This window comes from Scyliorhinus torazame, chromosome 1, assembly GCF_047496885.1.
Source record: "Scyliorhinus torazame isolate Kashiwa2021f chromosome 1, sScyTor2.1, whole genome shotgun sequence".
NCBI classification, from domain to species: Eukaryota; Metazoa; Chordata; class Chondrichthyes; order Carcharhiniformes; family Scyliorhinidae; genus Scyliorhinus; species Scyliorhinus torazame.
Window position 1 is genome coordinate 412,367,084 of NC_092707.1, and position 283,986 is coordinate 412,651,069.

The 283,986-nt window shown below is 49.2% G+C and overlaps 2 protein-coding genes and 1 gene segment (V, D, J or C); 2 read left to right on the top strand and 1 right to left on the bottom strand.

Annotated features, from left to right (window-relative positions):
- The first annotated feature begins 610 nt into the window (after positions 1-610).
- LOC140428480 (uncharacterized) lies at positions 611-98,080 on the top strand. Its single transcript, XM_072514999.1, has 6 exons — positions 611-918; positions 51,459-51,803; positions 56,739-56,880; positions 59,251-59,303; positions 64,608-64,651; positions 96,569-98,080. Exons 1-6 carry the CDS (start codon positions 654-656, stop codon positions 96,683-96,685), a joined length of 966 nt encoding a protein of 321 aa, XP_072371100.1. The 5' UTR covers positions 611-653; the 3' UTR covers positions 96,686-98,080.
- Positions 98,081-106,803: 8,723 nt separating this feature from the next.
- LOC140428487 (Ig heavy chain V region HC-3-like) lies at positions 106,804-136,951 on the bottom strand. The segment is given in 4 exon segments: positions 106,804-110,040; positions 125,770-125,813; positions 129,613-129,763; positions 136,612-136,951. Coding segments are annotated over 4 exon segments (468 nt in total).
- An 89,779-nt stretch (positions 136,952-226,730) lies between these two features.
- Positions 226,731-253,954, top strand: LOC140429263 (titin-like). The gene is made up of 5 exons (XM_072516043.1): positions 226,731-226,770; positions 248,473-248,823; positions 250,040-250,384; positions 251,338-251,679; positions 253,823-253,954. Exons 1-5 carry the CDS (start codon positions 226,731-226,733, stop codon positions 253,927-253,929), a joined length of 1,185 nt encoding a protein of 394 aa, XP_072372144.1. The 3' UTR covers positions 253,930-253,954.
- Positions 253,955-283,986: the final 30,032 nt, after the last annotated feature.

Below are 283,986 nucleotides of genomic sequence, written 5' to 3' on the forward strand. Positions count from 1 at the left end.
GACCACACTTTGAGTGAAGAAATGCTTCCTGACATCTCTCCTGAACGGTCTGGCCCGAATGTCTAGACCATGCTCCCTAATTTTAGAATCTCCAAACGGTGGGAATAGTTTATCTGTCTTTCCCTGCTTTCTCCTGCTATCGGAATCACTGCTGTAGGGAACACACAAATCCCACACAAACGGCAATGATAGAAATGGGCATATCATCTGGTATAGGGATCTTCAAATAATGGTGTGGGGTATTTCATCTCGAGCTGCAAGGATGGACTTGGCTGAACCCCTCAGTTCAGTGATGGCTCCTCCTAAAGAGCAGTTTCAATACTGTACAGATTGTCTCGATATCTGTGGAACTCTCTGCACTGGAACCAAATCCATGACCTCCTAACTCGGAGGTGTGATCACTTCCACTAAGTCACACCTGACACACTTCATCATGTCCATTGCAATCTGTTTGGAAACTCATATATTAAACAACAAGTCATCATATAACTTTATTCAATGAATCGTTAAACTTTAAATGATGGAAAATCTATTTCTTTGCATTGAACTCCATCTGTTTGCTATGCACAGGTCGATTGGCTGACCCAGTCTTTATTCAGTATCCAAACATCAGCAAGGTGCCAGAGGGTGATACTGTGGAGTTACAATGTGCCATGTACAATGCCAGTGTGAATGACACTGATGTCCACTGGTATCACCAGAGACCCGGGTACGACAGGCAGTGGACGATGAGCTGGTTTGTAAATGGCACCATCAGGATGTTCCCGGATATCCAGGACCGTTTTCAGCATTCCCAGGATTTCAGCAGGAACAGTTACATTCTGACCATTGTGAATGTGACCCTCAATGATACAGCTGTCCATAGCTGCAGTGTGTGGAGCTACATCCATGGAGCAGGGAGTCAGCTCAATGTCACAGGTAAGTCAATACTGACTCACACTGACAGAGTGACAGTAACAATAACCAGATTGGGAACCTGTTTTACCTCCCACAGCAGAGTAGACATAAGAACATAAGAACATAAGAACTAGGAGCAGGAGTCGGCCATCTGGCCCCTCGAGCCTACTCCGCCATTCAATGAGATCATGGATGAACTTCTCTGGACTCAGCTCCACTTTCCGGCCCGAACACCATTACCCTTAATCCCTTTATTCTTCAAAAAACGATCTATCTTTATCTTAAAAACATTTAATGAAGGAGCCTCAACTGCTTCACTGGGCAAGGAATTCCATAGATTCACAACCCTTTGGGTGAAGAAGTTCCTCCTAAACTCAGTCCTAAATCTACTTCCCCTTATTTTGAGGCTATGCCCCCTAGTTCTGCTTTCACCTGCCATTGGAAACAACCTGCCCGCATCTATCCTATCTATTCCCTTCATAATTTTACATGTTTCTGTCAGATCCTCCGCATCCTTCTAAATTCCAACGAGTACAGTCGCAGTCTATTCAACCTCTCTTCATAATCCAACCCCTTCAGCTCTGGGATTAAACTAGTGAATCTCCTCTGCACACCCTCCAGCGCCAGTACGTCCTTTCTCAGGTAAGGAGACTGTCATGTGAGAGTACATATAAGAAATGTGTGTTTAAGAAATGTACCTTTAAGAAATGGGTGTTTATCAATGATGTCAGAGTGCGGGTGGAGCTGGGCTGTCTCTCAGCTTTTTACTTTCATTTTAGGCTGTTTGCGGCAAGGTGTGTTTTAGTTTCATTTTCAGTGTTGGAGCTGAAGCCAGACAAAGCAGGTGTACTGTTGATCTCTCTGCCATGAAAAAACTATCTCTTGATCATTTGGTGCATTTTCAGTAGTGAATGTAAACCTGATGTGCTTCTGTTAAAAGTTGTTTCTTTTGGTGGCACAGTGGTTAGTATTGCTGCCTCATGGCGCCGAGGTCTCAGGTTCGATCCTGGCTCTGGGTCACTGTCCGTGTGGAGTTTGCACATTCTCCCTGTGTTTGCGTGGGTTTCGTTCCCACAGCCCAAACAATGTGCAGGGTAGGTGAACTGGTCACACTAAATTGCACCTTAATTGGAAAAAATAAATTGGGTACTTTAAATTTATAAACAAAAATGATAGGCCCTGTCTACACAACGATAGACCCTGTCTACACAACGATAGGCTCTGTCTACACAATGATAGGCCCTGTCTACTCAATGATAGGCCCTGTCTAAACAATGATAGGTCGTGTCTACACAATGATAGGCCCTGTCAAGACAATGATAGGGTCTGTCCACTCAATTATAGGCCCTGTCTACTCAATGATAGGCCCTGTCTACTCAATGATAGGCCCTGACTACTCAATGATAGGCCCTGTCTACTCAATGATAGGCCCTGTCTACACAATGATAGGTCGTGTCTACTCAATGATAGGCCCTGTCTACACAATGATAGGCCCTGTCTACTCAATGATAGGCCCTGTCTACACAATGATAGGCCCTGTCTACTCAATGATAGGCCCTGTCTACACAATGATAGGCTCTGTCTACACAATGATAGCCCCTGTCTACACATTGATAGACCCTGTCTACACAATGATAGGCACTGTCTACAAAATGATAGGCCCTGTCTACTCAACGATAGGCCCTGTCTACAAAATGATTGGCCCTGTCTACACAATGATAGGCCCTGTCTACATAATGATAGACCCATTCTACACAATGATAGGCACTGTCTACTCAATGATAGGCCTTGTTTACTCAATGATAGACCCTGTCTACACAATGATAGACCCTGTCTAGACAATGATAGGCCCTGTCTACACAATGATAGGCCCTGTCTACACATTGATAGACCCTGTCTACACAATGATAGGCACTGTCTACAAAATGATACACCCTGTCTACTCAATGATAGACCCTGTCTAAACAATGATAGGCCCTGTCAACTCAATGATAGACCCTGTCTAAACAATGATAGGCCCTGTCTACTCAATGATAGGCCCTGTCTACACAATGATCGACCCTGTCTACTCAATGATAGGCCCTGTCTACTCAATGATACACCCTGTCTACTCAATGATAGACCCTGTGTAAACAATGATAGGCCCTGTCTACTCAATGATAGACCCTGTCTACTCAATGATAGGCCCTGTCAACTCAATGATAGTCCCTGTCTAAACAATGATAGGCCCTGTCTACTCAATGATAGGCCCTGTCTACACAGTGATCGACCCTGTCTACTCAATGATAGGCCCTGTCTACCCAATGATACACCCTGTCTACTCAATGATAGGTCCTGTCTTCTCAATGATAGGCCCTGTCTGCACAATCTTATGCCCTGTCTACTCAATGATAAGTCCTGTCTACACAATGATAGACCCTGTCTACTCAATGATAGGCTCAGTCTACACAATGATAGGCCCTGTCTACACAATGATAGACCCTGTCTACACAATGATAGTCCCTGTCTACTCAATGATAGGTCCTGTATACTCAATGATAGGCCCTGTCTACACAATTTTATGCCCTGTCTACACAATGATAGGCCCTCTCTACACAATGATAGGCCCTGTCTACTCAATGATAGGCTCTGTCTACACAATGATAAGCCCTGTCTACTCAAATATAGGCCATGTCTACACAATGATAGGCCCTGTCTACTCAACGATAGGCCCTGTTGGGCAGCATGGTGCACAGTGGTTAGCATTGCTGCCTCATGGCGCCGAGGTCCCAGGTTCGATCCCAGCTCTGGGTCACTGTCAATGTGGAGTTTGCACGTTCTATCCTAGTTTGCGTGGATTTCGCCCCCACAGCCCAAAAGATGTGCAGGATAGGTGGATTGGCCGTGCTAAATAGCCACTTAATTGGAAAAAATAAATTTGGTACTTTAAAATTATAAACAAAAATGATAGGCCATGTCTACTCAATGATACGCCCTGTCTACTCAATGATAGGCTCTGCCTACTCAATGATAGGCCCTGTCTACAAATTGATAGGCCCTGTCAACTCAATGATAGACCCTGTCTACACAATGATAGGCCCTGTCTACTTAATGATAGGCCCTTTCCCCTCAATAATAGGCCCTGTCTACACAATGATCGACCCTGTCTACTCAATGATAGGCCCTGTCTACTCAATGATACACCCTGTCTACTCAATGATAGGCCCTGTCTACTCAATGATAGACGCTGCCTAGACAATGATAGACACTCTCTAAACAATGATAGACCCTGTCTACACAACGGTAGGCCCTGTCTACACAATGATAGGCCCTGTCTACTCCATGATAGGCCATGTCTACACAATGAAAGGCCCTGTCTACTGAATGATAGAGCCTGTCTGCATAATGGTAGGCCCTGTCTACTCAATGATAGGCCCTGTCTACACAACGATAGGCCCTGTCTACTCAATGATAGTCCCTGCCTACTCAATGATCGACCCTGTCTACTCAATGATCGGCCCTGTCTACTCAATGATACACCCTGTCTACTCAATGATACACCCTGTCTACTCAATGATACACCCTGTCTACACAATGATAGGCCCTGTCTACTCAATGATAGACCGTGTCTACTCAATGATAGGCCCTGTCAACTCAATGATAGACCCTGTCTAAACAATGATAGGCCATGTCTACTCAATGATAGACACTGTCGAAACAATGATTGGCCCTGTCTACTCAATGATAGACCCTGTCTACAAAATGATACACCCTGTCTACTCAATGATAGACCCTGTCTAAACAATGATAGGCCCTGTCAACTCAATGATAGACCCTGTCTAAACAATGATAGGCCCTGTCTACTCAATGATAGGCCCTGTCTACACAATGATCGACCCTGTCTACTCAATGATAGGCCCTGTCTACTCAATGATACACCCTGTCTACTCAATGATAGACCCTGTGTAAACAATGATAGGCCCTGTCTACTCAATGATAGACCCTGTCTACTCAATGATAGGCCCTGTCTACTCAATGATAGGCCCTGTCTACACAATGATCGACCCTGTCTACTCAATGATAGGCCCTGTCTACCCAATGATACACCCTGTCTACTCAATGATAGACCCTGTCTAAACAATGCTAGGCCCTGTCCACACAATGATAGACCCTGTCTACTCAATGATAGGCCCTGTCAACTCAATGATAGACCCTGTCTAAACAATGATAGGCTCTATCTACTCAACGTTAGGCCCTGTCTACAAAATGATAGGCCCTGTCTACTCAATGATAGGCGTTGTCTACACAATGATAGGCCCTGTCTACTCAATGATAGGTCCTGTCTTCTCAATGATAGGCCCTGTCTACACAATCTTATGCCCTGTCTACTCAATGATAAGTCCTGTCTGCACAATGATAGACCCTGTCTACTCAATGATAGGCTCTGTCTACACAATGATAGGCCCTGTCTACACAATGATAGGCCCTGTCTACACAATGATAGACCCTGTCTACACAATGATAGGCCCTGTCTACTCAATGATAGGTCCTGTCTACTCAATGATAGGCCCTGTCTACACAATCTTATGCCCTGTCTACACAATGATAGGCCCTCTCTACACAATGATAGGCCCTGTCTACTCAATGATAGGCTCTGTCTACACAATGATAGGCCCTGTCTACTCAAATATAGGCCATGTCTACACAATGATAGGCCCTGTCTACTCAATGATAGGCCCTTTCTACTCAATGATAGGCCCTGTCTACTCAATGATAGGCCCTGTCTACACAATGATAGAACCTGTCTACACAATGATAGGCCCTGTCTACTCAATGATAGGTCCTGTCTACTGAATGATAGGCCCTGTCTACTCAATGATAGGCCCTGTCTACTCAATGATAAACCCTGTCTACTCAATAATAGGCCCTTTCTACACAATGATGGGCCCTGACTACTCAATGATAGGCCCTGTCTGCTCAATGAGAGGCCCTGACTACTCTATAATAGGCCCTTTCTACACAATGATGGTCCCTGACTACTCAATGATAGGCCCTGACCACTCATTAATAGGTCCTTTTCCCCCAATAATAGGCCCTGTTTACGCAATGATGGGCCCTGTCAAATCAATTATAGACCCTGTCAACTCAATGATAGGCCCTGTCTACTCAATGATAGACACTGTTTAAACAATGATAAACCCTGTCTACTCAATGATAGTGTCCGGCTACTCAATGATATGCCCTGTCTACTCAATGATAGGCCCTGTCTACACAATGATTGACCCTGTCTCCTCAATGATAGGCCCTGTCTACACAATGATAGGCCCTCTCTACACAATGATAGGCCCTGTCTACACAATGATAGGCCCTTTCTACTCAATGATAGGCCCTTTCTACACAATGATAGGCCCTGTCTACTCAATAATAGGCTCTTTCTACACAATGATGGGCCCTGACTACTCAATGATAGGCCCTGTCTGCTCAATGATAGGCCCTGACTACTCAATAATAGGCCCTTTCTGCACAATGATGGTCCCTGACTACACAATGATGGGCCCTGTCAAATCAATGATAGACCCTGTCAACTGAATGATCGGCCCTGTCTACTCAATGAAAGACACTGTTTAAACAATTAAACAATGATAAACCCTGTCTACTCAATGATAGTGTCCGGCTACTCAATGATGGGCCCTGTCTACTCAATGATAGGCCCTGTCTACACAATCTTATGCCCTGTCTTCTCAATGATAGGTCCTGTCTACTCAGTAATAGGCTCTGTCTACAAAATGGTAGGACCTGTCTACAAAATGATAGACCCTGTCTACACAATGATAGGCCTTGTCAACTCAATGATAGGCCCACTATACCCAATGATAGGCTCTCCCTACACACTGATAGGCCCTGTCTACACAATGATAGGCCCTGTCTACACAATGATAGGACTTGTCTACTCAATGAGAGGCCCTGTCTACTCAATGATAGGCCATGTCTACACAATGATAGGCCCTGTCTACTCAATGATAGAACCTGTCTACATAATGATAGGCCCTGTCTACTCAATGATAGGCCCTGTCTACACAATGATAGGCCCTGTCTACTCAATGATAGACACTCTCTAAACAATGACTGGCCCTGTCTACTCAATGATAGGGTCTGCCTACTCAATTATAGGCCCTGTCTACACAACGATAGGCCCTGTTGGGCAGCATGGTTCACAGTGGTTAGCATTGCTGCCTCATGGCGCCGAGGTCCCAGGTTCGACCCCAGCTCTGGGTCACTGTCTATGTGGAGTTTGCACATTCTCTCCGTGTTTGCGTGGATTTCGCCCCAACAGCCCAAAAGATGTGTAGGATAGGTGGATTGTCCGTGCTAAATTGCCCCTTAATTGGAAAAAATAAATTGGGTACTTTAAAATTATAAACAAAAATGATAGGCCATGTCTACACAAAGATAGGTCCTGTCTACTCAATGATAGACACTGTCGACTCCATGATAGGCCATGTCTACACAATTATAGGCCCTTTCTACCCAGTAATAGGCTCTGTTTACTCAATGATAGGCCCTGTCTGCTCAATGAGAGGCCCTGACTACTCTATAATAGGCCCTTTCTACACAATGATGGTCCCTGACTACTCAATGATAGGCCCTGACCACTCATTAATAGGTCCTTTTCCCCCAATAATAGGCCCTGTTTACGCAATGATGGGCCCTGTCAAATCAATGATAGACCCTGTCAACTCAATGATAAACCCTGTCTACTCAATGATAGTGTCCGGCTACTCAATGATATGCCCTGTCTACTCAATGATAGGCCCTGTCTACACAATGATTGACCCTGTCTCCTCAATGATAGGCCCTGTCTACACAATGATAGGCCCTCTCTACACAATGATAGGCCCTGTCTACACAATGATAGGCCCTTTCTACTCAATGATAGGCCCTTTCTACACAATGATAGGCCCTGTCTACTCAATAATAGGCTCTTTCTACACAATGATGGGCCCTGACTACTCAATGATAGGCCCTGTCTGCTCAATGATAGGCCCTGACTACTCAATAATAGGCCCTTTCTGCACAATGATGGTCCCTGACTACACAATGATGGGCCCTGTCAAATCAATGATAGACCCTGTCAACTGAATGATAGGCCCTGTCTACTCAATGAAAGACACTGTTTAAACAATTAAACAATGATAAACCCTGTCTACTCAATGATACTGTCCGGCTACTCAATGATGGGCCCTGTCTACTCAATGATAGGCCCTGTCTACACAATGATAGACCCTGTCTCCTCAATGATAGGCCCTGTCTACACAATCTTATGCCCTGTCTTCTCAATGATAGGTCCTGTCTACTCAGTAATAGGCTCTGTCTACAAAATGGTAGGACCTGTCTACAAAATGATAGGCCCTGTCTACACAATGATAGGCCTTGTCAACTCAATGATAGGCCCACTATACCCAATGATAGGCTCTCCCTACACACTGATAGGCCCTGTCTACACAATGATAGGCCCTGTCTACACAATGATAGGACTTGTCTACTCAATGAGAGGCCCTGTCTACTCAATGATAGGCCATGTCTACACAATGATAGGCCCTGTCTACTCAATGATAGAACCTGTCTACATAATGATAGGCCCTGTCTACTCAATGATAGGCCCTGTTTACACAATGATAGGCCCTGTCTACTCAATGAAAGACACTCTCTAAACAATGACTGGCCCTGTCTACTCAATGATAGGGTCTGCCTACTCAATTATAGGCCCTGTCTACACAACGATAGGCCCTGTTGGGCAGCATGGTTCACAGTGGTTAGCATTGCTGCCTCATGGCGCCGAGGTCCCAGGTTCGACCCCAGCTCTGGGTCACTGTCTATGTGGAGTTTGCACATTCTCTCCGTGTTTGCGTGGATTTCGCCCCCATAGCCCAAAAGATGTGCAGGATAGGTGGATTGGCCGCGCTAAATTGCCCCTTAATTGGAAAAAATAAATTGGGTACTTTAAAATTATAAACAAAAATGATAGGCCATGTCTACACAACGATAGGTCATGTCTACTCAATGATAGACACTGTCGACTCCATGATAGGCCATGTCTACACAATTATAGGCCCTTTCTACCCAGTAATAGGCTCTGTTTACTCAATGATAGGCCCTGTCTACTCAACGATAGGCCCTGTCTACTCAATGATAGGCCCTTTCTAATCATTAATAGGCCCGTTCTACACAAAGATACGTCCTGTCTACTCAATGATAGGCCCTGTCTACACAATGATAGGCCCTGTCTACTCAATGATAGGCCTTTCCCCCAATAATAAGACTTGTCTACTCAATGATAGGCCCTGTCTACTCAATGGTAGACCCAGTCTACACAATGATAGGCTCTGTCTACTCAATGATAGGCCCTGTCTACTCAATGATAGGCCCTTTCTACACAATGATGGGCCCTGTCTACTCAATGATAGGCCCTGTCTACTCAATAATTCACCCTGTCTGCTCAATGATAGGCCCTGTCTGCTCAATGATAGGCCCTATTTACTCAATGATAGGCCCTGTCTACACAATGATAGGCCCTGTCTACTCAATGATAGACACTGTCTAAACAATGATATACCCTGTCTACACAATGATAGGCCCTGTCTACTCAATGATAGGTCCTGTCAACTCAATGATAGGCCCTGTCTACACAATCTTATGCCCTGTCTACACAATGATAGGCCCTCTCTACACAATGATAGAACGTGTCTACGCAATGATAGGCCCTGTCTACTCAATGATAGGCCCTGGCTACTCAATGATAGGCCCTGTCTACTCAATGATAGGCCCGGTCTACTCAATGATAGGTCCTGTCTACTCAATGATAGGCCCTGTCTACACAATCTTATGCCCAGTCTACTCAATGATAGGCCATGTCTACACAATGATAGGCCCTGTCTACTCAATGATAGGTCCTGTCTACTCAATGATAGGCCGTGTCTACACAATCGTGTGCTTTGTCTACTCAATGATAGGCCCTGTCTACACAATGATAAGCCCTGTCTACTCAATTATAGGCCCTGTCTACTCGACACTAGGCCCTGTCTACCCAATGATAGACCCTGTCTCCTCAATGATAGGCTCTGTCTACTCAATGATAGGTCCTGTCTAATCAATGATAGACCCTGTCTAAACAATGATAGGCCCTGTCTACACAATGATAGGCCCTGTCTACTCAATGATAGGCCCTGTCTACTCAGTGATACACCCTGTCTACTCAATGATAGACCCTGTGTAAACAATGATAGGCCCTGTCTACTCAATGATAGACCCTGTCTACTCAATGATAGGCCCTGTCAACTCAATCATAGACCCTGTCTAAACAATGATAGGCCCTGTCTACTCAATGATAGGCCCTGTCTACACAATGATCGACCCTGTCTACTCGATGATAGGCCCTGTCTACCCAATGATACACCCTGTCTACTCAATGATAGGTCCTGTCTACTCAATGATAGGCCCTGTCAACTCAATGACAGACCCTGTCTAAACAATGATAGGCTCTGTCTACCCAATGAAAGACCCTGGATCCGCAATGAAAAGCCCTGTCCACATAATCTTATGCCCTGTCTACTCAAAGATAAGCTCTGTCTACATAATAATAGGCCCTGTCTCCTCAATGATAGTCCCTGTCTACACAATGGTAGGCCCTGTCTACACAATGGTAGGCCCTGTCTACTCAATGATAGGCCCTGTCTACACAATGATAGGCCCTGTCTACTCAATGATAGGTCCTGTCTACACAATGATCGGCCCTGTCTACTCAATGATAGACGCTGCCGAGACAATGATAGACACTCTCTAAACAATGATCGGCCCTGTCTACACAACGATAGGCCCTGTCTACTCAATGATAGGCCCTGTCTATAAAATGATAGGCCCTTTCTAATCATTAATAGGCCCTTTCTACACAATGATAGGCCCTGTCTACTCAACGATAGGCCCTGTCTACTCAACGATAGACCCTGTCTACTCAATGATAGGCACTGTCTTCTCAATGATAGGCCCTTTCTCCCCAATAATAGGCCCTTCTACAGAATGATAGGCCCAGCCTTCACAATAATAAGCCTTGTCTACACAATGATAGGCCATGTCTACTCAATGATAGGCCCTCTATACCCAAAGATAGGCTCTCCCTACACACTGACAGGCCCTGTCTACACAATGATAGGCCCTGTCTACTCCATGATAGGCCATGTCTACACAATGATAGGCCAGGTCTACACAATGATAGGCCCTGTCTACTCAATGATAGAACCTGTCGACAGAATGGTATGCCCTGTCTACTCAATGATAGACGCTGCCTACACAATGATAGACACTCTCCAAACAATGACAGGCCCTGTCTACTCAATGATAGGGTCTGCCTACTCAATTATAGGCCCTGTCTACTCAACGATAAGCCCTGTTGGGCAGCATGGTGCACAGTGGTTAGCATTGCTGCCTCATGGCGCCGAGGTCCCAGGTTCGATCCCAGCTCTGGGTCACTGTCTATGTGGAGTTTGCACATTCTCTCCGTGTTTGCGTGGATTTCGCCCCAACAGCCCAAAAGATGTGCAGGATAGGTGGATTGGCCGCGCTAAATAGCCACTTAATTGGAAAAAATAAATTTGGTACTTTAAAATTATAAACAAAAATGATAGGCCATGTCTACTCAATGATACGCCCTGTCTACTCAATGATAGGCTCTGCCTACTCAATGATAGACCCTGTCTACACAATGATAGGCCCTGTCTACTTACTGATAGGCCCTTTCCCCTCAATAATAGGCCCTGTCAACACAATGATAGACCCTGTCTACACAATGATAGGCACTGTCTACAAAATGATAGGCCCTGTCTACACAACGATAGGCCCTGTCTACACAACGATAAGCCCTGTCTACACAATGATCGGCCCTGTCTACACTTAAAAATGCCCTGTCTACACAATGATCGGCCCTGTCTACACAATGATCGGCCCTGTCTACACAATGGTCGGCCCTGTCTACTCAATGATAGGCCCTGTCTACACAATGATAGGCCCTGTCTACAAAATGATATGCCCTGTCTACACAATGATAGGCACTGTCTACAAAATGATAGGCCCTGTCTACACAACGATAGGCCCTGTTTTACAAAATGATAGGCCCTGTCTACACAACGATAGGCCCTGTCTACAAAACGATAGACCCTGTCTACACAATGATAGGCACTGTCTACTCAATGATAGGCCTTGTCTACACAATGATAGGCTCTGTCTACACAATGATCGGCCCTGTCTACACAATGATAGGCCCTGTCTACACAACGATAGGCCCTGTCTACTCAATGATAGTCCCTGTCTACTCAATGATCGACCCTGTCTACTCAATGATAGGCCCTGTCTACTCAATGATACACCCTGTCTACTCAATGATAGACCGTGTCTAAACAATGATAGACCCTCTCTACTCAATGATAGACCCTGTCTACAAAATGATAGGCCCTGTCTACTCAATGATAGGCCTTGTCTACAAAATGATAGGCCTTCTCTACTCAATGATAGGCCCTGTCTACACAATGATCGACCCTGTCTACTCAATGATAGGCCCTGTCTACTCAATGATAGGCCCTGTCTACTCAATGATAGACCCTTTCTAAACAATGATAGGCCCTGTCAACTCAATGATAGACCCTGTCTAAACAATGATAGGCCCTGTCTACTCAATGATAGACCCTGTCTGCAAAACGATAGGCCCTGTCTACTCAATGATAGGCCTTGTCTACACAATGATAGGCCCTGTCTACTCAAAGATAGACCCTGTCTACTCAATGATAGGCCCTGTCAACTCAATGATAGACCCTGTCTAAACAATGATAGGCCCTCTCTACTCAATGATAGACCCTGTCTGCAAAATGATAGGCCCTGCCTACTCAATGATAGGCCTTGTCTCACAATGATAGGCCCTGTCTACTCAATGATAAGCCCTGTCTACTCAATGATAGGCCCTGTCTACTCAATGATCGACCCTGTCTACTCAATTATAGGCCCTGTCTACTCAATGATCGACCCTGTCTACTCAATGATAGGCCCTGTCTACTCAATGATACACCCTGTCTACTCAATGATAGACCCTGTCTAAACAATGATAGGCCCTGTCTACTCAATGATAGACCCTGTCTACTCAATGATAGGCCCTGTCAACTCAATGATAGACCCTGTCTAAACAATGATAGGCCCTGTCTACTCAATGATAGGCCCTGTCTACTCAATGATAGGCCCTGTCTACACAATGATCGACCCTGTCTACTCAATGATAGGCCCTGTCTACTCAATGATACACCCTGTCTACTCAATGATTGACCCTGTCTAAACAATGATAGGCCCTATCTACTCAATGATAGACCCTGTCTATTCAATGATAGGCCCTGTCAACTCAATGATAGACCCTGTCTAAACAATGACAGGCCCTGTCTACTCAATGATAGGCCCTGTCTACTCAATGATACACCCTGTCTACTCAATGATAGACCCTGTCTAAACAATGATAGGCCCTGTCTACTCAATGATAGACCCTGTCTACTCAATGATAGGCCCTGTCAACTCAATGATAGACCCTCTCTAAACAATGATAGGCCCTGTCTACTCAATGATAGGCCCTGTCTACTCAATGATAGGCCCTGTCTACACAATGATCGACCCTGTCTACTCAATGATAGGCCCTGTCTACTCAATGATACACCCTGTCTACTCAATGATAGACCCTGTCTAAACAATGATAGGCCCTATCTACTCAATGATAGACCCTGTCTACTCAATGATAGGCCCTGTCAACTCAATGACAGACCCTGTCTAAACAATGACAGGCCCTGTCTACTCAACGATAGGCCCTGTCTACTCAATGATTGGCCCTGTCAACTCAATGATAGACACTGTCTAAACAATGATAGGCCCTGACTACTCAATGATAGGCCCTATCTACTCAGTGATAGGCCCTGTCAACTCAATGATAGAACCTGTCTAAAAAATGATAAGCTCTGTCTAACCAATGAAAGACCCTGGCTCCGCAATGATAGGCCCTGTCTACAGAATCTTATGCCCTGTCTACTCAACGATAAGCTCTGTCTACATAATAATAGGCCCTTACTCCTCAATGATAGGCCCTGTCTACACAATGATAGGCCCTGTCTACTCAAGGATAGGCCCTGTCTACTCAATGATAGGCCCTGTCTACACAATGGTAGGCCCTGTCTAATCAATGACAGGCTCTGTCTACACAATGATAGGCCCTGTCTACTCAATGATAGGTCCTGTCTACACAATGATCGGCCCTGCCTCCTCAATGATAGACGCTGCCTAGACAATGATAGACAATCTCTAAACAATGATAGACCCTGTCGACACAACGATAGGCCCTGTCTACACAATGATAGGCCCTGTCTACTCCATGATAGGCCATGTCTACACAATGGTTGGCCCTCCCTACTCAATGATAGGCCCTGTCTACTGAATGATAGAGCCTGTCTACAGAATGGTAGGCCCTGTCTACTCAATGATAGGCCCTGTCTACACAACGATAGGCCCTGTCTACTCAATGATAGTCCCTGTCTACTCAATGATCGACCCTGTCTACTCAATGATAGGCCCTGTCTACTCAATGATACACCCTGTCTACTCAATGATAGACCCTGTCATAAAAAAAAATAGGCCCTGTCGACTCAATGATAGACCCTGTCTACAAAATGATAGGCCCTGTCTACTCAATGATAGGCTTTGTCTACACAATGATAGCCCTGTCTACTCAATGATAGGCCCTGTCAACTCAATGATAGACCCTGTCTAAACAATGATAGGCCCTGTCTACTCAATGATAGACCCTGTCTAAACAATGATAGGCCCTGTCCACTCAATGATAGACCCTGTCTACTCAATGATAGGCCCTGTCTACACAATGATAGGCCCTGTCTACAAAATGATATGCCCTGTCTACACAATGATAGGCACTGTCTACAAAATGATAGGCCCTGTCTACACAACGATAGGCCCTGTCTACAAAATGATAGGCCCTGTCTACACAATGATAGGCCCTGTCTACAAAATGATAGACCCTGTCTACACAATGATAGGCACTCTCTACTCAATGATAGGCCTTGTCTACACAATGATAGGCTCTGTCTACACAATGATCGGCCCTGTCTACACAATGATAGGCCCTGTCTACACAACGATAGGCCCTGTCTACTCAATGATAGTCCCTGTCTACTCAATGATCGACCCTGTTTACTCAATGATAGGCCCTGTCTACTCAATGATGCACCCTGTCTACTCAATGATAGACCCTGTCTAAACAATGATCGACCCTCTCTACTCAATGATAGACCCTGTCTACAAAATGATAGGCCCTGTCTACTCAATGATAGGCCTTGTCTACAAAATGATAGGCCCTCTCTTCTCAATGATAGGCCCTGTCTACACAATGATCGACCCTGTCTACTCAATGAAAGGCCCTGTCTACTCAATGGTACACCCTGTCTACTCAATGATAGACCCTTTCTAAACAATGATAGGCCCTGTCAACTCAATGATAGACCCAGTCTAAACAATGATAGGCCCTGTCTACTCAATGATAGACCCTGTCTGCAAAACGATAGGCCCTGTCTACTCAATGATAGGCCTTGTCTACACAATGATAGGCCCTGTCTACTCAATGATAGACCCTGTCTACTCAATGATAGGCCCTGTCAACTCAATGATAGACCCTGTCTACTCAATGATAAGCCCTGTCTACTCAATGATAGGCCTTGTCTCACAATGATAGGCCCTGTCTACTCAATGATAAGCCCTGTCTACTCAATGATAGGCCCTATCTACTCAATGATCGACCCTGTCTACTCAATGATAGGCCCTGTCTACTCAATGATCGACCCTGTCTACTCAATGATAGGCCCTGTCTACTCAATGATACACCCTGTCTACTCAATGATAGACCCTGTCTAAACAATGATAGGCCCTGTCTACTCAATGATAGACCCTGTCTACTCAATGATAGACCCTGTCTACTCAATGATAGACCCTGTCTAAACAATGATAGGCCCTGTCTACTCAATGATAGGCCCTGTCTACACAATAATCGACCCTGTCTACTCAATGATAGGCCCTGTCTACTCAATGATACACCCTGTCTACTCAATGATAGACCCTGTCTAAACAATGATAGGCCCTATCTACTCAATGATAGACCCTGTCTACTCAATGATAGGCCCTGTCTACTCAATGATAGGCTCTGTCTACACAATGATCGGCCCTGTCTACACAATGATAGGCCCTGTCTACACAACGATAGGCCCTGTCTACTCAATGATAGTCCCTGTCTACTCAATGATCGACCCTGTTTACTCAATGATAGGCCCTGTCTACTCAATGATGCACCCTGTCTACTCAATGATAGACCCTGTCTAAACAATGATCGACCCTCTCTACTCAATGATAGACCCTGTCTACAAAATGATAGGCCCTGTCTACTCAATGATAGGCCTTGTCTACAAAATGATAGGCCCTCTCTTCTCAATGATAGGCCCTGTCTACACAATGATCGACCCTGTCTACTCAATGAAAGGCCCTGTCTACTCAATGGTACACCCTGTCTACTCAATGATAGACCCTTTCTAAACAATGATAGGCCCTGTCAACTCAATGAGAGACCCAGTCTAAACAATGATAGGCCCTGTCTACTCAATGATAGACCCTGTCTGCAAAACGATAGGCCCTGTCTACTCAATGATAGGCCTTGTCTACACAATGATAGGGCCTGTCTACTCAATGATAGACCCTGTCTACTCAATGATAGGCCCTGTCAACTCAATGATAGACCCTGTCTACTCAATGATAAGCCCTGTCTACTCAATGATAGGCCTTGTCTCACAATGATAGGCCCTGTCTACTCAATGATAAGCCCTGTCTACTCAATGATAGGCCCTATCTACTCAATGATCGACCCTGTCTACTCAATGATAGGCCCTGTCTACTCAATGATCGACCCTGTCTACTCAATGATAGGCCCTGTCTACTCAATGATACACCCTGTCTACTCAATGATAGACCCTGTCTAAACAATGATAGGCCCTGTCTACTCAATGATAGACCCTGTCTACTCAATGATAGACCCTGTCTACTCAATGATAGACCCTGTCTAAACAATGATAGGCCCTGTCTACTCAATGATAGGCCCTGTCTACACAATAATCGACCCTGTCTACTCAATGATAGGCCCTGTCTACTCAATGATACACCCTGTCTACTCAATGATAGACCCTGTCTAAACAATGATAGGCCCTATCTACTCAATGATAGACCCTGTCTACTCAATGATAGGCCCTGTCTACTCAATGATAGGCCCTGTCAACTCAATGATAGACCCTGTCTAAACAATGACAGGCCCTGTCTACTCAATGATAGGCCCTGTCTACCCAATGATTGGCCCTGTCAACTCAATGATAGACCCTGTCTAAACAATGATAGGCCCTGTCTACTCAATGTTAGGCCCTGTCTACTCAGTGATAGGCCCTGTCAACTCAATGATAGAACCTGTCTAAAAAATGATAGGCTCTGTCTAACCAATGAAAGACCCTGGCTCCGCAATGATAGGCCCTGTCTACAGAATCTTATGCCCTGTCTACTCAACGATACGCTCTGTCTACATAATAATAGGCCCTGTCTCCTCAATGATAGGCCCTGTCTACACAATAATAGGCCCTGTCTACTCAAGGATAGGCCCTGTCTACTCAATGATAGGCCCTGTCTACACAATGGTAGGCCCTGTCTACTCAATGATAGGCTCTGTCTACACAATGATAGGCCCTGTCTACTCAATGATAGGTCCTGTCTACTCAATGATCGGCCCTGCCTCCTCAATGATAGACGCTGCCTAGACAATGATAGACGCTCTCTAAACAATAATAGACCTGTCGACACAACGATAGGCCATGTCTACACAATGGTTGGCCCTGCCTACTCAATGATAGGCCCTGTCTACTGAATGATAGAGCCTGTCTACATAATGGTAGGCCCTGTCTACTCAATGATAGGCCCTGCCTACACAACGATAGGCCCTGTCTACTCAATGATAGTCCCTGTCTACTCAATGATCGACCCTGTCTACTCAATGATAGGCCCTGTCTACTCAATGATACACCCTGTCTACTCAATGATAGACCCTGTCTAAACAATGATAGGCCCTGTCTACTCAATGATAGACCCTGTCTACAAAATGATAGGCCCTGTCTACTCAATGATAGGCCCTGTCAACTCAATGATAGACCCTGTCTAAACAATGATAGGCCCTGTCTACTCAATGATAGACCCTGTCTAAACAATGATAGGCCCTGTCAACTCAATGATACACCCTGTCTACTCAATGATAGACCCTGTCTACTCAATGATAGGCTTTGTCTACACAATGATAGGCCCTGTCTACTCAATGATAGACCCTGTCTACTCAATGATAGGCCCTGTCAACTCAATGATAGACCCTGTCTAAACAATGATAGGCCCTGTCTACTCAATGATAGGCCCTGTCTACTCAATGATCGGCCCTGTCTACTCAATGATAGACGCTGCCTAGACAATGATAGACACTCTCTAAACAATGATAGACCCTGTCTACTCAACGATAGGCCCTGTCTACTCCATGATAGGCCATGTCAACACAATGATTGGCCCTGCCTACTCAAGGATAGCCCTGTCTACTGAATGATAGAGCCTGTCTACATAATGGTAGGCCCTGTCTGCTCAATGATAGGCCCTGTCTACACAACAATAGGCCCTGTCTACTCAATGATAGTCCCTGTCTACTCAATGATCGACCCTGTCTACTCAATGATAGGCCCTGTCTACTCAATGATACACCCTGTCTACTCAATGATAGACCCTGTCTAAACAATGATAGGCCCTGTCTACTAAATGATAGACCCTGTCTACAAAATGATAGGCCCTGTCTACTCAATGATAGGCGTTGTCTACACAATGATAGGCCCTGTCTACACAACGATAGGCCCTGCCTACTCAATGATAGGCCCTGTCTATAAAATGTTAGGCCCTTTCTAATCATTAATAGGCCCTTTCTACACAATGATAGGCTCTGTCTACTCAACGATAGGCCCTGTCTACTCAATAATAGGCCCTGTCTACACAATGATAGGCCCAGCCTTCACAATAATAAGCCTTATCTACACAATGATAGGCCCTGTCTACTCAATGACAGTCCCTGTCTACTCAATGATAGGGTCTGCCTACTCAATTATAGGCCCTGTCTACTCAACGATAGGCCCTGTTGGGCAGCATGGTGCACAGTGGTTAGCATTACTGCCTCATGACGCCGAGGTCCCAGGTTCGATACCATCTCTGGGTCACTGTCTATGTTAAGTTTGCACATTCTCTCCGTGTTTGCGTGGATTTCGCCCCCACAGCCCAAATGATGTGCAGGATAGGTGGATTGGCCGCGCTAAATAGCCACTTAATTGAAAATTATAGGTACTGTCTACACAATGATAGACCCTGTCTACAAAATGATAGGCCCTGTCTACTCAATGATAGGCTTTTTCTACACAGTGATAGGCCCTGTCAACTCAACGATAGACCCTGTCTAATCAATGATAGGCCCTGTCAACTCAATGATAGATCCTGTCTAAACAATGATAGGCCCTGTCTACTCAATGATAGACCCTGTCTAAACAATGATAGGCCCTGTCTACTCAATGATAGACCCTGTCTACAAAATGATACACCCTGTCTACTCAATGATAGACCCTGTCTAAACAATGATAGGCCCTGTCAACTCAATGATTGACCCTGTCTAAACAATGATAGGCCCTGTCTACTCAATGATAGGCCCTGTCTACACAATGATCGACCCTGTCTACTCAATGATAGGCCCTGTCTACTCACTGATCGGCCCTGTCTACTCAATGATAGACGCTGCTTAGACAATGATAGACACTCTCTAAACAATCATAGACCCTGTCTACACAACGATAGGCCCTGTCTACACAATGATTGGCCCTGCCTACTCAATGAAAGGCCCTGTCTACTGAATCATAGAGCCTGTCTACATAATGGTAGGCCCTGTCTACTCAATGATAGGCCCTGTCTACACAACGATAGGCCCTGTCTACTCAATGATAGTCCCTGTCTACTCAATGATAGACGCTGCCTAGACAATGATAGACACTCTCTAAACAATCATAGACCCTGTCTACACAACGATAGGCCCTGTCTACACAATGATAGGCCCTGTCTACTCACTGATACACCCTTTCTACTCAATGATAGACCCTGTCTAAACAATGATAGGCCCTGTCTACTCAATGATAGACCCTGTCTACAAAATGATAGGCCCTGTCTACTCAATGATAGGCTTTGTCTACACAATGATAGGCCCTGTCTACTCAATGATAGACCCTGTCTACTCAATTATAGGCCCCGTCAACTCAATGATAGAACCTGTCTAAACAATGATAGGCCCTGTCTACTCAATGGTAGACCCTGTCTAAACAATGATAGGCCCTGTCTACTCAATGATAGGCCCTGTCTGCTCAATGATAGGCCCTGTCAACTCAATGATAGACCCTGTCTAAACAATGGTAGGCCCTGTCTACTCAATGATAGGCCCTGTCTACTCAATGATAGGCCCTGTCTACACAATGATCGACCCTGTCTACTCAATGATAGGCCCTGTCTACTCAATGATACACCCTGTCTACTCAATGATTGACCCTGTCTAAACAATGATAGGCCCTATCTACTCAATGATAGACCCTGTCTATTCAATGATAGGCCCTGTCAACTCAATGATAGACCCTGTCTAAACAATGACAGGCCCTGTCTACTCAATGATAGGCCCTGTCTACTCAATGATACACCCTGTCTACTCAATGATAGACCCTGTCTAAACAATGATAGGCCCTGTCTACTCAATGATAGACACTGTCTACTCAATGATAGGCCCTGTCAACTCAATGATAGACCCTCTCTAAACAATGATAGGCCCTGTCTACTCAATGATAGGCCCTGTCTACTCAATGATTGGCCCTGTCAACTCAATGATAGACACTGTCTAAACAATGATAGGCCCTGACTACTCAATGATAGGCCCTATCTACTCAGTGATAGGCCCTGTCAACTCAATGATAGAACCTGTCTAAAAAATGATAAGCTCTGTCTAACCAATGAAAGACCCTGGCTCCGCAATGATCGGCCCTGTCTTCAGAATCTTATGCCCTGTCTACTCAACGATAAGTTCTGTCTACATAATAATAGGCCCTTACTCCTCAATGATAGGCCCTGTCTACACAATGATAGGCCCTGTCTACTCAAGGATAGGCCCTGTCTACTCAATGATAGGCCCTGTCTACACAATGGTAGGCCCTGTCTAATCAATGACAGGCTCTGTCTACACAATGATAGGCCCTGTCTACTCAATGATAGGTCCTGTCTACACAATGATCGGCCCTGCCTCCTCAATGATAGACGCTGCCTAGACAATGATAGACAATCTCTAAACAATGATAGACCCTGTCGACACAACGATAGGCCCTGTCTACACAATGATAGGCCCTGTCTACTCCATGATAGGCCATGTCTACACAATGGTTGGCCCTGCCTACTCAATGATAGGCCCTGTCTACTGAATGATAGAGCCTGTCTACAGAATGGTAGGCCCTGTCTACTCAATGATAGGCCCTGTCTACACAACGATAGGCCCTGTCTACTCAATGATAGTCCCTGTCTACTCAATGATCGACCCTGTCTACTCAATGATAGGCCCTGTCTACTCAATGATACACCCTGTCTACTCAATGATCGACCCTGTCTACTCAATGATAGGCCCTGTCTACTCAATGATACACCCTGTCTACTCAATGATAGACCCTGTCTAAACAATGATAGGCCCTGTCGACTCAATGATAGACCCTGTCTACAAAATGATAGGCCCTGTCTACTCAATGATAGCTTTGTCTACACAATGATAGCCCTGTCTACTCAATGATAGGCCCTGTCAACTCAATGATAGACCCTGTCTAAACAATGATAGGCCCTGTCTACTCAATGATAGACCCTGTCTAAACAATGATAGGCCCTGTCCACTCAATGATAGACCCTGTCTACTCAATGATAGGCCCTGTCTACACAATGATAGGCCCTGTCTACAAAATGATATGCCCTGTCTACACAATGATAGACACTGTCTACAAAATGATAGGCCCTGTCTACACAACGATAGGCCCTGTCTACAAAATGATAGGCCCTGTCTACACAACGATAGGCCCTGTCTACAAAATGATAGACCCTGTCTACACAATGATAGGCACTCTCTACTCAATGATAGGCCTTGTCTACACAATGATAGGCTCTGTCTACACAATGATCGGCCCTGTCTACACAATGATAGGCCCTGTCTACACAACGATAGGCCCTGTCTACTCAATGATAGACCCTGTCTACTCAATGATCGACCCTGTTTACTCAATGATAGGCCCTGTCTACTCAATGATGCACCCTGTCTACTCAATGATAGACCCTGTCTAAACAATGATCGACCCTCTCTACTCAATGATAGACCCTGTCTACAAAATGATAGGCCCTGTCTACTCAATGATAGGCCTTGTCTACAAAATGATAGGCCCTCTCTTCTCAATGATAGGCCCTGTCTACACAATGATCGACCCTGTCTACTCAATGAAAGGCCCTGTCTACTCAATGATACACCCTGTCTACTCAATGATAGACCCTTTCTAAACAATGATAGGCCCTGTCAACTCAATGATAGACCCAGTCTAAACAATGATAGGCCCTGTCTACTCAATGATAGACCCTGTCTGCAAAACGATAGGCCCTGTCTACTCAATGATAGGCCTTGTCTACACAATGATAGGCCCTGTCTACTCAATGATAGACCCTGTCTACTCAATGATAGGCCCTGTCAACTCAATGATAGACCCTGTCTACTCAATGATAAGCCCTGTCTACTCAATGATAGGCCTTGTCTCACAATGATAGGCCCTGTCTACTCAATGATAAGCCCTGTCTACTCAATGATAGGCCCTATCTACTCAATGATCGACCCTGTCTACTCAATGATAGGCCCTGTCTACTCAATGATCGACCCTGTCTACTCAATGATAGGCCCTGTCTACTCAATGATACACCCTGTCTACTCAATGATAGGCCCTGTCTAAACAATGATAGGCCCTGTCTACTCAATGATAGACCCTGTCTACTCAATGATAGACCCTGTCTACTCAATGATAGACCCTGTCTAAACAATGATAGGCCCTGTCTACTCAATGATAGGCCCTGTCTACACAATAATCGACCCTGTCTACTCAATGATAGGCCCTGTCTACTCAATGATACACCCTGTCTACTCAATGATAGACCCTGTCTAAACAATGATAGGCCCTATCTACTCAATGATAGGCCCTGTCTACTCAATGATAGGCCCTGTCTACTCAATGATAGGCCCTGTCAACTCAATGATAGACCCTGTCTAAACAATGACAGGCCCTGTCTACTCAATGATAGGCCCTGTCTACTCAATGATTGGCCCTGTCAACTCAATGATAGACCCTGTCTAAACAATGATAGGCCCTGTCTACTCAATGTTAGGCCCTGTCTACTCAGTGATAGGCCCTGTCAACTCAATGATAGAACCTGTCTAAAAAATGATAGGCTCTGTCTAACCAATGAAAGACCCTGGCTCCGCAATGATAGGCCCTGTCTACAGAATCTTATGCCCTGTCTACTCAACGATAAGCTCTGTCTACATAATAATAGGCCCTGTCTCCTCAATGATAGGCCCTGTCTACACAATGATAGGCCCTGTCTACTCAAGGATAGGCCCTGTCTACTCAATGATAGGCCCTGTCTACACAATGGTAGGCCCTGTCAACTCAATGATAGGCTCTGTCTACACAATGATAGGCCCTGTCTACTCAATGATAGGTCCTGTCTACTCAATGATCGGCCCTGCCTCCTCAATGATAGACGCTGCCTAGACAATGATAGACGCTCTCTAAACAATAATAGACCCTGTCGACACAACGATAGGCCCTGTCTACACAATGATAGGCCCTGTCTACTCCATGATAGGCCATGTCTACACAATGGTTGGCCCTGCCTACTCAATGATAGGCCCTGTGTACTGAATGATAGAGCTTGTCTACATAATGGTAGGCCCTGTCTACTCAATGATAGGCCCTGCCTACACAACGATAGGCCCTGTCTACTCAATGATAGTCCCTGTCTACTCAATGATCGACCCTGTCTACTCAATGATAGGCCCTGTCTACTCAATGATACACCCTGTCTACTCAATGATAGACCCTGTCTAAACAATGATAGGCCCTGTCTACTCAATGATAGACCCTGTCTACAAAATGATAGGCCCTGTCTACTCAATGATAGGCCCTGTCAACTCAATGATAGACCCTGTCTAAACAATGATAGGCCCTGTCTACTCAATGATAGACCCTGTCTAAACAATGATAGGCCCTGTCAACTCAATGATACACCCTGTCTACTCAATGATAGACCCTGTCTACTCAATGATAGGCTTTGTCTACACAATGATAGGCCCTGTCTACTCAATGATAGACCCTGTCTACTCAATGATAGGCCCTGTCAACTCAATGATAGACCCTGTCTAAACAATGATAGGCCATGTCTACTCAATGATAGGCCCTGTCTACTCAATGATCGGCCCTGTCTACTCAATGATAGACGCTGCCTAGACAATGATAGACACTCTCTAAACAATGATAGACCCTGTCTACTCAACGATAGGCCCTGTCTACTCCATGATAGGCCATGTCAACACAATGATTGGCCCTGCCTACTCAAGGATAGCCCTGTCTACTGAATGATAGAGCCTGTCTACATAATGGTAGGCCCTGTCTGCTCAATGATAGGCCCTGTCTACACAACAATAGGCCCTGTCTACTCAATGATAGTCCCTGTCTACTCAATGATCGACCCTGTCTACTCAATGATAGGCCCTGTCTACTCAATGATACACCCTGTCTACTCAATGATAGACCCTGTCTAAACAATGATAGGCCCTGTCTACTAAATGATAGACCCTGTCTACAAAATGATAGGCCCTGTCTACTCAATGATAGGCGTTGTCTACACAATGATAGGCCCTGTCTACACAACGATAGGCCCTGCCTACTCAATGATAGGCCCTGTCTATAAAATGTTAGGCCCTTTCTAATCATTAATAGGCCCTTTCTACACAATGATAGGCTCTGTCTACTCAACGATAGGCCCTGTCTACTCAATAATAAGCCCTGTCTACACAATGATAGGCCCAGCCTTCACAATAATAAGCCTTATCTACACAATGATAGGCCCTGTCTACTCAATGACAGTCCCTGTCTACTCAATGATAGGGTCTGCCTACTCAATTATAGGCCCTGTCTACTCAACGATAGGCCCTGTTGGGCAGCATGGTGCACAGTGGTTAGCATTACTGCCTCATGACGCCGAGGTCCCAGGTTCGATACCAGCTCTGGGTCACTGTCTATGTTAAGTTTGCACATTCTCTCCGTGTTTGCGTGGATTTCGCCCCCACAGCCCAAATGATGTGCAGGATAGGTGGATTGGCCGCGCTAAATAGCCACTTAATTGAAAATTATAGGCCCTGTCTACACAATGATAGACCCTGTCTACAAAATGATAGGCCCTGTCTACTCAATGATAGGCTTTGTCTACACAGTGATAGGCCCTGTCGACTCAACGATAGACCCTGTCTAAACAATGATAGGCCCTGTCTACTCAATGATAGACCCTGTCTAAACAATGATAGGCCCTGTCTACTCAATGATAGACCCTGTCTACAAAATGATACACCCTGTCTACTCAATGATAGACCCTGTCTAAACAATGATAGGCCCTGTCAACTCAATGATTGACCCTGTCTAAACAATGATAGGCCCTGTCTACTCAATGATAGGCCCTGTCTACACAATGATCGACCCTGTCTACTCAATGATAGGCCCTGTCTACTCACTGATCGGCCCTGTCTACTCAATGATAGACGCTGCTTAGACAATGATAGACACTCTCTAAACAATCATAGACCCTGTCTACACAACGATAGGCCCTGTCTACACAATGATTGGCCCTGCCTACTCAATGAAAGGCCCTGTCTACTGAATCATAGAGCCTGTCTACATAATGGTAGGCCCTGTCTACTCAATGATAGGCCCTGTCTACACAACGATAGGCCCTGTCTACTCAATGATAGTCCCTGTCTACTCAATGATAGACGCTGCCTAGACAATGATAGACACTCTCTAAACAATCATAGACCCTGTCTACACAACGATAGGCCCTGTCTACACAATGATAGGCCCTGTCTACTCACTGATACACCCTTTCTACTCAATGATAGACCCTGTCTAAACAATGATAGGCCCTGTCTACTCAATGATAGACCCTGTCTACAAAATGATAGGCCCTGTCTACTCAATGATAGGCTTTGTCTACACAATGATAGGCCCTGTCTACTCAATGATAGACCCTGTCTACTCAATTATAGGCCCCGTCAACTCAATGATAGAACCTGTCTAAACAATGATAGGCCCTGTCTACTCAATGGTAGACCCTGTCTAAACAATGATAGGCCCTGTCTACTCAATGATAGGCCCTGTCTATCAATGGTAGGCCCTGTCAACTCAATGGTAGACCCTGTCTAAACAATGATTGGCCCTGTCTACTCAATGATAGGTCCTGTCTATAGATGATAGGCTCTGTCTACCCAATGAAAGACCCTGGCTCCGCAATGATAGGCCGTGTCTACATAATCCTATGCCCTGTCTACTCAACGATAAGCTCTGTCTACATAATAATAGGCCCAGTCTCCTCAATGATAGGCCCTGTCTACACAATGATAGGCCCTGTCTACTCAATGATAGGCCCAGTCTACTCAATGATAGGCCCTGTCTACACAATGGTAGGCCCTGTCTACTCAATGATAGGCCCTGTCTAAACAATGATAGGCCCTGTCTACACAATGATAGGCACTGTCTACTCAATGATAGGTCCTGTCCACACAATGATCGGCCCTGTCTACTCAATGATAGACGCTGCCTAGACAATGATAGACACTCTCTAAACAATGATCGGCCCTGTCTACACAACGATAGGCCCTGTCTACTCAATGATAGGCCCTGTCTATAAAATGATAGGCCCTTTCTAATCATTAATAGGCCCTTTCTACACAATGATAGGCCCTGTCTACACAATGATAGGCCCTGTCTACTCAATGATAGGTCCTGTCTACACAATGATCGGCCCTGTCTACTCAATGATAGACGCTGCCTAGACAATGATGGACACTCTCTAAACAATGATCGGCCCTGTCTACACAACGAAATGCCCTGTCTACTCAATGATAGGCCCTGTCTATAAAATGATAGGCCCTTTCTAATCATTAATAGGCCCTTTCTACACAATGATAGGCCCTGTCTACTCAACGATAGGCCCTGTCTACTCAATGATAGACCCTGTCTACTCAATGATGGGCCCTGTCTTCTCAATGATACGCCATTTCCCCCCAATAATAGGCCCTGTCTACACAATGATCGGCCCTGTCTACTCAATGATAGACGCTGCCTAGACAATGATAGACACTCTCTAAACAATGATAGACCCTGTCTACTCAACGATAGGCCCTGTCTACACAATGATAGGCCCTGTCTACTCCATGATAGGCCATGTCAACACAATGATTGGCCCTGCCTACTCAAGGATAGGCCCTGTCTACTGAATGATAGAGCCTGTCTACATAATGGTAGGCCCTGTCTACTCAAGGATAGGCCCTGTCTACACAACAATAGGCCCTGTCTACTCAATGATAGTCCCTGTCTACTCAATGATCGACCCTGTCTACTCAATGATAGGCCCTGTCTACTCAATGATACACCCTGTCTACTCAATGATAGACCCTGTCTAAACAATGATAGGCCCTGTCTACTCAATGATAGACCCTGTCTACAAAATGATAGGCCCTGTCTACTCAATGATAGGCCCTGCCTACTCAATGATAGGCCCTGTCTATAAAATGATAGGCCCTTTCTAATCATTAATAGGCCCTTTCTACACAATGATAGGCCCTGTCTACTCAACGATAGGCCCTGTCTACTCAATAATAGGCCCTGTCTACACAATGATAGGCCCAGCCTTCACAATAATAAGCCTTATCTGCACAATGATAGGCCATGTCTACTCAATGATAGGCCCTCTATACCGAATGATAGGCTCTCCCTACACACTGACTGGCCCTGTCTACACAATGATAGGCCCTGTCTACTCAATGATGGGCCCTGTCTACTCAATGATAGAACCTGTCTACATAATGGTAGGCCCTGTCTACTCAATGATAGACGCTGCCTACACAATGATAGACACTCTCCAAACAATGACAGGCCCTGTCTACTCAATGATAGGGTCTGCCTACTCAATTATAGGCCCTGTCTACTCAACGATAGGCCCTGTTGGGCAGCATGGTGCACAGTGGTTAGCATTGCTGCCTCATGGCGCCGAGGTCCCAGGTTCGATCCCAGCTCTGGGTCACTGTCTGTGTGGAGTTTGCACATTCTCTCCGTGTTTGCGTGGATTTCGCCCCCACAGCCCAAATGATGTGCAGGATAGGTGGATTGGCCGCGCTAAATAGCCACTTAATTGGAAAAAATAAATTTGGTACTTTAAAATTATAAACAAAAATGATAGGCCATGTCTAATCAATGATACGCCCTGTCTACTCAATGATAGGCTCTGCCTACTCAATGATAGGCCCTGTCTACAAAATGATAGGCCCTGTCAACTCAATGATAGACCCTGTCTACACAATGATAGGCCCTGTCTACTTAATGGTAGGCCCTTTCCCCTCAATAATAGGCCCTGTCTACACAATGATCGACCCTGTCTACACAATGATAGGCACTGTCTACAAAATGATAGGCCCTGTCTACACAACGATAGGCCCTGTCTACACAACGATAGGCCCTGTCTACACAATGATCGGCCCTGTCTACACAATGATAGGCCCTGTCTACACAATGATCGGCCCTATCTACACAATAGTCGGCCCTGTCTACTCAATGATAGGCCTTGTCTACACAATGATAGGCTCTGTCTACAAAATGATAGACGCTGTCTACACAATGATAGGCACTGTCTACTCAATGATAGGCCTAGTCTACACAATGATAGGCTCTGCCTACACAATGATCGGCCCTGTCTACACAATGATAGGCCCTGTCTACACAACGATAGGCCCTGTGTACTCAATGATAGACCATGTCTACAAAATGATAGGCCCTGTCTACTCAATGATAGGCCTTGTCTACACAATGATAGGCCCTCTCTACTCAATGATAGGCCCTGTCTACACAATGATCGACCCTGTCTACTCAATGATAGGCCCTGTCTACTCAATGTTACACCCTGTCTACTCAATGATAGACCCTGTCTAAACAATGATAGGCACTGTCAACTCAATGATAGACCCTGTCTAAACAATGATAGGCCCTGTCTACTCAATGATAGACCCTGTCTGCAAAACGATAGGCACTGTCTACTCAATGATAGGCCTTGTCTACACAATGATATGCCCTGTCTACTCAATGATAGACCCTGTCTACTCAATGATAGGCCCTGTCAACTCAATGATAGACCCTGTCTAAACAATGATAGGCCCTGTCTACTCAATGATAGACCCTGTCTGCAAAATGATAGGCCCTGTCTACTCAATGATAGGCCTTGTCTACACAATGATAGGCCCTGTATACTCAATGATAAGCCCTGTCTACTCAATGATAGGCCCTGTCTACCCAATGATCGACCCTGTCTACTCAATGATAGGCCCTGTCTACTCAATGATCGACCCTGTCTACTCAATGATAGGCCCTGTCTACTCAATGATAGGCCCTGTCTATTCAATGATAGACCCTGTCTAAACAATGATAGGCCCTGTCTACTCTATGATAGACCCTGTCTACTCAATGATAGGCCCTGTCAACTCAATGATAGACCCTGTCTAAACAATGATAGGCCCTGTCTACTCAATGATAGGCCCTGTCTACACAATGATCGACCCTGTCTACTCAATGATAGGCCCTGTCTACTCAATGATACACCCTGTCTACTCAATGATAGACCCTGTCTAAACAATGATAGGCCCTGTCTACTCAATGATAGACCCTGTCTACTCAATGATAGGCCCTGTCAACTCAATGATAGACCCTGTCTACAAAATGATAGGCCCAGTCTACTCAATGATAAGCCCTGTCTACTCAATGATTGGCCCTGTCAACTCAATGATAGACCCTGTCTCAACAATGATAGGCCCTGTCTACTCAATGATAGGCCCTGTCTACTCAATGATAGGCCCTGTCAACTCAATGATAGAACCTGTCTAAACAATGATAGGCTCTGTCTAACCAATGAAAGGCCCTGGCTCCGCAATGATAGGCCCTGTCTACAGAATCTTATGCCCTGTCTACTCAACGATAAGCTCTGTCTACATAATAATAGGCCCTGTCTCCTCAATGATAGGCCCTGTCTACACAATAATAGGCCCTGTCTACTCAATGATAGGCCCTGTCTACTCAATGATAGGCCCTGTCTACACAATGGTAGGCCCTGTCTATTCAATGATAGGCCCTGTCTACACAATGATAGGCCCTGTCTACTCAATGATAGGTCCTGTCTACACAATGATCGGCCCTGTCTACTCAATGATAGACGCTGCCTAGACAATGATAGACACTCTCTGAACAATGATAGGCCCTGTCTACACAACGATAGGCCCTGTCTACACAATAATAGGCCCTGTCTACTCCATGATAGGCCATGTCTACACAATGATTGGCCCTGCCTACTCAATGATAGGCCCTGTCTACAGAATGATAGAGCCTGTCTACATAATGGTAGGCCCTGTCTACTCAATGATAGGTCCTGTCTACACAATGATCGGCCCTGTCTACTCAATGATAGACGCTGCCTAGACAATGATGGACACTCTCTAAACAATGATCGGCCCTGTCTACACAACAAAATGCCCTGTCTACTCAATGATAGGCCCTGTCTATAAAATGATAGGCCCTTTCTAATCATTAATAGGCCCTTTCTACACAATGATAGGCCCTGTCTACTCAACGATAGGCCCTGTCTACTCAATGATAGACCCAGTCTACTCAATGATGGGCCCTGTCTTCTCAATGATACGCCCTTTCCCCCCAATAATAGGCCCTGTCGACACAATGATCGGCCCTGTCTACTCAATGATAGACGCTGCCTAGACAATGATAGACACTCTGTAAACAATGATAGACCCTGTCTACTCAACGATAGGCCCTGTCTACACAATGATAGGCCCTGTCTACTCCATGATAGGCCATGTCAACACAATGATTGGCCCTGCCTACTCAAGGATAGGCCCTGTCTACTGAATGATAGAGCCTGTCTACATAATGGTAGGCCCTGTCTACTCAAGGATAGGCCCTGTCTACACAACAATAGGCCCTGTCTACTCAATGATAGTCCCTGTCTACTCAATGATCGACCCTGTCTACTCAATGATAGGCCCTGTCTACTCAATGATACACCCTGTCTACTCAATGATAGACCCTGTCTAAACAATGATAGGCCCTGTCTACTCAATGATAGACCCTGTCTACAAAATGATAAGCCCTGTCTACTCAATGATAGGCCCTGCCTACTCAATGATAGGCCCTGTCTATAAAATGATAGGCCCTTTCTAATCATTAATAGGCCCTTTCTACACAATGATAGGCCCTGTCTACTCAACGATAGGCCCTGTCTACTCAATAATAGGCCCTGTCTACACAATGATAGGCCCAGCCTTCACAATAATAAGCCTTATCTGCACAATGATAGGCCATGTCTACTCAATGATAGGCCCTCTATACCGAATGATAGGCTCTCCCTACACACTGACAGGCCCTGTCTACACAATGATAGGCCCTGTCTACTCCATGATAGGCCATGTCTACACAATGATAGGCCCTGTCTACTCAATGATGGGCCCTGTCTACTCAATGATAGAACCTGTCTACATAATGGTAGGCCCTGTCTACTCAATGATAGACGCTGCCTACACAATGATAGACACTCTCCAAACAATGACAGGCCCTGTCTACTCAATGATAGTGTCTGCCTACTCAATTATAGGCCCTGTCTACTCAACGATAGGCCCTGTTGGGCAGCATGGTGCACAGTGGTTAGCATTGCTGCCTCATGGCGCCGAGGTCCCAGGTTCGATCCCAGCTCTGGGTCACTGTCTGTGTGGAGTTTGCACATTCTCTCCGTGTTTGCGTGGATTTCGCCCCCACAGCCCAAATGATGTGCAGGATAGGTGGATTGGCCGCGCTAAATAGCCACTTAATTGGAAAAAATAAATTTGGTACTTTAAAATTATAAACAAAAATGATAGGCCATGTCTAATCAATGATACGCCCTGTATACTCAATGATAGGCTCTGCCTACTCAATGATAGGCCCTGTCTACAAAATGATAGGCCCAGTCAACTCAATGATAGACCCTGTCTACACAATGATAGGCCCTGTCTACTTAATGATAGGCCCTTTTCCCTCAATAATAGGCCCTGTCTACACAATGATCGACCCTGTCTACACAATGATAGGCACTGTCTACAAAATGATAGGCCCTGTCGACACAACGATAGGCCCTGTCTACACAACGATAGGCCCTGTATACACAATGATCGGCCCTGTCTACACAATGATCGGCCCTGTCTACACAATGATAGGCCCTGTCTACACAATGATCGGCCCTATCTACACAATAGTCGGCCCTGTCTACTCAATGATAGGCCCTGTCTACACAATGATAGGCCCTGTCTACAAAATGATATTCCCTGTCTACAGAATTATAGGCACTGTCTACAAAATGATAGGCCATGTCTACACAACGATAGGCCCTGTCTACAAAATGATAGGCCCTGTCTACACAACGATAGGCCCTGTCTACAAAATGATAGACGCTGTCTACACAATGATAGGCACTGTCTACTCAATGATAGGCCTTGTCTACACAATGATAGGCTCTGTCTACAAAATGATAGACGCTGTCTACACAATGATAGGCACTGTTTCCTCAATGATAGGCCTTGTCTACACAATGATAGGCTCTGCCTACACAATGATCGGCCCTGTCTACACAATGATAGGCCCTGTCTACACAACGATAGGCCCTGTGTACTCAATGATAGACCATGTCTACAAAATGATAGGCACTGTCTACTCAATGATAGGCCTTGTCTACACAATGATAGGCCCTCTCTACTCAATGATAGGCCCTGTCTACACAATGATCGACCCTGTCTACTCAATGATAGGCCCTGTCTACTCAATGATACACCCTGTCTACTCAATGATAGACCCTGTCTAAACAATGATAGGCACTGTCAACTCAATGATAGACCCTGTCTAAACAATGATTGGCCCTGTCTACTCAATGATAGACCCTGTCTGCAAAACGATAGGCACTGTCTACTCAATGATAGGCCTTGTCTACACAATGATAGGCCCTGTCTACTCAATGATAGACCCTGTCTACTCAATGATAGGCCCTGTCAACTCAATGATAGACCCTGTCTAAACAATGATAGGCCCTGTCTACTCAATGATAGGCCCTGTCTACACAATGATCGACCCTGTCTACTCAATGATAGGCCCTGTCTACTCAATGATACACCCTGTCTACTCAATGATAGACCCTGTCTAAACAATGATAGGCCCTGTCTACTCAATGATAGACCCTGTCTACTCAATGATAGGCCCTGTCAACTCAATGATAGACCCTGTCTACAAAATGATAGGCCCAGTCTACTCAATGATAAGCCCTGTCTACTCAATGATTGGCCCTGTCAACTCAATGATAGACCCTGTCTACACAACGATAGGCCCTGTCTACTCAATTATAGAACCTGTCTAAACAATGATAGGCTCTGTCTAACCAATCAAAGACCCTGGCTCCGCAATGATAGGCCCTGTCTACAGAATCTTATGCCCTGTCTACTCAACGATAAGCTCTGTCTACATAATAATAGGCCCTGTCTCCTCAATGATAGGCCCTGTCTACACAATGATAGGCCCTGTCTACTCAATGATAGGCCCTGTCTACTCAATCATAGGCCCTGTCTACACAATGGTAGGCCCTGTCTATTCAATGATAGGCCCTGTCTACACAATGATAGGCCCTGTCTACTCAATGATAGGTCCTGTCTACACAATGATCGGCCCTGTCTACTCAATGATAGACGCTGCCTAGACAATGATAGACACTCTCTGAACAATGATAGGCCCTGTCTACACAACGATAGGCCCTGTCTACACAATAATAGGCCCTGTCTACTCCATGATAGGCCATGTCTACACAATGATTGGCCCTGCCTACTCAATGATAGGCCCTGTCTACAGAATGATAGAGCCTGTCTACATAATGGTAGGCCCTGTCTACTCAATGATAGGCCCTGTCTACACAACGATAGGCCCTGTCTACTCAATGATAGTCCCTGTCTACTCAATGATCGACCCTGTCTACTCATTGATAGGCCCTGCCTACTCAATGATACACCCTGTCTACTCAATGATAGACCCTGTCTAAACAATGATAGGCCCTGTCTACACAATGATAGACCCTGTCTACAAAATGATAGGCCCTGTCTACTCAATGATAGGCTTTGTCTACACAGTGATAGGCCCTGTCTACTCAACGATAGACCCTGTCTACTCAATGATAGGCCCTGTCAACTCAATGATAGACCCTGTCTAATCAATGATAGGCCCTGTCTACTCAATGATAGGCCCTGTCTAAACAATGATAGGCTCTGTCTACCCAATGAAAGACCCTCGCTCCGCAATGATAGGCCGTGTCTACATAATCTTATGCCCTGTCTACTCAACGATAAGCTCTGTCTACATAATAATAGGCCCAGTCTCCTCAATGATAGGCCCTGTCTACACAATGATAGGCCCTGTCTACTCAATGATAGGCCCAGTCTACTCAATGATAGGCCCTGTCTACACAATGGTAGGCCCTGTCTACTCAATGATAGGCCCTGTCTAAACAATGATAGGCCCTGTCTGCTCAATGATAGACCCTGTCAACTCAATGATAGGCCCTGTCAACTCAATGATAGACCCTGTCTAAACAATGATAGGCCCTGTATAAACAATGATAGGCTCTGTCTACCCAATGAAAGACCCTGGCTCCGCAATGATAGGCCGTGTCTACATAATCTTATGCCCTGTCTACTCAACGATAAGCTCTGTCTACATAATAATAGGCCCAGTCTCCTCAATGATAGGCCCTGTCTACACAATGATAGGCCCTGTCTACTCAATGATAGGCCCAGTCTACTCAATGATAGGCCCTGTCTACACAATGGTAGGCCCTGTCTACTCAATGATAGGCCCTGTCTAAACAATGATAGGCCCTGTCTGCTCAATGATAGACCCTGTCAACTCAATGATAGGCCCTGTCAACTCAATGATAGACCCTGTCTAAACAATGATCGGCCCTGTCTACTCAATGATAGGCCCTGTCTACACAATGATCGACCCTGTCTACTCAATGATAGGCCCTGTCTACTCAATGATACACCCTGTCTACTCAATGATAGACCCTGTCTAAACAATGATAGGCCCTGTCTACTCAATGATAGACCCTGTCTACTCAATGATAGGCCCTGTCAACTCAATGATAGACCCTTTCTAAACAATGATAGGCCCAGTCTACTCAATGATAAGCCCTGTCTACTCAATGATTGGCCCTGTCAACTCAATGATAGACCCTGTCTCAACAATGATAGGCCCTGTCTACTCAATGATAGGCCCTGTCTACTCAATGATAGGCCCTGTCAACTCAATGATAGAACCTGTCTAAACAATGATAGGCTCTGTCTAACCAATGAAAGACCCTGGCTCCGCAATGATAGGCCCTGTCTACAGAATCTTATGCCCTGTCTACTCAACGATAAGCTCTGTCTACATAATAATAGGCCCTGTCTCCTCAATGATAGGCCCTGTCTACTCAATGATAGGCCCTGTTTACACAATGGTAGGCCCTGTCTACTCAATGATAGGCCCTGTCTACACAATGATAGGCCCTGTCTACTCAATGATAGGTCCTGTCTACACAATGATCGGCCCTGTCTACTCAATGATAGACGCTGCCTAGACAATGATAGACACTCTCTAAACAATGATAGACCCTGTCTACACAACGATAGGCCCTGTCTACACAATAATAGGCCCTGTCTACTCCATGATAGGCCATGTCTACACAATGATTGGCCCTGCCTACTCAATGATAGGCCCTGTCTACTGAATGATTGAGCCTGTCTACATAATGGTAGGCCCTGTCTACTCAATGATAGGCCCTGTCTACACAACGATAGGCCCTGTCTACTGAATGATTGAGCCTGTCTACATAATGGTAGGCCCTGTCTACTCAATGATAGGCCCTGTCTACACAACGATAGGCCCTGTCTACTCAATGATAGTCCCTGTCTACTCAATGATAGACCCTGTCTAAACAATGATAGGCCCTTTCTACACAATGATAGACCCTGTCTACAAAATGATAGGCCCTGTCTACTCAATGATAGGCTTTGTCTACACAGTGATAGACCCTGTCTACTCAATGCTAGGCCCTGTCAACTCAATGATAGACCCTGTCTAAACAATGATAGGCTCTGTCTACTCAATGATAGACCCTGTCTAAACAGTGATAGGCCCTGGCTACTCAATTATAGGCCCTGTCTACACAATGATCGACACTGTCTACTCAATGATAGGCCCTGTCTACTCACTGATCGGCTCTGTCTACTCAATGATAGGCTTTGTCTACACAATGATAGGCCCTGTCTACTCAATGATAGACCCTGTCTACTCAATGATAGGCCCTGTCAACTCAATGATAGAACCTGTCTAAACAATGATAGGCCCTGTCTACTCAATGATAGACCCTGTCTAAACAATGATAGGTCCTGTGAACTCAATGATAGGCCCTGTCTACACAATCTTATGCCCTGTCTACACAATGATAGGCCGTGTCTACTCAATGATAGGCTCTGTCTACACAATGATAGGCCCTGTCTACTCAATGATAGGCCATGTCTACACAATGATAGGCCCTGTCTACTCAATGATAGGCCCTTTCTACTCAATGATAGGCCCTGTCTACTCAATGATAGGCACTGTCTACACAATGATCGAACCTGTCTACACAATGATAGGCCCTGTCAACTCAATGATAGGTCCTGTCTACTCAATGTTAGGCCCTGTCTACAAAATGATAGACCCTGTCTACTCAATGAAAGGCCCTGTCTACACAATGCAAGGCCATGTCTATACAACGATATGCCCTGTCTACTCAATGATAGGCCCTGTCTACAAAATGATAGGCCCTGTCTACTCAATGAAAGGCCCTGTCTACACAATGATAGGCCCTGTGTATACAACGCTAGACCCTGTCTACTCAATGATAGGCCCTGTCTACTCAATGATACGCCCTGTCTACAAAATGATAGGCCCTCTCTACAAAATGATAGGCACTGTCTACACAATGATAGGCCCTGTCTACTCAATGGTAGGCCCTGTCTACTCAATGATACACCCTGTCTACAAAATGATAGGCCCTCTCTACAAAATGATAGGCCCTGTCTACGCAATGATAGGCCCTGTCTACTCAATGGTAGGCCCTGTCTACTCAATGATAGGCCCTCTCTACAAAATGATAGGCCCTGTCTACACAATGATAGACTCTGTCTACTCAATGATAGGCCCTCTCTACAAAATGATAGGCCATGTCTACTCAATGAAAGGCCCTGCCTACACAATGCTAGGCCCTGTCTACTCAAGATAGGCCCTGTCTACGCAATGAAAGGCCCTGTCTACTCAATGGTAGGCCCTGTCTACTCAATGATAGGCCCTGTCTATACAATGATAGGTCCTGTCAATACAACGATAGGCCCTGTCTACAAAGTGATAGGCCCTCTCTACAAAATGATAGGCACTGTCTACACAATGATAGGCCCTGTCTACTCAATGGTAGGCCCTGTCTACTCAATGGTAGGCCCTGTCTACACAATGATAGGCCCTGTCTACTCAATGATGGGCCCTGTCTACTCAATGATGGGCCCTGTCAACTCAATGATAGGCCCTGTCTACACAATGATAGGCTCTGTCTACTCAATGATAGGCCCTGTCTACTCAATGATAGGCCCTTTCTACTCATTAATAGGCCCTTTCTACAAAATGATAGGCCCTGTCTACTGAATGATAGGCCCAGTCTACTCAATGATAGGCCATGTCTACTCAATGATAGGCCCTGTCTACAAAATGATAGGCCCTGTCTACTCAATGAAAGGACCTGTCTACACTATGATAGGCCCTGTGTATACAACGCGAGGCCCTGTCTACTCAATGGTAGGCCCTGTCTACTTAATGATACGCCCTGTCTACAAAATGATAGGCCCTCTCTACAAAATGATAGGCCCTGTCTACGCAATGAAAGGCCCTGTCTACTCAATGGTAGGCCCTGTCTACTCAATGAAAGGACCTGTCTATACAACGATAGGCCCTGTCTACTCAATGATAGGCCATGTCTACAAAATGATAGGCCCTGTCTACTCAATGAAAGGACCTGTCTACACTATGATAGGCCCTGTGTATACAATGATAGGCCAAGATACATAATAATAGGCCCTGTCTATACAATGATAGGCCCTGTCTACACAATGATAGGTCCTGTCTACTCAATGGTAGGCCCTGTCTACACAATGATAGGGCTGTCTCTACAAGAATATACCCTGTCTACTCAATGATAGGCCCTGGCTACACAATAGTAGACCCTGTCTACTCAATGAAAGGCCCTGTCTACTCAATGATAGGCCCTTTCTGCTCAATAATAGGTCCTGTCTACTCAATGATAGGCCCTGTCTGCACAATGAGAGTCCCTGTCTGCTCAATGATAGGTCCTGACTACTCAATGATAGGCCCTGTCTGCACAATGAGAGTTCCTGTCTGCTCAATGATAGGCCCTGTCTACACAATGATAGGCCCTGTCTGCACAATGAAAGGCCCTGTCTACACAATGATAGGCCCTGTCTGCTCAATGATAGGCCCTGTCTACACAATGAACAGGAACTTATGGTGATTGATTAATTTCCGCTGTGAGGACCTTTTCCAGGCTCTGATCCATGCGTAGCTGTATTTCACACTCCAGCAACATCTTTTGGGCAGCGCTATTGATGTAGTTTACGTTTATTTTAGCAAGTCACATGACAGACCGATCAGTAAATTAGAAAGACCCAAGATAACGTATCATAGAATCATAGAATCCCTCCAACGCAAACAAAGAACAAAGAACAAAGAAATGTACAGCACAGGAACAGGCCCTTCTGCCCTCCAAGCCCGTGACGACCATGCTGCCCGACTAAACTACAATCTTCTACACTTCCTCGGTCCGTATCTCCCTATTCCCATCCTATTCATGTATTTGTCAAGATGCCCCTTAAATGTCACTATCGTCCCTGCTTCCACCACCTCCTCCGGTAGCGAGTAGCAGGCACCCACTACCCTCTGCGTAAAAAACTTGCCTCGTACATCTACTCTAAACCTTGCCCCTCTCACCTTAAACCTATGCCCCCTAGTAATTGACCCCTCTACCCCGGGGAAAAGCCTCTGACTATCCACTCTGTCTATGCCCCTCATAATTTTGTAGACCTCTATCAGGTCGCCCCTCAACCTTCTTCGTTCCATTGAGAACAAACCGAGTTTATTCAATTATATTCTCCTCAATGCCCCGGCCAATGAATGCAAGCATGCCGTATGCCTTCTTGACTATCTTCTCCACCTGTGTTGCCCCTTTCAGTGACCTGTGGACCCATACTCCGAGATCTCTCTGACTTTCAATACTCTTGAGGGTTCTACCATTCACTTTATATTCCCTACATGCATTAGACCTTCCAAAATGCATTACCTCACATTTGTCCGGATTAAACTCCATCTCCCATCTCTCCGCCCAAGTCTCCAAACAATCTAAATCCTGTTGTATCCTCTGACAGTCCTCATCGCTATCCGCAATTCCACTCACCTTTGTGTCGTCTGCAAATTTACTAATCAGACCAGTTATATTTTCCTCCAAATCATTTCTATACTACAAACAGCAAAGGTCCCAGCACTGATCCCTGCGGAACACCACTGGTCACAGCCCTCCAATTAGAAAAGCATCCTTCCATTGCTACTCTCTGCCTTCTATGACCTAGCCAGTTCTGTATCCACCTTGCCAGCTCACCCCTGATCCCGTGTGACTTCACCTTTTGTACTAGTCTACCATGAGGGACCTTGTCAAAGGCCTTACTGAAGTCCATATAGACAACATCCACTGCCCTACCTGCATCAATCATCTGAGTGACCTCCTCGAAAAACTCTATCAAGTTAGTGAGACACGACCTCCCCTTCACAAAACCATGCTGCCTCTCACTAATACGTCCATTTGCTTCCAAATGAGAGTAGATCCTGTCTTGAAGAATTCTCTCCTGTAATTACCCTACCACTGAAGTAAGGCTCACCGGCCTGTAGTTCCCTGGATTATCCTTGCTACCCTTCTTAAACAGAGGAACAACATTGGCTATTCTCCAGTCCTCCGGGACATCACGCAGAAGGAGGCCATTTCGCCCAGCGAGTCTGCACCGACCCTTCAAATGAGCATAGAACATAGAACATAGAACATTTCAGAGCAGTACAGGCCCTTCGGCCCTCGATGTTGCACCGACCTGTGAAACCACTCTAAAACCCATCTACACTAATCCCTTATCATCCATATGTCTATCCAATGACCATTTGAATGTCCTTAGTGTTGTCGAGTCCACTACTGTTGCAGGCAGGGCATTCCACGCCCTCACTACTCTCTGAGTAAAGAACCTACCTCTGACATCTGTCTTATATCTATCTCCCCTCAATTTAAAGGTATGTCCCCTCGTGCTAGACATCACCATCCGAGGAAAAAGACTCTCACTGTCCACCCTATCCAATACTCTGATCATCTTGTATGCCTCAATTACGTCACCTCTTAACCTTCTTCTCTCGAATGAAAACAGCCTCAAGTCCCTCAGCCTTTCCTCATAAGATCTTCCTTCCATAACCAGGCAACATTCTGGTAAATCTCCTCTGCACCCTTTCCAATGCTTCCACATCCTTCCTATAATGCGGCGACCAGAATTACACGCAATACTCCAAATGCGGCCGCACCAGAGTTTTGTACAGCTGCAACATGACTTCATGGCTCCGAAACGCAATCCCTCGATCAATAAAAGCTAATGATATGGAGATGCCGGCGTTGGACTGAGGTGAGCACAGTACGAAGTCTTACAACACCAGGTTAAAGTCCAACAGGTTTGTTTCGATGTCACTAGCTTTCGGAGCGCTGCTCCTTCCTCAGGTGAATGAAGAGGTCTGTTCCAGAAACACCCTTCTGTGTAAGCTAACACACCGTATGCCTTCTTATCAACCCTCTCAACCTGGGTGGCAACTTTCAGGGATCTATGTACATGGACACCGAGATCCCTCTGCTCATCCACACTGCCAAGAATCTTACCATTAGCCCAGTACTCTGTCTTCCTGTTATTCCTTCCAAAATGAATCACCTCACACTTTTCTGCATTAAACTCCACTTGCCACCTCTCAGCCCAGCGCTGCAGCTTATCTATGTCCCTCTGTAACTTGTAACATCCTTCCGCACTGTCCACAACTCCACCGACTTGAGTGCCATCTGCAAATTTACTCACCCATCCTTCTACGCCCTCCTCCAGGTCATTTAAAAAAATGACAAACAGCAATGGCCCCAAGACAGAGCCTTGTGGTACACCACTAGTAACTGGACTCCAGTCTGAACATTTCCCATCAACCACCACACTTTGTCTTCTTCCAGCTAGCCAATTTCTGATCCAAACTGCTAAATCACCCTGAATTCCATGCCTCTGTATTTTCTGCAGTAGCCTACCATGGGGAACCTTATCAAATGCTTTACTGAAATCCGTATTCACCACATCAACTGCTTTACCCTCATCCACCTGTTTGGTCACCTTCTCAAAGAACTCTATAAGGTTTGTGAGGCGTGATCTACCCTTCACAAAACCGTGTTGACTATCTCTAATCAAATTATTCCTTTCCAGATGTTTATACATCCGATCTCTTATAAACCTTTCCAAGATTTTGCCCACAACAGAAGTAAGGCTCACTGGTCTATAGTTACCGGGGTTGTCTCTACTCACCTTCTTGAACAAGTGGACAACATTTGCTATCCTCCAGTCTTCTGGTTCTATTCCTGTAGACAAAGGTGACGTAAAGATCAAAGCCAAAGGCTCAACCAGCTCCTCCCTAGCTTCCCAGAGAATCCTAGGATAAATCCCATCTGGCCCAGGGGACTTATCTATTTTCACACTTTCCAGAATTGCTAACACCTCGTCCTTATGAACCTCAAGCCCTTCTAGTCTAGTAGCCTGAATCTCAGTATTCTCCTTTTTCCTGTGTGAATACTGACGAAAAATATTCATTTAGCACCTCTCCTATCTCCTCGGACTCCACGCACAACCTCCCACTACTGTCCTTGACTGGCCCTACTCCTACCCTAGTCATTCGTTTATTCCTGACATATCGATAGAAAGCTTTAGGGTTATCCTTGATCCTACCTGCCAAAGACTTCTCATGTCCACTCCTGGATCTTCTTAGCTCTCTCTTTAGGTCCTTCCTAGCGAACTTGTAACTCTTGAGCACCCTAACTGAACCTTCATGTCTCATCTTTACATAAGCCTCCTTCTTCCTCTTAACAAGTGTTTCGACTGCTTTAGTAAACCACGGTTCCCTTGCTCGACCACTTCCTCCCTGCCTGACAGGTACATACTTATCAAGGACACGCAGTAGCTGTTCCTTGAACAAGCTCCTCATTTCCATAGTGCCCATCTCCTCTGCAGTTTTCCTCTCCATCCGATGCATCCTAAGTCTTGCCTCATCGCATCATAATTGCCTTTCCCCCAGATATAACCCTTGCCCTGCAGTATATACCTATCCCTTTCCATCATTAAAGTAAATGTAATCGAATTGTGGTCACTATCACCAAAGTGCTCACCTACATCCAAATCTAACATCTGTCCTGGTTCATTACCCAGTACCAAATCCAATATGGCCTCGCTTCTCGTTGGCCTATCTACATCCTGTGTCAGGAAACCTTCCTGCACACATTGGACAAAAACAGTCAATATTTGGAAAGTTAAAGTCCCCCATAACAACTATCCTGCTGCTTTCGCTCCTATCCAGAATCATCTTTGCAATGCTTTCCTCTACATCTCTGGAACTTTTCGGAGGCCTATAGAAAACTCCCAACAGGGTGACCTCTCCTTTCCTGTCTCTAACCTCAGCCCATACTACCTCAGTAGACGGGTCCTCATCAAACGTCCTTTTTGCCACCGTAATACTGTCCTTGACTAACAATGCCACCCCTCCCCCTCTTTTACCAACTTCCCTGAGCCTACAGAAATATCTAAACCCCGGCACCTGCAACAACCATTCCTGTCCCTGCTCTATCCATGTCTCCGAAATGGCCACAACATCGAAGTCCCAGGTACCAACCCATGCCGCAAGTTCACCCACCCTATTCCGGATGCTCCTGGCATTGAAGAAGACACACTTTAAACCACCTTCCTGCCTGCCGGTACACTCCTGCAACTTTGAAACCTTACTCATGATCTCACTACTCTCAACCTCCTGTATACTGGAGCTACAATTAAGGTTCCCAATCCCCTGCTGAACTAGTTTAAACCCTCCCGAAGAGCATTAGCAAATTCCCCCCCCCCCAGGATATTGGTACCCCTCTGGTCCAGGTGTAGACCATCCCATTTGTAGTGGTCGCACCGACCCCAGAATGAGCCCCAATTATCCAGAAATCTGAAACCCTCCCTCCTGCACCATCCCTGTAGCCATGTGTTCAACTCCTCTCTCTCCCTATTCCTCGTCTCACTCGCACGTGGCACGGGTAACAACCCAGAGATCTGGGGCGGGATTCTCCCCTACCCGGTTGGGTGGGGGGTTCCGGCGTAATGGAGTGGCGGGAACCACTCCGGCGTCGGTCCGCCCACTTCCGCACCTTTAGGGGCCAAGCCCACACTTTGAGTGGTTTCCGCTCCGCCGGCTGGCGGGAAAGGCCTTTGGCGCCACGCCAGCCAGCGCCGAGGCGACGCATGCGCGGGAGCGTCAGCGGCTGCTGACGTCATCCCCGCGCATGCGCAGTGGAAGAGGTCTCTTCCGCCACCGCCACAGTGCAGACCATGGCGAAGGCGGAAGAAAAAGAGTGCCCCCACGGCACAGGCCCGCCCGCGGACCGATGGGCCGCGATCACGGGCCAGGCCACCGTGGGGGCACCCCTCGGGGCCAGATCGCCCCGCGCCCCCCCCCCCAGGACCCCGGAGCCTGCCCGCTCCGCCTTGTCCCACCGTTCAAAAGGTGGTTTCATCTACGCCGGCGGGAGAGGACTGACAGCGGCGGTACTTCGGCCCATCGCAGGCCGGAGAATCGCCGGGGGTGGGCCCGCCGACTGGCGGGCCCAATTCCCGCCCCCACCGAATCTCTGGTGGCAGAGAATTTGGGACACGGCGGGGGCGGGATTCATGCCAGCCCCCCGCGATTCTCCGACCCGGTGGGGGGGTCAAAGAATCGCGCCCAATAACTCTGTTTGTCCTAGATCTATGTTTCCACCCCTGTCCAATCCTATTCCCATAACTTAATTGTCCTTCCATATTTGTCCTTGTGGAAGTGGTGGTGAGCTGCCTTCTTGAACCGCTGCCGTCCCTGTAATGTAGGTACATCCACAGAGTAGTTAGAGAGGAAGCTCCAGGATTTTGACCCAGCGACAGTGAAGGAACGGATATATTTCCAATCAGGATGGTGAGTGACTTGGAGGGGAACTTGCAGATGGTGGTGTTCCCAAATGTCTGCTGCCTTTGTCCTTCTAGATGGTAGAGTTATGAAATTACTGCCAAAGGAGGCTTGATGAGTTTCTGCAGTGTATCTTCTATTGCGATCCTGGACCAGACTGTAACAGTGGCTGGGATATGGGACAGAACAAAGAAGTAGAAGAAGAACAAAGAAAAATTACAGCACAGGAACAGGCCCTTCAGCCCTCCAAGCCTGCGCCGATCCGGATCCTCTATCTAAAACGGTTGCCTATTTTCTAAGGATCTGTTTCCCTCTGCTCCCTGCCCATTCATGTATCTGTCTACATACATCTTAAATGACGCTATCGTGCCTGCCTCCAGCACCTTCGCTAGCAATGCGTTTCAGGCACCCACCACCCTCTGTGTAAAGAACGTCCACGTATATCTCCGTGAAACCTTTCCCCTCTCACCTTGATCTCGTGACCCCTAGTAATTGAGTCCCCCACTCTGGGAAAAAGCTTCTTGCTAGCCACCCTGTCTATACCTCATGATGTTTTAGACCTCAATGAGGTCCCCCCTCAACCTCCGTCTTTCTAATGAAAATAATCCTAATCTACTCAACCTCTCTTCATAGCTAGTGCCCTCCATACCAGGCAACATCCTGATGAACCTCCTCTGCACCTTCTCCAAAGCATCCACATCCTTTTGGTAATGTGGCAAGCAGAACTGTACACAGTATTCCAAATGTGGATGAACCAAAGTCTTATACAACTGTAACATGACCTGCCAACTCTTGTCCTCAATACCCCTTCCGATGAAGGAAAGCATGCCGTATGCCTTCTTGACCACTCTATCGACCTGCAGAGCCACCTTCAGGGAACAATGGACCTGAACACTCAGATCTCTCTGTACATCAATTTTCCCCAGGGCTTTTTCATTTACCGTATAGTTCGCTCTTGAATTGGACCTTCCAAAATGCATCACCTCGCATTTGCCTGGATTGAACTCTATCTGCCATTTCTCCGCCCAACTCTCCAATCTATCTATATTCTGTTGTATTCTCTGACAGTCCCCTTCCCTATCTGCTACTCCACCAATCTTAGTGTCATCTGAAAACTTTCTAATCAGACCACCTATACATTCCTCCAGATCATTTATGTATATCACAAACAACAATGGTCCCAGCACGGATCCCTGTGGAACACCACTAGTCATAGTTCTCCATTTTGAGAAACTCCCTTCCACTACTACTCTCTGTCTCCTGTTGCCCAGCCAGTTCTTTATCCATCTAGCTGGTACACCCTGGACCCCATGAGACTTCACTTTCTCCATCAGCCTACCATGGGGAACCTTATCAAATGCCTTACTGAAGGCCATGTATATGACATCTACAGTCCTTCCCTCATCAATCACCTTTGTCACTTCCTCAAAGAATTCTATTAAGTTAGTAAGATTGACCTTACCTGCACAAAACCATGTTGCCTACCACTGATAAGCCCATTTTCTTCCAAATGTGAATAGATCCTATCCCTCAGTATCTTCTCCAGCAGCTTCCCTACCACTGACGTCAGGCTCACCGGGATATCTCCATGATAATCAAGTTACCTGGATTATCCCTGCTACCTTTCTTAAACAAGGGGACAACATTGGCAATTCTCCAGTCCTCCGGTACCTCACCTGTCTTCAAGGATGCTGCCAAGATATCTGTTAAGGCCCCAGCTATTTCCTCTCTCACTTCCCTCAGTAACCTGGGATAGATCCCATCTGGACCTGGAGACTTGTCCACTTTAATGCCTTTTAGAATACCCAACACGTCCTCCCTCCTTATGCCGACTTGACCTAGAGTAATCAAACATCTATCCCTAACCTCAACATCCGTCATGTCACTCTCCTGAAAAATGAAAATCGTTTATTGTCACAAGTAGGTTTCAAATGAAGTTACTGAGAAAAGCCCCTAGTCGCCACATTCCGGCGCTTGTTCGGGGAGGCTGGTACAGGAACTGAACCCGCGCTTTTGGCCTGCCTTGGTCTGCTTTAAAAGCCAGTTCTTGAGACCTGTGCTAAACAAGCCCCAAGTCCTCGGTGAATACCGATGCAAAGTACTCGTTAAGAATCTCACCCATTTTCTCTGACTCCACGCATAACTTTCCTCCTTTGTCCTTGAGTGGGCCAACCCTTTCTCTCATTACCCTCTTGCTCCTTATGTTTTATTTTAATTGTGTAAGAGTGTGAGGAAAGGAGACCTCACTCCAGGAGGGATTTCATGAAGAAATAGGGACACAGTAAACAAACTCATTACTAGCACATCAGACCAGAAAATATCTTTCACATCAGACCAGAAAATAGTTTACAATTACCCCTCAAACAATACTACTCAATACAGTGAATACAGCAACCCTTAACTGCTATCTTTGTTCCCACTCAAACTACAAGAAACACATCTCAGCTCTCAGTCTACCTTCAGTACCTTTAGCTCTCAGGAATACCTGCTCGACAGGGATGCCTGGCTAATCTACTTCGATAAAGAAAGATCTCTTGACACTGCTTTAAAGAAACGATCTGACTCCTGTCAGACGCATGCTGAAACTCTGGCTCTAACTCTTCAGAAGCTGTTTCAGCTGGTTTGTTCACCTTTCCAGCCACACAGCTCTCTGTCTGCAGACAGAGCTTTTAACTGAACTGCAGAGAACAAACTGCTTAACTTCTGGTCACAACTTCAGTTAGAACTCCACTGACCTGCATTCCCTGCAAAATGTCAGATACCCTAGGTCCACCCAGTGATGACATCATCTTACCAAGCTGAAATCTAATTAACTCCACAGGGAATCTCCTTAATCCAAACAAAGCTGCATTAGCCCAAGCTTTTTACAATAATTTCATCATTGGGAGCGCTGGCTCCCAAACCTGTGTTGCCTTTCAAACTAGGATTTATTTTGAAACATGCTTACAGCAGTCACACATTCTATCCCAGGCTTATAACCCTTACCCCACCAAGTACATATAATACAATATATCAGAAATTCCTACATTCATCACACTTGTAGATGGTACACACAGCTGTTACTTGCTTTGATGGTGGGGGGACTGAATGTTTAAGGAGGTGGATGGGGTGCCGATCAAGTGGGCTGTTTTCTCCTGGATGGTGTTGAGCTTCTTTTGTGTTGTTGGAGCTGCGGTCATTCAGGCAAGTGGAGAGCATTTCTCACCTGACTGAATGGTGGACGGGCTTTGGTGAGTCAGGAGGTGAGTTACTTGCCGCAGGTTTCCTCGCCTCTGACCTGCTCTCGTAGCCACACTGTTTCTATATGAATGCAGTTCAGTTTCTGATTAAGGGTAACCCCCAGGATGGTGATACTGAAGGATTCAGCGATGGTAATGTCCTTGACTGTCAAGGGATGATGGTTAGATTCTCTTTGGTTGGAGATGACCATTACCTGGCACTTGAGTATCATGAATGTTGCTTTCCACTTGTGAAGCGAGCCTGAATGTTGTGCAGGTCTTGATGCACAGGGACTCAAACTGCTCCAGTATCTGAGGAATTGTGAATGGTGTTGAACATTGTGCATTCATTGGTGAACATCCGCACTTCTGACCTTACGATGGAAGGAAGGTCATTGATGAAGTAGCTGGAGATGGTTGGGCCGAGGCCACTGCCCTGAGGAATTCCTACAGTGATGTCCTGGGACTGAGATGATTGACCTCCAACTACCAAAACCATCTTCCTTTGTGCCGGGTTTGAGCCCAACCAATGGAGATGGAGAGTAACAGTTTTTACACCAAAGAACAAAGAACAAAGAAAAGTACAGGACAGGAACAGGCCCTTCGGCCCTCCAAGGCTGTGCCACCAAGCTGCCCATCCAAACTAAAATCTTCTACACTTCCTGGGTCCGTATCCCTTTGTTCCCATCCTATACATGTATTTGTCAAGATGCCCCTTAAAAGTCACTATCGTATCTGCTTCCACTACCTCCCCCAACAGCGAGTTCCAGGCTCCCACCACCCTCTGTGTAAAAAACCTGCCTCATACATCTCCTTTACTCCTTGCCCCTCGCACCTTAAACCTATGCCCCCTAGTTATTGACTCATCCACCCTGGGAAAAAGCTTCTGCCTATTCACTCTGTCTATGCCCCTCATAATCTTGTAGTCTTCTATCAGGTCGCCCCACAACCTCCGCCGTTCCAGTGGGAACAAACCGAGTTTAATCAACCCCTCCTCGTAACTAATGCCTTCCATACCCGGCAACATCCTGGTAAATCTTTTCTGTGCCCTCTCCAAAGCCCCCACATCCTTCTGGAGGTGTGGTGATCAGAATTGAAAACCATATTCCAAGTTCAGCCTACCTAAGGTTCTGTAAAGCTGCAACACAGCTTGCCAATTTTTAAACTCAATGCCCTGGCCAATGAAGGCAAGCATGCCGTATGCCTTCTTGACTACCTTCTCCACCTGCGTTGCCACTTTCAGTGACCTATCTACCTGAACACCCAGATCTCTCAGCCTGTCAAAACTCTTAAGCATTATGACATTTACTGTATATTTCCCATCTGTATTCGTTCTTCCAAACTGCATTACCTCACATTTGTCTGGATTAAACTCCATCTGCCATCTCTCCGCCCAAGTCTCCAAATGATCTATTTCCTGCTGTATCCTCTGACAATCCTCACCGCTGTCTGCAATTCCATCAAACTTTGTGTCGTCTGCAAACTTAGTAATCAGACCAGTTACATTTTCCTCCAAATCATTTATATATATTACAAATATATGTATGCCCTTTGTTTTTTTCATATATGGAATGATCTGTCCTCCTGTTGTTCAGTGTTTTTATTTCTCTGCTTATCAATGGTAATTTTTTTCAAACACATTTTCTATCTGAGAATGATGACCTAACTTGAAGTATTTTTATATATATTTCATCTCAATCAACAGTACCATAAGACCATAAGACATAGGAGCGGAAGTAAGGCCATTCGGCCCATCGAGTCCACTCCACCATTCAATCATGGCTGATTTCAACTCCATTTACCCTCTCTCTCTCTCCATAGCCCTTAATTCCTCGAGAAATCAAGAATTTATCAACTTCTGTCTTAAAGACACTCAACGTCGTGGCCTCCACCGCCCTCTGTGGCAATGAATTCCACAGACCCACTACTCTCTGGCTGAAGAAATTTCTCCTCATCTCTGTTCTAAAGTGACTCCCTTTTATTCTAAGGCTGTGCCCCCGGGTCCTAGTCTCCCCTGCTAATGGAAACAACTTCCCTACATCCACCCTATCTAAGCCATTCATTATCTTGTAAGTTTCTATTAGATCTCCCCTCAACCTCCTAAACTCCAATGAATATAATCCCAGGATCCTCAGACGTTCATCGTATGTTAGGCCTACCATTCCTGGGATCATCCGTGTGAATCTCCGCTGGACCCGCTCCAGTGCCAGTATGTCCTTCCTGAGGTGTGGGGCCCAAAATTGCTCACAGTATTCTAAATGGGGCCTAACTAATGCTTTATAAAGCTTCAGAAGTACATCCCTGCTTTTATATTCCAAGCCTCTTGAGATTAATGACAACATTGCATTTGCTTTCTTAATTACGGACTCAACCTGCAAGTTTACCTTCAGAGAATCCTGGACTAGGACTCCCAAGTCCCTTTGCACTTCAGCATTATGAATTTTGTCACCGTTTAGAAAATAGTCCATGCCTCTATTCTTTTTTCCAAAGTGCAAGACCTCGCACTTGCCCACGTTGAATTTCATCAGCCATTTCTTGGACCACTCTCCTAAACTGTCTAAATCTTTCTGCAGCCTCCCCACCTCCTCCATACTACCTGCCCCTCCACCTATCTTTGTATCATCGGCAAACTTAGCCAGAATGCCCAAAGTCCCGTCATCTAGATCGTTAATATATAAAGAGAACAGCTGTGGCCCCAACACTGAACCCTGCGGGACACCACTCGTCACCGGTTGCCATTCCGAAAAAGAACCTTTTATCCCAACTCTCTGCCTTCTGCCTGACAGCCAGTCGTCAATCCATGTTAGTACCCTGCCTCGAATACCATGGGCCCTTATTTTACTCAGCAGTCTCCCGTGAGGCACCTTATCAAAGGCCGTTTGGAAGTCATGACAGATTTCTAATGTGAGGGAAGATAATAGAAATATTCCCACACTGCTGAACTCTGAATGGAAAGGTCAGGGTGCAGAGCATTAGAAAATGATCCCATGCTTCAATCTAAGATATTATGTCAATGCTGCTGATGTATTATTGGAATCCTTTACTGATATAATCTATGCTGTACGATCTTTCCACGGAAACATTCAGGACAATTTGAAGTTTGCAGATTGGTTCACATACATCCGGGCTGGTTTAGCACAGTGGGCTAAACAGCTGGCTTCTAATGCAGAACAATGCCAGCAGCGCGGGTTCAATTCCCGTACCGGCCTCCCCGAACAGGTTCCAGAATGTGGCGACTAGGGGCTTTTCACAGTAACTTAATTGAAGCCTATTTGTGACAATAAGCGATTATTATTATTATTGTACTGTCAACATCTTTTTCTAGATGCGAATGCTCCAGTCCTTATCCAGTCTCCGAGTCTGGAACGTGTCACAGAGGGTCAGACTGCACGGTTACAGTGCACCATGCGGAACGCCGCAGTGACACACACCGATGTTCACTGGAACCGGGAGCTGCCAGGGAAAGATATGGAGAGGGTTTTAACACATGATATAAAGAACAACACACAATGGAGTCCAGGTTTCACTGAGCGCTTCCATCCTTCCCGAGACACGTCCAATAAAACCTTCATCCTGACAATCAGCAACGTGCAGCCCAGTGACACTGCCGTCTATTACTGCTCCGTGTGGGGAGATATCAGTGGGAATGGATCACAGCTGAGTGTAACCAGTAAGTACAGTTTTCATGATTCTAATTGATCCCCATTGGTGTGAGTGGTGGACAGGCTGGGATTCGGGAAGCAGGTTTGTGTGTTTATATTTTGTATTGATGACTTAAAACATCTCAAACAAATTGAACCATCTACTTTTCACCAGCTTTTCAGGGCTTCAGACTGACGCTGAAACCAATATTTGTCAATGTTGCCCCCTCCTCATTGGACAGACAATTCTGACAGGGAGACAGATTTCCCGACTTCCTCCATTCATTCCCGCCACACCCCGTCACTTCGCATTTGAATTCCCTCTCGCACTCTGCCCTCTTCCCTCAGCCTCACACACTGTTTCAATGTAAACGTGAGGAAAAGCATCTCATCGTGTGCTTCAGAATGTTCCAGCGTTCCAAACTCATGCTGAGCTCAGTGATTTCAGATCAACTTCACTGCTCCCATTTCCTCCGACAGTCAGTGCTGGGAATGGGTCTGTTGTCCATTCACCTCCCCTGTCCCCCAGACTGTCCCAAACATTCCCAATTGTTCTCTGCCCCACCCCCACCAAGCACCCTCCCCCCTCCCCTCCACTCCCCATCCTCCCTCTGCACTTGTTTAAAACCTGTCATTGAACCTTCTGTAAAACCTGTGATATTTTAGGGACCACTCTACCCTCTCACCAACTGTACCCCCGCATCTAACCCCTGCCCACCCTGCCCACCGCCTCTCAGTCTGCCCACAACAAAATCCTCCAATGGAGAACTGTACCCCCGCATGTAACCCCTGCCCACCCTGCCCACCGCCTCTCAGTCTGACCACAACAAAACCCTCCAATGGAGGATTGGCTGTGACTGTGTGGTAAACCACTGTTCTGATATTAGAGGTTGTACGGTAGAACCTGCACTACAGGTTCACCTGGGCCCCTGCATGCTAGCTCCGCCCAGGAGCCGGGTTATAAATATGCGTGGCCTCCAGCTCGCAGCCATTTCACCAGCTGCTGTGGGAGGCCTCACATCTGATACTAATAAAGCCTCAGTTTGGATTCAACTTCGTCTCCAGTCAAATTGATCGTGGCTGAGACTGTGAAGGTGGATGATAGGTTTGCAACAGTGTCTTGTTCTCAATTGACAGAGCCCCCCGATCACTGACAATGAAGAATATTTCACTGACACAGTGTGGGGACCGTTGTACAACAGGCCCCTGACTCTGAACAGCCCCTCCCCCCCCACTGGCCCTGACAGAGAGGTTAATAAACCCTCGACTCTGTCAGCCCTGCTACCCACACAGTTAAACCTTCACCGTTCGTAAACCACCTTTCTTAACGTGCACTTGATTTACCTTTATTCTGCGAAAGACAGGTTCTGCAAAATGAAGCTCATTAATCTCTAAATATATTCCAGCAGTACCATACAATATCCGTGTGGATTTGTTTTTTTGTGTGTGTTCAAACCTCGGCCAATTTCTGTTTCCTGGTATCACGTTAATGATTGTGGTTCAATCAGATCATCAGACTTTTCAGGAACAGCTGTTGTGGTCAACAAGCTTCCCATTGGGAGAGAGTCACTCAGACTGGAAACGTTCGCTCCCTTCTCTCTCCACAGATGCTGCCAGACCTGCTGAGATTGTCCAGTATTTCCTGTTTTTGTCTCAGATTCCAGCATCCGCAGTAATTTGCTTTCATTTTCACTTTCCCATTGGATCCATTCACTTCCCGAGTAACCACTTGTCTCTGCTTAAATCCATCTCCTGTTCCACAGAATCTATTCCATGGGCGGAATTCTCCGGAATTTCCCGACGCTGAAATCGAGAATGGCGATTGGGCGGAGAATGACCCCCGTCGGCAGAATCGGGGCAGGCGCCGGTTTGACTCCGGCTCGCTATGCTCCTCCCCCTCTGAATCGGCTTCATCGGGACGCATGCCGCGCGCAGTCAGAACGCCGTTGCCATGTCATCAGCCGGCCCACCCGCGATGCTCCGCCTCCGATGGGCCGAGTTCCTGACGGAGCGGGCCGCGTGTGGTCCCAGCGATCAGGAAGCTGGCGTGCTGGCTGCGGACAGCCTCTCACCATTGTCCTTGTCAAGCCCATTCAGAATAAGATTCACTGAGATCACCTTTCATTCTTCCAACTTCCAACAAGTAGCGTCCCAACAACCAGATTAACCTTTGCTGCAAAGACAATCCCTCCAACCCGTGTCAACCTTCCCTGAACCGCCTCCAATGGAATAATATCTCATCTTAAATAAGGGACCAAAACTATTCACAGCTCTCCAGATGTGGTCTCACCAGCACCTTGTACAGTTGCAGCAAGACCTCCCGACTCTTATACTGCACCCCAGTGAAATCAGGGCCAACATTCCATTACCCTTCCTGATTACCTGCTGCCCCTTTGTGAGGTATCTTGTCAAGTACATTCTGGAATTTCGAATATAAAACATCCACTGATTCCATTCTCTCCACTCTGATTGAGACTTCCTCAAAAAGCTCTAAGGAATGAGTCAGAGCCGATTCCCTTTCCTGAAGCCATGCTGGCTCTGCTCCATTAGATTATGATTTTACAAATGTGCTGCTATTACTTCCTTAATAATTGATTCCAACATTTCTCCAACAATCAACGTCAGGCTAATTGGCCGATAGTTCCTGATTTGTGCTTTCCTCCCTTTTTGAATCGAGGTGTCACATTGGCAGATTCCCAATCCTCTGATACTTCCCCAGAATGTAAACATTTTTGGAAAGTTACAACCAATGTCTCCACTATCTCTGTGGCTACTTCTTTTCGGATCCTAGGATGAAAGCCATTCGGGTGAGGGGATTTATCTGTCTTTAGCCCCATGAGTTTGTCTAATACTATTGTATCACCGAAAGGTCAAACATTCCTGTAAATAAAGTTCCCAGTGTTGATCTCCTTGTGACCATGTCTCCGGAATGACTATGAGATCATATCCATTTACCTCGATTTGCTCCGTCAGTTTGTCTACCTTATTCCCAATGCTTCGCTCATTAAGATACAAAGCCTTTAGACTTGCCTCTTTGACATTTTTGATCACCCTAACTTTTCTTTGTTCTGTGGCCCTATTTCCCCTGGCCCTTGATTACCCTGACTCCTGTTTTCCATTTTACTGTTCTTTATTTTGTTACACCCTCGTTTCTCTTTCCCTTATCACCCTCCTTAGGTTCTCATGCCCCTGTGGCCCTGTATGATTCTGACCACTGATTTCTCTGCCTATCACTTTTCTTATTCCTCTTTCTGTCTGTTGTTCTCGTTCTTGATTCCTCCTCCTCTGACTCCTTGCATAGGTTCCAATCCCGCTGCCATTTTAGTTTAAACCCTCCCCAACATCTGTCCCGAGGAAATCAGTCCCGGTCCTGCCCAGGTGTAACCCGTCCCACCTCCCCCAGAACCGGTCCCAATGCCCCAGGAATCTGAAACCCTCCCTCTCACCCCAACCCTTCCGCTCCGTATTTATCCGATACATCCTGCTATTTCTACTCTGACCAGCAGGTGGCGCTGGGAGTCGTTCTGAGATCACTACATTTGAGGTCCGAGTTCTCATCTTCCTTCCTAACTCCCTGGATTCTGCTCTCAGGACTTCATCCCCTTTTTTTACCGATGTCTGTGGTACCGATGTGACCACGACCACCGGCTGTTCACCCTCCCCCTCCAGAATGTCCTGTACCCGCTCCGAGACTTTGACCCAAGCACCAGGGAGGCAACATACCATCCTGCAGTCTCGTTTGCGGCCACAGAAACACCTGTCTATTCCCCTGACAAGTGAATCCCCGATAACTATTGCACTGGCACACTTGTTACTCCTCCCCTCTGCAGCAGAACTAACCGCGGTGCCACGAGTTTGGCTGCTGCTGCTTTCCCCTGAGAGGCCATTCCCCTCAACAGTATCCAAAACGGTATATCTGTTTTGCAGGGGCATGGCCACAGGAGATTCCTGCACTGCCTGCCTCACTCTCTTACTCTGCCAGGTGGTCGCCCATTCCCTTCCTACCTGCGGGCTCTGAGCCTGCGGTGTGACCACCTCTCTATACGTGCTATCTACGATGCTCTTCGACTCGCGGATGCTACACAGTGTCCCCAGCCGCCGCTCCAGCTCAGAAACCCGGGCTTCCAGGAGCTCCAGCTGGAGACACGTCCCGCACACGTGCTGACCTCGGGCACTGGAACTGTTCCCAGCTTCCCACATGGAGCAAGAGGAGCAAAGCACGGCTTTGAGCTCTCGTGCCTTTAAATTAAATATTTGGAAGATGCTTAATATCAGATAATATCAATTATTCTGGAGCCCTTCTTTGCTGGTCCTCGTTACTATGGAATGGAGCCCTTACAAACTATAGACCACAAAATAGTACTGGACAAGCTATAGGTGATAAAAGTAGTCAATACTTACCCGGCCCTCCCCTCTACTTACCAATCAGCTCTCTCCCTTGTAGCCTTTACTGCTGCAGTGGGGCAAGTCCACTCTCTGAAGAGTGAAAAAGTTTGAAAGCAAAAGGGGACGTCTTGGCCCTGTGCACCGAGTTTCCACTCTGCACTGAATTCCCCAGAACCCCATTCACTCGGGCTGTGTCTGACTCAGGAGGGGTTCTCTACAGCTCAAGCAGAAAGCTCACTGATATGGCTGGCCCAGTTCAGATTGTGGTCAATGGTAATCCCCAGAATGGTGATAGTGGGGGGAGTGAGTGATGGTGATGCCAGGGATGGGCTGGTTACAAATATCCAGGAAAAGCCCAGTGGCTCCCGCAGCCGACCCGACTACAATTCCTGACATTGTTCCCAGCAGTGACGGGAAAAGACCCTTAAATGGGGATTGGTTGATCCCCGGGTGGACTGCTCCCCCCTCTCTGTCGCTCTCAATCGTGCAGCTAACCTCGTTTATGAAGGACAGGAAGTCAATTCTTCTTCTTCATTTTACTCATGTTAAACTTCACAAAAATTCTTGATATTTTGCAGAACTTCCTGAAAACCAGTTGCCGCCTCTCACGGGTATTATAACCGGCACCCTGGCATTCGCCCTCTTGCTCGGCATATTGAGCATCACAATACTGTGTGTGAAAAAATGGGCATGTTTTCAAAGCAGGTTAAAGCCAGAAAGGTAAATGGAATTGAATTTCCTGTCTGTTGTGATGATCATGTCACATTGAGGTTATGTGGAGGGATGCAATCAGCCAATGGGTCAGGGTGAGGAAGCTTTGATTGAAATGATTCTCCCTTCCTGCACAGGTACAGAGAGAAGCATAAAGAGTGGGCTGGAGTTTACGGAGGGGGGGAGGGAGGGGGCGGGGTGCTCCCCCCCCCACAGCCCTTTTGTAAGAGTTGGTGGAAGGGACGCACTGAGAAATCAGATGGACGCAGACAGACAGTTTCCACTGGCAGGGACACCAAAGACACGCGGCCCTGATCACAACGTAAACCCCAGCCTGAGATTGGGGAGACAGCTATCACAGCAGAACACCGCGACACGAGTGCTGATGAAGACATTGCAAAAGGGAATTGATAATTCAGGGAAGATAGAAAATGCACGAGGAAGAAAAATAGGACAATGTGGGAGGAAAATTAGTTGTCAGGAAAGGTTTATCTTCACCGGGTAGAAATGGTTCAATGGTGCCGGTCGCGCTATCATTCCTGTGTTCCTAACATGTCGCTCTTCGTCATCATGCTGTGACCTTATTGTGATTTATTAATTCTGCCAGTTTCCCCATCACAGAGTTGGTCAAAGTTCAGGCATTACTTTTGGCAGCCACGGGCCCATCTTGGACCCTCCGCACTTTCTCCTGGCCTGCCAGGGGTTCCCAAATCCTCGGTGCGGGGGTCAGTGACCAGCAAACCACGCAGCTGAATGTCCACATTGCTACATTTCCAGCCAGTTCACCAAGCCGACACTCATGACGGTGAAGCCAGCCGAGGATGGTGGCTCCTGAGAGACACACACCAGCCTTGGAGTCCTGTTCCCTCAGCTCATTGTAACTGTCAGCAACAGAGACGGCACAAGATGCAGCAATTAATTTACAATCCTGGCCCCCATCCCGAAAATAAACTCTGAACATCACTGACTCTTGCACTAACTCAGCTGCCATAGATTGCTGCTCTCTTATCTGTGAATATCAAACTCTGCTTCATCTTTCAGGAAACTTGGTCACAATTGGTTGAATCCCTCATATTAGTCTCCAGTGAAAAGTATTGTTTCTGGCATGCTGTACAAACAATGCAGACCGTACATGGGGAAGGAAGGAGAGACTGCAGAATATAATGTTACAGTTATAGCAAGGTGTAGAGAAAAGATCAACTTAATACAAGGCAGGTCCATTCAAAAGTCTGATGGCAGTCGGGAAGAAGCTGTTCTTGAGTCGGTTGGTACGTGACCTCAAACTTTGGTATCTGTTTCCTGACGGAAGAAGGTGGAAGAGAGCATGTCCGGGGTGCATGGGGTCCTTAATTACGCTGGCTGCCTTTCCGAGGCAGCGGGAATTATAGACAGGGTCAATGGATGGGAGGCTGGTTTGCGTGATGGACTGGGCTACATTCACAACCTTTTGTAGTTTCCTGCGGTCTTGGGCAGAGCAGGCTCCATACCAAGCTGTGATACAACCAGAAAGAATGCTTTCTATGGTGCATCTGTAGAAGTTGTTGTGGGTCGTAGTTAACATGCCAAATTTCCTTAGTCTTCTGAGAAAGTAGAGTCGTTGGTGGGCTTTCTTAACGAGAGTGTCGGCATGGGGGGATCAGGACAGGCTTTGGTGATCTGTACACCTTAAAACTTGAAGCTCTCGACCCTTTCTACTTCGTTCCCATTGATGTAGACAGGGGCATGTTCTCCAAGACGCTTCCTGAAGTCGATGACAATCTCCTTCATTTTGTTGACATTGAGGGAGAGATTATTGTCGTCGCACCAGTTCACCAGATTCTCTATCTCATTCTTATACTCTGTCTCGTCATTGTTTGAAATCCGACCCACAACAGTGGTGCCATCAGCAAATTACAACACAGATGGAGGCCATTCTGCCCGTTGTGACTATGCTAGCACTCTGCAGAGGAATTCAGTTCGTCGAATTCTACTTACTTATTCACTGAGGTCGGAAATTTAATTTCCTCAAGTGCTCATTCAATTTCCTTTTGAAATCAATCATCGTCTCTGCTTCCACCACCCTCGTGGGCAGCAAGTTCCAGCTCATTGACCCCCATCTCCCCCACTCACCCCCCCCAACCCCAGCTCCCCCCCACCCCGGCCATATCGCCCTCCCCCCACCATCCGTACGTCTCGAGAGCTGATATCAAACCAACCGACCAATGATAACGTGTAGAGTTTTATTGTGACGAGTAAGAGATATTCTTTGCAGTTACAAACACACGAACAAGGAACAGGAGTCGATGTTCTTTCCTCAATGCAGACCCGGTGTTAATTGTTTTATTGAGATGGTCACCTGATATTTCTGCTGTAATAAATCACTGACTTTTTTCTGTACAGTTTGCCGAGAACCCCTGAAGGTGAACTGAACACAGTATACGCAAGTGTCTGTGGTAAGAAACCATTGAAGTATGTCACAAACTCACCATTCTAAATCATATTTATTGTTCAGGATTGTTTCTAAACATCAGTTGGATGAATGTTGTCCTCACCATTGTTATCCCAGTAAAATGGGGACTTTCCTGTTTCAATCACTTAACACCGACATCACGGTATTGGACAGTGAGCTGCAGAGTAATACTCCCTCTCTCCTGCAGAGTAATACTCCCTCACTCCTGCAGAGTAATACTCACTCTCTCCTGCAGAGTAATGCTCCCTCACTCCTGCAGAGTAATACTCCCTCTCTCCTGCAGCGTAATATTCCCTCTCTCCTGCAGAGTAATGCTCCCTCTCTCCTGCAGAGTAATACTCCCTCTCTCCTGCAGAGTAATGCTCCCTCTCTCCTGCAGAGCAATGCTCCCACTCTCCTGCAGAGTAATTCTCCCTCTCTCCTGCAGAGTAATGCTCCCTCACTCCTGCAGAGTAATACTCCCTCTCTCCTGCAGAGTAATGCTCCCTCACTCCTGCAGAGTAATACTCCCTCTCTCCTGCAGCGTAATATTCCCTCTCTCCTGCAGAGTAATGCTCCCTCTCTCCTGCAGAGTAATACTCCCTCTCTCCTGCAGAGTAATGCTCCCTCTATCCTGCAGAGTAATATTCCCTCTCTCCTGCAGAGTAATACTCCCTCTCTCCTGCAGAGTAATGTTCCCTCTCTCCTGCAGAGTAATGCTCCCCCTCGCCTGCAGAGTAATGCTCCCTCTCTTCTGCAGAGTAATGCTCCCTCTCTCCTGCAGAGTAATGCTCCCTCTCTCCTGCAGAGTAATGCTCCCTCTCTCCTGCAGAGTAATGCTCCCTCTCTCCTGCAGAGTAATGCTCCCTCACTCCTGCAGAGTAATGCTCCCTCTCTCCTGCAGAGTAATGCTCCCTCTCTCCTGCAGAGTAATACTCCCTCTCTCCTGCAGAGTAATACTCCCACTCTCCTGCAGAGTAATGCTTCCTCTCTCCTGCAGAGTAATGCTCCCTCACTCCTGCAGAGTAATACTCCCTCTCTCCTGCAGCGTAATATTCCCTCTCTCCTGCAGAGTAATGCTCCCTCTCTCCTGCAGAGTAATACTCCCTCTCTCCTGCAGAGTAATGCTCCCTCTCTCCTGCAGAGCAATGCTCCCACTCTCCTGCAGAGTAATGCTCCCTCTCTCCTGCAGAGTAATGCTCCCTCACTCCTGCAGAGTAATACTCCCTCTCTCCTGCAGCGTAATATTCCCTCTCTCCTGCAGAGTAATGCTCCCTCTCTCCTGCAGAGTAATACTCCCTCTCTCCTGCAGAGTAATGCTCCCTCTATCCTGCAGAGTAATATTCCCTCTCTCCTGCAGAGTAATACTCCCTCTCTCCTGCAGAGTAATGTTCCCTCTCTCCTGCAGAGTAATGCTCCCCCTCTCCTGCAGAGTAATACTCCCTCTCTCCTGCAGAGTAATGCTCCCTCTCTCCTGCAGAGTAATGCTCCCTCTCTCCTGCAGAGTAATGCTCCCTCTCTCCTGCAGAGTAATACTCCCTCACTCCTGCAGAGTAATGCACCCTCTCTCCTGCAGAGTAATGCTCCCTCTCTCCTGCAGAGTAATGCTCCCTCTCTCCTGAAGAGTAATGCTCCCTCTCTCCTGCAGAGTAATGCTCCCACTCTCCTGCAGAGTGATGCTCCCTCTCTCCTGCAGAGTAATACTCCCTCTCTCCTGCAGAGTAATACTCCCTCTCTCCTGCAGAGTAATACTCACTCTCTCCTGCAGAGTAATGCTCCCTCTTTCCTGCAGAGTAATTCTCGCTCTCTCCTGCAGAGTAATGCTCGCACTCTCCTGCAGAGTGATGCTCCCTCTCTCCTGCAGAGTAATACTCCCTCTCTCCTGCAGAGTAATGCTCCCTCTCTCCTGCAGAGTAATACTCCCTCTCTCCTGCAGAGTAATACTCCCACTCTCCTGCAGAGTAATGCTCCCTCTCTCCTGCAGAGTAATGCTCCCTCACTCCTGCAGAGTAATACTCCCTCTCTCCTGCAGCGTAATATTCCCTCTCTCCTGCAGAGTAATGCTCCCTCTCTCCTGCAGAGTAATACTCCCTCTCTCCTGCAGAGTAATGCTCCCTCTCTCCTGCAGAGCAATGCTCCCACTCTCCTGCAGAGTAATGCTCTCTCTCTCTCCTGCAGAGTAATGCTCCCTCAATCCTGCAGAGTAATACTCCCTCTCTCCTGCAGCGTAATATTCCCTCTCTCCTGCAGAGTAATGCTCCCTCTCTCTTGCAGAGTAATACTCCCTCTCTCCTGCAGAGTAATGCTCCCTCTCTCCTGCAGAGTAATATTCCCTCTCTCCTGCAGAGTAATACTCCCTCTCTCCTGCAGAGTAATGTTCCCTCTCTCCTGCAGAGTAATGCTCCCCCTCGCCTGCAGAGTAATACTCCCTCTCTCCTGCAGAGTAATGCTCCCTCTCTTCTGCAGAGTAATGCTCCCTCTCTCCTGCAGAGTAATGCTCCCTCTCTCCTGCAGAGTAATGCTCCCTCTCTCCTGCAGAGTAATGCTCCCTCTCTCCTGCAGAGTAATGCTCCCTCACTCCTGCAGAGTAATGCTCCCTCTCTCCTGCAGAGTAATGCTCCCTCTCTCCTGCAGAGTAATACTCCCTCTCTCCTGCAGAGTAATACTCCCACTCTCCTGCAGAGTAATGCTTCCTCTCTCCTGCAGAGTAATGCTCCCTCACTCCTGCAGAGTAATACTCCCTCTCTCCTGCAGCGTAATATTCCCTCTCTCCTGCAGAGTAATGCTCCCTCTCTCCTGCAGAGTAATACTCCCTCTCTCCTGCAGAGTAATGCTCCCTCTCTCCTGCAGAGCAATGCTCCCACTCTCCTGCAGAGTAATTCTCCCTCTCTCCTGCAGAGTAATGCTCCCTCACTCCTGCAGAGTAATACTCCCTCTCTCCTGCAGAGTAATGCTCCCTCACTCCTGCAGAGTAATACTCCCTCTCTCCTGCAGCGTAATATTCCCTCTCTCCTGCAGAGTAATGCTCCCTCTCTCCTGCAGAGTAATACTCCCTCTCTCCTGCAGAGTAATGCTCCCTCTATCCTGCAGAGTAATATTCCCTCTCTCCTGCAGAGTAATACTCCCTCTCTCCTGCAGAGTAATGTTCCCTCTCTCCTGCAGAGTAATGCTCCCCCTCGCCTGCAGAGTAATGCTCCCTCTCTTCTGCAGAGTAATGCTCCCTCTCTCCTGCAGAGTAATGCTCCCTCTCTCCTGCAGAGTAATGCTCCCTCTCTCCTGCAGAGTAATGCTCCCTCTCTCCTGCAGAGTAATGCTCCCTCACTCCTGCAGAGTAATGCTCCCTCTCTCCTGCAGAGTAATGCTCCCTCTCTCCTGCAGAGTAATACTCCCTCTCTCCTGCAGAGTAATACTCCCACTCTCCTGCAGAGTAATGCTTCCTCTCTCCTGCAGAGTAATGCTCCCTCACTCCTGCAGAGTAATACTCCCTCTCTCCTGCAGCGTAATATTCCCTCTCTCCTGCAGAGTAATGCTCCCTCTCTCCTGCAGAGTAATACTCCCTCTCTCCTGCAGAGTAATGCTCCCTCTCTCCTGCAGAGCAATGCTCCCACTCTCCTGCAGAGTAATGCTCCCTCTCTCCTGCAGAGTAATGCTCCCTCACTCCTGCAGAGTAATACTCCCTCTCTCCTGCAGCGTAATATTCCCTCTCTCCTGCAGAGTAATGCTCCCTCTCTCCTGCAGAGTAATACTCCCTCTCTCCTGCAGAGTAATGCTCCCTCTATCCTGCAGAGTAATATTCCCTCTCTCCTGCAGAGTAATACTCCCTCTCTCCTGCAGAGTAATGTTCCCTCTCTCCTGCAGAGTAATGCTCCCCCTCTCCTGCAGAGTAATACTCCCTCTCTCCTGCAGAGTAATGCTCCCTCTCTCCTGCAGAGTAATGCTCCCTCTCTCCTGCAGAGTAATGCTCCCTCTCTCCTGCAGAGTAATGCTCCCCCTCTCCTGCAGAGTAATGCTCCCCCTCTCCTGCAGAGTAATGCTCCCTCTCTCCTGCAGAGTAATGCTCCCTCTCTCCTGCAGAGTAATGCTCCCCCTCTCCTGCAGAGTAATGCTCCCTCTCTCCTGCAGGGACGTTGAGCCACAGAGTAATGCTCCAACTCACAGCGCCGCACTCCCTCAGTACTGACCCTCTGACAATGCAGCACTCCCTCAGCACTGACCCTCTGACAGCGCAGCACTCCCTCAGTACTGACCCTCTGATAGTGCAGCACTCCCTCAGTACTGACCCTCTGACAATGCAGCACTCCCTCAGTACTGACCCTCTGACAATGCAGCACTCCCTCAGTACTGACCCTCTGACAGCGCAGCACTCCCTCAGTACTGACCCTCTGACAGTGCAGCGCTCCCTCAGTCCTGACCCTCTGACAGCGCAGCACTCCCTCAGTACTGACCCTCTGACAATGCAGCGCTCCCTCAGTACTGACCCTCTGGCTATGCAGCACTCCCTCAGCACTGACCCTCTGACAGCGCAGCACTCCCTCAGTACTGACCCTTTTGACAGTGCGGCACTCCCTCAGTACTGACCCTCTGACAATGCAGCACTCCCTCAGTACTGACCCTCTGACAGTGCGGCACTCCCTCAGTACTGACCCTCTGACAATGCAGCACTCCCTCAGTACTGACCCTCTGACTATGCAGCACTCCCTCAGTATTGACCCTCTGACAGTGCAGCGCTCCCTCAGTTCTGAACCTCTGACAGGGCAGCGCTCCCTCTGTACTGGCCCTCTGACAGTGCAGCACTCCCTCAGTACTGACCCTCAGACAGTGCACACTCCCTCAGGGCTGACCCTCTGACAGTGCGGCACTCCATAACTAAGAAGGTAGGGAGGCAAAAGCGGGAAATTATTGGCCGGTTTGCCTGACTTCGGTCATTGGTAAGCTTTTAGAGTCCATTATTAAAGATGAGATCATGGAGTACTTGGATGCACATGATAGAATAGGGCTGAGTGAGGATGGCTTCGTCAAGGGGAGGTCATGTCTGACAAATCTGTTAGAGTTCTTGTGGTAGTCACCACTGATGTATATATTAGTTGATGTGTGGTAAGGCCCTGCACTACAGGTACGAGGATAGTCCCTGCCTGCTGGCTCCACCCAGTAGGCGGAGTATAAATATGTGTGCTCCCTGTACAGTAGCCATTTTGCCAGCTGCTGTAGGAGGCCACACATCTCCACGCTTCCCACACACTCCACTTTCTCTCTGATTATCAATCACATCAGCAGCGAGAATCACCTCAAAATTCTTGTTTTATTCCAGGTAAAATGCCGAATAACAAAGAGGAAGCTTCAACCTCTGCTGAGGTAAGGACTTTTCCACAGATCTCATGCTGCTGATTGGAGATCTTTCCTTCTCTTTAACTCCACACACCAGAGTTTGATCAGTTCCATATCTGCCGTCCCCATTCTGAAGGAGCTGACTCTGACTGGGGAACAGATCCCAAATATCAGCACAGCTTCCTGCAGCCACATCCCACCACTCTTCCCCCTGGAACTAAAAACAAAACATGACAGACGCTGCAAATCTGAAATAAGAACGTTAAATGCTGCAGAAACTCAGCAGGTCTGGCAGCATCTGTGGACAGAGAAACGGAATTCACGTTTCAAATTCACAATGATTCTGAAGAAATCGAACGTTAATTCCGTCTCTCTCCACAGCTGCTGCCAGACCTGCTGAGGTTTTCCAGCATTTCCTGTTCTTGTTCCAGTTTAAGGTGTGTCGGGCGGAGAGAATCATTAAGATGGGATTTAATGGAAATGAAACAGAGCCCCGTGTCGGGCTCATTCAGCCGTGGATTTCTCTGCTCTGCCAGTTATTAAACCCTGGGACGTGACCCCGCTATTAAACGGGACCCTGGGACGTGACCCCGCTATTAAACGGGACCCTGGGGCGTGACCCCGCTATTAAACGGGACCCTGGGACGTGACCCCACTATTAAACGGGACCCTGGGACGTGACCCCCGGGCCTGACACCCAGCATGGGTAAGATGCCACCTGGGCACCTTGGCACTGCAGGTCTGGCTCCCTGGCAGCACCCCTGCCAGCCTCGCCATGCCTCTGGGGCACTGCCAGAGTGACACCCAGGTGTCACTGCCAGAGTGACTCCCAGGTGTCACTAACAGAGTGACTCCCAGGTGGCACTGCCAGAGTGACTCCCAGGTATTACTGCCAGTGTGACCCCCAGGTGTCATTGCCAGAGTGACTCCCAGGTGTCAGTGCCAGAGTGACTCCCTGGTGTCACTGCCAGAGTGACTCCCAGGTGTCACTGACAGAGTGACCCCCAGGTGGCATTGCCAGAGTGACTCCCAGGTGTTACTGCCAGTGTGACCCCCAGGTGTCATTGCCAGAGTGACTCCCAGGTGTTAGTGCCAGAGTGACTCCCAGGTGCCACTGCCAGAGTGACTCCTAGGTGGCACTGCCAGAGTGACTCCCAGGTGTCACTGCCAGAGTGACTCCCAGGTGTCATTGCCAGAGTGACTCCCAGGTGTCATTGCCAGAGTGACTCCCAGGTGGCACTGCCAGAATGACTCCCAGGTGTTACTGCCAGAGTGACTCCTAGGTGGCACTGCCAGAGTGACTCCCAGGTGTCATTGCCAGAGTGACTCCCAGGTGTTACTGCCAGAGTGACTCCCAGGTGTCACTGCCAGAGTGACTCCCAGGTGGCATTGCCGGAGTGACTCCCAGGTGTCACTGCCAGAGTGACTGCCAGGTGTCACTGCCAGAGTGACTCCCAGGTGGCATTGCCGGAGTGACTCCCAGGTGTCACTGCCAGAGTGACTGCCAGGTGTTACTGCCAGAGTGACTCCCAGGTGTCACTGCCAGAGTGACTCCCAGGTGGCATTGCCGGAGTGACTCCCAGGTGTCACTGCCAGAGTGACTGCCAGGTGTTACTGCCAGAGTGACTCCCAGGTGTCCCTGTCAGAGTGACTCCCAGGTGGCACTGCCAGAGTGACTCCCAGGTGTCACTGCCAGAGTGACTCCCAGGTGTTACTGCCAGAGTGACTCCCAGGTGTCACTGCCAGAGTGACTCCCAGGTGTCACTGCCGGAGTGACTCCCATGTGTCCCTGTCAGAGTGACTCCCAGGTGGCATTGCCAGAGTGACTCCCAGGTGTCACTGCCAGAGTGACTCCGAGGTGTTACTGCCAGTGAGACCCCCAGGTGTCATTGCCAGAGTGACTCCCAGGTGTCAGTGCCAGAGTGACTCCCAGGTGTCACTGCCAGAGTGACCCCCAGGTGGCATTGCCAGAGCGACTCCAAGGTGTCACTGCCAGAGTGACTCCCAGGTGTCACTGCCAGAGTGACTCCCAGGTGGCACTGCCAGAGTGACTCCCAGGTGTCATTGCCAGAGTGACTCCCAGGTGTCACTGCCAGAGTGACTCCCAGGTGGCACTGCCAGAGTGACCCCCAGGTGGCATTGCCAGAGCGACTCCAAGGTGTCACTGCCAGAGTGACTCCCAGGTGTCACTGCCAGAGTGACTCCCAGGTGTCACTGCCAGAGTGACTCCCAGGTGTCACTGCCAGAGTGACTCCCAGGTGGCACTGCCAGAGTGACTCCCAGGTGGCACTGCCAGAGTGACTCCCAGCTGGCATTGCCAGAGTGACTCCCAGGTGTCACTGCCAGAGTGACTCCCAGGTGTCACTGCCAGAGTGACTCCCAGGTGGCACTGCCAGAGTGACTCCCAGGTGGCACTGCCAGAGTGACTCCCAGGTGGCACTGCCAGAGTGACTCCCAGGTGGCACTGCCAGAGTGACTCCCAGGTGGCACTGCCAGAGTGACTCCCAGCTGGCATTGCCAGAGTGACTCCCAGGTGTCACTGCCAGAGTGACTCCCAGGTGTCACTGCCAGAGTGACTCCCAGGTGGCACTGCCAGAGTGACTCCCAGGTGGCATTGCCAGAGTGACTCCCAGGTGGCATTGCCAGAGTGACTCCCAGGTGGCACTGCCAGAGTGACTCCCAGGTGGCATTGCCAGAGTCACTCCCAGGTGTCACTGCCAGAGTGACTCCCAGGTGTCACTGCCAGTGTGACTCCCAGGTGTCATTGCCAGAATGACTCCCAGGTGTCATTGCCAGAGTGACTCCCAGGTGTCACTGCCAGAATGACTCCCAGGTGTCACTGCCAGAGTGACTCCCAGGTGGCATTGCCAGAGTGACTCCCAGGTGTCATTGCCAGAATGACTCCCAGGTGTCATTGCCAGAGTCACTCCCAGGTGTCATTGCCAGTGTGGCTCCCAGGTGTCACTGCCAGAGTGACTCCCAGGTGTCACTGCCAGAGTGACTCCCAGGTGTCATTGCCAGAATGACTCCCAGGTGTCATTGCCAGAGTGACTCCCAGGTGTCATTGCCAGAGTGACTCTCAGGTGGCACTGCCAGAGTGACTCCCAGGTGGCACTGCCAGTGTGGCTCCCAGGTGGCACTGCCAGAGTGACTCCCAGGTGGCACTGCCAGAGTGACTCCCAGGTGGCACCGCCAGAGTGACTCCCAGGTGTCACTGCCAGAGTGACTCCCAGGTGTCACTGCCAGAGTGACTCCCAGGTGTCATTGCCAGAGTGACTCCCAGGTGTCACTGCCAGAGTGACTCCCAGGTGGCATTGGCAGAGTGACTCACAGGTGGCATTGCCAGAGTGACTCCCATGTGTCATTGCCAGAGTGACTCCCAGGTGTCCCTGCCAGAGTGGCTCCCAGGTGTCACTGCCAGAGTGACCCCCAGGTAGCACTGCCAGAGTGACTCCCAGGTGTCACTGCCAGAGTGACTCCCAGGTGGCACTGCCAGAGTGACTCCCAGGTGTCACTGCCAGAGTGACTCCCAGGTGTTACTGCCAGAGTGACTCCCAGGTGTCACTGCCAGAGTGACTCCCAGGTGTCACTGCCGGAGTGACTCCCAGGTGTCACTGCCAGAATGACTCCCATGTGTCCCTGTCAGAGTGCCTCCCAGGTGGCATTGCCAGAGTGACTCCCAGGTGTCACTGCCAGAGTGACTCCGAGGTGTTACTGCCAGTGAGACCCCCAGGTGTCATTGCCAGAGTGACCCCCAGGTGTCACTGCCAGAGTGACTCCCAGGTGTCAGTGCCAGAGTGACTCCCTGGTGTCACTGCCAGAGTGACTCCCAGGTGTCACTGCCAGAGTGACCCCCAGGTGGCATTGCCAGAGCGACTCCAAGGTGTCACTGCCAGAGTGACTCCCAGGTGTCACTGCCAGAGTGACTCCCAGGTGGCACTGCCAGAGTGACTCCCAGGTGTCATTGCCAGAGTGACTCCCAGGTGTCACTGCCAGAGTGACTCCCAGGTGGCACTGCCAGAGTGACCCCCAGGTGGCTTTGCCAGAGCGACTCCAAGGTGTCACTGCCAGAGTGACTCCCAGGTGTCACTGCCAGAGTGACTCCCAGGTGTCACTGCCAGAGTGACTCCCAGGTGTCACTGCCAGAGTGACTCCCAGGTGGCACTGCCAGAGTGACTCCCAGGTGGCACTGCCAGAGTGACTCCCAGCTGGCATTGCCAGAGTGACTCCCAGGTGTCACTGCCAGAGTGACTCCCAGGTGTCACTGCCAGAGTGACTCCCAGGTGGCACTGCCAGAGTGACTCCCAGGTGGCACTGCCAGAGTGACTCCCAGGTGGCACTGCCAGAGTGACTCCCAGGTGGCACTGCCAGAGTGACTCCCAGGTGGCACTGCCAGAGTGACTCCCAGGTGGCACTGCCAGAGTGACTCCCAGCTGGCATTGCCAGAGTGACTCCCAGGTGTCACTGCCAGAGTGACTCCCAGGTGTCACTGCCAGAGTGACTCCCAGGTGGCACTGCCAGAGTGACTCCCAGGTGGCACTGCCAGAGTGACTCCCAGGTGGCATTGCCAGAGTGACTCCCAGGTGGCATTGCCAGAGTGACTCCCAGGTGGCACTGCCAGAGTGACTCCCAGGTGGCATTGCCAGAGTCACTCCCAGGTGTCACTGCCAGAGTGACTCCCAGGTGTCACTGCCAGTGTGACTCCCAGGTGTCATTGCCAGAATGACTCCCAGGTGTCATTGCCAGAGTGACTCCCAGGTGTCACTGCCAGAATGACTCCCAGGTGTCACTGCCAGAGTGACTCCCAGGTGGCATTGCCAGAGTGACTCCCAGGTGTCATTGCCAGAATGACTCCCAGGTGTCATTGCCAGAGTCACTCCCAGGTGTCATTGCCAGTTTGGCTCCCAGGTGTCACTGCCAGAGTGACTCCCAGGTGTCACTGCCAGAGTGACTCCCAGGTGTCATTGCCAGAATGACTCCCAGGTGTCATTGCCAGAGTGACTCCCAGGTGTCATTGCCAGAGTGACTCTCAGGTGGCACTGCCAGAGTGACTCCCAGGTGGCACTGCCAGTGTGGCTCCCAGGTGGCACTGCCAGAGTGACTCCCAGGTGGCACTGCCAGAGTGACTCCCAGGTGGCACCGCCAGAGTGACTCCCAGGTGTCACTGCCAGAGTGACTCCCAGGTGTCACTGCCAGAGTGACTCCCAGGTGTCATTGCCAGAGTGACTCCCAGGTGTCACTGCCAGAGTGACTCCCAGGTGGCATTGGCAGAGTGACTCACAGGTGGCATTGCCAGAGTGACTCCCAGGTGTCATTGCCAGAGTGACTCCCAGGTGTCACTGCCAGAGTGGCTCCCAGGTGTCACTGCCAGAGTGACCCCCAGGTAGCACTGCCAGAGTGACTCCCAGGTGTCACTGCCAGAGTGACTCCCAGGTGGCACTGCCAGAGTGACTCCCAGGTGTCACTGCCAGAGTGGCTCCCAGGTGTCACTGCCAGCGTGACTCCCAGGTGACACTGCCAGCGTGACTCCCAGGTGTCATTGCCAGAGTGGCTCCCAGGTGTCACTGCCAGCGTGACTCCCAGGTGACACTGCCAGAGTGACTCCCAGGTGTCACTGCCAGAGTGGCTCCCAGGTGTCACTGCCAGAGTGACTCCCAGGTGTCACTGCCAGAGTGGCTCCCAGGTGTCACTGCCAGAGTGACTCCCAGGTGTCATTGCCAAAGTGGCAACCGGGTGGAATTGCCAAGGTGACAGGCTGGCAGTGCCTTGGTGCTGGGTACAATTGGGGGTGCCAGGGTAACACCCTGCCCAGAGACCAGCCACCGAGGGTCCCCGGATCGCCTGGGAGACCCCCCCCCTTCTCCAATTGCCGATACGCCTGGTCCACGTTTGTGGAAACCAGTGCTAAACGGCCCCGCTCCGGGTCTCCGAGGCGATGTTGTTCGATGCCGGGCACTGGGTAGATCCAGCGGGGACAGATTCCAGTGAGACTAACTGCTCACTTGGATATCCAAATCTGAATCCCGACCTCAATGCGGGGGATCCCGGTCGCAATGCCCCGTGAGACCTCGTGAGGCGTGACGAGGCCGGTAAATCTCACAAGAGGCTCCTCACCAGATTTGTCAGGTCCCGGGTCGGGCACGGCGAGGCCAATAGGTCGCACCCTAAATTTGGCAGGTGGGGGAGGGGGTGTAACATCGGAACTGCAGCAGGCCGCACAGTCCTTTCAATTGTCCCAATCGGAGACCGTGTCGATATGTGTCTCCACTCTGTGTACACAAGGTGGTTCTGGAACATTCTCTTGCTGAACAAAAGCTAATTGTGAGGATGGAAAATGCGGAGCTCAATCCCTCTCCAGTTCCCCATTAACCGGGTGGCCCTCTGTCCCTCCCGCACTTCACTCACTCGGATGTATGAAGTCCCAGATCAGTTAGAGTCACAGACGCCCAAATCACAGAGAAGGCCCTTCGGCCCATCACACCCACACCGGTCAGAAACAACCACCCAACTGAACACTGAGCTTGGGGGGGGGGGGGGGGGGTTGTTCTGTGTTTAGTTTGGGGGTGGGTTTGTTCTGTGTATAGTTTGGGGGGGGGGTTTGTTCTGTGTATAGTTTGGGGGGGGGGTTTGTTCTGTGTATAGTTTGGGGGGTTTGTTCTGTGTTTAGTTTGGGGGTGGGTTTGTTCTGTGTTAAGTTTGGGGTGTTTGTTCTGTGTTTAGCTTGGGGGTGGGTTTGATCTGTGTTTAGTTTGGGGAGCGGGTTTGTTCTGTGTTTAGTTTGGGGGTAGGTTTGTTCTGTGTTTAGTTTGGGGGGGCGGGTTTGTTCTGTGTTTAGTTTGGGGGTGGGTTTGTTCTGTGTTTAGTTTGGGGGTAGGTTTGTTCTGTGTTTAGTTTGGGGGTGAGTTTGTTCTGCGCTTACCTTGGGGGTGGGTTTGATCTGTGTTTAGTTTGGAGGGTGTTTGTTCTGTGTTCACTTTGGAGGGTGTTTGTTCTGTGTTTAGTTTGGGGGTGGGTTTGTTCTGTGTTCACTTTGGGGGTGAGTTTGTTCTGCGCTTAGCTTGGGGGTGGGTTTGTTCTGTGTTTAGTTTGGAGGGTGTTTGTTCTGTGTTCACTTTGGAGGGTGTTTGTTCTGTGTTTAGTTTGGAGGGTGTTTGTTCTGTGTTCACTTTGGAGGGTGTTTGTTCTGTGTTTAGTTTGGGGGTGGGTTTGTTCTGTATTTAGTTTGGGGGGCTGGTCTGTTCTGTGTTTAGTTTCGGGTGTTCTGTGTTTAGTTTGGGGGTGGGTTTGTTCTGTGTTTAGTTTGGGGGTGGGTTTGTTCTGTGTTTAGTTTGGGGGTGGGTTTGTTCTGTGTTTAGTTTGGGGGTGGGTTTGTTCTGTGTTTAGTTTGGGGGTGGGTTTGTTCTGTGTTTAGTTTGGGGGTGGGTTTATTCTGTGTTTAGTTTGGGGGTGGGTTTGTCCTGTGTTGAGTTTGGGGCGAGTTTGTCCTGTGTTTAGTTTGGGGGTGGGTTTGTCCTGTGTTTAGTTTGGGGGTGGGTTTGTACTGTGTTTAGTTTGGGGGTGGGTTTGTTCTGTGTTTAGTTTGGGGGGTTTGTTCTGTGTTTAGTTTGGGGTGGGTTTGTTCTGTGTTTAGTTTGCAGGTGGGTTTGTTCTGTGTTTAGTTTGGGGTGGGTTTGTTCTGTGTTTAGTTTGCAGGTGGGTTTGTTCTGTGTTAAGTTTGACGGTCGGGTTGTTCTGTGTTTAGCTTGGGGGTGGGTTTGTTCTGTGTTTAGTTTGGGGGGTTTGTTCTGTGTTTAGTTTGGGGTGGGTTTGTTCTGTGTTTAGTTTGCAGGTGGGTTTGTTCTGTGTTAAGTTTGACGGTCGGGTTGTTCTGTGTTTAGCTTGGGGGTGGGTTTGTTCTGTGTTAAGTTTGGGGAGCGGGTTTGTTCTGTGTTTAGTTTGGAGGGGGTTTGTTCTGTTTTTAATTTGGAGGGTGTTTGTTCTGTGTTTAGTTTGGGGGTAGGTTTGTTCTGTGTTTAGTTTGGGGGGGCGGGTTTGTTCTGTGTTTAGTTTGGGGGTGGGTTTGTTCTGTGTTTAGTTTGGGGGTAGGTTTGTTCTGTGTTTAGTTTGGGGGTGAGTTTGTTCTGTGTATAGTTTGGGGGGTTTGTTCTGTGTTTAATTTGGGGGTGGGTTTGTTCTGTGTATAGTTTGGGGGGTTTGTTCTGTGTTTAGTTTGGGGTGGGTTTGTTCTGTGTTTAGTTTGCAGGTGGGTTTGTTCTGTGTTAAGTTTGAGGGTCGGGTTGTTCTGTGTTTAGCTTGGGGGTGGGTTTGTTCTGTGTTAAGTTTGGGGTGTTTGTTCTGTGTTTAGTTTGGGGGTGGGTTTGTTCTGTGTTTAGTTTGGGGGTGGGTTTGTCCTGTGTTTAGTTTGGGGGTGGGTTTGTTCTGTGTTTAGTTTGGGGGTGGGTTTGTTCTGTGTTTAGTTTGGGGCTGGGTTTGTTCTGTGTTTAGTTTGAGGGTGGGTTGGTTCTGTGTTTAGCTTGGGGGGTTTGTTCTGTGTTTAGTTTGGGGGTGGGTTTTTTCTGTGTTTAGTTTGGGTGGGGGTTTGTTCTGTCTTTAGTTTGGGGGTGTGTTTGTTCTGTCTTTAGTTTGGGATTGGGTTTGTTCTGTGCTTAGCTTGGGGGTGGGTTTGTTCTGTGTTAAGTTTTAGGTGTTTGTTCTGTGTTCTCTTTGGAGGGTGTTTGTTCTGTGTTTAGTTTGGGGGGCTGGTCTGTTCTGTGTTTAGTTTCGGGTGTTTGTTCTGTGTTTAGTTTGAGGGGTGTTTGTTCTGTGTTTTGTTTTGGGGTGGGTTTGTTCTGTGTTTAGCTTGGGGGTGGGTTTGTTCTGTGTTTAGTTTGAGGGTGTTCTGTGTTTAGTTTGGGGGTGGGTTTGTTCTGTGTTTAGTTTGGGGGTGGGTTTGTTCTGTGTTTAGTTTGGGGGTGGGTTTGTTCTGTGTTTAGTTTGGGGGTGGGTTTGTTCTGTGTTTAGTTTGGGGGTGGGTTTGTTCTGTGTTTAGTTTGGGGGTGGGTTTATTCTGTGTTTAGTTTGGGGGTGGGTTTGTCCTGTGTTGAGTTTGGGGCGAGTTTGTCCTGTGTTTAGTTTGGGGGTGGGTTTGTCCTGTGTTTAGTTTGGGGGTGGGTTTGTACTGTGTTTAGTTTGGGGGTGGGTTTTTCCTGTGTTTAGTTTGGGGTGGGTTTGACCTGTGTTTAGTTTGGGGTGGGTTTGACCTGTGTTTAGTTTGGGGGTGGGTTTGCCCTGTGTTTAGTTTGGGGGTGGGTTTGTTCTGTGTTTAGTTTGGGGCTGGGTTTGTTCTGTGTTTAGTTTGAGGGTGGGTTGGTTCTGTGTTTAGCTTGGGGGGTTTGTTCTGTGTTTAGTTTGGGGGTGGGTTTTTTCTGTGTTTAGTTTGGGTGGGGGTTTGTTCTGTCTTTAGTTTGGGGGTGGGTTTGTTCTGTCTTTAGTTTGGGATTGGGTTTGTTCTGTGCTTAGCTTGGGGGTGGGTTTGTTCTGTGTTAAGTTTTAGGTGTTTGTTCTGTGTTCTCTTTGGAGGGTGTTTGTTCTGTGTTTAGTTTGGGGGGCTGGTCTGTTCTGTGTTTAGTTTCGGGTGATTGTTCTGTGTTTAGTTTGAGGGGTGTTTGTTCTGTGTTTTGTTTTGGGGTGGGTTTGTTCTGTGTTTAGCTTGGGGGTGGGTTTGTTCTGTGTTTAGTTTGAGGGTGGGTTTGTTCTGTGTTTCGTTTGGGGGTGGGTTTGTTCTGTGTTTAGTTTGGGGGGGGGTGTTCTGTGTTTAGTTTGAGGGTGGGTTTGTTCTGTGTTTCGTTTGGGGGTGGGTTTGTTCTGTGTTTAGTTGGGGGTTGATTTGTTCTGTGTTTTGTTTGGGGGTGTTTGTTCTGTGTTTAGTTTGGGGGGGTGTTTGTTCTGTGTTTAGTTTGGGGGTGGGTTTGTTCTTGTTTAGTTTTGGGGTGGGTTTGTTCTTGTTTAGTTTGGGGGTGGGTTTGTTCTTGTTTAGTTTGGGGGTGGGTTTTTTCAGTGTTTAGTTTGGGGGGTGTTTGTTCTGTGTTTAGTTTGGGGGTGGGTTTGTTCTTGTTTAGTTTGGGGGTGGGTTTCTTCTGTGTTTACAAAGAACAAAGAAATGTACAGCACAGGAACAGGCCCTTCGGCCCTCCAATCCCGTGCCGACCATGCTGCCCGACTAAACTACAATCTTCTACACTTCCTGGGTCCGTATCCCTCTATTCCCATCCTATTCATGTATTTGTCAAGATGCCCCTTAAATGTCACTATCGTCCCTGCTTCCACCCCCTCCTCCGGTAGCGAGTTCCAGGCACCCACTACCCTCTGCGTAAAGAACTTGCCTCATACATCTACTCTACACCTTGCCCCTCTCACCGTAAACCTATGCCCCCCAGTAATTGACCCCTCTAACCCGGGGAAAAGCCTCTGACTATCCACTCTGTCCATGCCCCTCATAATTTTGTAGACCTCTATCAGGTCGCCCCTCAACCTCCTTCGTTCCAGTGAGAACTAACCGAGTTTTTTCAACCGCTTCTCATAGCTAATGCCCTCCATACCAGGCAACATTCTGGTAAATCTCTTCTGCACCCTCTCTAAAGCCTCCGCATCCTTCTGGTAGTGTGGCGACCAGAATTGAACACTATACTCCAAGTGTGGCCTAACTAAGGTTCTGTACAGCTGCAACATGACTTGCCAATTCTGATACTCAATGCCCCGGCCAATGAAGGCAAGCATGCCGTATGCCTTCTTGACTACCTTCTCCACCTGTGTTGCCCCCTTCAGTGACCTGTGGACCTGTACTCCTAGATCTCTTTGACTTTCAATACTCTTGAGGGTTCTACCATTCACTGTATATTCTCTACCTGCATTAGACCTTCCAAAATGCATTACCTCACATTTTTCCGGATTAAACTCCATCAGCCATCTCTCGGCCCAAGTCTCCAAACAATCTAAATCCTGCTGTATCCTCTGACAGTCCTCATCGCTATCCGCAATTCCACCAACCTTTGTGTCGTCTGCAAACTTACTAATCAGACCAGTTACATTTTCCTCTAAATCATTTATATATACTACAAAGAGCAAAGGTCCCAGCACTGATCCCTGTGGAACACCACTAGTCACAACCCTCCAATTAGAAAAGCATCCTTCCATTGCTACTCTCTGCCTTCTATGACCTAGCCAGTTCTGTATCCACCTTGCCAGCTCACCCCTGATCCCTTGTGACTTCACCTTTTGTACTAGTCTACCACGCGGGACCTTGTCAAAGGCCTTACTAAAGTCCATTTCGACAACATCCACTGCCCTACCTGCATCAATCATCTTAGTGACCTCCTCGAAAAACTCTATCAAGTTAGTGAGACACGACCTCCCCTTCACAAATCCATGCTGCCTCTCACTAATACGTCCATTTGCTTCCAAATGGGGGTAGATCCTGTCTTGAAGAATTCTCTCCAGTAATTTCCCTACCACTGAAGTAAGGGTCACCGGCCTGTAGTTCCCTGAATTATCCTTGCCACCCTTCTTAAACAGAGGAACAACATTGGCTATTCTCCAGTCCTCCGGGACAGCACCTGAAGACAGTGAGGATCCAAAGATTTCTGTCAAGTCCTCAGCAATTTCCTCTCCAGCCTCCTTCAGTATTCTGGGGCAGATCCCATCAGGCCCTGGGGACTTATCTACCTTAATATTTTTTAAGACACCCAACACCTCGTCTCTTTGGATCTCAATGTGACCCAGGCTATCTACACACTCTTCTCCAGACTCAACATCCACCAATTTCTTCTCTTTGGTGAATACTGATGCAAAGTATTCATTTAGTACCTCGTCCATTTCCTCTGGCTCCACACATAGATTCCCTTGCCTGTCCTTCAGTGGGCCAACCCTTTCCCTGGTTACTCTCTTGCTTTTTATGTACGTGTAAAACGCCTTGGGATTTTCCTTAACCCTATTTGCTAATGACTTTTCGTGACCCCTTCTAGCCCTCCTGACTCCTTGCTTAAGTTCCTTCCTACTTTCCTTATATTCCACACAGGTTTCGTCTGTTCCCAGCCTTTTAGCCCTGACAAATGCCTCCTTTTTCTTTTTGACGAGGCCTACAATATCTCTCATTATCCAAGGTTCCCGAAAATTGCCGTATTTATCTTTCTTCCTCACAGGAACATGCCGGTCCTGAATTCCTTTCAACTGACACTTGAAAGCCTCCCACATGTCAGATGTTGATTTGCCCTCAAACATCCACCCCCAATCTATGTTCTTCAGTTCCCCCCTAATATTGTTATAATTAGCCTTCCCCCAATTTAGCACATTCATCCTCAGACCACTCTTATCCTTGTCCACCAGCACTTTAAAACTTACTGAATTGTGGTCACTGTTCCCGAAATGCTCCCCTACTGAAACATCTACCACCTGGACGGGCTCATTCCCCAATACCAGGTCCAGTACCGCCCCTTCCCTAGTTGGACTGTCTACGTGTTGTTTTAAGAAGTCCTCCTTAAGATGCTCTTTACAAACTCCGCCCCGTCTAAGCCCCTGGCACTGAGTGAGTCCTAGTCAATATTGGGGAAGTTGAAGTCTCCCATCGCCACAACCCTGTTGTTTTTACTCTTTTCCAAAATCTGTCTACCTCTCTGCTCCTCTATCTCCCGCTGGCTGTTGGGAGGCCTGTAGTAAACCCCCAACATTGTGACTGCACCCTTCTTATTCCTGATCTCTACCCATATAGCCTCACTGCCCTCTGAGGTGTCCTCCCGCAGTACAGCTGTGATATTCTCCCTGACCAGTAGCGCAACTCCGCCACCCCTTTTACATCCCCCTCTATCCTGCCTAAAACATCTAAATCCTGGAAAGTTTAGCTGCCAATCCTGCCCTTCCCTCAACCAGGTCTCTGTAATGGCAACAACATCATAGTTCCAAGTACTAATCCAAGCTCTAGGTTCATCTGCCTTACCCATAATACTTCTTTCATTAAAACATATGCACTTCAGGCCACCAGACCCGCTGTGTTCTGCAACTTCTCCCGGTCTGCTCTGCCTCAGAGCCCCACTGTCCCTATTCCCTAGTTCTCCCTCAATGCTCTCACCTTCTGACCTATTGCTCCCATGCCCACCCCCCTGCCATATTAGTTTAAACCCTCCCGTGTGACACGAGCAAACCTCACGGCCAGGATATTTATGCCTCTCCAGTTTAGATGCAACCCGTCCTTCTTATATAGGTCACACCTGCCCCGGAAGAGCTCCCAGTGGTCCAGATAATGGAAACCCTCCCTCCTACAACAGCTGTTTAGCCACGTGTTTAGCTGCTCTATCTTCCTATTTCTAGCCTCAATGGCATGTGGCACAGGGAGTAATCCCGAGATTACAACCCTAGAGGTCCTGTCTTTTAACTTTCTGCCTAGCTCCCTGAACTCCTGCTGCAGGACCTCATGCCCCTTCCTTCCTATGTCGTTAGTACCAATATGTACAACGACCTCTGCCTGTTTGCCCTCCCCCTTCAGGATGCCCTCTACCCGTTCGGAGACATCCTGGACCCTGGCACCAGGGAGGCAACATACCATCCTGGAGTCTCTTTCACGTCCACAGAAGCACCTATCTGTGCCCCTGACTATAGAGTCCCCTATTACTATTACTCTTCTGCGCTTTGACCCTCCCTTCTGAACATCAGAGCCAGCCGTGGTGCCATGCTCTGGCTGCTGCTGTTGTTTTCCCCTAATAGGCTATCCCCCCGACAGTATCCAAAGGGGTATACCTGTTCGAGAGGGGGACAACCATAGGGGATTCCTGCACTGACTGCCTGCCCTTTCTGGTGGTCACCCATTTCTCTGCCTGCACCTTGGGTGTGACCACATTTTTATAACTATGACGCTTTCCTCCACCTGCATGCTCCTAAGTTCATCCAATTGCTGCTCCAACCAAACCATGCGGTCTGTGAGGAGCTCCAGTTGGGTGCACTTTATGCAGATGAAGCCATCCGGGACGCTGGAAGCCTCCCGGACCTGCCACATCTCACAGTCAGAGAACTGCACACCTCTAACTGGTGTTGCGTCAATTAATTAAAATTTAAATTTAAATTTTTTTTTAATATATATATATATTTTTTAAAGTTACTGTTAACGATCTGTTTCCTAGCACTAGATTTCTAATATGAATGCGAAAGCTAAATATAGTACTCTCCGATCTCTGGCTTAGATACCCCTCTAAATTATAATTAAGTAATTATGTTTAATTAGTTACCAATGCTTAATTTTTAAAATGTTGTGTAGATTCCCAACCAGCCACTCAGATCACAGCTTTTCTGTGATGTCACTTCAGTTTCCCCCCGACACACACAATTTGAAAAAGGTATAAAAGTAAAAATGAGTAAAAATCACTTACTTACCTTCTTACCTTCTGAGTGTCTCAGATGTTCTCAGGTTCTATCCCTGACAGAGACTGCTCCTCCTCCTCCTCCGAACGATTAGTTTGGGGTGGGTTTGTTCTGTGTTTAGTTTGGGGGTGTGTTTGTTCTGTGTTTAGTTTGGGGGGGGGTGTTTGTTCTGTGTTTAGTTTGGGGTGGGTTTGTTATATGTTTAGTTTGGGGGGGTGTTTGTTCTGTGTTTAGTTTGGGGGGATGTTTGTTCTGTGTTTAGTTTGGGGGTGGGTTTGTTCTGTGCTTAGATTGGGGGTGGGTTTGTTCTGTGTTTAACTTGGGGGGGGGGGTTGTTCTGTGTTTAATTTGTGCGTGGGTTTGTTCTGTGTTTAGTTTGCGGAGGGTTTGTTCTGTGTTTAGATTGGGGGTGGGTTTGTTCTGTGTTTAGTTTGGGGGTGGGTTTGTTCTGTGTTTAGTTTGGGGGTGGGTTTGTTCTGTGTTTAGTTTGGGGGTGGGTTTGTTCTGTGTTTAGTTTGGGGGTGGGTTTGTTCTGTGTTTAGTTTGGGGGGGTTTGTTCTGTGTTTAGATTGGGGGTGGGTTGGTTCTGTGTTTAGTTTGGGGGTGGGTATGTTCAGTGTTTAGTTTGGGGGTGGGTATGTTCAGTGTTTAGTTTGGGGGTGGGTTTGTTCTGTGTTTAGTTTGGGGGTGGGTTTGTTCTGTGTTTAGTTTAGGGATGGGTTTGTTCTGTGTTTAGTTTGGGGTGGGTTTGTTCTGTGTTTAGATTGGGGGTGGGTTTGTTCTGTGTTTAGTTTGGGGGGATGTTTGTTCTGTGTTTAGTTTGGGGGGGTTTGTTCTGTGTTTAGTTTGGGGGTGGGTTTGTTCTGTGTTTAGATTGGGGGGGTGTTTGTTCTGTGTATAGTTTGGGGGTGGGTTTGTTCTGTGTTTAGTTTGGGGGAGGGTTTGTTCTGTGTTTAGTTTGGGGGTGGGTTTGTTCTGTGTTTAGTTTGGGGTGGGTTTGTTCTGTGTTTAGTTTGGGGGTGGGTTTGTTCTGTGTTTAGCTTGGGGGTGGGTTTGTTCTGTGTTTAGTTTTATGTGGGTTTGTTCCATGTTTAGTTTGGGGGGTGTTTGTTCTGTGTTTAGTTTGGGGGTGTATGTTCTGTGTTTAGTTTTGGGGGGGGTTGTTCTGTGTTTAGTTTTTTTGGGGGGGGTTGTTCTGTGTTTAGTTTGGGGGTGGGTTTGTTCTGTGTTTAGTTTGGGGGTGGGTTTGTTCTGTGTTTAGTTTGGGGGTGGGTTAGTTCTGTGTTTAGTTTGGGGGGTTTGTTCTGTGTTTAGTTTGGGGGGTTTGTTCTGTGTTTAGTTTGGGGGTGGGTTTGTTCTGTGTTTAGTTTGGGTGTGGGTTTGTTCTGTGTTTAGTTTGGGGGAGGGTTTGTTCTGTGTTTAGTTTGGAGTGGGTTTGTTATGTGTTTAGTTTGGGGGTGGGTTTGTTCTGTGTTTAGGTTGGGGGAGTGTTTGTTCTGTGTTTAGTTTGAGGGTGGGTTTGTTCTGTGTTTAGTTTGGGGGGGGTGTTTGTTCTCTGTTTAGTTTGGGGGTGGGTTTGTTCATTGTTTAGTTTGGGGTGGGTTTGTTCTGTGTTTAGTTTGGGGGTGTGTTTGTTCAGTGTTTAGTTTGGGGGTGTGTTTGTTCTGTGTTTAATTTGGGGGAGGGTTTGTTCTGTGTTCAGATTGGGGGTGGGTTTGTTCAGTGTTTATATTTGGGGTGGGTTTGTTCTGTGTTTAGTCTGAGGGTGGGTTTGTTCTGTGTTTAGTTTGGGTGGGTTTGTTCTGTGTTTAGTTTGGGGGTGGGTTTGGTCTGTGTTTAGTTTGGTGTTGGGTTTGTTCTGTGTTTAGTTTTATGTGGGTTTGTTCCATGTTTAGTTTGGGGGGTGTTTGTTCTGTGTTTAGTTTGGGGGTGTATGTTCTGTGTTTAGTTTTGGGGGGGGGTTGTTCTGTGTTTAGTTTGGGTTGGGTTTGTTCTGTGTTTAGTTTGTGGGTGGGTTTGTTCAGTGTTTAGTTTGGGGGTGGGTTAGTTCTGTGTTTAGTTTGGGGGGTTTGTTCTGTGTTTAGTTTGGGGGTGGGTTTGTTCTGTGTTTAGTTTGGGTGTGGGTTTGTTCTGTGTTTAGTTTGGGGGAGGGTTTGTTCTGTGTTTAGTTTGGAGTGGGTTTGTTATGTGTTTAGTTTGGGGGTGGGTTTGTTCTGTGTTTAGTTTGGGGGAGTGTTTGTTCTGTGTTTAGTTCGAGGGTGGGTTTGTTCTGTGTTTAGTTTGGGGGGGGTGTTTGTTCTGTGCTTAGTTTGGGGGGATGTTTGTTCTGTGGTTAGTTTTGGGGGGTTTGTTCTGTGTTTAGTTTGGGGGTGGGTTTGTTCTGTGTTTAGATTGGGGGGGGTGGTGTTTGTTCTGTGTATAGTTTGGGGGTGGGTTTGTTCTGTGTTTAGTTTGGGGGAGGGTTTGTTCTGTGTTTAGTTTAGGGGTGGGTTTGTTCTGTGTTTAGTTTAGGGGTGGGTTTGTTCTGTGTTTAGTTTGGGTGTGGGTTTGTTCTGTGTTTAGTTTGGGGTGGGTTTGTTCTGTGTTTAGTTTGGGGGTGGGTTTGTTCTGTGTTTAGTTTGGGGGTGGGTTTGTTCTGTGTTTAGTTTGGGGGTGGGTTTATTCTGTGTTTAGTGTGGGGGTGGGTTTGTTTTGTGTTTAGTTTGGCGGTGGATTAGTTCAGTGTTTATATTGGGCGTGGCTTTGTTCAGTGTTTAGTTTGGGGATGGGTTTGTTCTTTGTTTAGTTTGGGGTGGGTTTGTTCTGTGTTTAGTTTGGGGTTGTGTTTGTTCTGTGTTTAGTTTGGGGGTGGGTTTGTTCAGTGTTTAGTTTGGGGGTGGGTTTGTTCAGTGTTTAGTTTGGGGGTGGGTTTGTTCTGTGTTTAGTTTGGTGGAGGGTTTGTTCTGTGTTTAGTTTGGAGTGGGTTTGTTATGTGTTTCGTTTGGGGGTGGGTTTGTTCTGTGTTAGTTTGGGGGAGTGTTTGTTCTGTGTTTAGTTTGAGGGTGGGTTTGTTCTGTGTTTAGTTTGGGGGGGTGTTTGTTCTGTGTTTAGTTTGGGGGGTTTGTTCTGTGTTTAGTTTGGGGGTGGGTTTTTTCTGTGTTTAGTTTGGGTGGGGGTTTGTTCTGTCTTTAGTTTGGGGGTGTGTTTGTTCTGTCTTTAGTTTGGGATTGGGTTTGTTCTGTGCTTAGCTTGGGGGTGGGTTTGTTCTGTGTTAAGTTTTAGGTGTTTGTTCTGTGTTCTCTTTGGAGGGTGTTTGTTCTGTGTTTTGTTTTGGGGTGGGTTTGTTCTGTGTTTAGCTTGGGGGTGGGTTTGTTCTGTGTTTAGTTTGAGGGTGTTCTGTGTTTAGTTTGGGGGTGGGTTTGTTCTGTGTTTAGTTTGGGGGTGGGTTTGTTCTGTGTTTAGTTTGGGGGTGGGTTTGTTCTGTGTTTAGTTTGGGGGTGGGTTTGTTCTGTGTTTAGTTTGGGGGTGGGTTTGTTCTGTGTTTAGTTTGGGGGTGGGTTTATTCTGTGTTTAGTTTGGGGGTGGGTTTGTCCTGTGTTGAGTTTGGGGCGAGTTTGTCCTGTGTTTAGTTTGGGGGTGGGTTTGTCCTGTGTTTAGTTTGGGGGTGGGTTTGTACTGTGTTTAGTTTGGGGGTGGGTTTTTCCTGTGTTTAGTTTGGGGTGGGTTTGACCTGTGTTTAGTTTGGGGGTGGGTTTGCCCTGTGTTTAGTTTGGGGGTGGGTTTGTCCTGTGTTTAGTTTGGGGGTGGGTTTGTTCTGTGTTTAGTTTGGGGGTGGGTTTGTTCTGTGTTTAGTTTGGGGCTGGGTTTGTTCTGTGTTTAGTTTGAGGGTGGGTTGGTTCTGTGTTTAGCTTGGGGGGTTTGTTCTGTGTTTAGTTTGGGGGTGGGTTTTTTCTGTGTTTAGTTTGGGTGGGGGTTTGTTCTGTCTTTAGTTTGGGGGTGGGTTTGTTCTGTCTTTAGTTTGGGATTGGGTTTGTTCTGTGCTTAGCTTGGGGGTGGGTTTGTTCTGTGTTAAGTTTTAGGTGTTTGTTCTGTGTTCTCTTTGGAGGGTGTTTGTTCTGTGTTTAGTTTGGGGGGCTGGTCTGTTCTGTGTTTAGTTTCGGGTGTTTGTTCTGTGTTTAGTTTGAGGGGTGTTTGTTCTGTGTTTTGTTTTGGGGTGGGTTTGTTCTGTGTTTAGCTTGGGGGTGGGTTTGTTCTGTGTTTAGTTTGAGGGTGGGTTTGTTCTGTGTTTCGTTTGGGGGTGGGTTTGTTCTGTGTTTAGTTTGGGGGGGGGTGTTCTGTGTTTAGTTTGAGGGTGGGTTTGTTCTGTGTTTCGTTTGGGGGTGGGTTTGTTCTGTGTTTAGTTGGGGGTTGATTTGTTCTGTGTTTTGTTTGGGGGTGTCTGTTCTGTGTTTAGCTTGGGGGTGGGTTTGTTCTGTGTTTAGTTTGGAGGGTGTTTGTTCTGTGTTTTGTTTGGGGGGTGTTTGTTCTGTGTTTAGTTTGGGGGGGTGTTTGTTCTGTGTTTAGTTTGGGGGTGGGTTTGTTCTTGTTTAGTTTGGGGGTGGGTTTCTTCTGTGTTTACAAAGAACAAAGAAATGTACGGCACAGGAACAGGCCCTTCGGCCCTCCAATCCCGTGCCGACCATGCTGCCCGACTAAACTACAATCTTCTACACTTCCTGGGTCCGTATCCCTCTATTCCCATCCTATTCATGTATTTGTCAAGATGCCCCTTAAATGTCACTATCGTCCCTGCTTCCACCCCCTCCTCCGGTAGCGAGTTCCAGGCACCCACTACCCTCTGCGTAAAGAACTTGCCTCATACATCTACTCTACACCTTGCCCCTCTCACCGTAAACCTATGCCCCCCAGTAATTGACCCCTCTAACCCGGGGAAAAGCCTCTGACTATCCACTCTGTCCATGCCCCTCATAATTTTGTAGACCTCTATCAGGTCGCCCCTCAACCTCCTTCGTTCCAGTGAGAACTAACCGAGTTTTTTCAACCGCTTCTCATAGCTAATGCCCTCCATACCAGGCAACATTCTGGTAAATCTCTTCTGCACCCTCTCTAAAGCCTCCGCATCCTTCTGGTAGTGTGGCGACCAGAATTGAACACTATACTCCAAGTGTGGCCTAACTAAGGTTCTGTACAGCTGCAACATGACTTGCCAATTCTGATACTCAATGCCCCGGCCAATGAAGGCAAGCATGCCGTATGCCTTCTTGACTACCTTCTCCACCTGTGTTGCCCCCTTCAGTGACCTGTGGACCTGTACTCCTAGATCTCTTTGACTTTCAATACTCTTGAGGGTTCTACCATTCACTGTATATTCTCTACCTGCATTAGACCTTCCAAAATGCATTACCTCACATTTTTCCGGATTAAACTCCATCAGCCATCTCTCGGCCCAAGTCTCCAAACAATCTAAATCCTGCTGTATCCTCTGACAGTCCTCATCGCTATCCGCAATTCCACCAACCTTTGTGTCGTCTGCAAACTTACTAATCAGACCAGTTACATTTTCCTCTAAATCATTTATATATACTACAAAGAGCAAAGGTCCCAGCACTGATCCCTGTGGAACACCACTAGTCACAACCCTCCAATTAGAAAAGCATCCTTCCATTGCTACTCTCTGCCTTCTATGACCTAGCCAGTTCTGTATCCACCTTGCCAGCTCACCCCTGATCCCTTGTGACTTCACCTTTTGTACTAGTCTACCACGCGGGACCTTGTCAAAGGCCTTACTAAAGTCCATTTCGACAACATCCACTGCCCTACCTGCATCAATCATCTTAGTGACCTCCTCGAAAAACTCTATCAAGTTAGTGAGACACGACCTCCCCTTCACAAATCCATGCTGCCTCTCACTAATACGTCCATTTGCTTCCAAATGGGGGTAGATCCTGTCTTGAAGAATTCTCTCCAGTAATTTCCCTACCACTGAAGTAAGGGTCACCGGCCTGTAGTTCCCTGAATTATCCTTGCCACCCTTCTTAAACAGAGGAACAACATTGGCTATTCTCCAGTCCTCCGGGACAGCACCTGAAGACAGTGAGGATCCAAAGATTTCTGTCAAGTCCTCAGCAATTTCCTCTCCAGCCTCCTTCAGTATTCTGGGGCAGATCCCATCAGGCCCTGGGGACTTATCTACCTTAATATTTTTTAAGACACCCAACACCTCGTCTCTTTGGATCTCAATGTGACCCAGGCTATCTACACACTCTTCTCCAGACTCAACATCCACCAATTTCTTCTCTTTGGTGAATACTGATGCAAAGTATTCATTTAGTACCTCGTCCATTTCCTCTGGCTCCACACATAGATTCCCTTGCCTGTCCTTCAGTGGGCCAACCCTTTCCCTGGTTACTCTCTTGCTTTTTATGTACGTGTAAAACGCCTTGGGATTTTCCTTAACCCTATTTGCTAATGACTTTTCGTGACCCCTTCTAGCCCTCCTGACTCCTTGCTTAAGTTCCTTCCTACTTTCCTTATATTCCACACAGGTTTCGTCTGTTCCCAGCCTTTTAGCCCTGACAAATGCCTCCTTTTTCTTTTTGACGAGGCCTACAATATCTCTCATTATCCAAGGTTCCCGAAAATTGCCGTATTTATCTTTCTTCCTCACAGGAACATGCCGGTCCTGAATTCCTTTCAACTGACACTTGAAAGCCTCCCACATGTCAGATGTTGATTTGCCCTCAAACATCCACCCCCAATCTATGTTCTTCAGTTCCCCCCTAATATTGTTATAATTAGCCTTCCCCCAATTTAGCACATTCATCCTCAGACCACTCTTATCCTTGTCCACCAGCACTTTAAAACTTACTGAATTGTGGTCACTGTTCCCGAAATGCTCCCCTACTGAAACATCTACCACCTGGACGGGCTCATTCCCCAATACCAGGTCCAGTACCGCCCCTTCCCTAGTTGGACTGTCTACGTGTTGTTTTAAGAAGTCCTCCTTAAGATGCTCTTTACAAACTCCGCCCCGTCTAAGCCCCTGGCACTGAGTGAGTCCTAGTCAATATTGGGGAAGTTGAAGTCTCCCATCGCCACAACCCTGTTGTTTTTACTCTTTTCCAAAATCTGTCTACCTCTCTGCTCCTCTATCTCCCGCTGGCTGTTGGGAGGCCTGTAGTAAACCCCCAACATTGTGACTGCACCCTTCTTATTCCTGATCTCTACCCATATAGCCTCACTGCCCTCTGAGGTGTCCTCCCGCAGTACAGCTGTGATATTCTCCCTGACCAGTAGCGCAACTCCGCCACCCCTTTTACATCCCCCTCTATCCTGCCTAAAACATCTAAATCCTGGAAAGTTTAGCTGCCAATCCTGCCCTTCCCTCAACCAGGTCTCTGTAATGGCAACAACATCATAGTTCCAAGTACTAATCCAAGCTCTAGGTTCATCTGCCTTACCCATAATACTTCTTTCATTAAAACATATGCACTTCAGGCCACCAGACCCGCTGTGTTCTGCAACTTCTCCCGGTCTGCTCTGCCTCAGAGCCCCACTGTCCCTATTCCCTAGTTCTCCCTCAATGCTCTCACCTTCTGACCTATTGCTCCCATGCCCACCCCCCTGCCATATTAGTTTAAACCCTCCCGTGTGACACGAGCAAACCTCACGGCCAGGATATTTATGCCTCTCCAGTTTAGATGCAACCCGTCCTTCTTATATAGGTCACACCTGCCCCGGAAGAGCTCCCAGTGGTCCAGATAATGGAAACCCTCCCTCCTACAACAGCTGTTTAGCCACGTGTTTAGCTGCTCTATCTTCCTATTTCTAGCCTCAATGGCATGTGGCACAGGGAGTAATCCCGAGATTACAACCCTAGAGGTCCTGTCTTTTAACTTTCTGCCTAGCTCCCTGAACTCCTGCTGCAGGACCTCATGCCCCTTCCTTCCTATGTCGTTAGTACCAATATGTACAACGACCTCTGCCTGTTTGCCCTCCCCCTTCAGGATGCCCTCTACCCGTTCGGAGACATCCTGGACCCTGGCACCAGGGAGGCAACATACCATCCTGGAGTCTCTTTCACGTCCACAGAAGCACCTATCTGTGCCCCTGACTATAGAGTCCCCTATTACTATTACTCTTCTGCGCTTTGACCCTCCCTTCTGAACATCAGAGCCAGCCGTGGTGCCATGCTCTGGCTGCTGCTGTTGTTTTCCCCTAATAGGCTATCCCCCCGACAGTATCCAAAGGGGTATACCTGTTCGAGAGGGGGACAACCATAGGGGATTCCTGCACTGACTGCCTGCCCTTTCTGGTGGTCACCCATTTCTCTGCCTGCACCTTGGGTGTGACCACATTTTTATAACTATGACGCTTTCCTCCACCTGCATGCTCCTAAGTTCATCCAATTGCTGCTCCAACCAAACCATGCGGTCTGTGAGGAGCTCCAGTTGGGTGCACTTTATGCAGATGAAGCCATCCGGGACGCTGGAAGCCTCCCGGACCTGCCACATCTCACAGTCAGAGAACTGCACACCTCTAACTGGTGTTGCGTCAATTAATTAAAATTTAAATTTAAATTTTTTTTTAATATATATATATATTTTTTAAAGTTACTGTTAACGATCTGTTTCCTAGCACTAGATTTCTAATATGAATGCGAAAGCTAAATATAGTACTCTCCGATCTCTGGCTTAGATACCCCTCTAAATTATAATTAAGTAATTATGTTTAATTAGTTACCAATGCTTAATTTTTAAAATGTTGTGTAGATTCCCAACCAGCCACTCAGGTCACAGCTTTTCTGTGATGTCACTTCAGTTTCCCCCCGACACACACAATTTGAAAAAGGTATAAAAGTAAAAATGAGTAAAAATCACTTACTTACCTTCTTACCTTCTGAGTGTCTCAGATGTTCTCAGGTTCTATCCCTGACAGAGACTGCTCCTCCTCCTCCTCCGAACGATTAGTTTGGGGTGGGTTTGTTCTGTGTTTAGTTTGGGGGTGTGTTTGTTCTGTGTTTAGTTTGGGGGGGGGGTGTTTGTTCTGTGTTTAGTTTGGGGTGGGTTTGTTATATGTTTAGTTTGGGGGGGTGTTTGTTCTGTGTTTAGTTTGGGGGGATGTTTGTTCTGTGTTTAGTTTGGGGGTGGGTTTGTTCTGTGCTTAGATTGGGGGTGGGTTTGTTCTGTGTTTAACTTGGGGGGGGGGGTTGTTCTGTGTTTAATTTGTGCGTGGGTTTGTTCTGTGTTTAGTTTGCGGAGGGTTTGTTCTGTGTTTAGATTGGGGGTGGGTTTGTTCTGTGTTTAGTTTGGGGGTGGGTTTGTTCTGTGTTTAGTTTGGGGGGGTTTGTTCTGTGTTTAGTTTGGGGGTGGGTTTGTTCTGTGTTTAGTTTGGGGGTGGGTTTGTTCTGTGTTTAGTTTGGGGGTGGGTTTGTTCTGTGTTTAGTTTGGGGGTGGGTTTGTTCTGTGTTTAGTTTGGGGGTGGGTTTGTTCTGTGTTTAGTTTGGGGGGGTTTGTTCTGTGTTTAGATTGGGGGTGGGTTGGTTCTGTGTTTAGTTTGGGGGTGGGTATGTTCAGTGTTTAGTTTGGGGGTGGGTATGTTCAGTGTTTAGTTTGGGGGTGGGTTTGTTTTGGGTTTAGTTTGGGGGTGGGTTTGTTCTGTGTTTAGTTTAGGGATGGGTTTGTTCTGTGTTTAGTTTGGGGTGGGTTTGTTCTGTGTTTAGATTGGGGGTGGGTTTGTTCTGTGTTTAGTTTGGGGGGATGTTTGTTCTGTGTTTAGTTTGGGGGGGTTTGTTCTGTGTTTAGTTTGGGGGTGGGTTTGTTCTGTGTTTAGATTGGGGGGGTGTTTGTTCTGTGTATAGTTTGGGGGTGGGTTTGTTCTGTGTTTAGTTTGGGGGAGGGTTTGTTCTGTGTTTAGTTTGGGGGTGGGTTTGTTCTGTGTTTAGTTTGGGGTGGGTTTGTTCTGTGTTTAGTTTGGGGGTGGGTTTGTTCTGTGTTTAGCTTGGGGGTGGGTTTGTTCTGTGTTTAGTTTTATGTGGGTTTGTTCCATGTTTAGTTTGGGGGGTGTTTGTTCTGTGTTTAGTTTGGGGGTGTATGTTCTGTGTTTAGTTTTGGGGGGGTTGTTCTGTGTTTAGTTTTTTTGGGGGGGGTTGTTCTGTGTTTAGTTTGGGGGTGGGTTTGTTCTGTGTTTAGTTTGGGGGTGGGTTTGTTCTGTGTTTAGTTTGGGGGTGGGTTAGTTCTGTGTTTAGTTTGGGGGGTTTGTTCTGTGTTTAGTTTGGGGGGTTTGTTCTGTGTTTAGTTTGGGGGTGGGTTTGTTCTGTGTTTAGTTTGGGTGTGGGTTTGTTCTGTGTTTAGTTTGGGGGAGGGTTTGTTCTGTGTTTAGTTTGGAGTGGGTTTGTTATGTGTTTAGTTTGGGGGTGGGTTTGTTCTGTGTTTAGGTTGGGGGAGTGTTTGTTCTGTGTTTAGTTTGAGGGTGGGTTTGTTCTGTGTTTAGTTTGGGGGGGGTGTTTGTTCTGTGTTTAGTTTGGGGGTGGGTTTGTTCATTGTTTAGTTTGGGGTGGGTTTGTTCTGTGTTTAGTTTGGGGGTGTGTTTGTTCAGTGTTTAGTTTGGGGGTGTGTTTGTTCTGTGTTTAATTTGGGGGAGGGTTTGTTCTGTGTTCAGATTGGGGGTGGGTTTGTTCAGTGTTTATATTTGGGGTGGGTTTGTTCTGTGTTTAGTCTGAGGGTGGGTTTGTTCTGTGTTTAGTTTGGGTGGGTTTGTTCTGTGTTTAGTTTGGGGGTGGGTTTGGTCTGTGTTTAGTTTGGTGTTGGGTTTGTTCTGTGTTTAGTTTTATGTGGGTTTGTTCCATGTTTAGTTTGGGGGGTGTTTGTTCTGTGTTTAGTTTGGGGGTGTATGTTCTGTGTTTAGTTTTGGGGGGGGGTTGTTCTGTGTTTAGTTTGGGTTGGGTTTGTTCTGTGTTTAGTTTGTGGGTGGGTTTGTTCAGTGTTTAGTTTGGGGGTGGGTTAGTTCTGTGTTTAGTTTGGGGGGTTTGTTCTGTGTTTAGTTTGGGGGTGGGTTTGTTCTGTGTTTAGTTTGGGTGTGGGTTTGTTCTGTGTTTAGTTTGGGGGAGGGTTTGTTCTGTGTTTAGTTTGGAGTGGGTTTGTTATGTGTTTAGTTTGGGGGTGGGTTTGTTCTGTGTTTAGTTTGGGGGAGTGTTTGTTCTGTGTTTAGTTCGAGGGTGGGTTTGTTCTGTGTTTAGTTTGGGGGGGGTGTTTGTTCTGTGCTTAGTTTGGGGGGATGTTTGTTCTGTGGTTAGTTTTGGGGGGTTTGTTCTGTGTTTAGTTTGGGGGTGGGTTTGTTCTGTGTTTAGATTGGGGGGGGTGGTGTTTGTTCTGTGTATAGTTTGGGGGTGGGTTTGTTCTGTGTTTAGTTTGGGGGAGGGTTTGTTCTGTGTTTAGTTTAGGGGTGGGTTTGTTCTGTGTTTAGTTTGGGTGTGGGTTTGTTCTGTGTTTAGTTTGGGGTGGGTTTGTTCTGTGTATAGTTTGGGGGTGGGTTTGTTCTGTGTTTAGTTTGGGGGTGGGTTTGTTCTGTGTTTAGTTTGGGGGTGGGTTTGTTCTGTGTTTAGTTTGGGGGTGGGTTTATTCTGTGTTTAGTGTGGGGGTGGGTTTGTTTTGTGTTTAGTTTGGCGGTGGATTAGTTCAGTGTTTATATTGGGCGTGGCTTTGTTCAGTGTTTAGTTTGGGGATGGGTTTGTTCTGTGTTTAGTTTGGGGGAGGGTTTGTTCTGTGTTTAGTTTGGAGTGGGTTTGTTATGTGTTTAGTTTGGGGGTGGGTTTGTTCTGTGTTTAGGTTGGGGGAGTGTTTGTTCTGTGTTTAGTTTGAGGGTGGGTTTGTTCTGTGTTTAGTTTGGGGGGGGTGTTTGTTCTGTGTTTAGTTTGGGGGTGGATTTGTTCATTGTTTAGTTTGGGGTGGGTTTGTTCTGTGTTTAGTTTGGGGGTGTGTTTGTTCAGTGTTTAGTTTGGGGGTGTGTTTGTTCTGTGTTTAATTTGGGGGAGGGTTTGTTCTGTGTTCAGATTGGGGGTGGGTTTGTTCAGTGTTTATATTTGGGGTGGGTTTGTTCTGTGTTTAGTCTGAGGGTGGGTTTGTTCTGTGTTTAGTTTGGGTGGGTTTGTTCTGTGTTTAGTTTGGGGGTGGGTTTGGTCTGTGTTTAGTTTGGTGTTGGGTTTGTTCTGTGTTTAGTTTTATGTGGGTTTGTTCCATGTTTAGTTTGGGGGGTGTTTGTTCTGTGTTTAGTTTGGGGGTGTATGTTCTGTGTTTAGTTTTGGGGGGGCGTTGTTCTGTGTTTAGTTTGGGTTGGGTTTGTTCTGTGTTTAGTTTGTGGGTGGGTTTGTTCAGTGTTTAGTTTGGGGGTGGGTTAGTTCTGTGTTTAGTTTGGGGGGTTTGTTCTGTGTTTAGTTTGGGGGTGGGTTTGTTCTGTGTTTAGTTTGGGTGTGGGTTTGTTCTGTGTTTAGTTTGGGGGAGGGTTTGTTCTGTGTTTAGTTTGGAGTGGGTTTGTTATGTGTTTAGTTTGGGGGTGGGTTTGTTCTGTGTTTAGTTTGGGGGAGAGTTTGTTCTGTGCTTAGTTCGAGGGTGGGTTTGTTCTGTGTTTAGTTTGGGGGGGGTGTTTGTTCTGTGCTTAGTTTGGGGGGATGTTTGTTCTGTGGTTAGTTTTGGGGGGTTTGTTCTGTGTTTAGTTTGGGGGTGGGTTTGTTCTGTGTTTAGATTGGGGGGGGTGGTGTTTGTTCTGTGTATAGTTTGGGGGTGGGTTTGTTCTGTGTTTAGTTTGGGGGAGGGTTTGTTCTGTGTTTAGTTTAGGGGTGGGTTTGTTCTGTGTTTAGTTTGGGTGTGGGTTTGTTCTGTGTTTAGTTTGGGGTGGGTTTGTTCTGTGTATAGTTTGGGGGTGGGTTTGTTCTGTGTTTAGTTTGGGGGTGGGTTTGTTCTGTGTTTAGTTTGGGGGTGGGTTTGTTCTGTGTTTAGTTTGGGGGTGGGTTTATTCTGTGTTTAGTGTGGGGGTGGGTTTGTTTTGTGTTTAGTTTGGCGGTGGATTAGTTCAGTGTTTATATTGGGCGTGGCTTTGTTCAGTGTTTAGTTTGGGGATGGGTTTGTTCTTTGTTTAGTTTGGGGTGGGTTTGTTCTGTGTTTAGTTTGGGGTTGTGTTTGTTCTGTGTTTAGTTTGGGGGTGGGTTTGTTCAGTGTTTAGTTTGGGGGTGGGTTTGTTCAGTGTTTAGTTTGGGGGTGGGTTTGTTCTGTGTTTAGTTTGGTGGAGGGTTTGTTCTGTGTTTAGTTTGGAGTGGGTTTGTTATGTGTTTCGTTTGGGGGTGGGTTTGTTCTGTGTTAGTTTGGGGGAGTGTTTGTTCTGTGTTTAGTTTGAGGGTGGGTTTGTTCTGTGTTTAGTTTGGGGGGGTGTTTGTTCTGTGTTTAGTTTGGGGGGATGTTTGTTCTGTGTTTAGTTTGGGGGGGTTTGTTCTGTGTTTAGTTTGGGGGTGGGTTTGTTCTGTGTTTAGATTGGGGGGGGTGTTTTTTCTGTGTATAGTTTGGGGGTGGGTTTGTTCTGTGTTTAGTTTGGGGGAGGGTTTGTTCTGTGTTTAGTTTAGGGGTGGGTTTGTTCTGTGTTTAGTTTGAGTGGGTTTGTTCTGTGTTTAGTTTGGGAGTGGGTTTGTTCTGTGTTTAGTTTGGGGGTGGGTTAGTTCTGTGTTTAGTTTGGGGGTGGGTTTGTTTTGTGTTTAGTTTGGGGGTGGGTTTGTTTTGTGTTTAGTTTGGCGGTGGATTAGTTCAGTGTTTATATTGGGGGTGGCTTTGTTCAGTGTTTCGTTTGGGGATGGGTTTGTTCTTTGTTTAGTTTGGGGTGGGTTTGTTCTGTGTTTAGTTTGGGGGTGTGTTTGTTCTGTCTTTAGATTGGGGTGGGTTTGTTCTGTGTTTTGTTTGGGGGTGGGTTTGTTCTGTGTTTAGTTTGGGCGGGTTTGTTCTGTGTTTAGTTTGGGGGTGGGTTGGTTCTGTGTTTAGTTTGGGGGTGGGTATGTTCAGTGTTTAGTTTGGGTGTGGGTTTGTTCTGTGTTTAGTTTGGGGGTGGGTTTGTTCTGTGTTTAGTTTGGGGGTGGGTTTGTTCTTTGTTTAGTTTTGGGTGGGTTTGTTCTGTGTTTAGTTTGGAGGGGTTTGTTCTGTGTTTAGATTGGAGGGGTTTGTTCTGTGTTTAGTTTGGGGTGGGTTTGTTCTGGGTTTTGTTTGGGGGTGGGTTTGTTCTGGGTTTAGTTTGGGGTGGGTTTGTTCTGCGTTTAGTTTGGGGTGGGTTTGTTCTGCGTTTAGTTTGGGGGTTTTGTTCTGTGTTTAGCTTGGGGGTGGGTTTGTCTGTGTTTAGTTTGGGGGTGGGTTTGTTCTGTGTTCAGTTTGGGGGTGAGTTTGTTCTGTGTTTAGTTTGGGGGTGGGTTTGTTCTGTGTTTAGTTTGGGGGTGGGTTTGTTCTGTGTTTTGTTTGGGGGTGGGATTGTTCAGTGTTTAGTTTGGGGGTGGGTTTGTTCTGTGTTTAGTTTGGGGGTGGGTTTGTTCTGTGTTTAGTTTGGGGGTGGGTTAGTTCTGTGTTTAGTTTGGGGGTGGGTTTGTTCTGTGTTTAGTTCGGGGGTGGGTTGTTTTGTGTTTAGTTTAGGGGTGGGTTTGTTCTGTGTTTAGTTTGGGGGTGGGTTTGTTCTGTGTTTAGATTGGGGGTGGGTTTGTTCTGTGTTTAGTTTGGGGGTGGGTTTGTTCTGTGTTTAGTTTGGGGGTGGGTTAGTTCTGTGTTTAGTTTGGGGGTGGGTTTGTTCTGTGTTTAGTTCGGGGGTGGGTTGTTCTGTGTTTAGTTTAGGGGTGGGTTTGTTCTGTGTTTTGTTTGGGGAGGGTTTGTACTGTGTTTAGATTGGGGGTGGGTTTGTTCTGTGTTTAGTTTGGGGGTGGGTTTGTTCTGTGTTTAGTTTAATGGGGTTTGTTCTTTGTTTAGTTTGGGGGTGGGTTTGTTCTGTGTTTAGATTGGGGGGGTGTTTGCTCTGTGTATAGTTCATGGGTGGGTTTGTTCTGTGTTTAGTTTGGGGGTGGGTTTGTTCTGTGTTTAGTTTGGGGGTGGGTTTGTTCTGTCTTTAGTTCGGGGTGGGTTTGTTCTGTTTTGTTTGGGGGTGGGTTTGTTCTGTGTTTAGTTTGGGCTGGTTTGTTCTGTGTTTAGTTTGGGGGTGGGTTTGTTCTGTGTTTAGTTTGGGGGTGGGTTTGTTCTGTGTTTAGTTTGGGGATGGGTTTGTTCTGTGTTTTATTTGGGTTGGGTTTGTTCTGTGTTTATATTGGGGGTGCGTTAGTTCTGTGTTTAGTTTGGGGGTGGGTTTGTTCTGTGTTTAGTTTGGGGGTGGGTTTGTTCAGTGTTTAGTTTGGGGGTGGGTTTGTTCTGTGTTTAGTTTGGGGGTGGGTTTGTTCTGTCTTTAGATTGGGGTGGGTTTGTTCTGTGTTTTGTTTGGGGGTGGGTTTGTTCTGTGTTTAGTTTGGGGGTGGGTTTGTTCAGTGTTTAGTTTGGGGGTGGGTTTGTTCTGTGTTTAGTTTGGGGGTGGGTTGGTTCTGTGTTTAGTTTGGGGGTGGGTTTGTTCAGTGTTTAGTTTGGGGGTGGGTTTGTTCTGTGTTTAGTTTTGGGTGGGTTTGTTCTGTGTTTAGTTTGGAGGGGTTTGTTCTGTGTTTAGTTTGGGGTGGGTTTGTTCTGGGTTTAGTTTGGGGGTGGGTTTGTTCTGGGTTTAGTTTGGGGTGGGTTTGTTCTGCGTTTAGTTTGGGGTGGGTTTGTTCTGCCTTTAGTTTGGGGGTTTTGTTCTGTGTTTAGTTTGGGGGTGGGTTTGTTCTGTGTTTAGTTTGGGGGTGGGTTTGTTCTGTGTTTAGTTTGGGGGTGGGTTTGTTCAGTGTTTAGTTTGGTGTTGGGTTTGTTCTGTGTTTAGTTTGGGGGTGGGTTTGTTCTGTGTTTAGTTTGGGGGTGGGTTTGTTCTGTGTTTAGTTCGGGGGTGGGTTGTTCTGTGTTTAGTTTAGGGGTGGGTTTGTTCTGTGTTTAGTTTGGGGGGTGGGTTTGTTCTGTGTTTAGATTGGGGGTGGGTTTGTTCTGTGTTTAGTTTGGGGGTGGGTTTGTTCTGTGTTTAGTTTGGGGGTGGGTTAGTTCTGTGTTTAGTTTGGGGGTGGGTTAGTTCTGTGTTTAGTTTGGGGGTGGGTTTGTTCTGTGTTTAGTTTGGGGGTGGGTTTGGTCTGTGTTTAGTTTGGTGTTGGGTTTGTTCTGTGTTTAGTTTTATGTGGGTTTGTTCCATGTTTAGTTTGGGGGGTGTTTGTTCTGTGTTTAGTTTGGGGGTGTATGTTCTGTGTTTAGTTTTTGGGGGGTGGGTTTGTTCTGTGTTTAGTTTGGGGGTGGGTTTGTTCTGTGTTTAGTTCGGGGGTGGGTTTGTTCTGTGTTTAGTTTGGGGGTGGGTTTGTTCTGTGTTTAGTTTGGGGTTGGGTTTGTTCTGTGTTTAGTTTGGGGGTGGGTTTGTTCTGTGTTTAGTTTGTGGGTGGGTTTGTTCTGTGTTTAGTTTGGGGGTGGGTTAGTTCTGTGTTTAGTTTGGGGGGTTTGTTCTGTGTTTAGTTTGGGGGTGGGTTTGTTCTGTGTTTAGTTTGGGGGAGGGTTTGTTCTGTGTTTAGTTTGGGTTGGGTTTGTTATGTGTTTAGTTTGGGGGTGGGTTTGTTCTGTGTTTAGTTTGGGGGAGTGTTTGTTCTGTGTTTAGTTTGAGGGTGGGTTTGTTCTGTGTTTAGTTTGGGGGGGTGTTTGTTCTGTGTTTAGTTTGGGGGGGGGTGTTTGTTCTGTTTTTAGTTTGGGAGGTGGGTTTGTTCTGTGTTTAGTTTGGGGGTGGGTTTGTTCTGTGTTTAGTTTGGGGGTGGGTTTGTTCAGTGTTAATATTTGGGGTGGGTTTGTTCTGTGTTTAGTTTTGGGGTGGGTTTGATCTGCGTTTCGTTTGGGGTGGGTTTGTTCTGTGTTTAGTTTGTGGGTGGGTTTGTTCTGTGATTAATTTGGGGGTGGGTTTGTTCAGTGTTTAGTTTGGGGGTGGGTATTTTCTGTGTTTAGTTTGGGGGTGGGTTTGTTCTGAGTTTAGTTTGGGGGTGGGTTTGTTCTGAGTTTAGTTTGGGGGTGGGTTTGTTCTGTATTTAGTTTGGGGGTGGGTTTGTTCTGTGTTTAGTTTGGGGGTGGGTTTGTTCTGTGTTTAGTTTGGGGGTGGGTTAGTTCTGTGTTTAGTTTGGGGGTGGGTTTGTTCTGTGTTTAGTTTGGGGTGGGTTTGTTCTGTGTTTAGTTTGGGGGTGGGTTTATTCTGTGTTTAGTTTGGGGGTGGGTTTGTTCTGTGTTTAGTTTGGGGTGGGTTTGTTCTGTGTTTAGTTTGGGGTGGGTTTGTTCTGTGTTGAGCTTGGGGGGGTGTTTGTTCTGTGTTTAGTTTGTTCTGTGTTGAGTTTGGGGGTGGGTTTGCTCTGTGTTTAGTTTGGGGGTTAGTTTGTTCTGTGTTTAGGTTGGGGGACAAGTGTCTTTTCTCGTGACATTATATCCTGTGCATCTGATTTTGTTGCAGCCGGAAGAGGCAGAATTATTTTACGCCGATATTCAGTTCTTCCGTCAGAATAACAGCCGCCCAATGTCACCGATCGTCGAGGAGGCGACTGTGTACGCTGCTGTCAAACGGGCCTAGTAACTTGAAATCAATTCTATAACAACTCAAACTGCTTTGCTGCCAGGCAGTGTTTGCCGTCGTTAACACCTCCAACAGCAAGTGACGGTCTGCAAATCTTCACAACAGTGTCTGCATCATTTTACATCAGTTATTATTGAATTCCCCCAATGGGGCCGATTCCTCTTGGACTGTAGACCAAGGACATTGAGGCCAGTGCACAGCACTGGGCCCCCGTCCCCGGGATAGTGAGGCTCGTGCACAGCACTGGGACCCTGTCCCCGGCATAGTGAGGCTAGCACAGCACTGGGACCCTGTCCCCGGGCTAGTTAGGCGAGTGCACAGCACTGGGTCCTCCCAACTTTCTTTGACTTGATTTCCCACGTAAATATCACCGGAGATCCGCTATTATTGCCGGTGAATTAATAAAAGTGAATGTGATAAATCTGTCCTGGAACACAAGAATGTGATCATTGATTAGAAATCCAGGCCATGAGCCTGGGCCCTTAGTGTGTTTAATTACACTGATAGATTCAGTTAGGCTGCTATAGATTTGCTGGGTCCTGCTGACTCAGGTCCTGTACATACCAGAGAAACAATGACCTGAATACTGCCCCTCGGTCAATTCAATGTTTCTAATGGTCAGTGACCAGGTCGAAGAAAAAAATCAATTTGGAGAGAGGATTTAAATCAGGGATTTGTTTGAAGCACTTGGGAGAAAGTTAATAGTTTTTTAAAGTTTAAAACTGAATTGTGTGACAACTGCAACAATTTTTAATATTGACCGTATTTTATATATGTCAGCGTAATGCTATTAAAAGCCTGGGTTAAGGTATATATTATTCTGTTGCAATAATATTTTTAACAAATACTGGTTTAACTTATATGCAGACTCTGTCTCTGCAAATGGTGCAATTAAGATGTTGTAAAAGTGGTATATTCGTTGATTATAACTGTTTAATTATTTACCTATATGGGGCTAGTGGATTTTAGTACATAGAAATAAGTTTCCCTCGGGTTTAGATGATTGAGTGGTGGTGATTAGCTTTGGTGAGATGGTCGTAACACAGTCAGTGGGAGAGAGATGATGTAATTAAGGGGAGGAGCCAGGTCTGCAGCAGGCAATTTAGCTTTGGTTCTCAAAAGACAGAAGGACTTGCAGCTTTCAACTGAAAGCGTCTCTCCTTTGCTGGAAGCAAATCTCTGCATAGAGGACAGCAAGTGTCCCCATTGTTTGCTTACTTTATTTACAAGTGGCTTTTGACCTGTAATGGGCTTTGCTTAATTGGCGATGAAGAAGGTATCAGTTAGAAGTTAAAATGTTTCCCTATTTTATTAAGAATTGATTTGCTGTTAACTGTAATTTATTTTCTGTGATGTTAATGTTGTTTAATAATAAAGTTTATTTTAACTAAATATATCCCTATTTGTCAGTGGAACCACTCCTGGGGTGAAATACTCTTTGCTCACAGTTTTACAACTTTAAACAGAAGCGTTTGGAGTTCTGTGCGGTATCCGAGCAACTGATCTTCATTTGACACTTTGAAATGTATCCAGCTTCGGTATGGATGAGGGACAAAAATGATAGGTTGACGGGGACCCATTCACATTATCTGACCCACAGTGAGTTTTGATGTGGCTTTTGTCTATGGTGAACCAGAAAGGTGAATCGGCTGAAATGGTGTAGTTCTTTTTGTTGACGGTCCATCCTTAAACAAAGGGATGTGTGTGTTTCCCGGACGCCTGTGAATGTCCACATTTAATTAGGTATTTGCTTGATATTCAGGACTGCTTGGCGCAGAATGCCAAAAGTCACATGATTTTCAGTGGCCACATAAATAGCCTGTGTGTGTTCCAAATTTCAAACTTTGGTATGAAAGTTCTGAATACACTGAAGCAAAATAAAGAGCGGTGACAATGTTGGCGGAAACTGTCAGATAAACTAAAGAACATGATAAACCGATGGACAATGTAAAGCACAAAGAGGCCATTCAGTCAATGATGCTGCTGTGAGCTCTGGGAAAGAGCTATCCATGGAGTCCCACTGCTCTAACTCTGAAAGTGAGTTGGCGAGGGCTGAAACGGAAGCGAACTTCTTTTCAATCTTGCATTTATTTACAGAGTAAAGCATTACAAGGACACATCTCCTAACTCAATCCCAGCACAGTTCCAGTTTGTATGTGCCCAAATGAAACCCAATTGATGCTCTCCACTCACCTACAATGAAGGATAATTGATCAATAATTAACACCAGCTCCTGATCTCTTTCCGTAGCTCTGTAATTTCCCCCCCTGGGGAAGTTTTCCAAACACCTTTTTGAAACTCACTATTGAATCTGGCTCCATGCCCCATCCAGGCTGCCTGTTCCAGATCACAACCCAAATTGACAATCATTTTAAATCAGTGTCTCTCTGGTTATTGATCCTCCTGCCATTGGAAACAGTTCCTCCCTCTGCATGGAAAACACATCATGATTCTCAATACCTGCTCTGCCCAAAGGAGAAGAATCCAAACTCATCCAGTCTCTCCGCCCATCACTGACGTCCCTCATCCCGGGCATCTTTCGGGTGAACCATCTGTGCACCCTCTCCAAGAGCCTGGTGGTCGTCCTCAAGTGTGATGCCCAGATTTAGACAATACTCCACCTGAAATGTGCCATTACAGAGACCTGGTTGAGGGAAGGGCAGGATTGGCAGCTAAACGTTCCAGGATTTAGATGTTTCAGGCAGGATAGAGGGGGATGTAAAAGGGGTGGTGGAGTTGCGCTACTGGTTAGGAAGAATATCACAGCTGTCCTGCAGGAGGACACCTCAGAGGGCAGTGAGGCTATATGGGTAGAGATCAGGAATAAAGAAGGGTGCAGTCACAATGTTGGGTGTTTACTACAGGCCTCCCAACAGCCCGCAGGAGATAGAGGAGCAGAGAGGTAGACAGATTTTGGAAAAGATAAAAACAACAGGGTTGTGGTGATGGGAGACTTCAACTTCCCCAATATTGACTGGGACTCACTTAGTGCCATGGGCTTAGACGGGGCGGAGTTTGTAAGGAGCATCCAGGAGGGCTTCTTAAAACAATATGTAGACAGTCCAACTAGGGAAGGGGCGGTACTGTACCTGGTATTGGGGAGTGAGCCCGGCCAGGTGGTAGACGTTTTAGTAGGGGAGCATTTCGGGAACAGTGACCACAATCCAGCAAGTTTTAAAGTGCTGGTGGACAAGGATAAGAGTGGTCCTAGGATGAATGTGCTAAATTGGGGGAAGGCTAATTATAACTGATGTTCCTCTCCCCTGGATCACCATGTGCATTCAGGCTTTGCCTTCCACACACACTCTCAGGTACTCAGCTGTACCAACAGAACACCACTGCTCCACAGGCAATAGTCAGGAGTTACAGACCTTCAGTTGTCTCCTTGGCCCCCGGGCTTCTCACAGACTCATTTGCTTTAAATCTGCTTCTCACTTTAAACCTGGAGCTTTCCTCGGCTCCTCACTCTTAACTTCACTGAACAGGATCTGTTCCAGATTCCTTTTTTAATTCCTGAACTTAATACTCTTCCTTTGGGATTGGCTTCCTGCAGTTCCCTCTCCCAATAGACTGGTGATAATTTGGCATCTCCCTTTTGACATGGATCAATATCCAAGACCGTGTGAGGTATTTGGGACAGATCAAAGGCAGCCAGGTGATTCGGTGCTGGGTGTACCGACACAACAGGGACCGCAGTGATTCAAGTGGGCAGCTCTCCACCCCCTTCTCAGGGACAATTAGTGATGGGCAATAAATGCTGCCCTCGCCAGCAATGCCCACATCCTGTGAGAGAATAAAATAAACACGGAGAGAGAACTGCAGCGATACATTTCTGCAATAAATCACTTCCTCTTGTGGTGAGCTATTAAACAGTCCGTGCTCACCACCTCCAATTCTTCCAACATTTGTGTGTTTCTGCCTCTTCCCCACCATTTAAATTCCTGTTTTTATAAATGTTAGTGCAATTCTGAAAATACTTTTGTGAAGTGAATGCTGTGACCAGATTAGATGTGAGTGTCAAGGAGCAAAGTGCAGAGAGCTCCATGCCCCAGCTTCAGGCCTCGAGTTAGCAGCTCAAAGATTCAAGGCCTTCTGCAGGAGCGCAGTGGGAAAAGCAGATCCCAGCAGTTTACTCTCCCAGGCTGGAATTTTCCAGGCCCTTTGGCTTCAAGGTGGAAAGGCCGGCAAAAGCCTGCCGCTGGGTTCCGCTGGTGGGTCTGATGTCTTCCTGTTGTCGCGCCCCGTTCCCAATGGGAGGAAAGGGAGCTGGTGGAGACTACTCCTTGAGCCCAGTTGAACCACTTCAGTGGCCAATGAAGGGCCACTTCCTGCCTGTGTGCGGAGGGCACACCATCGTCTGGGGAGACGGGCAGATCAGCCCTGGTGCTCTCCCAGCGGGATACGTGAGGTGCTTTCCCTTTTGGGAATTCCAGCATCCTGCGGAGCGTCGTCTGGGGAATCGGCCGCCCCACAACAACGGTGTTGCCTCCTGTTGGTAACCAGCCCCCTTCTCGTTGGCGCTTGCCTTCCCAGCCCACGCGTCCTCAGAGGTCGAAGGCAGGCGACCTTTGATGTGCCCTCATCCTCCAGGCACAGGCCCAAAAAATAGCCACTGCTGAGCTGCCACCCTCTGATTGGTCAGTCGCTCTTTCGAGCAGGCTGCTAACTTTAATAGAATCACCATCCTGGCAACGACCACATTAAGTGGCTGCCCTCCAGTAAAATGTGGCTCCTGTGTCCCACTGCCCACCCGAACAGAATCACCCCCCCAGCCCTGTTTCAACCCCAGTGACAGGATCCATTATTAAAGATGAGATCGCGGAGTATTGGGAAGTGCATGATAAAATAGGACTGAGTCGGCACGGCTTCGTCAAGGGGAGATCGTGTCTGACAAATCTGTTAGAGTGCTTTGAGGATATAACAGGGAAGTTAGACAAAGGAGAACCATTGGACGTGATCTATTTTCATTTCCAGAAGATCTTTGACAAGTTGCCATATAGGATGCTGTTGAGGGCAGCACGGTAGCACAGTGGTTAGCACTGTCGGTTCACAGCGTCAGGGTTCCAGGTTTGATTCCCGGCTTGGGTCACGGGCTGTGCGGAGTCTGCACGCTCTCCCCATGTCTGCATGGGTTTCTTCCGGGTTCTCCGGTTTCCTCCCACTTGCCCCGAAAGACGTGCTGTTCGGTAATTTGGACATTCTCAATTCTCCCTCTGTGTACCCGAACAGGTGTTGAATTGTGGCGATTAGGGCTTTTCACAGTAACGTCATTGCAATGGAAGCCTACTTGTGATAATAACTTATTATTTTTAAAAATAATCTTTAAGAGCCCATGGTGTTCAGGGTAAGATACTGCCAGGGACAGAGGATTGGCTGACTGGCAGAAGGCAGAGAGTGGGGATAAAGGGGTCTTTTTCAGGATGGCAGCCGGTGACTAGTGGTGTGCCTCAGGGGTCGGTGCTGGGACCACAACTTTTCACAATTTACATTAATGATCTGGAAGAAGGAACTGAAGGAACTGTTGCTAAGTTTGCAGTTGATACAAAGATTTGTTTTTATAATTTAAAGTATCCAATTCATTTTTTCCAATTAAGGGGCAATTTAACGTGGCCAATCCACCTACCCTGCACATCGTTGGGTTGTGGGGGTGAAACCCACGCAAACACGGGGAGAAAGTGAAAACTCCACACGGACAGTGACCCAGAGCTGGGATTGAACCTGGGACCTCAGCGCCGTGAGGCAGCAGTGCTAACCACTGCACCACCGTGCTGCCCACAGATGATACAATGATATGCAGAGGGACAGGTAGCATTGTGGAAGCAGGGGCAGATGGATATAATGTGGGAAAGTGTGAGCTTATGCACTTTGATAGGAAGGAGGGAGGTAGAGACTATTTTATCAATGGGAAATCAGAAGCACAAAGGGACTCAGGAGCCAAGTGTAAAATGAGCTAAGTTTAATGGGCAGCTTCAGTCAGCAGTTGAGAAGGCAAATGCAATGTTCACATTCATGTCAAGAGGGCAAGAATACAAGAGCAGAGATGTACTTCTGAGGCTGTATAAGGCTCTTGTCAGACCCCATTTGGAGTATTGCGAGCAGGTTTGGGCCCCATATCTAAGGAAGGATGTGGTGGCCTTGGAAAGGGCCCAGAGGAATGCGGTGTTCTCTGTGATTCTTGTTCTGAGGATGGATGTTGTAATGTTCACAAAGATCACAGAAGCTAAGTTCATTAACAAAGCTAACATTTATTTACACTACTTAATTAAGCTTGACCATTTACTCCTGTAGTAAACAATAGTCTATTAATCTACAATCTGCACTCAACTAACACTAGTCTCTCCACTCTATCTATAACTGTACCGTCCTCCCTATCACTGCTCTCTCTCGATATCCTCCAGCTCTCTCCCAGCCCTCTCCAGAAATCTGAGAGTCAGTGCTTTATATAGTTCTGCATCTAGCTCCACCTAATGGTTAATTGTGATATGGCAATAACCCTTTGTATTATGAACATTTCCATAATGTCACATCCCCCTTTCTTTGAGAAAATAAATGGGTGAAATCCTTCATAACATTAATTTTTACAGACATATTTGAGAATGCTTTCATACAGTTAATGCTTTCAACTCATTTTGCATATCATTATTTCACTTTCAGAGTTGCCGTCGTTAGTGTTTCTCCAAATTAAATCTATTGTGTGGTTTCCTTATTCTTTTCAATCTCCTTAATGCCCTTTCAGTGTCAGAGACGTTTTCTGTTGTTTGTTCCGTTTGTGTAGTCGGTACAGCAGAGTGGTTAGCACTGTTGCTTCACAGTGCCAGGGTCCCACGTTTGATTCCTGGTGTGAGTCACTGTCTGGGGGAGTCTGCATGCTCTCTCCATGTCTGCATGGGGTTCCTCCGGGTGCTCCAGTTTTCTCCCACAAGTCCCGAAAGACTTGCTGTTAGGTGAATTGGACATTCTGAATTCTCCCTCGGTGTACCCGAACAGGCACCGGAATGTGGCGACGAGGGGATTTTCAAAGTAACTTCAATGCAGTGTTAATGTAAGCTTACTGGTGACAATAATAAAGATTATTATACCTGCATGCTTACCTTCAATGACTGGTGTATGAGGACATCCAAGTCTCATTGCACATTCCCCTCTCCTCATTTATGGCCATTCAGATAATAGTCTGCCTTCTTGTTTTTGCTACCGAAGTGGATAACCTCGCATTTCTCCAAATTATACAGCATCTGCCATTCATTTGCCCACTCACTCAACCTGTCCAAATCACACTGACGTATCTCTGCATCCTCCTCACAGCTCACCCTCCCACCCAACTTGGTGTCAGCTGCAAATCTGTAGATCTGACATTTTGTTCCTTCATCTCAATCATTGATATATATTGTGAATAGCTGGGGTCCCAGCACTGATCCCTGCGACACCCCATGAGTCACTACTTGCCGATTTGATAAAGACCCGTTCGTTCCTAGCCTTTGTTTCCCGTCTGCCAACCAGTTTTGTATCCATCTCGATACTCTATCCCTAATCCTATGCACTTAATTTTACACTAATCTCTTATGCGGGACTTCGCCAAAAGCCTTCTGTAAGTCCGAATAAACCACATCCACAGGCTCCCCCTTGTCATCTCTACTACCTACATCCTCGAATAATTCTGGTAGATTTGTCAAGCACGATTTCTCTTTCGTAAATCCATGCTGACTCCGTCCGACCCTGCCACAGTTTTCTAAGTGCTCTGCTATAAAATCTTTGATTATGGATCCTTGAAATTTCCCCACTACTGACATCAGGCTTCCTGGTCTATAATTCCCTGTTTTCTCCCTATCTCCTTTTTTAAATAGGGGAGTTACATGAACTACCCTCCAACCTGCAGGAACTATTGGGGAGTCTATAGAATCCCGGAAGATGACCACCAATGCATCCACTATTTCTAGAGCCGCTTCTTTAAGTTCTCTGGAATGTAGATTCTCAGGCCCTGGGGATTTATCAGCCTTCAATCCCATCAATTTCTCCAACACTATTTCTCTACTCATATTGATGTCCTTCAGTTCCTCCCTGTTACTAAACTCTGCATTCCCCAACATTCCTGGTATCCGATTTGTGTCCTCATTTGTGAAGACAGAACAAAAGTATGTGTTTAGTTGCTCAGCTATTTCTTTGCCCCTGTTGTAAATTCCCCTGTTTCTGACTGTAAGGGACCTACATTTGCCTTCACCAATATTTTTCTCTTCATGCACCTAAAGAAACTGTCACAGTCAGTTTGTATGTTCCCCCATGTACTCTATTTTCCCCTTCGTAATCAATCCCTTGGTCCTTCTTTGCTGGGAGTGTCCAGAATACGGGAAAGGGAGAGGGTGAGGGAGAGGACTGGAAATCCACCAAGAATGGAGGGGTATGAATGAGAGAGAGGAAGAAAGAATATTTAATGGATTCTCCCATTAACCCATCCATGGAAACACAGGAAGTGAAGGAAGAGAAAACAGAAAACATCTAGAATATAAACATCAAATAACAACAGTAAGAAGTTTTACAACACCAGGTTAAAGTCCAACAGGTTTGTTTCGATGTCACTAGCTTTCGGAGCGCTGCTCCTTCCTCAGGTGAATGAAGAGGTTCATTCCAGTGCTCATCCCAGTCCAACGCCGGCATCTCCACATCAAATAACAGGGAAGCGACAGAGATAGTGCCAGTGATAAGGAGCTCACACAGACAGTAAGGTACAGCTCATACCCTATATTGTTTTGTGATGAGCTCATTAACTGTTCTGTTACTAATGTGTGAGTAACACACGTTTCCTGATGTCACACTAACTTCTATTGTTCTAGTTTCTGATCTAGACGGGGGTTTTCAAATAGCGACATTTCCCATTCTGCCATCCAAAGTGTAGGTGGGTATCACATCCCCACCAACACCACACCCATTTCACACTCCATTGAGCACTGATTGGCTGGAGGTGGGACCTCCGCCCCTCACCCGGGAAGAAGTCCCGCCTTAGACAGCTGCTGGCTAATCTGCTGGCTGGGCCCAGATGCCTGCAGCGCCAGAGGCTGATGTGGACAGAAGTGGAATTGCATGCAGTACCTGGGGACGAGGTCCTGGGAAAACAGGTAAAGGGACATTTTCAGAGAATTAAGGTGGGGAGAGTAGGGAAGGTGGAGGGGAGAACAAAGAACAAAGAAAATTACAGCACAGGAACAGGCCCTTCGGCCCTCCCAGCCTGCGCCGATCCAGATCCTTTATCTAAACCTGTCTTCTATTTTCCAAGGATCTACTTCCCTCTGTTCCCCGCCCGTTCATATATCTGTCTAGATGCATCTTAAATGATGCTATCGAGCCCGCCTCTACCACCTCTGCTGGCAAAGCGTTCCAGACACCCACCACCCTCTGCGTAAAAACTTTCCACGCACATCTCCCTTAAACTTTCCCCCTCTCACCTTGAAATCGTGACCCCTTGTAATTGACACCCCCACTCTTGGAAAACGCTTGTTGCTATCCACCCTGTCCATACCTCTCATAATTTTGTAGAGTGGAGAGTGGGGGATTGGGGTGTTGAGTGAGAGGCCATGGGGTGGGGGAGGTACAGGAATATTCAGCAGCAACCGGTCCTTAAGGGGAGGGCACACAAAGTTACAGTTGGCTTCTGATAGAGGCCCCTCCTCACCGCGGGACCCACCCCCCAAACCCCCATTTTCGACCGAGACCCAAACATATTTGGGCTTCTCCCATTGGTGCGAAACCCTCCAATTGAAGCTGGGCGTTAAATGGCCCTTGTGGTCAATAATTGGCTACTTAAGGGCCTGACTTGGGGAAAGGGTGAGCGGCCTCCCCGGTCCCAGTGTAAAATGGCCGAGAGGTCAGGGTGCGCGGGAACCCAACGGGAAGTCCATTTGTGCTGTTTCACATTCACCCCTCGCCTAAAAATGCCCCAGTGTGAAAGCCAGGCCCTTATTTGCATGGTCGCATCCTGCTGATTGGCTGGTTGGAGATGGAGAAACACTTCAAACAAAAGTGAGAGAAACAATCGGAAATTACCGGCAAAAACCTCCAGAAACATCTCACACTGCAGACCAGCCAAGAATAAACAATTAAAAATAAACCCAGCCAATCACACAAAACAGTTTCTCCACCATTTTATTTATCAGTATATAATATTTCCTGTGTATACAATCAACATTTTAATATCAAACTCTCAAAAAATATTTCTCCAATAATGTGGATAAATTTATCCCAAGTATTTTTCCTTAATTTCTTTCTTTCCTAATCCTAGTGAATCTGTGACACTGGGCCCACTGCAGGCTGTGTACTGACAGTATTCCCAATGTTCCGATAGGTGACACATTCCAATGAATGGATGATGAAGGAATGGCTGATATAAACAATCTGGATGGTGTGTGACTGGGAGCTAACTTGGAATTGAAGATGTTGCCACAATGATGCTGCTGCTGTGTTTCTTGGTGGTAGAGAAACCAGGGGAGGGCAGTGTGTCCCAAATAACCTTCAGCGAGCTGCTGCGGTGCATCGTGTAGACCAGCCACCAGAGTGCGCTGCTGGTGGAAATGGGAAACACCACCAACCCCCAGTGAACTGCTCTGTCCCCACCGGTGCCCAGATTCTCAAATGTTGCTGCAGGCTGACCCACCCAGGCAAGGAGCAAGTGTTCAAGTGCACATCTAACCTGCCTTTTAGATTGTGAGGAAGCTGTGAGGGGTTAGAAGGTGAACCAGTTGTCCCAGATGAATGGCTGTTAACCAGGTCTAATTGTAGACCAGCATCAGCTTCATCATGAGCAGGGGTGGAGGGCGAGTGTGAAATGATCAGCAAATACCCTCCTTATTGACACAGATCCAGGAGATTATTGAAGCAGCGGAAGATGGCTGAGCCTAGGAGACAACTCTGATGTCCTGGAGTTGTGGTAATTGGCCCTTTGACCACATTTGAATTCCGTTCTGCAAACGCTCCTTGGCGCTATCATCAGCTGATTTCAAATTGGTCACCAACCCAGTCCGGCTCCGAAATCTCCAGTGATCTCTGGCCACTCGCCACAGCACCGTGTCCCATTCAAACCCCTTCCCAGGGATCCAGGAGGAGGCAGAGCACAGGTTTCTCTCCATCACCGGGGCCTCTAGAATTGAGCCCAGACTAATCCATACCTCAACAATCTCTCCACAATCCACACTGACACCCAGGAGAAAGGATTAGTCACTGACCAATATTTCACAATTATTAGTCCTTAATACTGCAAAGCAAAACCAACCGTTACAAATACTTCGCTCAATGAAAGGACATGATCAATGCAATGTGCTTTTATGACAGAAATGGTTTTGGCAATATTCACAAAGCAAATGTCTTATTAGGCAAATTACAGACTTCATTCCATGAACAATGCTCTCAACACAGTGTCGCATTTGGGAAATTTCAGTCTCTGCAGTAATATCAGGGTCAGAGTGTCCAGTAATATCAGGGTCTGAGTGTCCAGTAACATCAGGGTCTGGGAGGGTCTGAGTGTCCAGTAACATCAGGGTCTGAGTGTCCAGTAATATCAGGGTCTGAGTGTCCAGTAATATCAGGGTGTGAGTGTCCAGTCATATCAGGGTCTGGGTGCCCAGTAATATCAGGGTCTGAGTGTCCAGTAATATCAGGGTCTGAGTGTCCAGTAATATCAGGGTCTGAGTGTCCAGTAATATCAGGGTCTGAGTGTCCAGTAATATCAGGGTGTGAGTGTCCAGTAATATCAGGGTCTGAGTGTCCAGTAATATCAGGGTCTGAGTGTCCAGTAATATCAGGGTCTGGGTGTCCAGTAATATCAGGGTCTGAGTGTCCAGTAATATCAGGGTCTGAGTGTCCAGTAATATCAGGGTCTGAGTGTCCAGTAATATCAGGGTCTGGGTGTCCAGTAATATCAGGGTCTGAGTGTCCAGTAATATCAGGGTGTGAGTGCCCAGTAATATCAGGGTGTGAGTGCCCAGTAATATCAGGGTCTGAGTGTCCAGTAATATCAGGGCCTGAGTGTCCAGTAATATCAGGGTCTGAGTGTCCAGTAATATCAGGGTCTGGGTGTCCAGTAATATCAGGGTCTGAGTGTCCAGTAATATCAGGGACTGAGTGTCCAGTAATATCAGGGTCTGAGTGTCCAGAAATATCAGGGTCTGAGTGCCCAGAAATATCAGGGTCTGAGTGTCCAGTAATATCAGGGTCTGAGTGTCCAGTAATATCAGGGTCTGGGAGGGTCTGAGTGTCCAGTAATATCAGGGTGTGAGTGTCCAGTAATATCAGGGTCTGGGAGGGTCTGAGTGTCCAGTAATATCAGGGTGTGAGTGTCCAGTAATATCAGGGTATGGGAGGGTCTGAGTGTCCAGTAATATCAGGGTGTGAGTGTCCAGTAATATCAGGGTCTGGGAGAGTCTGAGTGTCCAGTAATATCAGGTCTGAGTGTCCAGTAATATCAGGGTGTGAGTGTCCAGTAATATCAGGGTGTGAGTGTCCAGTAATATCAGGGTGTGAGTGTCCAGTAATATCAGGGTCTGAGTGTCCAGTAATATCAGGGTGTGAGTGTCCAGTAATATCAGGGTCTGAGTGTCCAGTAATATCAGGGTCTGAGTGCCCAGTAATATCAGGGGTGTGAGTGCCCAGTAATACCAGGGTGTGAGTGTCCAGTAATACCAGGGTGTGAGTGTCCAGTAATATCAGGGTGTGAGTGTCCAGTAATATCAGGGTCTGAGTGTCCAGTAATATCAGTGTCTGAGTGCCCAGTAATATCAGTGTCTGAGTGTCCAGTAATATCATGGTCTGAGTGTCCAGTAATATCAGGGTCTCGGAGGGTCTGAGTGTCCAGTAATATCAGGATGTGAGTGTCCAGTAATATCAGGGTCTGAGTGTCCAGTAATATCAGTGCCTGAGTGCCCAGTAATATCAGTGTCTGAGTGTCCAGTAATATCATGGTCTGAGTGTCCAGTAATATCAGGGTCTGAGTGTCCAGTAATATCAGGGTCTGGGAGGGTCTGAGTGTCCAGTAATATCAGGATGTGAGTGTCCAGTAATATCAGGGTCTGAGTGTCCAGTAATATCAGGGTCTGAGTGTCCAGTAATATCAGGGTCTGGGATTTACGATCTCGCTCTGATATTGTTGAGCGATTGAAGCCGTTGAAATGTACAGGAAAGGCAGAGATGATTGTGATTGGGTGAGGTTTTGGTGACTGCTGCTTGTCCCACTGGTTAATTGTTGCTGGTTTTGAGGTTTAAGAATGTTGAACAACAGCATACTCCACTGTGCTTTCAGTCAGTGATACTGCCGGCTGCCTGGTGCCTGGGCAATGGAATCGAAGCTCAGCATATTTGCATTCCCCTTCACCTGACTGTAATCCAATAGAAATATTGATCAGTATTTATTTCCACACAGAATGAAAGAATGTCTGTCAACAGATCAAATGGTATTATTATTAATAACTGAATGATTTCTTCTTCTTTGCCTTTCTCACTGGAAGATGCTGACAGGCCGCTGGGATGTGCTTTTTATTGACTCTTGTCGCTCTGCTACAGCTGTGAATTTGTACACAGTGTGGTAAACCACAGTGTGGTAAACCACTGTGTTCTGATATTAGAGGTTGTACGGTCGAACCTGCACTACAGGTTCACTTGCGGCCCCTGCATGCTAGCCACGCCCAGGAGGTGGGTTATAAATATGCGTGGCCTCCAGCTCGCAGCCATTTCACCAGCTGCTGTGGGAGGCCTCACATCTGATACTAATAAAGCCTCAGTTTGGATTCAAGTTTGTCTCCAGTCAAATTGATCGTGCTTCAATTTATTAGTATAAGATTCAGAAGATGGACCTCCGGATTAAACCAGATCGCCTGCAGCTGGATCCACACTCAAGCGATGCCAGAAATGACTTCCAGCACTGGCGAGCTTGTTTTGAAGCGTATATCAACGCGGCGCCGACCCTTGTTCCAGAGGCTCAGAAGATCCAAATCTTGTACTCCAGACTCAGCTCCAAAGTCTTCCCGCTGATCCAGGATGCGCCCAATTATGCTGATGCCATGACTCGACTCAAAGAAAATTATGAACAGAAGACGAACACGCTCTTCGCCAGACACGCGCTGGCAACACCTACCTGGTGAGTCAATCGAGGACTTCTGTAGGGCCCTGATCCACTAGTTCGGGACTGTGTCTGCCAGGACATTACAGCTAAGGAACACTCAGATCTCCTTATGCAGGACGCTTTTGTGACTGGGATTGGGTCTGATGTTATCAGGCAGCCACGGCTCGCCTCCATGGCAATCGACCAGTCCCGACCACATAATCTGACCAACGCATCCACCAGCGTGAACATCAACGGCCTGTGACCTCCTGCCTACTGGACTCCGGGAGCACCGAAAGCATTGTACACCCAAATACAGTCAGGCGCAGCTCCCTTAAGGTACACCCTACCAATCAAAAATCTCCCTGGCCTCCGGATCCCATCACATAGCGATCTGGGGGTACTGCATGGTCACGCTCACAGTCCAAGGCGTAGAGTTCCACGGCTTTCGCCCCTACATCCTCCTTAACCTCTGCGCTGCACTTATCCTCGGCCTGGACTTCCAGTGCAACCTCCAGAGCCTGACCCTTAAATTCGGCGGACCCTTACCACCCCTCACTGTGTGCGGCCTCGCGACCCTAAAGGTCGATCTTCTTTCCCTCTTTGCCAATCTAACTCCAGATTGCAAACCCGTCGCCACCAGGAGCAGACGGTACAGCACCCAGGATAAGGCCTTCATCAGGTCCAAGGTCCAGCGGTTGCTTCGGGAAGGCGTCATCGAGGCCAGCAACAGCCCCTGGAGAGCCCAAGTGGTTGTGGTTAAGTTTGGGGAGAAAATCCGAATGGTCATGGACTACAGACAGACCATCAACAGGGACACGCAGCTCAACGCGTACCCCCTCCCACGCATATCTGACATGGTTAACCAGATTGCACAGTACCAGGTCTTCTCAACGGCGGACCTGAAATCCGCTTACCACCAGCTCCCCATCCGTAAATCGGACCGGCCATACACCGCCTTCGAGGCAGACGGCTGTCTATATCACTTCCTTAGGGTCCCCTTCGGCGTCACCAACGGGGTTTCAGTCTTCCAAAGGGAGATGGACCGAATGGTCGACCGGTACGTTTTGCGGGCCACGTTTCCGTACCTAGACAATGTGACCATCTGTGGCCATGACCAGCAGGACCACGACGCCAACCTCGCTAAATTTCTCCGCACCGCCACTCTCCTCAACCTCACGTATAACGAGGAGAAGTGTGTGTTCCGCACAAACCGCTTAGCCATCATCGGCTACGTGGTCCAGAACGGAGTTCTGGGGCCCGATCCCGACCGCATGCACCCCCTCATGGAGCTCCCCCTCCCCCACTGCCCCAAGGCCCTCAAACGTTGCCTGGGGTTCTTCTCATATTACGCTCAGTGGGTCCCAAACTATGCGGACAAGGCCCGCCCACTCATACAGTCCACTCATTTCCCCCTGACGGCTGAGGCCCAACAGGCTTTCGCCCGGATCAGAGCTGATATTACCAAAGCTGGAATGCACGCTGTAGCCGAAACACTTCCTTTCCAAGTAGAAAGCAAGGCAGCGGACGTCGCCCTTGCCGCCACCCTCAACCAGGCAGGCAGGCCCGTGGCATTCTTTTCCCGTACCCTCCATGCCTCTGAAATTCGGCACTCATCTGTCGAAAAAGAGGCCCAGGCTATCATTGAGGCTGTGCGACATTGGAGCATTACCTGGCCGGCAGGCGATTCACTCTCCCCACTGACCAACAGTCGGTAGCCTTCATGTTCAACATCACACAGCGGGGCAAGATCAAAACTGATAAAATCTTGCGGTGGAGAATCGCGCTCTCCACCTATAATTACAAGATGAAGTATCGCCCCGGCAAACTCAACGAGCCCCCAGATGCCCTATCCCGAGGTACATGTGCCAGCGCACAAGTAGACCGACTCCGGACCCTGCACGACAGCCTTTGTCACCCAGGGGTCACTCGGTTGTACCATTTCATTAAGGCATGAAATCTGCCCTACTCCGTCGAGGAAGTAAGGACAATCACCAAGGACTGCCAGGTCTGTGCGGAGTGCAAGCCGCACTTCTACTGGCCGGACCGCGCGCACCTGGTGAAGGCCTCCCGCCCCTTTGAACGTCTCAGCCTGGATTTCAAAGGCTCCCTCCCCTCCTCCGATCGACACACACATTTCCTCAGTGTGATCGATGAATACTCCCTGTTTCCCTTCGCCATCCCATGCCCCGACTTGACGTCTGCCACCGTCATTAAAGCCCTTAATTCTATCTTCACTCTGTTCGGCTTCCCCACCTACATCCACAGTGACAGGGGATCCTCATTCATGAACATAGAACATAGAACATAGAAAATACAGCACAGAACAGGCCCTTCGGCCCACGATGTTGTGCCGAACCTTTGTCCTAGATTAATCATAGATTATCATTGAATTTACAGTGCAGAAGGAGGCCACTCGGCCCCTTGAGTCTGCACCAGCTCTTTGAAAGAGCACCCTACCCAAACTCAACACCTCCACCCAACACCAAGGGCAATTTGGACATTAAGGGCAATTTATCATTGGCCAATTCACCTAACCCGCACATCTTTGGACTGTGGGAGGAAACCGGAGCACCCGGAGGAAACCCACGCAGACACGGGGAGGACGTGCAGACTCCGCACAGACAATGACCCAAGCCGGAATCGAACCTGGGACCATGGATCTGTGAAGCAATTGTGCTATCCACAATGCTAACGTGCTGCCCTTAAGAACAAATAAATCTACACTATATAATTTTACCGTAATCCATGTACCTATCCAACAGCTGCTTGAAGGTCCCTAATGTTTCCGACTCAACTACTTCCACAGGCAGTGCATTCCATGCCCCACTACTCTCTGGGTAAAGAACCTACCTCTGATATCCCTCCTATATCTTCCACCTTTCACCTTAAATTTATGTCCCCTTGTAATGGTGTGTTCCACCTGGGGAAAAAGTCTCTGACTGTCTACTCTATCTATTCCCCTGATCATCTTATAAACCTCTATCAAGTCGCCCCTCATCCTTCTCCGCTCTAATGAGAAAAGGCCTAGCACCCTCAACCTTTCCTCATAAGACCTACTCTCCATTCCAGGCAACATCCTGGTAAATCTTCTTTGCACCTTTTCCAGAGCTTCCACATCCTTCCTAAAATGAGGCGACCAGAACTGTACACAGTCCTCCAAATGTGGCCTTACCAAAGTTTTGTACAGCTGCATCATCACCTCACGGCTCTTAAATTCAATCCCTCTGTTAATGAACGCGAGCACACCATAGGCCTTCTTCACAGCTCTATCCACTTGAGTGGCAACTTTCAAAGATGTATGAACATAGACTCCAAGGTCTCTCTGCTCCTCCACAATGCCAAGAACTCTACCGTTAACCCTGTATTCCGCATTCATATTTGTCCTTCCAAAATGGACAACCTCACACTTTTCAGGGTTAAACTCCATCTGCCACTTCTCAGCCCAGCTCTGCATCCTATCTATGTCTCTTTGCAGCCGACAACAGCCCTCCTTACTATCCACAACTCCACCAATCTTCGTATCGTCTGCAAATTTACTGACCCACCCTTCAACTCCCTCATCCAAGTCATTAATGAAAATCACAAACAGCAGAGGACCCAGAACTGATCCCTGCGGTACACCACTGGTAACGGGGATCCAGGCTGAATATTTGCCATCCACCACCACTCTCTGACTTCTATCGGTTAGTCAGTTCGTTATCCAACTGGCCAAATTTCCCGCTATCCCATGCCTCCTTACTTTGTGCAGAAGCCTACCATGGGGAACTTTATCAAATGCCTTACTAAAATCCATGTACACTACATCCACTGCTTTACCTTCATCCACATGCTTGGTCACCTCCTCAAAGAATTCAATAAGATTTGTAAGGCAAGACCTACCCCTCACAAATCCGTGCTGACTATCCCGAATCAAGCAGTGTCTTTCCAGATGCTCAGAAATCCTATCCTTCAGTACCCTTTCCATTACTTTGCCTACCACTGAAGTAAGACTAACTGGCCTGTAATTCCCAGGGTTATCCCTAGTTTCTTTTTTGAACAGGGGCACGACATTCGCCACTCTCCAATCCCCTGGTACCACCCCTGTTGACAGTGAGGACGAAAAGATAATTGCCAACGGCTCTGCAATTTCATCTCTTGCGTCCCATAGAATCCTTGGATATATCCCGTCAGGCCCGGGGGACTTGTCTATCCTCAAGTTTTTCAAAATGCCCAACACATCTTCCTTCCTAACAAGTATTTCCTCGAGCTTACCAATCTGTTTCACACTGTCCTCTCCAACAATATCGCCCCTCTCATTTGTAAATACAGAAGAAAAGTACTCATTCAAGACCTCTCCTATCTCTTCAGACTCAATACACAATCTCCCGCTACTATCCTTGATCGGACCTACCCTCGCTCTAGTCATTCTCATATTTCTCACATATGTGTAAAAGGCCTTAGGGTTTTCCTTGATCCTACCCGCCTAAGATTGTTCATGCCCTCTCTTAGCTCTCCTAATCCCTTTCTTCAGTTCCCTCCTGGCTATCTTGTATCCCTCCAATGCCCTGTCTGAACCTTGTTTCTTCAGCCTTACATAAGTCACCTTTTTTCTCTTAACAAGACATTCAACCTCTCTTGTCAACCATGGCTCCCTCACTCGACCATCTCATCCCTGCCTGACAGGGACATACATATCAAGGACACGTAGCACCTGTTCCTTGAACAAGTTCCACATTTCACTTGTGTCCTTCCCTGCCAGCCTATGTTCCCAACTTATGCACTTCAATTCTTGTCTGACAACATCGTATTTACCCTTCCCCCAATTGTAAACCTTGTCCTGTTGCACGTACCTATCCCTCTCCATTACTAAAGTGAAAGTCACAGAATTGTGGTCACTATCTCCAAAATGCTCCCCCACTAACAAATCTATCACTTGCCCTGGCTCATTGCCCAGTACTAAATCCAATATTGCCCCTCCTCTGGTCGGACAATCTACATACTGTGTTAGAAAAGCTTCCTGGACACACTGCACAAACACCACCCCATCCAAACTATTTGATCTAAAGAGTTTCCACTCAATATTTGGGAAGTTAAAGTCGCCCATGACTACTACCCTATGACTTCTGCACCTTTCCAAAATCTGTTTCCCAATCTGTTCCTCCACATCTCTGCTACTATTGGGGGGCCTATAGAAAACTCCTAACAAGGTGACTGCTCCTTTCCTATTTCTGACTTCAACCCATACTACCTCAATAGGGTGATACTCCTCGAACTGCCTTTCTGCAGCTGTTATACTATCTCTAATTAATAATGCCACCCCCCCACATCTTTTACCACCCTCCCTAATCTTATTGAAACATCTATAACCAGGGACCTCCAACAACCATTTCTGCCCCTCTTCTATCCAAGTTTCCGTGATGGCCACCACATCGTAGTCCCAAGTACCGATCCATGCCTTAAGTTCACCCACCTTATTCCTGGTGCTTCTTGCGTTGAAGTATACACACTTCAACCCATCTCCGTGCCTGCAAATACTCTCCTTTGTCAGTGTTCCCTTCCCCACTGCCTCATTACATGCTTTGGCGTCCTGAATATCGGCTACCTTAGTTGCTGGACTACAAATCCGGTTCCCATTCCACTGCCAAATTAGTTTAAACCCTCCCGAAGAGTACTAGCAAACCTCCCTCCCAGGATATTGGTGCCCCTCTGGTTCAGATGCAACCCGTCCTGCTTGTACAGGTCCCACCTTCCCCAGAATGCGCTCCAATTATCCAAATACCTGAAGCCCTCCCTCCTACACCATTCCTGCAGCCACGTGTTCAACTGCACTCTCTCCCTATTCCTAGCCTCGCTATCACGTGGCACCGGCAACAAACCAGAGATGACAACTCTGTCTGTCCTGGCTTTCAACTTCCAGCCTAACTCCCTAAACTTGTTTATTACCTCCACACCCCTTTTCCTACCTATGTCGTTGGTACCAATGTGCACCACGACTTCTGGCTGCTCACCCTCCCCCTTAAGGATCCTGAAGACACGATCCAAGACATCCCTGGCCCTGGCACCCGGGAGGCAACATACCTTCCGGGAGTCTCGCTCGCGACCACAGAATCTCCTATCTATTCCCCTAACCATTGAGTCTCCTACAACTATTGCTTTTCTATTCTCCCCCCTTCCCTTCTGAGCCCCAGAGCCAGACTCAGTGCCAGAGACCTGGCCGCTAGGGCCTTCCCCCGGTAGGTCATCCCCCCCAACAGCATCCAAAACGGTATACTTGTTTTGAAGGGGAACGGCCACGAGTGATCCCTGCACTGTCTGCCTGTTTGTTTTTTTCCCCCTGACTGTAACCCAGCTATTCTTGTCCTGTACCTTGGGTGTGGTTACCTCCCTGTAACTCTTCTCAATCACCCCCTCTGCCTCCCGGATGATCCGAAGTTCATCCAGCTTCAGCTCCAGTTCCCTAACACGGTCTTTGAGGAGCTGAAGTTGGGTGCACTTCCCACAGGTATAGTCAGTGGGGACACCGGTGGTATCCCTCACCACCCACATCCTACAGGAGGAGCATGTAACTGGCCTAGCCTCCATCCCCTCTTACCTTACAGAATATAGTAGCCCTGTGGACTAACTAGATCTCCGCCCTCCGACTCTGCTCCCAGTCAGCTACACTTCCTGTAAACTCCTGGCTCTCTTCTCACTGTTTGCGGAAATGTCGGAAACAAAATGAAAGGAGCACCTTACTCCCTCCTCACCTAACTCCCTCGGTCACCAAACTCTCACTATCGCACTCAAAAAGCACCAAATTCAGCACTCCCTCGGTCACCAAACTCTCACTATCGCACTCAAAAAGCACCAAATTCAGCACTCCCTCGGTCACCAAACTCTTACTATCGCACTCAAAAAGCACCAAATTCAGCACTCAGTGCAAACCTGAATTCTATATGGGAACCGGATTTGTAGTCCAGCAACTAAGGTAGCCGATATTCAGGACGCCAAAGCATGTAATGAGTGATGAGCTACTTCAGTTCCTGCTCAGCAGGGGTATCACCTCCAGCAGAACGACGAGCTACAACCCCCGGGGAAACGGACAGGTAGAAAGTGAGAATGGGACGGTATGGAGGGCCGTCCAGCTGGCCCTGCAGTCCAGAAATCTCCCAGCCTCCCGCTGGCAAGAGGTCCTCCCTGATGCACTACATTCCATTCGCTCATTACTCTGCACCGCTACTAACAGTACACCCCATGAACGTCTTTTTGCCTTCCCCAGGAAGTCCACATCTGGGGTATCGCTCCCAACTTGGCTCACAGCTCCGGGAACCGTGCTTCTCCGTAAACATGTGCGGCTCCACAAGGCAGATCCGTTGATGGAAAGGGTGCACCTGCTCCACACAAACCCACAGTACGCCTATGTGGCGTTCCCCGACGGCCGTCTCCCTCAGGGACCTGGCACCAGCAGGTTCCACCCCCACACCACCCCCGTCACCCCCGGTGCCACCTTCCCCTCCCCCGCCGTCCCCATCACCCCCCCCCTTGGACCGCCCGTCCTCTCCCTGCCCACCCCGTTGATGAAGAGGATTTTGGCACGCTCCCGGAGTCAACTTCGACCATGACAGCGCTAACATCGCCGTCACCACTTCGTCGATCTTAAAGAACCATCAAGGCACTGGACCGGCTGAACCTCTGACCGGCCCGTCGGATGACCAGAGACATTTTATTACTGCTCTGTAAATATTAATATTTCTAATTGTATATAGTTATCCACCACCCCCGCCAGACTCAATTTTAACAGGGGGTGAATGTGATAAACCGCTGTGTTCTGATATTAGAGGTTGTACGGTAGAACCTGCACTACAGATTCACCTGTGGCCCCTGCATTCTGGCTCCGCCCAGGAGGCAGGTTATAAATATGCGTGGCCTCCAGCTCGCAGCCATTTCGCCAGCTGCTGTGGGAGGCCACATATCTGATACTAATAAAGCCTCAGCTTGGATTCAACTTCGTCTCCAGTCAAATTGATCGTGCCTCACATAGCAAGAACCCCACCGACTTTAGTGTCATCTGCAAATTTACTCACCCATCCTTCAACGCCCTCCTCCAGGTCATTTATAAAAATGACAAACAGCAGTGGCCCCAAAACAGATCCTTGTGGTACACCACTAGTAACTGGACTCCAGTCTGAACATTTCCCATCAACCACCACCCTTTGTCTTCTTCCAGCTAGCCAACTTCTGATCCAAACTGCTAAATCACCCTGAATCCCATGCCTCCGTATTTTCTGCAGTAGCCTACCATGGGGAACCTTATCAAACGCTTTACTGAAATCCATATACACCACATCAACTGCTTTACCCTCATCCACCTGTTTGGTCACCTTCTCAAAGAACTCTATAAGGTTTGTGAGGCACGACCTACCCTTCACAAAACCGTGTTGACTATCTCTAATCAAATTATTCCTTTCCAGATGATTATACATCCTATTTCTGAGAAACCTTTCCAAGATCTTTCCCACAACAGAAGTAAGGCTCACTGGTCTATAGTTACCGGGGTTATCTCTACTCCCCTTCTTGAACAAGGGGACAACATTTGCTATCCTCCAGTCTTCTGGCACTATTCCTGTAGTCAAAGATGACTTAAAGATCAAGGCCAAAGGCTCAGCAATCTCCTCCCTAGCTTCCCAGAGAATCCTAGGATAAATCCCATCGGCCCAGGTGACATCTATTTTCACACTGCAACAAGACCTCATGGCTCCTAAACTCCTTAACACTTCCTCCTTATGAACCTCAAGCCCTTCTAGACTAGCAGACTGAATCTCAGTATTCTCCTCGACAACATTGTCTTTTTCCTGTGTGAATACTGACGAAAAATATTCATTTAGCACCTCTCCTATCTGCTTGGACTCCAAGCACAACTTACCACTACTGTCAGTGATTGGCCCTACTCTTACCCTAGTCATTCTTTTATTCCTGACATATCTATAGAAAGCTTGAGGGTTATCCTTGATCCTACCTGCCAAAGACTTCTCATGTCCCCTCCTGGCTCTTCTTAGCTCTCTCTTTAGGTCCTTCCTCGCTAACTTGTAACTCTTGAGCGCCCTAACTGAACCTTCATGTCTCATCTTTACATAAGTCTCCTTCTTCCTCTTGACAAGTGTTTCGACTGCTTTAGTAAACCACGGTTCCCTCACTCAACCACTTCCTCCCTGCCTGACAGGTACATACTTATCAAGGACACGCAGTAGCTGTTCCTTGAACAAACTCCACATTTCCATTGTGTACATCCCCTGCAGTTTTCCTCTCCATCCGATGTATCCTAAGTCTTGCCTCATAGCATCATAATTGCCTTTCCCCCAGATATAACTCTTGCCCTGCGGTATATACCTATCCCTTTCCATCACTAAAGTAAACGTAATCGAATTGTGGTCACTATCACCAAAGTGCTCACCTACCTCCAAATCTAACACCTGTCCTGGTTCATTACCCAGTACCAAATCCAATATGGCCTCGCCTCTCGTTGGCCTATCTACATACTGTGTCAGGAAACCCTCCTGCACACATTGGACCAAAACGGACCAATCTAATGTACTCAAACTATAGCGTTTCCAGTCAATATTTGGAAAGTTAAAGTCCCCCATAACAACTACCCTGTTGCTTTCGCTCCTATCCAGAATCATCTTTGCAATCCTTTCCTCTACATCTCTGGAACTTTTCGGAGGCCTATAGAAAACCCCTAACAGGGTGACCTCTCCTTTCCTGTTTCTAACCTCAGCCCATACTACCTCAGTAGACGGGTCCTCATCAAACGTCCTTTCTGCCACCGTAATACTGTCCTTGACTAACAATGCCACCCCTCCCCCTCTTTCACCACCTTCCCTGAGCTTACCGAAATATCTAAATCCGAGCACCTGCAACAACCATTCCTGACCCTGCTCTATCCATGTCTCCAAAATGGCCACAACATCGAAGTCCCAGGTACCAACCCATGCCGCAAGTTCACCCACCTTATTCCGGATGCTCCTGGCATTGAAGTAGACACACTTTAAACCACCTTCCTGCCTGCCGGTATACTCCTGCAACTTTGAAACCCTACTCATGACCTCACTACTCTCAACCTCCTGTCTACTGGAGCTACAATTCAGGTTCCCAAGCCTCTGCTGAACTAGTTTAAACCCTCCCGAAGAGCATTAGCAAATTTCCCCCCCCAGGATATTGGTACCCCTCTGGTCCACGTGCAGACCATCCCGTTTGTAGAGGTCCCGCTGACCCCAGAATGAGCCCCAATTATCCAGAAATCTGAAACCCTCCCTGTAGCCAGTTCTTCAACTCATCTCTCTCCCTATTCCTCGTCTCGCTATCACGTGGCACGGGTAACAACCCAACTCAAGAAGGCAGCTCACCCCCACCTCGTCAATGATAGAATTCCGCTGCCAGCGAACAGCGCGCGGCCGAGGAACATGTGTCTGGGGGGCCCGAGAATCCAGCCCCCAGTGTTGGAATGTCAGTTATTGTTTTTAATGGCATGGTCTGTCTTAATGACTGCCAAAGAACCCCCCTGGAATTGACAATTAACTCCGACATGTCTCATTCATTCAGCTTTTCATTATTGTTGGAGATTTGGGAAAAAATATTCTCAGAAGTTTATTTTTCTCTTTTTCTCTCAGTCTCTTTGTCCCTCCTCTCTCGCTTTCTTTTCTCCTTCACTTTATTTGGAATCCTGCACCTGATTTGTTGTGGAATTAAATATTCTTCACAGGCTCTTCTAGATTCCGACCCTCAAGTGTCAGAATCAACGGGAAAAACGGTGTGAATCCTCATGGAATCTTGTGCCTCTCAGAAATAAAAGTGATTGGTGTAGTTACCGGCGTCACTCTGGTGAGGTGGAGACTCTGAGACTGCCTCACGCCCGGCCAGCCTTGGTGTAAATGATGCTGGCGGGACGTCACGCTGAGTCAAGATTCCGTGAGGGAGGGGTAAGGTCTGGAGAGAGTGCTGGGTAATGGTGTGCTGATGTATTAGTGAGGTTCCTGATCTCGCACCGTGTGATTCTCACTCCTCCCCAGGCGGGGTGGGGGGGGGGGGGGGGGGGGGGGGGAGATTCCAAACACCAATCACGCCGGAGAGAATCACATTTTTCACTTCACTCCAGAGTTTGGGTCAACGGTGACTTTCTCACGGACAGACAGGGGCTCAAAATCACCCCTCAAAAAATCACCCCTCAAAAGATGACAGCTCAAGTTTCAGGTTGGAAACCCACAGAAACTGTCCCCAACTTTAACCTGGTCACATAGAAGGTGCTAGCAACTTTTCAAAAAATGTCTGAAAATATAAATAAGCCATGATGATGCAAGTCAGTGTTCGAGAGAGAGAGAGAGAGAGAGAGAGAGGATGAAAGAGAAATAAAGAGCTTGCGACAGAATGAAGGAGAGAGGGCGGTGGCACGCGTGAGGGAGAGAGCAGTGATGCAAGAGTGGGTGGGTGTGTGAGAGGGTGTGTGTGAGAGGGTGTGTGTGAGGGTTTGTGTGTGTGAGGGTGTGTGAGGGTGTGTGAGGGTGTGTGAGGGTGTGTGAGGGTGTGTGAGGGTGTGTGAGGGTGTGTGTGGGTGTGTGTGAGAGGGTGTGTGTGAGACGGTGTGTGTGTGTGACGGCATGTGTGTGAGATAGAGCGTGTGTGTGTGTGAGAGATGGTGTGTGTGTGTGTGAGATAGAGTGTGTGTGTGTGAGATAGAGGGTGTGTGTGTGGGATAGAGGGTGTGTGTGTGGGATAGAGGGTGTGTGTGTGGGATAGAGGGTGTGTGTGTGGGATAGAGGGTGTGTGTGTGGGATAGAGGGTGTGTGTGTGGGATAGAGGGTGTGTGTGTGGGAGAGAGGGTGTGTGTGTGGGATAGAGGGTGTGTGTGTGTGAGATAGAGGGTGTGTGTGTGAGGGATAGAGGGTGTGTGTGTGGGATAGAGGGTGTGTGTGTGGGATAGAGGGTGTGTGTGTGTGGGATAGAGGGTGTGTGTGTGGGATAGAGGGTGTGTGTGTGTGGGATAGAGGGTGTGTGTGTGTGGGATAGAGGGTGTGTGTGTGAGATAGAGGGCGTCATTCTCCGCCGGCGGGAGTCTCCGTTTTGCCGGCGCCCGGGGGTTTCCCGACGGCGTGGGGCTGCCCCACAATGGGAAACCCCATTGACCGGCCGGTGTTACGGAGACTCCCGCCGGTCGGTCGGGGCAGAAATGTGGCGGGGAGGGTGGGAGAATTTCTCCCAGAGTGTGTGTGTGTGTAGGGATTGGATTGGATTTGTTTATTGTCACGTGTACCGAGGAACAGTGAAAAGTATTTTTCTGCGAGCAGCACAAACAGATCATTTAGTACAAGAAACAAAAATACATAATAGGGCAACACAAGGTCCACAATGTAAATACATAGACACCGGCACCGAGTGCAGCAGACAGGAGTATTAATCAGATCAGTACATAAGAGGGTCGTTAGGAGTCTGATAACAGTGGAGAAGAAGCTGTTTGTGTTCTCAGACATTTGTATCTTCTGCCCGATGCATGTGTGTGTGTGTGTGTGTGTGTGTGTGTGTGTGTGTGTGTGTGTGTGTGTGAGAGAGAGAGTGTGTATGGATTTGGATTTTGTTTATTGTCACGTGTACTGAGGCAGGGTGAAAAGTATTTTTCTGCGAGCAGCTCAGCAGATCATTAAGTACATGAAAATAAAAGAAAGTACGTATTGGGCAACACAAGGTGCACAATGTAACTACATAAACACCGGCATTGGGTGAAGCATCCAGGGATGTAGTGTTAATCAGGTCAGTGTGTGCGTGCGTATGCACGTGTGCGTGTGTTTGGAGTGGGAAGTTGTGAAACTTCCTCCCCAGGTTTAAACTAACCTTCTGAGTTATTGTTAACTCCAGATTTCTGCAGTTTATTAGTGTGCGGCTGTGTGAGGGTGCATGAGGGTGTATGAGAGGGTTGTGCATGAGGGTGTGTGCGATGTAGTGGGAAGTTACGAAACTGCCTTCCCAGATTTGAACTAACCTTCTGAGTTACTGTTAACTCCAGTTTTCTGCAGTTTATCAGTAAATTGGTTCACAGAACCCAATGGATTTGAAAAATATGCCACCAGCAACTTTAAAAATAATTGAAACCACGTTGTGCAGACAGACAGGTGGAGCGGGGAAATCAGAGCAGGTTGTCTATCGCTCTCCTGTCTGTAACAGAAGGATTGATTTGTAAACTTACAGTAACATTCAAACTCCTCCTCTTTAATTGATGTGGTGCCTATTTTGGGAAATGGCAGCAAATCTAAAATGCAGCAAAGAACAGCAGCTAAGCCCCATTTCCATTTCCTTACCAAAGGAGCAGAAGGAGCTTATTCAACCTCTTGATTGCTGCTTCGTGTTTTATCTGAAAGAAAACACAAAGATGTTTCTTCAGAATAAATCCATGTAAAGGTCGAGCTCAGGAAACTTGGAATGACAACAAATGCAAATTCCGGAGTGACTTGGGCAGTTTTCCCGGGAGACATGAGGCCTCCTCTCCTTTATAAAGTTCATCAGATAAATCAGCAACTCACAGAACAGGAGGAGGCCATTCGGCCCATTGAACCTGTGCTGATTCTTTAAAGGGCCATTGTGCCCAATCCCACAATCCTGCTTTTCATCCGGAATCCTGTAAATTCCTGAGACATACACAGAAACATGGAAAATAGAAGCAGCAGGAGTCCATTCGGCCCTTCGAGCCTGCTCCCCCATTCATTATGATCATGGCTGATCATCAAGTTCAATACCGTGATCCCACCTTCCCCCCATCTCCCTTGATCCCTTTAGCCCCAAGAGCGAAATCTAATTCCTTCTTTAAATTACACAATGTTTTGACCTCAACTATGTTAGCCGTTTAGCTGCTGTTGTATAAAGAGTCAAAAGTTCTGCTCCTTTTCCACAAACACCTTTAATTTACTTCAACAGACTCTGCACAAAACTCTAACATCACATCACCTGACACAAAGGCCACCTGAAGCCTCTTTACATATCAGTGTCAATTATTGGATACTTAACATAAATGAGACAACTAATTGGAATATCTCTTAACCCATTACTTAACAAACTACTTTCTGTGGTAGCGAATTCCACAGATTCACCACTCTCTGGGTGAAGAAATTTCTCCTCACCTCAGTCCTAAAAGGTTTACCCCTTATCCTCAAACCCTGACCCCTAGTTCTGGACTCCCCCACCATCGGGAACATTCTTTCTGAATCTACCCTGTCTAATCCTGTTAGAATTTTGTAAGTTTCTATGAGATTCCCTCTCACTCTTCTGAACTCCAAGGAATATAATCCTAACCCACTTAGTCTCTCCTCATAGGACAGTCCCACCATCCAGGATTCAGCCTGGTAAACCTTCGCTGCTCTCCCTCCACAGCAAGTACCTGCCCAACTCTCTTTTAAGATGATTTCTGGAATCAGCTTCCTCCACATTTTCCGGGCGAGCGTTTCAGATCCCGACAAATCTCTGAGTGAAAAACATTTCTCTCCATCTCCCCTCTCGATCTTTACCCAATGATTTTAAGTCTCTGATCTCTAGTTGTTAACCCACTCGCCAGAGCAAATAGTTTTTCTCTCTCGATTCAATCAAAAACTCTCATATCAAACTAATCGGTCAACTCTTAACCATCTCTATTCCCAGGAATTGCTCTGAGAACTGACAATGTGATCACTCTGCAAGGATATTCCAGACGCTGGTGAAATATAGGAGGCCGTTCCGTGGACTTTCTATGTCTGAAAGTTTATCTTTTTGGGGTCACTCGCTGTAACATTGCCACCCTGAGGGTATGTCTCACACTCTGGAGCTACAGGGCTGGGGACAGCCTCCAACCATCTTCATTCTGTCCGATGTAGCTTTACCGCATTTAATAGTAAACTTTGCAAATCAGACAAATAAATTGGTCAAATTATTAGCATGTTAATTACATCCCAAAACTAACAGCATCAAAGGGTTATCTGGGATCGAGCGTAATTCCCGGTGAACGTTGCAACAATGGTTGAATTAGTTTACTCACCGTCCACTGTTGCATACACAGGGTTCTGGTCTTCATCAGGGATCCTAAAGAAATGCCACACATTAATTAGCTTCATTGCAGCGTTACTGCAGGACAACAGGTCACATTCTTGGCGGAGACGGAGTTTAGATTTTCCAACATGGGCCTTTGATTCCAGTTTTTAAGGACGATGACACGGATGAGCCAGATATCCGGAATCATTTACTAAATAAGCAGAATTGGCTCCACAATGAGGAAAAGGATGTGACCAAAATCAGAAGGCATGCTGGGAAGCTTGATCAAGCTCATGCATCTTATTCTAATTTCAGACTTTGGAAGTGAAAGAGTTGTTTGAGAAACTTCTCATTTTGCAATGATTTCACACCCGGGACAAGAAGCAGCCGTAACATCAGAGAAATGAACGATTCACCTTTGGTCTCCCGGAGGGAGCGAAGACCCTTGTTTCCAATTTCCACGCCTGGATAAGTTTAGAAACACCTTGGGTGGGATTCTCCGAGCCTCCACGCCTAAATCGCGATTGGCGCGGGGGCAAAGAATGCCCGCGATCGAGTCTGACGCCGAGACATGATTCTCCACCGACCGGAGAATCGGCACCCGTAGCGCGCGCAGTCGATGCGGCGCCAGCCGGGGGCCGTTGAAAGAGGCCCCACGGCGATTCTCTGCGGTCGACCGGCTGAGTTCCGCCGACGTGGTTCCCGTACGGTTTCACCCGGCGGGAGCTCGGTGTCGCGGCTGCAGTAGCCGTCCTGGTGGGGGGTAGGGGGGGTGGGGAGATCAGACTCCGGGGGGGCCTTTCTTCTTCAGCGCCGGGCCACTGAAGGGCTCCGCCATGTTGCGCAGGGGCCGGCGTGAATACGGCAGCCGCGCGCGTGCGCGGATCCGCGGCCTGCCGCCGTATGCATGCGCGGATCCGCAGTCGGAAGTGCTGGGGCCCGTATCGGAAGCCGGAGCTGCGTTAAGCACTCCAGCGCCGTGCTGGGCCCCTGTGGGGCGCAGAATTGCTGGGCCAAGAGGCCCATTGACGCCAGCGTGAAACACTCTGGTGTTTACTCCGGCGGCAACACTTTGCCGCGATTTTGGGGAATCCCTGCCCTTGTGTCTTAATATCAATAAACCGATCATTTAGAAAATATTTCAGCCCTGATTGATTTATTTTGCCTCCCATATCCCAAAGAGTGAGAGAGAAAGGCCAGAGCGAGGAGCAGTGGACACAGGGAGTTTGGGATGGGGACAAGGTGACAGCACCTGTTTCAGTCTCTTCCCTTTCTCCTGGGAGTTCAGGATTGGTGACTTTCATCTTTTATCACAGAATCACACAGATTCTGCAGAAGAGGCCCTTCGGCCCATCGAGTCTGCACCGACACATGACAAACACCTGATCCGCCGACCTAATCCCATTGACCAGCACTTGGCCATAACCTTGAATGTTATGACGGCTAAGTGCCCATCCAGGTACGTTTTAAAGGATGTGAGGCAACCCGCCTCTCCCACCCTCCCAGGCAGTGCGATCCAGACCCTCACCACCCTCCCAGGCAGTGCATTCCAGACCCTCACCACCCTCCCAGGCAGAGCGTTCCAGACCCTCACCACCCTCCCAGGCAGCGCGTTCCAGACCCTCACCACCCTCCCAGGCAGCGCGTTCCAGACCCTCACCACCCTCCCAGGCAGTGCGTTCCAGACCCTCACCACCCTCCCAGGCAGTGCGTTCCAGACCCTCACAACCCTCCCAGGCAGTGCGTTCCAGACCCTCACAACCCTCCCAGGCAGTGCGTTCCAGTCCCTCACCACCCTCCCAGGCAGTGCGTTCCAGACCGTCACCACCCTCCCAGGCAGTGCATTCCAGACCCTCACCACCCTCCCAGGCAGTGCGTTCCAGACCCTCACAACCCTCCCAGGCAGTGCGTTCCAGACCCTCACAACCCTCACAGGCAGTGCATTCCAGACCCTCACCACCCTCCCAGGCAGTGCGTTCCAGACCCTCACCACCCTCCCAGGCCGTGCGTTCCAGACCCTCACCACCCTCCCAGGCCGTGCGTTCCAGACCCTCACCACCCTCCCAGGCCGTGCGTTCCAGACCCTCACCACCCTCCCAGGCAGTGCGTTCCAGACCCTCACCACCCTCCCAGGCCGTGCGTTCCAGACCCTCACCACCCTCTGGGTAAAAAGGTTTTTCGTCTAATCCCCTCGAAACCGCCTGCCCCTCACCTGGAACTTGTGTCCCCTTGTAACCGACATTTCATCTCACGGGAACAGCTGCTCCCTATCCACCCTGTCCATGCCCCTCATAATCTTGTCCACCTCGATCAGGTCGCCCCTCAGTCTTCTCTGCTCCAGAGTAAACAACCCAAATCCATTCAACCTCTCTTCATAACTTCAACATTCCATCCCAGGCAACATCCTGGTGAATCTCCTCTGCACCCCCTCCAGTGCAATCACATCCTTCCTATAATGTGACGACCAGAACTGCACACAGTGCTCCAGCTGTGGCCTCACCAAAGTTCTATAAAACTCCAACATGACCTCCCTGCTTTTGTAATCGATGCCCCGATTGATAAAGGCAAGTGTCCCATCTGCCTTTTTCACCCCCCTATTAACCTCCCAACTCAATAAACACAAAGCATGTCACACTTTGAGAAAGGGCTGGAAACAGTGCGGATGTCTCCTGGGAAATCTGATCCATCTCATTTCTATCAAAGCAATGCAAACTGTGCAGATGTCCATGGTCACACCACCCAAACCAGATTGGTCAGGATTCCCCTGGGCTCCCAGTGAATCCACAATGAATACTGGGATTTTCCGCTATCTGGGCCATGCACTCACTGCTGTCTCGTTACAACCTGGAAATTTCAAAACCCATTTTGCACAATATTCCCTGGAACATTTTAATGTTTTGAATGTTAGTTACGAAACACCGAGACTGTCTGTCGTTCACTGACAGTGAAAGTTATCTCAGTTTGTGAAGACATGCTAGAGAGCTCTCCACTCCAAGCTGATTAAGCTGTCAGGCGTTAGTGAGGAAACAGGAGAGATTCACTGGGATTGGGTCTGGTGTCAGCAAAACAAATACAAAGAAAGACGGGAGACATTTTTTATCATTAGCAGAACCCAGATTGCAGAGCAATATGATCAAAGGTCTTCAAAATTCTTTAAACTTGGGATAGAAGAGATGGAAGCAGACTTTTACAGGGAGGGTGAAGATTGAGGAGCTCTGGATACAAGCTTATGGAAGAGACTTAGAATAGGGCAGATAAATATCTTGACACAGAGTCGGGAGGATGTGGGATTCACCCAGACTAGTGGGTGAGGCAGAAATAATGTCATCATTTGAGATTAGATTGGAGAGGGAGGTGATGAAAAAGAACGCTGAAGAGATATTGGAATATGGTGTGAATATGATTAGAACTATTTCCTTGTGGGGAGGGTAAAGGCCGACATGGGCTGTTTGGACAGAGCACATGAACACTTGTTTGTTCTAACCACCATGAGGGACTGTGCAGCCAGCGAGACACGGGCACTGAACCAGCACGCAGGGCGAGACGGGCAATTATCCAGTACTAATGTCCGAAGGGCGAGGTTTAGTGCTTCAACTGTTAAAACCATCCTGGCTCTCAGCAGCAGCAGGTAGGTGCCTGTTGGTCAATACTGGGGTGGTTGAGATGCCAGGACAGTTGGAGATGACTGGCACCAGTCAAGCACTGGCACATGTGTTGGTCTCAACAGTAGCAGCTCACACACTTGAACGATAGGCTGCAAGGGGAATGTGGCTCCTCACTAAACGCAGCAAGTTATAAAATAATCACCCCGTGCAGTAACAGTATCAGACACAAGATGAATCATATTTACCCTTGTGTGGAGTTCTTTGCAGAGTGCAACCTCTTTTTTACAAGATAACGTGTGAGCAGAGCGAAGCAGAACAAGACAACAAAGGCCAGGATTATACCCGTGCTTAAAACAATCGCATCTGCTGTCCCGGGATTCTGGTCGGATGATTGTTCTGTAAAGTATCAGAATGTTACACACACGGCAGCTTCAGTATATTCAGCTTCAGATATTAGTTCAGCCTCAATCAGAATATTACAGCCAGTTCTGGGAATCGCACATTCGGAAGGATGTGAAGGTATCGGAGAGAGAGCAGCAAAGATTCAAAACAATGGATCCAGGGATGAGGGACTTCAGTTCCGGGGATATATTGGAGAAGTTGGACCATTCTCCTTGGAGAGAAGAAGGATCAGGGGAGATTTGATAGAGATGTTCAAAATCACAGGAGTTCTGACCAGAGCAGACTGGGAGAAACTGTTCCCCTTTGTGAAAAGATTGAGACAGAGGGCAAAAAAATAATTTGCAAAAAAGGCAAATGCGAAATGAAGAAAAAACTTCTTCACACAGCGAGTGGTTAGGATCCGGAATGTACTGTCTGTGAGTGTGGTGGAGACAGATTCACACAGCGAGTGGTTAGGATCCGGAATGTTCTGTCTGAGAGTGTGGAGGAGACAGATTCACATAGCGAGTGGTTAGGATCCGGAATGTTCTGTCTGAGAGTGTGGTGGAGACAGATTGACACAGCGAGTGGTTAGGATCCGGAATGTTCTGCCTGAGAGTGTGGTGGAGGCAGATTCACGCAGTGAGTGGTTAGGATCCGGAATGTTCTGTCTGAGAGTGTGGTGGAGACAGATTGACACAGCGAGTGGTTAGGATCTGGAATGTACTGTCTGAGAGTGTGATGTAGACAGTTTCGCACAGCGAGTGGTGAGGGACAGACAGAGTCAGGTATAGAGAAGGTGCCAAGGAGTGTTGACCAAGTTGGAGGGAAGTCCCAGGGGGCAGCCTGTTAACCACCCATGGTGGGGACTTCACACCTGTTCAACCACCAAAACCACCTCCTTCTCAACTAAACCCTCAGATTCTGTCTCAGTTAGAGACTGGGGGACAATGCATGTTGGCCATGTTACAGAAACACGTAAAACTGTTGTGGCCCACGGAATGCCAAGGAGAGTGTGGGCGGAGAAGTCTCCGGCCGTGTTGGAGGACGAATCGGTGCCGGCCAACCCAGATTTTTCCAAACTGCAGAGCTGAGCAGAATCCTCTTGAATCTCTCCCCCAGAAGAGGGGGATTCTCTCTCAAATCTCAGTTTGAACCCCCTTCAGGTACACAGAGCAGTTAGTGAGTACTCAAAACCTGAATACAGAGCTGGGGAGGGGGATCTTTCCGGTTCCTCTTCCATTAAAAGTACCAGGCCTCTCAAAGGCCTCAGGAAAATGCTGCTCTAATATTCTGTGTAACTGAGACAAGTTGTTGGTGAGTCTGCTGAAGCTGACCACATATCAGAAACTCAGCAGGTTTGAAGTTCTCTGTCCATGGGTAAGGCTCAGCTCAACACAAGTTGAAGCCTGTCTCCAGAGGGGATCCCACAGCCTGAGAATCCGGCCTGAATGGTCCAGCTTGAGGGTCCAAGCCAACCGATGGTTCAATACCTTGCACACTGATTAACTACTTACTTACCTTGCAGGTCAGCTGTTTAGTTCGGGAGAGAGAGCCGGGATCTTAGAAACAGCGCGGGAATTTGAAAAAGCGCGGGAGCTGCGAGGCAGAGGGGACCGTTTAAAAGGTCGCTGCCTGGGTGAGTTAAGTACTGATTAACTACTTACTTACCTTGCAGGTCAGCTGTTTAGTTCGGGAGAGAGAGCCGGGACCTTAGAAACAGCGCGGGAATTTGAAAAAGCGCGGGAGCTGCGAGGCAGAGGGGACCGTTTAAAAGGTCGCTGCCTGGGTGAGGTAAGTACTGATTAACTACTTACTTACCTTGCAGGCCCAGTCGATTTCAGCAGGAGCGGAGCAGGCTAGTCCATTTCAGCCCCCCGAAAAAAATAAAAATAAAAAATAAAAATTTAAAGGAGAGACTTACCTCCCAGAAATCACTTCCGCACTGCCCCCCCAGTGCGGAAGTGATTTCTGGGAGGTAAGTCTCTCCTTTAAATTTTTATTTTTTATTTTTATTTTTTTAAATTTTAGTGTTTAAGGTGGGAACAGGAAGTCGACCCGCAGACTTCTGGGAAGACCCTCACCAATAAATTCTGGCGGAGAGGAAACCCGAGACACTACACGTGTAGTGTCTCCCACCCGCCCTCCTCCTCTAACATAATAATAAAACCCATTGGTGTGAGGTTAAGTACCATATTTTATTATTGTTATTAATATTTTTTTTGTTTTTAAAATTTAATTTAGTTGTTAGCCAGATCTTGGTAGAAAGTTAGAGGAATGGCAGGGAAGGGAGTGCAATGTTCCTCCTGCAGGATGTTTGAGGTGAGGGATGCCGTTAGTGTCCCTGCTGATTTTACCTGCAGGAAGTGCTGCCATCTCCAGCTCCTCCAAGACCGAGTTAGGGAACTGGAGCTGGAGTTGGAAGAACTTCGGATCATTCGGGAGGCAGAGGGGGTCATAGATAGCAGCTTCAGGGAATTAGTTACACCAAAGATTGGAGATAGATGGGTAACTGTAAGAAGGACTGGGAAAAAGCAGTCAGTGCAGGGATCCCCTGCGGTCGTTCCCCTGAGAAACAAGTATACCGCTTTGGATACTTGTGGGGGGGGGGACTTACCAGGGGTAAGCCATGGGGTACGGGCCTCTGGCACGGAGTCTGTCCCTGTTGCTCAGAAGGGAAGGGGGGAGAGGAGCAGAGCATTAGTAATTGGGGACTCGATAGTCAGGGGCACAGATAGGAGATTTTGTGGGAGCGTGAGAGACTCACGTTTGGTATGTTGCCTCCCAGGTGCAAGGGTACGTGATGTCTCGGATCGTGTTTTCCGGGTCCTTAAGGGGGAGGGGGAGCAGCCCCAAGTCGTGGTCCACATTGGCACTAACGACATAGGTAGGAAAGGGGATAAGGATGTCAGGCAGGCTTTCAGGGAGCTAGGATGGAAGCTCAGAACTAGAACAAACAGAGTTGTTATCTCTGGGTTGTTGCCCGTGCCACGTGATAGTGAGATGAGGAATAGGGAGAGAGAGCAATTAAACACGTGGCTACAGGGATGGTGCAGGCGGGAGGGATTCAGATTTCTGGATAACTGGGGCTCTTTCTGGGGAAGGTGGGACCTCTACAGACAGGATGGTCTACATCTGAACCTGAGGGGCACAAATATCCTGGGGGGGAGATTTGTTAGTGCTCTTTGGGGGGGTTTAAACTAATGCAGCAGGGGCATGGTAACCTGGATTGTAGTTTTAGGGTAAGGGAGAATGAGAGTATAGAGGTCAGGAGCACAGATTTGACGTCGCAGAAGGGGGCCAGTGTTCAGGTAGGTGGTTGGAAGTGTGTCTACTTCAATGCCAGGAGTATACGAAATAAGGTAGGGGAACTGGCAGCATGGGTTGGTACCTGGGACTTCGATGTTGTGGCCATTTCGGAGACATGGATAGAGCAGGGACAGGAATGGATGTTGCAGGTTCCGGGGTTTAGGTGTTTTAGTAAGCTCAGAGAAGGAGGCAAAAGAGGGGGAGGTGTGGCGCTGCTAGTCAAGAGCAGTATTACGGTGGCGGAGAGGATGCTAGATGGGGACTCATCTTCCGAGGTAGTATGGGCTGAGGTTAGAAACATGAAAGGAGAGGTCACACTGTTGGGAGTCTTCTATAGGCCTCCAAATAGTTCTAGGGATGTAGAGGAAAGGATGGCGAGGATGATCCTGGATAAGAGCGAAAGTAACAGGGTAGTTATTATGGGAGACTTTAACTTTCCAAATATTGACTGGAAAAGATATAGTTCGAGTACATTAGATGGGTCGTTTTTTGTACAGTGTGTGCAGGAGGGTTACCTGACACAGTTTGTTGACAGGCCAACAAGAGGCGAGGCCACATTGGATTTGGTTTTGGGTAATGAACCAGGCCAGGTGTTGGATTTGGAGGTAGGTGAGCACTTTGGGGACAGTGACCACAATTCGGTGACGTTTACGTGAAGGATGGAAAGGGATAAGTATACACCGCAGGGCAAGAGTTATAGCTGGGGGAAGGGAAATTATGATGCCATTAGACGTGACTTGGGGGGGATAAGGTGGAGAAGAAGGCTGCAAGTGTTGGACACACTGGATAAGTGGAGCTTGTTCAAGGATCAGCTACTGCGTGTTCTTGATAAGTATGTACCGGTCAGGCAGGGAGGAAGGTGCCGAGCGAGGGAACCGTGGTTTACCAAAGAAGTGGAATCTCTTGTTAAGAGGAAGAAGGAGGCCTATGTGAAGATGAGGTGTGAAGTTTCAGTTGGGGCGATGGATAGTTACAAGGTAGCGAGGAAGGATCTAAAGAGAGAGCTAAGACGAGCAAGGAGGGGACATGAGAAGTATTTGGCAGGAAGGATCAAGGAAAACCCAAAAGCTTTCTATAGGTATGTCAGGAATAAGCGAATGACTAGGGAAAGAGTAGGACCAGTCAAGGACAGGGATGGGAAGTTGTGTGTAGAGTCTGAAGAGATAGGCGAGATACTAAATGAATATCTTTCGTCAGTATTCACTCAGGAAAAAAACAATGTTGTGGAGGAGAATGCTGAGCTCCAGGTAAATAGATTAGATGGCATTGAGGTACGTAGGGAAGAGGTGTTGGCAATTCTGGACAGGCTGAAAATAGATAAGTCCCCGGGACCTGATGGGATTTATCCTAGGATTCTCTGGGAGGCCAGGGAAGAGATTGCTGGACCATTGGCTTTGATTGTTATGTCATCATTGGCTACAGGAATAGTGCCAGAGGACTGGAGGATAGCAAATGTGGTCCCTTTGTTCAAAAAGGGGAGCAGAGACAACCCCGGCAACTATAGACCGGTGAGCCTCACGTCTGTAGTGGGTAAAGTCTTGGAGGGGATTATAAGAGACAAGATTTATAATCATCTAGATAGGAATAATATGATCAGGGATAGTCAGCATGGCTTTGTGAAGGGTAGGTCATGCCTCACAAACCTTATCGAGTTCTTTGAGAAGGTGACTGAACAGGTAGACGAGGGTAGACCAGTTGATGTGGTGTATATGGATTTCAGCAAAGCGTTTGATAAGGTTCCCTACAGTAGGCTATTGCAGAAAATACGGAGGCTGGGGATTGAGGGTGATTTAGAGATGTGGATCAGAAATTGGCGAGCTGAAAGAAGACAGAGGGTGGTTGTTGATGGGAAATGTTCAGAATGGAGTTCAGTCACAAGTGGAGTACCACAAGGATCTGTTCTGGGGCCGTTGCTGTTTGTCATTTTTACCAATGACCTAGAGGAAGGCGCAGAAGGGTGGGTGAGTAAATTTGCAGACGATACTAAAGTCGGTGGTGTTGTCGATAGTGTGGAAGGATGTAGCAGGTTACAGAGGGATATAGATAAGCTGCAGAGCTGGGCTGAGAGGTGGCAAATGGAGTTTAATGTAGAGAAGTGTGAGGTGATTCACTTTGGAAGGAATAACAGGAATGTGGAATATTTGGCTAATGATAAAGTACTTGAAAGTGTGGATGAGCAGAGGGATCTAGGTGTCCATGTACATAGATCCCTGAAAGTTGCCACCCAGGTTGATAGGGTGGTGAAGAAGGCCTATGGAGTGTTGGCCTTTATTGGTAGAGGGATTGAGTTCCGGAGTCAGGAGGTCATGTTGCAGCTGTACAGAACTCTGGTACGGCCGCATTTGGAGTATTGCGTGCAGTTCTGGCCACCGCATTATAGGAAGGACGTGGAGGCTTTGGAGCGGGTGCAGAGGAAATTTACCAGGATGTTGCCTGGTATGGATGGAAAATCTTATGAGGAAAGGCTGATGGACTTGAGGTTGTTTTCGTTGGAGAGAAGAAGGTTAAGAGGAGACTTAATAGAGGCATACAAAATGATCAGGGGGTTGGATAGGGTGGACAGTGAGAGCCTTCTCCTGCGGATGGAAATGGCTGGCACGAGGGGACATAGCTTTAAACTGAGGGGTAATAGATATAGGACAGAGGTCAGAGGTAGGTTCTTTACGCAAAGAGTAGTGAGGCCGTGGAATGCCCTACCTGCTACAGTAGTGAACTCGCCAACATTGAGGGCATTTAAAAGTTTATTGGATAAACATATGGATGACAATGGTATAGTGTAGGTTAGATGGCTTTTGTTTCGGTGCAACATCGTGGGCCGAAGGGCCTGTATTGCGCTGTATTGTTCTATGTTCTATGTTCTATGTTCTATCACTGCCTACAAAGGCCTCAACCTCAGCAGCAAAGATCCTCAAATATCTCACACCCAGTTTAATCCCCATCATTTTGATTCTTTCCCTTCCCCCTGTGTGTCTGTCTTGTGTGCATGTGGGTGGAGGGTGGGACAGTGTTTGGGGAATAGTTAGACAAGTAGATCAGTGTTACATTATTTCCATGATATGTTCATCTTTTACCCTTTTTATAAAGAAACAGTTCTAATGTTTTACTTTCAAATCTGGTGCCTGTAACTCATTGGAGAAGTCAAGGGTCAAAGATCTAAGGAAAATACACAAATTACTGATTAATTCACTTATGTTGCGACTCTGGGATCTGTGTGGCTGGAACTGACCGTGCGCTGGCCCAGGGTGTCATAACAAAATGTATCGCCGTCCCTTCACTGTCGCTGGGTCACAATCCTGGAACTCCCTCCCTAACAGCAGTACCTACACCACATGGAGTGCAGCGGTTCAAGAAGGCAGCTCACCACCACCTTCTCCAGGGCAGTTAGGGATGGCATCTTGCCAATAAAGTTTGAATATAAAACAAAACAGCTCGAGGCACCACATTGGCAAAAACCCGAGCAAACAAAGGAGTCAAAGAATTAAGGTTCTGGAAGATAACTTCAAGAAGATTCTATCTGAGTAAAACCACATGAGAATCATGGAAACTGTACTTACTGGTTACACACAGCTGTGATCCATTCCCACTGATGTCTCCCCACACGGAGCAGTAATAGACGGCAGTGTCACTGGGCTGCACGTTGCTGATTGTCAGGATGAAGGTTTCATTGGACGTGTCTCGGGAAGGATGGAAACGCTCAGTGAAACCTGGACTCCGTTGTGTGCTGTTCTTTATATCATGTATTAAAACCCTCTCCGTATCTTTCCCTGGCAGCTCCCGGTTCCAGTGAACATCGGTGTGTGTCACTGCGGCGTTCCGCATGGTGCACTGTAACCGTGCAGTCTGACCCTCTGGGACACGTTCCAGACTCGGAGACTGGATAAGGACTGGAGCATTCGCACCTTTAAGAAAAAAATATCAACAAGTTAAACACCAGTCTGAAGGTTCCAAAGTGTTTAAAGGGAATGTTCGGTGTTAAAAAGCGAGAACCAGGGGCGTCATTCTCATCAGCGGGTCGGAGAACGGCCGTTGGCCGCCGTGAATCCCGCCCCCGCCGGTTGCCGAAGTCTCCGAAGGAAGAAAAGTCGGCGGGGCGTTAATGTCGCCGCTGCCACGGAGAATGTCATGGGTCTGCGCAAGGCAGCCGATTTTCGGCCTGCCGATATTCTCCCTTCCGGATGGGCCGAAGTCCCGTCGACGTGATGACCGTTCACGTCGACATAAATTAAACCTCCTTTTCATCGGCGTGACCCTGTGCTCCAGGCTCACGCCGACCAGCGTGGAGGTGAGTGACGGCCTGGGGGGTTGGCTCTGGGCAGGCAATGGCGTGGCCGCAGTCTGAATGCGTGAGGAGAGGTGTGTCTCGGCTTGTGTGTGTGTGTGTGCGGCGGGGGGGGGGGGGGGGGGGGGGGTGGTGGTTAGAGTAGGCTGGGCTCCGGGGGAGTGCCGGGAGGGGGTCCGTGCCGGGGAGGGGGATGGGGGGGGGGGTCCGTGCTGGGGAGGGGGATGGGGGGGGGTCCGTGCTGGGGAGGGGGATGGGGGGGTCCGTGCCGGGGTGGAGGTTGGGGGGGGGTCCGTGCCTGGGAGGGGGATGGGGGGGTCCGTGCCGGGGTGGAGGTTGGGGGGGGGGGTCCGTGCCGGGGAGGGGGATGGGGGGGTCCGTGCCGGGGTGGAGGTTGGGGGGGGGGTCCGTGCTGGGGAGGGGGATGGGGGGGTCCGTGCCGGGGTGGAGGTTGGGGGGGGTCCGTGCCGGGGAGGGGGATGGGGGGGTCCGTGCCAGGGTGGAGGTTGGGGGGGGGTCCGTGCCGGGGAGGGGGATGGGGGGTCCGTGCCGGGGTGGAGTTTGCCGGGGTGGAGTTTGGGGGGGGGGGGTCCGTGCCGGGCTGGAGGTTGGGGGGGGTCCGTGCCGGGGAGGGGGATGGGGGGGGTCCGTGCCAGGGTGGAGGTTGGGTGGGGGGGGGGTCCGTGCCGGGAGGGGGGGATGGGGGGGATCCGTGCTGGGGAGGGGGATGGGGGGTTCCGTGCTAGGGCGGGGGATGGGGGGGGTCCGTGCTGGGGAGGGGGTTGGGGGGGGGGGTTCCGTGCTGGGGAGGGGGATGTTGCGGGGGTCCGTGCTGGGGAGGGGGTTGGGGGTGTCCGTGCCGGGGTGGCGGTTGGGGGGGGGGGTCCGTGCCGGGGAGGGGGATGGGGGGGTCCGTGCCGGGGTGGAGGTTGGACGGGGGGTGTCCGTGCCGGGGAGGGGGATGGGGGGGCAAGTGAGTTGGTCCACCTTGCCAGGTGCCAGCCTCCAACAGTTGGACCCATGCGGTCCATGCCACATGGCTGGGGGGAGGAGGGGATTTGGGCAATGATGACATGTCGTCGTTCCCCTCCCCCCCACCAGGCCGTCATGTTTTCAGATCATCCAGCGATGTTGGGCGCCGTGGCGGCTGCCGCTCATGTCTATGTTGCCCTGGATGAGGAGGAGGAGGAGGAGGAGCGTGCCAGAGAGGCGGCGCAGGCTGCTGCAGAGGGGCAGGCGGCAGCCGCCCAGGCTGCAGGGACACCTGACCGACAGGACGAGGAGGGGGAGGAGGACGTCGCGGCCCCACGGCAACGGAGGCACCCAAGGGCGCCCTGTGTGTACCGGCCCAGGCAGTCATACCAGGACCTCACGGACCGGGAATGCAGGAGGAGACTCCGGATGAGCCGGGAAACCGTGGCACACATCTGCCACCTGCTGGCACACCTGTCACCGCGTGGCACTGGTGGGTGGCACCCTCTCCCCGTGTCCGTCAAGGTTACGGTGGCCCTGAACTTTTATGCAATGGGGTCACTCCAGGCACCGAGTGGGGACCTGTCCGGCATATCGCAGACATCGGTGCATCGGTGCATCCGGGCAGTGACAGATGCCCTATATGCCATGGCGCACCGCTACATTCGCTTCCCCGTGGACTGGGCCAGCCAAGATGCCCGGGCCGTGGGCTTCTCTGCCGTGGCCGGGTTCCCCATGGTCCAGGGTGCGATCGATGGGATGCACATCGCCGTGCGGCCACCTGCAGATAACAGGGCCGTGTTCACTAATAGGAAGGGGACCTATTCGATGAACGTACAGGTGGTCTGCGACCACCGCATGATGATCCTGCACGTCTGCGCCAGTCACCCAGGCAGTGTACACGACTCATTCGTGTTGTCGCGGTCATCCATCCCCGGCATGTACGAGGGACGCCATCCCCGGCTGAGGGGCTGGTTGCTGGGCGACAGGGGCTACCCATTGCGATCGTGGCTGATGCGCCTAATCGGAGGCCACGCAATGAGGTGGAGAACCGCTTCAATGATGCCCATGTAGCGACAAGTGGAGTGATAGAGAGGTGCTTTGGCGTGCTGAAGATGCGTTTCAGGTGCCTGGACCTCTCTGGGGGCGCCCTCCAGTATCGGTCAGATAGGGTCGGCCGCATCATTGTGGTGTGCTGCGTCCTGCACAACATAGCCCAACAGAGGGGTGATGTGCCGCAGGCAGAGGAGGGCGGAGTGGAGGAGCAGCAGGAAGAGGCACAGTCCTCCCCAGATGAGGGGGATGGGGGCAATGGTCAGGGCAGACGGGGTAGACACAGGCGGGTGGCTGTCCACCGTTACCGGCTGGCCCAGCGGGCACGGGACAGACTGACAGAGGCCCGCTTCACTGACTAGATGGGCGTGGGAATCGGGTAGTATGGCCACAGACCGCACACCATGGCAACAGCCGACCACACACACCCCCCACCCATCCACCCACCCAGCACCCTCACCCCCCTCCCCAACCCCACCCACCCCACCCGCATGCACACCACCCCCCCGCCATTGCCGATCCACCTGCGGCACAACGGGCCGGGCTCACACAGTTGCCGGTGGACGCGTGTCTATCGCAGGCCATGGAGGATGATGACAACCCGCCTCCGATGAGCTCCTGGCTCTACATCGTTGGACTATGTCTGACTCATGGCCACAGTACCACCATCCACCCGGACCATCCCTGCATGCGGCTGTGACACTGCAGAGCACGGTCCCGTCCTCTGCCCGGGGGGATGTTGATGGCGGCCCAGGGGGAAGGGGGCAGACTCACCTGGGGCTGAGGTAAGACCACCCCTCACACACACACTTGCGCTCAACGTACATGACACCCCCGCACACTTTGGACAGAGCACAAAGGCAGCTTCGGTAGGTGTAACATTGACTTTAATAACCAAAGGAGTTCATGCACGTGCCCTAGCCCCGAAAACTCATCTGTGCCCTGCACCCGTGCCAACTTATTCAGTGTCTAATTGTTTGGCCTTACGGGCCCTTTGACTACGTCTACGTGGTTCCCCAGACGGTACAGCAGAACTGGAGGTGGACTCCTGTGATTCCTGCCCTCTGACACGGAATCCCTTTGGCGGCCGTTTCCTGGGGCGTCCTGGCCTAGGTGGGCCAGGCTGCGGCCCGGGCGACTGGGATGGCGAGCTGCCAACCTGTCCTGCCCGTTGCCCACCCGATGCACCTGGGACGGAAGGGGGGGAGTCCGAGGTGTCGCGGTGTACCGGGACCTCCCCTACAGAGGGAGCCGGGATGGACCACACCACCTCCTCCTCCCTCGGGGTGCCCGATGGCCCCCAGGCCACTACATGGGTGGGGGATGCGAACGGACTGGCCATCCGACGCCCCCCCGACGTCTGGCGCTGCCAGTCCTGGAGGCCCGTGCTGGTATCGACAGGGGTCTGCAGGTTTGCAGCCATGGAGCCCAGGGGGTTGGCAAACCCTGTCTGTGACAGTGCGACGCCGGCTCGCACATGGCCACTGGCGCCGATGCCCTCAGCGATGGCCTGCAGAGACTGGGCCATGGCCTGCAGAGACTGGGCCATGGCCTGCAGAGACTGGGCCATGGCCTGCAGAGACTGGGCCATGGCCTGCAGAGACTGGGCCATGGCCTGCTGAGACTGGGCCATGGCCTGCTGAGACTGGGCCATGGCCTGCTGAGACTGGGCCATGGCCTGCTGAGACTGGGCCATGGCCTGCTGAGACTGGGCCATGGCCTGCTGAGACTGGGCCATGGCCTGCTGAGACTGGGCCATGGCCTGCTGAGACTGGGCCATGGCCTGCTGAGACTGGGCCATGGCCTGCTGAGACTGGGCCATGGCCTGCTGAGACTGGGCCATGGCCTGCTGAGACTGGACCATGGCCTGCTGAGACTGGGCCATGGCCTGCTGAGACTGGGCCATGGCCTCCTGTGAGAGGGCAGCCATTTCCTGGGCCACAGACGCCGCCTGCACGGAAAGCCCCAGGCCTCGCAAACCGTTCCCCATTTCTGACACTGTCGCACCCATTGCCTCCACCGCGGACGCCACCCGTGCGGTGTCGGCCTGGGTGGCACGCATGACCGGCACGACTCCCAGCTCCTGGACGCGGGTGGACTCCTCCACCTGCGACCGCAGCCGCCGCAAGCCGCCCGTCATCCTCTTCGCTCGTCTCCGGGTCGGTGGTTGCATCGGACCTATGTGTGAGTGTGGTAACTCCAGGAACCCTCCGACCGCCCGGCCCCTCTGCTGCTCCAACCTCCACCTGCTGTACCGGGACGGCTGTGTTGTGCTCACCAGTGAGTGTACCAGACGCCTCATCACTAAAGTGCCCAACCGTGGTGAGTGTTTCTGCGATGGTGGAGGGTGTTGGTGACAGCAGTGGCGTTGTGTCGTGCTCTTCGTCCCACTCTGAGTCCATGGCACTTTGGGGTGGGGGTTCGTCTCCACCCATCCACTCTGAGTCACTGTCCGGTATTTCGTCTTCCCGGGTAGGGGTGTCCCGGGTAGGGGTGTCCCGGGTAGGGGTGTCCCGGGTAGGGGTGTCCCGGGTAGGGGTGTCCCGGGTAGGGGTGTCCCGGGTAGTGGTGTCTTGGCTCGGATGTGACGGGGGCCTGTGGCTGCCCCCCTCGTCGCTGGGTGGTCGCTCCCGTACGTGACGGGGGTGTCGTCTCCCTGTTGCTCCAGGTCTCTCCGTCTCCCGTGGTGTGCGAGGGGCATCCTGCGGGCGTCGCATGCTGGAGGGTGCGGGTCTCTCCGTCTCCCGTGGTCTCCGAGGGGCATCCTGCTGTCTGCATCTGCGGGGATGGGTGCCTGGACGTTTGGTCCTGCGATACACAATGAAGCATGCATGGTTAGACATCAGGCAGTGATCAGGTGATACGGGGGAGGGGGATATAGGGGACGGGGATATGGGGACGGGCTGTCGGTGGCTCACTTGCTAGTACGCCCCCGACCTCTGCATCAGCAACCTCCCAGTCCTCAGGTCCGCCAGCCAGTTCCAGGGCACTTTCCTGGTGTTCGGTCAGTGGCCTCTCATCAGCGGGGCCTCCTCCAGTCCTCACATGCTCCCTATTGTTGCGTGCGCACTTCTCCTGTGGGGGGGGGGGGGGGGTGGCAGGCGTAAAAGGCAACACTGTTAGGCAGGTATATGAATGCACGCCATCGGTTGCACGTGCATTGCAGAGGTTAAGGTTAGGGCTGGATTCACTTGGGGATATGGGGGAGGGGGGATATGGGGGATTGGGGGATATGGGGGAGGGGGGGGATATGGGGGAGGGGGGGATATGGGGAAGTGGGATATATGGGGGATTGGGGGATATATGGGGGATATGGGGAAGTGGGATATATGGGGGATTGGGGGATATATGGGGGATATGGGGGGGGGATATGGGGGAGGGGGGATATGGGGAAGGGGGATATGGGGTATATGGGGGAGGGGGGATATGGGGGATATGGGGGAGGGGGGATATGGGAGAGGGGGGATATGGGGGAGGGGGATATGGGGGATATGGGGGAGGGGGGATATGGGGGAGGGGGGATATGGGTATATGGGGGAGGGGGGATATGGGGGATATGGGGGAGGGGGGTATATGGGGATATGGGGGAGGGGGGATATGGGGAGGGGGATATGGGTATATGGGGGAGGGGGATATGGGGGATATGGGGGAGGGGGGATATGGGGGAGGGGGATATGGGGGAGGGGGGATATGGGGGAGGGGGGATATGGGGGAGGGGGGATATGGGGGAGGGGGGATATGGGGGATATGGGGGATATGGGGGATATGGGGGATATGGGGGAGGGGGGATATGGGGGAGGGGGGATATGGGGGAGGGGGGATATGGGGGAGGGGGGATATGGGGGAGGGGGGATATGGGATATGGGGGATATGGGGGAGGGGGGATATGGGGGAGGGGGGTATATGGGGGATATGGGGGAGGGGGGATATGGGAGAGGGGGGATATGGGGAGGGGGGATATGGGGAGGGGGGATATGGGGGAGGGGGGATATGGGATATGGGGGATATGGGATATGGGGGATATGGGGGAGGGGGGATATGGGGGAGGGGGATATGGGGGAGGGGGGATATGGGTATATGGGGGAGGGGGGGATATGGGTATATGGGGGAGGGGGGATATGGGTATATGGGGAGGGGGGGATATGGGTATATGGGGGAGGGGGGATATGGGGATATGGGAGAGGGGGGATATGGGGGAGGGGGGATATGGGGATATGGGAGAGGGGGGATATGGGGGAGGGGGGATATGGGGGAGGGGGATATGGGGGAGGGGGGATATGGGGGAGGGGGGATATGGGGGAGGGGGGAAATGGGGAGGGGGGATATATGGGGGAGGGGGGATATGGGGGAGGGGGGATATGGGGGAGGGGGGATATGGGGGAGGGGGGATATGGGGGAGGGGGGATATGGGGATATGGGGGAGGGGGGATATGGGGATATGGGGGAGGGGGGATATGGGGGAGGGGGATATGGGGGAGGGGGGATATGGGGGAGGGGGGATATGGGGGAGGGGGGATATGGGGTGGGGGGATATGGGGGAGGGGGGATATGGGGTAGGGGGGATATGGGGGAGGGGGGATATGGGGAGGGGGATATGGGGGAGGGGGGATATGGGGAGGGGGGATATGGGGAGGGGGGATATGGGGGAGGGGGGATATGGGGGAGGGGGGATATGGGGGAGGGGGGATATGGGGGAGGGGGGATATGGGGGAGGGGGGATATGGGGGAGGGGGGATATGGGGGAGGGGGGATATGGGGGAGGCTCACCCTGCCTGCTCTGACGAGGTTGTTCACCTTCTTGTGGCACTGGGTGCCTGTCCGTGGTGTCAGGGCCACAGCGGTGACAGCCTCTGCCACTTCCCTCCACAGACGCTGGCTGTGGCGTGGGGCAACTCTGCGGCCGTGCCCGGGATACAGGGCGTCCCTCCTCTCCTACACCGCGTCCAGGAGCGCCTCCACATCGCGTGACTCGAACCTCGGGGCTGAGCGACGGCCAGCCATCCAGTCGGGTGGTGCGGTCGGGTGTTCCGGTCGGGTGGGGGGGAGCAGCGCGGCCTTATGAGCTGTCACGCCGTGCAGCGCGTATGACGCTGCACAGCATGAACCACTGCGCAAGCGCGGATCCCGTTACGTCGCTGCTAGCCCATATCGACCCATTTTTCCCACGTGACGCAAGTCGGATTTGCGCTGTTTTTTGCGCCGAGCGGCGGACTTTCCGCCGATAACGGAGAATTTTTCCCCAGAGTCTAAGACTGAAACGATGGGCTGATTCATTCAAATAAAGCAAAATATATTTGTGTGAGTAAATTAAAAATCAGTTGCTTGGTTGTTGAGGATTGAATCTTGTTTAAAAGAGACACATTGTTGAAGTTTTTCATTTTGTACTCATCGAGAAAAACACAGGAATGTTAAATTTCAAAGAATCACAATTTATTCTACAGGGGAAATGGTGCCAATGGGCGGCACTGTAGCGCAGTGGTTGGCAAGTGTAAATGAGTCACATCTCAGCTCATGTTTAAAAGTATCTGAGTGAAATGTCAATTAGTTGAAACATACTGTTACAACACCCTGGGCCAGTGTGCGGTCAATTCCAGCCCCACTTGACCCAGAGTCACAACATGGTTGATGTTAACTTTTATTTTACAATACCCGAGGTCTTCAGCTGCCCAATAATTACAGTCACCAGGTTTGTAAATTTAAACATAATTTACTTCTTATTAAAAATAACTAATTAAACAAGCAACAAATACAACTGGTTAACTATTATGGAATATCTATGTAATATCTAGCACCCCCACCCTTGTGTTCCTCACTTCTGCTCAAATTAAAGGTCATGGACCAAAAAAGATAGAGACAAATTAATAGAAATAGGAACTGAGGGAACAACAGGAATGCCGCTGGGAATGTGAAGAGGAATAGCAACGTCAGTGAGCAGAGTGATGTGTGTTTGGATGGACGGCAGCTCCTGATTACACCTCCCAGTCTCAGGCTCTCCCCACACCCTGTCCCCACTCATGGAGCCACACATCTCCCAATCCCTCCTCTCACATTCCAGCTCCTCTGCTTCTCTGCTCTGTGCTCCGGTGCTGCAGAAATGCTGCCGGAAAATCCCTAATCCCCTCCCCATCCTGCTCACTGCTTCCCTCGGAATGATCACTTTCCCTGACAGTGAATCCTCACAATCATTCTGCTGCTGTGTACAGTCAGCCTCCCCCCCACCCTCACGCCACCCCCCACCCCCACCTCACCCCCCAGCCGAGTGTATCCCGTTCTCCAATCACGGCCCCACGGCTGCCTCAGCTGTACGGGGCGGGGGGGGGGGGGCGAGGGGGCATCGCTGGGATGCCCCAGATCCAGGGGGGAATAGATCGCACAAATGTTCACTTGCACACACCGGGGTACCACGGTGTTCCCTTCATCAACAAAAAGGGATTCCACTCTCTGAACCTCCAACTTGTGAGCGACCACCACATGGAGATCGTGCTCGTGTGTGCACACTTCCCCGGGAGTGTGCACGACAGCTGCATCCTGGGGCAGTCAAACATCCCCGACATCTTCGAGGGACACCCCAGGGTGAAGGGGTACCTGCTGAGGACCTTTGCTGTTTGGTGGACAGTGTTAATAAGTTTGCAGATGACATCAAGGTTGGTGGAATTGTGGATAGCGATGAGGACTGTCAGAGGATACGGCAGGAAATAGATCGTTTGGAGACTTGCGCAGAGAGATGGCAGGTTGACTATAATCCGGCTAAATGTGAGGTTATGCTTTTTGGAAGGTCTAAAATCTTTGGGAAATATACAGTAAATGCCAGAACCCTTGAGAATATTGACAGGCAGAGGGATCTGGGTGTACAGGTACACAGGTCAGTGGAAGTGGCAAAACAGGTGGAGAATGTTGTCCAGAAGACATACGGAATGCTTACCTTCATTGGTCCGGCAATTGAGCATAAAAATTGGCACGTCATGCTCTAGTTGTATAGAACCTTAGTTAGGCTACTTGGAATACAATGTTTAATTCTGGTCGCCACACTACCAAAAGGATGTGGAGGGTTTGGATAGGGTTTAGCAGAGGTTTACCAGCATGTTGCCTGGTATGGAGGGCATTAACTATGAGGAGAGGTTGGAGAAACATGGTTTGTTCTCACTAGAGCGGCGGAGGTTGAGGGGCATCCTGATAAAAGTCTCCAAAATTATGAGGGGCATGGACAGAGTAGACAGGCAAAAGCTTTGTCCCAGGATGGGAGAGTCAATTACTGAGGGACACAGGTTTAAGGTGCAAGGGGCAAAGTTTAGAGGACATGGGCAAGGGAAGTTTTATTACACAGAGGGTAGCAGGTGCCTGGAACTTGCTGTCGGAGGAGATGGTGAACGCAGCTACGAAAGTGACGTTTATGGGGCACCTTGACAAATCCATAAATAGGATGGGAATAGAGGGATAAGTACCCCGGAAGTATAGAAGGTTTTCAGTTAGATGGGCAATATGGACGGCGCAGACTTGTAGCTGAAGGAGCCGGTCCTGTGCTGTACTTTTCTTTGTTCTTAAAGCTGCGATTGAGGAGTAGTCAATGTGAGGTCATCGTTGAATTTAACCATTTATTTGTTTACAGAGAGATGGCCAATGGGATATAGTTTCTGTTTTGGAAGGTCACTGGAGTGTAGATAATTGGTGAGTGATGGTGTTTAGTCTTCGCTGGGCAGGTCATGGGATATCACATTGGGGTACAGATTATGTAATTAATGGGAGGAGCCAGGTCTGCCAGTGGTTTTCGCAGGTTTGTCAGAGGATTTGAGTCTGACAAGACAGAAGGATTTTCAGGTTGTTCCTGAAAGGGCCTCTCTCGCCAAAGGTCTGCACAGAGAACATGGAGTAACCCTGATTGTCAACTTTATTTATGATTTTGAACTGTAGTGGTTTGATTATTTGGAATATATATATTGGTAGGTGTAGAGCACGAGGTAAGTTTTTTTCCTTTTATTTATGAACTGTTTCACTGATAAATGTAAAGTTATTTCTTTGCTGTCAATGTGGTTAAAGGGGCCGGGTTAGCTCAATGGGCCAGACAGCTAGCTTGTGATGCAGAGCGAGGCCAGCAGCGTGGGTTTAATTCCCGTACAGTCGGAGGTTATTCATGAAGGCCCCGCCTTCTCAACGTTGTCTCTCGCCTGAGGTGTGGTGACCCTCGGGTTAAATCACCACCAGTCAGCTCTCCCCCTCGAAGGGGAAGCAGCCTGTGGTCATCTGGGACTGTGGTAACTTTACAATTACTCACTGATGCACGATCAATGACCACTAAAGCGAGGTTGTAGTCCAACTGAAGGCTTTAATAAGCGAGATGTTTCCCCCAGCAGCTCAGGTACAGAGTGAAGGCTGCTGGGGCGGCTCGGGCTCTTATACCCCACCTTGCAGGGTGGAGCTACCATACAGCTTGACCAATAGAAAACATACAATATCGACCAATGGTGTTCCAGCATTACCAGGTACCGTAATACCGCTACACAGACTACCACACTTACAATGTGGTTCATTTTGTGTTTAAATTAAAGTTTGCTTTACTATAAAAGATGCCTATTGGTCAGACTCACCACTCCTGGGGTGAAATATCCTTTCCTCACAGTTTTATGAATTGTAAATTGTTTGGGGTTTCCTGTCCGGGATCCTAAAAAAAGTTGGGGTCTGGTCCGGGACCGTCACAGCTCCCCACTATCATTCATGACAGGATGTGAAAAGACAGCTGTGCTTAGATCTGACCGTCTGTCCACTCCTCCCCACACAATCCATGCTCATTTCACACACACATTCTCAGCAACGGAGTCATTTCTTTGTCTCCACAATCAAACCATCCATTCGACTGACTCTTGCTGTTTGCAATTGGGAGCCACCTCCTGCCCACTCCCAGCTCCTGATCCTGCAATCAGTCTTCACTCTCACCCACAACACTGGCACTCCACTGATCAACATCATAACTGATATCTGTGTGAATGTGATGGCCACTGTCTATCCCTCCTCAGAATCTTTCACCTCTCCACTCTGTGTAACACCACTGAGCACAGGTTCCTGTTTAAAAGTCTCCGATCCACATTCCAGCCCCTGGCACTGCTCTCTCACGGTCCCACTCCTGCTGCTCACATCATCCACATTATATCAGCACCAAAGGATTTCTCCTCCAGTGTCTGAATGATCGCCTCTGCTGTGTCCCCAGGGCACCATCCCTGGCTCCCTCCTCATCCTCATTTCACCCTCAGAAACCTGGTCAACATTCCCATCTTCACCTTCACTCAGATCAGTCTCTCCACCTCCTCCATTGATCCCAATGTTCTTTCCACTCTCTCCAAATGTCTGTCCAACATTCGGACTCGGCTAAGACAAAGTTTCTCTGCAGCTCAGTAAACAGCCACACGGCACTAACCTCCCCGACACCCCCTCAGGATAAAGCCAGAGATGTGGGACTTTGGGGAATTGCTGAAGCTGAGCCCAGCTTCTTCCCCACAGTGAACCCATCAGTAAGATCACTTTACATCACCTCCTAGCTCTTCATCATCACAAACTCATCTCCAATTCACTCATCTGGAAGAGGCTATTGCTGTGGGTAATTGGAATGAAAACTCTACTTACTGGTTACATTCAGCCGGCTTGCATTCCCATAGACCCTTCCCCACACTGAGCAGTAATAGACGGCAGTGTCACTGGGCTGCACGTTGCTGATTGTCAGGATGAAGCTGTTGGAGTCGATGTGTCTGGAAGGCAGGAACCGCTCAGAGAAACCTGGAGACCGGTCTATGTAATTCCATGCATAATGTGTTAAAATGCTCTCCCACTGTTTCCCTGGCCGCTCCCGGTGCCAATAAACATCGGTGTCTCTCACTGCCGCGTTCTGCATGGTGCACTGTAACCGTGCAGTCTGACCCTCTGTGACACGTTCCAGACTCGGAGACTGGATGAGGACTGGATCAATCGCACCTTTAAGAGAAAAACAAAATCAGTGAGTTAAATTCTGAGCTGAAAGTTTCCTGAGAGTATTTAAAGGGACAGTCCAGGCAGTAGAAGTTCTGTGTTAAAGAGAGGAAACAGCTTCTGAGACTGAGCTAGTTGTGTTAGTTTGTGAATGATTTCTATCCTGGGGGTTACTCTGTGCTGATCTCAGCAGTACAGATGTGTTGATATAATTGTGAAATGCAATATTGTTCTCACACTGTGGAACAGCTCTCTCAAACACACTGACCTCTCCCAGTTAGTGTCTAAATGAATTCCGGGCATGTGGGTGTCGCTGGCTAGGCCACCTTTTATTACCCATCCCTAATTGCCCTGAAGGAGGCGGTGGTGAGCTGCCTTCTTGAACTGCTGCAGTCCATGGAGATTGGAGTTATCTTTACTGAACCAATAGTGGGAGAGTGTTTCTCACAATAGGAAGTAGGTTTGGGAATTAGAATGGGAAGTGTCTGCAACATTCGAAGAGGCAGTCAGACATTTAAAGGGACAGGACCGCCCCACGGATCAACAGAGCCACAGCCTATTGGGTTTGTGAAAACTGAGGCCTCTCCCCAGGTTAGGGTCCGGGGGGTCAGATTGGGAGAATGGTGTCTCTATCCCTCCATTCCTCAGGCACAGGATCTTTACCAGCTGCTACTGCCATCTTCAACACGGAGGGCATGGGAGTGGGGGTAACTGAGAGAGACTGGAAATAAACCTGAGGGAGCCAAACCCTGTCCCTCCAACTGACATTTTTAATATTGGTAAAGGGCACGGAGCCAGTGGTGGTCCCAGGAGAGGCAAATTGAGGGAAATACAGCTCAGGTAGTGAGTGAGCCAGTGGGTCTCTCTGGAAGGTGTTGGGTGGTACAGTGGTTAGCACTGCTGCGTCACTCCGCCAGGGCCTCGGGTTCAATTTCAGCCTCGTGTGACTGTGAGGAGTTTGTACATTCTCCCCGTGTCTGCGTGGGTTTCCTCCGGGAGCTCCGGGTTCCTCCCACAGTCCAGAGATGTGCAGGTTAGGTGGCTTGGCCATGTGCGGGGATACCGGGATAGGACAGGGATAGGACAGGGGAGTGAGCCTGGCTGCAGTGCTCTGCCACTGCAGACTCTGATGGGCCGAATGGCCTCCTTCTGCACTGTAGGGATTCTATGATCCCTCTCCCATCCCAACCGGGGAGAGTTTGGTGACGGGAGGGAGCAGAGAATCCAGCAGGAGAGGAAAAGCCGGAAACCCCGGGTATAAAAAAGTTTGTAATTCCCCTGAAGGCGGATTATTCGTGGCTCAGTTATCCTGCTGCCTGGTGGTGTGATTGCAATTTGCATTCATTTGCATCTCATGAATATTCAATTTAACAGCAGCTCGTCAATATCCCATCAGGCCTTCCTATCGTGCATCACACCAGCGGGAAATCATGTCGGACTCGAACCCGATTGAAAAAGAGAAGCATGAACGAGATGGACCTCAGTCATCGTGTTTTCGGGATCCTTAAGTGGGAGGGGGAGCAGCCCCAAGTCGTGGTCCATATAGGTACAACGACAGAGGTAGGAAAAGGGATAGGGATGTAAGGCAGGAATTCAGGGAGCTAGGGTGGAAACTTAGATCTAGGACAAACAAAGTTATTATCTCTGGGTTGTTACCCGTGCCAAGTGCTAGCGAGACGAGGAATACGGAGAGAGAGGAGTTGAACACGTGGCTACAGGGATGGTGCAGGAGGGAGGGTTTCAGATTTCTGGATAATTGGGGCTCAATCTGGGGTCGGTAGGACCTCTACAAACGGGATGGTCTACACCTGGACCAGAGGGGTACCAATCTACTGGGGGGGAAATTTGCTAATGCTCTTCGGGAGGGTTTAAACTAGTTCAGCAGGGGATTGGGAACCTGAATTGTAGCTCCAGTATACAGGAGGTTGAGAGCAGTGACATCATGAGTAAGGTTTCAAAGTTGCAGGAGTGTACCGGCAGGCAGGAAGGTGGTTTAAAGTGTGTCTACTTCAATGCCAGGAGCATCCGGAATAAGGTGTGTGAACTTGCGGCATGGGTTGATACCTGGGACCTCGATGTTGTGGCCATTTCGGAGACATGGATAGAGCAGGGACAGGAATGGTTGTTGCAGGTGTCAGGGTGTAGATATTTCAGTAAGCTCAAGGAAGGTGGAAAAAGAGGGGGAGAGGTGGCATTGTGAGTCAAGGACAGTATTACGGTGGCGGAAAGGATGTTTGATGAGGTAGTATGGGCTGAGGTTAGAAACAGGAAAGGAGAGGTCACCCTGTTAGGGGTTTTCTATAGGCCTCCGAAAAGTTCCAGAGATGTAGAGGAAAGGATTGCAAAGATGATTCTGGACAGGAGCAAAAGCAACAGGGTAGTTGCTCTGGGGGACTTTAACTTTCCAAATATTGACTGGAAATGCTATAGTTCAAGTACTTTAGATGGGTCCGGTTTTGTCCAATGTTTGCAAGAGGGTTTCCTGACACAGTAAGTAGATAGGCCAACGAGAGGCGAGGCCATATTGGATTTGGTACTGGGTAATGAACCAGGACAGGTGTTAGATTTGGAGGTAGGTGAGCACTTTGGTGATAGTGACCACAATTCGATTACGTTTACTTTAGTGATGGAAAGGGATAGGTATATACCGCAGGGCAAGAGTTATATCTGGGGGAAAGGCAATTATGATGCGATGAGGCAAGACTTAGGATGCATCGGATGGAGAGGAAAACTGCAGGGGATGGGCACAATGGAAATGTGGAGCTTGTTCAAGGAACAGCTACTGCGTGACCTTGATAAGTATGTACCTGTCAGGCAGGGAGGAAGTGGTTGAGCGAGGGAACCGTGGTTTACTAAAGCAGTCGAAACACTTGTCAACAGGAAGAAGGAGGCTTATGTAAAGATGAGACATGAAGGTTCAGTTAGGGCACTCGAGAGTTACAAGTTAGCTAGGCAGGACCTAAAGAGAGAGCTAAGAAGAGCCAGGAGGGGACATGAGAAGTCTTTGGCAGGTAGGATCAAGGATAACCCTAAAGCTTTCTATGGATATGTCAGGAATAAACGAATGACTAGGGTAAGAGTAGGGCCAGTCAAGGACAGTAGTGGGAAGTTGTGCTTGGAGTCCGAGGAGATAGGAGAGGTGCTAAATGAATATTTTTCGTCAGCATTTACACAGGAAAAAGACAATGTTGTCGAGGAGTATACTGAGATTCAAGCTACTAGACTAGAAGGGCTTGAGGTTCATAAGGAGGAGATGTTAGCAATTCTGGAAAGTGTGGAAATAGATGTCCCCTGGGCCGGATGGGATTTATCCTAGGATTCTCTGGGAAGCTAGGGAGGAGATTGCTGAGCCTTTGGCTTTGATCTTTAAGTCATCTTTGCCAACAGGTAGAGTGCCAGAAGACTGGAGGATAGCAAATGTTGTCCCCTTGTTCAAGAAGGGGAGTAGAGACGACCCCGGTAACTGTAGACCAGTGAGCCTTACTTCTGTTGTGGGCAAAGTCTAGGAAAGGTTTAACAGAGATAGAATGTATAATCATCATGAAATAAATAATAAGATTAGAGAAAGTCAACATGGTTTTGTGAAGTGTAGGTCGTGCCTCACAAACCTTATTGAGTTCTTTGAGAAGGTGACCAAACAGGTGGATGAGGGTAAAGCAGTTGATGTGGTGTATATGGATTTCAGTAAATCGTTTGATAAGGTTCCCCACGGTTGGCTACTGCAGAAAATACGGAGGCATGGGATTCAGGGTGACTTAGCAGGTTGATTCAGAAATTGGCTAGCTGGAAGAAGACAAAGGGTGGTGGTTGATGGGAAATGTTCAGACTGGACTCCAGTTACTAGTGGTGTTCCACAAGGATCTGTTTTGGGGCCACTGCTGTTTGTCATTTTTATAAATGACCTGGAGGAGGGCGTAGAAGGATGGGTGAGGAAATTTGCAGATGAGACTAAAGTCGGTGGAGTTGTGGACAGTGCGGGAGGATGTTACAAGTTACATAGGGACATAGATAAGCTGCAGCGTTGGGCTGAGAGGTGGCAAATGGAGTTTAATGCAGAAAAGTGTGAGGTGATTCATTTTGGAAGGAATAACAGGAAGACAGAGTTCTGGGCTAATGGTAAGATTCTTGGCAGAAGATCTTGGATCAGCAGAGAGACCTCGGTGTCCATGTACATAGATCCCTGAAAGTTGCCACCCAGGTTGAGAGGGTTGTTAAGAAGGCGTACGGTGTGTTAGCTTTTATTGGTAGAGGGATCAGTTTCAGAGCCATGAGATCATGTTGCAGCTGTACAAAACTCTGGGTGCGGCCGCATTTGGAGTGTTGCGTGCAATTTTGGCCGCCGCATTATAGGAAGGATGTGGAAGCATTGGAAAGGGTTTAGAGGCGGTTTACCAGAATGTTGCCTGGTATGGAGGGAAGATCTTATGAGCAAAGGCTCAGGGACTTGAGGCTGTTTTCTTTAGAGAGAAGAAGTTTAAGAGGTGATTTAATTGAGGCATACAAGAGGATCAGGGGATTAGATAGGGTGGACAGTGAGAGCGTTTTTCCTCGGATGGTGATGTCCAGCACGAGGGGACATAGCTTTAAATTGAGGGGAGATAGATGTAGAACAGATGTCAGAGGTAGGTTCTTTACTCAGAGAGTAGTAAGGGCGTGGAATGCCCTGCCTGCAACAGTAGTGGGCTCACCAACACTAAGGGCATTCAAATGGTCATTGGATAGACATATGGACGATAAGGGAAAAGTGTAGATGGGCTTTAGAGTGGTTTCACAGGTCGGCACAACATCGAGGGCCGAAGGGCCTGTACTGCGCTGTAATGTTCTATGTTCTATGTTCACTCGAGATGTTGAGGTGAGTAACACACAGATCCTGCCTACCATAGCGCTGCGTCACTCCTGTTACACTCAGCACCTCTCTGCTGGGGCCACTAGTTTGTGCCCTTCAGCTCCAAGCAGAGCTGGCCTTTATGTACAGAATGTGCTGCGGGACCCATGGACCCTCCACTCCAATGGCCCTACGTTCCCCCGGAGGTGCGGTGCGTGGTGAGGGGGTTACTGAGGAAGACAAGGGGGGCAATGAGGAAGGAGGTTTGTGCAAGAGTGTGTGGAGAGGAGGGGATGGGGCAGGGTGGGAATGTCCATCACCATAGCAACTGGATCCACAACATCTGCTGCGATGGTTGCTGGGGGTTCAGGGCTGCCCACTTTAACATTGGCTGATGACTCTGGTGCATCACCCTCAGACTCGAGCTGAGGAGAGATACAACGCTGCTCACACCTCCACACCCTCCCTCATAGAGCAGACCATCGTACCTCTGAAGATGCGACAGGAAGGAAAATAAGAAAAGTGATAGGCAGAGAAATCAAGGCCCTTTGTCTGATAATGACGTTGTAAAAAAGTGTAGGGATGGAACAAGGAACGTTAAAAGGACTAACCTTAAGGTTTTATACCTGAACGTGCAGATCATTTGAAATAATGGATGAATTAGTTGTGCAGATAGATGTAAAGTGATTGGACCACTGAAAAATGAGGCTGAAGAAGTAATAATAGGAAACAAAGAAATGGCCGAGGAACTGAATAGTTACTTTGCATCAGAATTCATGGTGGAAGACACCAGTGGGATGCCAGAGCTCCAGGAGAATCAGGGGGCAGAGGTGAGTGTCATGGCCATCGCCAAGGAGAAGGTTCTGGGGAAACTCAAAGGTCTGAAGGTGGATAAATCCCCTGGACCGGATGGACTATACCCCAGGATTCTGAAAGAGAAGCTGAGGAGATTGCAGAGGCATTGCTGATGATCTTTCAGGAATCATTGGAGGCAGGGAGGGCCCCAGTGAACTGGAAAGTGGCTAATGTAATACGGCTGTTTCAGAAGGGAGGGAAGCAGAAGACGGGAATTTATAGGCCGATAGCTTGACTTCGGTCATTGGTAAGCTTTGAGAGTGCATTATTAAAGATGAGATCGCGGAGTACTTGGAAGTGCATCGTAAAATAGGACTGAGTCACATGGCGTCGTCAAGGGGAGGTCATGTCTGACAAATCTTTTTCAGGATGGCAGCCGGTGACTAGTGGTGTGCCTCAGGGGTCTGTGCTGGGACCACAGCTTTTCACAATATACATTCATGATCTGGAAGAAGGAACTGAAGGCACTGTTACTATTTTCTCCCAAATTTACACCCACAATAAACAATAATCAGTAACGAATGTAATGTCAATCCCCATATCAATAACAACGATCCCACCCTCCCACCAAACCCCAGACATTGGCCCACATGTTAACATAAAAAAATGACAAAAAGGAATCAGGAATCACCCATAGTCAGCATTAACACGCACAGTCGCCCTCGCCCCCACCCTCCCAGCCCCCAACCCCACTAATGTTCCATGTAATCCAATTCTCGAAAGTGCATAATTAATACAGCACGGTAACATAGTGGTTAGCACAATTGCTTCACAGCTCCAGGGTCCCAGGTTCAATTCCCAGCTTGGGTCACTGTCTGTGCGGAGTCTGCACGTTCTCCCCGTGTGTGCGTGGGTTTCCTCCGGGTGCTCCGATTTCCTCCCACAGTACAAAGATGTGCAGTTTAGATGGATTGGCCATGCTAAATTAATGTCGAAAATTGCCCTTAGTGTTGGGTGAGGTTCCTGGGTTATGGGGTTATGGGGATAGGGTGGAGGTGTGGGCTTCAGAAGGGTGCTCTTTCCAAGAGCCGGTGCAGACTCGATGGGCCGAATGGCCTCCTTCTGCACTGTAACTTCTATGAATAACTCCCATGAATTGTAGAACCACTCCATCCTTCACCTCAGTTCAAATTTGACCTTTTCAAGCGTTAAGAATTCCAGCAGGTCCCCCCTCCACGCCAGGGCACAGGATGGAGAGGTTGATCTCCACCCTAACAGGATCAACAAGGCGAAGGCTACAACATCTGCCTCAGCGCCCGTTTCCATCCCCGGTTGGTCCGACACCCGGAATATGGCCTCCCGAGGATCCTGGTCCAGTTTCACGTGCACCACTTTAGAGATTACCCTAAACACCTCCTTCCAGTAATCCTCCAGCTTTGGACAGGACCAAAACATATCAACGTGGTTTGCGGGGCCTCCCCGCAACGTTCACACACATCTTCTACCCCCTCAAAGAGCTGGCTCATCCTCGCCCTTGTACGGTGCGCTCTATACACCACCTTCAGCTGTATCAGCCCCAACCTCGCACATGAGGTGGAGGCGTTCACCCTCCGGAGCACCTCACACCAGAACCCCTCCTCCATACCCTCTCCCAACTCTTCCTCCCACTTTGCCTTGATCCCTTCTAGTGCCGCCTTCTCCTCCGACAAAATAGCCCCGTAAACCGCCGACACTACCCCCTCCAGTCTCCGTGTCGTTAGCACCTCCTCCAGCAATGTGGAGGCCGGCTCCACTGGGAAGTTCTGTATTTCCTTTCTGGAAAAGTGTCAAACCTGCATGTATCGAAATATTTCCCCCTGCTCCAGCCCATACTTCGCTCCCAGCTCCTTCAATCCTGCAAAACAATCCCCAAGAAATAAATCTTTTAGTGTTCTAATTCCTTTCTCCTCCCATCTCCGAAAATGTCCATCCTACTTCCCTGGCTCAAATCTATGGTTCCCCCGATTTGGCATTTCACTTGCCCCTGCCCCCAACCCGAAGCGCTGTCGAAACTGCCTCCAAATTCTCAACAAAGCTATTACTACCGGACTCCCTGAGAATCCCCCTCGAGGCCGTCGGGAGCGACGCTGTCGCCCGCACCTTCAATCCCGAACCCCTATACAAACTCTCCTCCATTCTGACCCATTCTGATTCAAGCCCTCTGACCCAGCTCCGTACCTTCTCCACATTCGCCGCCCAGTAATAATCCATCAGGTTCGGAAGACCCAAACCCCCTGCCTGCCTTCCTCTCTGTAGTAGCACCTTTCTAATTCTGGCCACCTTCCCTCCCCATATGAACGAGGTAATCATCCCTTCAAACCTTTCTAGCCTGTCAAACATATTCTCGGCGTCCAATGCCACAACCACCTGTTTCCTTCCCCTCTGCCGGTACCATAACCACATTCAATATCCTCCTAATGTTCGAAAAGAGCTTCCTCACACTCACAAACCTGGTCTGATCTTCACCTATCACCTTTGGGAGGCACTCCTCCAGCCGACCTGCCAGTACATTCGCCAATACCTTTGCGTCCATGTTAAAACGTGATGTGGGCCTATACGACCCACATTCTGTCGGATCCTTATCTTTCTTAAGTAACAGAGGAATCGATGCCTGCCCCAAGGTTTGTGGTAACACCCCCTTCCCTATCGCCTCCTCAAACATCCCCACCATCAGCGGTACCAGCTTATTTTTGAATTTTTTATAATATTCCACCGGAAACCCATCCGGCCCTGCCACCTTCCCCGACTGCATCCTCCCAATCGCACCTTTTATCTCCTGCTCCATTATCGCCCCCTCTAATGTAGCCCTGTCCCCCTCCCCTAACCTCGGGTACTCCAGCCCATCGAGAAATTCCTGCATCTCCCGGCCTCCCCCAGGTGGCTCTGACCTGTACAATCTCTCATAGAATTCCTTAAAGACCGGGTTAATCTGATCTGGAGCTACCACCAACTTCCCTGCCCTGCCCCGCACCTGCACAATTTCCCTTGCTACAGCCTCCCTACGGAGCTGACCCGCCATCATATGGCCCGCCTTCTCTCCATGCTCGGAAACTGCCCCCCTTGCTCGCCTCCATTGGCGTACCGCCTTCCTGGTAGATAGTCGGTCAAAGCTCGCCTGGAGTTCCTTCCTCTTTTCCAACTGTGCTGGGTCCCTATCTTCTGCATCCCTCCTGTCTACCTCCAGCATCTCATCTATTACCCTCTGACGTTCCAACCTCTCCTCTTTGTCTAGCCTCGCCTTGAACGAGATCACCTCAACCCTCACCACCGCCTTTAAAGCCTCCCAGACAACCGCCTTTGACACCTCACCCGTGCAGTTAAAACGTAGATATTCCTCCAATACTTTTTCAATTTTGTCACAGAACCCTCTGTCCCCAACAGTCCCACATCTAACTTCCACCCTGGTCTCTGTACCATCCCCTTCTCCGGTACCATATCCTCCCAATGCGGAGCATGGTCTGATATTGCAATTGCCGAATACTCCGACCCTTTAACCCCAGCCAGCAGCGCATTCCCCACCATGAAAAGGTCAATCCGCGAGGACACCTTATGGACCGCTGAGAAAAACGAGTACTCCCGCTCCCTCGGGTGCAGTAACCTCCAAGGGTCCACCCCCCCCATTTCCACCATTAGCCCAGCCAGCGCCTTCGCCCCCCTGATGGGGCCAGCGAGCACGGCTGTGACCTGTCCAATTCTGGCTCCTGCACCAAGTCCCAGTCCCGACCCACTATCAGTTTGTGTCCAAGTCAGGGATGGCCCCACACACCTTCGCGAATCCCACACCGTCCCAATTGGGACCATATACACTTACCAGCGCCACTAGCCTCCCCTCCAGCGCCCACGTCACAATCACATACCTACCCCCTGATCTGCCACCACCTTCTCCAAGTGGAACCGTACCCTTTTGCTGACCATTACCGCTACCCCTCGAGCTCTTCCGTCAAATCCAGAATGAAACACCTGACTAACCCAGCCCCTTTTTGGTCTCACTTGGTCCTTCACCCTCAGGTGAGTCTCCTGCGGCATTGCTACAACGGCCTTCAAATTTTCGAGATGCGCAAGCACCCTTGACCTCTTGACTGGGCCTCCGAACCCCCTCACGTTCCACGTGACTATCCTAACTGGAGGTCTCTCACGCCCTTCTTATCCACCATCATATTCCCACCGGGTCCTGCCCCGTGAGCCTGATCCGTCCCTTTCCATTATTAACATTGAACCCCCTCCCAGAATCCCCCCCTTCATTTCCCCTCGAGAAAATCTCCCCCAGTATCGATCCTCCCCCAGCCTGCTCGCCTCATAGGCCCATTGAAACCTGTTAACCAGGCTCCGCAGCCCTCCTCTCAACTCACCTCCATTCACTAGCCAACTTTAGTTAGCTAGTGCGGGTAGTCCCCCTCTCCCCCAAAAAGGGGTACTGTCCCCTCCCACCCAGTCCCAGAAGAAAAAGAAAAACAATCTAACCCATACAATTCAATGAAATAACAAACAGGTGGGGGAGGAGAGTCAGCTCAGGCCAATTTAAGAAGAGCAACTTGTAACTCACTCCAGGTGAGTTCTCCCAGTGAGCCAGAGAAGACACAGCCAGAGTGAGGCAGCAAAGAGTGAGTTTAGGAATTTGAATCTAGGTGAGAATTCAAAGCTGGGTGGGGAGGATGTGCTTTTTATCCCTGGGAAGTGACTGGTAAGTAGTTTTTCTTTTCATTGTCTAATTTATTTATTTTTTCTTTCATTTTTTGCAATTGTAGTTGTATAAGTTTACCTACGGTTTCAGACATGGCAGGAGATCTCAGACCTGTGTCATGCTCCTCGTGTGCGATGTGGGAGCTCAGGGACACGTCCACTGACCCTGGCTCCTTCACGTGCAAGAAGTGTGTCCAGTTGCAGCTCCTGTTAGACCGCTTGATGGCTCTGGCGCTGCGGATGGACTCACTTTGGAGCATCCGTGATGCTGAGGATAGCACATTTAGCGAGTTGGTCACACCGCAGGTTAAAAGTACTGAGGGAGATAGAAAATGGGTGACCAAAAGACAGAGCAAGAGTAGGAAGGTGCGCCCTGCGGTCATCTCCCTGCAAAACAGATATAACGCTTTGGATACTGTTGAGGGAGATGGCTCACCAGGGGAAGGCAGCAGCAGCCAGGTTCATGGCACCGTGGCTGGCTCTGCTGCGCAGCTGGGCAGGAAGAAGAATGGCAGGGCTATAGTGATAGGGGACTCAATCGTAAGTTCTGCGGATGCAATCGAGACTCCAGGATGGTATGTTGCCTCCCTGGTGCAAGGGTCAAGGATGTAGCGGTGCGGCTGCAGGACAATCTGGGGGTAGGGGTGGGGGGAGGGGGGGGCGGGTGGGGGTGAACAGCCAGCTGTCGTGGTGCACATAGGCACCAACGATATAGGTAGAAAATAGGACGAGGTCCTACAAGCTGAATTCAGGGAGTTAGGAATTAAACTAAAAAGTAGGACCTCAAATGTAGTAATCTCAGGATTGCGACCAGTGCCACGAGCTAGTCAGAGTAGGAATGTCCGGATAGATAGGATGAATGCGTGGATCGAGAGACGGTGCAAGAGGGAGGGATTCAAATTCCTGGGGCATTGGAACCAGTTCTGAGGGAGGTGGGACCAGTACAAACTGGACATTCTGCACCTGGGCAGAACTGGAACCGATGTCCTAGAGCTTTTGCTAGTGTTTGCTCGAGTTGTTGGGGAGGGTTTAAACTAATGTGGCAGGGGGATGGGAACTGATGCAGGAAGTTGGAAGGTAGTAAAACAGGGACAGAAACAAAAGGCAGTAAGGGCGAAAGTGTAAGGCAAAGAAGCCATAGTCAAAAATCAAAAAGGGCGACAGTACAAGGTACAGTGACTGAGGGGAGCTCAGTGAATAGGACCAGTAATACTAAAAGGAAAAAAATGGGAAGTAAAAACATTAATGGTAAGCGACACGGCAGGTTGTTAGATGAAGATATGGGTTCGACGACAAGGAAAATTAGGAGAAACGTTAAGAGGAAATATAACTTAGGAGAGGTTACTGATCGAGGTGTTAAGATTCAGAACAGAGGTAAAAAGCCTCCATAAGTGTACTTTGCCTGAATGCTCGTAGTATTCGGAATAAGGTAAATGAGTTGATGGCGCAAATCATCGTGAATGACTATGATTTAGTGGCCATTACTGAAACATGGTTAAAGGATGGTCACGACTGGGAGTTAAATATCCGAGGGTATCAAACTTTTCGGAGGGACAGAGTGGATGGTAAGGGAGGTGGTGTAGCTCTGTTATTTAAGGATGACATCTGGGCAATAGTAAGGGATGACATCGGTGCTATGGAGGATAAGGTTGAATTCATTTAGGTGGAAATCAGGAATAGTAAGGCAGAAAAGTCACTGATAGGAGTAGTCTATAGGCCACCAAATAGTAACATTATGGTGGGGCAGGCAATAAACAAAGAAATAACAGATGCATGTAGAAATTGTACAGCAGTTATCATGGGGGATTTTAATCTACATGTCGATTGGTTTAACCAGGTCGGTCAAGGCAGCCTTGAGGAGGAGTTTATAGAATGTATCTGCAATAGTTCCCTAGAACAGTATGTAATGGAACCTACGAGGGAACAAGTGGTCCTCGATCTGGTCCTGTGTAATGAGACAGGATTGATTCATGATCTCATAGTTAGGGATCCTCTCGGAAGGAGCAATCACAATATGGTGGAATTTAAAATACAGATGGAGGGTGAGAAGGCAAAATCAAACACTAGTGTTTTGTGCTTAAACAAAGGAGATTACAATGGCATGAGAGAAGAACTAGCTAAGTAGACTAGGAGAAAAGACTTTATGGTGAAACAGTTGAGGAACAGTGGAGAACCTTCCAAGCGATTTTTCACAGTGCTCAGCAAAGGTTTATACCAACAAAAAGGAAGGACGTAGAAAGAGGGAAAATCAACCGTGGATATCGAAGGAAATAAGGGAGAGTATCAAATTGAAGGAAAAAGCATGCAAAGTCGCAAAGATTAGTGGGAGACTAGAGGACTGGGAAATCTTTAGGGTGCAACAGAAAGCTACTAAAAAAGCTATAAAGAAGAGTAAGATAGATTATGAGAGTAAACTTGCTCAGAATATAAAAACAGATAGTAAAAGTTTCTCCAAATTTATAAAACAAAAAAGAGTGGCTAAGGTAAATATTGGTTCTTTAGAGAATGAGAAGGGAGATTTAATAATGGGAGATGAGGAAATGGCTGAGGAACTGAACAGATTTTTTGGGTCGGTCTTCACAGTGGAAGACACAAATAACATGCCAGTGACTGATATAAATGAGGTTATGACAGATGAGGACCTTGAGAGGATTATTATCTCTCAGGAGGTAGTGATGGGATTGGGATTGGGAACCTGAATTGTAGCTCCAGTACACAGGAGGTTGAGAGTAGTGAGGTCATGAGTAAGGTTTCAAAGTTGCAGGAGTGTACCGGCAGGCAGGAAGGTGGTTTAAAGTGTGTCTTCTTCAATGCCAGGAGCATCCGGCATAAGGTGGGTGAACTTGCGGCATGGGTTGGTACCTGGGACTTCGATGTTGTGGCCATTTCGGAGACATGGATAGAGCAGGGACAGGAATGGTTGTTGCAGGTTCCAGGGTTTAGATATTTCAGTAAGCTCAGGGAAGGTGGTAAAAGAGTGGGGGGGGGGGGGCTGGCATTGTTAGTCAAGGACAGTATAACGGTGGCAGAAACCACGTTTGATGAGGACTCGTCTACTGAGGTCGTATGGGCTGAGGTTAGAAACCGGAAAGGAGAGGTCACCCAGTTAGGGGTTTTCTCTAGGCCTCCGAAAAGTTCCAGAGATGTAGAGGAAAGGATTGCAAAGATGATTCTGGATCGGAGCGAAAGCAACAGGGTAGTTGTTATGGGGGACTTTAACTTTCAAAATATTGACTGGAAACGCTATAGTCCGAGTACTTTAGATGGGTCTGTTTTTGTCCAATGTGTGCAGGAGGGTTTCCTGACACAGTATGTAGATAGGCCAACGAGAGGCGAGGCCATATTGGACAGGTGTTAGATTTGGAGGTAGGTGAGCACTTTGGTGATAGTGACCACAATTCGATTACGTTTACTTTAGTGATGGAAAGGGATAGGTATATACCGCAGGGCAAGAGTTATATCTGGGGGAAAGGCAGCAAGGTAGCATTGTGGATAGCACAATTGCTTCACAGCTCCAGGGTCCCAGGTTCGAATCCGGCTTGGGTCACTGTCTGTGCGGAGTCTGCACATCCTCCCCGTGTGTGCGTGGGTTTCCTCCGGGTGCTCCGGTTTCCTCGCACAGTCAAAAGATGCGCAGTTTAGGTGGATTGGCCACGATAAATTGCCCTTAGTGTCCAAAATTGCCCTTAGTGTTGGGTGGGGTTACTGGGTTATGGGGATAGGGTGGAGGTGTTGACCTTGGGTAGGGTGCTCTTTCCAAGAGCCGGGGCAGACTCGATGGGCCGAATGGCCTCCTTCTGCACTGTAAATTCTATGATAGTTATGATGCGATGAGGCAAGACTTAGGATGCATCGGATGGAGAGGAAAACTGCAGGGGATGGGCACAATGGAAATGTGGAGCTTGTTCAAGGAACAGCTACTGCGCGTCCTTGATAAGTATGTACCTGTTAGGCAGGGAGAAAGTGGTCGAGCGAGGGAACCGTGGTTTACTAAAGCAGTTGAAACACTTGTCTCGAGGAAGGAGGAGGCTTATGTAAAGATGAGACATGAAGGTTCAGTTAGGGCGCTCGAGAGTTACACCCAAGGGCTACGGTCTGGCAGACGGAATACAATGTTGACAAATGTGAGATTATCCATTTTGGTATGAATAACAGCAAAAGGGATTATTATTTAAATGATCAAATATTAAAACATGCTGCTGTGCAGAGAGACCTGGGTGTGCTAGTGCATGAGTCGCAGAAAGTTGGTTTACAGGTGATTAAGAAGACGTGAGTTCACTTCAGCCATTATCACAGCAGTCTACATCCCACCCCAGGCAGAAGTGAGGAAGGTGCTTGACGAACTATACACAGTAATAAACAACTACGAAACAGAACACATGGAGGCCTTGTTCCTCATGGCCGGAGACTTCAACAAAGCCAACCTTAAGAGTGTACTGCCAAAATTCCACCAGCACATCTCCTGTCCCACCAGGGGCGACAACACTCTTGACCACTGCTACTCAAGAATCAAAGGCGCCTACCGTTCCATCCACCGATCACACGTTGGGAAATCAGACCATAAGACGGTGCTCCTTCTCCCGGCATACAAGCAGAAACTCAAGCGGGAGAATCCAGCTAAGAAGGTTGTGCAGTGCTGTTCCGAGGAGACAGAAGAGCTCTTACGTGACTGCTTAGAGACAGTGGACTGGTCCATATTTAAGAACTCAGCGACCAACTTAAATGAGTATGCCACCACCGTCACAGACTTCATCAGCAAATGTGTGGACGACTGCGTGCCAAAGAAAGCAGTACGTGCATTCCCCAACCGGAAACCATGGCTCAATCGCGAGATTGACTCCCTACTGAAGGACGGATCTGAGGCCTTCAAGGCAGACGACCCTGACCAAAACAAGTAATCCAGGTACGACCTCCGCAAGGCCATCAGAGATGCCAAGAGAGAATATCAAACCAAGCTAGAGTCACAGACAGACTCTCGGCGGTTGTGGCAAGGACTAAACAACATAACGGGCTAAAAAGTGAAGCCGAACAGTATCTCTGGCAGCAGCGCACCCTTCCCCGATGAACTCAATGCATTCTATGCTCGGTTCGAGCAGGTAACCAACAATCCGCTTTCGAATGCCCCAGCAGCCCATAATTCACCCATACCCACCATCACAGCTTCCGAAGTCAGATTGGCCTTCCTGAAAGTGAACCCTCGGAAGGCGACGGACCCGGACAGGATCTCTGGTCGTGCACTCAGAGTCTGCGCGGACCAGCTGGCAGAGGTATTTGCGGACATCTTTAACCTGTCCTTACTCCACGCCGAGGTCCCCACCTGCTTCAAGAAGACCACCATCATACCGGTACCAAAGAAGAACCAGGCAACGTGCCTCAATGACTACCGACCAGTGGCCCTGACTTCAGTCGTAATGAAGTGCTTCGAGAGGTTGATCATGAAGCGCATCGCCTCCATACTCCCAGAACACCATGATGCACTGCAATTCGCATACCGCTGCAACCAGTCCACATCAGACACCATTTCCCTGGCCCTACACTCATCCCAAGAGCATCTCGAAAACAAGGACTCCTACATTAGACTCCTATTTATTGACTACAGCTCCGCCTTCAACACCATAATCCCAGCCAAGCTCATATCAAAGCTCCAAAACCTAGGACATGGCGCCGCACTCTGCAACTGGATCCTCGATTTTCTGACCAACAGACCATAATCAGTAAGAATGAACAACAACACCTCCTCCACAATAGTCCTCAACACCGGCGCCCCGCAAGGCTGTGTACTTAGCCCCCTACTCTACTCCCTGTACACACACGACTGCGTGGCAAAACTTGGTTCCAACTCCATCTACAAATTTGCTGACGATACGACCATAGTGGGCCGGATCTCGAATAACGACGAGTCTGAATACAGGAGGGAGATAGAGAACCTAGTGGAGTGGTGCAGCGACAACAATCCCTCCCTCAATGCCAGCAAAACTAAAGAGCTGGTAATTGACTTCAGGAAGCAAAGTACTGTCCACACCCCTGTCAGCATCAACGGGGCCGAGGCGGAGATGGTTAGCAGTTTCAAATCCCTAGGGGTGCACATCTCCAAAAACCTGTCCTGGTCCACCCACGTCGACGCTACCACCAAGAAAGCACAACAGCGCCTATACTTCCTCAGGAAACTAAGGAAATTTGGCATGTCCACATTAACCCTTACCAACTTTTACAGGTGCACCATAAAAAGCATCCTATCGGGCTGCATCACAGCCTGGTATGGCTACTGCTCGGCCCAGGACCGCAAGAAACTTCAGAGAGTCGTGAACACCGCCCAGTCTATCACACGAACCTGCCTCCCATCCATTGACTCCATTTACACCTCCCGCTGCCTGAGGAAAGCGAGCAGCATAATCAAAGATCCCTCCCACCCGGCTTACTCATTCTTCCAACTTCTTCAATCGTGCAAGAGATACAGAAGTCTGAGAACACGCACGAACAGACTCAAAAACAGCTTCTTCCCCACTGTCACCAGACTCTTAAATGACCCTCTTTCTGACTGACCTCATTAACACTACACCCTGTATGCTTCATCCGATGCCAGTGCTTATGTAGTTACATTGTAAACCTTGTGTTGCCCTATTATGTATTTTCTTTTATTCCCTTTTCTTCTCATGTACTTAATGATCTGTTGAGCTGCTCGCAGAAAAATACTTTTCACTGTACCTCGGTACACGTGACAATAAACAAATCCAAGCCAATCCAATCCGAATGGAATTCTGTCCTTCATTGCTAGAGGGATGGAGTTTAAGACTAGGGAGGTTATGCTGCAATTGTATAAGGTGTTAGTGTGGTGATACACCACTGTAATTCCCTAGCATTGTACATAGTTGTATAATAGTTGTGTGTAATGTGGCCCTGTAATCCTGTGTATTGTACTGTGTATTGTACTGCAGCTCTGTAGAGGTTCGGTCACCTGTATGTAACCTGACCTGGCCACGGAGAGCTCCACCTTGGCCACTCCCCCGGGAGTTAGGTATAAGACCCCGCTTCTGAGACCTGACCCATTTTGTCTGGGGTCGTCTGTGTCGGGTAAGCTTCCTTTGTAGTGTATTAAAGCCTTGGTTAAAGTCTCACATGTCTTTGTGGTTCTTGACGCTTAGTGCATCAGTTAGTGAGGCCACACCTGGAGTATTGTGTTCAGTTTTGGTCTCCTTACTTGAGAAAGGACGTACTGGCGCTGGAGGGTGTGCAGAGGAGATTCACTAGGTTAATCCCAGAGCTGACGGGGTTGGATTACGAGGAGAGGTTGAGTAGACTGGGACTGTACTCGTTGGAATTTAGAAGGATGAGGGGGAATCTTATAGAAACATATAATATTATGAAGGGAATAGATAGGATAGATGCGGGCAGGTTGTTTCCACTGGCGGGTGAAAGCAGAACGAGGGGGCATAGCCTCAAAATAAGGGAAAGTACATTAAGGACTGAGTTTAGGAGGAACTTCTTCACCGAAAGCGTTGTGAATCTATGGAATTCCTTGCCCAGTGAAGCAGTAGAGGCTCCTTCATGAAATGTTTTTAAGATAAAGATAGATAGGTAGTTTTTTGAAGAATAAAGGGATTAAAGGTTATGGTGTTCGGGCCGGAAAGTGGAGCTGAGTCCACAAAAGATCAGCCATGATCTCATTGAATGTCGGAGTAGGCTCGAAGGGGCCAGATGGCCGACTCCTGCTCCTAGGAGCAAAAATGCCAACCAAACCAAACAAAAACTTAAACTCTATAACAATGTGAAGTCAAGTCAGTGACAATACATGTCAGTGAAAAGCAAGTTATAACATTTATACATTTTCCAGCTCCCCAATCACAGTCGACGATCTCTCTTCCAGCTCCACTGCTCACTTCTGTCCCAAGCCTTCTGCCTTCATGAACGCCTCAGCCGCCTCCACCGTTTCAAATTAAAGATCTTTGGCGTTGTCCGTCACCCTCAGCTTTGCCGGGTACACCATACCAAATCGCAGTCCCTTGTTGTACAGTGCCGCTTTCACTCGGCTGGACGCCGCTCGTCTCTTTACTAACTCCACCGCCAAGTCCTGGTAAATCCGGACTCTCGCACCATCCCGCTGCACCTCCCGCTTCTGCTTCGCCCAGTTTAACACCTTCTCCTTCATGTGGTATTTATGGAAACAGATAATTACTGCTCTCGGCGGCTCGTTTACTTTGGGTTTCGTCCTTAACGATTGATGAGCTCGGTCCAGTTCATACCGGGAGGGGTCTTCACCATCTCCCATCAACTCCGCCAGCCTCTCAGCAAAGTACTCTGTTGGCCTTGAGCCCTCTGCCCCTTCAGGTAAGCCCACAATTCTCAGATTTTGCCGCCTCGAGCGTTTCTCCAAGTCCTCGAGTTTTGCTCGGAGTCCTCTGTTGGCCTCCACCACCCTCTGTAGTTCGTGTCCCATCGAGGTGAGCTGGTCGCTGTGCTGCGACACGGCCTCCTCCACTTCCTTCATCTTCTCGCCCTGTTCTCTCACCTCGGCCGATGTCTTTGCCACATCCACCCTCACCGGGGCAATTGCCTCCTCCACCAATGATCTCAGTGCGACCGCCATCTCCTTCCTCAACGCCTCCACGTGCCTCGCACACTGCTTCTCCAGCTCCACAGCCATCACCTCGGTCATCCTTTCCACTGTAAGCAGTGCGGCCCCACCACGCGGTCCGGCATCTGCCATCTTGTCAGCGCTGTTACTGGTCCTCTCCTTTGGCGGTGAACCCCCGTTTCCTCCCTTCTTCACAGCTGTTTGTGGCGTCCCTTAACCACTTAATATTTTTATTCTTCTTTCTTCAATCTCGAGATAAATAATAAAATAAATTTTAAAAATTGAAAAACTACATTTAGATTTTTTTTTTAAATTAAGAAAAAACTTTTTAATAAAAAAAATTTTAAATTCCAAAAATCAAAGTTCAAAACATCTCTTCTCCTGGGACCGGACTTCAAACTTCCCAAACATGCATTTTCAGCGGGAAGCCACCCGGTGTGCGCTGCTCCCCCTCTACATTCGGGCTGGATTCAGTCCTCGCCTCAGGCCACGCTCCTCCCCCGCCGCTTGCTTCGGGCTCGATGCCCCTGCTCCGCCGGTCACGGGGGTCCCCACCGGCTCCAAATCTGCCCGACCCGGGACCCGTCCCTCAGGCCCCAACGGCCGAAGAAATCCCGACCGGTGAAACCCCCGGAAAACACCGAAATGCCGCCGACCAGCGGGAGACCCTCTCCAGCACGACCGCTCCGCTCGCACGCGCCACCGGGAGTCGCCAAATGCAATGTTAGCATTCATGTCAAGAGGGCGGGAATACAGGACCAGGGATGTACTTCTGAGGGGGAATCCTATTGAAACGTACAGGATACTGCGTGGCCTGGATAGAGTGGACGTGGAGAGGATGTTTCCACTTGTGGGAAAAACTAGAGCCAGAGGACACAATCTCAGACTAAAGGGACGATCCTTTAAAACAGAGATGAGGAGGAATTTCTTCAGCCAGAGGGTGGTGAATCGGTGGAACTCTTTGCCGCAGAAGGCTGTGGAGGCCAAATCACTGAGTGTCTTTAACACAGAGATAGATAGGTTCTTGATCAATGTCGGGATCAGGGGTTATGGGGAGAAGGCAGGAGACTGGGGATGAGAAAAATATCAGTCATGATTGAATGGCGGAGCCATCTTGATGGGCCGAGTGGCCTAATTCTACTTCTATGTCTCACGGTCATCCTCCTATTTCTGTCCTCACTTTCATCTGGCACTGGGGGTAATCCAGAGATTATGACATACAAGGTCCTGCTTGATCATTTCCTATGAGCTCCCTAAATTGTGACTGCAGGACCCCATCCCCCTTCCTGTTTAAAGTCATTGGTCCCAGTGTGGACCACAACCTCTGGCTGCTTGTCCATCCCCAGATGAATGTCCTGCAGCCGTTCTGTCACACCCTTGACCCTGGCACCAGAGGGGTAACATACCACCCCGGAATCACGTCTACGGCGACAGAAACGGCCGTCTATTCCCCTCACTATCGAGTCTCTATCACTATTGCTTTACCTTTCTTCTTCCTCTCCTGCTGTCCAGCCGAGCCCCTCACGGTGCCACAAACCTGACTCTGACTGTAATCCTCTGAGGTATCAACACCCTCACCAGTGTCTGAAACAGAACCCCATTGGTGAATGGGACCCCAGGGGAGTCCCGCACAACCTGCTTCATGCTCCTGGACTGCCTGGTGGTTACCCATTCCCTCTCTGTTTCCAAACCCTGAAGCTGCGGTGTGACCACCTCTCTGAACGTGCGATCCACGTAGCTCTCAGCCTCGCCGATGTGCCACAGTGACTCCAGCCGGCGCTCCAGCTCTGAAATCCACAGCTCAGGTTTCTGCAGCTGGCAACACTTGCTGCACACACGCTCCTTTCGGACACTGGTAGCGTCCACATTACAGGACACACATTCCACTCCACTGAGCTGTCCTGCCATGTCATACCTTTACTGCTGGAGCATTAACTCTATTCTACGTTGGGACTGGTATTGCCTCAGTATATAGATCCTAACTTTCCCTTATTTCAGACACTGGATTTCACACACTGCTCCTCACACTGATCTCTGACCAACCAATCAATTCATCAATTTCCTGTGTCCTTGAATTTGTCTTTTTTCCCAAATGCTGCCTCACAGAAGGTGAAATACTCATCAAATAACTCGCCTGCTCTCCTGTAGCAGAACAAGGCAACTTTCTGAAGGGTGAAAAATTTGTCTCTGCACCAAATTCCCGCTTTGATCCAGATTCCTAGAATTTACAATGCAGAAGGAGGCCACTCGGCCCATCGAGTCCGCACCAGCTCCTGGAAAGAGCACCCCACTCAAGGCCATACCTCCACCCCATCCCCGCAATCCAGCAACCCCATCCAACCTAAGGGCAATTTATCATGGCCAATCCACCTAACCTGCACATCTTTGGACTGTGGGAGGAAACCGGAGCACCCGGAGGAAACCCACGCCGACACGGGGAGAACGTGCAGACTCCACACAGACAGTGACCCAAGCGGGAATCGAACTTGGGACCCTGGCGCTGTGAAGCCATAATGCTAACCACTATGCTACCGTGCTGCCCAAATCTCCTCACTCAGTCTGTACGCTTGAACGTGTCCCTTTCTCACACAGAGCTGTGAAGAGTCGTCACACGGAGCTCTCGATTTGTCGACACCTTTTTCAGCATTGTTATTCTTATCTGATTAATCACTTTAACAGTGTCATCCAATCAGCATTCATCTTTCAGGTCGTATTCCCTTATAAGGAATGACCTCCCCTTGTCCCCTTTGCTATTTTCATGCCTGGTGTTGGACATCTCACCCTTGTTGTATTTATATTTCAACAAGGAAACGGGTGGTCTACGTTTCTACAGAAACGTTTGCAACATGTGGTTAGAAAGGTTGACAGCTTGATCAGTGTTAGCTGCTGAAGGAAGCTCGAATCCTAAACTGACCAAATATAATGTCCCAGCAAGCCTCGCGGTTTATCATGGCCATCTTTTTATACTTCTACACCGGGAGCTTCTGCCAGGGCCGGGGGGAGGAGCGGGGGGTGGTCAGGAGGTGGGCTGTGGGGTCGGGGTGGACGGGCACGGAACACCATTGCCGCAGCCGGCAAGGCAGCCATGCAGCTAACAGCCCACTGTGAACTTAGGGCCAGGGGATGTAGAGGTCCCTCCCCCAGAGAACCCCCTAGGTGCCCTCTGGCCCCAGCCAACCCATCAGCTGTGTGGGCGCACTCCAGCACAATCAGTGCCATCTTGTTGTCTGGGATGAGTGTGTGTGGGGAGTGCAATGTGTGTGTGCGGCTGGGATGAGTGTGTGTGGGGAGTGTAATGTGTGTGTGCGGCTGGGATGAGTGTGTGTGGGGAGTGTAATGTGTGTGTGCGGCTGGGGTGAGTGTGTGTGGGGAGTGTAATGTGTGTGTGCGGCTGGGATGAGTGTGTGTGGGGTGTGTAATGTGTGTGTGCGGCTGGGATGAGTGTGTGTGGGGAGTGTAATGTGTGTGTGCGGCTGGGATGAGTGTGTTTGGGGAGTGTAATGTGTGTGTGCGACTGGGGTGAGTGTGTGTGGGGAGTGTAATGTGTGTGTGCGGCTGGGATGAGTGTGTGTGGGGAGTGTAATGTGTGTGTGCGGCTGGGATGAGTGTGTGTGGGGAGTGTAATGTGTATGTGCGGCTGGGATGAGTGTGTGTGGGGAGTGTAATGTGTGTGTGCGGCTGGGATGAGTGTGTGTGGGGAGTGTAATGTGTGTGTGCGGCTGAGGTGAGTGTGTGTGGGGAGTGTAATGTGTGTGTGCGGCTGGTATGAGTGTGTGTCGGGAGTGTAATGTTTGTGTGCGGCTGGGGTGAGTGTGTGTCGGGAGTGTAATGTGTGTGTGCGGCTGGGGTGAGTGTGTGTGGGGAGTGTAATGTGTGTGTGCGGCTGGGGTGAGTGTGTGTGGGGAGTGTAATGTGTGTGTGCGGCTGGGATGAGTGTGTGTGGGGAGTGTAATGTGTCTGTGCAGCTGGGATGAGTGTGTGTGGGGAGTGTAATGTGTGTGTGCGGCTGGGATGAGTGTGTGTGGGGAGTGTAATGTGTGTGTGTGGCTGGGATGAGTGTGTGTGGGGAGTGTAATGTGTGTGTGCGGCTGGGATGAGTGTGTGTGGAGAGTGTAATGTGTGTGTGCAGCTGGGATGAGTGTGTGTGGAGAGTTTAATGTGTGTGTGCAGCTGGGATGAGTGTGTGTGGAGAGTGTAATGTGTGTGTGCAGCTGGGATGAGTGTGTGTGGAGAGTGTAATGTGTGTGTGCAGCTGGGATGAGTGTGTGTGGGGAGTGTACTGTGTGTGTGCGGCTGGGATGAGTGTGTGTGGGGAGTGTAATGTGTGTGTGCAGCTGGGATGAGTGTGTGTGGAGAGTGTAATGTGTGTGTGCGGCTGGGATGAGTGTGTGTGGGGAGTGTAATGTGTGTGCGGCTGGGATGAGTGTGTGGGGGGAGTGTAATGTGTGTGTGCGGCTGGGATGAGTGTGTGTTGGGAGTGTAATGTGTGTGTGTGGCTGGGGTGAGTGTGTGTGGGGAGTGTAATGTGTGTGTGCGGCTGGGATGAGTGTGTGTGGGGAGTGTAATGTGTGTGTGCGGCTGGGATGAGTGTGTTTGGGGAGTGTAATGTGTGTATGCGGCTGGGATGAGTGTGTGTGGGGAGTGTAATGTGTGTGTGCGGCTGGGATGAGTGTGTTTGGGGAGTGTAATGTGTGTGTGCGGCTGGGATGAATGTGTGTGGGGAGTGTAATGTGTGTGTGTGGCTGGGATGAGTGTGTGTGGGGAGTGTAATGTGTGTGTGCGGCTGGGAATAATGTGTGTGGGGAGTGTAATGTGTGTGTGTGGCTGGGATGAGTGTGTGTGGGGAGTGTAATGTGTGTGTGTGGCTGGGATGAGTGTGTGTGGGGAGTGTAATGTGTGTGTGTGGCTGGGATGAGTGTGTGTGGGGAGTGTAATGTGTGTGTGTGGCTGGGATGAGTGTGTGTTGGGAGTGTAATGTGTGTGTGCGGCTGGGATGAGTGTGTGTGGGGAGTGTAATGTGTGTGTGCGGCTGGGATGAATGTGTGTGGGGAGTGTAATGTGTGTGTGCGGCTGGGATGAGTGTGTGTGGGGAGTGTAATGTGTGTGTGCGGCTGGGATGAGTGTGTGTGGGGAGTGTAATGTGTGTGTGCGGCTGGGATGAATGTGTGTGGGGAGTGTATTGTGTGTGTGCGGCTGGGATGAGTGTGTGTGGGGAGTGTAATGTGTGTGTGCGGCTGGGATGAGTGTGTGTGGGGAGTGTAATGTGTGTGTGTGGCTGGGATGAGTGTGTGTGGGGAGTGTAATGTGTCTGTGCGGCTGGGATGAGTGTGTGTGGGGAGTGTAATGTGTGTGTGCGGCTGGGGTGAGTGTGTGTGGGGAGTGTAATGTGTCTGTGCGGCTGGGATGAGTGTGTGTGGGGAGTGTACTGTGTCTGTGCGGCTGGGATGAGTGTGTGTGGGGTGTGTAATGTGTGTGTGCGGCTGGGATGAGTGTGTGTGGGGAGTGTAATGTGTGTGTGTGGCTGGGATGAGTGTGTGTGGGGAGTGTAATGTGTGTGTGCGGCTGGGATGAGTGTGTGTGGGGAGTGTAATGTGTGTGTGTGGCTGGGATGAGTGTGTGTGGGGAGTGTAATGTGTGTGTGCGGCTGGGGTGAGTGTGTGTGGGGAGTGTAATGTGTCTGTGCGGCTGGGATGAGTGTGTGTGGGGAGTGTACTGTGTCTGTGCGGCTGGGATGAGTGTGTGTGGGGTGTGTAATGTGTGTGTGCGGCTGGGATGAGTGTGTGTGGGGAGTGTAATGTGTGTGTGCGGCTGGGATGAGTGTGTGTGGGGAGTGTAATGTGTGTGTGTGGCTGGGATGAGTGTGTGTGGGGAGTGTAATGTGTGTGTGTGGCTGGGATGAGTGTGTGTGGGGTGTGTACTGTGTCTGTGCAGCTGCAGCTTGTCAGCCTCCTGAGTGTCAATCACGGACCCGGCCAATCCCGCACCATTTCCCATTGGAATTGATTGTGTTCCACGTGGTGTCGGTGCTGCCCCTCCACAGTCACTGAATCGACCCGGGTTCGGCGGCAGATTTGCTGTCGTGAAATTTCACTAATTCTGTGTCGGCGTCAACACTTAGTCTCAGAAACGGAGACTCCAGCCCAGGTCTCCCAAATGTAATTGAATTATTTGAGGAAGTGACTAGGTGTGTAGATGATGCAGTTGATCTAGTCTACATGGACTTTAGTAAGGCTTTTGACAAAGTGCCACACGGGAGGCTGATGAAGAAGGTAAGAGCCCATGGGATCCAGGGAAATTTGTCGAACTGGATCCAAACCTGGTTTAGTGGTAGGAGGCAGAGGGTGATGATTGAAGGTTGTTTTTGTGACTGGAAATCTGTGTCCAGTGATGTTCCACAGGGATCGGTGCTGGGTCCCTTGTTGTCTGTCGTGTACATCAATGATCTGGATGTGAATACATAGAACATCGAAAATACAGCACAGAACAGGCCCTTCGGCCCACGATGTTGTGCCGAACCTTTGACCTAGATTAATCATAGATTATCATTGAATTTACAGTGCAGAAGGAGGCCATTCGGCCCCCTGAGTCTGCGCCGACTCTTGGAAAGAGCACCCTACCCAAACTTAACACCTCCACCCAACACCAATGGCAATTTTGGACACTAAGGGCAATTTATCATGGCCAATCCACCTACCCTGCACATCTTTGGACTGTGGGAGGAAACCGGAGCACCCGGAGGAAAACCACGCAGACACGGGGAGGACGTGCAAACTCCGCACAGACAGTGACACAAGCCGGAATCGAACATGGGACCCTGGAGCTGTGAAGCAATTGTGCTATCCACAATGCTACCGTGCTGCCCTTAAGAACAAATAAATCTACACTATATCATTTCCCGTAATCCATGTACCTATCCAATAGCTGCTTGAAGGTCCCTAATGTTTCCGACTCAACTACTTCCACAGGCAGTGCATTCCATGCCCCCACTACTCTCTGGGTAAAGAACCTACCTCTGATACCCCTCCTATATCTTCCACCTTTCACCTTAAATTTATGTCCCCTTGTAATGGTTTGTTCCACCCGGGGAAAAAGTCTCTGATTGTCTACTCTATCTATTCCCCTGATCATCTTATAAACCTCTATCAAGTCGCCCCTCATCCTTCTCCGTTCTAATGAGAAAAGGCCTAGCACCCTCAACCTTTCCTCATAAGACCTACTCTCCATTCCAGGCAACATCCTGGTAAATCTTCTTTGCACCTTTTCCAAAGCTTCCACATCCTTCCTAAAATGAGGTGACCAGAACTGTACACAGTACTTCAAATGTGGCCTTACCAAAGTTTTGTACAGCTGCATCATCACCTCACGGCTCTTAAATTCAATCCCTCTGTTAATGAACGCGAGCACACCATAGGCCTTCTTCACAGCTCTATCCACTTGAGTGGCAACTTTCAAAGATGAATGAACATAGACCCCAAGATCTCTCTGCTCCTCCACATTGCCAAGAACTCTACCGTTAACCCTGTATTCCACATTCATATTTGTCCTTCCAAAATGGACAACCTCACACTTTTCAGGGTGAAACTCCATCTGCAAATTCGCAGCCCTGCTCTGCATCCTATCTATGTCTCTTTGCAGCCGACAACAGCCCTCCTCACTATCCACAACTCCACCAATCTTCGTATCGTCTGCAAATTTACTGACCCACCCTTCAACTCCCTCATCCAAGTCATTAATGAAAATCGCAAACAGCAGAGGACCCAGAACTGATCCCTGCGGTACGCCACTGTTAACTGGGATCAAGGCTGTATATTTGCCATCCACCACCACTCTCTGACTTCTATCGGTTAGCCAGTTTGTCATCCAACTGGCCAAATTTCCCACTATCCCATGCCTCCTTACCTTCTGCAGAAGCCTACCATGGGGAACCTTATCAAATACCTTACTAAAATCCATGTACACTACATCCACTGCTTTACCTTCATCCACATGCTTGGTCACCTCCTCAAAGAATTCAATAAGATTTGTAAGGCAAGACCTATCCCTCACAAATCCAGGCTGACTATCCTATCCCTAATCAAACAGTATCTTTCCAGATGCTCAGAAATCCTATCCTTCAGTACCCTTTCCATTACTTTGCCTACCACCGACGTCAGACTAACTGGCCTGTAATTCCCTGGGTTATCCCTAGTCCCTTTTTTGAACAGGGGCACGACATTCGCCACTCTCCAATCCCCTGGTACCACCCCCGTTGACAGTGAGGACAAAATGATCATTGCCAACGGCTCTGCAATTTCATCTCTTGCTTCCCATAGAATCCTTGGATATATCCCGTCAGGCCCGGGGGACTTGTCTATCCTCAAGTTTTTCAAAATGCCCAACACATCTTCCTTCCTAACAAGTATTTCCTCGAGCTTACCAGTCTGTTTCACACTGTCCTCTCCAACAATATCGCCCCTCTCATTTGTAAATACAGAAGAAAAGTACTCATTCAAGACCTCTCCTATCTCTTCAGACTCAATACACAATCTCCCGCTACTGTCCTTGATCGGACCTACCCTCGCTCTAGTCATTCTCATATTTCTCACATATGTGTAAAAGGCCTTGCCGTTTTTCTTGATCCTACCCGCCAAAGATTGTTCATGCCCTCTCTGAGCTCTCCTAATCCCTTTCTTCAGTTCCCTCCTGGCCATCTTGTATCCCTCCAATGCCCTGTCTGAACCTTGTTTCCTCAGCCTTACATAAGTCTCCTTTTTCCTCTTAACAAGACATTCAACCTCTCTTGTCAACCATGGTTCCCTCACTCGACCATCTCTTCCCTGCCTGACAGGGACATACATATCAAGGACACGTAGTACCTGTTCCTTGAACAAGTTCCACATTTCACTTGTGTCCTTCCCTGACAGCCTATGTTCCCAACTTATGCACTTCAATTCTTGTCTGACAACATCGTATTTACCCTTCCCCCAATTGTAAACCTTGCCCTGTTGCACGCACCTATCCCTCTCCATTACTAAAGTGAAAGTCACAGAATTGTGGTCACTATCTCCAAAATGCTCCCCCACTAACAAATCTATCACTTGCCCTTTTTCATTACCAAGTAAATTGGTTTCATTACCAACTAAATCCAATATTGCCCCTCCTCTGGTCGGACAATCTACATACTGTGTTAGAAAAGCTTCCTGGACACACTGCACAAACACCACCCCATCCAAACTATTTGATCTAATGAGTTTCCACTCAATATTTGGGAAGTTAAAGTGACCCATGACTACTACCCTGTGACTTCTGCACCTTTCCAAAATCTGTTTCCCAATCTGTTCCTCCACATCTCTGCTACTATTGGGGGGCCTATGGAAAACTCCTAACAAGGTGACTGCTCCTTTCCTATTTCTGACTTCAACCCATACCACCTCAGTCGGGTGATACTCCTCGAACTGCCTTTCTGCAGCTGTTATACTATCTCTAATTAACAATGCCACCCCCCCCACCTCTTTTACCACCCTCCCTAATCTTATTGAAACATCTATAACCAGGGACCTCCAACAACCATTTCTGCCCCTCTTCTATCCAAGTTTCCGTGATGGCCACCACATCGTAGTCCCAAGTACAGATCCATGCCTTAAGTTCACCCACCTTATTCCTGGTGCTTCTTGCGTTGAAGTCTATACACTTCAACCCATCTCCGTGCCTGCAAGTACTCTCCTTTGTCAGTGTTCCCTTCCCCACTGCCTCATTACACGCTTTGGCGTCCTGAATATCGGCTACCTTAGTTGCTGGACTACAAATCCGGTTCCCATTCCCCTGCCAAATTAGTTTAAACCCTCCCGAAGAGTACCAGAAAACCTCCCTCCCAGGATATTGGTGCCCCTCTGGTTCAGATACAACCCGTCCTGCTTGTACAGGTCCCACCTTCCCCAGAATGCACTCCAATTATCCAAATACCTGAAGCCCTCCCTCCTACACCATTCCTGCAGCCACGTGTTCAACTGCACTCTCTCCCTATTCCTAGCCTCGCTATCACGTGGCACTGGCAACAAACCAGAGATGACAACTCTGTCTGTCCTGGCTTTTAACTTCCAGCCTAACTCCCTAAACTTGTTTATTACCTCCACACCCCTTTTCCTACCTACGTCGTTGGTACCAATGTGCACCACGACTTCTGGCTGCTCCCCCTCCCCCTTAAGGATCCTGAAGACACGATCCGAGACATCCCTGACCCTGGCACCCGGGAGGCAACATACCTTCCGGGAGTCTCGCTCGCGACCACAGAATCTCCTATCTATTCCCCTAACCATTGAATCTCCTACAACTATTGCTTTTCTATTCTCCCCCCTTCCCTTCTGAGCCCCAGAGCCAGACTCAGTGCCAGAGACCTGGCTGCTCGGGCCTTCCCCCGGGAGGTCATCCCCCCCAACAGCATCCAAAACGGTATACTTTTTTTGAAGGGGAACGGCCACGAGGGATCCCTGCACTGACTGCCTGTTTGTTCCTTTCCCCCTGACTGTAACTCAGCTATTCTTGTCCTGTACCTTGGGTGTGGTTACCTCCCTGTAACTCTTCTCAATCACCCCCTCTGCCTCCCGGATGATCTGAAGTTCATCCATCTTCAGCTCCAGTTCCCTCACACGGTCTTTGAGGAGCTGAAGTTGGGTGCACTTCCCGCAGGTATAGTCAGCGGGGACACCGGTGGTGTCCCTCACCACCCACATCCTACAGGAGGAGCATGCAACTGGCCTAGCCTCCATCCCCTCTTACCTGACAGAATATAGCTGCCCTGTGGACTAACTAGATCTCCGCCCTCCGATTCTGCTTCCAGTCAGCTACACTGTCTGTAAACTCCTGGCTCTCTTCTCACTCTTTGCGGAAATGTCGGAAACAAAATGAAAGGAGCACCTTACTCCCTCCTCACCTAACTCCCTCGGTCACCAAACTCTTACTATAGCACTCAAAATGCACCAAATTCAGCACTCAGTGCAAAGAAAGTCTGCACTGTAGGGGATCACTTTTATACTGTGAATCTAGCCTCTGAAAACTGGCCTAATCCAATTAACTTTGACCCAGAATGTGGGAGGTATGAAAGTAAATTCACAGATGATAACGAGGGATATTGTGAACCTCGTCAAAAAGAAAAAGGAGGCTTTTGTACGGTCTAGAATGGTGGGAACAGTCAAAACCATTGAGGAGTATAAAGAAAGTAGGAAGATACTAAAGCGGGAAATTAGGAGGGCGAGGAGGGGGTCATGAAACCTCCTTGGCAGGTAGGATTAAGGTGAATCCCAAAGCTTTTTATTCACAAGTAAAAAAGCAAGGGGGTGGCCAGGAAAAGGATTGGACCACTTAAGGACAGTGGGGGGAATCTATGTGTTGAGCCAGAGGAAATGGGCAAGTACTAAATGAATATTTTGCATCAGTGTTCACCAAAAATAGGAGTTTGTGGAAGATGATTCTTGGGTAGGGTGTGTGGACAGTCTGGGTCATGTGACATCGAAAAGGAGGAGATATTGAGTCTTTCAAAAGATATTAAGGTCGCTATGTCTCCTGGGTCAGATGGGATTTACCCCAGAATACTGAGGGGAGCAAGGGTGAAAATTGCTGGGGCCTTGACTGACATCTTTGTATCCTCATTGGCTACAGGTGAGATCCCAGAGGACTGGCGAATAGCTAATGTGGTAGCGCATTTTAAGAAAGGTAGCAGGGATAATCCTGGAAACTATCGGCCGGTGAGCCTCACGTCAGTAGTAGCTAACGTTGGAGGGGATTAGCAGGGATAGATTTATACCCATTTGTAAACAAATGACTCATTAGCGATAGACAGCATGGTTTTGTGAAGGGGAAGTCGTGCCTCACTAACTTGATTGAGTTTTTTGAGGAGGTGACAAAGATGATTGATGAGGGGATGGGGGTGGATGGCCTTTGACAAGGTGTCTCATGGCAGACTGGTACAAAAGGTGAAGTCACATGGGATCAGAGATGAGGTGGTAAGATGGATACAGAACAGGCTCGGTCACAGAAGGCAAAGGTAGCAGTAGAAGGGTGCTTTTCTGAATGGAAGGTTGGGACTAGTGGTGTTCCACAGGGATCTGTGCTGGGGCCTCTGTTGTTTGTAGTACACGTAAACGATTTGGAGGAAAATGTCGCTGGTCTGATTCGTAAGTTTGCGGATGACACCAAGGAGTGGCAGATAGTGTTGAGGATTGTCAGAAGATACAGGAGGACATAGATAGGTTGGAGACTTGGGCAGAGAAATGGCAAATGGAGTTTAATCCAGATAAATGTGAGGTAATGCATTTTGGTAGATCTAACATAGAGCGGAAATATACCGTAAATGGATATAGAAAGTTAAAGAGATCTGGGTGTGCTGGTCCACAGATCTTTAAAAGTGGCAACACAAGTGGACAAGGTAGTCAAGAAAGCATATGGAATTCTTGCCTTCATTGGATGGGGCACAGAGTATAAAAACTGGCAAGTCATGCTCCATTTGTATAGAACTTTGGCAAGGCTACGCTTGGAATATTGTGCACAATTCTGGTCGCCTCACTACCAGAAGGATGTGGAGGATTTGAAGAGGGTGCAATGGAGGTTTACCAGGATGTTGCCTGATCTGGAGGGTGTTAGCTATTCGGAGAGGCTGAATTGACTCGGACTGTTTTCATGAGAAGCATGAGGTTGAGGGGTGGCCTGATAGAGATCGACAAGATCATGAGAGGCATGGATAGAGTGGATGGGCAGACACTCTTTCCCAGGGTGGAGGGTTCAGTCGCCAGGAGGCATAGGTTTCAGGTCCGTGTGCAAAGGTTAGAGGAGATGTGAGAGGCAGGGTTTTGTACGCAGAGGGTGGTGAGTGCCTGGAACGCGTTGCCAGAGGAGGTTGTGGAAGCAGATACATTAATGGCGTTCAAAAGGCATCTTGACAAACACATGAATAGGATGGGTATAGAGGAATACGGCACGAGGAAATGCTGATGGTTTTGGCCAAGCTTAGTATCATGAGCGGGACAGGCTGGTTAGATGGGCAGAAGAGTGACAAATGGAATTGAACCATGAAAAGTGTGAGGTGATGCATTTTGGGAGGACTAACAAGGCCCAGGAATATCCAATGAATGGTCGGATCCTGGGAAGTAGAGAGGATCAAAGGGACCTTGGTGTGCAGTTTCACAGATCTCAGAAGGCAGCAGGAACGGTTGATAAGGTGGTTAAGAAGGCCAATGGGATTCTTGTCTTTATTAACCGAGGCATTGAATAGAAGAGCAGGGAGGTTATGCTGGAGCTGTATAAAACGCTGGTTAGGCCCCAGGAGGAAACTGGAACACCCGGAGGAAACCTCCGCAGAAACGGGGAGAACTTCAGCCAGAGAGTGGTGGTCTGTGGAATTCATTGCCACAGAGGGCGGTGGAGGCCGGGACGTTGAGTGTCTTTAAGACAGAAGTTGATAAATTCTTGATTTCTCGAGGAATTAAGGGCTATGGAGAGAGAGCGGGTAAATGGAGTTTAAATCAGCCATGATTGAATGGTGGAGTGGACTCGATGGGCCGAATGGCCTTACTTCCACTCCTCTGCCTTATGGTCTTATGGTCTAATTTGCAGACTCCGCACAGACAGTGACCCAAGCCTGGAATCGAACCTGGGACCCTGGAGCTGTGAAGCAACAGTGCTAACCACTGTGCTCCCGTGCGCTCCACAGAGTGGGAAAAATGAAGTAAAACGTCTTGGACATTACAACCTGGAATTCACTTGCTGTTGTGAGGAGGTTCTGGTGTAAATGATGACTTTGTGGTTTCTAGGATGTGGTTTGCTGCTGCCTTTTCTTTACACCCTTGTTTCCTGTCTGACCTGAGGCCTCTGTGTGTGGCCTCTACTGAGGCTGATGACAGCTTCTTATCAGCATCAGTAACAACGTTCTGTGTAGATGTGTGAGCTCGTGGCCAGGGGTTCCTGTGGGTTGAACAGTGTTCAGAATATGTTTCAGACGCATTAGGGACACATTTGAATTAGTAATGAGCAATGAGCCAGAATTCATCAATAATCTGGGTGTAAAAGAAAGAACAATTTGTATTTATGCAGCACTTTACACATCTACTCGACATCTCAACGTGCTTTCCAGCCAATGATGTTCTTTTGAAGTGTAGTCACTGTTTTAATGTGGGAAAGAGCAACCATTTAGATAAACACTTGGAACACCACAATGTACAAGGCTACGGACCAAGTGCTGGAGAATGGGGTTAGAATAGATCGGTGCTGGATGGTCAGCACGGGGATGATGGGCTGAAGAGCCTCTTTCCGTGCTGGAAAAACTCTGGGACTGTGAATTTGGATAATGTATATTCGAGGCAGAATATCACACACCGAGATACTCCACAATTCCACAACAAGTACTGGGGAAAGGAGAAAGCTGCAATATTGCTTTTGGAATTGGAGTGTTTTTTATGAATGGATTTAAAGAGCTGTTGGAACTTAGAGCGGAGCCAACAGGACAAACTGATGTTACTGCTGAACACACTGCTCATTACTGAGACTGTATTTCAGGGGGAAATACAACAGACAAAAGTTCAACTGGTTTCCATATTTTCTTCACTGAAACTAATCTAACCTTCGGTATCCCTGATCTCCCCGTCTGATTGTTTCAAACTGAATTCGGCAATCCAGGATTTCAAGATGAACGGGGTATAATTTCCATCTGATATTTCTCCTGAGAATATGCAAAATATTTGTACTAAATCCCTCGTGTGCTTTTCTCACACAAAACTGACCTTGTTAAATCAGGCAGAAAAGAACTCCCAATAAGATGAAGATATATTTTTCCCACCCCCATCTCTACAGGACACTGTGGAGGGCCCACACTCTGCAATCACCCTTGGATCATCACAATATCACAAGGACAGTGAGGCTCCACTTTGATGCAGAAAATGGTGCTTCCCCTTTCTGGCCCGGTTTGCACTTCTTGTTCTGAGAAGGCAGGACTGAACTCTGGAAGATTAACCAATCCCATTCCCGGCAGAGAGCCTGTCCCTTTGATCGGCAGGTTGGGAGATGATGAGGATGTTCCTGACTGTATTCTGTCTGTGAAACAGATCTGGTGAGAGCACAGGCTGACATTCTACAGCAGCAGTGAAGCCAAGCCCAGAATCACAGATTCACACAGTGCAGAAGAGGCCCTTCGGCCCATCGAGTCTGCACCCACACATGGAAAACACCTGACCTGCCGACCTAATCCCATTGGCCAGCACTGGGCCCATTACCTTGAATGTTAAGACGGCTAAGTCCCCATCCAGGTACTTTTTAAAGGATGTGAGGCAACCGCCTCTCCCACCCTCCCAGGCCGTGTGTTCCAGACCCTCACCACCCTCCCAGGCAGTGCGTCCCAGACCCTCACCAGCCTCCCAGGCAGCGCGTTCCAGACCCTCTACCACCCTCCCAGGCAGTGCGCTCCAGACCCTCACCACCCTCCCAGGCAGTGCGTTCCAGACCCTCACCACCCTCCCAGGCAGCGCGTTCCAGACCCTCACCACCCTCCCAGGCAGCGCGTTCCAGACCCTCACCACCCTCCCAGGCAGTGCGTTCCAGACCCTCACAACCCTCCCAGGCAGTGTGTTCCAGACCCTCACCACCCTCCCAGGCAGTGCGTTCCAGACCCTCACAACCCTCCCAGGCAGTGTGTTCCAGACCCTCACCACCCTCCCAGGCAGTGCGTTCCAGACCCTCACCACCCTCCCAGGCAGCGCGTTCCAGACCCTCACAACCCTCCCAGGCAGTGCGTTCCAGACCCTCTCCCACCCTCCCAGGCAGCGCGTTCCAGACCCTCACAACCCTCCCAGGCACTGCGTTCCAGACCCTCACCACCCTCCCAGGCAGTGCGTTCCAGACCCTCACCACCCTCCCAGGCAGCGCGTTCCAGACCCTCACAACCCTCCCAGGCAGCGCGTTCCAGACCCTCACCACCCTCCCAGGCAGTGCGTTCCAGACCCTCACCACCCTCCCAGGCAGCGCGTTCCAGACCCCCACCACCCTCCCAGGCAGCGCGTTCCAGACCCTCTACCACCCTCCCAGGCAGTGCGTTCCAGTCCCTCACCACCCTCCCAGGCGTTGAGTTCCAGACCCTCACCACCCTCCCAGGCAGTGCGTTCCAGACCCTCACCACCCTCCCAGGCAGCGCGTTCCAGACCCTCTACCACCCTCCCAGGCAGTGCGTTCCAGACCCTCACCACCCTCTGGGTAAACAGGTTTTTCCTCAAACCCCCCCTAAACCTCCTACCCCTCACCTTGAACTTATCTCTCCTCATAACTGACCCTTCAACAAAGGGGAACAGCTGCTCCCTGTCCACACTGTCCATGCCCCTCATAGTCCTGTGCACCTCGATCAGGTCACCCTCAGTCTTATCTGCTTTAGCGAAAACAACCCAATCCTATCCAACCTCTCTCCATAACTTAAACGTTCCACCCCAGGCGATATCCTGGTGAATCTCCTCTGCAGCTCCTCCAGTTCAATCATCATTCCTGCGATGTGGCGATCAGAATTACACACAGTACTCTAGCTGTGGCCTCACCAAAATTCGATACAACTCCAACACGACCTCCCTGCCTTTGTAATCTATGCCTCGATTGATAAAGGCAAGTGTCCCATATGCATTTTTTACCACCCGATTAGCCTGTGCGTCTGCCTTCAGAGATCTATGGACAAACACGGCCAGGTCCCTTTGTTCCTCGGAACGTCCCAGTGTCAGGCCATTCATTTAATACTTCTTTGTCACATTACTCCTTCCAAAGTGGATCACCTCACACTTTTCAGGGTGAATTCCATCTGCTGCTTTTTTGTCCATTTGACCATCCCGTATATATCTTCCTGTAACCCAAGTAGCTCAAACTCACTGTTAAACACCCGACCAATCTTTGTGTCATCCACTTAATGTGAAGGTTAATTCAACCACCCCAAATACATCCACTTAATGTGAAAGTTAATTCAACCACCCCAAATACACCCACTTAATGTGAAGGTTAATTCAATCCTTCCTAAATACACCCACTTAATGTGCAGATTAATTCAATCCTTCCTAAATACACCCACTTAATGTGCAGATTAATTCAATCCTTCCTAAATACACCCACTTAATGTGAAGGTGAATTCAACCACCCCAAATACATCCACTTAATGTGCACATTAATTCAATCCTTCCTAAATACACCCACTTAATGTGCAGACTGTCACTCAAACCCATTGTCACATTAAATGAGTAACAGAGAAGAATGGGAAACCGAGTTTTCTGACCCGTGTTCCCAGTCTGTGTAACTCTGTGTCAGGTGCACTGAACATTCTCAATGTGGTGATAAATTCTGCTGAAACTCTCATGTCCAGTTTGAATGTTCTAACTCTAGAATTCACACAAGTTACAGGTGCAGAGACACCGCAGCACAAACCAGGGAGAGTTCTTTTAGAACAAGTTAAACTTCTCCAAACCAAACTAAAACTTGTACTTACCCCCAGAAACACAGAGTGACAGAGTCACAGCAAAAAGAGTTTCACTGATCATCTCAACAGAATAACAATCCTCTTTATCCACACCGTTTATTGCAGGTCCAGTAAATACATTGAAACACAAAGTGTCCCAGCCGACAGAAGCTGCTTTAATCTCCTTTTTCACAGGAGGTAACGAAGTTAAAGAGGAAGCAGCGACAATGAGCCAATAGCTGCTCCCCTTCTGGGTGGATTTTGATAAGTGACGTTTATGATTCACTGAGTGCAAGTTGCCCACATTAAGTTGGTTTAACATGAAGAGTTCACACAGCGAGGGACACATTTGCTGCAAAAATGTAAATGGTGGAAACATTTATTGAAAATCATTGAAACCAAATTCTCCTCCCTTTGGGAACAACAAGAGCTAGAATGGACCGCCGCGATGCTGCGGAACTGAGTTATAGAGACCCTGAGCCACTCTGCACACCCTGTCCAGATCCGAGAGGTACCAACTCCTCCCCCGGCGAGGAGTGTGGATGTCAGGGTCTCTGAGGCCACCAAGGCCGCCGAGGCTGCCGGCAGCGTGATGGACAACGCCCTGACCGCCCGGGATGAGTTAGGTGCAGCCCCGTATTGAAGAAGCTGGAGACAAGTTGGAAGTGTAGCTGAAGTGTGTGGCTGCACCAAGGGTGGCACCGATTCACATCCCTGTGCCGATCAATGGACATTGAATCCAAATGGAGTTGGATACAGGTGCTGCTGTCTCAGTGGTGCCGCGTGTTTTCGGGCTGGGCCTTGGGAGAACGAAGGGGGACGTGGTGAAAATCCAAGTGGATCCGCAGGCCCAGCCCTGTTTTTTCAGGGTTTGGCCAGTCCCTCATGCTATTGTTGGGAAGGTCGAGGGTGAACTGCAGCGATTGGAGAGCCTACGTATAATTCAGCCACTTTGTTTTAGCAACTGGGCGGGGCCGGTGGTTCCGGTGATGAAACCGGATCGGATGTCAGGGTCGCTGAGGCCTACAAGGCTGCCAAGACTTGTCCATTCTAGTTGTTGAAGGGTGGAGCTCTCTCACACAGATCCTCTTCTTACATCTTATATAACCACTTATCTCTTAAAACATCATTCTCCCACTACATTGTGTACCTTGTGTTGACCTGTTACGTATTCTCTTTTCATGTACTAAATGATATAGAGGCTTTGAAGAAGGTGCAAAGAGGATTTACAAGGTTCACACCAGGACTGGAAACTATTCCAATTGGGAAAAGATAATTAGGCTGGGGCCCTTTCTCTTCAAAAGAGAAGACAAATGAGTGATCAACATCTTTAAAATGATGGCAGGTGTTGAAAGAGTAAACAGAGAATGTCTCCATTTGTGGAGAAGAGTGAAAATAGAGGCCATCGATATCAGGCTGTCACTAATAAATCCAATGGGTAATTCAGAGGGCAGCCTTTACCCAGAGAGTGATGGGAATGTGGAACTCGCTCCCACGTGGAGTGGTTCCAATGTTACGATGCCAGCTGATGTTAGTGCATCTAATCAGACGCTAGAGTGGAACCCAGCTTGAGAGATACTGGGCGGGATTCTCCGTTTCAGAGACTAAGTGCTGACGCCGGGACAGAACCGATGGAATTCTACGACAGCAAGACTGGCGCCGCTCCCGGAGAAATTAATCAACCATTAATCTGAGAATCGTAGAATTTCAAGTGCAGAAGGAGACCATTCGGCCCATCGAGTCTGCACAGCCCCTTTGCCAGAGGACCCTACCTAAGCCCGCACCTCCACCCTATCCCTGTAACCCAGAAACCACACTTATTATTTTTGGACACTAAGGGCAATTTACCACGAGCAACCACCTAACCTGCACATCTTTGGGTTGTGGGAGGAAACCGGAGCACCCGGAGGAAACCCACGCACACACGGGGAGGATGTGCAGACTCCGCACAGACAGTGACCCAAGCCGGAATCGAACCTGGGACCCTGGAGCTGTGAAGCAAGTGTGCTAACCACTGTGCTACCGTGCTGGTATCAGAGTGGTTACCTTCTTTCACCTGAACTGACTGTGCTCCGGGGCTAGCGCGGCACCCTGTGGAACACGAGCGATTCCAATGGGAAACGGTGTTGGATATGCCGGAGTCGGGATTGACACTCGAGAGGCTGACAAGCTGTAGCTGCATATCCGCACTCCACTCCCCACACACACTCATCCCAGCCAATAGGATGGCACCGGTTGTGCTGGAGCGCGCCCATCCCGCTGCTTGGTCAGCTGCGGCCAGAGGATACTTGGGGGGGGGGGGGGGGGGAGGTGGCCTGGTGAGTCCTGTGGCACTAAGTTCACAGTGAGCAGTCGGCAGCGTGCACAGCCGCGTGGCTGCCTTGCCGGCTGCGGCAATGGTGTTCCGTGCCCGTCCAGCCCGGCCCCACCTCTTGGCTGCCCCCCGCTACTCCCCCGAGACCCTGGCAGAAGTTCCCCGGCCGGCGGCACAGCTATCAGCACACTATAGCGATATTGGACACTTTTCGTGCCCCCTCTCTCTCCCTCAGCAGCCACGGAGCCTGTTTCCCGATTGTTGAAACCACAAGTGAAACACGCCGTCGGTAATTCCTCCCGGTGGAGGCGGAGCATCGCGGAAGCCCCGGTGAATACCGGCTCAGGCCGCTAATGATATGTGAACGGCGTTTACTGTACGTGCAGAGTAGAACGCATTGACACCGCGGTTGAGGCACCGGAGCACGGCATTCTGTCGGGCAGCCAGCAACGGCCACCATTTTGGCCTCACGACCGTTTCTCCGCCCAATCGCCTTTCCTGAATCCAGCGTCGGCCGACAGAGAATCCCGCTATTTCTGTTTCGATACTTAATTGGCAGATTACAGAACAGAGTCACAGGACTGCCCATGAACTTTTAACTAAAGAATAAAACATTGATTAATCTCTGCCAACTCCACCAACCCACCGATATAATTTTGGTGCTGACAGCTATCCTCTACACCATCGACTGCGTGGACAATTTGTGTGTTGTCTGCAAATTTCCCAATCTTGCCCCCATCACCCCATGTTCAAGTCCAAATTGTTAATATATAAAACGAACAGCAGGGGTGCCAACACCAAGCCCTGCGGAACACCAATTGAAACAGCTTCCCATTCGCAAGGGCAGCCATTGGCCATTCCCCTTTGTTTCCTGTTCCTGAGCCAACTTTGGATCTGTGTTCTCACCAAGGATTCACCTCCAGGGTTCCAAACTCTCCTTCAGGTATTCCCCTGCCCTGGATTGTCATGTGCCTTCAAGCTTTCACACAATTCCCCAGGTTCCCAGCTGTGCCAACAGAATGCCACTTTTTCACAGGCTGTATAAGTTGTTACCAACCATCTCGCAAGCCGCCATGCCCCAGGTCTGTACCTTAACTGGGAGCCTTTCTCTCTGCTCCTGACTTCACTGAACAGAACCTTTTTCCAGATTCCTCTTCATCTTTCCTTTGCCTTCACAGTTTTCCTGGAACTCTGTTCTTTCCCAATCCCTGGTTTCTAGGACTTGCTGTTCTTTATCTTGGGAGTGTCTTTCTGTCCCTGTGTATGGTGCTGTCTGTTCCAGCAGTTTCTGTGAAATCTGCTTACTCCCCGTTTACCTTCTTTCTCCTGAACTAACTGCTCTCACTGTCTTTGTCTGGGCTCCTGGTTACTAAGCAACAGCCTAGTTTTTGTTCACTGTTTTGTAAAACCATCATTACAATGCAGGCATCGAAACCGACCGACAGATTTTCAGGCAACTTTTAAGAAATGAGATTAAAATTGAAGTTTTATTTCATTTTTAGCACACAAATACAGAAACACAAAATTCAGCTTATTTGAAACTATAACTTACTTTGTATCCCCACAAATACAAATAACTTGGAACCCTCTCTATTTCCGAATTGAAGCAAGTGGCAGAGAAACAGTTTTGGGGAAGTGAAGTAAACAAATAAGGATCAGGCAGGATATGTTGATGGTTTGATGGGAAAGGATTGCAGGAGGTTCAAATCAAGCATAAATACCGGCATGGACTGTTATTTAAATACTTTCACACCATGTGGGTGTTGCTGACTAGGCCAGCATTTATTGCCCATCCCTAACTGCCCCTTGTGAAGGTGGGGGTGAGCTGCCTTCTCAAACGCTGCAGTCCATGTGGAGTAGGTACACCCACCGTGCTGTTAGGGAGGGAGTTCCAGGATTTTGACCCAGCGACAGTGAAGGAACAGCGATATATTTCCAAGTCAGGGTGGTGAGTGACTTGGAGGGGAATTTGCAGATGGTGGTGATCTCAGGTATCTGCTGCTCGTGTCATTCTAGATTGTAGAGGTCACAGGTTTGGAAAGAGCTGCCAAAGGAGCCTTGGTGAGTTGCTGCTGTGCATCTTGTGGATGGTACAGACGGCTGCGACTGTGTGTCCGTGCTGGGGAAAGACAATGTTGAGGCTGGTGGCTGGGGTGTAAATCAAGCGTGCTGCTTTGTCTTGGAAGGTCTTCGGTTTGCTCAGTGTTGTTGGAGCTGCTCTCATCCAGGAAAGTGGAAAGTATTCCATCACACTCCTGACTTGTACCTTGTGGATGAAAGACAAGGTTTGGGGAGCCAGGAGGTGGGTTTCTCGCTGCTGAATTCAGTCTCTGACCTGCTCTGGTAGCCACGGTATTTATATGGCTGATCCAGTTCAGTTTCTGGTCAATGGTAACCCCCAGGATGTTGATAGTGGGGATCAGTGATGGTGATGCCATTGACTGTAAAGGGGCGATGGTTAGATTCTCTCTTGTTGGAGATGTTGATTGACTGGCACTTGTGTGGTATAAATGTAACTTGCCACTTGTCAGTCCAAGCCTGGATATTGTCCAGGTCTTGCTGCATTTGGACATGGACTGCATGGGCTCATTGTGCTGAATGATCTGTTTCTGGGCCTTATATTCGACACAACATGATGTAATCAGACGTACACTGCACACTTGGATCTTCCCCTCACAATCTGGTACAAACTGACTGAAAAATCTAAAATAAACTGAAAAACTATGGACTGAGAATGAGGAGGCCTAAACACTGAACTTTACTGTAATAAACAGCACCTAGAATTTCTTAAATTTCCACACAAACCTCTGCTATCCTATTGACCATCTGACCACACTTCTGGTGTCAGTAATTCCACACCCTTCCGATCTCTTCCCACTCAATGAATCATTTGGATGTAGTCATGCCAGGTCACTCAGTTACTCTGAGCCACAACTGGCAGTGCTCAAGGAGTCAGAATTAGGAGCAGGAAAGGATCGCCTGGCAGATTATTTTTGAGCTAAACCAGAATAGAAAGTGGAATGAAGTGTAGAGAGTGTGGGGGACAGGCACGAGCTGGGGGTCAATGTGCAGAAATCATTGAAAGTGGCAGGACAGGTGGAGAGAGCAGTTACTGAAGCACAGGAGAAACCTTTTCACACAGCGAGTGGTTAGGATCCGGAATGTTCTGTCTGAGAGTGTGTTGGAGGCAGATTCACACAGCGAGTGGTTAGGATCCGGAATGTTCTGTCTGAGAGTGTGGTGGAGACAGATCCACACAGCGAGTAGTTAGTATCTGGAATGTTCTGTCTGAGAGTGTGGTGGAGACAGATTCACACAGCGAGTGGTTAGGATCCGGAATGTTCTGTCTGAGAGTGTGGTGGAGACAGATACACACAGCGAGTGGTTAGGATCCGGAATGTTCTGTCTGAGAGTGTGGTGGTGGCAGATTCACACAGCGAGTGGTTAGGATCCGGAATGTTCTGACTGAGAGTGTGGTGGAGACAGATTCACACAGCGAGTGGTTAGGATCCGGAATGTTCTGTCTGAGAGTGTGGTGGAGACAGATTCACACAGCGAGTGGTTAGGATCCGGAATGTACTGTCTGAGAGTGTGGTGGAGGCAGATTCAGACAGCGAGTGGTTAGGATCTGGAATGTTCTGTCTGAGAGTGTGGTGGAGACAGATTCACACAGCGAGTGGTTAGGATCCGGAATGTTCTATCTGAGAGTGTGGTGGAGACAGATTCACACAGCGAGTGGTTAGGATCCGGAATGTTCTGTCTGAGAGTGTGGTGGAGGCAGATTCACACAGCGAGTGGTTAGGATCCGGAATGTACTGTCTGAGAGTGTGGTGGAGGCAGATTCACACAGCGAGTGGTTAGGATCCGGAATGTTCTGTCTGAGCGTGTGGTGGAGACAGATTCACACAGCGAGTGGTTAGGATCCGGAATGTTCTGTCTGAGAGTGTGGTGGAGACAGATTCACACAGCGAGTGGTTAGGATCCGGAATGTTCTATCTGAGAGTGTGGTGGAGACAGATTCGCACAGGGACTGGTTAGGATCCGGAATGTTCTGTCTGTGTGTGTGGTGGAGACAGATTCACACAGCGAGTGGTTAGGATCCGGAATGTTCTGTCTGAGAGTGTGGTGGTGGCAGATTCACACAGTGAGTGGTTAGGATCCGGAATGTCCTATCTGAGTGTGTGGTGGAGGCAGATTCACACAGAGAGTGGTTAGGATCCGGAATGTTCTGTCTGAGAGTGTGGTGGAGGCAGAGCCACACAGCGAGTGGTTAGGGTCTGGAATGTTCTGTCTAATTTTATGGGCCAGGGCTTAGAAACTCCAAAGTATATTATGAAGTCCACCTGACCTACAATCGTTCTGTTGAATTTGGCAAGGTTGAGCACAAGAGCCTTCGGGTGTGATTCATCAGTCTTCCCAGACACTTTAATCAAAACAAGCTTTTTTCCAAGAACTTAGTTAACATTTATATATAAACACACAGCAAGAATTTTTATCAATTACAAACATAAAGACACCACACAGCGACAGTAATCTATGTATAACCCTGAATGAATTCCCCCTTATCTGTTCCAATTCAAAAACACAATCCAATAACCCAAAAAAACCTTTTCAAGAGCGTGGCCCAGCACTCTGCATTCTCACTTGAATAAGACTGGGTTTTCCTGAGATTCTGACCCCGTCTCTCCTGCAGTTTTCAACTCCTTGCGGAAAGCTGGCTATATCTTTTAAATTACCAAAGGGACAGGGATCAAGGGAGATAGATTGGGGAGAAGCTGATAGTGCAGCCTGGGGAAATGGAAAAAGGTGGTGGGTAGAATTGGGGATGTGGGAAGAATGTGAGTGTAAGGAGTTGATCTCTGATATAAGGACACTGTTTTGATCATGTTCCTAATCGTCCTTATGCTCCTGGCCTCGGAATGGTGTCATATCGAAGGATATTTTCTGTAGTTCAGGAGCCGGGAGCTTGTCTGTTGCCTGTTCAAACAAAATTAAAAATAGATTAGTTTCCAAAACTCAAGCTGCAGCCAACGTGAGAATAAAGGATAATTTCAGCTCCTCTGAGGAGTTTGTCCAGATTGTAACTCTGTTCTTAATGACGGGAAACTCCCAGACTCCATCTCCAGCCTGCACACAGTGAGCTGATCCCAGATGGAATGACAGTCGGGGCTACAGTTGGTCTGAACACCGAGTGGATATGAAAGGAAAATTGTTCAGTATTCCCACTCCATACACTGGGAATCATGGCTGGAAATGTGTGTGTACACGTTATTGAATATCTGTGTGTAAGTATATGTGAACGTGTACACGTGTCTGTATGTCTGTGTGTCAATGTACATTTGGGAATGTGTGTCTGTTTGTAGACATTTAGGTCTATCTTTGTATCTGTGAATATGTGTGTATCGATTGGTGAGATATGACGGATAAATGTGAGGTAATGCATTTTGGAAGGTCTGATCCAGGTGGGAATAACACAGTAAATGGCAGAGCCCTTCAGAGCATTGCCAGGCAGAGGGATCTGGGCGTACAGGTCCACAGGTCACTGAAAGTAGCAACACAGGGGGATAGGGTAGTCAAGAAGGCATACGGCATGCTTGCCTTTATCCATCGGGGCATTGAGTATAAGAAATGGCAAGTCATGCTGCAGCTGTACAGAACCTCAGTTAGGCCGCATTTGGAATATTGTGTACAATTCTGGTCACCACACTACCAGAAGGATGTGGATGCTTTGGAGAGAGGACAGAAGAGGTTTACCAGGTTGTTGCCTGGTCTGGAGGGGATTGAACTTGATGATCAGCAATGATCAGAATGAATGAGGGAGCAGGCTCGAAGGGCCGAATGGCCTCCTCCTGCTTCTATTTTCTCTGTTTCTATGTATTCGTTATGAGGGGAGGTTGGATAAACTCGGATTGTTTTCATTGGAATGACGGAGGCGGAGGGGCGACCTGACAGAGATTTATAAAATGATGAGGAGCATGGAGAGAATGAAACGTCAGACGCTTTTCCCCAGGGTGGGAAAGTCACTTACCCAGGGTCACAGGTGCGAGGGGCAAAGTTCAGAGGAGATGTGCGAGGCAGGTTTTTGACACAGAAGGTGGTGAGTGTCTGGAACGCGCTGCGGGAGGAGGTGGTGGAAGCAGATACGATAGCGATGTTTAAGAGGCACCTTGACAAATACATGAATAGGATGGGAATAGATCACAGAACATAGAACATACAGTGCAGAAGGAGGCCATTCGGCCCATCGAGTCTGCACCGAGCCATTAAGTCCTCACTTCCACCCTATCCCCATAACCCAATAAACCTTCCTAACCTTTTTTGGTCCATAAGGGCAATTTATCATGGCCAATCCACCTAACCTGCACATCTTTGGACTGTGGGAGGAAACCGGAGCACCCGGAGGAAACCCACGCAGACACGGGGAGAACGTGCAGACTCCACACAGCCAGTGAGTAGAGGGATACGGACCCCGGAATTGCAGAAGGTTTTAGTTCAGACAGGCATCACGATCGGTGCAGGCTCACAGGGCCGATGGGCCTGTTCCTGTGCTGTACTGTCCTTTGTTCTTTGAACACACAACATTACATATATTACCACACGGGGCTAATCATGGTCCATTCCACGCTGGACTCACTGCTCTCTATCCATTCTCTGCAGTGTTGCTGATATGGGTCCATTTTGAGTCCGGCTTTCCCACAGTTTCACCATTTATACAGAAATTGACAGAATCCACCTGCTTTTCCTGAACCTCTGTTCAGTGCGATAGAAACATACCTTTAATCTCACTGTATACAGATGAAGTTGGTTGCTGTAATGCCTGAGGGAAAATAGAGACATGTTAGAAATTGTGATTGTGTAACACGTGCACAATGAGAGGCTTATTTGGAAATGTTCTACATTCTAATCATAGCGGCTTCTGGGAAAAAGGGATTTATTTTATTATATGTCGAAAGAGGAAACTTTGATCCTGTGGTGAATGTTGATCACCAGACATATCCCAGTTTGTTGTAGTGAGAGATATTTACCGTGTACGTTGGGTCAGAATCTGCTGGAGAAGCTTCCAAATTCTGTAACAAAATGTAAACAGTGAAGATTGGGTTTAGTAGCTGTTGTGAAAATGAGAATTTACTAAAACCTGATTCTAAAGTGTCAGGAATTATAGTCTGGGAAGGTTTATATTTCCATGACGGTGCCCGATTTCTGAAACAGTTTAATTCAGCAGGAGGTAAAGTACATTCCACTCTGAATCTTTCACACAATCTTTCCAGTGCAGAAAGAGGCCCCTCGGCCCATCAGGTCTGCACTGGCCCTCTGGAAGAACATTAGACCGAGACCCACACCCCTGCCTTATCCCCGGAACCTTGCACAGTCTCACTTTCCAGATAACAATCCAATCCCCTTTTGAACACCTCGATTTCACCTCCCTCCACCACCCTCACAGGAAGTTCATTCAACCTCTGGCTCACTTCTCCTTTTGCTCATTATTGTGAATGTGTGCCCTCTAGTTCTTGATGTACGTTTGAGTGGGAACAGTTTCTCCTGTACCTCCATATTTACAGACAATACAAAGTTGGGTGGGAGGCTGAGCTGTGAGGAGGATGCAGAGATGTTTCAGCAGGATTTGGACAGGCTGAGTGCGTGGGCACATGCATGGCAGATGCAGTATAACGTGGATAAATGTGAGGTTATCCACTTCAGTCGCAAAAATAGGAAGGGAATTATTATTTGAGTGGGTGTAAATTGAGAGAGGTGGATACTCAGCGTAAGCGTGCAGGTACAGCAGGCAGGAAAGACGGCAAATGGTAGGTGGACTTCATAGTGGGAGGATTTGAAAAGAGGAATAGAGATGTTTTACTGGAATTGTATGGGGAATTGGTGAGGCCACACCTGGAGTATTGTGTGCAGTTTTGATGTCCTTATCTGAGGGATGATGTTCTTGTGGGTGTAGAAATCAGGGGGAAGGAGTGTAATAAAATTTAAGAGATTAACACAGACAGAGAGGAGGTTCTGAGTGGTCTGGCAGGCTTAAAGGTAGATAAATCTCCAGGTAGAAGGACTTTGATAAATGTAGAAGGACTTACAAGAGAGGGTTCTTGGTAAATGGCAGGACCCTGGGAAGCACCGAGTTTCCGAGGAATTTTGGTGTGCATATACACCCATCCCTTCATGTAGCAGAGCAGGTGGATACAGTGGTTAAGAAGGCCTCTGGTATACTTGCCTTTATTAACTGAGGCATAGAGTTTAGAGCAGGAAGGTTCAGTTGGAACTGTGTAAAACATTTGTTTGGCCACAGCTTTACGAGGGATGTGATAGCTCTGGAAAGGGTGCAGAGGAGGTTTACCAGGATGTTGCCTGGGCTGGAGAGTTTTAGTTATGAAGAGAGATTGGATCGACTGGGATTGTTTTCCTTTGAGTAGAGGAGACTGAGGGGCACATGATTGAGATTTGTAAAATTATGAGGGGCATGGATAAAGTAGACAGGAAGAAACTTTTCCCCTTGGTGGAGGGATCAATGACCAGGGGACATAGGTTCAATTTAAAAAAAAACATTTATTATTGTCACAAGTAGGCTTCCATTAACACTGCAATGACGTTACTGTGAAAAGCCCCAGTCGCCACATTCCGGCACCTGTTCAGGTACAGAGACAGAGAATTCAGAATGTCCAATTTACCGAAGAAGGATGTCTTTTGAGACTTGTGGGGGGAAACCGGAGCACCCGGAGGAAACCCACGCAGATACGGGGAGAATATGTAGTGGTTAGCACAATTGCTTCACAGCTCCAGGGTCCCAGGTTCGATTCCGGCTTGGGTCACTGTCTGTGTGGAGTCTGCACGTCCTCCCCGTGTGTGCGTGGGTTTCCTCCGGGTGCTCCGGTTTCCTCCCACAGTCCAAAGATTTGCAGGTTAGGTGGATTGGCCATGATAAATTGCCCTTAGTGTCCAAAATTGTCCTTAGTGTTGGGTGGGGTTACTGGGTTATGGGGATAGGGTGGAGGTGTTGACCTTGGGTAGGGTGCTCTTTCCAAGAGCCGGTGCAGACTTGATGGGCCGAATGGCCTCCTTCTGCACTGTAAATTCTATGAAAAAATACTGAGGAGGCATTGTGGGTGGCAGTAGAGTTCCCTGAGAGACACAGAGGTCCGGGACTGCCCACCAAAAGAGAAAATTACAGATGAGTCTTTCCAACCTGTTCCCAATCCCTCCCAATGAGTGTTGCCGAGGAATATGTAGAAAGCTGGGATCAGATCTCCTGCTCTCTCTCTGTATGTCACTGAGTGACGGTCCAATCACATGCATTGTATTCGTTGAGAAAATGCAATGTTGGTGTGTGCAGAAGAAATGGATCTGAAATCACAAACTCACATGGACACCAGCTCCCCCGGTGGGCCCTTTGCTGTTACACAAAGACAGACAGTAAGAAACAGAGAATCTCACCCATTGGGGTCCTGTCCAACGAGGGTTTCTGTCACCTGCAGCCTGGCTCTGATCACCAGCTCTCCCTGATGAAGCTGTGAAATAAATGGTCAAAATCACCATGAAGCCAGTGTTATATTGTTGACAACATTACCCTGAATGTTAAACACTTCTGAAAGCAAAGGTTAGAAAAATGATTGGAACATCAGCCTGATGGGAACAGGAGCCGGCCATTCTGCCCCTTCTGCCCATTCCATCCATTTAATGAGATCATGGTTTATCTGTCACCTAACTCCATATTTCTGTCATTTCACCACATCCATTGGATCACAAAAATCTCTGAGGCGCGATCTCCCGGAAAGTTTCTCAGTGTGATTTGTGGTGTGTTTTGGTGGGAGTTTCTCCCTGGCTCTGTCAGTGAGTTCCACACCGCTATCTAACCACACTTAGGGCGGGATTTACCGGCTGGTCACACCGGCGGGATATTCCGGTCCCACGCCGGCGCATGGGTTTCCCGGTGACAAGGGCGGCATCGCACCCTTCATACCCCCCTCAAGCCATGACCCTGGGCAGTGCCAGCTTTGCAGAGTCAAGGTGCCAGCCAGGTACTACCAAGGTGCCCCCAATCCAGGAGGAAGTCCAGGGGGCCACGCTGCACTATTCCTGGCCACCCAGGGATCTCCAATGGGCTGGGAGACCCCCCCACGTGCCATTCCACCTGGTCCATGTTTGTGTGGACCAGTACTGAACGGTGCCCGGCTGAGGCCTCCCTGAGGAGACCAGTAGATCCTGGGAGGCCGGTAGATTGCGGGTAAGCGCGCTTCAATAGGTTTATAACCAACAGGAGCCCCATGGCCTGGTCCCACCCATTGTGGGCGGGATTCTGCTCACGCCTCCTCGCGGGAATTGGGTAGATCCCGGGAAGCATCATGGCTGCCGGGAAGCCCGGGAACGGCCTCACCTGGCATCTCCCGGCCACCTCGCGCTTCCGATCGGGCACACCTTGGCCGGTCGATCACACCCTTCTTCTCAGATTTAAAGTTTTTTTTATAAATGTTTTTTATTGGGTTTTTGAATAAAGTATATTTACCATAATATACACAAAGTAGAATACATACATATATATATATATACATAGAAGAGAAAGGAACACGCACAAAAAACAAAACAAACAACAACAAAAAAGTTAGAATAAAATAACTGGTTGGGGATTCTGTGCTCACTCAACAACAGCAGTATTGTTTTTAGCACATAAGTCGGCGTCTGTTTGTGGGGGGGGGAACTCGGGGGGGGGGGGGGGCGGGAGGGGGAACATAGACATTTGGGCGCCGGGGAAACAAATACAGAACAATTACAGAGGGCAATCCGCGAATGGATCTGGTGCTGGTGTTTGTCGCTTGCTTCTCCCGGACGGTTTCGCTGCCGTTCTCGTCTCGCGATCACCTCCGCTTCAGCCGTTCGTCCCGTCTTTCGCCCAGATTTTCATTGTTCTCTGTTCCTGTAGATACCAAGTTTGTTATAGTTTCCCATGCCCTCCTTCCGGCTGTCATTCCCTCGCCTGCCCCCCCCTCCCCCACCTCACTGGTTCCCCTCTATTGTTCCCTGTCTCCTCCCTCTTCCAACCCCCCCTCCCCTCCCCTTCTCCTGTGGTTCGCCTTTCTTTTCTCTTAAGTTTAGCTGCTGTCCGCCCCCCCCCCCCCCAATGCCTGGTCTATCCCTCCCTCCCCCGCCTCAGCTACTTTCCCCTGATTCTTGGCTACCTGGCTATTCTTCTGCTTGTTCGTTGGCCACAAGCAGGACCCGGAACAATTGGGTGAATGGCTCCCACGTTCTGTGGAAGCCGTCGTCTGACCCTCGGATGGCCAATTTGATTTTCTCCATTTCAAATGAAATGAAAATCGCTTATTGTCACAAGTAGGCTTCAAATGAAGTTACTGTGAAAAGCCCCTCGTCGCCACATTCCGCGCCTGTTCGGGGAGGCTGGTACGGGAATTGAACCGTGCGAGTGGCCTGCGGGCGATCAGGGAGACAAAGGCAATGCGTCCGCCCTCCTCCCCAGGAATAGATCTGGCTGGTCTGATACACCGAAGACCGCCCCTTTCGGGCATGGCTCCACCCTCATCCCCCACCACTTTGGACATTGCCTCGAAGAAGGCTGTCCAGTACTCCACAAGTCTGGGGCAGGACCAGAACATGTGGGCGTGGTTGGCTGGGCCTCCTTGGCACCGTTCACATCTATCCCCCACCTCCAGGAAGAACTTACTCATACGAGTTCTTGTTAAGTGGGCTCTATTTACCACTTTTAGTTGCATCAGGCTGAGCCCAGCGCACGTAGAGGTGGAGTTGCCCCTATGCAGTGCTTCGCTCCAGAGTCCCCACCCTATTTCGATCCCCAGGTCTTCCTGCCATTTCTTTCTTGTTACTTCCAGTATGGTGTCGGCCTTTCTACCAGATGGTCATACATGTCGCTACAGTTCCCTTTATCTCATATGCTTGCGTCCAGTAACTCTTCCAGTAATGTCTGTCATGGATGTTGTGGATACGTCCTTGTCTCCTTTCGTAGGAAGTTTATTAGATTTAGAGTTAATAATTGATCTCACATCAATTACCATTTGTGGAAGTGTTTTCCAAACTTCACCCTTGGTGAAGAGATGTTTCCCGATTTCACTCCTGAAAGGTTTGTCTCTGCATTTTACACGATGGGCGGAATTTATTTGCGGTGACAGGGGCCCTGCACACCTGTTGGTGAACTGATAGAAACACTTGTTGCCTTTCAATGGGAGGCCCACTACATTTACCAGGCAGCAGGCACCTACCTGGACAGCTTGGGCCTCCCGTCAGATTAAGCCCCCAGCACAGCACAGATTCCCGCCCCAAAAGCTGCCGCCCAATCAGAGGCTGACCCCTCAGCAGCAGCGCTTCCAGAAGGGGTGGCTGCTGACACTGGGTCCTCACCAGAAATCATCACTGGATCCATGGAGAGAGAGGCAAGTGGGTTGGGATGGGGGGTCACAGGGAGAGGGGTCACTGGTGAGGACTTGGAGTGGATCAGCTGCAAGGTGGTAGCTTTCAGTAGGCCTCCCCTTCCCAATGTGAAGTTGGTTCACAGACTCCCAGGGGGCCTGTAATTGCCGGGCCCTCGAGGATCCCGGATTTCAGGGTCTTTTGGCCGTGTGAGGCTGAGATCCTGTTTCATTATTTGAGGGGCTTCTGCTCAAATATTATTTACACATCAGCCCCACCCTCCCTGTCCAGGGGCTGCAGGGCATCATGACGCCTCTTCCCCCCACCTTCAGAATAGATATTTTACTTTCATTGGATAAACTTCCTGTGTACACACAAACATTGCAACCTGCAAATTGGGAGGAGGCCACTCGGCCCCTCGAGCCTGCTCCACCATTCAATAATATCATGGCTGCTCCGATCGGAACCTCAACCGCACATTCCGGCTGACCCCCGATAACCTCTCTGCTGCTGACCCCCGATAACCTTTCTCCTGCCGACCCCCGATAACATTTCTCCTGCCGACCCCGATAACCTTTGCCCTGACGACCCCCGATCACCTTTCTCCTGCTGACCCCCGATAACCTCTCTGCTGCTGACCCCCGATAACCTTTCTCCTGCTGACCCCGGATAACCTTTCTCCTGCCGACTCCCAATAACCTTTCTCCTGCTGACCCCGGATAACCTTTCACCTGCCGACCCCCGATAACCTTTCTCTTGCCGACCCCGACAACCTCTCTCCAGTGTAGCCATCTGGGATGGCCACGTCCGATTACAAAATGGACACTTGCACAGAATGCAGGGAAAATTGGACAATATTGAGAAACAAGCAGGTGCAACGTCTGTCTGTTGATGAGAGCCTTGGCTCTCAGAAGGACAGAAACTGCTAAGCCATCTACATACTAATGAGCCATCTCGGGGGACAAAAGGGAAACATTTAGATAAACAATGTTAAGGCAGACACCCCGGCGCCAGAGGAGACTCAAACAAAGCAAACCAACGGCCACCTAGGACATGCCCAGCAATCAGGGAACCCACCCCTCTATTGGAGGAAGATCGATACGAATAATTGGGAAAGGCCCAATTAATTGAGGCCAAGTTCAAGGCCTGCCCAAAAGTGCGCAAAGCCCTTTAGGTATAAAAGGTATTCCCCAAGGGAGAATCTTTCTTCTTTGCCCTTGGCTCTCACCAAAGAGAGAGACCAGCCTAGCGGCTACACCAGACCAAGTAAGTTCCAAGTCAATACACGCTACGAGATAGATGCTCCTAGTTGCTATCCTGTAAACAGCTCAACCCAGCAGCCTCAGAACCGAGCAATGGCCATTGTTCCTCTGACTGAGTGGGCACCCGAAGCTAAGTATAGGCTTTAGTAATAGTGATAGTTTAGTTTGTAGAGTTTATGCATGAGTAGATTTGTCTGTGTATAAATAAATGAGCATTGCTTTTGAACTTACTAACTGGTGTATCGTGTCATTGATCAGTATTCGGTTCTGAACCTTGTGGCGGTGTCGAAAGATACCTGGCGACTCTTGAGCAAACATAATTAAACAGAGCCAAATTAAGAGACAACACCAAAGAGAGCAACACCTGCTGACCCCGATAACCTTTCACCTGCCGACCCCCGATAACCTTTCTCCTGACGACCCCGATAACCTTTCACCCTCTTGTTAATCAAGAATCTCTCTCGCTCTGCCTTAAAAATATTCACAGACTCAGCTTCCACTGCCTTTTGAGGAAGAGAGTTCCAGAGACTCACCAACCTCGGAGTGAAACATTTCTCCTCATCTCTCTCTGAAATTACCAACCCTTTATGTTTAAACCATAACACATAGTTCTGGATTTTCCCACAATTCCTCTCCACATCCACCCTGTCAAGACCGCTCTGGGTCTGAAAGGTTTCAATTGAGTCGCCTCTCACTCTTACTCCAGTCGATACAAACCTAACCTCTCCAACCTTTCCTCATAAGACAAACCGCTCATTCCTGGTATTAGTCTAGTGAACCTTCACTCAACTGGTTCTAACACATTTACATCTTTCCTTCAATAAGGAGCCCAACACTGTACACAATACTCCAGATGTGGCCTCACCAATGTCCTGTACAACTGAATCACAACCTCCCTACTTTTGTAATCAATTCCCCCTCACAGTAAACAGTAACATTCTATTAACTTTCCTAATTACTTGCTGTGTCTGTACTCTACCAGCATTTTGTGATTCATGCACTCAGACACCCAGATCCCTCTGTAACTCAAAGTTCTGCAATCTCTCACCATTTAGATAATAAGTTTATTTTCTATTCTTCCTGCCAAAATGAACAAGTTCACATTTTCCCCACATTGTGCTCCATTTTCCGGATCTTTGTCCACTCACTGAACCTATCTCTGTCCCTGTGTAGTTTCTTGTTCCTGGTTTTGTGACACTATCCTGACAGTGCTCGTTTGAGGGTTTGTCCATTCATTTTTTCTGTTAATTGTTCATTTGATGCTCAAAAGAATACAAGAGGAGAGTGATGGGACACTGGAGTTGGTGAGGGGGAGGCAGACCTGTGCGATGTTGTATTCTGTAAATGAATCCAGTATTGAATAAAAGATTGGCGTCCGATTCTCAATTTCACCATCAGCCTTCACAATCAGTTGCCATTCCCTCATTCTGGAATTCTGTCCAATTTCATCACCATCAACTCAAACGGAATGAATTTTCACACATACCAAATCGTTTTCTGAGACAAACTGTGACTAAAATTCCTCCAATAAGCACAGGTACAGCATCCAGAATGACATAGACAGGTAGCAGCATCGAAACTTGATCAGCTCGTGTTTCATTAACTGTGAAAGGAAATCACATGTTTCAGTCCAAAGGAAACAAATATAACTTGCATTTAAAGAGGGTCCCGGACACAATAAACTATCCCGAGGAGCTTCACAATCCTGATACCCAGCAAGATATGGAGCAACAAGGGGAGATGGTCAAAGGAATGGGTTTCAAGGGGAATGTTAAAGGAGGAACGAGAGGGGGAGAGGTTTCGGGAAGCAATTCCAGAACTTTAGGATCCAGGCAGCTGAGGGCACGACTGCCAATGTTGGAGCGATTAAAATTGAAGATTGTTCGACCTCCACAAGCACAATCATCTTCCTTTGTGCTCAGTGTGACTCAAGTCAGCAAAACCTTTCCCCCTAATCCCCATTGATTCCAGATTTGCTACAGCCCCTTGATGTCTCACTCGGTCTAGGACTGCCGTGATATCAAGCAAAGCCATTCCCACCTCACCTCAGGAGTTCAGCTCTTTTGTCCATGTTTGCACTAAGACTGTAACCATACAGAAGTTGAGTGGCCCTGACAGAACCCAAACTGAGAATCAGTGAGCAGATTATTACTCAGCAAATGCTGCTTGGTAGCACCTTTGTTGACCCCTTCCAACCCTTAGCTGATGATCAAGAGTAGACTGAGGGGGCAGTAAGTGGCTGGGTTGGATTTGGCCCGCTTTGTGTACAGGACACACGTGGGCAATTCCCCACATTGCTGGGTAGATGCCAGAGTTGTAGCTGTACTGGAACAGCTTGGCTAAGGTTAGGGTTATGGAGCACAAGTCTTCAGGACTATTGCCAGAACATTGTCAGGGCCCATAGCCTTTGTCGTATCCAGCTTCTTCAGACATTTATTGTTATCAAATGGAATATATCCAATTGGCTGATGAGAGGCTGCGATCATAGAATCATAGCATCGCTACAGTGCAGAAGGAGACTATTCGGCCCATCGAGCTTGCACTGATCCCTTCGAATGATCATTGCACCAATGTCCACTCCTCCCCGTAACCCCATAAACTGCACATCCCTGGACACTAAGGGCCAATTCACCACGGCCAATCCACCTAACATGTGCATCTTTGGACTGTGAGAGGAAACCGGAGCACCCAGAGGAAATCCACGGCGACACGGGGAGAACGTACAAACTCCATACAGTCACCGAAGTCCGGAATTGAATCTTGGAACCTGGTGCTGTGAGGCAGCAGTGCTAACAACAGTGTGTCACCATGCCGTCCAAATTCTGCAACGTGTTGTGTTACAGAGAACATAGAAAATACAGCACAGAACAGGCGCTTCGGCCCACATTGTTGTGCCGAACCTTTGTCCTAGATTAATCATACATTATCATTGAATTTACAGTGCAGAAGGAGGCCATTCGGCACATTGAATCTGCACCAGCTCTTGGAAAGAGCACCCTACCCAGAGTCAACACCTCCACCCAACACTAAGGGCAATTTTGGACACTAAGGGCAATTAATCATGGCCAATCCACCTACCCTGCACATCTTTGGACTGTGGGAGGAAACCGGAGCACCCAGAGGAAACCCACGCAGACACGGGGTGGATGTGCAGACTCCACACTGACAGTGACCCAAGCCGGAATCGAACCTGGGACCCTGGAGCTGTGAAGCAATTGTGCTATCCACAATGCTACCATGCTGCCCTTAAGAACAACTAAATCTACACTATATCATTCTACCGTAATCCATGTACCTATCCAATAGCTGCTTGAAGGTCCCTAATGTTTCCGATTCAACTACTTCCACAGGCAGTGCATTCCATGCCCCCACTACTCTCTGGGTAAAGAACCTACCTCTGACATCCCCCCTATATCTTCCACCATTCACCTTAAATTTATGTCCCCTTGTAATGGTTTGTGCCACCCGGGGGAAAAGTCTCTGACTGTCTACTCTATCTATTCCCCTGATCATCTTATAAACCTCTATCAAGTCGCCCCTCATTCTTCTCCGTTCTAATGAGAAAAGGCCTAGCACCCTCAACCTTTCCTCGTAAGACCGACTCTCCATTCCAGGCAACATCCTGGTAAATCTCCTTTGCACCTTTTCCAAAGCTTCCACATCCTTCCTAAAATGAGGCGATCAGAACTGTACACAGTACTCCAAACGTGGCCTTATCAAAGTTTTGTACAGCTGCATCATCACCTCACGGCTCTTAAATTCAATCCCTCTGTTAATGAACGCGAGCACACCATAGGCCTTCTTCACAGCTCTATCCACTTGAGTGGCAACTTTCAAAGATGTATGAACATAGACCCAAAGATCTCTCTGCTCCTCCACATTGCCAAGAACTCTACCGTTAACCCTGTATTCCGCATTCATATTTGTCCTTCCAAAATGGACAACCTCACACTTTTCAGGGTTAAACTCCATCTGCCACTTCTCAGCCCAGCTCTGCATCCTATCTATGTCTCTTTGCAGCCGACAACAGCCCTCCTCACTATCCACAACTCCACCAATCTTCGTATCATCTGCAAATTTACTGACCCACCCTTCAACTCCCTCATCCAAGTCATTAATGAAAATCACAAACAGCAGAGGACCCAGAACTGATCCCTGCGGTACGCCACTGGTAACTGGGATCCAGGCTGAATATTTGCCATCTACCACCACTCTCTGACTTCTATCGGTTAGCCAGTTTGTTATCCAACTGGCCAAATTTCCCACTATCCCATGCCTCCTTTCTTTCTGCAGAAGTCTACCATGGGGAACCTTATCAAATGCCTTACTAAAATCCATGTACACTACATCCACTGCTTTACCTTCATCCACATGCTTGGTCACCTCCTCAAAGAATTCAATAAGACTTGTAAGGCAAGACCTACCACTCACAAATCCGTGCTGACTATCCCAAATCAAGCAGTGTCTTTCCAGATGCTCAGAAATCCTATCCTTCAGTACCCTTTCCATGACTTTGCCGACCACCGAAGTAAGACTAACTGGCCTGTAATTCCCTGGGTTATCCCCATTCCCTTTTTTGAACAGGGGCACAACATTCGCCACTCTCCAATCCCCTGGTACCACCTCTGTTGACAGTGAGGACGAAAAGATCATTGCCAACGGCTCTGCAATTTCATCTCTTGCTTCCCATAGAATCCTTGGATACATCCCGTCAGGCCCGGGGGACTTGTCTATCCTCAAGTTTTTCAAAATGCCCAACACATCTTCCTTCCTAAAAAGTATTTCCTCGAGCTTACCAGTCTGTTTCACACTGTCCTCTCCAACAATATGGCCCCTCTCATTTGTAAATACAGAAGAAAATTACTCGTTCAAGACCTCTCCTATCTCTTCAGACTCCATTCACAATCTCCCGCTATTGTCCTTGGTCGGACCCACCCTAGCTCTAGTCATTCTCATATTTCTCACATATGTGTAAAAGGCCTTGGGGTTTTCCTTGATCCTACCTGCCAAAGATTGTTCATGCCCTCTCTTAGCTCTCCTAATCCCTTTCTTCAGTTCCCTCCTGGCTATCTTGTATTCCTCCAATGCCCTGTCTGAACCTTGTTTCCTCAGCCTTACATAAGTCTCCTTTTTCCTCTTAACAGGACATTCAACCTCTCTTGTCAACCATGGTTCCCTCACTCGACCATCTCTTTCCTGCCTGACAGGGACATACATATCATGGACACGTAGTACCTGTTCCTTGAACAAGTTCCACATTTCACTTGTGTCCTTCCCTGAAAGCCTATGTTCCCAACTTATGCACTTCAATTCTTGTCTGACAACATTGTATTTCCCCTTCCACCAATTGTAAATCTTGCCCTGTTGCACGCACCTATCTCTCTCCATTACTAAAGTGAAAGTCACAGAATTGTGGTCACTATCTTCAAAATGCTCCCCCACTAACAAATCTATCACTTGCCCTGGTTCATTACCAAGTACTAAATCCAATATTGCCCCTCCTCTGGTCGGACAATCTACATACTGTGTTAGAAAAGCTTCCTGGACACACTGCACAAACACCACCCCATCCAAACTATTTGATCTAAAGAGTTTCCACTCAATGTTTGGGAAGTTAAATTCACCCATGACTACTACCCTGTGACTTCTGCACCTTTCCAAAATCTGTTTCCCAATCTGTTCCTCCACATCTCTGCTACTATTTTGGGGCCTATAGAAAACTCCTAACAAGGTGACTGCTCCTTTCCTATTTCTGACTTCAACCCATACTGCCTCAGTAGGCTGATACTCCTCGAACTGCCTTTCTGCAGCTGTTATACTATCTCTAATTAACAATGCCACCCCCCCACCCACCTCTTTTACCACCCTCCCTAATCTTATTGAAACATCTATAACCAGGGATCTCCAACAACCATTTCTGCCCCTCTTCTATCCAAGTTTCCGTGATGGCCACCACATCGTAGTCCCAAGTACCGATCCATGCCTTAAGTTCACCCACCTTATTCCTGATGCTTCTTGCGTTGAAGTATACACACTTCAACCCATCTCCGTGCCTGCAAGTACTCTCCTTTGTCAGTGTTCCCATCCCCACTGCCTCATTACACGCTTTGGCGTCCTGAATATCGGCTACCTTAGTTGCTGGACTACAAATCCGGCTCCCATTCCCCTGCCGAATTAGCTTAAACCCTCCCGAAGAGTACTAGAAAACCTCCCTCCCAGGATATTGGTGCCCCTCTGGTTCAGATGCAACCCGTCCTGCTTGTACAGGTCCCACCTTCCCCAGAATGTGCTCCAATTATCCAAATACCTGAAGCCCTCCCTCCTACACCATTCCTGCAGCCACATGTTCAGCTGCACTCTCTCCCTATTCCTAGCATCGCTATCACGTGGCACCGGCAACAAACCAGAGATGACAACTCTGTCTGTCCTGGCTTTTAACTTCCAGCCTAACTCCCTAAACTCATTTATTACCTCCACACCCCTTTTCCTACCTACGTCGTTGGTACCAATGTGCACCACGACTTCTGGCTGCTCCCCCTCCCCCTTAAGGATCCTGAAAACATGATCCGAGACATCCCTGGCACCCGGGAGGCAACATACCTTCCGGGAGTCTCGCTCGCGACCACAGAATCTCCTATCTATTCTCCTAACCATTGAATCTCCTACAACTATTGCTTTTCTATTCTCCCCCCTTCCCTTCTGAGCACCAGAGCCATATGCAGTGCCAGAGACCTGGCCGCTAGGGCATTCCACCGGTAGATCATCCCCCGCAACAGCATCCAAAACGGTATACTTGTTTTGAAGGGAAATGGCCATGAGGGATCCCTGCACTGTCTGCCTGTTTGTTTGTTTGTTTTTTTTCCCCCCTGACTGTAACTCAGCTATTCTTGTCCTGTACCTTGGGTGTGGTTACCTCCCTGTTAACTCTTCTCTATCACCCCCTCTGCTTCCCGGATGATCCGAAGGTCATCCAGCTTCAGCTCCAGTTCCCTAACATGGTCTTTGAGGAGCTGGAGTTGGGTGCACTTCCCGCAGGTATAGTCAGCGGGGACACCGGTGGTATCCCTCACCACCCACATCCTACAGGAGGAGCATGCAACTGGCCTAGCCTCCATCCCCTCTTACCTGACAGAATATAGCTGCCCTGTGGACCAACTGGATCTCTGCCCTCCGACTCTGCTCCCAGTCAGCTGCACTCTCTGTAAACGCCTGTCTCTCTTCTCACTCTTTGCGGAAATGTAGGAAACAAAATGAAAGGAGCACCTTACTCCCTCCTCACCTAACTCCCTCAGTCACCAAACTCTCACTATAGCACTCAAATGCACCAAATTCAGCACTCCCTCAGTCACCAAACTCTCACTACAGCACTCAAATGCACCAAATTCAGCACTCAGTGCAAACAAAGTCTGCACTGTAGGGGATCACTTTTATACTGTGAATCTAGCCTCTGAAAACTGGCCTAATCCAATTAACTAATTAACAAGCTCCAGCTGCAAGTGCCGACAAGTAGAAGCTTTGTTTAAAGCTGATTGAAAATTCACCTTCTTCTAAACCAAACAGCAACTTTTAAGTTAATTAACTAAATAAAAGAAAGACTAGACTTTAGATAAAAATGAAGCCTTATACTCCCTCAGTCACCAAACTCTCACTATAGCACTCAAATGCACCAAATTCAGCACTCAGTGCAAACTGAGGGATCTGGGCGTCCTTGTGCCAGAATCACAAAATAGCAACATAATACCATAAGAATTAGAAGCATGAGTAGGCTATTTGGCCTATCAAACCTGCTTTGCTATTCAGTATGAATGTGCTGTTCTGAATGTCACTCCACTCACCTATCTGACCCTCATTTGTGGGGTTACGGGTATTGGGTGGGTGGAGTCTTCTTCCAGTGCAGACTCGATGGGCCGAGTGGCCTCCTTCTGCACTGTAGGGATTCTATGATCCCTCTCCCATCCCAACCGTGGAGAGTTTGGGGACGGGAGGGAGCAGAGAATCCAGCAGGAGAGGAGAAGCCGGAAACCCACGGGCATAAAAAAGTTTAGAATTCTCCTAAAGGTGGGTGGTTATCCCTCTGCCACACGGAGCAGTAATAGACGGCAGTGTCACTGGGCTGCACGTTGCTGATTGTCAGGATGAAGGTTTTATTGGACGTGTCTTGGGAAGGATGGAAACGCTCAGTGAAACCTGGACTCTGACTGCAGGAGGACCTGAACAACATTCAGGATTGGGCTGAGATGTGGTCGACAACATTTGCAGCTTACAACTGCCAAGCAATAACCATCTCTAATAAGAGAATCTCCTAAATCAACTCTCATTATCCATCACTGAATCCCACCCCAACAACATCATGGGGGTCACCATTGACCAGGGACAAGCTGGACCAGCTACATAAATACTGTGGGTGCATGAGCAGATCAGAGATCACCAGCTACAAGGCACAAGACAGGAGTGTGAGGGAATAGTCTCCACTTGCCTGGATGAGTGCAGCTCCAACATTCAAGAAGGTCGACACCATCCAGGGTAAAGCACCATGTAGCTTGGCCCCCCCCATTCATCACTTTAAACATTCACTCCGTCCACCACTGATACACAGTAGCAGCCGTGTGTACCATCTACAAGATGCACTGCATCAACTCGCAAATACTCCTTCCACAGCACCTACCAAACCCACAACATCTACCACCTTGAAGAACAAGGGTAGCAAATACATGGGAACACCACCAACTGCAAGCTTCCCCCTCAGGTCACACACCATCCCGACGTGGAAATTTATCACCATTCCTTCAATGTCGCTGGGTCAAAATCATGGAAGTCCCTCCCAACCAGCACTGTGGGTGTACCTACACCACAAGACGTGCAGCGGTTCAAGAAGTCAGCTCACCACCACCTTCTCCAGGGCAATTAAGGATAATAATAATCATCACTTATTGTCACAAGGGGGCTTCAATGAAGTTACTGTGAAAAGCCCCTAGTCGCCACATTCTGGGACCTATTTGGGGAGGCTGGTGCAGGAATTGAACCTGCGCTGCTGCCTTGTTTTGCATTATAAGTCAGCTGTATAGCCCACTGTGCTAAACCAGCCAATTTGGACCAGTCAATAATGCCCACCAGATATGAATATAAAACAAAACAGGTAGAGGCACCACATTGACAAATACCTGAATAAACAAAGGAGAGAGAGAAGGTTAAAACAAAGAGAAGGAGCGAAACAGAGAAATGTCAAAGAATTGAAGTTATGGAGACAGAATCTTTCTGTGAGTAAAACCACATGAGTTCAAACAGTCTATTTTCTAATGGGTTCCCTTCACCAGGGGGGATTGTGATATTTATCACTAACACACCTCCGATACAGTCAATGCATAAGAACATAAGAACTAGGAGCAGGAGTAGGCCATCTGGCCCCTCGAGCCTGCTCCACCATTCAATGAGATCATGGTTGATCTTTTGTGGACTCAGATCCACTTTCCGGCCCGAATACCATAACCCTTAATCCCTTTCTTCTTCAAAACACTATCTAGCTTTATCTTAAAAACATTTAACGAAGGAGCCTCTACTGCTTCACTGGGCAAGGAATTCCATAGATTCACAACCCTTTGGGTGAAGAGGTTCCTCCTAAACTCAGTCCTAAATCTACTTCTCCTTATTTTGAGGCTATGCCTCCTAGTTCTGCTTTCACCCGCCAGTGGAAACAAGCTGCCCGCATCTATCCTATCTATTCCCTTCATAATCTTCTATGTTTCTATAAGATCCCCCCTCATCCTTCTAAATTCCAACAAGTACAGTCCCAGTCTACTCAAACTCTCCTCGTAATCCAACCCCTTCAGCTCTGGGGTTAACCTAGTGAATCTCCTCTGCACACCCTCCAGTGCCAGTACGTCCTTTCTCAGGTAAGGAGACCAAAACTAAACACAATACTCCAGGTGTGGCCTCACTAACACCTTATACAATTGCAGCATAACGTCCCTAGTCTGAAACTCCATCCCTCTAGCAATGAAGGACAAAATTCCATTTCCCTTCTTAATCACCTGTTGCACCTGTAAACCAACTTTTTGCGAGTCATGCACTAGCACACCCAGGTCTCTCTGCACAGCAGCATTTTAAAATATTTCATCATTTAAATAAGTCATGAGTAAGTGATGATTACTTCAGAATATTGTTATGGAAACTGTACTTACTGGTTACATTCAGCTGTGATCCATTCCCACTGATATCTCCCCACACGGAGCAGTAATAGATGGCAGTGTCATTGGGCTGCACGTTGCTGATTGTCAGGATGAAGGTTTTATTGGACGTGTCTCGGGAAGGATGGAAACGCTCAGTGAAACCTGGACTCCGTTGTGTGTTGTTCTTTATATCATGTGTTAAAACCCTCTCCATATCTTTCCCTGGCAGCTCCCGGTTCCAGTGAACATCGGTGTGTGTCACTGCGGCGTTCCGCATGGTGCACTGTAACCGTGCAGTCTGACCCTCTGTGACACGTTCCAGGCTCGGAGACTGGATAAGGACTGGAGCATTCGCACCTCTAAGACAAAAATATCAACAAGTTATAACCAGTCTGAAGGTTGTGAATATCTGCAAATGTTTCAAGGAGAAATGTATCCGCTGATGTTACCTTGGGGACAAAGTCAAGAAATTATCAAACGCTCTGATCTGAAAAAGCGAAAGACTTATTTGTTTAAGGTCACATGTTCAGCTGTCTCTGCCACTCCCCCCACCATTCCCAACTTCCCTATTCCTCCTCCGTGATCCCTATCACTGCAGAATCTTCCCATTCTCCCTCCCAATCCCTCTCTCCATATTTCCTAAATGCCCCCCTCCCCCGTTAATTTCTATTTCTTACCTCCCCTGACACTTTGTCATTGTTTACTCTCGGGTCACACACTGGGGGCTTTCCTCAAATATTCAAAACCATTGTCATCAATCCTCTCTTCATAGAAACCATCCAGACATATCTGCCCCCCGACTGCTGACTCTTCATCTAATCTCAATCCATAAACCATCTCAAATCCACCTGTTCAAATCCATCCAGCGTCAGGATCCCGGAGCAAACCCCAACATTTGTTAGGATCCCGGAGCAGACCCCAACATTTGTTAGGATCCCGGAGCAGACCCCAACATTTGTTAGGATCCTGGAGCAAACCCCAACATTTGTTAGGATCCCGGAGCAAACCCCAACATTTGTTAGGATCCCGGACCCGACCCCAACATTTGTTAGGATCCCGGACCCAACCCCAACATTTGTTAGGATCCCGGACCCGACCCCAACATTTTTTAGGGTCCCGGACCAGACCCCAACATTTGTTCGGATCCCGGACCCGACCCCAACATTTCTTAGGATCCCGGACCAGACCCCCAACATTTGTTAGGATCCCGGACCCGACCCCAACATTTGTTAGGATCCCGGACCAGACCCCAACATTTGTTAGGATCCCGGACCAGACCCCAACATTTGTTAGGATCCCGGACCAGACCGCAACATTTGTTTGGATCCTGGACCCGACCCCAAATATTTTTTTAAAATTTGTAAAGCTGTGAGGAAAATATACTTCACCCCAGGAGTGATGAGCCTGACCAATCGGCACCTTTTATGTTAAAACAAACATTAATTTAAACACAGAATGAACCACATCAACACCAAATAAATAGATTTACAATTAACACTTAAACAGTTCTGAAATAAAAAGAAAAACTTTAACTTAGTATCTGTATCTGTTGTTGACTAAAATTAAGGAACCCAATTCAGTTCAAATGCCTCTTATAAATAAAGTTAACAAGAAGATTATTTGCTGAGCCGTGTAAAGACTTTTGGAGAAAGATAATTTCAAGAGAAGATCTTCAAACTAGCAGTAGTTGACAAAACTGCTTAAAACCCGATATCAAACTGCGAAACTACAGACAAACCGGGCTCCTCCCTTTAATTCCATCATCTGTATCCAACTGAGTTCCACGGCCTCCTTAGCTCGGATGAAACACCTCGCCCCCATAAATTGTCTACACTCCAGGAAATCCCCAGTAATCAAAACATGATTCCATTAGCTCTTCATCTGGAACCAAGTAAATGGTTGGATTCAATACCTTTTACTACTCCTTAATTACAGATTTAGCAGATGCACAAACTGTACCTACATTACTGCCACAAATATGAAATATAATATATAATAATTTCTGCATCCATCACACCAGATTAACTCCCAGCATCCAGCGCAGTGTTGCTCGTTCACCACTGGAGGCAAAACCTATCTGTCTGTCTCTGAATTCACCAAATAGATGCCATGTTTTCATCTTCAAATCTCCATCTATTCATATCCCACCCGAGCTCTCCACCCTCTTGCAGACCCGGAATGCCAATGCTCCTTGCTGTTCTAACTCTGGGTTCTTTCCCTAAGTTGAGGAGCTCAATGTCCATCAGTTGTGTGGGTGAAATCCATGGACACACATTTTCTCTCCTCACTGCCTGCCCTCTTCACACAGTTCGGCCACTGGAACACCTCTGGATCCCAATATTCCCGTAACCACAGGAGCAGGAGGCGGGGATGTGACAAGGGAGGAGCTCACGCTGGTCAACAAGAGGGTTTGCAATGGCAGCGGCAGAGAGGGGGAGGCTGGCCAGGATGTAACCATCCAGGGAGGACATTGTGGAAGAGCTTCCCTGTTTGACCAGAGGTTCTGTAGCCCACCTATCGGTGCCACATCAGCAGCTTCCCTGCCCATAGCCCAGCAGAGTGCCCACACTGCCCGCACGGTAAAGTTTAATTACAATCAGCTGGGGAAAGGCAGAGAGAGGACAGAAATTCACACTTTCAGTTCTGTCAAAATCCACCCCGAATCCCCACCGGGAATCTGAACGGGAAAATCCCGGACAACACCCCCTGGAGCTCTGAGAGATTTTAGGGGTGAAACTTTGATGTCGCACCTTTACACTCACGCTGTCGCTTTACGTCTGTGTGTGTGTTTAAATTGTACATTTTTACTTCACAGACTTCAGGCTTCTTCCCAGATCGTTCCACCCTCTGGGTCACAGCCTCCGAGGCTGGCAATGTTCCATCATATTCCTCTAATATATGGTCAAATATGGAATAAAAGCAATATAAGATAGACATTACTCACTGGTTACATTCAGCCGGGTTCCATTCCCAAAGATTTTCCCCCAAATCCCACAGATATAGACAGCGGAGTCACCGAGCTTCACATCTCTGACTGTCAGAATGTAGCTGTTACCGGGAACATCTCTGGAAGGCTGAAACCGATCAGACAGATCTCTCGCCCGGGAAACTTTGCCATTTACATCATGACTCAATATCCATTCCTTACTTTGTGAGCGGTACCAATGTCCATTGTATTTATCCACAGTGTGCCCTACATGCTCGCTCTGTAAGTCACACAGAAACGTCACTGTTTCACCCTCAGGCACTTTCACAACGTGAGGAGATTGGATAAGAACCGTCCCTGTCACATGACCTGTGAACAGAAAATAACTGAAGATCAGAACAAATAAGAAAATACAAAATCGAAGCTGAGAGCAGGTTATAAAGTCTCCTGTGTATTGATGTGTGGATATTGTGTATTATCCGCACTAACTTGTTGAACAACAAAGAACAAAGAAATGTACAGCACAGGAACAGGCCCTTCGGCCCTCCAAGCCCGTGCCGACCATGCTACCCGACTAAACTACAATCTTCCACACTTCCTGGGTCCGTATCCCTCTATTCCCATCCTATTCATGTATTTGTCAAGATTCCCCTTAAATGTCACTATCTTCCCTGCTTCCACCACCTCCTCCGGTAGCGAGTTCCAGGCACCCACTACCCTCTGCGTAAAAAACTTGCCTCGTACATCTACTCTAAACTTTGCCCCTCTCACCTTAAACCTATGCCCCCTAGTAATTGATCCCTCTACCCTGGGGAAAAGCCTCTGACTATCCACTCTGTCTATGCCCCTCATAATTTTGTATACCTCTATCAGGTCGCCCTCAACCTCCTTCGTTCCAGTGAGAACAAACCGAGTTTATTCAACCGCTCTTCATAGCTAATGCCCTCCATACCAGGCAACATTCTGGTGAATCTCTTCTGCACCCTCTCTAAAGCCTCCACATCCTTCTGGTAGTGTGGCGACCAGAATTGAACACTATACTCCAAGTGTGGCCTAACTAAGGTTCTATACAGCTGCAACATGACTTGCCAATTCTTATACTCAATGCCCCGGCCAATGAAGGCAAGCATGCCGTATGCCTTCTTGACTACCTTCTCCACCTGTGTTGCCCCTTTCAGTGACCTGTGGACCTGTACACCTAGATCTCTTTGACTTTCAATACTCTTGAGGGTTCTACCATTCACTGTATATTCCCTACCTGCATTAGACCTTCCAAAATGCATTACCTCACATTTGTGCGGATTAAACTCCATCTGCCATCTCTCCGCCCAAGTCTCCAAATAATCTAAATCCTGCTGTATCCTCTGACAGTCCTCATCGCTATCCACAATTCCACCAACCTTTGTGTCGTCTGCAAACTTACTCATCAGACCAATTACATTTTCCTCCAAATTATTTATATCTACTACAAACAACAAAGTTCCCAGAACTGATCGCTCTGGAACACCACTGGTCACAGCCCTCCAATTAGAAAAGCATCCTTCCATTGCTACTCTCTGCCTTCTAGGACCTAGCCAGTTCTGTATCCATCTTGCCAGCTCACCCCTGACCCCTTGTGACTTCACCTTTTGTACTAGTCTACCATGAGGGACCTTGTCAAAGGCCTTACTGAAGTCCATATAGACAACATCCACTGCCATACCTGCATCAATCATCTTAGTGACCTCCTCGAAAAACTCTATCAAGTTAGTGAGACACGACCTCCCCTTCACAAAACCATGCTGCCTCTCACTAATACGTCCATTTGCTTCCAAATGGGAGTAGATCCTGTCTCGAAGAATTCTCTCCAGTAATTCCCCTACCACTGAAGTAAGACTCACCGGCCAGTAGTTCCCTGGATTATCCTTGCTACCCTTCTTAAACAGAGGAACAACATTGGCTATTCTCCAGTTCTCCGGGACATCCCCTGAAGACAGTGAGGATCGAAAGATTTCTGTCAAGGCCTCACAATTTCCTCTCCAGCCTCCTTCAGTATTCTGGGGTAGATCCCATCAGGCCCTGGGGACTTATCTACCTTAATATTTTTTAAGACACCCAACACCTCGTCTTTTTGGATCTCAATGTGACCCAGGCTATCTACACACCCTTCTCCAGACTCAGCATCTACCAATTTCTTCTCTTTGGTGAATACTGATGCAAAGTATTCATTTAGTACCTCGCCCATTTCCTCTGGCTCCACACATAGATTCCCTTGCCTATCCTTCAGTGGGCCAACCCTTTCCCTGGCTACCCTCTTGCTTTTTATGTACGTGTAAAAAGCCTTGGGATTTTCCTTAACCCTATTTGCCAATGACTTTTCGTGACCCCTTCTAGCCCTCCTGACTCCTTGCTTAAGTTCCTTCCTACTTTCCTTATATTCCACGCAGGCTTCGTCTGTTCCCAGCCTTTTAGCCCTGACAAATGCCTCCTTTTTCTTTTTGACGAGGCCTACAATATCTCTCGTTATCCAAGGTTCCTGAAAATTGCCATATTTATCCTTCTTCCTCACAGGAACATGCCGGTCCTGAATTCCTTTCAACTGATACGTGAAAGTCTCCCACATGTCAGATGTTGATTTGCCCTCAAACATCTGCCCCCAATCTACGTTCTTCAGTTCCCGCCTAATATTGTTATAATTAGCCTTCCCCCAATTTAGCGCATTCATCCTAGGACCACTCTTATCCTTGTCCACCAGCACTTTAAAACTTATTGAATTGTGGTCACTGTTCCCGAAATGCTCCCCTACTGAAACATCTACCACCTGGCCGAGCTCATTCCCCAATACCAGGTCCAGTACCGCCCCTTCCCTAGTTGGACTGTCCACATATTGTTTTAAGAAGCCCTCCTGGATGCTCCTTACAAACACCGCCCCGTCTAAGCCCCTGGCACTAAGTGAATCCCAGTCAATATTGGGGAAGTTGAAGTCTCCCATCACCACAACACTGTTGTTTTTACTCTTTTCCAAAATCTGTCTGCCTATCTGCTCCTCTATCTCCCACTGGCTGTTGGGAGGCCTGTAGTAAACCCCCAGCATTGTGACTGCACCCTTCGTATTCCTGATCTCTACCCATATAGCCTCACTGCCCTCTGAGGTGTCCTCCCGCAGTACAGCTGTGATATTCTCCCTAACCAGTAGCGCAACTCCGCCACCCCTTTTACATCCCCTTCTATCCCGCCTGAAACATCTAAATCCTGGAACGTTTAGCTGCCAATCCTGCCCTTCCCTCAACCAGGTCTCTGTAATGGCAACAACATCATAGTTCCAAGTACTAATCCAAGCTCTAAGTTCATCTGCCTTACCCGTAATACTTCTTGCATTAAAACATATGCACTTCAGGTCACCAGACCGCTGTGTTCAGCAACTTCTCCCCAATAAACCCCAAGAAAATTACTGCAGATTTTGACAATCAGGATTTCAGAAAATGCTGGGAATGAATGCCCAGGAGACCCAGCAGCCTCTGTAGACAGCGAGACAGTGACAATCAGATCACCATGCCCGTGTTGAATGGCGGAACAGGCTAGAGTGGCCCAGGGGACTCTGTAGACAGCGAGACAGTGACAACCAGATCACCATGACCGTGTTGAATGCTGGAACAGGGTCGAGGGGCCCAGGGGACTCTGTAGACAGCGAGACAGTGACAACCAGATCACCATGACCGTGTTGAATGCTGGAACAGGGTCGAGGGGCCCAGGGGACTCTGTAGACAGCGAGACAGTGACAATCAGATCACCATGACCGTGTTGAATGCTGGAACAGGGTCGAGGGGCCCAGGGGACTCTGTAGACAGAGAGACAGTGACAATCAGATCACCATGACCGTGTTGAATGCTGGAACAGGGTCGAGGGGCCCAGGAACCTCCTGCCGCTCCGAATTCATACACTGGCAAAACTTTTCAAACTGACAACCGACTCTTTCACATTGCACTGTACTGACCAAAGTCCCTCAGGATGAAGTTAACCCCCCAATTCCTCTTCAGAAGCCCTCTTGACATGCATGCTAATATTGCATTTGCCTTCTGAACTGCCGACTGAACCTGCACATTAACCTTTAGAGAATCGTGAACAAAGACTCCCAAGTCCCTTTGTGCTTCTGATTTCCTAACCATTTGCCCATTTAGAAAACAGTCTGTGCCTAAATTCCTCCTTCCAAAGTACATAACCTCACACTTTTCCCATTGTATTTCATTTGCTACTTCATTGCCCACTCTCCTCGCTTGTCCAAATCCTTCTGCAGCCCACCTGCTTCCTCAATAGTACCTGTCCCTCTACAGATCTTTGTATCATCTGCAAACTTAGCAACAGTGCCTTCAGTTACTTCTTCCAGATCATTAATGTATATTGTGAAAAGTTGTGGTCCCAGCACAGACCCCTGAGGCACACCACTAGTCACCGGCTGCCATCCTGAAAAAGACCCCTTTATCCCCACTCTCTGCCTTCTGCCAGTCAGCCAATCCTCTATCCATGCCAGGATCTTGCCCTTAACACCATGGGCTCTTAACTTATTTCACAATCTCCTCTGCAGCACCTTATCAAAGGCCTTCTGGAAATCTAAATAAATCACATCCACTGGTTCTCCTTTGTCTAACTTTCTTATTACCTCTTCTTTAATGACAGACTCTAAAATCTTACCAATGACCGAAGTCAGGCTAACCGGCCTATAATTTCCCGTCTTCTGCCTCCCTCCCTTCTTAAACCGCGCAGAAGGAAGTCATTCGGCGCATTGAGACTACACCAATCGCGCCCTCAGTTGGAGCCTTGAAATTGCAGCATCTCAAAAGTGTATCCAAGTAAATGTGGTTTGGATTTCTGTCTCTGCCACCCTCTCAGGCAGTGGGTTCCAGTGGTTTGGGCAGTTCCCAGCATGTCCATTAACTAGCTGTTAACCCCTGGGAGAGGTGGGTAGGGCAGGGTGAGTAACTAACACATGTCGTTATGGTCCGTTATCGATATCGTTATAACACATATGGTCCACCCACGTCGACGCTACCACCAAGAAAGCACAACAGCGCCTATACATCCTCAGGAAACTAAGGAAATTCGGCATGTCCACATTGACTCTTACCAACTTTTACAGATGCACCATAGAAAGCATCCTATCAGGCTGCATCACAGCCTGGTATGGCAACTGCTCGGTCCAGGGCCGCAAGAAACTTCAGAGAGTCGTGAACACAGCCCAGTCCATCACACAAACCTGCCTCCCATCCATTGACTCCATCTACACCTCCCGCTGCCTGGGGAAAGCGGGCAGCATAATCAAAGACCCCTCCCACCCGGCTTACTCACTCTTCCAACTTCTTCCATCGGGCAGGAGATACAGAAGTCTGAGAACACGCACGAACAGACTCAAAAACAGCTTCTTCCCCACTGTCACCAGACTCCTAAATGACCCTCTTATGGACTGACCTCATTAACACTACGCCCTGTATGCTTCATCTGATGCCAGTGCTTATGTAGTTACATTGTATATGTTGTGTTGTATTATGTATTTTCTTTTATTCCCTTTTCTTCTCATGTGCTTAATGATCTGTTGAGCTGCTCGCAGAAAAATGCTTTTCACTGTACCTCGGTACACGTGACAATAAACAAATCCAATCCAATCCAATCCAATCGTAGTGTGAAATGGTCAACTCTGCTCTCTGGCACCCCCAGCCCCACACCCAACACCCTCTGATATCGACCCGACCAACTGCTACCTGAGCTCGGGAGAGGAAATTAAGTGCTGGCCAGGTTGTATATTGTGGTTATGCCGGAATTCACAATGTCCTCCTTGCTTCAGTTTCCCAACTTCCTCTTGCTAAAGAATTGCTTCACAGTTACATTTCCCGGCAATCGCTGAGAAGCTGAGCTTTGGAGCAGATCCGGGGAATACGGATTGTGAAAGAAGAACCTCCTGAACAGAGGAAATGAGGAGAGTTTGAACAACTTCCAATTGTTTCCTTTGGCCCACTCCCCCGCAAGCCCGTGCAGTGATCATGGCCAATGCACCTAACCTGCACATCTTTGGATGTGGGAGGAAACCGGAGCACCCGGAGGAAACCCACGCAGACACGGGGAGAACGTGCAAACTCCACACAGTCACCCGAGGTCGGAATCAATCCCTGGTACTATGAGGCAGCAGTGCTAACCACTGTGCCACCGTGCCACCCCGAGTGACATTTGTTACTCTCCAGTGCAAATACTATCCCTGGATCTCCCGAGCTTTGGAAACTTCTGATGAACACGTTTACAATTTTCTCAGCTGTTCTTTTGATAACTTGACATGGAAACCATCAGGTCCTTGAGATTTATCGATCTTAAATCCCAACACTTACTCCACTGTCACTGCCTTTACCCGTATCAAATCCAATTTGTTTTCCTGAAGGACTGCAACATTCTCAGTGAACAAACCTGCCATTTCCTTCTCATCGATCATTCTTCACAGTCTTTTCCTGCATTCCTTTCCTCACTATTCTCTCTCACTCTCTCTGTATCTCTTTCCTTTTCACATTTTTTATTGTATCTGCCTTTTAGTTTAATATCAGCTTGAGCTGACAGGTGATGTCAGCCCTGGTGTGGAAATGATTATTCTCTGGGAGGCTGCAGGCAAACGTTTGGGTGGCTTCTCGAGCTCGACGAGCAGCTGATTGGCCTCCAAGTCTAGCAGTCTGACACACACCGATAACTGGGCTGGGGACTCAGTCTTATCTCCGACTTTCCCATCGAACCACGAGGAATCCCAAACTATCACCTTCCAAAACAGAAATATCTGACCCAAAATACACGTCGCCCACCAATAACCAGCAAATCGAATTCCAAAACATAACCACACCAAACAAAGTCACCCCTGTGTGTTTACTTACTGATTGTGAGACCGAGGGCCAGAGTCAGCGCTGAGAGAATCCAGTCAAACATTTCAAACAAGCTGGTTTTTCAAAGGTGAAATTCCTGATCTTTCACACCGAGTATAATCTGATACTGCTGAAGTTTCAGATGTAACTGACTCTCACTACGGTTCACGTAACTCGAATACCAGTCACAGAAAGAGGAAGGAATAACAAGAGAAAGAGGGACTGCCCTCTGATATACAATTCACAAATCAGGAACAAGAGGGCAAACAGATTGGCACCAATCACCCTTCAATGTCTCTTTTATTGAATCCAGTGACTCCCACTCAAGTCCAGGTCCACAGGCACTGTGTAAACTTCAGGCTGTGGAACCAATTCACCCAAAACGGGATCAACACAGCAGTGATTTCGAAGCTGTTAATTAAGTGAGTTATTATAATGTACTGGCATAAAAAATATCCCAACACTAAATAGACATGGAAAGCACATGAGCCATGAGAGTTAGAACTGTCAGATAGAGATGGACAGCGCGGAGCGAGTGTTGATCTCTCTCACTTACGTTGGCAGACTTGTACGCTCCAATCGAAGTGTAAAGAAGCTCTTCTCCCCGTCTCCATCACTCTATCCCATCACCCTCACTCTACCCAGAGTCTCCCTCAATCTCCCTCACCCCTTCTCACTCGACCCCGAATCTCCCTCAATCTCCCACATCCCACCTCACTCCAACCCATCACCCTCACTCTATCCCGAATCTCCCTCAATCTCCCTCATCCCTCCTCACTCGACCCCATCAACCTCATTCTACCCCAAGTCTCCCTTAATCTCCCTCATCCCTCCTCACTCGACCTGTTGCTCTTTTTAGATTTAGTCTATTTGCTCTGTTTACGTCACCTTTGCTCATGAGTCGCCAGGTACCTTTATGACACCGCCATGTGGTTCAAGTTCAGGTTATGATTCTTAATACAGCACACCGCTTAGTAAGGATTAAAACAACGGTCATTTATTAGATACAACAAGCAATATTAATACCCTGATACTACTTTCTATGTAATAAACCTATCACTACTGGCCAATACTTAACTTGAGGAAGAGCCCACCAGGTCAGGGAAACGAATGGCTTGTCCAATCAGATCTGGCCCGCGGGATTCAAAAGGCTGCTACAGGTCGGTGGCTAGGTGTCTCTACCGGATAGCGATCGCTGGATTCAAATTTACAGTTGCCGGTTGCTGTTCTTGCGAAGGTCTTGAGCAGGCGAAGAGGAGAGAGAGAGAGATCTGAACTTGGCCCCTCACTTTTATAGGGGGCTTCCCGCCCCCCGGGGCGGCCCTTGACCCTGATTCCCAAGGGATTGGATCTGTCCCCAATCTCTGGGGTCGATGTGTCCAATGGTGAGGCGATTCCTCGATCGGGGGGTGGTCGCTCACCTGTCTTTGTTTCGGCCACTGCAGGCGCCGACAGGTCTGGCCCGGTATTCAATTGCTAATATGTTGCAATTGTTCCCGGGGATAGCTGATTTAACTGTGGATGTCTGAGTAGATTAGGTGTAAACAGTCCTGAATGAAACTGCGGATACATGGGTTGATGGGCTGTTGATAGCCCTGAGTATCGATCTGGGCTACCTTCCCAGAGCTGAATATGCAAACCTGTCTGCAGCTGCCTGCCTGTGTCTTCTTAGCTGCTTTTCCCAGCAGTCTTTCGGGTTAGCCATTTCAAACTGGGTTTTGGCCAGATTAATCGGAACGCAGCCATTTTACGTGGCTACAGACCCCATCAACCTCACTCCACCCTGAGTCTCCCTCAGCCCTCCTCATTCTACCCCATCACCCTCACTCTACCCCGAGTCACCATCAATCTCCCTCAGCACTCCTCACTCTTAACCCAATGTCACTCTATCTGAGTCTCCCTCACTCTTCCCTGTCTCCCTCACTCTTCCCATCTCCCTCATCGCCCTCATTCTTCACTCATCTTCGTCACTGTTCCCTGACTCCCTCACTCTTCGCTCAACTCATTGGGTCACTGTCTGTGCGGAGTCTGCACGTTCTCCCCGTGTCTGTGTGAGTTTCCTCCGGGTGCTCCGGTTTCCTCCCACAGTCCAAGATGTGCAGGTTTGGTGGGGTTACGCTGATAGGGCGGGGAGTGGGCCTAGGTAGGGTGATCAGTCACAGGCTAGGTGCAGATTTGATGGGCCGAATGGTCTCCTTGTGCAATGTAGCAATTCTATGACAATTAAAAACCTGCCATTGTGAAAATGAGCTGCTGAATTTCCTACTTTACTCGGCAGACAGCGGCTGTGATGTACTGGGACAAGTCCAGCTGATGTGAAAGGTGCTACAGAAATGTAACTGTTCTTTTTTTGGCTCTTTATTCAGGTACCTTCCTTCCAGAATAGCAACATTGATAAGAAATACATCCGAGTTTGTTGCTGACTCAGTTTTCAGTGCTGGCCGTGTATGTAAAGGACACAAACCCCTTCTTGATGTAAATGTCATTGAGGAAGCTGTAAAAGGGAAAGTTGAACTTTAAACAATACCACAGGAGTTTATTTTTGAACAAAGAACAAAGAAAAGTACAGCACAGGAACAGGCCCTTCGGCCCTCCAGGCCTGTGCCGACCATGCTACCCGTCTGATCTAAAATCTTCCACACTTCCTGGGTCCGTATCCCTCTATTCCCATCCTATTCATGTATTTGTCAAGATGCCCCTTAAACATCACTATCGTCCCTGCTTCCACCACCTCCTCCGGCAGCGTGTTCCAGGCACCCACTACCCTCTGTGTAAAACACTTGCCTCGTACATCTCTTCTAAACCTTGCCCCTCGCACCTTAAACCTATTCCCCCTAGTAATTGATCCCCCTACCCTGGGGAAAAGTCCCTGACTATCCACTCTGTCTGTGCCCCTCATAATTTTGTAGACCTCTATCAAGTCGCCCCTCAACCTCTGTCATTCCAGTGAGAACAAACCAAGTTTATTCAACCGCTCCTCATAGCTAATGCCCTCCATACCAGGCAACATCCTGGTAAATCTCTTCTGCACCCTCTCTAAAGCAGCCACATCCTTCTGGTAGTGTGGCGACCAGAATTGAACACTATTCTCCAACTGTGGCCGAACTAAGGTTCTATACAGCTGCAACATGACTTGCCAATTTTTATACTCAATTCCCCAGCCAATGAAGGCAAGCATGCTGTATGCCTTCTTGACTACCTTCTCCACCTGTGTTGCCCCTTTCAGTGACCTGTGGACTTGTACACCTAGATCTCTCTGACTTTCAGTACTCTTGAGGGTTCTACCATTCACTGTATATTCCCTACCTGCATTCGACCTTCCAAAATGCATGACCTCACATTTGCCCGGATTAAACTCCATCTGTCATCTCTCCGCCCAAGTCTCCAAACGATTTAAATCCTGCTGTATCCTCTGAAAGTCCTCATCGCTATCCGCAATTCCACCAAACTTTGTGTCGTCTGCAAAGTTACTGATCAGACCAGTTACATTTTCCTCCAAATTATTTATATATGCTACGAACAGCAAAGTTCCCAGCACTGATCCCTGCGGAACACCACTCGTCACAGCCCTCCAATCAGAAAAGCACCCTTCCATTGCTACTCTCTGCCTTCTATGACCTAACCAGTTCTGTACCCATCTTACCAGCTCACCCCTGATCCCGTGTGACTTCACCTTTTGTCCCAGTCTGCCATGAGGGACCTTGTCAAAGGCCTTACTGAAGTCCATATAGACAACATCCACTGCCCTACCTGCATCAATCATCCTTGTGACCTCCTCGGACTGAACATGTCTCAATGCGCGCTTTTGTTTGTGGAGTTGTGGCCTCTGCACATTTGACTGTCCAATAGCAGGGTGCACAATGCTGCTGGCCTTGTCACTTCTCCACTGAAGTCTGCGTTGAAACATTTAAGGAAGTCATTAAAGAAATATACAATCATTGCAGTCTGTCTGGCAACAGGTTTTTTATTCCACGGGATGTGGGCGGGGCAGGCCGGGCCAGCATTTATTGATTCATTGCCCTTGAGGGGGCAGTAAAGAATCAACCACGGTACTGTGGGTCTGGAGTCACATGTAGACCAGACCAGGTAAGAACGGCAGATTTCCTTCCCTCAAGGACATTAGTGAACCAGATGGGTTTTTATGATAATAGACAATGGTTTCATGGACATCTTTCAATTTTTAATTCCAGATTTATTTCCTTGAATTCAAATTTCTCCATCTGCCCTGGTGGGATTTGAACCTGTGTCTCCACAGTATTACTCTGGGTGTCTGGTTTACTAGTCCAGTGACAATACCACTACACCACTGCCTCCTGAAGAGAAATACAAGGACAAATAGGCTTGACAGAGATCCTCTTTTTATTTACATACTGTCCCAATTGTGGTGCAAAGGAAAATGTGATGTTGTAAACTGAGGACATACTTTGGCTGCCTCCCCCGAATCCCCCAACAACCCCCATCCATCTGAAACCCTCGTCATTGCTCACTTTCAAATAGAACGCCCCTAAAGCTGTCCAGGCCAGCCTCACATCTTCCACCCTTCATCAACCTGAACTCACCCGAAACTCAGTCCCGATGTTCTATTTCTCACCAAGTGCCGTTCAATTTTCAACTGATCAGAGAGATCATAAAATTATAAAACATCGGAGCAGAAGTAGGCCATTCAGCCCATCGAGTCTGCTCCATTCAATGACATCATGACTGATCTGATGTGATAATCCTCAACTCCCCTTTCCCGCCTTAAACCCATAACCCTCGATTCCCTTGCTGATTAAAAGTCTGTCTATCTCAGTCTGAAACATACCTTACGACCCAGCCCCTGCAGCTCTCTGCGGGAAAGAATTCCACAGATTCACTCCCCTCTGGGAGGAGAAATTCCTCCTCATCTCTGTGTTAAAATCCGAGACTCTCCCACAGGGGAAAAGAACAAGCGAGTCAGTGTGGATGTGTAAAGGGTTGGTCATGCCTGACAAAAGTGATTGAACTTTTGAAGAAGTGGCTAACACAGTGGAATGTCAGTGGATGGGGGGAAATTGGGAGGAGAAGGAAAGTCGGAATGATTGGGGACTCGATTTGGCCGAATGTGATGAATGTGTCCCACAATAATCTGTGTTGGGGGCTCAACTATTCACCAAATGTATCAACAACTTAGATGATGGGACGGAAAGCTACAAATTTCCACACGGTGTTGACAAGTAATTGTCTTGTCAACAAGCCCCTGGAATGAAAGGAACAGTCGTGGTGTGGGGATGAAGTTGGGAATAATGTGGAAAATTGTCACTTTGATGATGAGAATGGAAAGGAGAATATTTTGTAAAAGGCACGAAGCTTCCAGATGTTGTTGTTCAGAGGGAGTCTGAAGGGATGTGGGCGTCGCTGGGCTGGGCCAGCATTTGTTGCCCATCCCTAATTGCCCTTGAACTGAGCTTGCTCGGCCACCTCTGTGGGGGGCAGTAAAGAGTCAACCCCATTGCCGGGTGGGTCTGGACTCACACGGAGGCCAGGCCGGGTTAAGTTGTCAGATTCACTTCCCAAAAGGACACAGTGAACCAGATGGGTGTTTATGTTAATCAACACTAATATTGCAGATGACACCAAGATTGGTGGCACAGTGGATAGTGAAGAAGGTTATCTAGGATTGCAACGGGATCTTGATCAATTACGCCAGTGGGCCGACGAATGGCAGATGGAGTTTAATTTCGATAAATGTGAGGTGATGCATTTTGGCAGATCGAATCAGGCCAGGACCTACTCAGTTAATGGTATGGCGTTGGGGAGAGTTATAGAACAAAGAGATCTAGGAGTACAGGTTCATAGCTCCTTGAAGGTGGAGTCGCAGGTGGACAGGGTGGTGAAGAAGGCATTCGGCATGCTTGACTTCATTGGTCAGAACATTGAATACAGGAGTTGGGACGTCTTGTTGAAGTTGTACAAGACATTGGTACGGCCACACTTGGAATACTGTGTGCAGTTCTGGTCACCCTATTATAGAAAGGATATTATTAAACTAGAAAGAGTGCAAAAAAGATTTACTAGGATGTTACCGGGATTTGATGGTTTAGGTTATAAGGAGAGGCTGGATAGACTGGGACTTTTTTCCCTGGAGCGTAGGAGGCTTAGGGATGATCTTATAGAGGTCTATAAAATAATGAGTGGCATAGATAAGGTAGATAGTCAACATCTTTTCTCAAAGGTAGGGGAGTCTAAAACTAGAAGGCATAGGTTTAAGGTGAGAGGGGAGAGATTCAGAAGGGCCCAGATGGGCAATTTCTTCACTCAGAGGGTAGTGAGTGTCTGGAATGTGCTGCCAGAGGTAGTAGTAGAGGCGGGTACAATTGTGTCTTTTAAAAAGCATTTAGGTAGTTACATGGGTAAGATGGGTATAGAGGGTTATGGGCCAAGTGCGGGCAACTGGGACCAGCTTAATGCTAAAAACTGGGCGGCATGGACTGGTTGGGCTGAAGGGCCTGTTTCCATGCTGTAAACTTCTATGATTCTATGATTCTATGATTCTAACACTGGTTTCATGGTCATCATTAAAATTCTCATTCCAGATTCTTTTATTGAATTCACATTTCACCATGGGCCCTGGTGGGGTTGGAACCCGGAACCCCAGAGCATTACCCTGGGTGTCAGGATTACTCGTCCAGTGGGAATACCACTGCACCACTGCCTCTCCCCAAAGAGACTTTATAATGTGTCACTGGCGATTGTGGAGATGGGGAAGTATGCTTTGGAGCATGCCCAAGCCGGGCAGGAAAATCCCTGGCTGGGAAGCCATTATCTCCCTTTGACTGAATAAGCGATCGCTGTCGCTATTTTGAAACTCCTCTCCATGTGGAAACTCCTCGAGTGGAACCATCCTCTCCAAGTCCACTCTATCCAGGCCTCGCAGTATCCTGTAAGTTTCAACGAGATCCCCCCTCATCCTTCTAAACTCTGAGTGTAGACCGAGAGTCCTCAACCATTCTTCATATGACAAGCTCTTCATTCCAGGGATCATTCTTGTGAACCTCCGCTGGTCCCTTTCCAAGGCCGGCACATCCTTCCTTAGATACGGGGCCCAAAACTGCTCACAATACTCCAAATGGGGTCTGACCAGAGCCTTATATAACCTCAGAAGAACATCCCTCGTCTTGTATTCTAGCCCTCTCGACATGAATGCTCACATTTCATTTGCCTTCTTAACTGCCAACTGAAGATGCACATTGACCTTAAGAGAATCGTGAACAAGGACTCCCAAGTCCCTTTGTGCTTCTGATTTCCGAAGCATCTCCCTATTTCGAAATAGTCTATGCCTCCGTTCTTCCTACCAAAATGCATAACCTCTTTTCCAGATTGTTTTCCACCTGCCACTTCTTTGCCCACTCTCCCAGCCTGTCCAAGTCCATCAGCAGCCCCCCTGCTTCCTCAATACGACCTGTCCCTCGACATATCTTTGTATCATCTGCAGACTTGGCAACAGTGCCTTCAGTTCCTTCTTCCAGATCGTTCATGTATATTGTGATGTGGACTAAAAGCAATGATGGTCGAGTGAACCTTTATAAATGACGGGTCCAGTCTCAATGGAGGTTTGCGTCTAGCTCTGGGCACCACACTTTAGAAAGGATGTGAAGGCATTGGAGAAAATGCAGAAAAGATTGACAGAAATGGTTTGAGGATGAGGAACTTCACTGGGGGATGGGGGCAGGGGGGTGTGGGGAAGAGCTTGGGGGCATTACCCAGATAGGCCCAATGGGGGCATAAAGGAGGAGCCCCCTCGCTCGCCAGCAGCCCACCCAATGAAAGCTGCCCGGCTGCAGGTCAGCTTTGGATTTCTCCTGCTGCTGGTTCAATGCCAGTGGTGGCAAAATGTTTGGCCAATTAATGGCCTCTATTGGCCCAGTGGACAGGTCGGCCTCCCGATATTACCCTTGCCATGGGTACAATTGTGACGGGGTCAGGGTGGGTGGGCAGGTGGTGGGCACGGTGCCCATGGACTATAAACAGAAAATGCTGGATAACCTCAGCAAGTCTGGCAGTGTATTTGGAGAGGGAAACACGTTTCGGATCTAAATGACTTTTACAGAACTGGAATGTGGATCTGATTCCAGAGGAGTACATCTCTGTGAGGGCCTCCTCCAAGAACCACAGACAGCACACGCATAACTCTGGATACTACAGGAGATATGGAAAATGCTCCCTGACCACCCAGCATGGATAAGGCTACCTGCTACGAGACTTTCTGTCTCAAAGCACACAGCACCTCCGGAAACTCGGAGTCAGGAGAAAATAAGCAGCAATTAATTTGTCAATGATTGTTGAACCCAATCATTGTCTCTGGTGGTGATTGAAGGAGTCTTCCTGTTGTTGAACCCATGTTCAGCGCCTCCTGCGGAGAAGGTGGTCCGGATTGGTTATGTGCCAGCTGGGCATTGGAGTGGTCCTTCTGGCCTCCGCTGATGACATGTCCTCATGTTCATGAACCCTGCTGACCTGCAGCGGAAGCTGCGTCTCCTCCCTGGATCCACTGGAGTGCTCCTGACTCCGGGTCAGTCCGGGGCGGATGGACATCCCTCCTAGAGGAGATCAGGCCTTTCACCTGGAGCAGGACCAGCCTCCTCTACTTGGGCGTCCATCTTTGTCCGGCTGAGGAATCCTGGCCGGCTAACTGGCAGGAGCTGGAGGCCAAGGCCACCGCTCGCCTGAGAGAGTGGACAGGACTGCTCCGAGTGCTGTCTTACAGGGGCCGAGTTCTGGTCATAAACCAGCTGATGCCTCCATGTTGTGGTACCGGCTGGTCACATTGGCCCCTCCCCCTGACTCTGTCACAGAAATCCAGAGAATGTTCATACAGTTCCTCTGGGGCAAACACTGAGGATTCCCGGACACCTAAATCCCGACTGTTCGGATGCCAGGTGCCGGGGTCGATGCCGGGTGCCGGGGTCGGTGCCGGGGTCGGTGCCGGCTGCCGGGGTCGGTGCCGGGTGCCGGGGTCGGTGCCGGGTGCCGGGGTCGGTGCCGGGTGCCGGGGTGGATGCCGGGTGAATGTTTGGCACCACGGTTACCCCTTTGCGTCTCAGATATGCTGATCAAACACCCAGCTCTCTGAAATCATGTTCACGGTGCTCCACCGACAGATAATTCAACCGGTCCCATTCAACACTGGACACCAGAGGGAGGGCCTCACCTGGCGAGCCGCACTTCACTCACAACTTTGGGGTTGGGGATTTAGATGTTTTTATATTTATTTACGGGGCATCGCTGGTTAGGCCGGCATTTATTGCCCATCCCTAGTTACCCTTCAGAAGGTGGGGGTGAGTTGCCTTCTTGAATCGCTGCAGTCCCTGGCGTGTAGGTGCACCCACTGTGCTGCTAGGGAGGGAATTCCAGGATGTTGCCCCAGTGACAGTGAAAGAACGGCAATATATTTCCAAGTCAGGGTGGTGAGTGACTTGGAGGGGAACCTCCAGCTGGTGGGGTTCCCAGGTACCTGCTGCTCTTGTCCTTCTAGATGGTAGTGGTTGGGGGTTTGGAAGGTGTTGTCTAAGGAACCTTGGTGAGTTACTGCAGTGCATTTTGTTGATGGTACACACGGCTGCCACTGCTTGTCAGTGGTGGAGGGTTTGAATATCTGTGGAAGGAGGAGCAATCAAGCGGGCTGCTTTGTCCTGAGTGCTGTTGGAGCTGCACTCATCCAGGCAAGTGGAGAGTATTCCATTACACTCCTAACTTATGCCTTGTAGGTTGTGGACAGGCTTTGGCGGGTCAGGAGGTGAGTTACTCACCATAGGATTCCTAGCCATTGACCTGTCCTGGTAGCCACAATATCAATATGGCTAGTCCAGTTCAGATTCTGATGAATGGTAACCCCCAGGATGTTGACTGTGGGGGATTCAGCGATAGTAATGCCATTGAATGTCCAGGACCGATGGTTAGATCCTCTCTTGTAGGAGACGGTCATTGCCTGGCACTTGTGTAGCGCAAATGTTATTTGCCAATTGTCAGCCCATTTAACCTGAGGATCACCACACCTCAGGCGAGGGCAAGGTTGAGAAGGCGAGGCCTGAATGTATAACCTCAGCTGGTACAGGAATTGAACCCGCGCTGCTGGCCTCGCTTGGGTAAGAGGACCAATCTCTGTCTTACAAAGGAAATTAGGGATAGTATCCGATCCAAGGAAGAAGCACACAGATTGGCCAAGAAAAATAATAAGTCTGAGGATTGGGGGCAGTAAAGAATTCAAGAAAAAAGGATCAAGAGATTGATTAACAAGGGGAAAATACAGTCCGAAAGTAAGCTTGCAGGGAACATAAAGACAGACTATAACTGTTTCTATAATACATAAAGAGAAAGAGATTGGTAAAGACAAATGTCGGCCCCCTACAGACAGAAATGGGGGAATGTATAATTGGTGACAAAGAAATGGCTGAGCAATGGAATACATACTTTGGTTCTTTCTTCACAAAAGAGGACAAATTAGATACCAGGAATGTTGGAGAATGAAAGGCTGAGTGAGAGGGAAGAATTGAGGGAGATCAATATTAGGAGAGAAATGGCGTTGGGGTAATTGATGGAACTGAAGGCGGATAAATCCCCAGGGTCTGATAATCTACATCCCAGAATACTGAAGGAAGTGGCTCTGGAAATAGTGGATGCATTGGTGGTCATCTTCCAGGATTCTATAGATTCTGGAGCAGCCCCTGCAGATTGGAGGGTGGCTAATGTCACTCCAATATTCAAAAAGGGAGACAGAGAAAAAGCAGGGAATTATAGACCAGTAATCCTAACATTGGCAGTGGGGAAAATTCTCAAATCCATTATCAATAACTTTGTAGTGGACATTTAGAAAGCAGTGGCAGGATCAGTCAGAGTCAGCATGGATTTATGAAGGGGAAATCATGCTTGACAAATCGAATGGAATTCTTTGAAAATGTATGTAGTAGAGTTGACAAGGGGGAGCCAGTCGATGTGGTATATTTGGACTTTCAGAAGACATTTGACAAAGTCCCGCATCAGAAATTCTCGTGCAATATTAAAGTGCATGGAATTGGGGGAAGTGTATTGAGGTGGATAGAAAACTGGTTGGGAGAGCAGAAACAAAGAGCACAGATTATTGGGTCCTTTTCAAATTGGCAGGCAGTAACTAGTGGGGTACCACATGGACCGACACTGGGACCCCAGCTATTCACAAGAGATATTGATGATTTGGATGAGGGAACAAAATGTAACGTCTCAATGTTTGTAGGTGACACCAAGTTGGGTGGGAGGGTGAATTGTGATGAGGATGCAGGGATCCTACAGCATGATCCGGACAGGTTGGGCGAGTGGGCAAATCATTGGCAGATGCAGTAGAATTTGGATAAGTGTGAGGAAGCAAAAACAGGAAGGCAGATTACGACCTGAATGGTTGTAAATTGGGAGAGGGGAGTGTGCAGCGGGACCTGCGTGTCCTTGTGCACCATTCGATGAAGGTAAGCATGCAGGTACAGCAGGTGGTAAAGGAGGCGAATGGCATGTTGACCTTCATTGCGAGAGGTTTCGAGTACAGGAGCAGGAATGTGTTTTTGCAATTATACAGGGCCTTGGTGCGGCCACACCTAAATATTGTGTGTAGACTTTCAGTAGCGGCCATGACCTGCTAGGTCACGCGAACGGCAGCTCCCGCCGGGATCGGTGTTTCGGGCCGCTAAAAGGAGCGGCGGCGGCAATTAACAGGAGGGACCGGCATGGGAACAGACGTGGGAGAGCCCCCCCCCTCTGGTGCATGGAGAGGACCAGGAGCGGAGCCGGCAGATGCGCGAACCCGGGGAAGAAGGTCGAGAAGGTCCGGGAGGACAAAATGGCGGCCGGAGAATATCGGGAGGTGTGGGCCCAGTGGGCCGGACAACAGCAGGAGCTCCTGAAAAACTGCTTCATGGAGCTGAAAAGGGAGATGCTGGCCTCCATGGAGAGAATTGTGGTGACCCAGAAGGCGCAGGAAAAGGAGATCAAGGAGGTGAGGAGGAAGGTGGCGGAGAACGAGGACGAGATCCTGGGCCTAGCGGTGAAAGTGGAGGCGCACGAGGCGCTCCATAACAGATGGCAGGAGAGGCTGGATGGCCTTGAGTGCAGATCTCGGTGCCACAATCTGCGGATCCTGGGCCTTCCTGAAGGAGCGGAGGGGGAGGACGCGAGCACGTACGTGGCCACAATATTGGGGACGCTGATGGGCGCGGGGGCCTTCCCACGGCCCTTGGAGCTGGATGGGGCGCACAGGGTTCTCGCTGGAAAGCCGAGGGTAAACGAGCCACCGAGGGCGATGGTGATACGGTTTCAGCGCTTGGCAGACCGGGAGCGAGTCCTGCGGTGGGCGAAGAAAGAGCGGAGCATGAAGTGGGAGAGTGGCGAGATCCGAATTTCCCAGGACCTGGGAGATGAGCTGGCGAGGAGGCGTGCAGGGTTTAACCGGGCAAAGGCGGTCCTTCACGCTAAAGGGGTGAGGTTTGGGCTCCTGCACCCGGCGAGACTGTGGGTAACATACCAGGACAGGCAACACTATTTTGATACCCCAGACGAGACGTGGTCGTTCATCAGGCAGGAGAAGCCGGACCTGAACTAAGGGACTGTTGTATGGGGGTGAAATGTGCGGGTGGGGAGGGGCCGAGGGGAGGACTGCGGGTAAAGCATAAGTTTATGGGCATGTCTGCCCTAGTTTGGTTGGGGTTTGTTGTTTGTTTTGCTTGTTTTCCAGGTGTTTTGTTTTACAGGTGTTCGGTGCTAGGGGGTGGGAATCGCCCGGGACGGGCTGTCCGGGGCACGGGGAGGTCCCAGATGGCGCTTCTCCCTCTACCCTGTGGGGGAGGGGGGGGGATTGGGTGGCCCGAAGGGGGCAACAAGTTAAGGGTGGATATATAGAGGCGGGAGCGGCCGGGATCAGCATGGGTGAGCTGACTCACGGAAGCAAAATGGGGGGGAAACCAGAGCTAAGCGGATGCTTGGCTGGGGGGGGAGGGGGGGGGGAGGTTTGGGGGGGGGGGGGGTTTGGGGGGGGAAGGGGGGGAGGGGTGCTGCTTTGCTGACTGAAGGGGAGCCAGGTGAGGGGTATGGATGGAGAGTCGGGCGGGGGGGGGTCGCCGGGGGGAGAGCTGGAGGAGGGAGGCCGGGGCACGCGGTTGGCCGAAAAAGGGAGATGGCTAGTCGGCGGGATGGGGGGATGGTTACCCCCCCACCCCCCCAAGCAGGCTGATCACATGGAACGTGAGGGGCCTGAATGGGCCAGTCATGCGGTCCCGCGTGTTCTCGTATTTGAAGGGGTTGAAGGTAGACGTGGCCATGTTGCAAGAGACGCACTTAAAGCTCGCGGACCAGACGAGGCTAAGGAAAGGATGGGTTGGACAGGTGTTTCACTCGGGGTTAGACTCAAAGACCAGTGGAGTGGCTATTTTGGTCAGTAAATGAGTGGCGTTTGAGACGGGGAGTATCGTGGCGGACAAGGGGGGCAGGTATATATTGGTGAGTGGCAAGCTGCAGGGGGCTCGGGTGGTGTTAGTGAATATATATGCCCGGAACTGGGTCAATGCGGACCATATGCGGCGCGTACTGGGTAGGATCCCGGACTTGGAGATAAGTCAACTGATTATGGGAGGGGACTTTAATACGGTCTTGGATCTGGGCTTGGATCGTTCCAAATCCAGAACGGGAAAGAGGCCGGCGGCGGCCAGGGCCTTGTGGGAGTTCATGGGCCAGATGGGGGGGGGAAGTGGACCCCTGGAGGTTTACACGGCCAAGGATGAAGCAGTTTTCCTTTTTTTCCCATGTCCATAAAGTCTATTCACGAATAGACTTCTTTGTGTTGAGTAGAGCGTTAATCCCGAGGGTGGAGGGGGTAGAAAGATCGGCCATTGCGGTCTCGGACCATGCCCCGCACTGGGTGGACCTGCGACTGGGGTGGAACGGGGTCAGCGCCCTCTCTGGCGACTGGGTGTGGGGCTGCTGGCGGACGAAGAGGTGTGCGGGTGGATAAGGAGGAGTATTGAGAATTATGTGGGAACGAATGACACAGGAGAGGTGACGGTGGCAGTGGTTTGGGAGGCTCCGAAGGCGGTCAGTAGGGGAGAGTTAATCTCCATTAGGTCCCACAGAGAGAAGGAGAGGGTGGAGAGGGAGAGACTGGTGGGAGAGATACTCAGGGTAGATAGGAGGTACGCGGAGGCCCCAGAGGGGGGATGTTGAACGAGCGCCGGAAATTACAGGCGGAGTTTGTCTTGCTGTCCACGGGGAAGGCGGAGGCGGAGCTGAGGAAAGCGAAGGGGGCAGTTTATGAGCATGGGGAGAAGGCGAGTAGGATGCTGGCGCACCAGCTGCGCAGGAGGGAGGCGGCCAGAGAGATTGGGGGAGTGCGGGATATGCCTTTTACCCCTGCCACCACCCCCCCCCCCCCCCAGGAGAAGCGCGCACACAACAATAGGGAGCATGTGAGGACTGGAGGAGGGCCCGCTGATGAGAGGCCACTGACCGTACACGAGGAAAGGGCCCTGGAACTGGCTGGCGGACCTGAGGACCGGGAGGTTGCTGATGCAGAGGTCGGGGCCCCACGAGCAAGTGAGCCACCAACAGCCCGTCCCCATATCCCCCCTCCCCTATATCCCCCTCCCCCATATCACCTGATCACTGCCTGATGTCTCACCATGCATGCTTCATTGTGTATCGCAGGACCAAACGTCCAGGCACCCATCCCCGCAGATGCAGACCGCCCGCAGGATGCCCCTCGGAGACCACGGGAGACGGAGAGACCCGCACCCTCCAGCATGCGACGCCCGCAGGATGCCCCTTGGAGACCACGGGAGACGGAGAGACCCGCACCCTCCAGCATGCGACGCCCGCAGGATGCCCCTCGGAGACCACGGGAGACGGAGAGACCCGAACCCTCCAGCATGCGACGCCCGCAGGATGCCCCCCGGAGACCACGGGAGACGGAGAGACCCGAACCCTCCAGCATGCGACGCCCGCAGGATGCCCCTCGGAGACCACGGGAGACGGAGAGACCCGAACCCTCCAGCATGCGACGCCCGCAGGATGCCCCTCGGAGACCACGGGAGACGGAGAGACCCGAACCCTCCAGCATGCGACGCCCGCAGGATGCCCCTCGGAGACCACGGGAGACGGAGAGACCTGGAGCAACAGGGAGACGACACCCCCGTCACGTGCGGGAGCGACCACCCAGCGATGAGGGGGGCAGTCACAGGCCCCCGTCACATCCGACCCGGGACACCCCTACCCGGGACACCCCTACCCGGGACACCCCTACCCGGGACACCCCTACCCGGGACACCCCTACCCGGGACACCCCTACCCGGGACACCCCTACCCGGGACACCCCTACCCGGGACACCCCTACCCGGGACAGCACTACCCGGGACAGCACTACCCGGGACAGCACTACCCGGGACAGCACTACCCGGGACAGCACTACCCGGGACAGCACTACCCGGGACAGCACTACCCGGGACAGCACTACCCGGGACAGCACTACCCGGGACAGCACTACCCGGGACAGCACTACCCGGGACAGCACTACCCGGGACAGCACTACCCGGGACACCCCTACCCGGGAAGACGAAATACCGGACAGTGACTCAGAGTGGATGGGTGGAGACGAACCCCCAACCCAAAGTGCCATGGACTCAGAGTGGGACGAAGAGCACGACACAACGCCACTGCTGTCACCAACACCCTCCACCATCGCAGAAACACTCACCACGGTTGGGCACATTAGTGATGAGGCGTCTGGTACACTCAGTGGTGCGCACAACACAGCCGTCCCGGTACAGCAGGTGGAGGTAGGAGCAGCAGAGGGACCGGGCGGTCGGAGGGCAGCCCAGGCCAAGCGAACATCTGCCGCCCAGATGGATCCCGGGTTCCTGCAGTTACCACACCCACACATAGATCCGATGCAACCACCGACACGGAGACGAGCGAATAGGGTGACGGGTGGCTTGCGGCGGCTGCGGTCGCAGGTGGAGGAGTCCACCCGCGTCCAGGAGCTGGGAGTGGTCCCGGTCATGCGTGCCACCCAGGCTGACACCGCACGGGTGGCGTCCGCGGTGGAGGCAATGGGTGCGACGGTGTCAGACATGGGGAACGGTTTGCGAGGCCTGGGGCCTTCCGTGCAGGCGGCGTCTGTGGCCCAGGAAATGGCTGCCCTCTCACAGGAGGCCATGAGCCAGTGTCAGCGCCAGATGGCAGAGGCGCTCAACGCCATAGCCCAGTCTCAGCAGGCCATGGCCCAGACTCAGCAGGCCATGGCCCAGTCTCTGCAGGCCATGGCCCAGTCTCAGCAGGCCATCGCTGAGGGCATCGGCGCCAGTGGCCATGTGCGAGCTGGCGTCGCACTGTCGCAGACAGGGTTCGACAACCCCCTGGGCTCCATGGCTGCAAACCTGCAGACCCCTGTCGATACCAGCACGGGCCTCCAGGACTGGCAGCGCCAGATGTCGGGGGCGCATCGGATGGCCAGTCCGTTCGCATCCCCCACCCATGTAGAGGCCTGGGGGCCATCGGGCACCCCGAGGGAGGAGGAGGTGGTGTGGTCCGTCCCGGCTCCCTCTGTAGGGGAGGTCCCGGTTCACCGCGACACCTCGGACTCCCCCCTTCCGTCCCAGGTGCATCGGGTGGGCAACGGGCAGGACAGGCTGGCAGCTCGCCATCCCAGTCGCCCGGGCCGCAGCCTGGCCCATCTAGGCCAGGACGCCCCAGGAAACGGCCGCCAAAGGGATCCAGTGTCAGAGGGCAGGAATCACAGGAGTCCACCTCCAGTTCTGCTGTACCGTCTGGGGAACCACGTAGACGTAGTCAAAGGGCCCGTAAGGCTAAACAATTAGACACTGAGTAAGTTGGCACGGGTGCAGGGCACAGATGAGTTTTAGGCGCTAGGGCACATGCATGAACTCCTTTGGTTATTAAAGTCAATGTTACACCTACCGAAGCTGCCTTTGTGCTCTGTCCAAAGTGTGCGGGGGTGTCATGTACGTTGAGCGCAAGTGTGTGTGTGAGGGGTGGTCTTACCTCAGCCCCAGGTGAGTCTGCCCCCTTCCCCCTGGGCCGCCATCAACATCCCCCGGGCAGAGGACGGGACCGTGCGCTGCAGTGTCACAGCCGCATGCAGGGATGGTCCGGGTGGATGGTGGTACTGTGGCCATGGGTCAGACATAGTCCAACGATGTAGAGCCAGGAGCTCATCGGAGGCGGGTTGTCATCATTCTCCATGGCCTGCGATCGACACGCGTCCACCCGCAACTGTGTGAGCCCGGCCCGTTGTGCCGCCGGTGGATCGGCAATTGGGAGTGGGGGGGTGGTGTGCATGCGGGTGGGGTGTGTGGGGTTGGGGAGGGGGGTGAGGGTGCTGGGTGGGTGGATGGGTGGGGGGTGTGGGTGGTCGGCTGTTGTCATGGTGTGCGGTCTGTGGCCATACTACCCGATTCCCACGCCCATCTAGTCAGTGAAGCGGGCGGCTATCAGCCTGTCCCGTGCCCGCTGGGCCAGCCGGTAATGGTGGACAGCCACCCGTCTGTGTCTACCCCGTCTGCCCTGACCATTGCCCCCATCCCCCTCATCTGGGGAGGACTGGGCCTCTTCCTGCTGCTCCTCCACTCCGCCCTCCTCTGCCTGCGGCACATCACCCCTCTGCTGGGCTATGTTGTGCAGGACGCAGCACACCACAATGATGCGGCCGACCCTATCTGACCGATACTGGAGGGCGCCCCCAGAGAGGTCCAGGCACCTGAAACGCATCTTCAGCACGCCAAAGCACCTCTCGATCACTCCCCTTGTCGCTACATGGGCATCATTGTAGCGGTTCTCCGCCTCATTGCGTGGCCTCCGTATAGGCGTCATCAGCCACGATCGCAATGGGTAGCCCCTGTCGCCCAGCAACCAGCCCCTCAGCCGGGGATGGCGTCCCTCGTACATGCCGGGGATGGATGACCGCGACAACACGAATGAGTCGTGTACACTGCCTGGGTGACGGGCGCAGACGTGCAGGATCATCACGCGGTGGTCGCAGACCACCTGTACGTTCATCGAATAGGTCCCCTTCCTATTAGTGAACACGGCCCTGTTATCTGCAGGTGGCCGCACGGCGACGTGCATCCCATCGATCGCGCCCTGGACCATGGGGAACCCGGCAATGGCAGAGAAGCCCACGGCCCGGGCATCTTGGCTGGCCCGGTCCACGGGGAAGCGGATGTAGCGGTGCGCCATGGCATAAAGGGCATCTGTCACTGCCCGGATGCACCGGTGCACCGATGTCTGCGATATGCCGGACAGGTCCCCACTCGGTGCCTGGAATGACCCCGTTGCATAAAAGTTCAGGGCCACCGTAACCTTGACGGACACGGGGAGAGGGTGTCCCCCGCCAGTGCCACGCGGTGACAGGTGTGCCAGCAGGTGGCAGATGTGTGCCACGGTTTCCCGGCTCATCCGGAGTCTCCTCCTGCATTCCCGGTCCGTGAGGTCCTGGTATGACTGCCGGGGCCGGTACACACGGGGCGCCCTCGGGTGCCTCCATTGCCGTGGGGCCGCGACGTCCTCCTCCCCCCTCCTCGTCCTGTCGGTCAGGTGTCCCTCCAGCCTGGGCGGCTGCCGCCTGCCCCTCTGCGGCAGCCTGCGCCGCCTCTCTGGCACGCTCCTCCTCCTCCTCCTCCTCCTCCTCCTCCTCCTCATCCAGGGCAACATCGACATGAGCGGCTGCCACCACGGCGGCCAACATCGCTGGATGATCTGAAAACATGACGACCTGGTGGGGGGGGGAGGGGAACGACGACATGTCATCATTGCCCATATCCCCTCCTCCCCCCAGCCAGGTGGCATGGACCGCATGGGTCCAACTGTTGGAGGCGGGCACCTGGCCAGGTGGACCAACTCATTTGCCCTCCCATCACCCACCCCGGCACGGACCCCCCCCCCCCCCCCCCAACTTCCACCCCGGCACGGACCCCCTCCCCGACCCCCAACCTCCACCCCAGCACGGACCCCCTCCCAAACCTCCACCCCGGCACGGACCCCCTCCCCAACCCCCAACCTCCACCCCAGCACGGACCCCCTCCCCAACCTCCACCCCGGCATGGACCCCCCCCCAACCTCCACCCCGGCACGGACCCCCTCCCCAACCCCCAACCTCCACCCCGGCACGGACCCCCTCCCCAACACCCAACCTCCACCCCGGCACGGACCCCCTCCCCAACCCCCAACCTCCACCCCGGCACGGACCCCCTCCCCAACACCCAACCTCCACCCCGGCACGGACCCCCTCCCCAACCCCCAACCTCCACCCCGGCACGGACCCCCTCCCCAACCCCCAACCTCCACCCCGGCACGGACCCCCTCCCCAACCCCCAACCTCCACCCCGGCACGGACCCCCTCCCCAACCCCCAACCTCCACCCCGGCATGGACCCCCTCCCCAACCCCCAACCTCCACCCCGGCACGGACCCCCTCCCCAACCCCCAACCTCCACCCCGGCACGGACCCCCTCCCCAACCCCCAACCTCCACCCCAGCACGGACCCCCTCCCCAACCTCCACCCCGGCACGGACCCACTCCCCAACCCCCAACCTCCACCCCAGCACGGACCCCCTCCCCAACCTCCACCCCGGCACGGACCCCCTCCCCAACCCCCAACCTCCACCCCAGCATGGACCCCCTCCCCAACCTCCACCCCGGCACGGACCCCCTCCCCAACCCCCAACCTCCACCCCGGCACGGACCCCCTCCCCAACCCCCAACCTCCACCCCGGCACGGACTCCCTCCCCAACCCCCAACCTCCACCCCGGCACGGACCCCCTCCCCAACCCCCAACCTCCACCCCGGCACGGACTCCCTCCCCAACCCCCAACCTCCACCCCGGCACGGACCCCCTCCCCAACCCCCAACCTCCACCCCGGCACGGACCCCCTCCCCAACCCCCAACCTCCACCCCGGCACGGACCCCCTCCCCAACCCCCAACCTCCACCCCGGCACGGACCCCCTCCCCAACCCCCAACCTCCACCCCAGCACGGACCCCCTCCCCAACCTCCACCCCGGCACGGACCCCCTCCCCAACCCCCAACCTCCACCCCAGCACAGACCCCCCCCCAACCTCCACCCCGGCACGGACCCCCTCCACAACCCCCAACCTCCACCCCGGCATGGACCCCCCCCAACCTCCACCCCGGCACGGACCCCCTCCACAACCCCCAACCTCCACCCCAGCACGGACCCCCTCCACAACCCCCAACCTCCACCCCGGCACGGTTCCCCTCCCCAACCCCCAACCTCCACCCCAGCACGGACCCCCCCCCCCAACTTCCACCCCCGGCACGGACCCCCTCCCCAACCTCCACCCCGGCACGGACCCCCACCCAACCTCCACCCCGACACGGACCCCCTCCCCAACCCCCAACCTCCACCCCAGCACGGACCCCCCCCCCCCAACCTCCACCCCGGCACGGACCCCCTCCCGGCACTCCCCCGGAGCCCAGCCTACTCTAACCACCCCCCCCCCCCCCCCGCCGCACACACACACAAGCCGAGACACACCTCTCCTCAGGCAATCAGTCTGCGGCCACGCCATTTCCTGCCCAGAGCCAACCCCCCAGGCCGTCACTCACCTCCTCGCTGGTCGGCGTGAGCCTGGAGCACCGGGTCACACCGATGAAAAGGAGGTTTGATTCACGTCGACGTGAACGGTCATCACGTCGACGGGACTTCGGCCCATCCGGAAGGGAGAATATCGGCAGGCCGAAAATCGGCTGCCTTGCGCAGACCCGTGACATTCTCCGCGGCAGCGGCGCCATTAACGCCCCGCCGACTTTTCTCCCTTCGGAGACTTCGGCGGGGGCGGGGGCGGGATTCACGGCGGCCAACGGCCATTCTCCGACCCGGCGGGGGGCGGAGAATGACGCCCCTGGAGTTTGCACATTCTCCCTGTGTTTGCGTGGGTTTCACCCCCACAACCCAAAGATGTGCAGGGTAGGTGGATTGGCCACACAAAATTGCCCCTTTATTGGAAAAAATGAATTGGGTTCTCGAAATTTATTTTTAAAAAACACCATCAGAGTGAGGGGAGGGAGACCATTGTCTATAGAATAAAATGGAGCCATTTCCACTGGTCAGTACTGACGAGCTCTCCGAGTATCTGTGGAGACGCAGGGTGAACCTTGCTGAAGTCTGCTGCTGGGGCTCCTGAATTATCATCCCCAAAACCACTTTAATGTCCCTCAGTGACCCAATCTGTCCCATGGGAATGAATCAGAGAATCACAGAAACATTCCCGACAGTGCAGGAGGAGGCCATTGGGCCCATTGAGTCTATATTGACCCTGTGAATGAGCCCCCCGCCAAGGCCCACTCCTCCACACTTAATTTTGTTTTTTAATAATCTTTATTGTCCCAAGTAGGCTTACGTTAACAATAGTCGCCACATTCCGGCGCCTGTCCGGGTACACAGAGGGAGAATTCAGAATGTCCAATTCACCAACAACACGTCTTTCGCGGCTTGTGGGAGGAAACCGGAGCACCCGGAGGAAACCCACGCAGACACGGGGGAAAACGTGCAGACTCCGCACAGACAGTGACCCAAGCCGGGAATCGAACGTGGGACCCTGGAGCTGTGAAGCAACAGTGCTAACCATTGTGCTACCGTGCCACCCAACATCTATCCCCATGTCACCATGTAAGCTTTTGAATAGTACGGGCAATTTAGCATGACCAATCCACCTACCCTGCACATCTTTAGACACTGAGGGACAATTTAGCATGGCCAGTCCACCTAACCTGCATAGCCTTGGACACTGAGGGACAATTCAGCATGACCAATCCACCTAACCTGTGCATCTTTTCTCTGTGGAATGAAACCGGAGCACCCGGAGGAAACCCACGCAGACACGGGGAGAATGTACAAATTCCACACAGTCACCCAAGACTGGAATTGAACTTGTGTCCCTGGCGCTGTGGGACAGCTGTGCTGACCCGGGTCCCTGGCACTATGAGACAGCTGTGCTGACCCGGGTCCTTGGCACTATGAGACAGCCGTGCTGACCCGGGTCCATGGCACTGTGAGATAGCAGCTGACCCGGGTCCTTGGCACTGTGAGATAGCATTGCTAACCCGGGTGACTGGCGCTGTGAGGCAGCAGTCATAACCTCAATGTCACCGTGCTGTCACACCTCTAGAAGTAAAAATAGGAAGTAATATTGAGACATCCCGCAATCATTCACAGCAACATCGAATAGAAGAGTGTGTGAAAGAAACAAGAATTGTGTGTTTGCAATAGGACTTTGTTTGGAATGTTTTGCCCAGCTCTCTCTGCTCTGACTCTCACCCTCTGTATGGCGGTGGGTAAGTAACCTGGGGCTGCTTGCACATCGTTATGTTTTTGAGTTGATTTTCTGGTTATTGGGGGTGATGTGTGTTTTTAGTCAGATTTTCCTGTTTAAGAGTTGGGATAGTTTGGGGTTCTCATGGTTCAATGGGAAAATACAGCGTCAGAGACAACACTGAGCCCCCAGTTCAGTGATCCCACTCTGAAACTCCAGCGGCCGGCAATTCACAGACACAATTGTCTCACTCTTCATGTTCAAAACATCGTTGGGCGGCACGGTGGCACAGTGGTTAGCACTGCTGCCTAGGGAGCTGAGGACCTGGGTTAAAACCCGGCCCCGGGTCACGGTCTGTGTGGAGTTTGCTCATGCTCCCCGTGTCTGCGTGGGTTTCACCCCCACAACTCAAAGATGTGCAGGGTAGGTGGATTGTCCATTCCAAATTGCTCCTTGGGTACTCTAAATTTAATTTTAAAATTAACAAAACCTCGTTAATTCATTTATTCCCATTTCTCCTGATTTGCGTGATGATTTTCATTGGATTATTTACCGTCCTAGAATGTTAAATGGAGGGAATTAATTTGCCAGCGGATTTCTTCCTCAAATCCACCATTCATAAACTGCTCCTGAATTATCATCCCAAAATCCTCCAGACCCCTTTCATGTCCGTGAGGAGCCTGATCCGTCTCATAGGAACAGTCACCCTATTGAAGCCTTTCCCCCAAACTTGTGTGCCCCTATTTACTGCTGGAATGGGAGGTGTAGGGATTGCTGAGGGGGTCAGCACACTGAGGAGGATGTTTAATGTACAGATGCTGAAGGCTGAAGTGACTCTGACACAACTCCAGGCATTTTTCTGCCTCTATGCTTCAGTCAGGAATTTTGTGAGCATGTTTCCTGATCTAATTAGTGTGAGTGATCCGAGCTTCCCAATGGGAATCCTGTGGTGATGTTGAGGGGGATGTGAAGAGGTCCCACTCGGTGCCTCAGCAGAGTTGACAATCTCAGAAAGCCACCTTGGAATGTTCTGCCCACCAGAGGGTCAGAACCCTGCCCCTTGCGTTGAGGGTCCTGAATCCAGTAACGTTGCCGTAGGCTGCAGGGGGCGTTGGGAACTCAAAGTGGTCAGAAATTCTCGAGATCCAGTTTGATTGTTGGACGATCGTTGGGTCAGGAGATCAGTTTACCCAGTGTATCTCACAAAGACTCCATGAGACGAATAGAGTGAAGTCGATGAGGCTTTATTAAGCGTGATGTAGCCTTCGAGGCCTACATCAGATCGACCACAGGCCGAGTCTCAGACGAACAAAAACTGCAGGTCCTGCACTCGAGGGTGAGCACGGAGATTTTCACCCTCATTGAAGACACCGACGATTTCCAAACGGCGTTCACAGCACTGAGAAGTCTCTACGTTCGCCCAGTTAACCAAATCTACGCTCGCTACCAGCTCCCGGAGAATCGATGGACGAGTTCTACGCCGCGCTGCTGATTTTGGGACGAGCCTGCAGCTGCCCGTCGGTGAATGCAAACGAACACACGGACATGTTAATGCGCGACGCTTTTGTGGCAGGTATGCAATCCTCCCAAATCCGCCAAAGACTTCTAGAAAAAGAGTCGCTAGGACTCTCAGAGGCACGGGCCCTAACAGCCTCCCTAGACGTCGCCGCGCGTAATACCCGCGCCTACGGCCCCGACCGCGCGGCAGGCCATTGGGCCCCGTACGTACCCGTCGCGGCAAACTCCCTACCCCCCCCCCCCCCGGACACCCCACAGGCTTGAGCAGTCCAAACGCCGAGTCGCACCGGGGGCGCCCGCTGTTATTTCTGCGGCCAGGCGAAGCACCCCCGACAATGCTGTCCGGCCCACGCAGCCATCTGCAAAAGCTGCGGGAAAAAGGGCCATTATGCGGTGGTGTGCCGATCCCACGAGGTCGCCGCCGTCCCGGGGCCACAGGGAGCCCTACAAGCAATCTACGCCTCCCAACCCCCCCAGCACGCCATGTGCGACCCGCAGACGCCGCCATTTTGGGTCCCGACCACCGCGGCCCCGGGAGAACTGGGAGCCCTGCACGCCGCCTACGCTCCCCAACCCCCCTCCCCGCAGTCCATGTACGACCCGCCGCCGGCGCTCCCGACTTGGGTGCCGGCCAACACTCTCCACGGAGAGGAAGGGGTTTTTCGCGTCCCGAACGCCACCCTCACCCCCGTCCCGCACCCCACGCCTGACCCGCCGGCGCCGCCTACCTGGGCCCCGACCACCGCTGTCCCCGGTGAGGGAGCTCCTTGCGCTCGCGGCCCCACGCCTGACCCGCCGGCGCCGCCTACCTGGGCCCCGACCGCCGCTGTCCCCGGTGAGGGAGCTCCTTGCGCTCGCGGCCCCACGCCTGACCCGCCGGCGCCGCCTACCTGGGCCCCGACCGCCGCTGTCCCCGGTGAGGGAGCTCCTCGCGCTCGCGGCCCCGCGCCTGACCCGCCGGCGCCGCCGGTTTGGGCCCCGACCCCCGCTGTCCCCGGCGAGGGAGCTCCGCGCGGTCCTAGCGCCTGCGGCCCTGGCGCTCGCAGTGAGGGAGCTCCGCGCGGTCCTAGCGCCCGCGGCCCTGGCGCTCGCAGTGAAGGAACTCCGCGCGGTCCTAGCGCTCCCCAGACCCCCCAGCACACCATGTGCGACCCGCAGATGCCGCCATTTTGGGTCCCGACCACCACGAGGGGAGGAGGGGCGCCGCCATCTTGGACCGCCCCCGGCCTGTACGACGCATGGGGGCGGCCATTTTGTCCACCCCCGACGCCATCTTGTGACCCCTCAGCCACGTGCGATGTATGGGGGCAGCCATTTTGTCCATCCCCGACGCCATCTTGGACGGCAACAACGGACCCCACCCCACTACTACAACCACGGCTCGCTTCGGTTACGCTCTGTCAGGCTCGGCCCCGGACTCTCCAGACGACGACGACAACGGTCCTAATTAACGGCCACGAGACGCCATGCCTAGTCGACTCCGGGAGAATGGAAAGTTTTACTATCGGGCTGCTGGGGAACAGACACGCTTAATAAATTGTAGCGCACAAAGACTCCCATGAGACGAATAGAGTGAAGTCGATGAGGCTTTATTAAGCGTGTCTGTTCCCCAACAGCCCGATAGTAAACTGGCATGCGGGGGAAGACACCGGCTTCTTATACTTCGCCTTCAGGGCGGAGCTTGAGGTCAACGGCCAACCAGGACCCGGGATCTTTCAGCCAATGCCATTAGGGCTTCCAGTCCCACATGACCCCCAATACATACTACCACACCCAGCGTGCCCAATGGGAGATGATTATTTTATCAATTTTCATAGACTTTTGGATTTTATCTTTCTCAGCTTCTGATAGGATCCTTGATGCGAAACCACAAGAAGCCAGGAAAGAGAGTGAAGTCAGACAGGAAATGACATCCAACAATGTGATTAGAAATCTCAATTAAAATAAAATGAAGAGAAATGTTGCACTTAAGAAAGGAAATATAACATGTCCTGGGAATTATAGACAATTTGGTATCACATAAGTTGTATGAAACATAATGAAATTACCACTAAAAAAATCTAGACTCTAAAAAACAAACAGAAGAATGAATAGTCAACATGGACTTGAAATGGACGTGTCATTCTTGACCAAATCAATTCATAGACTCAGAGAATCCCCACAGTGCAGAAGGAGGCCATTCAGCCCATCCAGCCTGCACCGACCCTCTGAAAGAGCACATGACACAGGGTCAGGGCCCCACCCTATCCCCGTAACCGAACACTAAGGGGCAAATTTCCATGGCCAATCTATTTAACCTGTATATCTTTATACTGTGGGAGGAAACCGGAGCAGCCGGAGGAAACCCACACAGACACGGGGAGATGATGCAAACTCCATACAGACAGTCACCCGAGGCCAAAATTGAACCTGGGTCCCTGGTGCTGTGAGGCAGTAGTGCTAACCTCTGTGTTACCATGCCACTGAACAGAATTCTTTGAAGAGCTAACTAAGAGAGTAGACATAGGTAAACTTGTAGATGTAATATATTTAGATTTCCTTTGATAAGGTAATAAACAAATGAATGAGAGAAGACGGGAATTGGAGCTCTACAATGTTCTGTGCTGGGATGACTCTTGTTTACCATTTATATCAATAATTTAAACTTGGACCACGCTTAACAGAGGAAACTGCACTGCTCCTGGCTGAATACATTCTGTTCCTGGCTCTAAGGCCTGCAAGCAGCCATTCATAACTCCAGCACACATTTGGTCAATCTGACCCACCTCCAGGACATCGTTCTATCCCTCAAATCCTCCCCACTGTGTCCATCTTGGCTCAGTTCAAATCCCACTTGAGACGCGAGGCTTTGAGCACAAAATGCTGGGCTGACATTATTGGTCAGTACAGTGCGATGTGAGACAGTGAAGTTCAGGGTGTGGATAAAGCAACTGGGCTACAAGTTACTGATGACAATGCACAATATTAATTCCTGATCTACACGGGATTTTATAATAACTTGTGTTTCAGCTTCTATTTTGTATTTTCTTATTTGTTCTGATCTTCAGTTATTTTCTGTTCACAGGTCATGTGACAGGGGCGGTTCTTATCCAATCTCCTCAAGTTGTGAAAGTGGCTGAGGGTGAAACAGTGACGTTTCTGTGTGACTTACAGAGCAAGAATGTATGGCAGACTGTGGATTTATACCATGTACATTGGTACCGCTCACAAAGTCAGGAATGGATATTGAGTCATGATGCAAATGGCGAAGTTTCCCGGGTGACAGGTCTGTATGATCGGTTTCAGCCTTCCAGAGATGTTCCCGGTAACAGCTACATTCTGACAGTCAGAGATGTGAAGCCCGGTGACTCCGCTGTCTATATCTGTGGGATTTGGGGGAAAATCTTTGGGAATGGAACCCGGCTGAATGTAACCAGTGAGTAATGTCTATGCTTTATTACTTTTATTCCAAATAATGTTATTGCACAAAGACTGAGTTTAAAAACAGTGACTTGACCGCCCAGAACTTGAATCTTGATGAAAAGAGAGAGATGTTGCTGAAGTTTGATACAGATGAGAATGTGGAGGGAGGATCGGTAAGTTTGTGAAAGACACAAAGATTGAGCTGGTGGTTAATAGTGAGGAAGAAGGTTTCCGGTTGCGGGGGGGGGGGGGGGGGGGTAGCACAGCACCGGGGCGGGGGGGGGGGGCTGGTAGAATGGGAACGGGTCTGTCGCCCGGCGCCGATCCCAGCGGGTTTCCCGATCTCAGCGGCCTCGAGCGCAGAATACCGGCCGATGTCCCCGTGGATTGTTCCTAAAATGAAGGAATTTGGGAAATTTGTAACGAGTGCATTCTCTAAATCTGCAGCGATCTCTTTTAGAATCACAGGGTGTGGGCCATCAGGTGTGTGAGATTTTCCAGCTTGCTGTCTTTGCCCTCCCCTCCCGGAGGTGGGAACTCTTCCTGAGCTTTGTTCCCTGCAGTCCTGGCCACACAGATTGGTGGCATCGACAATGATTTATTAAACTATTGAGCAGCTCAATGCTCACTTTCCAATCATCAATGAGAATTGCTGGAATGTGGACTAAAGAAACAAAGGTTTGTTCTTGAATTGAGCAACTCCTTCAGCTAATAGGACAAGGGCCACAAAATAGTTGCCCCAGACTTTGAATGTGAGTGAGGAACACATTAACTGGCGGCTTCAGTGCGGCCGGGACAATGGGTGGAATCTTGTGGAGGTGATGGGAACTCAGCGGGTGGCTGGAGAGGCAGCCACACCCCCACATCATTTCTTTTTGGGAAGCTCCATTGGATTATGTGAGCATGGAGGGATTGACAGGTCAATAATGGGTCTGACCCTGTGATCGAGGACCCCCGAGTCTCTGATCGGAGGGTGGCACTTCTACGAAAAGCAGAAAGAAAGGCTGCAATTCTCTGGCCGTTGCGATTGCCGCCGGCAGCGCCCCCTCGCCCGGGGCTTTCCCTGTGGCGTGGCTTCAATGGGAAATCCCATTGACAAGCGGGAAGGCAGAATCGCGCTGCCTGGGAACAGCGCGCCACCGAGAAACACGCGGCTGGGGAAGCGGAGAATCAGCCCAGACTGCAACCTCAGCACCTGTTTATAAATTGTTGATATTTTTCTCTTAAAGGTGAGAAACCTCCAGTCCTTATCCAGTCTCCGAGTGTGGAACGTGTCCCAGAGGGTCAGACTGCACGGTTCCACTGCTCCATGCAGAACGCCGCAGTGAGATACACAAAAGTTTCTTGGTACCGGGAGCTGCCAGGGAAAGAGAGGGAGAGGATTTTAGCACTTGATACAAAGAATTATGTAGACCGGGATTCAGGTTTCTCTGAGCGTTTCCAGCCTTCCAGACACATCGACTCCAACAGCTTCATCCTGACAATCAGCAACGTGCAGCCCAGTGACACTGCCGTCTATTACTGCTCAGTGTGGGGAGATATCAGTGGGGATGGATCACAGCTGAATGTAACCAGTAAGTACAGTTTCCATTATTCTCATTAATCTTCACACCACGTGTTTGTCTTGTGGTTCTCAGAAGTCTCAAATGTTCACACTTTTTTGGACACAAAGCCCGCTTCTTGATACAGGTGATGGGGTCTCTCACTCACTGGCCTGAGATCCAGGGAGAGGCCCATGTTGCTTCCTTTGTGAAGGATCAGGCACATACATAGACAGCGGTGGGCCTTCCACATGGCCATGGTGCCTGAGACAGGGAGCTGCACATTGCAAACACCAGTCAAACCAGTGGCCCACAAGAAGCTCAGGCTGAGGGACTCGGACCAAAGGTGATTGTGGGAGGGTTTGGGGTCATAGGTTGAGATTGTGGGAAGAGGGGTTAGCAACCTGGACAGGGTGGTAGCTCTTCACAGGCCCCCCTCCCCCTTCCTGATGTCATGGCAGCCAGTACTTAACAATGAGGAACTCCCCCAGGTCACCATTAGAAACACGAAGTGGGTTAGTTTTTATCCAAATGGGGAGTCCCCCTCCTGATGCTGGTGGTGGAATGCGGTCTTCAAATGGGTATTGGTGCCAATTTAAGGATTTTGTTTGGATGGTGGGGGAGTGTCCGAGGAAGGGTGCTCTTCCAGAGGGTTTGTGCATACTGGATGGGCTGAATGGCCTCTTTCTCCACTGCAGTGATTCTGTGTTTTTTTTTTTACAATTTCAAGTACCCAATTCATTTTTTCCAATTAAGGGCCAATTTGGCGTGGCCAATCCACCTACCCTGCACATCTTTGGGTTGTGGGGGTGAAACCCACGCAGACACGGGGAGAATGTACAAACTCCACACGGACAGTGACCCAAAGCTGGGATCGCACCTGGAACCTCGGCGCCGTGAGGCACCAACGATTCTATGTTTAACTACCAGAGCTACTTTGTAAATCCAAAATACTCTTTTAAATTATGAATATTGTTTCTCCAAAGGTGCAGATGCCCCAGTGGTTATCCAGTCTCCTGCCCCAGAACCTATCAGACAGGGTCAGAGTGCACGGTTACAATGCATCCTGCATAACGCCGCTGTGACACATTCTGATGTTCATTGGTACCGACAACAACCAGCTTACATCGAGTGGATTTTAACAGATGAGATACTGAACAACACACGATGGGGTCCTGGCTTCTCTGAGCGTTTCCAGTCTTCTCGAAACATGTCCAGTAACAGCTTCATTCTGACAATCAGCAACATTCAGCCCAGTGACGCTGCCATCTACTATTGTGAAGTGAGGGGAGATATCGATTGGAATGGAACCCAGCTCACTGTAATAAGTAAGGACAAGTTACATTTTCCAACTTCACAGACTCGAGCACATAATCTAGTGCAGGACATACTGGTTGATGGATTTCTAGGTGCCAATGATATTGAGGGTTATGGGGATAGTGAGGGAAAATGGTGCTGAGGTCAACACTCAGCCATAGCCCAGTTGAATAACACAGAGGGCTCGAGGGGCTGAATGGCCTACTCCTGCTGCTCTGCTCTGACAAAGGGAATTGCCCACAATGTCCATACAGAGTGAACACACTGGAATTGAAGATGAAAGGGAAAAGGATATGTGAGGAGAGCTGTTGAACTGGTTGGGGATTGGCTGTTGGGGAAAGATCCCTTGGAAACAGCTCTGGGCTGGGAGTAGGTGATGTTTGAATTATCCATCCAGGCAGTCTGGAAATGTATTGGACTGTGAAAAGCAGTTTCTGAAGGTCTTTGATTTTCACATTTGAGTGCAACGTGGTTTGAGAGATCATGTGGGATACTTTTAGTCAAGTTACAGCAGTTGTGCCTCGGTTAATATTAACTGGATTTTGATATTTAAACATATATTAGGGAGTATTGCCTGGAAGAATTTTATTTATGAGTCTGATCAATTAGGGAGTCTTTTGGGGGAACATATTGTGAAATCAATTTTAACTGTGTAATTGTAATTGTGTGTGGTTAAATTTTCTTTTCTTCTCAATAAATCTTGGAGGTTTACATTTAAAAACTCCAAAATCGCCACTGGACTGCCCCTTTCTGGGAACACTGCTACTTACCATCAATGCAGTTCCTGGAACATTGTCTCAGGCACAGTGCTGCAGTACCTCTTACAGCCACTGTAGCGCTGTGCATGGAGGGACTGGGACTTCTTTCCAAATGCGGACCGGAGTTCATTTGAGCAGGAAATGGCAGCAATGTTGTCGAGTCGTCCCCGCCGACTCTCCGAATGATGAGCAAGGAACTCTCACCATCCATAAAATCCAAGCCATACGGACCTTTACTGACATCTCCAGTTGTCCCAAAGTGCTTTACAACCAATTAAACCCTTTGTAAAGCTTGGGCCCTATTTAAATGTAGGAAATATATCGGCCAATTTGTGCACAGCAAGCTCCCTAAATAACAATGTGATAATGGCCCGATAATATCATCTTTGTCGTGTTGAAGAATGAATATCACAAGTCGGAATAGTTTGTCTCAATTTGCTTCAGCAAAATGATTGAGAATTCGGAACAATTCTATCAGAGGATGATCAGACGAGACTTTAAACCAAGCCCTGGTCCGCTCTCTCTGGGAGATGCAGGAGGCCACATGACAGTAGCTTAAGAAGAGCAGGAGAGTTCACCCCAGTCAGTAACTCGAGGGAATAAACTAAACAAAACCCATCCCATTAGCTCCCTTTCAGCCTGGCACGCTGCCCATCACAGCCAACATTGGCAATGACCTGAATCAACACAATTACTCTGAACTTTAGTCCCAATCCCACTCACACATTTAAGTCACTTTTTTGAATAGGTTAATTCTCTTTGGAGGGTGTTCCATTAATCTAAAACTCTCTACATTCTTCCTTGTTAATTTTGCAATCACAATCTTTTAGACAAACTCCATCTTGCTAACTGATGTGTCATTGACATTTCCTCTTCCAATATAGAGAACTTTACCTTCATCTCAGTCCCCATTGCTCTGCCTTTCCTCAACTCAACTCCTCCATGTTTAAAAACAAACTTCATCTTGTTTATACGGATCGCCTGGTCACATTAGTGGTGTCGGTCACACAATACACACCACCTATCCAAAAGTCACTCCCCTACAGTGTAATGTTGGTGTGGACGGAGGAGGATACAGAACGGAACTCACTGGGGATCTGTTGGTGGTTTTCTTTCCAGCTGTGGAACTTTGCTGCACTGTTACCAAGTCAGCCAGAATGGCCAGCAAGTGGTCAGTGTGTGATATAAGATTGGCCTGCCGCATTATCAATAAATCAAATTGATCTGAGTTTAAACGGACATTGTTATTCCAGGTGTCCAGCAGATAGAAATATCTGCTCAGTCTGAATTCCACCTGCTTTCATGTCTCTACTTTACCATTTCAAATGTCACCGACTGACGAGAATCAAATCCATTCCCCGTCCTTTAACCGTAAACATGTGATTTCCTTTCACAGACCCGGCTGACGCTGAGAAGACGAAGCTTGTCTGGATCATTGTGGGAACTCTTACGGGATTTGCAGGACTTAGTTTGCTCATCGGATTCATAGTGCTTCGGAAATAACAATCCCGTAATTTTGACAGAATAATTCAGTTTCTCTCGGTTATTGTGTATAGTTTGTTTTGTTTGTTTATGGGATGTGGGCATTGTTGGCAAGATCAGCATTTATTGCCAATCTCTAATTTCCCTTGCGAGCAATTAACAGTCAACCCCATTGCTGAGGATCTGATGGTACAATCCCAGACCAGACGAAAACAGTGGATGAGATACGGGACAGGAACCCCAATATTTGATCTTAATTTGGTAAAACTGTGATGAAATGACACCTCACACCAGGAGTGATTTGGGGAAAAATAGGGATATGGTGTATTAAACAAACTTGACTACTTAGAGTACTAAATTATATTTTACATCACACCAGGAAATAGCTGACAATCGCCACGTAAACAATGCAAATCAATACAGTGAATACAGTAACCCTTAACTGCTATCTTTGTTCCCACTCAAACAATTAAAAATCCCATCTCAACTCTCATAAGAGCATAAGAACTAGGAGCAGGAGTAGGCCATCTGGCCCCTCGAGCCTGCTCCACCATTCAATGAGATCATGGCTGATCTTTTGTGGACTCAGCTCCACTTTCCGGCCCGAACACCATAACCCTTAATCCCTTTATTCTTCAAAAAACTATCTATCTTTATCTTAAAAACATTTAATGAAGGAGCCTCTACTGCTTCACTGGGCAAGGAATTCCATAGATTCACAACACTTTGGGTGAAGAAGTTCCTCCTAAACTCAGTCCTGAATCTACTTCCCCTTATTTTGAGGCTATGCCCCCTAGTTCTGCTTCCACCCGCCAGTGGAAACAACCTGCCCGCATCTATTCTATCTATTCCCTTCATAATCTTATCTGTTTCTATAATATCCCCCCTCATCCTTCTAAATTCCAACGAGTACAGTCCCAGTCTACTCAACCTCTCCTCGTAATCCAACCCCTTCAGCTCTGGGATTTACCTCGTGAATCTCCTCTGCACACCCTCCAGTGCCAGTATGTCCTTTCTCAAGTAAGGAGACCAAAACTGAACACAATACTCCAGGTGTGACCTCACTAACACCTTATACAATTGCAGCATAACCTCCCTAGTCTTAAACTCCATCCCTCTAGCAATGAAGGACAAAATTCCATTTGCCTCCTTAATCACCTGTTGCACCTGAAAAACAACTTTCTGCGACTCATGCACTAGCATACCCAGGTCTCTCTGCACAGCAGCATGTTTTAATATTTTATCATATAAAGAATAATCCCTTTTGCTGTTATTCCTACCAAAATGGATAACCTCACATTTGTCAACATTGTATTCCATCTGCCAGACCCTAGCCCATCCAAATCCCTCTGCAGACTTCCAGTATCCTCTGCACTTTTTGCTTTCCCACTTATCTTAGTGTCGTCTGCAAACTTGGACACATTGCCCTTGGTCCCCAACTCCAAATCATCGATGTAAATTGTGAACAGTTGTGGGCCCAACACTGATCCCTGAGGGACACCACTAGCTACTGATTGCCAACCAGAGAAACACCCATTAATCCCCAGTCTTTGCTTTCAATTAATTAACCAATCCCCTATCCATGCTACTACTTTCCCCTTAATGCCATGCATCTTTAACTTATGCAACAACCTTTTGTGTGGCACCTTGTCAAAGGCTTTCTGGAAATCCAGATATACCACATCCATTGGCTCCCCGTTATCTACCGCACTGTTAATGTCCTCAAAAAATTCCACTAAATTAGTTAGGCACGACCTGCCCCTTTATGAACCCATGCTGCGTCTGTCCAATGAGACAATTTCCATCCAGATGCCTCGCTATTTCTTCCTTGATGATAGATTCCAGCATCTTCCCTACTACCTAAGTTAAGCTCACTGGCCTATAATTACCCACTTTCTGCCTACCTTCTTTTTTAAACAGTGGTGTCACGTTTGCTAATTTCCAATCCGCCGGGACCACCCCAGAGTCTAGTGAATTTTGGTAAATTATCACTAGTGCATTTGCAATTTCCCTAGCCATCTCTTTTAGCACTCTGGGATGCATTGCATCAGGGCCAGGAGACTTGTCTAACTTTAGCCCCATTAGCTTGCCCATCACTACCTCCTTGGTGATATCAATCCTCTCAAGGTCCTCACCTGTCATCGCCTCATTTCCATCAGTCACTGGCATTTTATTTATGTCTTCCACTGTGAAGACCGACCCAAAAAACCTGTTCAGTTCCTCAGCCATTTCCTCATCTCCCATTATTAAATCTCCCTTCTCATCCTCTAAAGGACCAATATTTACCTTAGACACTCTTTTTTGTTTTATGTATTTGTAGAAACTTTTACTATCTGTTTTTATATTCTGAGCAAGTTTACTCTCATAATCTATCTTACTCTTCTTTATAGCTTTTTTAGTAGCTTTCTGTTGCCCCCTAAAGATTTCCCAGTCCTCTAGTCTCCCACTGATCTTTGCTACTTTGTATGTTTTTTCCATCAATTTGATACTCTCCCTTATTTCCTTAGATATCCACGGTCGATTTTCCCTCTTTTTACCGTCCTTCCATTTTGTTGGTATAAACCTTTGCTGGGCACTGTGAAAAATCACTTGGAAGGTTCTCCACTGTTCCTCAACTGTTTCACCATAAAGTCTTTGCTCCCAGTCTACCTTAGCTAGTTCTTCTCTCATCCCATTGTAATCTCCTTTGTTTAAGCACAAAACACTAGTGCTTGATTTTACCTTCTCACCCTCCATCTGTATTTTAAATTCCACCATATTGTGATCGCTCCTCCCGAGAGGCTCCCTAACGATGAGATCCTGAATCAATCCTGTCTCATTACACAGGACCAGATCTAGGACCGCTTGTTCCCTCGTAGGTTCCATTGCATACTGTTCGAGGAAACTATCGCGGATACATTCTATAAACTCCTCCTCAAGGCTGCCTTGACCGACCTGGTTAAACCAATCAACATGTAGATTAAAATCCCCCATGATAACTGCTATACCATTTCTACATGCATCTGTTATTTCTTTGTTTATTGCCTGCCCCACCATAATGTTACTATTTGGTGGCCTATAGATTACTCCTATCAGTGACTTTTTCGTCTTACTATTCTTGATTTCCACCCAAATGGATTCAACCTTATCCTCCATAGCACCGATGTCATCCCTTACTGTTGCCCGGATGTCATCCTTAAATAACAGAGCTACACCACCTCCCTTACCATCCACTCTGTCCCTCCGAAAAGTTTGATACCCTCGGATATTTAACTCCCAGTCGTGACCATCCTTTAACCATGTTTCAGTAATGGCCACTAAATCATAGTCATTCACGATGATTTGCGCCATCAACTCATTTACCTTATTCCGAATACTACGAGCATTCAGGTAAATTACACTTATGTTGGCTTTTTTTACTTCTGTTCTTAATCTTAACACCTCGATCAGTAACCTCTCCTAAGTTATATTTCCTCTTAACCTTTCTCCTAATTTTCCTGGTCATCGAACCCATATCTTCCTGTAACAACCTGCCGCGTCGCTTACCATTAATGTTTTCACTTCCCGTTTTATTCCATTTAGTATTCCTGGTCCTATTCACTGAGCTCCCCTCAGTCACTGTACCTTGTACAGTCGCCCTTTTTGATTTTTGACTATGGCTTCTCTGCCTTACACTTTCCCCCTTACTGCCTTTTATTTCTGTCCCTGTTTTACTACCTTCCAACTTCCTGCATTGGTTCCCATCCCCCTGCCACATTAGTTTAAACTCTCCCCAACAACTCTAGCAAACACCCCCCTAGGACATCGGTTCCAGTCCTACCCAGGTGCAGACCGTCCGGTTTGTACTGGTCCCACCTCCCCCAGAATCGGTTCCAACGTCCCAGGAATTTGAATCCCTCCCTCTTGCACCATCTCTCGAGCCACGTATTCATCCTCTCTATCCTGACATTCCTACTCTGACTAGCTCGTGGCACTGGTAGCAATCCTGAGATTACTACCTTTGAGGTCCTACTTTTTAGTTTAACTCCTAGCTCCCTAAATTCAGCTTGTAGGACCTCGTCCCGTTTTTTACCTATATCGTTGGTGTCTATGTGCACCACGACAGCTGGCTGTTCACCCCCCCCCCCCCCAGAATGTCCTGCAGCCGCTCCGAGACATCCTTGACCCTTGCACCAGGGAGGCAACATACCATCCTGGAGTCTCGATTGCGTCCGCAGAACCGCCTGTCTATTCCCCTTACAATTGAGTCCCCCATCACTATAGCCCTGCCATTCTTCTTCCTGCCCAGCTACGCAGCAGAGCCAGCCACGGTGCCATGAACCTGGCTGCTGCTGCCTTCCCCTGGTGAGCCATCTCCCTCAACAGTATCCAAAGCGGTATATCTGTTTTGCAGGGAGATGAACGCAGAGGACACCTGCACTGCCTTCCTACTCTTGCTCTGTCTTTTGGTCACCCATTTACTATCTCCCTCAGTACCTTTCACCTGCGGTGTGACCAACTCGCTAAACGTGCTATCCACGACGTCCTCAGCATCGCGGATGCTCCAAAATGAGTCCATCCACAGCTCCAGAGCCGTCAAGCGGTCTAACAGGAGCTGCAACTGGACACACTTCATGCATGTGAAGGAGCCAGGGACAGTGGACGTGTCCCTGAGCTCCCACATCGCACACGAAGAGCATGACACGGGTCTGAGATCTCCTGCCATGTCTTAAACCTTCGGTTAACTTCAACAATTTCAATTTCCCCCCCCAAAAAAATTAAATAAATAAATAAACAATGAAGAAAAAAGTAAATAAATATACCAATGAAAATAAACAGAAAAACAGAAACACTACTTACCAGTCACAAAAAGCACTTCCTCCCCACCCAGCTTTGAATTCCCACCTCGATTCAAATTCCCAAACTCACTCTTTGCTGCATCACTCTGGCTGTCTTCTCTGTCTCACTGGGAGAACTCACTGGGAGTGAGTTTACAAGTGGCTCTTTTTAAACTGTCCTGAATTGACTCCCCTCCCCCACCTGCTTTTAGATCAAAGTAGATTAAAGTGACTGACACTTAACTGCCAACCAGTTATGTGAGTGGGTGGGGCAGCCCTTGTTAACCTACACTGCACAATACTCGCTTAATTTAAATTAATTTAAACTCCTGAAATTTAAAAGGAGCTGCCTTACTGATTCAATTTAATTCAATTCAATTCCCACCTCGATTCAAATTCCCAAACTCACTCTTTGCTGTCTCACTCTGGCTGTCTTCTCTGTCTCACTGGGAGAACTCACTGCCACATATCATGGATTCGGGAAAAGCAGCTGATTTCTGTCACTTTCTGTATAAACGGTGAAACATTCACTCAAAATGGACCCAAAACAGCAACGCTGCATAGAATGTTTTTAAACATATTCTTCCCTGGGATGTAGGTGTCACTGGCTGGGTCCAGCATTTATTCCCCGTCTATAGTTACCCTGGGACTTAGTGCCTCGCTCGGCCATTTCAGAGGGTGTTTCAGAGTCAACCACATTGCTGTGGGCCTGGAGTCACATGCAGGCCAGACCGGGAAAAGGTGGCAGATTTCCTTCACGAATAAGTGAACCAGATGGATTTTCATACTGATCAACAATGGTTTCATGGTGATCATTCGACACACACAAACATTCACAAACACACACACTCAGAAACACACACACACTCATACACACACACACACACAGAAGCACATGTACACACACTCAGACAAACACAGACAAACACACTCACTCACAGAAACACCCATAAACACTCAGAAACACACACACTCATTCCCACAAACACACACAAATTCAGAAACACAGACACACTCAGACACACACACACACTCACTCACAGAAACCCACACACACTCAGAAACACAAAAACAGACATTCACAGGAACATGGACTCAGAAATGCATCCACTCATTCACAGAAACAGACACACACTCAGAAATCCTCACACACTCAGAAACACACTCACTCACGGAAACACACATATACAGACAAACACACTCTCACAGAAACACCTAAATTGACACGCAGAAATAGATACACGCACACTCACTTATAAAAACAAACACACACTCACAGAAACACATACACACACACACAAATGACATACAAACACACTCACAAAAACATACACACCTTTCATCCTTTCTACTTAAAAAAATAGCTAATTAAATTGATGCACGATCAATGACCACTAAAGCGAGGTTGTAGTCCAACTGAAGGCTTTAATAAGCTAGATGTTTCCCCCAGCAGCTCAGGTACAGTATGAAGGCTGCTGGGGCGGCACTGGTTCTTATACCCCGCCGAGTAGGGTGGAGCTATCTTACATTCTAACCAATAGAAAGCAGACAATTTCCACCAATGGTGCTTTAGCCTATCAGGTACCGTAGTACCTATAATACCACAGGAGTATAAAGTGGGACAATGTGCTCATTTTGGAAGGCATAAAGAGTATTATTTAAATGTAAAATACTGCATAAAGCTGCAACACGAAGGGACATTGGGGGACTTGTGCAGGAAACACAAAAAGCTAGCACACAGGGGCAGCAGGTAATCAGGAAGGGTAATGGAATGTTGGCCCTGATTTCACTGGGGTTGGAGTATAAGTGTCGGGAAGTCTTGCTGCAACTGTACAAGGTTGTAATAATCCACAGGAGGCAGGGGTTCCGTCACTACACCAGTATTGATTTGCAATAACTTATATACAAGAGCAGCTCCAAACAGGGCTACTAGCATTCCAGTCAACCTAAGACTGCGTCATAAAGCCGACACAGGTGCTTATATGGGCCCCCTCAATGAGCTATCATTGAGGGAGCTCATACTCCAATTGGCCAACCAATAACGCCAATTGGAGGTCATTACACCCCACCCCCCCCCCCGCAAAGGTCCGAGGAATTCCTGCCAGCTGGCATTCCTCTGAGCTTCTTCCTGCTCCTCCTGTCCGGGTCTGTCACCTCTATGTCGTCCGCCGGGGCGTTCTCCGACGTGGGTGGGGTGTACCTTATAGGTGCCCGTCTTTTCCTTGACGACCTCCTTGGAAGTTGTACTTCCTCCTCCTCGGGGAGAGGTGTCGCGGCGGCCTTGTCAAACGTGTCCATCTCCGACTCTGACGCCTGGATGACGGGGTCTGGAGAAATTGCTCGGGGCTGGGGTGTGGGTATCTTTCCCGTCTGAGCTATCCCAGCTTGAGGCGGTCCTGCTTCGACGGCCTCCAGGTGTGGTTCCGCTGCCCTTATTTGGTCTCGGTGTTTCTTCAGCACCTTACCTTCTATTGAAACTTCATATGACATGGGCCCTGTTTGGGACTCAACCGTGCCTTTGACCCACGTTGGTCCATTCCCATAATTCTTGACCCAAACCGGTGCCCCCACCTGGAAATGTCTCTGCTGCCGACTATTATCATGCCCCCTGCGTTGGACCTCCTGTTGTTTCTCCACTTTCCCCGTTGAATTTGGGAAAAGGAGACTCAGCCTCGTTCGCAGCCACCTCCCCATTAAGAGTTCAGCTGGCGGTATGCCCGTTGTGGAATGCGGTGTTGTCCTGTAATCAAACAGCCAGCGGGAGAGCTTTGTGTCCATTGACGCTGCTGGCTGCTTCTTGAGTCCCGCTTTTAGTGTCTGGACCGCTCTCTCTGCCATGCCGTTGGACGCTGGATGGTAAGGGGCCGTTTTGATGTGGCGGACTCCATTTCCCTTTAGAAATTTTCCAAATTCCCCACTTGTGAATGCCGTTCCGTTGTCCGACACCACTACCTCCGGAAGTCCATGTGTTGCAAACGAGGCCCTGAGTTTTTCAATTGTCGATGCTGTGCTTGCCGCGTTACCCGTTGGACGTCCAACCATTTGGAGTGGGCGTCCACTATCACCCAAAACATTGAGCCCATTAATGGGCCTGTGTAGTCAATATGCAGGCGGGTCCACGGTCTGCCTGGCCATTCCCACGGGTGCAATGGTGCAGCTGGTGGCACTCTTTGCCCCTGTTGGCACTCCTGGCACCGACGTACCAAGGCTGCTATGTCTGTGTCCAATCCTGGCCACCAAACGTAGCTTTGAGCGAGCATCTTCATTTTAGACACCCCTGGGTGTCCATGGTGTAACTCGGTTAAGATTGCCCGACGGCCCTGAGCTGGGACTATTACCTGGGCTCCCCATAATAGGATACCGTCTTCTACGGTTATTTGGTCCCTTCTGCTCCAGTATGGGTGCATCTGGGGCTCCACTGGTCTCTCCAGTTCCCCTGTTAGCAGTAAATGCTTCATTTTGGCTAAAACTGGGTCTTTTTGTGTCCACAACCGAATGTGTTGTGCGTCCACTGGTAGGGTGTCCAAAAAATTTAGAGTAATGACTGTCTCCTCTACTTTCGGTATTAGCGGCGGGGTGTCGGGGAGGGGAAGTCTGCTCAAAGCATCTGCATTTGCTCCTCGCGTTCCCGGTCTGTGCTCCAGAACGTATCTATACGGTGCCAGTATATTGGATTCTAGCTGATGCAATCGGGGGTATTGACTTGTCTTCTTTTAATAACCCTAATAACGGCTTATGGTCCGTCACTCTGGTGAATTTCCGCCCGTACAGATACTGGTGACAATTTTTTACTGCAAATATCACCGCCAGTCCTTCCTTCTCGATTTGGGCGTACTTTCTCTCAGCCATCGCCAAGGTCCTCGAAGCATAGGCTATTGGCCGTTTTTCCCCATTCCTTCCTTGCTGGGCTAAGACGGCTCCTACCCCGTAAGGTGATGCGTCACACGTGACCACCAACTCCTTCCTTGGGTCATAATGCTCGAGGACATTTTCGGATGGCAGCTGTTCCTTAATGTCCCTAAATGCTCGGTTTTGGCGGGCGGACCATTTCCATTCTTGTCCCTTTTTTAGTAGCTGGTGGAGGCGTTCTAGGATGTACGCCCTATTTTCAATAAATTTGCCATAATATGTTACCAATCCTAGAAATGATCGTAGCTCCTGGACTGTGGTGGGAGCTGGGGCTTCTTTTATTGCCAATGGGTGTAAGCCCGACTCGTCTACTTTATATCCCAGGTACGTCACTTGTGGGGACAGAAAAACACATGTTTCTCTTTTCAGCCGTACGCCTGCCTTTGCGAAACGCCTGAGCACTTCCTCCAGGTTCCTTAAGTGTTCCCTGTTTGTCCTACCCGTGATTAAGACATCGTCCAAATAAATCGCCACCTGCGGTAGTCCCTGCAGAATATTTTCCATCGTACGCTGGAATATAGCGCAGGCTGATGACACTCCGAAGGGTAGCCTAGTATAACGAAAAAGTCCCTTCAGGGTGTTGATCGTAGCGAACTTCTGGGAGTCCTTGTCCAGTTTTAACTACAGGGAGGCGTGGCTCATGTCCAGTTTCGTGAACAAAAGCCCACCTGCCAATTTGGCATATAGGTCGTCTATTTTCGGGATCGGGTATTTGTCCAGCAGTGCGTATTTGTTTACTGTCTGTTTGAAATCTCCACAGAGACGTATCGAGCCGTCTGGCTTCAAAATTGGTACCACCGGCGCTGCCCATTCCGAGAACTGTACTGGTCTGATAATGCCGTCGCGCCGTAACCTTTCTATTTCCACATCTACTTTCTTCCTTAATGCAAAAGGTACCGGCCTGGCCTCACAAAATTTCGGAAGGGCTTCTGGGTCCATGTGCAAAGTTGCTTTGGCGCCTATAATTTCCCCCAAACCTTCTTGGAAGACCTCTGGGTATTTTTGGAGTACTCCACTCAACTGCCCGCTTCCACTCTGGAAAATTTTCATCCAATCTAAGTTTAGGTCTTTCAGCCAGTTCTGTCCTATTAAGTTCAGTCCGGAGCCCTCTACTATCGTCAATGGTAATCTGAGCAATTGTTTGTCATATTCCACGGGTCCATGAGTCGTGACTAGAACTTCCAGGGGATCCCCCATGCAGGTTTTAAGTTTTGTCGATGTTTTTGTTCGGGTTAGTGGCTGGAGTCCATCTTTGATTTTTTAAAATGCTGCCACTCCCATTACTGATACGGCCGCACCCGTGTCTATTTCCATTATTGTCGTCCGACCGTCCACCCGGGGGGTAATCTTAATAGGTTCTGCTTTCTTTGTCGCAATATTATAGAACTGTTCCCCTTCGGAGGAGGATGGGGCATCTAGGTTGTGTACTTCCCTGCGTCCCCACCTGCTATTCCTCTTTTGCCACCTCCTTCTAGGGTTTCTGTCGCTGTTACCCCACTCTGTCTGGTGCCAGAAATGGTCCTTCTCTGTTGGGGGAGCCTCAGCCGGTTGTTCCCTCTGTCTACAGTTAGTCCTAGCAGACTTGGGGGCAGTTCTGGGGTTTTCCTTTGGCCCTCTGTTCCTCAGGCTTTTCCTGAGGGCGGCTATCTGGTAGCTGGACCCATTGTGGTAGTCCCTCTCCCAGGTATCTACCTCCATTGGCATGCCCTGTAGTTCCTGTGCCCCACTTGCTGCCTTTTCTAGGGACAGTGCGAGCTGTAACGCCCGCCTGCAGTCTAGCTGCGTTTCTGCCAACAGGCGATTCTGTATTTGGAGGTAATTTATGCCACACACTAACCGGTCCCGAAGCATTTCATTTAGCGTCGAGCTAAACTCACATTTTTCCGCCAGCCTTCTCAGGCGGGTCAAGAAATTTGTGACTGACTCTCTGTCTTCCCGCTTCGTTGTGTAGAATCTGTACCTACCCAAAATGAGGGGTGGTTTTGGGTCATAGTGCTCTTCCACCAATTTTGTTAATTCTTGGAAAGGTATCGTGTCCGGCGTATCGGGATAAGTTAGACGACGTATAATGGCGAAGGCTGAGGGTCCGCACGCCGACAGCAGTAGAACCTGTTTCCTTCCATCCTCCGTTATCTCATTGGCCTGGAAAAAGTAACACATTCTCTCCACATCCTGGGACCAGTCCTCAATAGTCGGGTCAAATGCATCCAACTTCCCAAAAAGAGGCTTTTTTGAAAGAGCAAGCTTACCCTCCGAGTGCAGCAGCTGGTCTCCGCAAGGTTCTTTGTTTACCTCGTTTTTGCCAATTGGAGGTCATTCCAAAGGTACTGGTGAGACCACATCTGGAGAGCTGTGAACAGTTTTGCTCCCTTATTTAAGATAAGATATTATTCCATTGGAGGCGGTTCCGGGAAGGTTGACACGGGTTGGAGGGATTGTCTTTGCAGCAAAGGTTAATCTGGTTGTTGGGACGCTACTTGTTGGAAGTTGGAAGAATGAAAGGTGATCTCAGTGAATCTTATTCTGAATGGGCTTGACAAGGACAATGGTGAGAGGCTGTCCGCAGCCAGCACGCCAGCTTCCTGATCGCTGGGACCACACGCGGCCCGCTCCGTCAGGAACTCGGCCCATCGGAGGCGGAGCATCGCGGGTGGGCCGGCTGATGACATGGCAACGGCGTTCTGACTGCGCGCGGCATGCGTCCCGAAGAAGCCGATTCGGAGGGGGAGGAGCATAGCGAGCCGGAGTCAAACCGGCGCCTGCCCCGATTCTGCCGACGGGAGTCATTCTCCGCCCAATCGCCATTCTCGATTTCAGCGTCGGGAAATTCCAGAGAATTCCGCCCATGGAATAGATTCTGTGGAACAGGAGATGTATTTAAGCAGAGACAAGTGGTTACTCGGGAAGTGAATGGATCCAATGGGAAAGTGAAAATGAAAGCAAATTACTGCGGATGCTGGAATCTGAGACAAAAACAGGAAATACTGGACAATCTCAGCAGGTCTGGCAGCATCTGTGGAGAGAGAAGGGAGCGAACGTTTCCAGTCTGAGTGACTCTCTCCCAATGGGAAGCTTGTTGACCACAACAGCTGTTCCTGAAAAGTCTGATGATCTGATTGAACCACAATCATTAACGTGATACCAGGAAACAGAAATTGGCCGAGGTTTGAACACACACAAAAAAACAAATCCACACGGATATGAAAATGAAATGAAAATCGCTTATTGTCACAAGTAGGCTTCAAATGACGTTACTGTGAAAAGCTCCTAGTCACCACATTCCGGCGCCTGTTCGGGGAGGCTGGTAGGGGAATATTGTATGGTACTGCTGTAATATATTTAGAGATTAATGAGTTTCATTTTGCAGAACCTGTCTTTCGCAGAATAAAGGTAAATCAAGTGCACGTTAAGAAAGGTGGTTTACGAACGGTGAGGGGTTGACTGTGTGGGTAGCAGGGCTGACAGAGTCGAGGGTTTATTAACCTCTGCCAGGGCCAGTGGGGGTGGGGGGCTGGTGTTCAGAGTCAGGGGCCTGTTGATTAAGTCATCAATACAAAATATAAACACACAAACCTGTTTCCTGAATCCCAACCTGTCCACCTCTCACACCAATGGGGATCAATTAGAATCATGAAAACTGCACTTACTGGTTACATTCAGCTATGATCCATTCCCACTGATATCTCCCCACACGGAGCAGTAATAGACGGCAGTGTCACTGGGCTGCACGTTGCTGATTGTCAGGATGAAGGTTTTATTGGACGTGTCTCGGGAAGGATGGAAACGCTCAGTGAAACCTGGACTCCGTTGTGTGTTGTTCTTTATATCATGTGTTAAAACCCTCTCCATATCTTTCCCTGGCAGCTCCCGGTTCCAGTGAACATCGGTGTGTGTCACTGCGGCGTTCCGCATGGTGCAGTGTAACCGTGCAATGGTGATTTTGAAAAAAATGACCTTTGATAAGCAGAGAAATAAAAACACTGAACAACATGAGGCCATTCATTTCCTGTTGACTCCATTATGGATCACCCCACTATTATATTCCTTTGCAAAACTGGACCCAATCTTGGACTGGATTGGATTTGTTTATTGTCACGTGTGCCGAGGTACAGTGAAACGTATTGTTCTGCTTACAGTCCAGACATATCATTCCGTACATGAAAAATACAAAGGCCATACATGTATTTGGAATGTATATAAATGATTTGGAGGAAAATGTAACTGGTCTGATTAGTAAGTTTGCAGATGACACAATGTTGGTGGAATTGCGGACAGCGATGAGGACCGGACCGTCAGAGGATACAGCAGGATATAGATTGGTTGGAGACTTGGGCGGAGAGATGGCAGATGGTGTTTAATCCAGACAAATGTGAGGTAATGCAGTTTGGAAGAACGAATACAGATGGGAAATATACAGTAAATGGCAGAATCCTTAAGAGTGTTGACAGGCTGAGAGATCTGGGTGTTCAGGTAGATAGGTCACTGAAAGGGGCAACGCAGGTGCAGAAGGTAGTCAAGAAGGCATACGGCATGCTTGCCTTCATTGGCCGTGGAATTGAGTTTAAAAATTGGCAAGCCGTGTTGCAGCTTTACAGAACCTTAGGTAGGCTGAACTGAGAATCTGGTGTTCAATTCTGGTCGCCACACTACCATAAGGATGTGGAGGTTTGGAGCTGGTACAGAAGTGGTTTACCAGGATGTTGCCTGGTATGGAGGGCATTAGTGATGAGGAGAGGTTGGAGAAACTTTGTTTTATCTCATTGGAACGACATAGATTGAGGGGTGACCTGATAGAAGACTACAAGATTATGAGGGGCGTGGACAGAGTGGATAGTCAGAAGCTTTTTCCCAGGGTGGAAGAGTCAATTACTAGGGGGCATAGGTTTAAGGTGCGAGGGGCAAGGTTTAAAGGAGATGTATGAGGCAGGTTTTTTTACACAGAGGGTGGTGGGAGCCTGGAACTCGCTGTTAGGGGAGGTAGTGAAAGCAGATACGATAGCGACTTTTAAGAGGCGTCTTGACAAATACATGAATTGGATTGGAAGAGAGGGATTTGGTCCCCGGAGTAGTGGGGGGATTTAGTTCAGATGGGCAGCATGGTCGGTGCAGGCTTGGAGGGCTGAAGGGCCTGCTCCTCTACTGTAATTTTCTTGTTCTATGTATAAATACGCAATGTAAATACATAGACTCAGGCATCGGGTGAAGCATACAGGAGGGCAGTACTACTCAGTAGTGAAGATGTGTGAAGCGGTCAGATCAGTCCATAAGAGAGTCGTTTAGTAGTCTGGTATGAGTGAACAAAGAACAAAGAACAAAGAAATGTACAGCACAGGAACAGGCCCTTCGGCCCTCCAAGCCCGTGCCGACCATACTGCCCGACTAAACTACAATCTTCTACACTTCCTGGGTCCGTATCCTTCTATTCCCATCCTATTCATATATTTGTCAAGATGCCCCTTAAATGTCCCTATCGTCCCTGCCTCCACTACCTCCTCCGGTAGTGAGTTCCAGGCACCCACTACCCTCTGCGTAAAAAACTTGCCTCGTACATCTACTCTAAACTTTGCCCCTCTCACCTTAAACCTATGCCCCCTAGTAATTGACCCCTCTACCCTGGGGAAAAGCCTCTGACTATCCACTCTGTCTATGCCCCTCATAATTTTGTATACCTCTATCAGGTCGCCCCTCAACCTCCTTCGTTCCAGTGAGAACAAACCGAGTTTATTCAATCGCTCCTCATAGCTTATGCCCTCCATACCAGGCAACATTCTGGTAAATCTCTTCTGCACCCTCTCTAAAGCCTCCACATCCTTCTGGTAGTGTGGCGACCAGAATTGAACACTATACTCCAAGTGTGGCCTAACTAAGGTTCTATACAGCTGCAACATGAATTGCCAATTCTTCTCAATGCCCCGGCCAATGAAGGCAAGCATGCCGTATGCCTTCTTGACTACCTTCTCCACCTGTGTAGCCCCTTTCAGTGATCTGTGGACCTGTACTCCTAGATCTCTTTGACTTTCAATACTCTTGAGGGTTCTACCATTCACTGTATATTCCCTACCTGCATTAGCCCTTCCAAAATGCATTACCTCACATTTGTCCAGGTTAAACTCCATCTGCCATCTCTCCGCCCAAGTCTCCAGACAATCTAAATCCTGCTGTATCCTCAGACAGTCCTCATCGCTATCCGCAATTCCACCAACCTTTGTGTCGTCTGCAAACTTACTAATCAGACCAGTTACATTTTCCTCCAAATCATTTATATATACGACAAAGAGCAAAGGTCCCAGCACTGATCCCTGTGGAACACCACTGGTCACAGCCCTCCAATTAGAAAAGCATCCCTCCATTGCTACCCTCTGCCTTCTATGGCCTAGCCAGTTCTGTATCCACCTTGCCAGTTCACCCCTGATCCCGTGTGACTTCACCTTTTGTACTAGTCTACCATGAGGGACCTTGTCAAAGGCCTTACTGAAGTCCATATAGACAACATCTACTGCCCTACCTGCATCAATCATCTTAGTGACCTCCTCGAAAAACTCTATCAAGTTAGTGAGACACGACCTCCCCTTCACAAAACCGTGCTGCCTCTCACTAATACGTCCATTTGCTTCCAAATGGGAGTAGATCCTGTCTCGAAGAATTCTCTCCAGTAATTTCCCTACCACTGAAGTAAGGCTCACCGGCCTGTAGTTCCCGGGATTATCCCTGCCACCCTTCTTAAACAGAGGAACAACATTGGCTATTCTCCAGTCCTCCGGGACATCCCCTGAAGACAGCGAGGATCCAAAGATTTCTGTCAAGGCCTCAGCAATTTCCTCTCCAGCCTCCTTCAGTATTCTGGGGTAGATCCCATCCGGCCCTGGGGACTTATCTACCTTAATATTTTTTAAGACACCCAACACCTCGTCTTTTTGGATCACAATGTGACCCAGGCTATCTACACCCCCTTCTCCAGACTCAACATCTACCAATTCCTTCTCTTTGGTGAATACTGATGCAAAGTATTCATTTAGTACCTCGCCCATTTCCTCTGGCTCCACACATAGATTCCCTTGCCTATCCTTCAGTGGGCCAACCCTTTCCCTGGCTACCCTCTTGCTTTTTATGTAAGTGTAAAAAGCCTTGGGATTTTCCTTAACCCTATTTGCCAATGACTTTTCATGACCCCTTCTAGCCCTCCTGACTCCTTGCTTAAGTTCCTTCCTACTTTCCTTATATGCCACACAGGCTTCGTCTGTTCCCAGCCTTTTAGCCCTGACAAATGCCTCCTTTTTCTTTTTGACGAGGCCTACAATATCACTCGTCATCCAAGGTTCCCGAAAATTGCCGTATTTATCTTTCTTCCTCACAGGAACATGCCTGTCCTGTATTCCTTTCAACTGACACTTGAAAGCCTCCCACATGTCAGATGTTGATTTGCCCTCAAACATCCGCCCCCAATCTATGTTCTTCAGTTCCCGCCTAATATTGTTATAATTAGCCTTCCCCCAATTTAGCACATTCATCCTCGGACCACTCTTATCCTTGTCCACCAGTACTTTAAAACTTACTGAATTGTGGTCACTGTTACCGAAATGCTCCCCTACTGAAACATCTACCACCTGGCCGGGCTCATTCCCCAATACCAGGTCCAGTACCGCCCCTTCCCTAGTTGGACTGTTTACATATTGTTTTAAGAAGCCCTCCTGGATGCTCCTTACAAACTCCGCCCCGTCTAAGCCCCTGGCACTAAGTGAGTCCCAGTCAATATTGGGGAAGTTGAAGTCTCCCATCACCACAACCCTGTTGTTTTACTCTTTTCCAAAATCTGTCTACCTATCTGCTCCTCTATCTCCCGCTGGCTGTTGGGAGGCCTGTAGTATACCCCCAATATTGTGACTGCACCCTTCTTATTCCTGATCTCTACCCATATAGCCTCACTGCCCTCTGAGGTGTCCTCTCGCTGTATAGCTGTGATACTCTCCTGAACAAGTAGCGCAACTCCGCCTCCCCTTTTACATCCCCCTCTATCCCGCCTGAAACATCTAAATCCTGGAACGTTTAGCTGCCAATCCTGCCCTTCCCTCAACCAGGTCTCTGTAATGGCAACAACATCATAGTTCCAAGTAGTAATCCAAGCTCTATGTTCATCTGCCTTACCCGTAATGCTCCTTGCATTAAAACATATGCACTTCAGGCCACCAGACCCGCTGTGTTCAGCAACTTCTCCCCGTCTGCTCTGCCTCAGAGCCACACTGTCCCTATTCCCTAGTTCTCCCTCAATGCTCTCACCTTCTGTCCTATTGCTCCCGTGCCCACCCCCCTGCCATACTAGTTTAAACCCTCCCGTGTGACACTAGCAAATCTCGCGGCCAGGATATTTATGCCTCTCCGGTTTAGATGCAACCCGTCCATCTTATACAGGTCACACCTGCCCCGGAAGAGCTCCCAGTGGTCCAGATAACAGAAACCCTCCCTCCTACACCAGCTGTTTAGCCACGTGTTTGTCTGCTCTATCTTCCTATTTCTAGCCTCACTGGCACGTGGCACAGGGAGTAATCCCGAGATTACAACCCTCGAGGTCCTGTCTTTTAACTTTCTGCCTAGCTCCCTGAACTCCTGCTGCAGGACCTCATGCCCCTTCCTCCCTATGTCGTTAGTACCAATATGTACAACGACCTCTGCCTGTTTGCCCTCCCCCTTCAGGATTCCCTCTACCAGTTCGGAGACATCCTGGACCCTGGCACCAGGGAGGCAACATACCATCCTGGAGTCTCTTTCACGTCCACAGAAGCGCCTATCTGTGCCCCTGACTATAGAGTCCCCTATAACTATTACTCTTCTGCGCTTTGACCCTCCCTTCTGAACATCAGAGCCAGCCGTGGTGCCACTGCTCTGGCTGCTGCTGTTTTCCCCTGATAGGCTATCCCCCCCGACAGTATCCAAAGGGGTATATCTGTTCGAGAGGGGGACAACCACAGGGGATTCCTGCACTGACTGCCTGCCCTTTCTGGTGGTCACCCATTTCTCTGCCTGCACCTTGGGTGTGACCACACTTACATAACTGCGATCTATGACGTTTTCCGCCACCTGCATGCTCCTAAGTGCATCCAATTGCTGCTCCAACCGAACCATGCGGTCTGTGAGGAGCTGCAGTTGGGTGCTCTTTCTGCAGATGAAGCCATCCGGGACGCTGGAAGCCTCCCGAACCTGCCACATCTCACAGTCTGAGCACAGCACCCCTCTAACTGACATTGCATCAATTAATTAAAATTAAAATTTGTCTTTTTTTTTTTTAAATACTTTTTTTTTAAATTACAAAGTTACTGTCAACTATCTGTTTCCTAGCACTAGATTTCTAATAGAAATGCGATAGCTAACTATAATATTCTCCGATCTCTGGCTTAGATATCCTCTAACTTATAATTAAGTTATTATGTTTAATTAGTTCCCAAATACTCAAAAAATTTAAGTTAGAATCCCAACCAGCCACTCAGGTCACAGCTTTTCTGTGATGTCACTTCAGTTTCCCCCCGACACACACAATTTGAAAAAAAGGTATAAAAGTAAAAATCACTTGCTTACCTTCTGAGATGTTCTCAGGTTCTCTCGCTGACAGAGACTGCTCCTCCACCTCCGATCCTTGACCTGCACAATGCTAATAATATAATAATATAATATGGCACTTACCTTACACCAATGGGTCTTATTATTAGGTTAGAGGAGGAGGGTGGGTGGGAGACACTACACGTGTAGTGTCTCGGGTTTCCTCTCCACCAGAATTTATTGGTTGGGGGGGGGGGGAACTTGCCAGAGGTCGAACTTCCGGTTCCCGCCGAAATCCAAAGGGCTGCTCCTGTAAAGGTAAGTGGTTTTAAACTCACTACTCACCTCCAAGAAGGCCCCTGCGCACCGCTGCCGCCGAAATCCAAAGGGCTGCTCCTGTAAAGGTAAGGTTTTTAAACACACTACTCACCTCCCAGAAGGCCCCTGCGCACCGCTGCCGCCGAAATCCAAAGGGCTGCTCCTGTAAAGGTAAGTGGTTTTAAACTCACTACTCACCTCCAAGAAGGCCCCTGCGCACCGCTGCCGCCGAAATCCAAAAGTGGGGAAGAAGCTGTCTTTGAATCTGTTAGTGAGTGTTCTCAGACTTTGCATCTCCTGCCCGATGGAAGAAGTTGGAAGAGTGAATAAGCGGGATGGGAGGGGTCTTTGATTATGCTCCCCGCTTTCCCAAGGCAGCGGGGGTCAATGGATGAGAGGCGGGTTCACGTGTTGTTGAGGCACGTTGCCTGGTTCTTCTTTGACACCAGTATGATGATGGTCTTCTTGAAGCAGGTGGGAACCTTGGAACGGAGTAGGGCGAGGTTGAAGATGTTTGTGAATACATTAGTCCGTGCAGCATGTGACTGCATGACCAGGGACCCCGACCCAAACCGTCGCTTTCCGAGGGTTCACTTTCACGAAGCCCATCTGACTTCGGAAGCTGTGACGGTGGGTATGGGTGTGTCCGGGGCTGCTGGGGCTGTCGACAATGGTTAGAATCTATCATGGAATTTACCCATTGTAGCGCACAATGACTTACGAGAGACGAATAGAGATGAAGTCGATGAGGCTTTATTAAGCGTGACTTGTTCCCCGCAGTTCAGCAACAGTCTGGAGCTGCGGGGAGAACTCCTGGTTCTTATACTCCGCCTTCAGGGCAGAGCTAGAGATCAACAGCCAACCAGGACCCGGGATCTGTCAGCCAATGGCATCACACATGACCCCTAATGCATACTACCACATTCACCCCTTGTTAAAAATGAACCCGGCGGGGTGGTGCTTCGCATGGTGGTAGGGGTTTACAAGGCTGGTCCTGGGAGGAAAACTTTTGCATGTCATTACAGTGCCCTACACTTTGCCCTACACTGGGCTATGTACTGGGTTTGTGAACTATTTACAATATTCGTAAGAAGAAAAAAAGAACATTCTCGTTAAAGTCCACAACATTCTTGTGTTGCACCGATGCCACGAGTCGGTCGGGCGGTCTGGTCTTCCTTGTCGATCGCCTGAGCCCCGGTGGTGGTGCAGGTGCTTGTTCCAGCGTTGCCGTCACCGGGAGCTTTATGGTGTCTGCTTCTGCTTCACTCCTGGTCGGACATGGGAGGAGGACCGATACTCCCGGGAAGGGGGCGGTCGCGGGGTGCGCCAGTGGCAGGGAGGGGGTGATTGGTGTCGGGGGGGGTGCGCATGTTGCCGGCGGGCGCCAGGTCTCGCAGGGAGACCGTGTCCTGTCGGCCGTCGGGGTACGCCACGTAGGCGTACTGCGGGTTCGCGTGGAGGAGGTGAACCCTCTCGACCAACGGGTCCGACTTGTGCGCCCGCACATGTTTCCGGAGCAAGATGGGTCCTGGGGCCGCCAACCAGGTCGGCAGCGACGTTCCAGAGGAAGACTTCCTGGGGAAGACAAGGAGGCGCTCATGAGGCGTTTGATTAGTGCTAGTACACAGCAGCGACCGGATGGAGTGGAGAGCGTCCGGGAGGACCTCCTGCCACCGTGAAACTGGGAGGTCCCTGGACCGTAGGGCCAGTAGGACGGTCTTCCAGACCGTGCCGTTCTCCCTCTCTACTTGCCCATTCCCCCGGGGATTGTAGCTGGTCGTCCTGCTCGAGGCTATACCCTTGCTGAGCAGGAACTGGCGCAGCTCGTCACTCATGAAGGAGGACCCCCTGCCGCTATGGATATATGCGGGGCAACCGAACAGTGTGAATATGGTGTTAAGGGCTTTAATAACTGTGGCCGCTGTCATGTCGGGGCAGGGGATGGCGAAAGGGAAACGAGAGTACTCGTCCACCACGTTCAGGAAGTATGTGTTGCGGTCGGTGGAGGGGAGGGGCCCTTTGAAATCCAGACTAAGGCTTTCAAAGGGACGGGAAGCCTTGATCAGGTGCGCTCTATCCGGCCTGAAAAAGTGCGGTTTGCACTCTGCGCAGATGTGGCAGTTCCTGGTGACTGTACGGACCTCCTCCACGGAGTAGGGGAGGTTGCGGGACTTTATAAAATGGTAGAACCGAGTGACCCCCGGGTGGCAGAGGTCCTCGTGGAGGGTTTGGAGATGGTTTATTTGTGCTTGGCACATGTGCCGCGGGATAGGGCATCGGACGGCTCGTTCAGCTTTCCGGGACGGTACAAGATCTCGTGGTTGAAGGTGGAGAGCTCGATCCTCCACCTTAAGATCTTGTCATTTTTAATTTTGCCCCGCTGTGCATTATCGAACATGAAAGCGACCGACCGTTGGTCAGTGAGGAGAGTGAATCTCCTGCCGGCTAGGTAATGCCTCCAATGTCGCACAGCTTCCACTATGGCTTGGGCTTCCTTTTCCACTGAGGAGTGGCGGATTTCTGAGGCGTGGAGGGTTCGGGAGAAAAAAGCCACGGGTCTGCCCGCTTGGTTAAGGGTGGCCGCCAGAGCTACGTCGGAGGCGTCGCTCTCGACTTGGAAGGGAAGGGACTCGTCGATGGCGCGCATCGTGGCCTTTGCGATATCCGCTTTGATGCGGCTGAAGGCCTGGCAAGCCTCTGTCGACGGGGGGAAGGTAGTGGACTGTAGTAGGGGGCGGGCCTTGTCTGCGTACTGGGGGACCCACTGGGCGTAATATGAAAAGAACCCCAGGCAGCGTTTCAGGGCTTTGGAGCAGTGGGGGAGGGGAAATTCCATGAGGGGGCGCATGCGTTCGAGGTCGGGGCCTATTATCCCATTGCGCACTACATATCCCAAGATGGCTAGCCGGTTTGTGACGCCAAATGGGACCAGCCTTGTAAACCCCTACCACCATGCGAAGCACCACCCCGCCGGGTTCATTTTTAACAAGGGGTGAATGTGGTAGTATGCATTAGGGGTCATGTGTGATGCCATTGGCTGACAGATCCCGGGTCCTGGTTGGCTGTTGATCTCTAGCTCTGCCCTGAAGGCGGAGTATAAGAACCAGGAGTTCTCCCCGCAGCTCCAGACTGTTGCTGAACACGCACTTGTCCTCGTTGTATGTGAGGTTCAAGGCTTTAGCGGTCTGGAGGAATTTTTGGAGGTTGGCGTCGTGGTCCTGCTGATCGTGGCCGCAGATGGTTACGTTGTCGAGATACGGGAACCAGCCTTGTAAACCCCTACCACCATGCGAAGCACCACCCCGCCGGGTTCATTTTTAACAAGGGGTGAATGTGGTAGTATGCATTAGGGGTCATGTGTGATGCCATTGGCTGACAGATCCCGGGTCCTGGTTGGCTGTTGATCTCTAGCTCTGCCCTGAAGGCGGAGTATAAGAACCAGGAGTTCTCCCCGCAGCTCCAGACTGTTGCTGAACACGCACTTGTCCTCGTTGTATGTGAGGTTCAAGGCTTTAGCGGTCTGGAGGAATTTTTGGAGGTTGGCGTCGTGGTCCTGCTGATCGTGGCCGCAGATGGTTACGTTGTCGAGATACGGGAACGTGGCCTGCAACCCGTGTTGATCAACCATTCGGTCCATCTCCCATTGGAAGACCGAGACCCCGTTTGTGACGCCAAATGGGACCCTTAGGAAGTGGTATAGTCGCCCGTCTGCCTCGAAGGCTGTGTACTTGCGGTCACTTGGGCGGATGGGAAGCTGGTGGGAGGCGGACTTGAGGTCCACGGTGGAGAAGACCTTATATTGGGCAATCCGATTGACCATGTCGGATATGCGGGGGAGAGGGTACGCATCTAGCTGTGTGTACCTGTTGATGGTCTGGCTATAGTCTATGACCATCCTTTGCTTCTCCCCTGTCTTTACTGCTACCACCTGTGCTCTCCAGGGACTATTGCTGGCCTGGATTATGCCTTCCTTCAGCAACCGCTGGACTTCGGACCGAATAAATGTCCGGTCCTGGGCGCTGTACTGTCTGCTCCTAGTGGCGACGGGTTTGCAATCTGGGGTGAGGTTTGCAAACAAGGATGGGGGTTCAACTTTGAGGGTTGCGAGGCCGCAGATAGTGAGTGGGGGTATTGGGCCGCCGAATTGGAATGTTAGGCTCTGCAGGTTGCACTGGAAGTCTAATCCCAGTAATGTGGGCGCGCAGAGTTGGGGAAGGACGTAGAGCCTGTAGTTTTTAAACTCCCTCCCTTGCACCGTTAGGGTCACTATGCAGAACCCTTTGATCTGTACGGAGCGGGATCCTGCAGCTAGGGAAATCTTCTGCGTACTGGGACGGATGGTCAAAAAACAGCGTCTTACCGTGTCGGGGTGGATGAAGCTTTCTGTGCTCCCGGAGTCGATCAGGCATGGTGTCTCGTGTCCGTTGATCAGCACCGTTGTTGTCGTCGTCTGGAGCGTCCGGGGCCGTGCTTGGTCCAGTGTCACCGAGGCCAGACGTGGTCACAGTGTCTCAGCGTCTTCTTCGAACCCCGTGGAGCCGTCGATGCAGGGGTCCATTTTTGTCATCCGAGATGGCGGCGGGGGTGAACAAAATGGCCGTCCCCATGCATCGCACATGGCTGGGGGGTCCCAAGATGGCGGCGGGGGTGGACAAAATGGCTGCCCCCATGCATCGCACATGGCTGGGGGGTCACAAGATGGCGGCGCCCATCCTCCCCTCGTGCTGGCCGGGACCCAAAATGGCGGCGCCTGCGGGTCGCACATGGGGCGCTGGGGGGGTTGGGGAGCGTTTGGGATGCGCTGGACTCTTTCTTCTCCGGGGACAGCGGCGACCCCCCGGGACCGGCACACAACCGCGAAATGGCCCTTTTTGCTGCAGCTCTTGCAAATCGCTGCGCGGGCCGGGCAGCGCTGCCGGGGGTGTTTCGCCTGGCCGCAGAAATAGCAGCGGGCCCCCCGGAATGACCTGGCGTCTGCACCGCACAAGCCTGTGAGGGGGGGGTTTGTCGTGACGGGGGTCCACGGAGCCGAAGGGGCTGCCGCGCGGTCGGGGCCGTACGCGCGGGCGTTTTGCGCGGCCACATCTAGGGAAGCTGCTAGGGCCCGTGCCTCTGAGAGTCCTAGCGACTCTTTTTCTAACAGTCTTTGGCGGATTTGGGGAGAGTTCATACCTGCCACAAACGCATCGCGAATTAACATGTCCATGTGTTCAGCCGTGTTTACCGGCGGGCAGATGCAGGCCAGTCCCAAAATTAGCAGCGCGGCGTAGAATTCGTCTAGCGATTCTCCGGGACTTTGCCGCCTCGTTGCGAGTTGGTAGCGTGCGTAGACCTGGTTCACTGAGCGAATGTAGACGCTCTTTAGTGCTGCGAACGCCGTCTGGAAATCCTCTGCGTCTTCTATGAGAGGGAAAATTTCCGGGCTTACCCTCGAATGCAGGACCTGCAGTTTCTGGTCTTCTGTGATCCAGCCGGGGGCCGTTCGGAGGTAGCCTTCGAAACAAGTCTGCCAGTGTTTAAAAATTGCTGCTGAGTTCACTGCATGGGGGCTGATCCTCAGGCATTCCGGGACGATCCTGAGCTCCATAGTCCTTTAAGCACGCTTAATAAATTGTATCGCACAATGACTTACGAGAGACGAATAGAGATGAAGTCGATGAGGCTTTATTAAGCGTGACTTGTTCCCCGCAGTTCAGCAACAGACTGGAGCTGCGGGGAGATCTCCTGGTTCTTATACTCCGCCTTCAGGGCGGAGCTAGAGATCAACAGCCAACCAGGACCCGGGATCTGTCAGCCAATGGCATCACGGCTTCACAGTCCCACATGACCCCTAATGCATACTACCACACCCATCCTTCCACAGCCTGTGTACACTCTCCTCCAAATCTGACTCCACCTAGCCAGGGGCTGGTTTAGCAGACTGGGCTAAATCACTGGCTTTTAAAGCAGACCAAGGCAGACCAGCAGCACGGTTCAATTCCCGTACCAGCCTCCCCGAATGTGGCGACTAGGGGCTTTTCACAGTAACTTCATTTGAAGCCTACTTGTGACAATAAGCAATTTTCATTTCAGTTAATCACTTTCCACAGCCCGTGCATAATGAATCTATCACAGGCTTTTCACCTCACCCGTTTCTTCCTGATTCTGATTGATTCCAGTTTTGCTCGGGTTCATTGAGGCCAAACTCAGTCAAATGTTCTCTTGGTGTAAAAAACTGTTACTCTCCATCTCCATTGGTTGGGCTCAAACCCGGCACAAAGGAAGATGGTTGTGGTTGTTGGAGGTCAATCATCTCAGTGCCAGGTCATCACTGTAGGAATTCCTCAGGGCAGTGTCCTCGGCCCAACCATCTCCAGCTACTTCATCAATGACCTTCCTTCCATCGTAAGGTCAGAAATGCGGATGTTCACCAATGACTGCACAATGTTCAACACCATTCACAACTCCTCAGATACTGAAGCAGTTTGAGTCCCTGTGCATCAAGACCTGCACAACATTCAGGCTCGCTTCACAAGTGGAAAGCAACATTCATGATACTCAAGTGCCAGGCAATGGTCATCTCCAACCAAAGAGAATCTAACCATCATCCCTTGACAGTCAAGGACATTACCATCGTTGAATCCTTCAGTATCACCATCCTGGGGGTTACCCTTAACCAGAAACTGAACTGCATTAAATATAGAAACAGTGTGGCTACGAGAGCAGGTCAGAGGTGAGGAAACCTGCGGCAAGTAACTCACCTCCTGACTCTCCAAAGCCCGTCCACCATTCAGTCAGGTGAGAAATGCTCTCCACTTGCCTGAATGACTGCAGCTCCAACAACACAAAAGAAGCTCAACACCATCCAGGAGAAAACAGCCCACTTGATCGGCACCCCATCCACCTCCTTAAACATTCAGTCCCTCCACCATCAAAGCAAGTAACAGCTGTGTGTACCACCTACAAGTGTGATGAATGTAGGAATTTCTGATATCTTGTATTTTATGTACTTGGTGGGGTAAGGGTTATAAGCCTGGGATAGAATGTGTGACTGCTGTAAGCATGTTTCAAAATAAATCCTAGTCTGAAAGGCAACACAGGATTGGGAGCCAGCGCTCCCAATGATGAAATTATTGTAAAAGGCTTGGGCTAATGCAGTTTTGTTTGGACTAAGGCGATTCCCTGTGGAGTTAATTAGATTTCAGCTTGGTAAGATGATGTCATTACTGGGTGGACCTAGGGTATCTGACATTTTGCAGGGAATGCAGGGCAGTGGAGTTCTAACTGAAGCTGTGACCAGAAGTTAAGCAGTTTGTTCTCTGCAGTTCAGTTAAAAGCTCTGTCTGCAGACAGAGAGCTGTGTGGCTGGAAGGGTGAACAAACCAGCTGAAACAGCTTCTAAGGCGATACAGCCAGAGTTTCTGCATGGGTCTGACAGGAGTAAAGACACCTTTCTTTATCAAAGTAGATTAGCCAGGCATCCCTGTCGAGCAGGTATTCCTGAGAGCTAAAGTTACTGAAGGTAGACTGAGAGCTGAGATGTATTTTCTTGTAGTTTGAGTGGGAACAAAGATAGCAGTTAAGGGTTACTGTATTCACTGTATTGAGTAGTATTGTTGAAGGCATAATTGTAAACTATTTTCAGGTCCGATGTGAAAGATACTTTAATACTGTGTTAGTTCTGAGGTTTGTTTACTATGTCCCTATTTCTTCATGAAATCCTTCCTGGAGTGAGGTCTCCTTTCCTCAAACTCTTACACAATTAAAATAAAATATTGGGGGTTCTGTCCCATATCCCAGCCACTGTTACAGTCTGGTCCAGGATCGCAATAGAAGGTACACTGCAGAAACTCATCAAGCCTCCTTTGGCAGTAATTTCAAAACTCTACCATCCAGAAGGACAAAGGCAGCAGGCATTTGGGAACACCACCATCTGCAAGCCCCCCTCCAAGTCACTCACCATCCTGATTGGAAATATATCCGTTCCTTCACTGTCGCTGGGTCAAAATCCCGGAGCTTCCTCTCTAACTGCTCTGTGGATGTACCTACATTACAGGGACGGCAGCGGTTCAAGAAGGCAGCTCACCACCACCTCCACAAGGACAATTATGGAAGGACAATTAGGTTATGGGGATAGGATTGGACAGGGATAGAGTGCCCATTTGAAGGGTCGGTGCAGACTCGATGGGCGAAATGGCCTCCTTCTGCGCTGGAGGGATTCGATGATTCTATGATACGTTATCTTGGGTCTTTCTAATTTACTGATCGATCTGTCATGTGTCTTACTAAAATCAATGTAAACTACATCAGTAACGCTGCCCAAAAGATGTTGCTGGAGTGTGAAATACAGCTCCGCATGGATCAGATCCTGGAAAAGGTCCTCACAGCGGAAATTAATCAATCACCATAAGTTCCTGTTCATTGCGTAGACAGGGCCTATCATTGTGTAGACAGGGCCTATCATTGTGTAGGCAGAGCCTATCATTGTGTAGACAGGGCCGATCATTGTGTAGACAGAGCCTATCATTGTGTAGACAGGGCCGATCATTGTGTAGACAGAGCCTATCATTGAGTAGACAGGGCCGATCATTGTGTAGACAGAGCCTATCATTGAGTAGACAGGGCCTATCATTGTGTAGACAGGGCCTATCATTGTGTAGACAGGGCCTATCATTGAGTAGACAGGGCCTATCATTGTGTAGACAAGGCCTATCATTGTGTAGACAGAGCCTATCATTGTGTAGACAGAGCTTATCATTGAGTAGACAGGGCCGATCATTGTGTAGACAGAGCCTATCATTGAGTAGACAGGGCCGATCATTGTGTAGACAGAGCCTATCATTGAGTAGACAGGGCCTATCATTGTGTAGACAGGGCCTATCATTGTGTAGACAGGGCCTATCATTGAGTAGACAGGGCCTATCATTGTGTAGACAAGGCCTATCATTGTGTAGACAGAGCCTATCATTGTGTAGACAGAGCTTATCATTGAGTAGACAGGGTCTATCATTGAGTAGACAGGGCCAATCATTGTGTAGACAGAGCCTATCATTGTGTAGACAGGGCCTATCATTGAGTAGACAGGGCCGATCATTGTGTAGACAGGGCCTATCATTGTGTAGACAGAGCCTATCATTGAGTAGACAGGGCCGATCATTGTGTAGACAGAGCCTATCATTGTGGAGACAGAGCCTATCATTGAGTAGACAGGGCCGATCATTGAGTAGACAGGGCTGATCATTGAGTAGACAGGGCTGATCATTGAGTAGACAGAGCCTATCATTGAGTAGACAGTGCCTATCATTGAGTAGACAGGGCCGATCATTGTGTAGACAGAGCCTATCGTTGAGTAGACAGGGCCTATCATTGTGTAGACAGGGCCTATCATTGTGTAGACAGGGCCTATCATTGTGTAGACAGGGCCTATCATTGTGTAGACAAGGCCTATCATTGTGTAGACAGAGCCTATCATTGTGTAGACAGAGCTTATCATTGAGTAGACAGGGTCTATCATTGAGTAGACAGGGCCAATCATTGTGTAGACAGAGCCTATCATTGTGTAGACAGGGCCTATCATTGAGTAGGCAGGGCCTATCATTGTGTAGAGAGGGCCTATCATTGAGTAGACAGGGCCAATCATTGTGTAGACAGGGCCTATCATTGTGTAGACAGGGCCTATCATTGAGTAGACAGGGCCTATCATTGTGTAGACAGGGCCTATCATTGTGTACACAGGGTCTATCATTGAGCAAACAAGGCCTATCATTGTGTAGACAGGGCCTATCATTGTGTAGACAGGGCCTATCATTGAGTAGACAGAGTCTATCATTGAGTAGACAAGGCCTATCATTGTGTAGACAGGGCCTATCATTGTGTAGACAGAGCCTATCATTGAGTAGACAGGGCCTATCATTGAGTAGTCAGGGCCAATCATTGTGTATACAGGGCCTATCATTGAGTAGACAGGGCCTACCATTGAGTAGTCAGGGCCTATCATTGAGTAGACAGGGCCTATTATTGTGTAGACAGGGCCTATCATTGTGTAGACAGGGCCTATCATTGAGTAAACAAGGCTTATCATTGTTTTGACAGGGCCTATCATTGTGTAGACAGGGCCTATCGTTGAGTAGACAGAGTCTATCATTGAGTAGACAGGGCCTATCATTGAGTAGTCAGGGCCAATCATTGTGTATACAGGGCCTATCATTGAGTAGACAGGGCCTACCATTGAGTAGTCAGGGCCTATCATTGAGTAGACAGGGCCTATCATTGTGTAGACAGGGCCTATCATTGTGTAGACAGGGTCTATCATTGAGTAAACAAGGCTTATCATTGTTTTGACAGGGCCTATCATTGTGTAGACAGGGCCTATCGTTGAGTAGACAGAGTCTATCATTGAGTAGACAAGGCCTATCATTGTGTAGACAGGGCCTATCATTGTGTAGACAGAGCCTCTCATTGAGTAGACAGGGCCTATCATTGAGTAGTCAGGGCCAATCATTGTGTATACAGGGCCTATCATTGAGTAGACAGGGCCTATCATTGAGTAGTCAGGGCCTATCATTGAGTAGTCAGGGCCTATCATTGAGTAGACAGGGCCTATTATTGTGTAGACAGGGCCTATCATTGTGTAGACAGGGCCTATCATTGAGTCGACAGGGCCTATCATTGAGTAGACAGGGCGTATCATCTCTGGAGTTGAGAAAAATTAAAGATAAACTCATTGAAACATTGAAAATCCTTGAGGGATTTGGCAGGGGAGAACTGGGAAGCTGCTTCCCCTGGCTGGGGAGTTTCGAATGGGAGAATCACCATCTCAGAATAAGGGCTTGGCCATGAGATAAGGAGGAAAATAGTTGTGCACCTTTGGAATTCACGAGCACAGGAAGCTCTGTCCTGTTGTTGGGTGTTTTCAGGACTGAATTTGATCAATTTGTGTTCACTGAGTGAATCAAAGGAGTTGGGGAGAGGATGGGGAATGGAGTGGATTGACAAGAGCAGATTAAATACTGGAGCAGCTTCGAACATCGTATGTCCAACACTCGTCCTTGTTTCTTCCATTGGTCAAATCCCACCACGGCACCCGAGGATTTTCAATACAGTTAATTAAATACATTTGCAAGAAAGATGTTATTCCCAGTAATGGTGATAATGAAATTGCCAGATTGTTACAAAGACCCATCTGGTTTGCTGATATCCTGCAGTGAAGTAAATCTGCCATCCTTACCCAGTCTGGCCTGTAGGTGACTCCAGCCCCACAGCAATGTTGTTGATAGTAACTGCTCTCTGAAATAGCCCAACAGGACACTCAGATGTATCAAACGCCTCTGATTGCAGAAGTTCAACAAAGCAGTTCACCACCATCTTCTCAAGGGCATTTAGGGTTGGGCAATAAACGCTGACCTAGTCAGTGACAGACACTCCCATGGATCATTGAAAAGTTATTGATCCATTCTCATATCTCCACTCTTCAATTCTTGCATCTTTCACTCTCCAAATCACATTGCCACTCTGCATTCTGTGCCCACTACAGTATTGTCTGTGGCTG

What these genes read in the sequence shown, in the direction of transcription:
- LOC140429263 (XM_072516043.1), top strand. Translation starts at nt 226,731, where the DNA reads ATGGGACGGAAAGCTACAAATTTCCACACGGTGTTGACAA. An exon ending in TTTCCACACGGTGTTGACAA is followed by an intron (nt 226,771 to 248,472) that starts GTAATTGTCTTG and finishes TTCTGTTCACAG; the next exon opens with GTCATGTGACAGGGGCGGTT. An exon ending in ATCACAGCTGAATGTAACCA is followed by an intron (nt 250,385 to 251,337) that starts GTAAGTACAGTT and finishes GTTTCTCCAAAG; the next exon opens with GTGCAGATGCCCCAGTGGTT.
- LOC140428480 (XM_072514999.1), top strand. Translation starts at nt 654, where the DNA reads ATGTACAATGCCAGTGTGAATGACACTGATGTCCACTGGTATCACCAG. An exon ending in GAGTCAGCTCAATGTCACAG is followed by an intron (nt 919 to 51,458) that starts GTAAGTCAATAC and finishes ATCTTTTTCTAG; the next exon opens with ATGCGAATGCTCCAGTCCTT. An exon ending in AAGCTTCAACCTCTGCTGAG is followed by an intron (nt 64,652 to 96,568) that starts GTAAGGACTTTT and finishes ATTTTGTTGCAG; the next exon opens with CCGGAAGAGGCAGAATTATT.